The 288358-nt window shown below is 41.6% G+C and overlaps 1 protein-coding gene and 1 long non-coding RNA gene across 2 annotated transcripts; one reads left to right on the top strand and one right to left on the bottom strand.

Annotated features, from left to right (window-relative positions):
- Positions 1-106675: 106675 nt before the first annotated feature.
- Positions 106676-253701, bottom strand: LOC126277985 (eukaryotic translation initiation factor 2A). Its single transcript, XM_049977650.1, has 13 exons — positions 253637-253701; positions 253012-253156; positions 219248-219366; positions 214222-214321; positions 208728-208903; positions 196116-196204; positions 184486-184636; positions 184226-184396; positions 168911-169085; positions 156365-156528; positions 152955-153050; positions 134665-134867; positions 106676-110229 (listed from the first exon to the last, which is right to left on the bottom strand). The coding sequence occupies exons 1-13, from the start codon at positions 253677-253679 to the stop codon at positions 110104-110106; spliced, it is 1758 nt and encodes a 585-aa protein (XP_049833607.1). The 5' UTR covers positions 253680-253701; the 3' UTR covers positions 106676-110103.
- A 41-nt stretch (positions 253702-253742) lies between these two features.
- Positions 253743-264472, top strand: LOC126277986 (uncharacterized). The gene is made up of 3 exons (XR_007550630.1): positions 253743-253832; positions 264033-264062; positions 264180-264472. It is a non-coding gene; the product is annotated as an uncharacterized LOC126277986 (long non-coding RNA).
- The last annotated feature ends 23886 nt before the right edge of the window (positions 264473-288358 follow it).

Below are 288358 nucleotides of genomic sequence, written 5' to 3'. Positions count from 1 at the left end.
TGTTTTTCATCGAGTGTGAACGGCTTCGTGTTTTTTGTATTCTGTGTCTACTGTCTTTTGCCCGCCAATTTGTTCAGTCTTTTCTGTGTCTTCTTTATATTTTTTCATTGTCAACCAGTGGCTGAAGAGAGGCGTAGGATGCTGTTGACAGCCCACCTTTTGTAAAGATGTTCAAATCACAATAAACGGGAAAAAAGAGAGGAATCAGATGCGCCAGCAGTCGCAGCATGTTGACGTTCCCTGAAAATGCGCTTTTACTGAATCTGTATTATCAGAATTGGGAATGTGCTAGTTCAGCGTTACGATCCTATCGCCATAGGAAGGGGATTCGAACGGGTAAAGGTCCACAAATGCAGCAGTGGCGAAAATGATTTCGAAGTTCGAAGCCACGGGTTGTTTAGGCGACAGACCCCGTAGTGGCCGACCGAGCACAAGGCGTAAAGCTGCTGAGACAGTTCAGGAATAAATGCAGACTGTAGCGGGTTCGTCTATGCACGGGGAACTCAGCGCTCGTGCAATCGCACGTCGCATCGGCATTCCATACACTACTGTTTGGTTGGCACTGAGGCGTACCCTCCGATGCTATCCGTACAGAATCCGTCGGTATCATGAACTGTTACCTGGCGATTTAGTGAAGCGGAGGGCATTTTCGGTGTGGTGTTTCAAAAGATGGCGCGGAAGATGACGATTGGTTGAGTAACGTGTTGTGGACCGACGAATCTCATTTCACGCTCTGAGGGTCTGTCAATGCCCACTACTGCAGAATTTGGGCTACCGAAAATCCTAGAACTGTCGTAGAAACTCCATTGCACGACGAGAAAGTCACGGTATGGGTTGGATTTACCACATTTACCGTTACAGGGCCTTTTTTCTTCGAGCAAATGCGTGATTCTGGTTTTATAACTGCTACTGTGACGGGTGAGAGGTACGCCGACATGTTACAGAATCGCATCATCCCCAGCCTGGCTGATAAACACCTGCTGGAACGTACGATGTTTATGCAGGATGGCGCCCCACCCCATATTGCTAGACGCGTAAAAGATCTCTTGCGCGCGTCGTTTGGTCATAATCGTGTGCTCAGCCGCCACTTTCGTCATGCTTGGCCTCCCAGGTTCCCAGACTTCAGTCCGTGCGATTATTGGCTTTGGGGTTATCTGAAGTCGCAAGTGTTTCGTGACCGACCGACATCTCTAGGGATGCTCTAAGACAACATCCGACGCCAATGCCTCACCATAACTCTGGACATGTTTTACAGTGCTGTTCACAACATAATTCCTCGACTACAGCTATTGTTGAGGAATGATGGTGGACATTTTGAGCATTTCCTGTAAAGAACATCATCTTTGCTTTGTCTTACTTTGTTATGCTAATTATTGCTATTCTGATCAGATGAAGCGCCATCTGTCGGACATTTTTTGAAATTTTGTATTTTTTTGGTTCTAATGAAACCCCTTGTCATTCCAAGTGTGTGTGTCAATTTGTACCTCTCTATATACGTTATTCCGTGATTTATTCAGTTTTCAAATTTATACTGACAATTTGATCACCCGGTGCTTTTCTTCCTTCAAATGGTATATAACTTATTTCTGTATCAATAATGTAGGAAAAGATAGATTGCTACTTTCAATAAAGAAGACACGTTAAGTTGCAGACAGGCACGATTAAAATACAACCACGTGTAGCTTTAGGCCACAGCTTTCGTCAGTAAAAGGGGGACACACAACATTCATCGAAACACACAAGCAAGCACACACACGACCGCCAACTCCAGCATGTCAAGCCGGAATGCAGCATCACGTGTGATGCAAGCAGTAATCTGGAGGGAATGGGAAGGAGGAATTTAGTTAGTTAGTTAGTTGGTTGGGTGTTCTATTGATCAATCGCTTGGTACGGTGGCCGTTATGATGTGAAACGTGTCAAGTGCACAAGAAATACACATATGAAACAAGATATGAAATGGAAAAAAGAACACATTGACACCTGTGTGTCAGACCCACCATACTTGCTCCGGACACTGCGAGAGGGCTGTACAAGCAATGATCACACGCACGGCACAGCGGACACACCAGGAACCGCGGTGTTGGCCGTCGAATGGCGCTAGCTGCGCAGCATTTGTGCACCGCCGCCGTCAGTGTCAGCCAGTTTGCCGTGGCATACGGAGCTCCATCACAGTCTTTAACACTGGTAGCATGCCGCGGCAGCGTGGACGTGAACCGTATGTGCAGTTGACGGACTTTGAGCGAGGGCGTATAGTGGGCATGCGGGAGGCCGGGTGGACGTACCGCCGAATTGCTCAACACGTGGGGCGTGAGGTCTCCACAGTACATCGATGTTGTCGCCAGTGGTCGGCGGAAGGTGCACGTGCCTGTCGACCTGGGACCGAACCGCAGAGACGCACGGATGCACGCAAAGACCGTAGGATCCTACGCAGTGCCGTAGGGGACCGCACCGCCACTTCCCAGCAAATTAAGGTCACTGTTGCCCCTGGGGTATCGGCGAGGACCATTCGCAAACGTCTCCATGAAGCTGGGCTACGGTCCCGCACACCGTTAGGCCGTCTTCCGCTCACGCCCCAACATCGTGCAGCCCGCCTCCAGTGGTGTCGCGACAGGCGTGAATGGAGGGACGAATGGAGACGTGTCGTCTTCAGCGATGAGAGTCGCTTCTGCCTTGGTGCCAATGATGGTCGTATGCGTGTTTGGCGCCGTGCAGGTGAGCGCCACAATCAGGACTGCATACGACCGAGGCACACAGGGCCAACACCCGGCATCATGGTGTGGGGAGCGATCTCCTACACTGGCCGTACACCTCTGGTGATCGTCGAGGGGACACTGAATAGTGCACGGTACATCCAAACCGTCATCGAACCCATCGTTCTACCATTCCTAGACCGGCAAGGAAACTTGCTATTCCAACAGGACAATGCACGTCCGCATGTATCCCGTGCCACCCAACGTGCTCTAGAAGGTGTAAGTCAACTGCCCTGGCCAGCAAGATCCCCGGATCTGTCCCCCATTGAGCATGTTTGGGACTGGATGAAGCGTCGTCTCACGCGGTCTGCACGTCCAGCACGAACGCTGGTCCAACTGAGGCGCCAGGTGGAAATGGCATGGCAAGCCGTTCCACAGGACTACATCCAGCATCTCTACGATCGTCTCCACGGGAGAATAGCAGCCTGCATTGTTGCGAAAGGTGGATATACACTGTACTAGTGCCGACATTGTGCATGCTCTGTTGCCTGTGTCTATGTGCCTGTGGTTCTGTCAGTGTGATCATGTGATGTATCTGACCCCAGGAATGTGTCAATAAAGTTTCCCCTTCCTGCGACAATGAATTCACGGTGTTCTTATTTCAATTTCCAGGAGTATATATATATATATATATATATATATATATATATATATATATATATATATATATATATATATATATATTACAATACAGAGTTAAGGATTAATATTTCTATTATTTACTCCATTCCCTTAAATGGCACAAAATCCATATACTATATTTATAGATTCATTTATTCCTATCCAAGAATTTATCTATGGTATGAAGGAGTTGTCTAGGAGATATGATTTCAGTTTATTTTTGAAGGTATTACTGCCGTTGTCAGACATTTTATTTCATCTGGTAATTTGTAGAACTTTTTTATAGCAGCATATTTTACCCCTTTCTGTGCCAAAGATAGGTTGAGTAAGGGATAGTGTAAGTCTTTCCATTTTCTGGTATTATAATCATGAATGTCACTGCTGTTTTTAAACTGGTCAATGTTGTTGAGAACAAATTCCATTTGTGAGTAAATGTACTGTGGGGGTGTTGTAAGAAATCCCAATGTTTTAGAAAGATGCCTACAAGATGTGCGACTATGAACACCACACATTATTCTAACCACTTCATTTTGAGCAGTGAATACTTTTTGTCTAAATGTTGAGTTACCACAAAATATTATTCCGTATGACATCAGAGAGTGAAAGTATGCAGAGTACGTTAGCTTACTAATTTCTATATTCGCAAAATTGGCAATTATTCTGCTTTCAAAAGTTGCTGAACCTAGTCGCTTTAGAAGATCCAAAATATGAATTTTCCAATTAAGATTCTCAGCTATGTGTACACCCAAAAACTTAGTATGCTCCACCCTGCCTACTGACTTCTGTTGATGTGTTATAGTTACTGAAGGAACTGTACTTTTTGCCGCTGAAAATAGGACGTACTGTGTCTAACATTCTGCGTGGTGTCTGTTTGTTCTAAGTCGTGTCTCCCTACCACTTTCGCGCAACGACACTCTGAGCGTGTTTTTTAAGGAATTAACTAGTTTGAATCTGGGCCCTGTTGTTGGTAAGGAGACGCCAGACCACACATGACATGTAGAGTTCAGAAGAGTTCCGTGAGACTAGCGATGATGTAATCAAATACTTAATGATTTCAGCGTCAGCTCCACGGCACTCCCTGTAAAAGAATCTTAATACTAACTAAATTTAGTGGAAGCGGTTCAAGGCTTTCCTATTTTTAGTTAGCTGGTAAAATAACGTCGAGAAAGTAGTTAAGTTTACCATTGGAATTTTTATTCTACTCACAAAACATTGTTTATAAAATCAACTATTGATAAAAGGAAATATTTTAATACAGGATGATAAAAAACAACTGCGTTCAACAAAACGAATATTCCCTGAATGGGTTTCCAAGTTCTATAATGGATCGAAGGATGACCTATGCCATATCACATCTATCATCTAGGTTTTAGTTAAGTTTCATAAAGGAGAAAACTATCAAAATGGTCTACAGTGACCCTCAATTACTTATTTAACTTGTCGTAAATTACAATGGCTGATGGGGCTTCTCAATAATTATATAACAGAAAAATCATCACATTTCAGATTTTAACTTCTAATAGCAAATGTGAATAGCACGAAGTTTAATTGACGATCGACAGTAGTATTACGTAAAAAAGGGGGTGTAACAGATGAGACTTCTGCAGTTCTGAGTGATGCCTTATGCGGCATCGCATGCGTTCATTACCTTGTCGTTGGTTAGGCAGCATCAGGGGGCGGCGGGCGGCGCAGCTCCACGCACCTCGCCGTCTCGGAAGCAACTCCTCTCTAACCTCTCCTTACTACTTTGCCGAAGCTGGTTTAAGAAAAAGGTATCTGGCTGTGTTTTCAACTGAGTAATCAGGGTCTCAATGTTAACCTTAAGCTCCGACTGCAAAAATTCTGGTTATCCAATGAGAAACGTTATACTTTTCGTGGTTCAAAATGGTTCAAATGACTCTGAGCGCTATGGGACTTAACATCTGTGGTCATCAGTCCCCTACAACTAAGAACTACTTAAACCTAACTAACCTAAAGACATCACACACATCCATGCCCGAGGCAGGATTCGAACCTGCGACTGTAGCGGTCCCGCGGTTCCCGACTGAGGGCCTAGAACGGCTAGACCACCGCGGCCGGCTAATTTTCGTGGTGGGGCAATGATTTTAACGTTTGCAATGTAACAGAGATGGGTATAGTCTCACGCTAAAACTTGCAGCTGGTGTGGCCCTTTTAGTGTTATCTTAAGATCTACACTGTTCTTCTGGAGGGCTCTATCTTGTAACATGGTCTGGGGGGGGGGGGGGGGGGGTGGTCTTGGCGGTCGGCCGGAGATGTGGGTGTCCGTCCCTTATCGTAGGGCCTTCTAGCTTAACACGGTTCTGCTCTTAGTTTCAGTTCTCGTTTCTCCCCTCGGAACTGCGCCTGTTTCACAGTGGGAAGGTATGATATGCATTTAGGTGTTCTTGTGTTAGTCTGTGGTATTTCATTTGCTCACTCGTTGATCATATTCCTTTGGTTGATTTAATGTCAGGATTTATTCGGGGCTATGTGACATACTGCCGGATTTGCTATCATGTCAGGGTTTTTATGGAAGGTGTTGCATTTGCCTGACACCTTACATGTGTTTTTTCAAAGTTTAGAGCAAGCCCATTTGCAGGAAACCAGGTAATGACTTTTCCAAAGACCTTATTTGTATCATTTTCAATTGTAGTTTCTTTTACCAGATTAATAATGATGCTTGTATCATCAGCAGTGTCAGTTCAGCTTCCTGTTTCAGATAGGGATAGTCATTTATGAGTGGAGACAAAGGCGAGCGCTGTATGGTGGAGAGTGCAGGGACTAGACTGCCAACAGGCGTAGCGACAGGAGGCTCTGGGGCAGGGAGGTTGGGGAAAATGAACAAAAAAGGAGAGGAGCGGGCAAAGACGGGCTGCAAATAAACAAGCTGGGAGACAAGAATTGAGAGGAGATGACAGGACAGAGGGAGTGGAAACTGTTGGGTGGAGGGTGTGGGGACAGTACGTGACCACAGATTGAGGCTGGGATAATTACGGGAGCAGAGAATGTTTTATAAGGCTAACTCCCATCTGCGCAGTTCAGAAAAGCTGGAGATGCAGGGAAGGATCCAGATGGCCCGGGTAGTGAAGCAGCCATTGATGTCAAGTGTGATATGTTCAGCTGCATGTCACGCCACAGCACGGTCTACTTTGCTCTTGGCCAAAGTTTGGCGTTGGCCATTGATCCTGGTGGATATGTGGTTGGTAGGGAACTTCATGGCAGACTAAAACTGTGTGCCGGGCCGAGACTCGAACTCGGGACCTTGCCTTTTCGGGGGCAAGCGCTCTACCAACTGAGCTACCCAAGCACGACTCACGCCCCGTCCTCACAGCTTTACTTCTGCCAGTACCTCGTCTCCTGCCTTCCAAACATAACAGAAGCTCTCCTGTGAACCCTGCAGAACTAGTGCTCCTGAAAGAAAGGATATTGCACAGTCATGGCTCAGCCGCAGCGTGGGGGATGTTTCCAGAATGAGGTTCTCAGTTCGAGTCTCAGTCCGGCACACAGTTTTAATCTCATTCTGGAAATGAGTGAAAATCTCATTCTGGAAACATTCCCCAGGCTGTCGCTAAGCCATGTCTCCGCAATAACCTTTCTTTCAGGTGTGCTAGTTCGTCAGGGTTCGCAGGAGAGCTTCTTTTAAGTTCGGAGGGTAGGAGACGAGGTACTGGCAGAAGTAAAGCTGCGAGGACGGGGCGTGAGTCGTGCTTGGGTAGTTCAGTTGGTAGAGCACTTGCCCGCGAAAGGCAAAGATCCCGAATTCGAGTCTCGGTCCGGCACACAGTTTTAATCTATCAGGAAGTTTCATATCAGCGCACACTCCGCTGCAGAGTGAAAATCTCATTCAGGTGGTTGGTAATCACACCAGTATAAAAATCTGTACAATGATGTGACATGATATCTTGAGAACCACGGATGAAGAATATCATATGAATGCCATATTACTTGATTTCTGGAAAGCGTTTGACTCGGTGCCCCACTGCAGACTCCTAACTAAGGTATGAGCGAATGGCATTGATTCCCAAATATGCGAGTGACTGGAAGACTTCCTAAGTAATAGAACCCAGTACGTTGTCCTGGTTGGTGAGTGTTCATCGGAGGTGAGGTTATCATCTGGAGTGCCCCAGGGAAGTGTGGTAGGTCCGCTGTTGTTTTCTATCTACATAAATGATGTTTTAGATAGGGTGGATAGCAATGTGCGGCTGTTTGCTGATGATGCTGTGGTGTACGTGAAGGTGTCGTCGTTGAGTGACTGTGGGAGGATACAAGATCACTTGGGCAGGATTTGTGATTGGTGTAAAGAATGGCAGCTATCTCTAAATATAGATAAATGTAAATTAATGCAGATGAATAGGAAACAGAATCCCATAATGTTTTAATACTCCATTAGTAGTGAAGCGCTTGGCACAGTCACGTCGATTAAATACACTCCTGGAAATTGAAATAAGAACACCGTGAATTCATTGTCCCAGGAAGGGGAAACTTTATTGACACATTCCTGGGGTCAGATAGATCACATGATCACACTGACAGAACCACAGGCACATAGACACAGGCAACAGAGCATGCACAATGTCGGCACTAGTGCAGTGTATATCCACCTTTCGCAGCAATGCAGGCTGCTATTCTCCCGTGGAGACGATCGTAGAGATGCTGGATGTAGTCCTGTGGAACGGCTTGCCATGCCATTTCCACCTGGCGCCTCAGTTGGACCAGCGTTCGTGCTGGACGTGCAGACCGCGTGAGACGACGCTTCATCCAGTCCCAAACATGCTCAATGGGGGACAGATCCGGAGATCTTGCTGGCCAGGGTAGTTGACTTACACCTTCTAGAGCACGTTGGGTGGCACGGGATACATGCGGACGTGCATTGTTCTGTTGGAACAGCAAGTTCCCTTGCCGGTCTAGGAATGGTAGAACGATGGGTTCGATGATGGTTTGGATGTACCGTGCACTATTCAGACGACAGGTCTCCATTCGTCCCTCCATTCACGCCTGTCGCGACACCACTGGAGGCGGACTGCACGATGTTGGGGCGTGAGCTGAAGACGGCCTAACGGTGTGCGGGACCGTAGCCCAGCTTCATGGAGACGGTTGCGAATGGTCCTCGCCGATACCCCAGGAGCAACAGTGACCTTAATTTGCTGGGAAGTGGCGGTGCGGTCCCCTACGGCACTGCGTAGGATCCTACGGTCTTGGCGTGCATCCGTGCGTCGCTGCGGTCCGGTCCCAGGTCGACAGGCACGTGCACCTTCCGCCGGCCACTGGCGACAACATCGATGTACTGTGGAGACCTCACGCCCCACGTGTTGAGCAATTCGGCGGTACGTCCACCCGGCCTCCCGCATGCCCACTATACGCCCTCGCTCAAAGTCCGTCAACTGCACATACGGTTCACGTCCACGCTGTCGCGGCATGCTACCAGTGTTAAAGACTGCGATGGAGCTCCGTATGCCACGGCAAACTGGCTGACACTGACGGTGGCGGTGCACAAATGCTGCGCAGCTAGCGCCATTCGACGGCCAACACCGCGGTTCCTGGTGTGTCCGCTGTGCCGTGCGTGTGATCATTGCTTGTACAGCCCTCTCGCAGTGTCCGGAGCAAGTTTGGTGGGTCTGACACACCGGTGTCAATGTGTTCTTTTTTCCATTTCCAGGAGTGTATTTGGGCGTAGCATTGCAGAGCGAAATGAAGTGGGACAAGCATGTAATGGCAGTTGTGGGGAAGGCGAATAGTCGTCTTAGGTTCATTGGTAGAATTTTAGGAATATGTGGTTCGTCTGTAAAGGAGACCGCTTATAAAACGCTAGTAAGACCTATTCTTGAGTACTGTTCGAGCGTTTGGGATCCCATCAGGTAGGATTGAGGGAGGACATAGAAATAATTCAGAGGCGGGCTGCTAGATTTGTTACTGGTAGGTTTGATTATCACGCGAGTGTTACGGAAATGCTTCAGGAACTCGGATGGGAGTCTCTGGAGGAAATGGGGCGTTCTTTTCGTGAATCGCTACTGAGGATATTTAGAGAACCAGCATTTGAGGCTGACTGCAGTGCAATTTTACTGCCGCCAACTTATATTTCGCGGAGAGACCACAAAGATAAGATAAGAGAGATTAGGGCTCGTACAGAGTCATATAGGCAGTCATTTTTCCCTCGTTCTGTTTGGGAGTGGATGACTGAGAGAAAATGTTAGTTATGGTACGAGGTACCCTCTGCCACGCACCATATGGTGGATTGCGGAGTATGTATGTAGATGTAGATGATTGCAAGAGGTGGTAAATGACATGGCTGCTTTCACAGGTAGCTCGACCCCTGATGGGGCATGGGAAACCTGTAACGGAACTGCAATAGGAAGTACTGGGTGGGTGGATTGGACAGGTATTGCACCTGGGTCGTCCACAAGGTTTTTACAAAGAAAGATACGATGTTCCTACGGACATGCATGTATGTCTGAAGACTTCATCATTCTTCCTAACAACACAGGCACTGCAGTACCGTACCTATCCGCCGATACAGGACAGCAACTTTCAATTAAAATTGCGTAAATGAGGAAATGTGAGTTTGCGTCCCAGTCCAGCAAAAATTTTCATTGTCATCGTCCCTTATACGTCTGACGGTTGTTCATTCTCAACTGCGAATACATTTCATGTAGGCAATGTCTTGGATGGAAGATATAGGATGAACATCAACGAAAGCAAAACGAAGATAATGGAATGTAGTCGAATTAAATCAGGAACAGTTAGGGAATTAGGTTAGGGAATGAGACAGTAAACGAACAAGATGAGTTGTGCTACTTCGGCAGTAAAGTAATTGATGATGGCAAAAGTAGAGAGGCTATGAAATAAAGACTGGCAATGGCCACAAGTATTTCTGAGGAAGAGAAATTTTTTAAAATCGGATCTAAATTTACGTGTTTGGAGATCTTTTCTGAAGATATTTGTGTGGGGTGTAGCCTTATTCGGAAGTGATATCTGGATGATAAACAATTCAGATAAGAAAAGAATAAAAGCTTTTGAAATGTCGTGCTATAGACAAATGCTTATGATTAGATCAGTAGATCATGGGGGAGAAACGAAATCTGTGGCACAACTTGACTAAAAGAAGGGATCGGTTGATAGGATATATTCTGAGGCATTAGGGAAATCACCAGCTTATTACAGACGGAAGAGAGAGAGAGAGAGAGAGAGAGAGAGAGTGTGTGTGTGTGTGTGTGTGTGTGTGTGTGTGTGTGTGTGTGTGTGTGTGCTTGTGCGTGTGTGCGTGAAGGGGGAGGGTCAGGTAACAACTGTAGAGATAGACTACGACTTGAATACACCATTACATTTTCACTGCCAAGAAAAGGACCAGATAAGTTCTGCTGTTCTTCACGTCTACGTTACAGCAGCGAATCCGCTTTTATAATCACAACGGACTCATTCAGCATTTAGAAAAGTCAAAACAACCTTCGGTGAAATTAAAAGAGTGAGTGTCAAAATTGAGAGTGCAATGGGAAATTCACTGTTGCACACAATGAGTAGAGCAGACAGGTAAAGAGCGGACACTGAAGGTATTTAGGAAGGGGAGAACTTGTCTGATGACGTGATAGAAGAAACAATGTCGAGTATTATTAGAGTTTAAGGAAGCTTTGAAAGATATAGAATCAAATAAGGTGGAGAGCACATCATTTTTCGAAACTTCTAAGATCACTGCGGAAAAGTGGCAACCAAACGACTATCGTGGTCGGTGTGTAGAGTGACAGACTGAGACATACTATTACATTTTCGAACAAATATCATACACGCGATTATGAAGAGAGAAAGGGCAGATAAGTATGAGAACTGTCCCACAATCAGAGCTCTAGCTGCTGACAAGAATAATATAAAGAAGAATTGATAATATATTTTAGATGACGATCAGTTTGGTTTTCGGCCAGTTAAAGGTACCAGAGAGGTAGTTCTAATTTTGTGCGTGACAATGGAAGCAAGACTTAAGAAATATCAAGACCTGTTCATAGGGAACATCTTCGAAATTTTGAAAAGAATAGGAGTAAACTATAAGAAAAACGGGTAAAATAAAATATTTACAGGAATCGGGAAATAACAATGGAGTCATCCAAATTAAATGTTTCCACGCCTACGTTATGCGTGCTATTTATCAAAAATATGTAACTATGTTAATATGCACCCAGCCCCCCCCCCCCCACCCACACACACAGTGCGTATGTCAAGACTCACAATGTGATTGCCACGTCGAAACCATGTCAAAATTGATGTCTAAAACACGACTGTGGTCACTAAAATTGTCAATGCTGTTTCCATGTCTAAATTTTTCTATAACAGTACAAAGATAGCTAGGTCACATAACTAACGAGGAGGTATTGAATAGAATTGGAGAGAAGAAAAATTTGTGGCACAACTTGACGAGAAGAAGGGATCGGTTGGTAGGGCATATTCTGAGGCATCAAGGGATCACCAATTTAGTATTGGAGGGCAGCGTGGAGGGTAAAAATCGTAGAGGGAGACCAAGAGATGAATACACTAAACAGATTCAGAATGATGTAGTTTGCGTAGGTACTGGGAGATGAAGGAGCTTTCACAGCATAGGGTAGCATGGAGAGCTGCATCAAACCAGTCTCTGGACTGAAGACCACAACAACAATAACAACAGTACAAAACACATGTAACATGCTAAGCAGGCAGCTGACATTACATTTTAAGCACAACTGAAGCTACGTACGAAAACGATCCTGACAAAGCCTATAACTTTGCCAAATACGTATATGTTAGCTAAAATATTATGCTAAATAGGCAAGCAGTTACAGTTTACACAAACAGACAGGTTGTCTGAATAACTGTTCTACAACTGTCAGATATTGGAAGAGTGCAGTAAATGGGTAACTTACACTTGACCCCTGTAACGTGAGTGTGGAATCTCAAATTAAGTGCCACAATGCTATTTCCGTGTCGAAATTGTCTGTAATATTTGTCAGAATAAGTAGAGGTATTGCCATTCCGTGCTTAGGTCTACTTGAGGCAATGTCGAAGGTGGTACAAGGATCAAACTTTCGTTACGTGACTGTTTTTATCAGTTTTCCAGTAATTCTTCACCTCACCAAGCACTGTTTTATAGGGAAGAAGATAATTTATCGTGTTTTCCAACACAAAAATATAATCTACTTGACCTATTACTATAAATTTTTTATTACATTTCATCCAGATATACTTGTGGTAATGGTTTATCCAACGATGTTACGTTTCTCCGACACTTCAGCTCAATAAATGCGTTGTGTTTAATAGATCGTTTCACTTAAACTCCATGTTTTGGTAATATGCTAAGATAACTTAATAATGCTCCAAATACAAAATGGTAACACTGAGTGCGGTGTTAGCACACTGGACTCACGTTTGGGAGGACAACGGCTGAAACCTACGGCTGGCCATCCTGATTTAGGTTTTCCATAATTTACCTAAATCGCTTCAGGCAAATGCCGAGATGGTTTCTTTGAAAGGGCATGGCCGACTTCCTTTGCCATCGTTCCCTAATCCGATGGGATTGATAACCTCGCTGTTTGGTTCCCTGCCCCAAATCAACCAACCAACCAACGAAATGTAAATGCGACATAGCCGAAGACAGTGATGAACAAGGTTCCACACAAAGAGGAAAATTTGATATCTCAAAACTATGAGCTTTACACAAAAAATTATTTATCAAATATGTAAAGATTTTGAGTACAAATCAAATGCAATTTGCTTAGATGTTAACTCATCTCTCACCACGAACAAAATTTCAAACTTTGTCCTGAATTAAATTGCCTGCATCATTTAACAAAATACGTAAAGATTTAGAGTACAAAACAAACCAGCACTGCCACCATAACATAAGTGTTTTATAACTTTAAAGAAATACACGTGGCTCACATACTAGCACTATTAATCTAAATTACAGATTAAGCTGCAATTGTCAAAGAGCTTCCTTCGTTTATTGTACCGCACAGTAAAGAACCAAAACTGTCTGCTTTACTTATCAAAATATAAAGATTTAATGTTTATGATTCAAGCACCCACTACATTTATGAAGTTGATAACCGACTGAAGTCTTTGTACTTCTAGGTCTCAAGGCCTCGGCCACATTTTCAGGCGTATCCACAAATAGCAGGTCAAAACATCAATGTCAAAAGTAACTACAAGGCAATATCTCTGAATATACGTATGTGCGCACACAACAAGCACCTTACAGCTGTAACTGATATAACTCACCCTTAACCCGGAACCTCTATTGAGGGGCATGGAGTGAAAAGACCAGTCAATCAAATCTTTGTGTAGCGCTTTCGTAAACAGTTGATGGAGTGGTCCTTTGACTCTATGCCTCCTCGCCTGCACTTTCAGGGTAAGAGTGACTTATGTTAGTTACAGCTGAACAGTGCTTGTTCTGTGGACACATTTGGGTATTCAGTCTGATGAGCCATATACAGCAGATGTGTTGCCTTGCAAGTTAGCTTTGACAAGGATGCTTCAACCTACTATTCATAGATGCACCTAAAGATGGAGCTGAGTCCCTGAATCCAGGTAATGTAAAGGCTTCATTGGTTTGTTGTATGATTTGGGGGAGGGGCCAAACAGTGAGGTCATCAGTCTCATTGGATTAGGGAAGGATGGGGAAGGAAGTCGGTAGTGCCCTTTCAAAGGAACCATCCTCGCATTTGCCTGAAACAATTTAGGGAAATCATGCGAAACCTAAATCAGGATGACCGGTTTGTGTTTGAACCATTGTCCTCCTGAATGTGAGTCCAGTGTGCTAACTGTAAAGCAACTAAAGACTTGAGAAATAAACAACTGTACAACTGCAGCGAATGTTTTAATCATGACCATTACAATGAACAGTTGTGGACCTCCCACCAACAAAAATTAACATAAAAAGTTGTTCTATGACTTTATGAAACACATATGACACTACTGTTGAACAAACATACAGCTTAAAGAGTATTTATTGATGAGAATAGTTTGATGTTTGTACTAAAGTAAACAGTGTTATTCTCACATCTAAATTGTCTGTATCGTTTGCCAAAAATGCATCTTAGTACGGCTAAAACTGATATCAAAGTTATCCATACATTACCATGATCCCCATACTAGGATAAAAACTTTATTCAAAATTTAAATAGTCTTATAACACAACAAACAGACAACACAGTTCGAAAGCAATACAATAAGTAGTTTCTATGGTTCTAGAACAGTTGGATATTTGTTCCAAAGTAAACAATGAAACAATGTTATTCCCACATCTAAATTGTCTGTATTGTTTGTCAAAAATTCATCATATTGGTCTAAAAGTGATATCAAAGTTAACCATAGATTGTAGTGTCCCTATACTAGGGTAAAAATTTTATTTAGCAGAACAAAATGTTTGTCAGCATCTGCTAATAATGCTAACTTAGCTCTTGTAGAGTGGAGCCAACACAACACCCAATACGTGACCATTTTACTACAAAAATGATGCAGATTGCCTCATACATAAACACGTTACAACAAAATCGTAATTAATTGGGCTGTACATCAACACTGCAACACGAAATCGAAATGAATTGCTCTATGTACCGTCATGTTACAGCAAAATTGTAATACATTTCTACACACATTGCTATATTACAGCAAAATTGTAGTGTATCACAGGCTGGAAGTGAAAGTGAGAACTGGGTAATAAAGTGCAGAGTGACTAATTAATATTTATTAATTGAAAATAGTACAATTTTTGATACTCAAAATTTAAATAATCTCATACACCAACAAACAGGCAATAGACAGTTTAAATGCAATACAATGAGCATGGCTCCTTGGTAAAGAATGTTCCTCCACAGGATACAAGTAACAAACACTTAGGGTCCTTCTTGACCTCTCATTCAAATTTTGCATACAGTGAATACTCTTATCATGTGGAAATAAATCACATTAGAATTTGGAGAAGATATGAGGTTACAGTCTCTGTACCACTTAAGCTGTCACAGTTATGTCAATTAAATTCCTTCACCACATACAATTAAAGTAGTTCATATTTTAATGACTCATGCTCAGCTTGGAGTTTAAAAACTTAATGGTACACTAATGAACAGACAAATAATACTTCATACAATGGCTAGCACGTGCTGGACAACATAGGTTCAAACAACATCCTACCAGCTCAGAACTTAAAATTTAACACAAATGTTGATGAACAGTTTAAAATAACCCATCATAAACTATCTAGCACGTGGGGCTCCACTTGACTTTCAAAATCCCAAGACTTAATATGTCACGTAATTATAACACATAATTAATAACAGCAACAAAGTACTTGATTAAATCAAGTATTTAAGAGAGTTATATTAACACGCCCTGGCCACCCCTGTGGTCTAGTTACAGCCAGCATGATGGTAAATATTTATTAAAGAACATCTCCTGTACACCATGAGCTGCACAAGAAATGTTTTGTTTTCAAAAACCAGTTTCTGGGTTTATAACCCATCATTAGTGGCATCTGATACAGAGGAGCAAACAACTTTATGGACATCGATTTCTAAAAAAATGATGACTGTGCATATAAGAGTGATATAAGTCTACTTATGTATTTCTCAGTGACGTACAATAGGATCTGACATCGGTCCTATAGCATAGTACACAGTTCTTCACATATGTTACTGAAGTCAGTTCTTAGGCAGTGACACCTATATGATAAAACAACCAGTCAACATACTTAATAAACAAACAGGCTTATAACATAGCATGTACATACTAAATTTCAACAGTGTTTTAACCAAATAATTTTCGTTTACTGTCTATGTCCATCATGTAAAATTGCCTTGTATATTCTACCTCCATATACCAATTGTCAAAAGATTGTAATTTACATATATGAATGTACATCACAGAAATATACAAATACGACCTGACGAATAAAAAAGTCAGGTAATGTAGACTCTTTGACCCATCAGTTCCATATTTACTCTATAAGGAAGTTATGTCAAATATTATTTAGAATTGTCACTGCCCACGATCTTATAGCAGTAGTATGTGTGACAAACTGTGTACTATGTTATAGGACAGATTTCAGATCCTATCATGTCACAGAAGAATGCCAGGAACTGAGTGTTAATATCATGCAATGGGGATGATATTAGCCTCCTAAGCACAGGGTTATGTGTTAGAGACCCACCCTGTGAGTACATTTTAATTTCTGTATGTAGTTCTAGTACCTTCTAGATGTGCCAAGAACCAATGTTCAGGAAGTTTCTGTAGGTGTATTTATACTGTGTAATGTTACAGCTGGTCGCAGTTCACTCCATGCTTTTTGTATATGCATGACTTCAGTTCTTAACAAATCTTCGTTGAGTTAAAACTAGTGTTCGTTGTTCACCTTGCTACATCTAAGAACACCCGATTCTCGTCAGCTATGTGATATTATTCTGGTGGAAGCGCTGGATATTTTAACTTGAGATAGCACGTATCGTTCAAGACACAGTGGCTCGCATCAAGTGATGGCAGAGCAGCCGTTTACGTGGCGTGATGCCAGAGTTCAAGCCATACTCTGCTGAGTGGAAGTTCTCGGCGAAAGAAGAAGATGAGATAACTGAAATGGTGCCATCCGTTTACCAACATATAAGACATCCAATGGTGTTCTCTGGACATAACGGCCCAAACAAGTGGTCAACGATTTGAACGTATAATCAACTTCAACAAGCGGGACGAAGCAGTACGCTTGGCTAATCCATTTTTCTACTTGGAGGGGACCGCCAAGCAGTGGTATGAGAACAACAAGGAAAAGTTGACAAGCTTGTGGGAGCTACAGATGTATTTTGGAGACACCCAGCGACAGAAGGGACAGGCAAAAGAAAATTGAAATGTAGAGCACAGCATTCAGGAGAAACTACAAAGTCGTACATCCAAGATGTCTTGGAGCTGTGGAAAACTGTCAAACTTCGGATGAAGGAGGAAGAGAAAGTTGCACATATTATGAAGGGGGTTGCTGAGAACATGTACCAAACTCTTCTACTGAAGGAAGTGTCCACAGCTAACAGTTTCATAAAATAGTTCTATTACATTGAGACCATGCATCAAAAAAGAATTGGCTACAAGAAGTTTGAACAACTTCCTACCATTAAATCGATGGCTGTGATGGAGGATGGCAGACATCATTCGTCAGATAGTGAGAGAGGAAGTTCAAAAGACACTGGGATACCTATCGAACCAGAAACCTAGGCACTGCAAGAAATCATAAGAGAGCAAGTGCAACAAACGCTAGCTACAATCTCTCATCGTCCAGCTCCGTCGAAAACGGTGAAGAAGTCGAGGCCAGACGAATATATGCTCCTACGACACAGTGTGAGGATCTTGTTTCTGCCACAAGGAAAACGGAAGTCTGGAGAACCTGGGACAACATTGTAGTATGTTTTTATTGTGGGTGATTGTGACATGTGGTGTGCTATTGTCGAGAATAGTCGAGAATATGGCAGGTATTAAATGATGCCAATGCCAAGGGAGTGCAAGTAGTGAACAACGACGCCAGTTCCACGACGGCAAAGAAGGACAAGAGGGTGCACTTACAGGATGTCGCAGATCACCTTCGCTGCAAGTTACCCGTTGGAGAGGACGCTCCCCCACACGCTGTTCAAGGTCGCCATCGCCGTTTATAGGCTCCAGCCGATCACCTAACTGCCTCCCACAGCCTGGAAAACAAAAGGGTCCGACCCTCCTTGGAGCTGATGCCGTCGAAGAAAAAAATCCTCCACCATCGATCACCACAAAAATGATGGGAAACTACGTTGATATACTCATGGGTGGCTGACCAGCCCGAGCTCTTGTGGACTCTGGAGCATCGCATTCAGACATTTTGGAGAAACATCGCCGCCAAATGCAGAAGACCATATTCCTCGATAACAAAAACGCTCCGTTGAAGGTGGCTAATGTGAAGTATGTCCAGCCTACAGGAAGATGCATTATTCGTGTTTGTGTAAATGGTCATGTGCAGTCCTTTGAGTTCATTGTCTTACAAGAATGCAGTCACGATGTCATCCTCAAATGGGACTTTCTGAAAGCTTCTCAGCAATTTTACAGTGTAATCGCTCAAATATTGTGGAGGGGAAGATACACATTCAATTGTGTTGAGACTATGTGTGCTGAATGAAGCGATCATTCCTGTGGCCAGTGCTGCAGAGGTAACTGTCATGTGTCACGCAGTGCAATAACCTATGGTTCTCATAGTTGAATGTAATAAAAGCGTACCACTGGAGAAAGACTTAGTCAATCCGGCCTCTGTTGTCTCGTTTAAAAATGGTTTTGGGAAATTGTGTGTAGTTAACTGCCACAATGAGCCAAGATGCATGTGTGTAGCAAACATTGTGCCATTAAATGAAGAGCATCTGAATATGATAGAAACCTGTCATGTTCCGGCTGCAAGTGTGATTAGCACTACGACTGCAAGACAAGATCTTCATGCTCGGCTACTGCACGACCTAACAGCAGGAGAAGCTACTTGCCATTCTTCAAGAGTTCTCTGAATATTTCGATCCACAGATGAAAAGCAAGTTAGACAAACCGAAGGTGAAGCACTGAATTAATAGTAGTACTCACCAGTCAATCAGCCAGCGAGCACACCAAGTGTCAGCAATGGAGCGTGAAATAATTCGTGAAGAGATAGAGACATGGATGAAGGATGATGTCATTCAGCCATAGCAGAGCTCATGGTCGCCATCGGTTGTTCCCGTAAAACTTAATACAAGAAATTGTCTCTTTGGAACAACGGAAATCAACATACTTAGACATCTTGTGTCAAACGAAGATGTGTGGCCAAATTCAGAGAAGGTGACATTTACAACGGAATTTCATATTCCTAAAAATAAGTGATATGAGAAGCTTCCTCGGACTGTGTTCTTATTACCAGCGTTTTATTAAAGACTTTTGCATCAAGGTCAGGCCATTCCAAAGTTGTTAAAAGTTGATGCTAAATTTATCTGGGGTAAACCTCAACAAGATTCTTTCAATACCGTGCAAAAAGTTCTGCCGACCGACCCTGTACTTGTCTGTATGATGAGAGAGCAGCTACAGATTTGAACACAGTTGCCAGTGGATGTGGGGTTGGAGCCATTGTTGTGCTAATTTCAGATGGAAAAGAGAAGGTAATAGCTTGCGCTTCCAAGACACTTACATAAACCGAGAAAAACTACTCAGCGATGGAATGAGAATGTCTTGCTGTTATCTAGGCCATAAATTTCGAAAGTATCTCTATGGAAGACCATTCACAATTGTTACAGATCGTCATTCACTTTGTTGGTTGACAGGCCTTGAGGACCCATCAGGACGACTTGCCAGATGGCCGCTACGTCTTCAAGAATATAACATTAGCATAGTCTACAGAAGGGGAAGAAAACATCAAGATGCTGACTGCCTCTGAAGAAACGTCATGAAAGATCTTCAGGAGAATGATGTAGACAGTGACTGCCTCACTGTACTCCCTGATCTCTCTGATGAACAGAAGGACGATAAGTTATTACAAATCATACATGCCTTATATCAGTCAAAGGTTGTGAAAGGAGAATTTGTAAATGGGTGGCTACCAGTGATTCCTAAACGTGTGGGTCATTGACCTTGTGCACATGAGGTTACACCCAAGATGGTGGCTATATACTGATGGACTGTTTCGTTTTTATGGCCTGTTTCATATTTGTGGCCAGTATTTTGAATTTGGCGTTGTGTAAAGTTGGTGTGGCCTGTGGCGTCGAGATTATGACGTCATGAAAGGGAGTAAAAGCTGATGATGTCATAGAGAGGGGTGTGGCTTGTGACATCATGGGTAGGTCAATGATCAGCGCAAATGCTGTCACAGATGTAAAGAAAGTGGATCACAACTGCTGTAGCCATTTTGCTGGTGAAGACATGCCGAAAAGAACGAAGAGTCTAAGGAATATGATTGTGAGTAAACATAAGAAAGAGGAAATAATTAGAAGTAGCAGAAATGAGATTGGTGACAAACTTAAAAACAAAATTGGTGATTACGGATTAGACAAAGTTAAGGAATTGTGCTGGCTTGAAGAAAATTAACACATGATGGACGAAGCAAGGAGAACATAAAATTCTGTCTCCCACAGACAAAAACGGCCTTCCTGTTCCCGTGATTCTACTAGTATCAAATATAGGGGTTAATTCGAGGAAAAAATTTGTGAGAATATGCTTTTGGAACTCTGCATTGTATGGCAGAGAATCACAGACAGTGAGAAAACCGGAAAAGAAGGAAATCGACGCCCTTGATATGTTGTGCTAAAGCAGAATGTTGAAAATTAGGTGGTCAGATAAAATAAGGTAAGAATGAGGAGGCTCTCCACAGAATCGCTAGAGAAAAGAACATATGGAAAACATTGACATTTGTTACGACACCAGGGAATAAATTTTCCGTGGTACAAGAGCGGGCTGTGGAGTGTAAAAAAATGTAGGGGAAGATAGAGGTTCGAATACATCCGACAAATAATTAAGGACGGTGGGAGCAACTGCTATCCTGAGATAAGAGGTTAGAAAAGGAGAGGAATTCGTGATGTGCGACATGAAACCATTCAGAAGACTTAGTAGCCAAAATTTAAAAAAAGTAACTGGCAGAACATACAAGCCATGATGGCACTTGAGTACCATGAGGCACGCTATACATTCATCGGCGTGCGTTTAATTTAAATAAATTTATTACCACGTACTGCCAACCCGCGTGGGCGGCTTTGTTGCCTCGAAGAAGAGCCGGAGATATGAGTTTTCTTCCAGATGGTTGGCAGCTTGTTACCTTAGGTGCTGTGCTCCTTCATTATCAACAGTTAAGAAGTAGAAGACTGATTCTAAATATCACCGTGCTACTCTTTAAAGTTACTCACGGAAAGAACGCGTCAAAACTAGGAGTAGAGATGAAGACCTTGGCAAAGTATATAAAATAGTATTCGACGATCGGCGATGACACGTCTCCGAAAAATCGCATGCCGTAGGCACACGAAGGCAGCGTGCACAGTACTTTTCAAATTGAGACAGATACGAGGAAGAAGTTGCAGGATGACTATCACGTTTGAATTTTCTATATTTTTTTTCCAGCTTTTAAAAAGAAACCAACAAATATTTAGGGCAGATTTGCTACTACTAGCATTAATACGGCAACACTTCACACGCGAAATTAAACAAGAATCAGTGTAGTGGGTGCCGTTGACTAGCCAAAGCGAAATCGATTTCAGCTGGCAGGAAGATTATGATCAATATTTTTTACGTAAATTAATTATTCTTATTCTTTTACTTGAGAAGGAAAAGAATAATACGGACGGAAAAAGCAGGCCTTTATTGCAGAGAAAAAGAATGCTGCTTGACAAAACCGCACATACACAACAAATCTGCTTTTCCAGCAACTAAACAGTGAGATCTTAAGTACGAATTTTTGGTAGATCCAACGCCTTCACCGGGTCTGACTCCCACTGATCTGCATGTACTCCCAAAACTAAAGAAATCTGAAGCTGGAACACGTCGATGGGACATTTGGATTGATATAAAAGCAATTATTTTGTAAGAGGAGTTAAGTACATATTGTGGTGACGTTACACACGACTCCAGAGAGTACCGCACGACAATCGAAAAGCCGCGCTCGAAACACTCGTAGCGCAGCAGTTGTATGGGTTGGCAGTACGAACTATACCGAGGTCCTCCTGGAGGCACAGCTGCCAACCCAAGGGCATCATGTGTGTGGATAGCGATAGGTCTATGCCTCATTAAGTACCGTAGCACTGAGCTAAGGATACAAGACTCGAGCACAGTTACAAGCCGATAAGCCTACTGCGAGCCCTCTCTAAGGTTTTTGAAAGGTTTTACACCAAACGGCTATGAAGACACGTGGAGACACGTGGTTCGGTACTCCTCGACGTGTGTAATGCATTCGGTAGCGTGTGAGATCACGGCCTCCTGTACAAGCTTCTTGTACTGTGGGTACCGGTGTCACAAGTCCACCTGCCCAAATTCTACCTGAGTGATCGCACTTTCCACGTTCGAGCGGACGGCTTGAAATCCACAGCAAGACGAATGCGCGAGGGTGTGCCACAAGGGACCGTTCTCGGTCCAATACTGTACACTCCGTTTACATCTGACAAAAAATGTTCAAATGTGTGTGAAATCTTATGGGACTTAACTGCTAAGGTCGTCATCAGTCCGTAAGGTTACACACTACTTAACCTAAACTATCCTAAGGACAAACACACACACCCATGCCCGAGGAGGACTCGAACCTCCGTCGGGACCAGCCGCACAGTCCATGACTGCAGCGCCTGAGACCGCTCGGCTAATCCCGCGCGGCACACGTCTGACACAGCGAATATTCCCAGAGTAGAGCTTGCGCTTTACGCAGACGACACCGCGCTCTTTGTGCGCAACCTCAACGCCCACAATCATTACGACGCTATCCACCCAATGTGGATTAACATTATTGGCACTCATTAGGTCCATTATAAAGTACGCTTCTGTGGTAAATGCTGCCAACATCCACACTGAAAAACTACAGGAACTGCAGAACAAAGCTCTTTGCCTAGCTCTGCACGTACCCAGACGCTTCCCCGAGGGAACTTCACGAGCAGGCTGGCGCTCCAATGTTAAAGGAGTGCGTCAAATAGACCGCCCGCCAATTCTATGAAGAGGCGCAGCGGTCTGAAAACCCATCAATCTCCGATCTGGACAACCAGATACATTGGCGGTGACCAGAAGGTGGCCGGAACTATTGCGTGTATAAAGCTCGAAATAAGAGAAATAGATTAATAAAAAATGAATGACACCTAAAGGAGACACGCCAGAAAGAGAAGAATTAGAAAGCCAAACAAATAGAGCAGATAAGTAGGCAAGACAGCACAAATGCCAGAACTACAAAAGAAACGAGGTCAAGGGATCTCCAAAAGGCAAGTGAGTGAGTGAGTACGGCGAACAGTTCCCTTCAGTGCACCGAGTCGTGCACAGTCTCCAGTTACCGCCGAGTCTACAGGCTGCAGTGTTCGTCCGTCGTCTCCGAGACTCAGGCTCTGTAGGCATCGTAAGACAGCTCTGGACTCTACGTAGGCATCACTCAGAAGCACAGCGACTGGACTTCACTGTTTAAAAAGACTTGTAATTATTTCAAACAATTAATTGTCTAGCGTATTTCACAGGAAGAAACATCATTTGAGTACTTCTTTATATTTAATAAATATCATTTTGTTACTTATTTTTGCGAATCTTTCTGTCAGAAGATCGGTTACGCCATCCTTCTGCATTCCCAACACATATTTGGCCTTAAGATCTCCTTCATTTCTCACCAGATCTAAAAAATGTTCAACTAGCAGGAGAACACAGCACAAGATTGTTTCCTCTGCTAAGGTCGTTACGCTTGAGTGAGTGATTGCCGTTTCTAATATAGGTCTAGGGAACACAGATTCATGGAAAGTAAAGCGTCGAGATTAACAGTAATCGTGGAGTTACTACAGATAATGATCTAGTGAACCACATGAATGCAAAGGGATGGTTTGATTGGCATAGTGAGCATAAAATAGTGCAAACGAACAATGGAAAATATTCCTGTAAAATGCAGGAAACCTGGTTGAAATTTCAAAATAACAGACTTGTGAGTCATATATGGAATGTATTTGTATACTATTATTACTTGACAGAAATTATTGTACGATTATTATTTTCTTGCATTTATGAAGTTATTTTACAACATCGCCAAAAATCTTTATTGGAAATCATATTCGAAAAATTTTAGTATTAAGAATCCTCTTCTGTGTGTATTAGCATATACTGATTACTGTTTCGAATGAAGTACATGTATTGCTGAATAGAATGTCTTTTGTGAAGAAAGAGGAAGGAAACTACAAAGAGCAGTACGGTTTCACCAAAGGTGAGCCTTGTGGTTCACACATGGGGACCTCCATTTACACCTTAGTGAATCATGAAAAAAATATTTTATTTGCATTTGTGTCACGCTTGTTTTTTATTTTTCTGTAAAAATTGGAAACAGAAATTTCTTGTCGTTCATTTTTATCTCAAGAGTAATGAGGTCATGATCGCATGCTGAATAGCGTCTTGGTGAACATTTCGGAAGCTGTACAGCATCCATTCTGAATGGCATGGGTGCGACAAGTCATTGGCAGCTTTACGTAGGTGTAGGGCACCCGATGTCTACGCCGAGCTCATGAGCTTCTGGTGAAATGCAAACCACGGTTTCTGCGCACGGAGCATCCCACAAGTGTCCCACCGTTTACAGATCAGGCGAATTTTGTAGTAAGGGATCAACGGGGCATTCCCACCATGTAAAGCAAACAACTGTAGCGAGGTTTTGGCTGGACGATGCCACTGACTTCGGCAAAGACCTCAAGCAAGAAGGAACACAGGTGGTCCACAATAACGTTCATGTAGCCGACAACTATCTTACTGGTTACTAGGTTACTACCATACATCCCATCATGGCATACCAGTTGATTGTCTCTGTTGTGTACATAGTTCCGCGTAGTCAGCGCGTACACAACTTTCCCACTAGAGCGCGCCCCGCTAAGCACAAAAGCGCAGGCGCACCGCTCGTCCATCTCCGCACTACGAGATGGCGCTACCCAAGAGACGGACCAAATTCTGCTTTCGCCGATCCGCGTATTAATATGTAACGCAGTCAATGAGATTGCTGCTAATGTAGAACCTTTTCTCCTCGCGGATCACACTCGCGCAGTGGTACATGAACGCGCGAGGTACTATAACGAGTGTACAGACCTCCGATTACTTAGTCTGCATTTGTCTGCACAAGTCTGTACGAGTCTGAATTAGTCTGCATTTGTCTGTACCAGTCTATAGTCAAGTTTCAGTCTGCGCCTAATAAGATTACCATATTCCTGTACATAGCCATGAAGATAAATGTATAGACACTTTTGTCAAGTATCAGAGATATGTGAGAATAAGACTAACTTCGGATTGTCAATTGTAAATAGCATCCAGAACCAAGTTAAGTAATTTTTATGCTTGTTATTTTTTTTAATAAATATGTGTGAAAATTAATCAAGTTCTGTTTAAAGTTGGTCACCGTCAATCTGCTACTCTAAGCGTGCAAGTGGCATTTCTATCGTCTTACCTAACGGCAGAAGATAAACACGCCACGATAAGACCACGAGACATATTGCTGACACTCGCCTACTTCGTTAGAGCGACAAGTCAAATAATCTGATGGTGTGTGTACCGAAGGTCTTACAGTACGCACACCATTGTCTCCCATCACGTAACAAGTCTTCCCCCCCCCCCCCCCCCCCTGCCAGCCTGCGACCGTTTCGATCATCCCGTTCGTCTGAATGACGCCGTATCCTGATTCGGCCATCGAGTTGGTGTAACGAAAAACGTGGTTCATCCTTGTAAGTGACACTTTCCCACAGATCCGCGATCTACATCTACATCTACACCTACATACATACTCCGCAATCCACCATACGGTGCGTGGCGGAGGGTACCTCGTACCACAACTAGCATCTTCTCTCCCTGTTCCACTCCCAAACAGAACGAGGGAAAAATGGCTGCCTATATGCCTCTGTACGAGCTCTAAACTCTCTTATCTTATCTATGTGGACTTTCCGCGAAATGTAAGTTGGCGCCAGTAAAATTGTACTGCAGTCATCCCTAAATGCTGGTTCTCTGAATGTCCCCAGTAGCGGTTCACGAAAAGATCGCCTCCTTTCCTCCAGAGACTCTCACCCGAGTTCCTGAAGCATTTCCGTAACACTCGCGTGATGATCAAACCTACCAGTAACAAATCTAGCAGCCCGCCTCTGAATTGCTTCTATGTCTTCCCTCAATCCGACCTGATAGGGATCCCAAACGCTCGAGCAGTACTCAAGAATAGGTCGTATTAGTGTTTTATAAGAGGTCTCCTTTACATATGAACCACATCTTCCCAAAATTCTACCAATGAACCGAAGACGACTATCCGCCTTCCCCACAACTGCCATAACATGCTTGTCACACTTCATATCGCCCTGCAATGTTACGCCCAAATATTTCATCGACGTGGCTGTGTCAAGCGCTGCACTACTGGAGTATTCAAACACTACGGGATTCTTTTTCCTATTCATATGCATTAATTTACATTTACCTATATTTAGAGTTAGCTGCCATTCTTTACACCAATCACAAATCCTGTGCAAGTGATCTTGTATCCTTCTACAGTCACTCAACGACGACACCTTCCCGTACACCACAGCATCATCAGCAAACAGCCGCACATTGCTATCCACCCTATCCAAAAGATCACTTATGTAGATAGATACTGTCTACACAGCAATTGTAATTGACGCTGTTGTCGAGGCAATGTGGGTACACACAGCGGTCGTCCGCTGTCGATCCCCATATTCAGCAAAGTGAGCTGAAAGTGTGCTCCGAAACACTTGTGCGTGCATCAGCATTGTAACATGTCCTCAGTTCTGCCACCGACCGCCGCCTAATTTTCCTTACAGAGCGGGCAACCCTCCGTCATCCTCGTTCAGTGATCAGGAACGAACATCATACGCCTTCTCGCCTAGTAGTGGCTCCGCCAACCTTCAACCATTATCCACAGTTGCTCACTACAGCAGCAAGCGAACAAGCGACCAGCTGCATGCTAGTTCAGAGATGCCGGGCCATAACAATCTTCTCTTCGTCAGTTTTGCTTATGTCTGTGGATTTCCCCATTTTCGGCTCGGATTGTCGTTGGAATGATTCCCCATTCGTCCCATCTCCACTTATTTCCTTACCAAATCACGTGCCCTTAACGCCACCAGGAGGTATTAATTTTCACGGTAGGCAGTCGCTGTAATGTTGTGCCTCATCAGTTCATTGCCTGACAAGTTCGCACAGAGTTAGGCGGAACTATTGCACAAAATGTAAATATTCCTATGCTCAATAAACATAGTTCGTAGCTTTACGACTGCGCGTAAAATGGACATCATCTGACCACCAAAGTTTACGTGTTTACCTTCCCATTCGTTAGCTTACCTAACCAATCGCAAGCCAGAAAAAAATCGAAGGTCCCTGTCAAGTTAGTCCAGATGTGTGTGAAATTTTATGGGACCTAACTGCTAAGGTCAGCATTCCCTAACCTTACACACTACTTAACCTAAATTATCTTAAGGACAAACACACACACCCAGGCCCGAGGGAGGACTCGAACCTCCGCCGGGACCAGCCGCACAGTCCATGACTGTTAAATTAGTTCGTTGCGTCTGTTGGTCTAGCCTCAAACCCACCAATAGGAGACAAGGTTTTCAATTGTACCTTAAAAACTAATGTCACGTGTCTCACCACTTTGCAAATACGTGATGTGGGGCATCTGTTCACAACATTTTGTCTTATATAAGTTTTACCACTGCAACAGCTTAATTTCTCCAGTTGATATATACGTCTAATTACCAGGTTTCTGTTTTCCCAAGTCCTGTGGCTACACAACGGGGCTGCAGTCAGTGGAAAGTTCGATAACTGAAGATAAATGCAGGAATGCAACCTCGACAGAACAGCAGTAAGGAAAACTTATTAATTGTTGTCCGCCTGTTTAGCTGGGTGATGCCGGCCTCTGTGGCTGAGAGGTTCTAGGCGCTTCAGTCCGGAACCACGCGGCTGATACGGTCGCAGGTTCGAAACCTGCCTCAGGCATGGATTTTAAGAGGCAGCACGGCAGGCTTGGCTCTGAGCACTATGGGACTTAACTTCTGAGGTCATCAGTCCCCTAGAACTTACAACTAATTAAACCTAACAAACCTAAGGACGTCACACACGTCCATGCCCGAGGCAGGATTCGAACCTGCGACCGTAGCGGCCGCTCGGCTCCAGACTGTAGCGCCTAGATCCGCACGGCCACTCCGGCCGGCCAGCACGGCATCTCAGCGTGTTCGGTCAGAAGGCTGCGTGCTCTCTGAAAAAAAAAAAAAAAAAAAAAAAAAAAAAAAAAAAAAAAAAAAAAACTGAGTCAAGGAATCAACGATCAACTTGAACCGATTTGACCAAATGTAACAAACTATATCGAAAAAAAATTTAAAAAAGGTGATAACGTGCTCGCCTCTCGTGCAAGCGGGCCCGGGTTCAATTCCCGGCCGGGTTGGAGATTTTCTCCACTCGGGGACGGGGTGTTGTGTTGTCCTCATCATCATTTCATCCTAACCTCCAGGGCGCAAGTCGCCCAAAGTGGCGTCGACTGAAATAAGACTTGCACTCGGCGGCCGAACTTTCCCCGATGGGGCCTCCCGACCAGCAATGCCATACACTCATTTCACTTCATTTTTCTTAATTATTTTACCACAGACTCACATACAACTACAAAAAATGATGTTAATTATAGCAAGAGGTGGTCTACAAACATGTGAAACAACAGGTAAGAAAGAAATCGTTTAAGAAGAAATGTCTTTAATAAAGAGATTTTTGTAAGACTTTAAGATGATCTAGGTACTGAAAAATACGATGAAGCGGAAAAAACAATGTGTCCAACAAAAGAAAGGGACGAACTCGCTAATCAGGAAGACGGTTATACACTGGGTGAGATACTGGAGGCTTTGAAACATGAAAAACAGGAAACCTGCAAGGTCTTGTTACGACTGCACCAAAAGATTTTAAGTCTGCTACTTGTGTGGGCTAAACGATTAGTCGGCTCTTTGTAATGTCGTAGGGATTCTTCGCACACCAGCTCTCTGAAGCCCATGGATGTACTGAACACCTGGCTTTAGTCCCCTGCAATTTACTAGGCAGGTTAGGGAAATAATTTATAAAGGAATAACCTGCGTAGATAAATACCGTGGGGTTAATAAAGTTGCCGAAATAGGATAATTATCGTTTAAATCAAATAAATCTTTACTAAGAATAATTCACACATTTCATTTTAAATTTACCACCGTTTCTACCATTATGTGCATTGAGAAGTTCAGCCTTCTCCTTAAACTGACGACTTTCTGAGTTGCGCCTTTCTAAAAATTTCAGTTTAATACGAGAGGCATTTGAACAGTCCATGCAAAGTCCGAGAGATGCCGCCACCGGAGCGTATCGAAGTTATGTTTAGTTAGTAGCATCTTTGGAAAGAATGCACTCTAGGTTTCAGCCATATTGGTCTATTTCTTTGTGTTTGGCATTCGTGTGAATCAAGGAAGTCGAGTGATTGTCTAAAAATGGACGAAGAACAATTTCCTGTAGGGATTAAATATTACTTCATGAAAGGCAAAATGCCTTCGGTGGCTCTGCACCTTCAATTAGAACAGTTTATAAGTGGTTTAAAAATTTTCGGAGTGGCCATATGGGCACAAGTGGTACTGAACGTTCTGGACGCCCTGTGGAGGTTACGACTCCAGAAATCATTGATATGGTGATGGATGACACAAGAGTTAAGGTGCATGAGATTGCTAGTGCTGTGGGCATCTCAAATGAACGGGTACATAATATTTTGCATAAATTTGGTCATGAGAAAGCTAATGTCAAAATGGGTTCCGCTATTGCTCGCGCTTAACCAAAAACGGAATTGTGTAAAGTGTTGCAAGGATGGTTTCCAGCTGCTCAGGAAGAATCCGCAGGACTTTAAGCGTCGTTTCGTCACTGTGGATGAAACATGGATACGTTACTATACTCCTGAGACCAAACAACAATCTAAACAATGGGTTATCAAGGGAAAATCTACACCAAAAAAGGAAAAGACCAGTCCGGCCGGAAAGGTTATGGCGACTGTCTTTTGGGATTCGCAAGGGATAATCCTCATCGACTATCTGGAAAAGAGTAAAACCATTACAAGTGCATATTATTCATCGTTATTGGACCGTTTGAAAACCAAGCTCAAAAGTTGTGGTCGCAAAATTAATGGAAATACGATTCCAACTCGTTTCACATCCCCCCTATTCTCCAGGCTTGGCTCCCTTGGACTACTATTAATTCCCCAATTTGAGGAAATGGCTGGCGGGACATAGATTTTATTCAAACGATGAGGTGATTGCAGCAACTAATAGCTATTTTGCAGACTTGGACAATTCCTATTATTCGGAAGGGGTCAACAGCGTTGGACGAAGTGTACAAGTCTAAAAGAAGACTATGCCGAAAAATAAAAAAAGGTTTACCTCAAACACGTAAGTAGTTTTTATTTTTGGACGGACTTTTCAAACGCCCCTCGTATTTATGCTTCTTGGCAGTTCAGACCAGCTGACATTCTTTGCAGCTATGTACAACCATCAAAATAATAAAATTCATCTTCCTATCTTTCCCCCAGTTAGCTGCGAGTACACACTCAAACTGATTCGCAGATACGTTACTAGATGTCCATAGCTGCATTAATTGAAAAATCTCTGGTGTTTCCAAAACTTTTATCTACCAGGTTCTCTTCCCTCGTATCGACACACTGACTGCCGGGTCGGTTCCATGGTAGCCCTAACCCAGATATTTCCTCCGTTCGCATCACAAATGAAGCTGTTTCATCGTCGTTCTTTCTTACATCCATTACTCTCGACATCTGATGTCCTGTTGTGTTGTCGTGCTAGCTTGGTGTCTCCTCCAGCTACTTGCTATACCCGACGTTGACCCATGTGATGCTATTTCTCCTTATTTTCGGTAGTGTCCGCAGCTGCTACAGGTTCAGTAGGAACGTATTCCACGCACCAGTTGTCCTGTATTTTACTGAATTTCTCTGAATGTTTGCCTCTGTACACTGCTCTCCTTCTTATGACATCGTACTGCCAGGACCTGAACTTGTTCGCCTGTTTCAGTCAAATTCTGATTTTAGTAAATCAGTTCCGTGATGGAATGCTCAAAAGTATTTTACAATTCAATAATCTGTACGTCATGATTGTCACAAGTTGGTTGTCATGTTCCTGTAACCTGCCGTTTGTGTCTACTACTGAGTTTTCAATTGTGCTTATCAATGCGCTTTGGCCGATAAGTGTATCGCTCTCTTGTAACGATTGCTGAAACAGGGATAATGTGTTACCATGTTTGTCAATTGCTTCACGTCGGTTCCGCGTATGTTTTTTACCTTGTTTTTGTGCAGCCTGACTTCGTTCGTCACCTTGTTTCCCTGCAAGTTCACATTGCTCTTGAATTACCTGTAAAAGTAATCGGAAATGCTCAGGTGCAGTTCCTCTGCCTGTCGTATCCCGGCCCTCTTGTGTCGGTATAGGCGATTGCACGGCTTCCATCGGGCGTGGCTGGTTGTCCTTATTACGCATGAGTGAGAAACGAGTTTTTGTCGTGGCGCCTTCGGCAAGAACACTGCGGACAGTCCCCTCTTCGGTTGAGTAACACTGGTCTAGATAAGCTAGCGAGTAACGAACCTTGACGTAATATCACCTATGTCAACACGTCATTGTTGTGGCTTGGGCCCAAAATGGCTCTGAGCACTATGAGATTCAACATCTGAGGTCATCAGTCCCCTAGAGCTGAGAACTACTTAAACCTAACTAACCTAAGACACCACATACATCCATGCCCGAGGCAGGATTCGAACCTGCGACCGTAGCAGTCGCGCGGTTCCGGACTGAAGCGCCTAGAACCGATCGGCCACCACGGCCGGCTTGGGCCCAAAAACTTTATCCCCACTATCAGCTGTGACGTCATCTCTGCCACGTCTTGCTTCGGCTGCGACTGCACAGTTTGAGAATCTGTTTCTGTTCTTGGGATTACGATCGCCGTAACCTTTTGCCATTATTTCCTCTTTCTTCAGCTCAGTATTTTCAGTGTTCTTACTATCGCGATCGACTCTGTCTAGTGACTCGAACCATAACTTCTAATCAAGCATCAAAATATTCAAAAGAAATACTATGCACGGTCTATCACGTGACATGTGTACTTCCATCAGTAATTCCTAAGCACTCAATTTAAGTACGTTGCATGCCTCAACAAACGTTTCCAGTAAAATCATTGTAAGATTACATAAGGTTAGTTCACTTCATTTGCAAGGCTGTTACTCTATTTAGATACAGTGTTAATAACATGACCGAAGCACGGGCCTGGTTTCATACCGAAGTACTTCACTACCACTGTTGCTATTCCTAGTCAGTACTACTGTATTGCAGATAGTAATGATAAAACTACACATGTGGAACTTAGTGATAATATTTCCACTGCAACATATCCTGCGACGGGGAGCAAAGAATAACTCGCCATCTGCCAGGTTTTTCTGATTTTGGACTTTTGATTGTTAGTTTTTAAATGTTTATTTGCCTACTGGATTTTTGATATTTGTTAATATAACGTAATTCGATTATAATGAAATGTTAGTGAGAGAATATACACTGAAGACCAAAAACAAAACAAAAAAACAGGTAGACCCGCCTTATATTCTGAAGGGGCACCACGTGCGCGCAAGAGTGCCGCAACACAACACGTCATGGACTCGACTAATGTCTGAAGTAGTGCTGGAGGGAATTCAAATCATGAATCCTGCAGGGCTGTCTACAAATCCGTAAGATTATGAACGGGTGTAGATCTCCTCTGAACAGCACGTTGCAAAGCATCCCAGATATGCTTAATAATGTTCATATCTGGGGAGTCTGGTGGCCAGCGGAAGTTTTTAAACTAAGAAGGCGGTTCGTGGAGCCACTCTGTTGCAATTCTGGACGTATAGTTTGTCGCATTGTCCTGCTGGAATTGCCCGAGTCCGTCGGAATGCACAATGGACATGAATGGGTGCAGGTGATCAAGCAGAACTCTTACGTACGTCGTATCTAGACGTATCGGGGGTCCCATATTACCCCAACGGCACACGCCTCACACTATTACAGAGCCTCCACCATCTTGAGTGGACCCCTGCTGACATGCAGGATCCATGGATTCATGAGGTTGTCTCCTTACCCATACACGTCCATCTGCTCGATACAATTTGAAAAGAGACTCGTCCGACCAGACAATGAAAAGAGACTCGTCCGACCAGGCAATATGTTTCCAGTCATCAACAGTCCAGTGTCGGTGCTGACGGGCCCAGGAGAGGCGTAAAGCCTTGTGTCGTGCAGTCATCAATGGTACATAAGTGGGCCATCGGCTCCGAAAGCCCATGTTGATTATGTTTCCTTGAATGGTTCGCATGCTGACACTTGTTGATGGCCCAGCATTGAATCTGCAGAAGTTTGCAGAAGGGTTTCACTTCCTCTGTCACGCTGAACGATTCTCTTCAGTCGTCGTTGGTCGTGTTCTTGCAATATCTTTTTCCGGCTGAAACGATGTGGGAGATTTGCTGTTTTACCGGATTCTTGATATTCACGGTGCACTCGTGAAATGGTCGTACGGGAAAATCCCCACTCCATCGCCACCTCGGAGATGCTGTGTCCCATCGCTCGTGCGCCGACTCGGCTAAATCTTGATAACCTGCCATTGTAGCAGCAGTAACCGACCTAACAACTGCCCCAGACACTTGTTGTCTCACGCAGGCGTTGCCGACCGAAGCGCCGTTTCTGCCTGTTTACATATCTCTGTATTTGAATTAGCATGCCTGTATCAGATTTTTTGGCGCTTCAGTGTATGACTGAAAACTTTAATGTTAATCTTTAAAATTCGTGAATTTTTATCTTGAATCAGTGTTCTTGTGGACCTTCCACTTTGAAGTCGTATTGTACAACATGTGCGTTAGCTTCAAGATGATGGTGAGCTCCAATTGAGTGTGTCTACCTTTCCTTGACACTGATTCACAGATAAATGATTTAGTGCAATAAGACACCTACAGTGATTCCTTTTGAGCTATGCTTTATTATTGCCATTTTCTTTTACGGCATTAGTTGTTTTCAATATTACCGTAGACCGCAGCACATTTTTCACCATGTTCAACACTTCGTTAACAATAAAACTTGTTCCATAATTTTCTTATCATGCCGGCCGTTGTGGCCGAGCTGTTCTAGGCACTTCAGTCTGGACCCTTGAGACCGCTACCGTCGCAGGTTCAAATCCTGCCTCGGGCAAGGATGTGTGTGATGTCCTTAGGTTAGTTAGGTTTAAGTAGTTCTAAGTTCTAGGCGACTGACGACCTCAGATGTTAAGTCCCATAGTGCTCAGAGCCATTTGAACCATTATTTTCTTATCATTCCTGTTTTTTTTCCTCAGTATTCTGTCAAAAATTGTTAATTACCTCAATATTTCTACAGCTCTGCTCTCGACATCTGATGCCGCTCTGTTGTCTTGTGATGCTATCTCGATGTTCGTCCCGCTGTTTACCACTCCTACATTGCACGCTGCGCTTTTCATCAACTAAACCACACTGATTCATGCGACTTGCCGACGACTGTAATACTCTTTCAAACATCTGCCTTTTCCTATCGCTGTTTTTGTCGATAAAGTTCTACATAAAATGGGGCTTGTCGCTTCCCAGTACAGATTCTATATCACCAGCTTGGACGAAGATGTGGGCTGCATGGAACAGTTACACGTTAACGACAACATCGGCTGAGGTCTGGCAAGTTAAAAAAAAAAAAAAAAGGTTCAAATGGCTCTAAGCACTAGCGGACTTAACATCTGCGGTCATCAGTTCCCTAGAACTTAGAACTACTTAAACCTAACTAACCTAAGGACATCACACACATCCATGCCCGAGGCAGGATTCGAACCTGTGACCGTAGAGGTCGCGCGGTTCCGGACTTAGCGCCTAGAACCGCTCGGCCACAAGGGGCCGGCCTGGCAAGTAACCTTTAAGGAGTGAAAGGGAGAAAGTTTCCTAGGATCCTTAACACTGGTGATTTCGGAACAGAAAGGAGAAGTTGTCGGTTTCGTAAGAAGTGAGTAAAGGTGCAAAACTTATCGATTCGATTTAAGAACTGTTACTACCAATAGTTCAGCCTTAATCGGAGAGTTTCTTACAGTAGCTTTATGTCTTTGCAAATCAATGAGTACACCCTACCACTCTGTGTACACTACTGGCCATTAAAATTGCTACACCAAGAAGAAATGCAGATGATATACGGGTATTTCTTGGACAAATATATTATAATCGAACTGACATGTAATTACATTTTCCACGCAATTTGGGTGCATAGATCCTGGAAAATCAGTACCCAGAACAACCACCTTAGGCCCTAATAACGGCATTGATACGCGTGGACATTGAGTCAAACAGAGCTCGGATGGCGTGTACAGGTACAGCTGCCCATGCAGCTTCAACACGACACCACACTTCATCAAGAGTAGTGACTGGCGTTTTGTGACGAGCCAGTTGCTCGGCCACCATTGACCAGACGTTTTCAGTTGGTGAGAGATCTGGAGAATGTGCTGGCCAGGGCAGCAGTCGATCATTTTCTGTATCCAGAAAGGCCCGTACAGGACCTGCAACATTCGGTCGTGCATTATCCTGCTGAAATGTAGAACTTCGTAGGGATCGAATGAAGAGTAGAGCCACGGTTCGGAACACATCGGAAATGTAACGTCTACTGTTCAAAGTGCTCTCGATGCGAACAAGAGATGACCGAGATCTGTAAGCAATGGCACCACATACCATCATGCCGGGTGATAGGCCAGTATGGCGATGACGAATACATGCTTCCAATGTGCGTTCACCGCGATGTCACCAAACACGGATGCGACCATCACGATGCTGTAAACAGAACCTGGATTCATCAGAAAAAATGACGTTTTGCCATTCGTGCACCCAGGTTCGTCGTTGAGTACACCATCACAGGCGCTCCTGTGTGTGATGCAGCGTCAAGGGTAACCGCAGCCATGGTCTCCGAGCTGATAGTCCATGCTGCTGCAAACGTCGTCGAACTGTTCGTGCAGATGGTTGCTGTCTTGCAATCGTCCCCATCTGTTGACTCAGGGATCGAAACCTGGCTGCACGATCCGTTACAGCCATGCGGATAATATGCCTGTCATCTCGACTCCTAGTGATACGAGGCCGTTGGGATCCAGCAGGGCGTTCCGTGTTACCCTCCTGAACCCACCGATTGCATATTCTGCTAACAGTAATTGGAACTCGACCAACGCGAGCAGCAATGTCGCGATACGATAAACCGCAATCGCGATAGGCTACAATCCGACCTTTATCAAAGCCGGAAACGTGATGGTGCACATTTCTACTCCTTACACGAGGCATCACAACAACTTTTCGCCAGGCAACGCCGGTCAACTGCTGTTTGTGTATGAGAAATCGGTTGGAAATTTTTCTCATGGCATCACGTTGTAGGTATCGCCACGGGCGCCAGCCTTGGGAGTATGCTCTGAAAAGCTAATCATTTGCATATCACAGCATCTCTTCCTGTCGGTTAAATTTCGCGACTGTAGCACGTCATCTTCGTGGTATAGCAATTTTAATGTCCAGTAGTGTATAAGCCCTTTCCAACAACTCCCGGTTCCTGACTTCTGCCTTTCGCCACCAGAGGCGAGAGCTCTGCTTGCAACTCGTTCCGACAATACACAGTCATATACTTTAACGTCAATGAGAGATAAGTGCAAGACACCGCTTGTTTTCCTTATATTCTGATACACGAAAAATACGAACTATGAGTCGTTGCGACTGTACGCAGCCAGAATAGGAAACGTCTACAAAATAGCGCTTTTTCCCCTTTATATCCTGACACATGGAAAATATCAAACATCACTAGTCACTAATGCTAGAGACACACACTTGAGAGCTTGTCCTTTTCTGACAGGCCTAAAACCCAAGATAATACCTGTTGCTGGATAGTTATCGAAAGCTCAGTTCTCCTCCCTCGAATTTTTGAGGATTTCTCATAGTTTTTACCGCACTATCATCAGAGTGTCACCCTATAATGACTGCTCCCGACAACCTGTCATTCGTATTGCTTCTAGCTGCTTCCTGGTAATCACTCCTGACTGTCTTGATTGCCTGTGCTGGCCTCAAATATACTGATTTTATGGGGCTCTTAGACGCATTTCTCTCATAGTGTCGCTTTTCCCTGATTCTTCCCTGATTTCTGGAAGTGTTCAACCTCGGTTGAAGTGATTCTCAAACACGGACGACCTTGCTTCTGTTTACGCGTTCGCCTCGGCTGTCTGGCCGCTGTTACAACCATTGTACAGGGTGTTACAAAAAGGTACGGCCAAACTTTCAGGAAACACTCCTCACACTCAAATAAAGAAAAGATGCTATGTGGACATGTGTCCGGAAACGCTTAATTTCCATGTTAGAGCTCATTTTAGTTTCGTCAGTATGTACTGTACTTACTCGATTCACCGCCAGTTGGCCCAATTGAAGGAAGGTAATGTTGACTTCGGTGTGTTGACATGCGACTCATTGCTCTACAGTACTAGCATCAAGCACATCAGTACGTAGCATCAACATGTTAGTGTTCATCACGAAGGTGGTTTTGCAGTCAGTGCAATGTTTAAAAATGCGGAGTTGGCAGATGCTTATTTGATGTATGGATGAGCACGGGGCGATAGCCGTGGCGCGGTACGTTTGTATCGAGACAGATTTCCAGAACGAAGGTGTCCCGACAGGAAGACGTTCGAAGCAATTGATCGGCGTCTTAGGGATAACCCTAATGTCAGCGTCAGAGAAGTTGCTGCTGTACAAGGTAAGGTTGACCACGTCACGGTATGGAGAGTGCTACGGGAGAACCAGTTGTTTCCGTACCATGTACAGCGTGTGCAGGCACTATCAGCAGCTGATTGTCTCCACGGGTACACTTCTGCGAATGGTTCATCCAACAATGTGTCAATCCTCATTTCAGTGCAAATGTTATCTTTACGGATGAGGATTCATTCCAACGTGATCAAATTGTAAATTTTCACAATCAACATGTGTGGGCTGACGAGAATCTTCACGCAATTGTGCAATCACGTATTCAGCACAGATTTTCTGTGAACGTTTGGGCAGGCATTGTTGATGATGTCTTGATTGGGCCCCATGTTCTTCCACCTACGCTCAAAGGAGCAAGTTATCATGATTTCATACAGGATACTCTACCTGTGCTGCTAGAACATGTGCCTTTACAAGTACGACACAACATGTGGTTCATGCGCTATGGAGATCCTGCACATTTCAGTAAAAGTGTTCGTACGCTTCTGAACAACAGATTCGGTGACCGATGGATTGGTAGAGGCGGACCAATTCCATAGCCTCCACGCTCTCCTGACCTCAACCCTCTTGACTTTCATTTATGGGGGCATTTGAAAGCTCTTGTGTACACCACCCCGGTACCAAATGTAGAGACTCTTCGTGCTCGTATTGTGGACGGCTGTGGTACAATACGCCATTCTTCAGGGCTGCATCAGCGCATCAGGGATTCCGTGCGAGGGAGGGTGGATGCATGTATACTCGCTAACGGAGGTCATTTTGAACATTTCCTGTAACGAAGCGTTTGAAGTCTTGCTGGTACGTTCTGTTGCTGTGTGTTTCCATTCCATGATTAATGCGATTTGAAGAGAAGTAATAAAATGAGCTCTAACATGGAAAGTAAGCGTTTCCGGACACATGTCCACATAACATTTTTTTTTTTTATGTGTGAGGAATGTTTCCTGAAAGTTTGGCCGTACCTTTTTGTAACACCCTGTATATCAGACATGTTATTGATTGGTAGCGACCTAGCGTGTTCGCCTCTCTACTTCCCGCTGACCGTACGCTACAAGCATCGTGCTTACATTACTAGAATTCCATAGACATGAGACCTTTTGTATTAATAGAATCTGAAGGCCGTGACAGGCTGAGTTCTGGCTGAATTTAAATATTTATTTGCCTATACAAAATATTTAACTATTAGTTAATTAACAGAAATGCGAGCTTGCATTGAAGGTTTCTGGAGACATGGTTACCTTACCTTACGCCTTCCTGATGACCTGTGTTGCAGGGGGAGGGCCAGACAGCGCTGCACATTGCGGCTGGAAAGGCCATGAGCCTCTGGTCAAGTACTACTACACGGTGCGGGCCAACCTCTCCTTCATCGATAACTAAGGTACGTAGGACAGGTAACTTCTGCACACGCAAACACTGTCATAGGCACTGAGTAATTCTACTGTGATCTCGTAATTGTCATTAAACATGCCAGATATTTCCCTCTGCCGATTTTTCTCCTCATCTTTGTTTTCGATTATAAATGTAACATTCAGGACGTTTCACACTGACTTGTTCCACCTTTGGAGTGCACACTTGAGCTTACTCATGTTTCCCTTTAGCTTCATCTGTGTTGGTTAGTTAGTTAGTTACATGTTCCATAAATCATTTCAACGATTCTTTAATCGAAGTGATGTGAACGAGTCTGTTTACAGGATGTATATACATAATTAGCGTTAACTTATTTTACTGACAACCAGTTTTTAAGCAGAAGTTCGTCGATAGAACCAGCTGTCCAGGAGAAATGATTTTATATTAGATTTAAAACTTGCTTCCCTACCTGTCAGATATTTTATATCAGCGCATTTTTCCCTCTAGTGCTGTGGGTATGTACACCGCTGTTCTCAAATTGTGATCGATTACTTTCATTTCATGGGCGAAAATATCTATTGTGAGAGCGTAGTTAAAATGCCTAGCTCCTTGAACACGTACGTACGTGACATCGGTAGGTGAACACCACATACTGTTCTTATTGCTCACTTTTGTGCAATCAGTACTTTCTTTCTAAGTGATAGGTTACCCCATAAAATTATGACGTATGACATTGTTGAGTGGAAATATGCGAATTATGTCAAGAGATTTATACGTTTGTTTCTAGGATTAGCATCATATGAAGAGCTAAAGTAGCTGAACGTAACTGTTTGAGGAGCTCTGTAATATGTTTCTTTCAGTTCAATCGAAGGCACACTCATTTAACCGCTAACTGCGCTGTGAAAGGTAATTATTTTTCGAACATGCATGCTGCCCTCTCCCCCTCATGCTCAAGCTACGCGGCTTTCTAAATTTTCTCCTAAACAAATTCCAGCTTTCTGGGAGAGAGCGAATAACGTTCCAAATTAGAAATAAAGTGAGGGATTTTTCCAGTCCCGGCAATCTTCGAACAAAATTATTGTAACTGTTTTCACTTGTAACTTTTTTCAATTGTCCCATACAAAAAGTAAAGACGCATGTGAATGTCCGTATGTATATAGGCCCTATGTATGAACGTGTGAATGACTTGGAGAAGCATGCCTGTCTATGCGTTTGAGCTGCCAAAACTACGTAAAACAATGATGTACTGAGGCACTCAATGCAAATGGCGGGGAAGCAGTGAGGCACGTTTTGGCCATTCTTTCGTTACGCGGATAATATTTCGACCCAGCTTCTTAAATTATTTGTCGTAAATATTCGAATACCTGCCTTCCTCTAAAATTCTGACCCTCTACGCTTCCCTGTAGAAAAATGGTGTTATTCCTCTATTTCTTGCACATGTCCTATCATTCTGCTCCTTCATGTAATTGCTGTTATCGACATATTTCTTTCGTGGTCACTTTTTATCAGTCCAATAAACTTTCGGCAACTTACTCCAACTCCACATATCAGATATATTGATTCTCTTCCTTCTCCTGTTTTCCCACAGTCCTGTCGTTTGCTCGGTGTGTTTTGCCTTCTTGTTTCTTTCACGGCCTGCTCTCACTCAGCCCACACAGCGCGGGCTTATAGCGTGGAAGACACAAGAGCTCCCGCTTGCAATTCGTGGCTTGAAAATATCGGCCGTATTTCACCATTTTATCGGGCTGTGTGAGAGAGAGCTTTCCAAACAATTTCACACTAGGTTTACTTAGAGGCAGTCAGATTTGTGACAGGTTAGTTGAATGATGCTTGGACTGCGAACAACTAACATGGTTGTAATTTCGACCGCGAGGCCTTACGACTTGTATCCCAGCTCGCGTTTCAGCTTTCCGGGGGAAATTTATCATCCGAAGACGAAGGTAGTGGATTTCTGCGCGCTGTACGTGAATGTGCCACTGATACCGCCGATATGAGTCTTACGCCTGCAATTGGACCAAGGTCAAAACTATTCTTTTCCTGTACTTTGTTCCTCCTCTAAAAATACCCAATTTTGGATCCTCTACTAGCTGCGTAATTTTTATTCCTAATCGTTTGGTTTACTATGTGTAATGACGTCACTACCGCAGCCGACGAGCTCAGACTCAAATCTGTGTGTCCAGAGTACTACATCGGCACTTAAACGTTCCTGTGAGTATGAAAAGTCGGTTTCGTGAACACTTTTCGAGCGGTACCACTCCGTCCAAAGCGTTGTCCGCTAAAGGAGGTGTAAAGTTTTACTCTATGTATTACCAGTCCAGTACTTACGAAAATTCGAGCAGATGTTCATCACGAAACTGACATTTAACCTTTCAGTGTATTCAGAACTGATACCAACCATCAACATCTGTATGAGGTGTGTTTCCTATGGACACGAATACACTCATTTTATTTGTTGTGGCGTGGAGCAAACATCCCATGAATATCACCTTGAGGAATTTCTTGCCAAGCTTGAAACACAGGCGGTGTTAGTTTGAGGCTGCTATGAAAGTATTTGGCTTCCCAGGCGACCTCTGACACGCTCGATGGGTAACAAATCAAGGAACCGGACAGGTCAGGCAAGCATCCGTGTATTCGTCAAGGAGTTTGTGGTGTGAACTGCAGTGTGGGGTCTTGCATTGTCTTGCTGGTTCCAAAAATGTTCAAATGTTTGTGAAATCTTATGGGACTTAACTGCTATGGTCATCAGTCCCTAAGCTTACACACTACTTAATCCAAATTATCCTAAGGACAAACACACACACGCATGCCCGAGGGAGGACTCGAACCTCCGCCGGGATCAGCCGCACAGTCCATGACTGCAGCGCCTGAGACTGCTCCACTAATCCCGCGCGGCTGTCTCGCTGCTCATAAATGGTATGACAACAGGGTTTACTAGTAGTTCCCACATACAAGCGAGCATTCAATAATTACCAACTCGGATCTCTTATCATAATTATCCAACAGCTGTCCAAATATTAATTCCAGCTCTTGGAATGATATGGGTCTTGAGAAGCGCCTCTTCCTGTGAACTTTCACCAGGTCTTTTACGAACACGTCCGCGAAAAGAAGTGAAATTCACCGCCGAACGCCACGGAACGTCACTCAGTGTCTCAATCGACTCTACCTCTGCACCGCCCAAGCCTCCGTTGTCAGTGGTAAACGACGCACGGAGACCTTCTTTATATGTCTCAACGAACGTTGGAGTAATCTGTCCCTGGCACTTCAAGGTCCGATTCCGTCTGTAACCTCTTTCCAGAATCAGCTGCTGCATACGTCGGAGTTCAAAAATGGTTCAAATGGCTCTCAGCACTATGGGACTTAACATCTAAAGTCATCAGTTCCCTAGAACGTAGAACTACTTAACCCTAACTAACCTAAGGTCATCACACACATCCATGCCCGAGGCAGGATTCGAACCTGCGACCGTAGCAGTCGCGCGGTTCCAGTCTGAAGCGCCTAGAACCGCTCGGCCACTGCGACCGACCCGTCGGAGTTCTATAAACGGCAGTAAGCTGGACGAGCAACTCTTCTGAGTGTGCTGTGTTGCGATCTCCACCCGAGAGTTGCAGTAACGTCAGACGCACCCAATAGCCAGCCTGAATTCACGCTACGGTGTTTTAAAAATAAACTCGGACAGGGATGAAATTTTAATCAACATATCCCACAGGCACGCAGTTTACATGGACGTATGGCTTTTCTTGCTTCAAGCTAACTCTGGCATACACTGAGGTGACAAAAGTCATGCGGTAGAGATACGCACACACACTGATGGCGGTAGCATCGCATATACAATGTATAAAAAGGCAGTGAACTGGCGGAGCTGTTATTTGTACTCAAGTGATTCACGTGAAAAGGTTTCTGACGTGATTATAACCGCATGGTAGGAATTAACAGAGTTGTGGAATCACAGATGCGGAATTGTAGCTGGAAGGTCCCATGCGTCTAGCTCCAATTCGGAAGTCGTTAGGGAATTCATTATTCCGAGATCCACAGTGTCAATAGTGTACCGAGAATACCAAATTTCGAGCATTGCCTCTCACCATCTACAATGCAGTGGACTATAGCCTTCACTTAACGACCGAGAGCAGCGGCGTTTGTGTAGAGTTGTCAGTGCTGACAGACAAGCAACACTGCATGAAATAACCACAGAAATCAATGTGCGACGTGCGACAAACGCATCCGTTAGGACAGTACAGCGAAATTTGGGGCCACTGTTCTATGGCAGTTGACAAGAGTGAATTTGCCAAAACGCACGATATAGCCTGCAGCGCCTCTCCTGCGCTTGTGACCATATCGACTGGACCCTAAAAGACTGGAAAATCGTGGCCTGGTCAGATGAGTCCCGATTTCATTTGGTAAGAAATGATGGTACGGTTCGAGTGTGGAGATCCCACGAAGCCATGTACCCAAGCTGACAACAAGGCGCTGTGCAAGCTGGTGGTGGCTCTGTAATGGTGTGGGTCCAACTCATTTGATCACTGACTGGAAACGGTTATGTTCGGCTACTTAGAGACCATTTACTGCCATACAGTGATGGAATTTATATGGATGACAATGTGCCATGACACAACTGTTCGCAGTTGGATCTGGGGAACATTCTGATTATTCGAGCGATTGGTTTGACCACCCAGATCACCCGATATGAATCCTACCGAACATTTATGGGACATAATAAGCCAGTTCGTGCAGGAAACCCTGCACCAGCAACATTATGGCAATTATAGACGGCTACAGAAGCAGCAAAGATCAATATTTCAGCACTGTACTTCCAAGGAGATGTTGAGTCCATGTCTCGTCGAGTTGCTGGAGAGTCTCCATTCCTTCCAAGCTAATTATGTAAGTGTAGACCAGATATGGCTCAAATTCAAAGATACAATATTGACAGCAACATATAGTTTCATTAATGAGAGACGGGACTGATCCACCGTGGTACACAAAACACGTCAGATCACTGTTGGAGAAGCAACGAAAAAAGCATGCAAAATTCAGAAGAACGCAAAATCCCCAAGACTGGCTAAGTTTCACGGAAGCTCGAAATTTAGCGCGGACGTCAATGCGAGATGCTTTTAATAGTTTCCACAGTGAAACATTGTCTCAAAATATGGTAGAAAACCCAGAGAGATTCTGGTCGTATGTAAAGTAAACCAGTGGCCAAAAACAGTCAATACCTTCTCTGCGCGATAGCGATGGAAATGTTACCGATGATGGTGCCACTCAGTCGGAGTTAATAAATACAGTTTTCCGTAATTCCTTCACGAAAGAAGACAAAGTAAATATTCCATAATTCGAAGCCCGAACAGCTGTTAGCATGAGTGACATAAAAGTAGATATCTTTGCTTGTTGCGAAACAACTCAAATCACTTAAGAAAGGCAAGTCTTCCGGTCCTGATGGTAGATCAGTCACGTTCCTCTCAGAGTATGCAGACACAATAGCGCTTTTCTTTAGCAATCATATCAACCGCTCACTTGACGAAAGGTCTGTTCCTAAAGACTGGAAAGTAGCACAGGTCACACCAATATTCAAGAAAGGAAATAGGAGTAACCCACGGAATCACAGGCCCATATCACTGACCTCAATTTGCAGTAGGATTTTGGGGCATATACTGTACTCGAACTTCATGAATCACCTTGAAGAAAATAACTTATTGATACATAACCAACACGGATTCAGAAAATATCGTTCTTGAGCAACACAGCTAGCTATTTATTCCCATAAAGTAATGAGTGCTGTCGACAAGGGATCTCAGATCGATTCCATATTCCTAGATTTCCAGAAGGATTTTGATACCGTTCCTCACAAGTGACTATTAATCAAATTGCGTGCATATGGACTATCATCTCAGTTGTGTGACTAGATTCATGATTTCCTCTCAGAGTGATAGACGGTAAATCATCGAGTAGAACAGAAGTCATATCTGGCGTTCCGCAAGGTAGTGTCATAGGCCCTCTGCTGTTCCTGATGTACATAAATGATCTAGGTGATAATCTGAGCAGCCCCCTTAGATTGTATACAGATGACACTGTAATTTACCGTCTAGTAAAATCATCAGACGATCAATTCCAATTACAAAACGATCTAGAGAGAATTTCTGTATGGTGCGAAAAGTGGCAATTGGCACTAAACAAAGAAAAGTGTGAGGTCATCCACATGGATACTAACAGAAATCCTATAAATTTTGGGTATACGATAAATCGCACAAATCTAAGGGCTGTCAATTCGACTATATACCTAGGAATTACAATTACGAGCAACTTAAATTGGAAAGACCACATAGTAATATTGTGGGGAAGGCGAAACAAAGACTGCGGCCATCCGCTATGGCCGAGCGGTTCTAGGCTCTTCAGTCCGAAATCGCACTGCTGCTACGGTCGTAGGTTCGAATCCTGCCTAGGGCATGGATATGTGTGATGTCCTTAGGTTATTTGGGTTTAAGTTGTTCTAAGTCTAGGGGACTGATGACCTCAGATGTTTAAGTCCCATAGTGATTATAGCCATTTGAACCAAAGACTGCGCTTTGTTGACAGAACACTTAGCAGATGCGACAAAACCCACTAAAGAGACAGCCTACATTACACTTGTCCGTCCTCTGCTGGAATATTGCTGCGCGGTGTGGAATCCTTACCAGGTAGGATAGATGGAGGACATCGAAAAAAGTGCAAAGAAGGGCAGCTCTTTTCGTGTTATCGCGTAATAGGGGTGAGAGTGTCACTGATATGATGCGCGAGTTGGGGTGGCAGTCACTGAAACTAAGGTGGTTTTCTTTGCGGCGAGATCTATTTACTAAATTTCAATCACCAACTTTCTCTTCTGTATGCGAAAATATTTTGTTGACACCCACCTACGTAGGGAGAAATGAGCATCATAATAAAATAAGAAAAATCAGAGCTGGAACGGAAAGATTTAGGTGTTCCTTTTTCCCACGTGCCATTACGGAGTGGAATGGTAGAGAAGTAGTATGAAAGTGGTTCCATGAACCCACCCTCTGCCAGGCACTTAAGTGTGAATTGCAGAGTAACCATGTAGATGTAGATGTAGATGTATACAGGGTAGAAGGAGATCTGACACAATATGAGGAAGTATCCAATGACTTTTGCCTCCTCGGTGAGTATCTCCTGCTTCTTGAGAGGAGGCGTAATTTCTGTTCTCTAGATTACATTCCTCGACTTCTCAAAGGAATAAAATTTTATTGCCGAAGTGTCTACAGAGACAGATAGCCGTAATGTTTCTGTTCTATCTTCAGGCAAACTGTAAGAGGGATATCTTTTCAGGAATAAGATCTGGTTGCCAACTGGTTCTGAATGTTGTTGTTGTGTTCTTCAGTCCGAAGACTGGCTTGATGCCGCTCTCTATGCAACTCTATCCCGCGCAAGCCTCTTCATCTCCGAAACAAACTGCTGCAAGCTACACCCTTCTACTTACTGCATTCATCTCTTGATCTCCCTCTACGATTTTTATTCCTACACTTCCCTCTAACCCTAAACTGGTGATTCCGTGATGTCTCAGAATGTGTGCTATTAACCGATCACTTCTTGCAGTAAGGTTGTGCCACAAATTTCTTTTTTCCCCAATTCTGTTCAGTACCTCCTCATTATTACATGATGTACCATCTAATATTCAGTACTATTCTATAGCATAACGTTTCAAAAGCCTCTATTCTCTTTTTTTCTTAACTGTTTATCGTGCGTGTCTCACATCCATACATGGCTAAACTCTATACATGTGCCTTGAGATATTGTCGATGATTGGATGTTATAGTCATTATCTTCGACACTAAACACAATACTAACTGCTATCCAAAGGCATTCGTGTTTCAAACAGTGCATTAAAAACCTTTTTACTTATCGTCCGTCAATGGTCTGAGTTTCCATATCTTATCTCGCACTCAATATCAGCTCCATTCTGTTTGTTTTCCTCCAATGTGACGTCGTTACAGAGTAACTTTCCTTCAGCCATTCATAACTGTCTCTGACGCTTGTATGGGAAGCGTTTCTTTTATAGAGGAGGTGGTCAGCAGTTTTAATGGTTATGTGCACTACACTGTACTTGAGTGCCGTGATGTTCTCCTCTCAGAGATTAGTCAGCATTTTCCAGTGGGTGTAGACTACCCTTAACTACTTACGCCAGAGTCGACTGCATTGTCTCTCTATCATCTTATCACTAATGTTAGCGCAATTTCCTGTTAGGAGGGCAGTCATTTCCGGCTTTACTTAAGATACTCTTTGTCTGAAGTTAAACTTCACTTGGATTTGTCAGTCCTAATGCTTCCTGTTTTCTTATCGACTCCAGTGTCACCTTACTTATCGGATAAATAAAGCTGGGGCGACTGCTTGTGAATCCCAGGAATAATCTTGCATTTAGCTCTTACAGGAGGTTCAGTGCCACACACCAAACTCCGATGCACCTGGCGGCGGAGAATGGCCATGCAACAATCACTGAGCTGCTGGCGAAAAGTACAAGGCGTCCATCCACGAGCGCACCAAGGAAGGCAGCACGCTAATGCACATCGCCTCGCTCACCGTTTATAAAGTTATTATTCCTGGGATTCACAAGCAGTCGCCTCAAATTTATTTATCCGATAAGTAAGGTGACTGAAAGTCCAATTTTCTTCTGCGAAAAGACCACTACAGAACACTTGTATCTGGACATGCTGGAAAACTGGCCCATGCCACAACTGGAAATCGACAATGTTGACTTCATCTGCCAACTGGATGGTGATCATGATGTTTGTGAATTCTTAAACAGAAAATTGAGAAACCAGTGATTGGGTTGACGATCAGCAGTTCGTGTCATGGCCTCTACACTCTCCCAACATAATCCCATGCAATTTTTTTGTGTATAGTTATTTGAGAGAGTTATTGCTTACGCCTCCTCCACCAACAAACCTATGCGAACTATGAGTTCACATCAACAGTGCTTTTCAACAAATTGATAAGGATATGATGTGTCGAACGTGAAAAGAACTTGATTATTGATTTGATATATGCAGAAGCAGTAGGGGGCACACAGGAGCACTTGTAATATATCAAAAAAATGCTTTTTGACTTTTTCAATGTGTGTGCAAAGGACTGTGACAATATATCAAATAATGCTGCTATAGCAAATCTGTGAAATCGCTACAATCATATATAATAATCTTGTGTCTGTTTCAATGAAGAAAAACAAGCAGAGAGCTCTTGACAATTCCTCTTTGTAATGTGTGTTATATGAACATAATTATAATCGTCAAATATGACTGTGATCAATAACAGTGACTATAAGGAAATATTTTAGGACATACTTGATGGATACGTTGTAATATCATTCATTTTTAACAAGTTAGTACGTAATTTCGCCACGGAGATTGTCTCCCAAAGAAGATTACGTGACCTTTGAACAAAGTTGTGTAACGTCGTGTTCGTTCACTTTATGGAAAGTGGCTGACAGGTGCTGACGACGTGTATTTGCAGGGTGGCGAGTGCAGTATCCACACGACTGCACGCTACAGACACGTGGGTTCATCAGCACGCTGCTGCAGAACGGCAAGAAGGTGGACGTGCCCATGCAGCCGGCCGCGGTGGCCGTGCGGTTCTAGGCGCTTCAGTCCAGAACCGCGTGGCTGTTACGGTCGCAGGTTCGAATCCTGCCTCGGGCATGGATGTGTGTGAGGTCCTTAGGTTAGTTAGCTTTCAGTAGTTCTAAGTTCTAGGGGACTGATGACCTCAGATGTTAGGTCCCATAGTGCTCACAGCCATTTGCTCTATTTTTGCCCATGAACGTGCGCACCACGTGGCCGAGGATGCTTCCCAGTTACACAGGAAATATATATGAAGCTAGTACGTGAAGTTTTTCGCTACTGACCTATTACTACCTGTGCTTATGGCAATCTGTCCTAAGCTGCTTACTTCCTTCTGTTGAATTTGATTTCCAAAACAGTCACAACACAAGGATGAAATGAGAAAGACACTTGTCTTATGAACAACTGGAGACACCTGGAGCGTACTAAATGTGTGGAGAGCCGATCGCTAATTACAATACCTGGCAAAATAGGTGAAGCAGCCAGAATCGGAGTAGAAACTTCAGGACTCGGGAGTATATGTGATGTTATTGCAATGATTATAAAATTACAAAGAAGATGGCAGTATGAAAACATTAATCAGTATCTCTTTGCACCCTCTCTGGCCTTCAAGCACTCGTTCGGATAGGAATTGTGCCATAAGGCGGTTGTACCCCGTTCTAAGGCAAGCGGGAACTGGTCCTTGATGTCCTGGACAAAGACACAGGGACTGGGTTGACATCCCAGTTGATCCCACGCATTGGGGCAGGTCTGGAAGTGTTGATGGTTACATCGGTACCTCAGCATCACACAGACAGTCCACAGAGACACGTGCCGCCGAGCTGTCTCCTGTCGGAAAACAGCAAACGGCCAACAATGCCACACGATCATTTCATTTTTACCACAATAATTTCAAATGGAAGATAACACGTGAGGATGAAGGATGTCAAAGGTGTAGCATTGTGCCATCTGAGTCCCCTCAGTCACTACCAGCTGCGAACTGAAGTCGTACCAATGGTTTCTCAAACTGTGATGCCAGGAGTAACATCACAGCACCTCTCCAAAACGCAAGAAGAATGGGAGTCTCGCCAGGCTGCTGCTATACTCGTCGACTATGGTCACCCAGCGGAGAGGAGAACCGTGTATATGCTTCACGGTCATGGGACCAATCCAAATGCAGCTTCTTGTGTTGTGGCGTTAAGGACAGCATACAAATTGGATGGTAATTCACTAGTCCGGCTACTGCTAGCCACTGACCTAGAATTATGTACACCAGCATATCAGCATAGATTAGCAGCTAACCTTGGGAGACACTGCACAGGGATATTGGGATCGAGGTCGCACCCGACACCTCCTCCCTGGCCAGTGCAGGTGAAGGGACCTCTACTACTCAATCTGTCCTATCTTCTTCCTTTGCTCTCCTTAAATCAAATTTTCTCTTTTATAATTTCCTATCTCCTATATGATGTATAACAATTTTATATGTACAGGGTGAGTCAAAAAGAGCTTTACAATGATATAAAAATTATTGAGACAACTTACAGGATCGATAGATGTGTCATTTTGTAACAGACAACCTCAAGTTTCACATAAAAGCGGCAAGTGCCATTTTGGTTTCATTTGAGTTCCATTTCTGATGCAGCAAACATCTCACAGGTAATCAACATTTTCCCCCACTCGTTGCAGCACATTGGGCATCACTTGTGCAACAGCAGTGTTGATCAGATTCTTCAGATCAGGTAAACTGTTTGGTAGGGAGGAACACAAAAATGGTTTATAATGAGACCTCACAGAAAGAAATCCATTGTTGTCAAGTACGGAAAGCGAGGTGGCCATGCGACTGGCCCTTCACGGCCAACGAACTGACCAGGGAAGTGATTATCGAGGAAATCTTGAACTTCCGAGAAGAAATGAGGTGGTGCACTGTCTCGCTGGTAGTAAACCATCCCCTCTCGGTCATCTTTCATCGATCTCTGGAATTAAAAAAATTTCAGGCATATCCAGATACACAATACCAGTGACAGTTTTCTCGGTTTGCTAAGGGCACAAAATACATTAACTCTGGGGCTGTCATAAACGTGTTCCAGGGTTGCATGTGGCTTTTTACTGCCTCATATTCTGCAGTTGTAGGCTTCATCATGCCATTAATATGAAATGTCGACTCATCATTGAAAATTATTGCGTTCGGGAATGTCTCGTTGTCCTCTGTCAAGTGCAACATATCCGCACGGGGTTCCCTGGCAGCAACCCTATCTGCGTCATTAATGTGCTGTGCCATTGTGAATCTGTGTGGTTTCAAACGTAAACGTCTACACAATACTCCCCAAACAATCTTTTGTGGAATGCTAGTCTCGCGACGAGACGTACATTCCTTTGATTTTTGTGGACTGTGGGCAAAGCTCTCCCTGACCTGTTCGACATAATTCGCAACACAAGGCGACCTGTTGATTTATCATGTCGCAATGAATAACCCGTTTCAATAAAGTTATTGCGTCAAGAGTGAATTGTAGGCCTGCTTGGAGGTTCTTTAGTGTATTTTGTGCAAAATTTACGCCGAACAGTTGTTGCAGAGTTCGTTTCATGAAACCAAAAGACATAGCGAGCACTATCCGCACCACTGAAAGCAGCCATTTTGACTGTGCACTACACTAGTGCTCCTGGTGGCGGAATGGGATACTGATGCACTACGTGAATCAAAGCTGAGGTTGTTTGCTAAAAGGTAATGTATACAATGATTCTGCAAGTTATTTCAATACGGTTCTGTATCATTCGAAAGTCGTACAGTCCTTTTTGACTCACACTGTACAACACAGCTGCCATTTACAAAAAGAAAGAGGACAAAAGATCTCTACGAGGCCCACGTCCACGGTGGTGCCTGCGCCCTCAGCAGTGTAGCGTAAGGGCTGCGTGGTGACGGCCGTTTGTTCCGGCTAAGTGGAGCACAAAGACCCGCATGAAGCTCATTAGATGTCGGACTCCAGCAGTCCAAATGAGGCAATAAAAAGAAAAGGGAAACCGAAAGGTCACTGACAAATTGTGTGGTGTGACACAGAATGTTGCAGGGTGTCCATTACTTGGGGTGTTTGTATGAATAAATTTTGCGAAGTGATGGATACTATCGGAAGCAAATGATTTAGCAACATTGGTATTCTGTGCACTGCTTACCAACCCAGCAGACCATGAGACTCTGTACATGGGGGCTATATTCCTGGAGTTAGGAAACTGGAAAGAACCCTTAATGGGCACATTTTCGCTTCTCACTCTGGAAACGTCGCCACAGAGATCTGTCATTCCAAATGAAATTTAGTACTTTCTTTTGCCTAGCGGTTATCTTGTCTAGTTAACGGATACGCTTTTTAGCAGTTGTCAAATTATATTTTATTACTAGGGGTAGCGTCTCTGATGGGTGATGATAACGGCCTGGGTTCCAGGTTCGAATCTAGGCCACTACTTAAATCATCAGCAATGGCGGCCGGAAGTCTGCCCTCGTTCTGCCAACAGCCTAGTCGAAGAGGGCAGAGGAGCGGACAGATTTTCAGGTCGACATCTTGCGCTTAAGGTGGGAAACAGTCCCTAAATGGCGGAATAATCAGCTATGATCGACGGTGTGACGGTACAAAAAGCAAAGTAAATCACTACATTACAGGTGTGCGACGTGTATCCGCCGAATTTGTGACCTGCAGTTAAAAAGACGTAATGGTGATCTTTCCACTGGCAAAAGATTCCGGGATAATCTCCCATTCGGATCTCCGGGAAAGAACTGCTAAGGAGGAAGTAGACACGACAAAAAAAACTGAATAACCAACGAAAAGGCGACTTACTACGTGTCAGAATGTGGGATGTCTAAAGTCTGAACGTCGTAGGGGAGTTAGAAAATCTGAGAAGAGAAATGAAGAGGCTTATCCTAGATATAGCGAGGGTCAGTGAAATGGCATTGAAAGAAGAGGAGAATTTTTCGTCAGACGAATATAGTGTAATATCAACAGCAGCAGAAAATGGTATAACTGGGATGGGGTTCGTTATCAACAGGAATGTAGGCACAGAGTGTGTTACTGTGAACAATTCGGCGATAGAAATGTTTTCATCAGTGTCGACAGCAAACCAACTCCAGCAATAATAATTTAGATATGCAACTGGACATCACAGGCAGAAGACAAACCTGTAAAGAAAGTATATCAGGATAATTCAGTATGTAGAGGAAGATGAAAACCTGATATTCATGGGGGATTGGAAAACGGTGGCAGGGCAAGCAACATGAGACATAGTTGGGGAAAATATGGTCTTGGTAGTAGAAATAAGAGACGAGAAAGGTTAACTGATTTCTGCATTAAATTTCACTTAGTAATAGCTAATACAGCGTTAAAAAAAAAAAAAACCACACACACACACACGGCAACGAGCGATACTTGGAAAAGGTTGGAGACACGGGAAGATTCAAGCTGATTTACATCGTGATCAGATATAGAGTCCGAAATCAGAGACTGGGGTATGAAGTGTACCGAGGAGAAAATATAGACTGCGTTCTCAATTTCTTTATGACGAAAGTAGGCTCAAGTTTAAGAGAACCGTCCGGAAAAATCAGTGTTCAAAGAAGAGGGATACTAAAGAGAGATACTAAAGATGCGTCTGAAGTTCTCTGGGACTGTAGATGCTGGGATAATGAATATCACAGTAGGCATTCCAGTTGAAGAGAGGTGGACACCTCTAAAAAGTTCACTCACAGAATTTGGGAACAGCAAACATAGATACGAGGAAGGTCACTGCGAAGAAAATTTGGGTGACAGAAGAAATACTTCAAAAGATCGACGAAAGAAGAAAGTATAAAAACGAGCAGGAATTTATTTAGTGTAAGGGTAGTACAGACACATCAGCGATAACATATACGTACATACATATTTACAGATGAGAAACGTAGTAATGTTTGTGCTTGACAACTGGATATCCAGTCCTTCAATCTAGTGCACAGCATCTGGAGTTACCAGCAGGAAGTCCTCTTTATCACCATGATAGGTTCGAATCTTGCATCCACTGACAATGTGATGAATTGTCTGATGTGGAGCTCCACTGTCACATTCTGGATTAGGCAGCTTTTCCCACTTGTGGAAAATATCTCCGCAACGGCCATGGTCCGCTCTGATTCTGTTCAGGGCAGTCCAGGTCTTGCGTGGCAGGTGGGATCCACTTGGAAGTCCAGCTTCTGTAAAACTGTTATGCTGGATAGTCGTTCAGGAAAACAGAATGAAATAAAGAGGAAGTGAACGGAAGGCATGAGGAAATGGCTGCAAGAAAAGTAAAGAAATCGAAAAAGAATTCACCTTCAGAAGGACTGATACAGCGTATATAGAGGTCGAAACAACATTCGGTGAAACTACAATTAAGTAATGGCGTCAACATTAAAAGGATAATAGGACACAGAGGAGAGAGCAAATAGGTGGAACTTGCCATGTACCAGGAGGAGGAAGATTTGTCTAATGACATGATAGAGGAAGAAATGGGAGTCCATACGGAAGACCTAGAGGATCCTGTATTATAGCCAGAGTTCCATAAAGCTTAGAAAGTTTTTCGATCAAATGAGGATGATACATAACATTTGTTCCGAAATTCTGAAATCACTTTGGAAAGTGGCAACTAGACCAGCAAATTGATATTCAGAATCTATGAATCTGGGGACATACCATCAGACTTTTGGAAAAGTACTATCCACACAATCCCAAAGACAGCAAAGGCAGACAAATACGAGAATTATTGCACAATCAGCTTGACAGCTAATGCATCTAAGTTGCTGAGAAACCTAATATACAGAACAATGGAAAAGAAAATTGAGTGTCTGTTAGAAGAGGACCAGTCTGGCTTTGGGAAAGGTTGAGGAACAAGGGAGGCAGTTCCAACGTCGCGAATGATAATAGAAGCAAGAGGGAAGAAGAATCAAGACACCTTCATAGGATTTGTCGAATTGGCAAAAGCTTTTTACAACGTAAAATGCTGCACGAGGATCTAAATTCTCAATAAAATAGGAGTAAGCTGTTGGGGAAGACGAATAATATGCAAAATGTACAACAGCTAAGAGGGAACACTGAGAATGGAAAATTAAAAATGAAATATATGGATTAGAAAGTGTGTAAGACAGGGATGTGTTCTGCCACCCCTTGCTGTTCAATCTCTATATCGAATAAGCAATGACGGACATAACTAAAAGAGTAAAGTGTGGGATTAAACTTCTTGGTGAAATGATATTAATGACGAAATTCGTTGATGACATTGTCATGGTCAGTGATAGAAGGAACAATTACAAGCCCTGTTGAATGGAATGAACAATCTAACGAGCACACACTGTGGATTAAAAGTAAAAGAAAGAAAGACATAATAAGAAACAGCAGTAATGAGATTACCAATAAACTTAACGTCGAAATTGGAGACCGAGAAGTAGATGAAGTGAAGGAGCAAAATTACACAAGACGGACAGAGCAAGGAGAAGACGAAAGGCGGGCTAGTAAAAACGAAGTGGACACTCCCCGCCGAAAGAAGCCCATGAGTACCAAACATCGGTCTTAATTTGAAGACCAAATTTTTGAGAATTTATGTAAGGAGTGGAGCGCTAAATGGAAGTGAATCATCAAACATGGGAAAAGAAAAGAATCGAAGCATTTGAAATGTGATGCTATAGAAGGAAACTGAAAATTATATTTACTGATAAGATGAGAAATGAGGAGGTTCTCGGCACATTTGTTGAGGAGAGACCTCTGAAAAACATTGACAAGACGAAGGGGCAGGATGCTAGGCCAGCAGTTAAGAATTACGGAGTAGCTGACGTACATGACGTAAAAATTGCAGGGAAAGACAGGCTGACACAGGGTTGGGGCATGAGTTCGTAGTGTTTTCCATAAAACATACATATAACAGACTTTAGTCACCAATAATATATTCTCCTTCACTATGTACAACAATCTGCCAACGCTGGGGTAACTTTTCGGTTCCGCGACTGTAGAAATCACGTGGTTCTGAGGCGAAGAGCTCATCGAGCCACGTTCGGAGCGCATTTCCATTCGGAAAGGAAGTTCCTTGACGGCTGTTCGATAGTGAGAGGAAACAGTGACAATCTGAAGGCGCAATATCAGTGAACAAGGTGGGTGCCGGATGACTTCCTAACTACTCTGTAGTGTTTTTGCCAGTCTAGCAGAATTCGAGCGCGCATTGTCGTGGAGTAACACATCACTTCACACAGTCTTCTTGGTCGTTATTCTTGTATGTGACTGCAAGACGTATCAATTGTTGACAATAAGTGTCAGCAGTGCTGGTTACAGCAAATCGCAGTACACCACACGGTCGCCGTTCCACCAGATGCGTAACATTATCTCTTGAGGATGCGTGCAGATCGTTGTACGTGGAGTTCCCGCTTTGTTTGGGCTCAACGATTCCTTTATGCCGACTTGTGTGCCCGAGCGGTTCTAGGCGATACAGTCTGGAACCGCGCGATCGCTACGGTCGCAGGTTCGAATCCTGCCTCGGGCATGGATGTGTGTGATGCCCTTAGTTTAGTTAGGTTTAAGTAGTTCTAAGTTCTAGGGGACTGATGACCTCAGCATTTAAGTCCCGTGGTGTTCAGAGCCATTTGAATTTGATTCCTTTCTTTTCGTTAAGTTACTATAAAGACATCATTTCCTGTAACCGGTGACGACATTAGTTAGGGATAGCTGGTGTTGTTTGCAAGCCAATTGATGCCGAGCAAACAGAGATACACATATCATCACCTGCTGATTTTTATGATTTTTAGCTTAGAGCATGCGGTACACGTACACCCGATTTTTGAACGTTCCCCATTGGATGTACATGTCGCAGGATAGTGGAGTGAACATAGTTCATCATATTTTCCTGTTCTCGAGTACAGTGACGTGGATCATTGTGGATTAATGCATTTAAACCATTTTGGGCAAACCCTGAAGGTCTTCCTGAATGTGGAGAGTCGCTAATGTCAAAAAGATCCACCTTAAAATGGGAAAACAATTTTTTTGCCGTGCTCTGCCCAGTGGTATTATTCCCATACACAGCGCAAATATTTCTGGCAGCCGTCTCTGCTGTCACCCCTCTACTAAACTCAGACGAATATGTTGGAAATGTTCCGATTTCTCCACTTGAAACACCATTTCCTAGAGTCCACAAACCCACTCATTATCTCCAAATGACAAAACTCAGATACCAATAGTGAACTACAAATACACTACTGGCTATTAAAATTGCTACACCAAGAAGAAATGCAGATGATAAATGGGTATTCATTGGACAAATATATTATACTAGAACTGACATGTAATTACATTTTCACGCAATCTGGGTGCATAGATCCTGAGAAATCAGTACCCAGAACAACCATCTCTGGCCGTAATAACGGCCTTCATACGCCTGGGCATTGAGTCAAACAGAGCTTGGATGGCGTGTACAGGTATAGCTGCCCATGCAGCATTAACACGATACCACAGTTCATCAAGTGTAGTGACTACCGTATTGTGACGAGTCTGTTGCTCGGCCACCATTGAACAGACGTTTTCAATTGGTGAGAGATATGGAGAATATGCTGCCCAGGGTAGCAGTCGAACATTTTCTGTATCCAGAAAGGCCCGTACAGCACCTGCAACATGCGGTCGAGCATTATCCTGCTGAAATGTAGGGTTTCGCAGCGATCGAATGAAAGGTAGGGCCAGAGGTCGTAACACATCTGAAATGTAACGTCCACTGTTCAAAGTGCCGTCAGTGCGAGCAAGAGGTGACCGGGATGTGTAACCAATGGCACCCCATACCATCATGCCGGGTGATACACCAGTATGGCGATGACGAATACACGATTCCAATGTGCGTTCACCGCGATGTCGCCAAACACGTATGCAACCATCATGATGCTGTAAACAGAACCTGGATTCATCAGAAAAAATGACGTTTCGCCATTCGTGCACCCAGGTTTGTCGTTGAGTACACCATCGCAGGCGCTGCTGTCTGTGATGCAGCGTCAAGGGTAACCGCAGCCATGGTCTCCGAACTGATAGTCCATGCTGATGCAAACGTCGTCGAATTGTTCGTGAAGGTGGTTATTTTCTTGCAAACGTCCCCATCCGTTGCCTCAGGGATCGAGACTTGGCTGCACGATCCGTTACAGCCATGCGGATAAGATGCCTGTCATCTCCAGTGCTAGTGATACGAGGCCGTTGGAATCTAACATGGCGTCCCGTATTACCCTGCTGAACCCACCAATTCCATATTCTGCTAACACATATACTGCTAACAGTCATTGGATCTCGACCAACGCGAGCAGCAGTGTCGCGATACGATAAACCGCAATCGCGATAGGCTACAATGCGACCTTTATCAAAGTCGGAAACGTAATGGTACGCATTTCTCCTCCTTACACGAGGCATCACAACAATGTTTCACCAGGCAACGCCGGTCAACTGCTGTTTGTGTATGAGAAATCGGTTGGAAACTTTCCTCGAGTCAGCACGTTTGAGGTGTCGCCACCGGCGCCAACCTTGTGTGAATGCTCTGAAAAGCTAACCATTTGCATATCAGAGCGTCTTCTTCCTGTCTGTTAAATTTCACGTCTGTAGCACGTCATTTTCGTGGTGCAGCAATTTTAATGGCCAGTAGTGTAATAAATTACAGTCGATAAATAAACCCATAACAACATGAATACCTACACGCAATACGAAAACGCTACAAACTTACGCACCAACCTAATATATCCAACAGGCAGTTTAAAAAAAAGTTATTATTTAACTTTGTGGCCAGATGCGTTTCCTGATGTCATAGTTCTCAAGGTGACCTGAGTGAATTTGTGTTCGCTATCCGTTTGCGGTTTGTGCAAACTTTGTTCTGTATGTTATCGTATTGTAATTGTTTACTGTATCGTATTCTCTGCGGCACAATTTGCGGAACATCCCAGCTGTTGCCTATACAAAATTGAGAAACAGCAGGAATCCCAGCCCACAGTACTTAATCGGTCGCAAACAGCTGATTCAGGATTTGCTGATCTCCCAGACTTACTAGATGGCGCACTGCACATTATGCTATACGAAAATCTCCAAATACCAAATTATACACCAGTGTCCATGTATCCAAGGTGAAAGAGAGAGAGGAAAGTATAAAATTACAATTTACGTGTGTGATGATAGAATATGACATGGTGAAAAGAGATGAAACAGATTCCTTTCACATTCTGTTAGCTCTAATCTGCAGAACATCTATTTTTGATCAGCATAAACATTATGTTTAGCTCTGTTCTTTCTTGAGTCTCAGAATGTGCTGAATGAAGTGGTCGTGTGGCATTGATGGGCGGGAGGCCCATGCGGTGAAGTTCTGTCGCCGGGTTGCAAGTCTTATTTCACGTGACGCTACAATGAGCGACTTGCAAGTCGGTGAGGATGAGATGATGACGACAACACAATACCCAGTCCACGAGCGGAGAAAATCTCCAATGTGGCCGGGAATCGAACCCGGATCCGCTGCGTGGGAGGAAAACACGTTACCAATCAGCAAAGCAGGCGGACCTGTGCTGAATGGCGAGTGTTTTTAGAGTGACAGCCACGACTAACGCAGACGCAATACTCTGTAAACCACATAGCTACTTTCGAAGTGGAAAGACGTAAAACCTCAGATAGCAGACTACCACCAGCAACGTACAGGGCACTTGGGAAGCTTCTGAGGTGTTGTGATGTTTCACCTGGTGCGACTTTGACCTCAGGACTGTTCCACGGCTCTACAGATTGCTGTGGGTCCTGTAAACCCGCCATGGTGGAGATCGTTGCTGGGATACGGCGCGGATGTCCATGTCAGAGGTAAGTAATGGCGGCCGGGCACTTTCGACGCAAACTTGCACACGGCAACAGTGGAACACTCAATTGTCGGAGCGACTGTCCAAGCAACAATTACGTAGGCATGAAACAGGCGTTACACACAACACACCACTCTTAACAGTAGAACATAAAAATGACTATAGACATCTGAGAAACGGTCAAGCCCTGCCAGAAAATAGCTGTGGCAGAGACGAAACACCAGTACATCTGGGCACACCTAAACAACATAAACGTAAATTAATCCTCCCCTCACCAGAGGACAGGTTACCGTATAATGAAACAATAATACAGACAAATACACACACCAAAAAAGTTTTGCATCACCCCAGTTCCCAAAATTCCTGTGGACAGACGTTGATTGTGGATATTTTATCATAGACATAGTCCTTCTGACGGTTAAGAGATGTCACTAAACCCGCCAAAGATGTAAACAACCGCGTACAAAGATGTAAACAACCGCGTATGAGTAGCGCTAATACCTAGACGGTCAATACCGAGGTTCGATCGCGTCCGCATTGTTACTTTGCGCCAGGATGGGCTCTCATCAAGGGAAGTAGTGTCCAGGCGTCTTGGAGTGAACCAAAGTGATGTTGTTCAGACATGGAGGATATACAGAGACAGGAACTGTCGATAACATGCCTCGCTCAGGCCGCCCAAGGGCTACTACTGCAGTGGATGACCGCTATCTACGGATTATAGCTCGGAGGAACACTGACACCAACGCCACCATTTGAATAATGCTTTTCGTGCAGCCACAGGACGTCGTGTTACTACTCAAACTGTGCGCAATACGCTGCACCTTGCGCACCCCCGACGTCCATGGCGAGGTCCATCTATGAACCACGACACCATGCAACGCGGTACAGATGGGCCCAACAACATGCCGAATGAACCGCTCAGGATTGGCATCACGTTCTCTTCACCGATGAGTGTCATATATGCCTTCAACCAGACAATCGTGAGAGACGTGTTTGGGGACAACCCGGCCAGGCTGAACGCCTTAGACACACTGTCCAGGAGTGCAGCAAGATGGAGGTTACCTGCTGTTCTGGGGTGGCATTATGTACGGCCAACGTATGCCGCTGGGGGTTTGGAAGCCGCCGTAATGGCTGTACGATACGGGAATGTCATCCTCCTGTCGATAGCGCAACCACATCGGCAGCATATTGGCGAGGCATTCGTCTTCATGGGCGACAATTCGCGCCCCCATCGTGCACATCTTGTGAATGACTTCCTTCAGGATAGCGAGATCGTTCGAGTAGAGTGGCCAGCATGTTCTCCAGCATGAGCCCTATCGAACGTGCCTCGCATACATTGAAAAGGGCTGTTTGTGGTCGACGTGACCACCGACGACTCTGAGGGATCTACGCTGAATCGCCGTTGAGGAATGGGACAATCTGGACAAACAGTGCCTTGAGGAACTTGTGGTTAGTATGCCACGACGTATACAGGCATGCATCAATGCAAGAGGACGTGCTACTGGGTATTAGAGGTACTGGTTGTACAGCAATCTGGACCATCACCTCTGAAGGTCTCGCTGTATGGTGGTACAACATGCAATATGTGGTTTTCATGAGCAATAAAAAGGGTGGAAATGATATTTATGTTGATCCCTGTTCCAATTTTCTGTACTGGTTCCGCACATCTCGGAACCGAGGTGATGCAAAACTTTTTTTGATGTGTGTATAAATACGACTCATCAAAATGTCAACCATGTAAATAAATTGTACGTTTCATCCACGGTGGGAATACGCACGAAAGACGGCGCAGGTGCAAGAAACAATTATGTGTGAAACAAACGCAAACAGTAAAATTCAAACAACAAAAAGTGACCATGCTCGGTATGGATAGTGAACACAACATAAACACTCAAAAAGCTCACACTAAAAACATCACAAAAATCTTCAACTGACTGACTCCACATCACTCAAAAACAGAAATTACATAATGAGAACAGAAATTACATCAACAGATAAACACGACAATCCGTTACATCAGACAGAGCCCCAAAGTCATGAAGTACGAAACAAAATAGACTTTGATGACATCGAAGAGAACTTGCGCCTGTGTCGACTGGAAAACAAAGGAATTTATCAAACTGCGCTAGTACTAGTAATAAGACCGAATCGCCCACAGGGCGACACTATATGCTAACCCACCACTGAACAAACAGAAAAATTCTAGGAACCGAAAACCTACCAGCAACTAAACGCGAACTCTGTCATCTTTCACGCAGATCTTGTGGATGAAGAAATGAAGGCCTTAAGCTTGACAATGTTTACAAAGACCTGGTAAATGAGTGTGGACGCGTGTACCTCGATCACTCCCAGAGTGCGCTGAAGTGCTTAGTTTTTACTAAATTTCCACAGTGAAAGACTTGCAGCTAAACCGTATAGGAAAGCACGACGGTGGACGCAGAGCTTGGCAGGCTGGTGAAGGAGGTGTGCGCGGACATATTGTGTCTACAATAGCCGCACACACGAGGTGGAAGAATTTCAGGCCTTCCGAGGGAGTATATGCAAATCACCGGCGCAAATAAGGCCATGAAACACTGACTTTACAGTAACACAAATAAGGCAAATATGTACGCAGGGAAACATGGATCATCTCATTGATCTATGCCCGGCCTTTTGCTGAAGTAATAAAAGAAGTTCCGCGATTTGCAAATGGTAGACGTCTTCTTATCTCCACAGATATAAATACTCGGTCAACCCTCAGGTAGTCTGACGGAACGGACGCCAGAGGACAAATGATAGTCAACGTTATAAATGAATGTAATCTTCTCAATTTTAACAAACTAGGCCAGCCGCCAACTTCCAGCAGAAACAGTGGAGTAGGCAGCAACATACATTAATATTTCTCTGACAAGCGGTGCGTCATTAATACAGGTAACTGACAGGTGCTCGATAGGAGAACACTCAGAGGTCATGACGCAATAATTGTATACCTAAAACAAATACAGACACAGAAACATCACAAAATCCGAAGTTGCTGCCACACAAAGCAAACTGGCAAAAACTAAGGCATGTGATTGAAGTTTCCTCTGTGTCACCCAATAAAGTATCGAATATAGAGCTCACGTTCTAACAGACGTTTCACAGGGGACACAAGTTTCAGCAATACCTGCAATACGCGACGCACCCAAACAAAGGGTACCATGTTCAGCACTATTAACAAGGCTAAGGAAAGCCACTCGTCATAAACGACGATATTAATAAAAATGGAATGCACCACAGGAAAGAGAAATTACCACGACGCTAAAACACTATACAAAGACGAACAACGAGGGTGGTTTGAAAAGTTCTCGGCATCACCACGACAGGTCAGCACCAGCACAACGAGTTGTTCACGTGACCTTCATTGGACTGTTGCGTGTAAACACGTGCCACGTCAGTGCTTTTGGAAGAGAGCTGTGGGGGTGACGTGATTCTATTGTTACACCCGCGTAGTGATCTGCGAAGATGGAAAAATCGAGATTCGAGCGGTAATTAAGTAGTTCGTAAAGAAAAATATGAAAGCAAAGGACATTCGTGCAGATTTCCAGAATACACTGGGGGACTCAGCTCATTCATATTCAACTGTTGCCGAGTGGACAAATGAATTTAAATTTGGTCGGGAGAGCTCAGATCATGATCCGTGCAGTGGTCGGCCAAGGTGTGTCACTACTGCAGAAATCATTGCAAAAGTGCACAAAACGATGGAGGATCGCCGATTGAAAGTGTGTGAAAGTGCTCACGCTTGCCGGATGTCATATGAAAGGGTATATCACATTTTAACTGAAGGAACAGAAATGAAAAAAATTATCTGCAAGATGGGTGCCGTGACTCTTGACACTGGATCAAAAACATGTGCCATTGCCATGGCAAAATTACACGAACTAAGGTACGAATTGTTGCCACACCCGCCTTATTCACCTGATATGGCTCTTTCAGACGTCCATCTCTTCCCAAAATTTTTCTTGGTGCACAAAGATTCACTTCAAACAAAGAATTGATATTCAGTGTTGACAACTACTTTGCATGCCTGGAAGAAACTCATTTTCGAGACAGTATCAAGGCACTGGAACATCAATGGACCAAGTGCATTAATCTTCAAGGAGACTGCATTGAAAAATAAAACAGTTTCAGTGATATAGGTACTTTTTTGTATTCCATTCGGAGAACTTTTCAAACCACCCATTTATTTAAAAGTAGGAAAGACCACTGGGACATATATGTTAGAACAAACTTACAGAACAACATCTGGGAGGAGCCATTTAAACTGCAGACTGAATGTATTAAGCCCCTGACAGTATTATCAACACTGTAGAAACCAGATGGTACTAGCACAAAAGGCTGGAGATGCACATCACATGCACAACAAACTACTTGCTGACGATGACGACACTCAGGATAACCAACTACATACCGATCTTCGCAGAATACTCGACAGCAAACATGAAGATCGAAGATATCACCATCCCCTTTGCTTGCGAGGAAGTTGCATTGGCAGTACGCAAACTAAAGAACATAAGGGCTCCAGGCCGAGATGGCATCCACCCCAAAACCATCAAACGAGCTACTTCACTTACTGAATGATGCTCTACTAGAAGAACGAATACCGAATCCGTGGAAGACGGTAAATGCAGTAATAATCAAGAAAGCAGAGGACAAAGACCCGACTGACCCTAAGATATACAAACCAACATGCCTCATTAACATTCTGGCAAAGGTGCAGGAGAGATGGCTGTGCCACAGCCTTCAGCCGTACCGGCGCTTTTTGGCCTTAGCCCACATCAGTTTGGCTTTCAATCACATAAATTCATCGACAATGCAGTAAACAGGGCGGACCACAGAAATGACACACACAATAAATGATAAATACGTAATAGCAATCCTAACTGACAGCCTTTGGTTGCACTGCTTGCAAGACTTGGAGAGATAAGTATTCTGCTGGCTCTTACGACAACCTTAGAGATTATTGTAAAAATAGGGTACTGGTCGCCAAAAGTTTATAAAGAGGATAACCAGGGGCTGTCCACAAGGATCCACACGCGGACCGATTTCTAGGACATAGCCGTAGTATCACTGCTGAATACATTAGAAGACAACAACATGCGTACTCAGATGACATTGTGGTCATGGTGTGTGCAAACTCCAGGTTCCAATCAGAGAGTAAAGCCATGTACCTCGTGTTCATTGGTGGATGGTAAAAGACAACAAACTTACAACAGCAACCAACAAAATAGTTTGCTTACATCTAAGAGGCACACTGAAGAGAAATCCAATTATAAAGTTAAACAACATATCTATAAAAAGGAAAACTATGACAAGATATCTTGGCATTTATACTGACTAACGTTTACACTTGAACGATCATGCCAGACCAACAACTAACAAAGTGATGAAACTCGTAAACAGACTTGCAAGACTGAACACTATATGATACAGTCTACCCCTACAAACAATGAGGTTCTTTAGTCAATAACTTGTTTTCTGGCTAGTGCTTTGGCACATTGATAATGCTTAGGTACACATAAAACCACAATGTGACTGGTTCCAAGTCTTACCGAGCCCTTGTCCCTGAAATGGTTCAAATGGCTCTGAGCACCATGGGAATTAACATGTGATGTCATCAGTCCCCTAGAACATAGAACTACTTAAACCTAACTAACCTAGGGACAGCACACATATCCATGCCCGAGGCAGGATTCGAACCTGCGACCATAGTGGTTGCGCGGTTCCAGACTGAAGCGCCTAGAACAGCTCGGCCACACCGGCCAGCCTTTGCACCTAATGCAGATGGTTATGACATATTAAATCAGCTCCCAATCTCCACTATTACCTAATTTAAGAAATATATTGTAACCTGAATGATCAATACGTTACTAATTTTTACCCCATATGTACCACACAAGTATTACCACACATGTAACAGATGTATACCAAATACATAAAAAATATAAAGGGAAGAAATATCACATCATATCTAAGTCAAATTTAATGTATACCAAACACACAGAGGTATAAAAGGAGGAAATGTCACATCATAATTATCTAAGTCAAAATTATTGTAATTTCCTATGTCTTCTATTAAATACAATTTTAATTTTAACTTAAAATACGCCCTCAACCTTTCATGTTATTTATTATCCTTAAGTATATTAGCAACAAATTTAAACAAAACTGTATATATGCATCTGTACTTTATTTCTACTTTTCCTTTTTTTGTCCTTTTGTAAAATTCTTAAAAAATGTACTTACGATAAAACGGAATTTGCGTGATATAACATGTAAATCCATAAATATATGACCTGCTATATAATAACATGCAGCTGGTCTTTACTTGAGAAATAAATAACTAAATAAAAGACAAAGTAATTTAATCATTCTGTATTTCCCATCAAGAAAGACAATGGTCAGGAAACTGCAACTTGGCCAAAGCGTACATTAACTAAAAGATAAGTAAATCGTAGTAACTTGACCTGTCTGTCCAACAAGCTGAGCCAAGTGTATGATATATGAGTTCTAAAAGTTTGATGTTGCCTGTAATTTTCTGTTTACTGCTGTAACTTGGTATTAATAAAGACTTACTAAACGCAAGAACAAAATGTCGGAAATATAATAATAAATAAATGTTATTACTATCCCTTTAACATTAATGTACCACAGTCCAAATAACTGCACAAATTACTAAGTGCAATCTAAGTATACTTATTTTTCTTGTTGACCAGGAGCTAATTGTTTTCTGTTAGGTGAACATGAGACAAATCAATTGAAGCAAACACATTATTTCTTGCCAGCTGGCTGCAGTATTGTTATAGTGGTATACATATAACAAAGCCAGGTGATGAGATGAGGCACAGTGGCAGTGAACGAAGTAGTGTCACGAGATGATCTCGCCAACACTGTGTGTTTTGAGGTGCCTGTGTAACATTTAGTGCTGATTTTCATGTTAGATTAGGTGCTGTAAGTGTACTTAGACATCGTAGTGTTCATTATCGGTGGGACAAAGCAAATATGGTAAGTGCTGGGTTAAGAGGTGGCAGCGGTAGTTTATCAAGCATTTAAATTTACCTAAAGAAAGCCAGAATCAGAAAAAGTGGCAGTTCAGCTCGCACAAAATAAGGTGGCCCATGTGCAGAAACGCATTCTCGTCATCGTCACTGGGTGAATCCATCAGTAGTAGGGAGATGGCAGCAAGGATGCAATTTTGATATCAAATTTATATGAAAATTAATAAAGGTGATCAATTAATTACCTCCACCCGGATGATATCATGTGCTTTCCTCAGCTGGCACATGGGTCCCTCCCCTCTTCCCACCCCTCTGCCTCCTCCACCTACCCTTTTGGTAGGAATTTCGAATTTTGGCGGGAATTTCAGAAATGGCCCCTAAGGCTGTGCTAACCTCCCACCCCACTCTCCACCTGGGAATTGGGGGGAAATTCGAAATGGCAGTGCCCTTTCCAGGCCTCGAATCCCAGTCCTTCTGGAAGGAAAGCCTGTGTTCACCCCCAACACAATTATACAGCCAGAGAAGCTTCAAATTGGTAATAGCCAATAGGAACGCAGCTTCTGATCACATCAGGGATTTAAGGTGGGCTCAGAAACTCTGCAGCCTCAGTTGTAGTCAGCATGAAATGCTACCTGAGATTGTCCAGCACTACCCAGCAGCAGCACAGTAGCCGTGGAAGAGTAAGTACCCCTTACTTTATGTCTGTGTTTACTGTCTTGTGAGGAAGATGAAGTCTTTGTGCCGCTATTATTGCTAGTAACGATTTTTCTTCTTTGTTCATCAGTGGATGCGAAGGCCTCCTGCTTGCTGGGGTCTGCAGCAGTGATGTGTCTCAGCCCATTGGGACCTACAGCAGCGGCAGCACCCTGAGATCCAGTCGCACGTCTGGTCAACTTGTTGGAGTAGGACAGTCAACTGTCATGGTCAACTCAAGACACCAAGCCAGTTCCTGACTCACAGAAGTGCCCTGGGGTACTAATCAGCATGATGTAGGTCGGCATTGGACCCAATCATACATGCCATCGCAGAATATTTCAGTGGTACTGTGTGGACAAAGGGAGGACATAGTGGATGAGAAAATACCAATTAAGTCCTGTGCACCACTACAGTTCAGTTCAGTATATAATTTAACCGCTGGTATAGAAGTGTCCGCAGACAGAGACTGGCATGTTGTGACAGAGATGGAGAACGCAGCTAAAAGTGTTAAAGGGCAGTTTATGGAGGTGGAACGGGATGAACTGTGCAGTGCAAAAGCCTACATCAGGCAGCAGGTGACCACTGAGTATCATCCAAGCCGCCCTCCTCCAGAGACTTACTGTGCTGCTCTTACTCAATCCATTACAACAGTGTACGATGACTCTGCACTCCACATGAAATCAGGTGACACATCCATTATCTACAGCACTCCACCATTACAACCTTGTTTGGTCTACAGATGATGCAATCCATTGCGTTGGAAAAACTAAACAGAGGGCTGCCTTTTGTTAAAGCTGTATATAGGGACAGTATAGAGTATCAGTGTAAAAACAGGATGCATGTAGATGACTTTGAACAGGGGTCAGTACCAAAGGCAATTAATGTACTACCAATAAGTTTAGGAGAAATAAATGATGAATTCTGCACCTACAAGAAGGCTTTATTTCCTGTATTCTGTATTGGCATTAAGATAAAGAAAGAACCTGTTGATATAGTGCACCCCGTGTAGAATTACTGAATAAAAATGTGTATAAACATGTATATGTTTTCATTTCTTACCTCATATTATATTGCAAGCTATTGCAATTGCTATTGCTGTTGCAACCAGTATTTCCACTGTAAACATGCAACAGCAAAAATTCGCATCATTTTAACTAAATTCTCTGTAAAAGCTCATTGAACGCTAGTTCCTGACATAGTCGGTTTCATGGCAGGGGATGGTGTTCATTATTTTCCATGAAAACCCTTTGCACGCCAATACCTGATGTAATAGGTATCATGGCAGGGTAGGTGAAGCATAAAGACCTCGTTGTAAGTGACTGGACCTGTGATGGCGAGCATAAAGACTGGAACAATGGCATACTCCCTTCTGACCACATATGTGCAATAATTGTAGGTCCATCCAACTCAGCAAGACAAATATTCTCATGTCACTGCTAACATACCCAGATGGAGTCTGCTTTGAGCATGTATGTGTATTTTTAAAAACACTGTTTCATCCCAAATACCAACTACTACAAGAGATATAACCTAACCTAACCTAACCTAACCTATGCAAGGTGTAGAGGGTGTGACATACACGACATTCAGAGAGAACAGTGATATCCGTCCACTGTAAAAAAATAAACTCAAACACTGTGTTCATATTTGATGATGTTGCTGTGAAAAACCAAGATCAACTTCGACGATATTTCTGTTTTTGGTCATCATTTCGCTGTACATGTATTTTATCTGAGTCAGACATTCCAGACTCCCAAAACAGCTGGAGAGGGATAATGCAAACCTGATTACAGCATTCAAACAGGACAATCTGAACCTAAAACACATTCACAAGGCTCATGTAGGAACCAATATGTCGTTCAATGATTTTGTAAAGATATGTGGAGATTTCTGGAATCACTCACAGTATGTGTTTCTTGTACAGCCAGTTCAAGTGAATTTGGTGACATTGTCAATACGCTGCAAGTGTACCATGAGAGATTTGGACATCAACACAAATAATACGTGAAATGCACTTTGAAGCAAATGAACATCAGTGTGGGTGGGTGCAAAGAAAAATTCTGTGTTGGATATGCACTTGGAAAAATGCATAGACTGCCACCCAGGAACGGAATGAACTGACCAGTGGTTACAGGTGAACAAACCCTAAGTCTAAAGAGTTTCTCAGAAAAGCTCACTATTACATATGTTTCAAAAATAATTTTAGCAAGTTCCGTAAAAGTTTCCTTCCTAAGCAGAAAACTGAAGTCATCACAGTCCTGGAACAGTTTTTGAATGAAGCCAAGACAAATGGTCATTTTTTCAGACAGTTTTTGTGTGATGGAGGTAGAGAATTTGCTAACAAGAAAGTCAGAATTGCTGGCAAGCAGAGGCATAGTGCATTTCATCGCTCCACCCTGCAGAGCACAGCAAAATGGCATTGCAGAAAGAGAAAACCACACCATTGTGGAGTGTGCAAGTTCTATGTGGAACCCCAGTAAATTGCCAAAGGAACTGTGGACAGAAACATACAATACTGCTGCTTATCTTTTAAATTGCACTGGTTAGTTCTCTACTGAAAACAAGCCTCGTTATAAACTGTGGTATAGATGACCAGTAGGCAACCTGGATCACCTGAGAATCTTTTGAACAGTATGTCAAGTGCATGTGAGTAAGAATCTTCGTTTAAAATTTGACAACAAAGCTATGCTTGGACATCTGGTGGAGTACGTAAATAACAATATGGCTTTAGTGTCTGGATTCCATCTCAAAGAATAGTTGTACTCTTATGATGTAAAATTCAAGCCTGAAGTTGTATGGAAACTGTGCACCAGTGCTGCTGAATTTGAAGCTGCTGGTGAAGACACTGTTCAATGGAGTCAGCCTAATCAGACTTTTGGTGAGAAAAAGCAATTAGAGAAGCTGTCAGCCATGACAAGAGAACAGAAAGAGTAAGTAAAGTGGAAGAAGACTTGGAAACATCAAGTTCCAGAGGAAGTAATAAGAAGGAAGAAGATTTGAATATGGTGTCAAGTTCTGGAAGAAGCAAAGTTTTGAGCCTGAAATGAAGAAGCAAACACAAGAAGAAGAAACCAGAATGGATGACCAGTAGAGATTATACGTATATCATCAGGGACAAGGACCCAAGCTCATATGCAGAAGTTTTACAGTCAAGTAATAAAAATCAGTGGCTGTAGCCCATTCATTAAGAATTAAAGGCCCCGAAAGATAATAATGTCTTGGATATTAGTTGAGCATCTAAGTGGCGTAAGGATTTTGCAAAATTGATGGGTCTTATGGAAGAAAACTGCAGAAAATGGGGAAGTTCACTTCAAGGATTGATTTGTGCCCAGAGAACACATACAAAGACAAGGAATTGACTATGAAGAAACGTTCACCCCTGTTGTGCATTATGATACAATTCTAACTCTGTTGGCAGTGGCTGCTGCAGAGAAATTGAAGCTCAACCACTTTGATGTCAAAACAGCATTTCTAACTGGTGTACTGGAAGAAGGTTTTGAAGATGGTACTGGGCATGTTTGTTTGCCGAAGAAAAGTCTGTATGGTCTCAAACAGTGACCCGTGTCTCTTCTACCACCAGAGAAACAAGAACTGTTTATATGTTGCAATCTGTGTTGATGATGGTTTAGTTGTGGGCAGCAACAGAGCAGATATTGAAGAGATCATGAAAATGTTGAAGCTGGAGTTTCATACAACTAGAGAGTCTCTCTTTGTGGGTATGAAGTTACAGCAAAATGAAGATGGGTCAATAGCAGTGAACCAAGAAGACTACACAAAGAAAATTCTGAAATGATTTGGAATGGCTGAATTTAATGGAATTTCTACTCCAACTGAATGTGAAAAAAATAATGTCAAAGAGAAGATCACAGCCAAAGTTCCATATCGAGAGGCAGTGGGTTGTCTCATGTATTTGGCTACAGTGTCACGTCTGGACATTGATTTCACAGTGAACGAAACAGCTAGAGCAATGGCAGATACTACAGTTCAAGACTGGAATCAAGAGAAATGAATTTTTAGGTCCTTGAAGAATACAGTGGACTATGGAATTAAGCACAACAACAAAGAGAGGTTGAAAGTCTACAGTGATGCTGATTATGCTGGTGACAAGGACATGGAACATTCAATGACAGGTGTCATCCCAACTATCAGTCATGGGGCTGTATCATGGACCAGTCAATTACAAAAGACAGTGGCAACATCTACTATGGAAGCAGAAATAATATCAGCCAGTGAAGGAGCAGAGGAGCTGATCTGATTAAAAAGGTTGTTGTGTGAATTGATTGGAACTTCCAAACAAGTGAAACCTCCTAACTGTATGTTGACAATGCAAGGACAGTAAAACTGTCCCAAAACCCAACATATCATCGAAAATCAAAGCACATAGTAGTCCATAACATCTACATCAGGGAAAGATTCTTGAATGGGGATCTTGAATTAGAACACATTGATGATACCAACCACTTAGCTGATCTACTAACCAAGCCCCTGGAAAGGGTTCGACTCGAGATGTTGCTTGAAAGAATTGGAGAGCCGAAGATTAAATCCATGTGAAGTTCAATACTAACCTTTTATTTTTCTTTACAGAAAGTTTCAATATTAAAAGAAAAATGAAATGTATTGTAATATCTGGATAATGTTAGTTTTTCGTATCTTTGTCATATGTGTACAACTGAATATTTAGACAGTAGAACCGAGGGTGCTCGTCTTTGTCACAAAACTGAACCTATTATGTGCGTGTGTTTGAGTGTGTGAAACGATGTAAATCTTATGCACTTTGTAGTTGCAGAACACTAAAATAAATATAAAATCTTTCCTTATGTTAAGTTGACAAATCCTGTATTATTATTAAATACCCTAGAATGCATAATCACTAATCCTAATACTCTCTTTATTAAATATATTATGAAAATAGTGATAACCTCACTTCATTGCATTGATGAAACTGTAACATCTAATTTACAAACACTATTCATGTAGAGAAAATGATGCATGGAAAACCTATACTAGCAAGCAAAATTGGCTGAAGCTTGAAATCAGAACATGACATTGATAATAGGTTTCCAAAATTTTATTTCTATCTTCCACAAGTTGTGTCATGTTATTCTTTCTTCATCTGGGAACCTTACCAAATACAATTTATAAAAGACGTAGGAAAAATACAAGGAAGAGCAGTACTTTTTGTCATGAGTTTACCTAGCAAGAACATGAGCATCACAGAGATGCGTGTCCAACGTCATTAGGAGAGAGTTTTACTGCTACAATTCTAGAGTGTGCATGTTTCAAGAAGTGTCAAGCTTGTGCTCTTCCATGTATCTCTTAAAATGACCATGATGGTAAAATGACTGCTTACTAGCAGTCATCTGTTCTACTCACAATTCGGCAATAGAAGAGGAAAGGTGGGAGGGAGGGTGGGGGAGAGTGATCACAAGGGTGCCAAAAGTACCCCACTACTCACAGTAATGTTGTTTCTGTATTATACTTACAGATTTATACACTGTATACAGAATGAACCATGTAACAGGTACTTCCCAAGTATATTATAGCTGAGTCTATAGGTTTTGAAACAAAAGTTGCCAACAAATGGGAGCAAGCAAAAGTGCAGGTAATTTAGCCTGCCCAGCTAGCTGTGCAGTCTAACGTGCTGCTTACTGAGTGGGAAGACAGGCTGATACCTGGCACGAATCCATCCAGTGGATTAGTGTTGAAGGAGGTCCGGTGTGCCGGCAAGCCTGTGGATTGTTTTTAAGATGGTTTTCCATCTGCCTCGGTGAATGCAGGCTGGTTCCCCTTATCCCACCTCAGTTACACTGTGTCAGTGATTGCTGTGTATACACTGTCTCCATGTATGCGTACACCATAATTACTTTACCACGGAAACATTTGGGGATACACTTGTTTGCTATGAGATGTTCCTGGGGCGGGGATCCACTGGGGGCTGAATTGCACAATAACACTGGGTTCGGTGTGGGGCGGTGGTGGGATGTGTAGACCGCTGTGGCCTGTTGTGGGGTTGTGAACCACTGAGGGATACAGCAGGATGAAGCTTCTCTGTCATTTTTAGGTCCTTGGTTCAATACACAATACACACACATACGTAATTTGTTCAATTGGTGACAGTTTGTAATATATCATTCTCACCCATGACATGGGTCATCTTCTTAGTGGATAGGGACACCACAATTGGGTGCACGTATTCTGGTGAATGAGGGTTTTGTACAGCTTGGAGCTCATTGGTTGATCTTTATGTAAACCATCTGATGCAGTATGTGGTCAGAATGCACTAGACTTGTTAAGGGCGGGTGAATTTTCCATGAAGGCAGCCATTCTCCTCCTCCTGTTGGAAATAAACTTCTGAAAAGTTCTGGCAGAAGCCAGCACTTTTCATAGAAGTGTTATTAGTGGAGGTGAGAAATGGTGGAAGAAAATGCCTGCACTTCGGCTCCTGGGGACAACTAGTTTAAAGGCCTTAATTCTAAAAGGATTTTGTGGAGCTGTATGATAGTCCTCCTGAGTGCGGGAGGTAAATCTTGGGCCCTGTGTGGGAGATGATGTTTTAAGTGTGTTGCATATATCTAGTCAGGTATGAGTTTTCATTCACAATCCACAATGTTATATGTAAGTACAGACACGGACGGGTGTAGGGTTCTGGTTGAGTCACTTCTGACTCTAGTTGAAAGTCCTGGATTCAAGAGTGTGGGTGTGCTCAGGAGCAAGAGGTCTCTTTATCAGAACACGGAACATGTAGCCAATAGCTGTCTGGGGGCAGTATTTAATAAAAGTGACAGACTTGAAGTGCAGTTTTTTGTGATTATTGAAGTATACTGCCTGATGAAAGGAAAAAAGGCACTCATGAGGGGAGGAGCAAATGGAACAAAACTTCATGTGTTAGAGGGTATGTTAAATTTGATGATTACAAAAATTAGTCCAATTTAGAACAAACTTTGCAACATGAGCTCACCAACCAGTATGGCATTGCACATCCTCTGACCTGGATGCATGCACTGATTCAGTTGGGAAGGCTGTGATAGAGATGTTGTAGCATCTTTTGAGACAAGCTGGCCCACAATTGATGTAACTGGTTGTCGATATTCTGGATACTGCCACTGAGATGAGTTGATGTCCAAGCTGGTCCTATTTGTGTCCTATTGGGGGCAGATCTTGCGAGCTTGCTGGTCAGGGGAGTACCTCAATATTACACAGACAGTTTACAGAGACATGTGCCGTGTATGGACGAGCATTGCCTTGTTGAAAGATAGCAACACAACATTGCCGTGTGAGAGGATGCAGGATGCCCATGACCCTTTGTGCTGCTAGAGTTCTCGCAATCATTTCCAGCCATCACCTGAAGTCATACCTGGAGGTACCTCCCAGGAATAACATGACTGTGCCTCTGCAAAACATTGGAAGAATGGCACCTCTCCCCAGGTTGCCTCCTTATTTGCCAGCAATGGTTATCCATGGTGGTGAGGAACCACAATTAATCACTGAACACAATGTGGCATCATTCATCAGCAGTCCATGCCTCCTGGCCACAGCACCATTCCAGACACAGCCATTTGGGATGTGGTGTTAATGGCAGCCTACTCATTGGACAGTAATTCCCTAGTCCGGCTCTGCTAGTCTCCGGCCTATGCTGCTGGATGCCACATTACTTGTTCTGGAATGGCAGACACAGATGTACAGGGGTTATTACGTTGTGCTCGGTGCACAATATTGTGACCATCTCTTGTGGTGGTCAGACGTAGTCAACTGGAATGATGATGACAGGTGCACCTGCCATCATGTTCCCATGCAGTTCATTTGGCCAATGTCACATCTGAATACCCTACAAATCTGGATACTGCACAAATCAACCAGCTTTCCAAATGTACACCCACCATGAACCTCCTTTTAAACTGTCAGGTCCTGATAACGCTGTGTCTCACAATTAAGTGGCATCTTCATGTCCTTCACAGTTAGCACTCAACATCTGATGCTGTTCACACCCCTTATTTCCCTACAGGCCAGGTAGCAGCACTAAACATGAACTACAGTAATACACTCTGATGGTCATTCTTTATTAACAACAGTGAAACACCTTGAGAAAGTGGAATTTAGTAAAAGATCATTGAGAGAGTTATTTCTTCCTGGAATTTTCATTGCTGATGTACAAAAAATATATATATATATATATATATATATATATATATATATATATATATATAAAATAGAAAGAAACTTCCCCATGGGAAAAATATATTAAAAACAAAGGTTCCAAGACTTACCAAGCGGGAAAGCACCGGCAGACAGGCACATGAACAAAACACACAAACACACACACAGAATTACGAGCTTTCGCAACTGGCAGTTGCTTCGTCAGGAAAGAGGGAAGGAGAGGGAAAAATGAAAGGATGTGGGTTTTAAGGGAGAGGGTAAGGAGTCATTCCAATCTCGGGAGCGGAAAGACTTCCCTTAGGGGAAAAAAAGGACAGGTGTACACTCGCACACACACACACACACACATATCCATCCGCACATACACAGACACAAGCAGACATATTTAAAGGCAAAGAGTAAGGGCAGAGATGTCAGTCGAGGCGGAAGTACAGAGGCAAAGAAGTTGTTGAAAGACAGGTTAGGTATGAGCGGCGGCAACTTGAAATTAGCGGAGGTTGAGGCCTGGCGGATATCGAGAAGAGAGGATATACTGAAGGGCGAGTTCCCATCTCCGGAGTTCGGATAGGTTGGTGTTGGTGGGAAGTATCCAGATAACTCGGACGGTGTAACACTGTGCCAAGATGTGCTGGCCGTGCATCAAGGCATGTTTAGCCACAGGGTGATCCTCATTACCAACAAACACTGTCTGCCTGTGTCCATTCATGCGAATCGACAGTTTGTTGCTGGTCATTCCCACATAGAAAGCATCACAGTGCAGGCAGGTCAGTTGGTAAATCACGTGGGTGCTTTCACATGTGGCTCTCCCTTTGATCGTGTACACCTTCCGGGTTACAGGACTGGAGTAGGTGGTGGTGGGAGGGTGCATAGGACAGGTTTTACACCGGGGGCGGTTGCAAGGGTAGGAGCCAGAGGGTAGGGAAGGTGGTTTAAGGATTTCATAGGGATGAACCAAGAGGTTACAAAGGTTAGGTGGACGGCGGAAAGACACTCTTGGTGGAGTGGGGAGGATTTCATGAAGGATGGATCTCATTTCGGGGCAGGATTTTAGGAAGTCGTATCCCTGCTGGAGAGCCACATTCAAGGTCTGATCCAGTCCCGGGAAGTATTCTGTCACAAGTGTGACACTTTTGGGGTTCTTCTGTGAGAGGTTCTGGGTTTGAGGGGATGAGGAACTGCCTCTGGTTATCTGCTTCTGTACCAGGTTGGGAGGGTAGTTGCGGGATGCGAAAGCTGTTTTCAGGTTGTTGGTGTAATGGTCGAGGGATTCAGGACTGGAGCAGATTCGTTTGCCACGAAGGCCTAGGCTGTAGGGAAGGGACCGTTTGATATGGAATGGGTGGCAGCTGTCGTAATGGAGGTACTGTTGCTTGTTGGTGGGTTTGATGTGGACGGATGTGTGCAGCTGGCCATTGGACAGATGGAGGTCAACGTCTAGGAAAGTGGCATGGGATTTGGAGTAGGACCAGGTGAATCTGATGGAACCAAAGGAGTTGAGGTTGGAGAGGAAATTCTGGAGTTGTTCTTCACTGTGAGTCCAGATCATGAAGATGTCATCAATAAATCTGTACCAAACTTTGGGTTGGCAGGCTTGGGTAACCAAGAAGGCTTCCTCTAAGCGACCCATAAATAGGTTGGCAAACGAGGGGGCCATCCTGGTACCCATGGCTGTTCCCTTTAATTGTTGGTATGTCTGGCCTTCAAAAGTGAAGAAGTTGTGGGTCAGGATGAACCTGGCTAAGGTGACGAGGAAAGAGGTTTTAGGTAGGGTGGCAGGTGAGCGGCGTGAAAGGAAGTGCTCCATTGCAGCGAGGCCCTGGACGTGTGGGATATTCGGGTATAGGGAAGTGGCATCAATGGTTACAAGGATGGTTTCTGGGGGTAACAGACTGGGTACGGATTCCAGGCGTTCGAGAAAGTGGTTGGTGTCTTTGATGAAGGATGGGAGACTGCATGTAATGGGTTGAAGGTGTTGATCTACGTAGGCAGAGATACGTTCTGTGGGGGCTTGGTAACCAGCTACAATGGGGCGGCCAGGATGTTTGGGTTTGTGAATTTTAGGAAGTAGGTAGAAGGTAGGAGTGCGAGGTGTCGGTGGGGTGAGGAGTTTGATGGAGTCAGGTGAAAGGTTTTGTAGGGTGCCTAAGGTTCTGAGGATTCCTTGAAGCTCCGCCTGGACATCAGGAATGGGATTACCTCGGCAAACTTTGTATGTAGAGTTGTCTGCAAGCTGACGCAGTCCCTCAGCCACATACTCCCGACGATCAAGTACCACGGTCGTAGAACCCTTGTCAGCCGGAAGAATGATGATGGATCGGTCAGCTTTCAGATCACGGATAGCCTGGGATTCGGCTGTGGTGATGTTCGGAGTAAGATTAAGGTTTTTCAAGAAAGATTGAGAGGCAAGGTTGGAAGTGAGAAATTCCTGGAAGGTTTGGAGAGGGTGATTTTGAGGAAGAGGAGGTGGGTCTCGCTGTGATGGAGGACGGAACTGTTGCAGGCAGGGTTCAATTTGGATAGTGTCTTGGGGAGTTGGATCATTAGGAGTGGGATCAGGATTGTTTTTCTTCGTGGCAAAGTGATATTTCCAGCAGAGACTACGAGTGTAGGACAGTAAATCCTTGACAAGGGCAGTTTGGTTGAACCTGGGAGTGGGGCTGAAGGTGAGGCCTTTGGATAGGACAGAGGTTTCGGATTGGGAGAGGGGTTTGGAGGAAAGGTTAACTACTGAATTGGGGTGTTGTGGTTCCAGGTTGTGTTGACTAGAATTTTGAGGTGTTGGGGGGAGTGGAGCTGGAAGTGGGAGATTGAGTAGATGGGAGAGACTGGGTCTGTGTGCAATGAGAGGAGGTTGAGGTTTGTTGGAAAGGTTGTGGAGGGTGAGTGAGTTGCCTTTCCGGAGGTGGGAAACCAGGAGATTGGATAGTTTTTTGAGGTGGAGGGTGGCATGTTGTTCTAATTTGCGGTTGGCCTGTAGGAGGATGCTATGTACAGCCGGTGTGGATGTGGGAGAGGAAAGATTGAGGACTTTGATTTGGGATAGGAGTTGACGGGTGTGTTCATTGGCCGAGTCCATGTATAGGTAAAGGATTAGGCGGGTGAGGGCTATGGATTGTGCTGTTTGGAACTGGTATAAGGACTGATGGAAAGAAGGATTGCAGCCAGAGATGGGAACTTTAAGTGTGAGGCCTTTGGGAGTAATGCCAAATGTCAGACAAGCCTGAGTAAATAAAATATGGGAGCGTAATCTGGCTAGGGTGAAGGCATGTTTGCGGAGGGAATGTAAATAAAATTTAATGGGGTCGTTGTAGGGATGTTGTGAGGTTGACATGGTATTAGTAGGTGGAAAGTGTAATATGAGGTTAAAGTGAAAGTAAAGAGAGATTTATATAGGGAGAGATAAAGGTGTGAAAAAAGTCGAAAAAGTGTTGGTTTGAGATGAGCTATGTTGATCATGTGCTGAACTTATGTTGGTGAACAACAATGGGTGCAAAGGTTGGGTAGTTATGTTGTCTCAGGATCACGTTAAAGGGTGGGGAAATTCAAGAAAATTTCGAAAAAAAATTTTTCGAAAAAAGTTTCGAAAAAATAATTTGCGAAAAAAATAAAATTCGAAAAAAATTTTCGATTAAAATCTCGAAGAATACGTGTGTAAATGTATTCAAAGGACTGGTTATGTACTGGCAGGTTATGATAATGAGGCTAACAATTGTTTGATGAAGAAATAATAACGTGTAAACCTGTGGGAAGCTGCTAAAAAATGATCGGTTTTGTGAAAAAAACGGGAATGGAAATAAAACGAAAGTTGTTGGAAAAAAACTGAGATGGTTGTGTAATGGGTGAAAGGAACTGAAGCTGTGAAATAGTATTCACGAGTTTACATGAAATGTTTGTAAACTTGGAACAATGGATTTTATAGCAGCGGTTAAGTTGAAAATTTTAGGTTATGGTTTGGAAGTAAATTACGTATTATTGAGTATAATTAGGCAGGATAAAATGTATGGTAGATTACGGAAAAATGGAAGATGAATACAAAGTGGAACTTCTTGTACAAACGAAAAGAGAAAATAAGACGATAGAGAAGATTTCGAAATGCAACAGAGACAATAACAAACGTAATTGTTGGGTTCAAATTAATGATGATGTAAATAAAATAGAAAGAAACTTCCCCATGGGAAAAATATATTAAAAACAAAGATTCCAAGACTTACCAAGCGGGAAAGCGCCGGCAGACAGGCACATGAACAAAACACACAAACACACACACAGAATTACGAGCTTTCGCAACTGGCAGTTGCTTCGTCAGGAAAGAGGGAAGGAGAGGGAAAAATGAAAGGATGTGGGTTTTAAGGGAGAGGGTAAGGAGTCATTCCAATCCCGGGAGCGGAAAGACTTCCCTTAGGGGAAAAAAAGGACAGGTGTACACTCGCGCACACACACACACACACACATATCCATCCGCACATACACAGACACAAGCAGACATATTTAAAGGCAAAGAGTAAGGGCAGAGATGTCAGTCGAGGCGGAAGTACAGAGGCAAAGAAGTTGTTGAAAGACAGGTTAGGTATGAGCGGCGGCAACTTGAAATTAGCGGAGGTTGAGGCCTGGCGGATATCGAGAAGAGAGGATATACTGAAGGGCGAGTTCCCATCTCCGGAGTTCGGATAGGTTGGTGTTGGTGGGAAGTATCCAGATAACTCGGACGGTGTAACACTGTGCCAAGATGTGCTGGCCGTGCATCAAGGCATGTTTAGCCACAGGGTGATCCTCATTACCAACAAACACTGTCTGCCTGTGTCCATTCATGCGAATCGACAGTTTGTTGCTGGTCATTCCCACATAGAAAGCATCACAGTGCAGGCAGGTCAGTTGGTAAATCACGTGGGTGCTTTCACATGTGGCTCTCCCTTTGATCGTGTACACCTTCCGGGTTACAGGACTGGAGTAGGTGGTGGTGGGAGGGTGCATAGGACAGGTTTTACACCGGGGGCGGTTGCAAGGGTAGGAGCCAGAGGGTAGGGAAGGTGGTTTAAGGATTTCATAGGGATGAACCAAGAGGTTACAAAGGTTAGGTGGACGGCGGAAAGACACTCTTGGTGGAGTTGGGAGGATTTCATGAAGGATGGATCTCATTTCGGGGCAGGATTTTAGGAAGTCGTATCCCTGCTGGAGAGCCACATTCAAGGTCTGATCCAGTCCCGGGAAGTATTCTGTCACAAGTGGGGCACTTTTGGGGTTCTTCTGTGAGAGGTTCTGGGTTTGAGGGGATGAGGAACTGCCTCTGGTTATCTGCTTCTGTACCAGGTTGGGAGGGTAGTTGCGGGATGCGAAAGCTGTTTTCAGGTTGTTGGTGTAATGGTCGAGGGATTCAGGACTGGAGCAGATTCGTTTGCCACGAAGGCCTAGGCTGTAGGGAAGGGACCGTTTGATATGGAATGGGTGGCAGCTGTCGTAATGGAGGTACTGTTGCTTGTTGGTGGGTTTGATGTGGACGGATGTGTGCAGCTGGCCATTGGACAGATGGAGGTCAACGTCTAGGAAAGTGGCATGGGATTTGGAGTAGGACCAGGTGAATCTGATGGAACCAAAGGAGTTGAGGTTGGAGAGGAAATTCTGGAGTTGTTCTTCACTGTGAGTCCAGATCATGAAGATGTCATCAATAAATCTGTACCAAACTTTGGGTTGGCAGGCTTGGGTAACCAAGAAGGCTTCCTCTAAGCGACCCATAAATAGGTTGGCAAACGAGGGGGCCATCCTGGTACCCATGGCTGTTCCCTTTAATTGTTGGTATGTCTGGCCTTCAAAAGTGAAGAAGTTGTGGGTCAGGATGAACCTGGCTAAGGTGACGAGGAAAGAGGTTTTAGGTAGGGTGGCAGGTGAGCGGCGTGAAAGGAAGTGCTCCATTGCAGCGAGGCCCTGGACGTGTGGGATATTCGGGTATAGGGAAGTGGCATCAATGGTTACAAGGATGGTTTCTGGGGGTAACAGACTGGGTACGGATTCCAGGCGTTCGAGAAAGTGGTTGGTGTCTTTGATGAAGGATGGGAGACTGCATGTAATGGGTTGAAGGTGTTGATCTACGTAGGCAGAGATACGTTCTGTGGGGGCTTGGTAACCAGCTACAATGGGGCGGCCAGGATGTTTGGGTTTGTGAATTTTAGGAAGTAGGTAGAAGGTAGGAGTGCGAGGTGTCGGTGGGGTGAGGAGTTTGATGGAGTCAGGTGAAAGGTTTTGTAGGGTGCCTAAGGTTCTGAGGATTCCTTGAAGCTCCGCCTGGACATCAGGAATGGGATTACCTCGGCAAACTTTGTATGTAGAGTTGTCTGCAAGCTGACGCAGTCCCTCAGCCACATACTCCCGACGATCAAGTACCACGGTCGTAGAACCCTTGTCAGCCGGAAGAATGATGATGGATCGGTCAGCTTTCAGATCACGGATAGCCTGGGATTCGGCTGTGGTGATGTTCGGAGTAGGATTAAGGTTTTTCAAGAAAGATTGAGAGGCAAGGTTGGAAGTGAGAAATTCCTGGAAGGTTTGGAGAGGGTGATTTTGAGGAAGAGGAGGTGGGTCTCGCTGTGATGGAGGACGGAACTGTTGCAGGCAGGGTTCAATTTGGATAGTGTCTTGGGGAGTTGGATCATTAGGAGTGGGATCAGGATTGTTTTTCTTCGTGGCAAAGTGATATTTCCAGCAGAGACTACGAGTGTAGGACAGTAAATCCTTGACAAGGGCAGTTTGGTTGAACCTGGGAGTGGGGCTGAAGGTGAGGCCTTTGGATAGGACAGAGGTTTCGGATTGGGAGAGGGGTTTGGAGGAAAGGTTAACTACTGAATTGGGGTGTTGTGGTTCCAGGTTGTGTTGACTAGAATTTTGAGGTGTTGGGGGGAGTGGAGCTGGAAGTGGGAGATTGAGTAGATGGGAGAGACTGGGTCTGTGTGCAATGAGAGGAGGTTGAGGTTTGTTGGAAAGGTTGTGGAGGGTGAGTGAGTTGCCTTTCCGGAGGTGGGAAACCAGGAGATTGGATAGTTTTTTGAGGTGGAGGGTGGCATGTTGTTCTAATTTGCGGTTGGCCTGTAGGAGGATGCTATGTACAGCCGGTGTGGATGTGGGAGAGGAAAGATTGAGGACTTTGATTTGGGATAGGAGTTGACGGGTGTGTTCATTGGCCGAGTCGATGTATAGGTGAAGGATTAGGTGGGTGAGGGCTATGGATTGTGCTGTTTGGAACTGGTATAAGGACTGATGGAAAGAAGGATTGCAGCCAGAGATGGGAACTTTAAGTGTGAGGCCTTTGGGAGTAATGCCAAATGTCAGACAAGCCTGAGTAAATAAAATATGGGAGCGTAATCTGGCTAGGGTGAAGGCATGTTTGCGGAGGGAATGTAAATAAAATTTAATGGGGTCGTTGTAGGGATGTTGTGAGGTTGACATGGTATTAGTAGGTGGAAAGTGTAATATGAGGTTAAAGTGAAAGTAAAGAGAGATTTATATAGGGAGAGATAAAGGTGTGAAAAAAGTCGAAAAAGTGTTGGTTTGAGATGAGCTATGTTGATCATGTGCTGAACTTATGTTGGTGAACAACAATGGGTGCAAAGGTTGGGTAGTTATGTTGTCTCCAGATCACGTTAAAGGGTGGGGAAATTCAAGAAAATTTCGAAAAAAAATTTTTCGAAAAAAGTTTCGAAAAAATAATTTGCGAAAAAAATAAAATTCGAAAAAAATTTTCGAATAAAATCTCGAAGAATACGTGTGTAAATGTATTCAAAGGACTGGTTATGTACTGGCAGGTTATGATAATGAGGCTAACAATTGTTTGATGAAGAAATAATAACGTGTAAACCTGTGGGAAGCTGCTAAAAAATGATCGGTTTTGTGAAAAAAACGGGAATGGAAATAAAACGAAAGTTGTTGGAAAAAAACTGAGATGGTTGTGTAATGGGTGAAAGGAACTGAAGCCGTGAAATAGTATTCACGAGTTTACATGAAATGTTTGTAAACTTGGAACAATGGATTTTATAGCAGCGGTTAAGTTGAAAATTTTAGGTTATGGTTTGGAAGTAAATTACGTATTATTGAGTATAATTAGGCAGGATAAAATGTATGGTAGATTACGGAAAAATGGAGGATGAATACAAAGTGGAACTTCTTGCACAAACGAAAAGAGAAAGTAAGACGATAGAGAAGATTTCGAAATGCAACAGAGACAATAACAAACGTAATTGTTGGGTTCAAAATAATGATGATGTAAATAAAATAGAAAGAAACTTCCACATGGGAAAAATATATTAAAAACAAAGATTCCAAGACTTACCAAGCGGGAAAGCGCCGGCAGACAGGCACATGAACAAAACACACAAACACACACACAGAATTACGAGCTTTCGCAACTGGCAGTTGCTTCGTCAGGAAAGAGGGAAGGAGAGGGAAAAATGAAAGGATGTGGGTTTTAAGGGAGAGGGTAAGGAGTCATTCCAATCCCGGGAGCGGAAAGACTTCCCTTAGGGGAAAAAAAGGACAGGTGTACACTCGCACACACACACACACACTTACTTTCTGTTTTCGTTTGTACAAGAAGTTCCACTTTGTATTCATCTTCCATTTTTCCGTAATCTACCATACATTTTATCCTGCCTAATTATACTCAATAATACGTAATTTACTTCCAAACCATAACCTAAAATTTTCAACTTAACCGCTGCTATAAAATCCATTGTTCCAAGTTTACAAACATTTCATGTAAACTCGTGAATACTATTTCACAGCTTCAGTTCCTTTCACCCATTACACAACCATCTCAGTTTTTTTCCAACAACTTTCGTTTTATTTCCATTCCCGTTTTTTTCACAAAACCGATCATTTTTTAGCAGCTTCCCACAGGTTTACACGTTATTATTTCTTCATCAAACAATTGTTAGCCTCATTATCATAACCTGCCAGTACATAACCAGTCCTTTGAATACATTTACACACGTATTCTTCGAGATTTTAATCGAAAATTTTTTTCGAATTTTATTTTTTTCGCAAATTATTTTTTCGAAACTTTTTTCGAAAAATTTTTTTTCGAAATTTTCTTGAATTTCCCCACCCTTTAACGTGATCTGGAGACAACATAACTACCCAACCTTTGCACCCATTGTTGTTCACCAACATAAGTTCAGCACATGATCAACATAGCTCATCTCAAACCAACACTTTTTCGACTTTTTTCACACCTTTATCTCTCCCTATATAAATCTCTCTTTACTTTCACTTTAACCTCATATTACACTTTCCACCTACTAATACCATGTCAACCTCACAACATCCCTACAACGACGCCATTAAATTTTATTTACATTCCCTCCGCAAACATGCCTTCACCCTAGCCAGATTACGCTCCCATATTTTATTTACTCAGGCTTGTCTGACATTTGGCATTACTCCCAAAGGCCTCACACTTAAAGTTCCCATCTCTGGCTGCAATCCTTCTTTCCATCAGTCCTTATACCAGTTCCAAACAGCACAATCCATAGCCCTCACCCGCCTAATCCTTCACCTATACATCGACTCGGCCAATGAACACACCCTGCCACCCTACCTAAAACCTCTTTCCTCGTCACCTTAGCCAGGTTCATCCTGACCCAAATCAAAGTCCTCAATCTTTCCTCTCCCACATCCACACCGGCTGTACATAGCATCCTCCTACAGGCCAACCGCAAATTAGAACAACATGCCACCCTCCACCTCAAAAAACTATCCAATCTCCTGGTTTCCCACCTCCGGAAAGGCAACTCACTCACCCTCCACAACCTTTCCAACAAACCTCAACCTCCTCTCATTGCACACAGACCCAGTCTCTCCCAACTACTCAATCTCCCACTTCCAGCTCCACTCCCCCCAACACCTCAACCTGGAACCACAACACCCCAATTCAGTAGTTAACCTTTCCTCCAAACCCCTCTCCCAATCCGAAACCTCTGTCCTATCCAAAGGCCTCACCTTCAGCCCCACTCCCAGGTTCAACCAAACTGCCCTTGTCAAGGATTTACTGTCCTACACTCGTAGTCTCTGCTGGAAATATCACTTTGCCACGAAGAAAAACAATCCTGATCCCACTCCTAATGATCCAACTCCCCAAGACACTATCCAAATTGAACCCTGCCTGCAACAGTTCCGTCCTCCATCACAGCGAGACCCACCTCCTCTTCCTCAAAATCACCCTCTCCAAACCTTCCAGGAATTTCTCACTTCCAACCTTGCCTCTCAATCTTTCTTGAAAAACCTTAATCCTACTCCGAACATCACCACAGCCGAATCCCAGGCTATCCGTGATCTGAAAGCTGACCGATCCATCATCATTCTTCCGGCTGACAAGGGTTCTACGACCGTGGTACTTGATCGTCGGGAGTATGTGGCTGAGGGACTGCGTCAGCTTGCAGACAACTCTACATACAAAGTTTGCCGAGGTAATCCCATTCCTGATGTCCAGGCGGAGCTTCAAGGAATCCTCAGAATCTTAGGCACCCTACAAAACCTTTCACCTGACTCCATCAAACTCCTCACCCCACCGACACCTCGCACTCCTACCTTCTACCTACTTCCTAAAATTCACAAACCCAAACATCCTGGCCGCCCCATTGTAGCTGGTTACCAAGCCCCCACAGAACGTATCTCTGCCTACGTAGATCAACACCTTCAACCCATTACATGCAGTCTCCCATCCTTCATCAAAGACACCAACCACTTTCTCGAACGCCTGGAATCCGTACCCAGTCTGTTACCCCCGGAAACCATCCTTGTAACCATTGATGCCACTTCCCTATACCCGAATATCCCACACGTCCAGGGCCTCGCTGCAATGGAGCACTTCCTTTCACGCCGCTCACCTGCCACCCTACCTAAAACCTCATTCCTCATCACCTTAGCCAGGTTCATCCTGACCCACAACTTCTTCACTTTTGAAGGCCAGACATACCAACAATTAAAGGGAACAGCCATGGGTACCAGGATGGCCCCCTCGTTTGCCAACCTATTTATGGGTCGCTTAGAGGAAGCCTTCTTGGTTACCCAAGCCTGCCAACCCAAAGTTTGGTACAGATTTATTGATGACATCTTCATGATCTGGACTCACAGTGAAGAACAACTCCAGAATTTCCTCTCCAACCTCAACTCCTTTGGTTCCATCAGATTCACCTGGTCCTACTCCAAATCCCATGCCACTTTCCTAGACGTTGACCTCCATCTGTCCAATGGCCAGCTGCACACATCCGTCCACATCAAACCCACCAACAAGCAACAGTACCTCCATTACGACAGCTGCCACCCATTCAATATCAAACGGTCCCTTCCCTACAGCCTAGGCCTTCGTGGCAAACGAATCTGCTCCAGTCCTGAATCCCTCGACCATTACACCAACAACCTGAAAACAGCTTTCGCATCCCGCAACTACCCTCCCAACCTGGTACAGAAGCAGATAACCAGAGGCAGTTCCTTATCCCCTCAAACCCAGAACCTCTCACAGAAGAACCCCAAAAGTGCCCCACTTGTGACAGAATACTTCCCGGGACTGGATCAGACCTTGAATGTGGCTCTCCAGCAGGGATACGACTTCCTAAAATCCTGCCCCGAAATGAGATCCATCCTTCATGAAATCCTCCCAACTCCACCAAGAGTGTCTTTCCGCCGTCCACCTAACCTTTGTAACCTCTTGATTCATCCCTATGAAATCCTTAAACCACCTTCCCTACCCTCTGGCTCCTACCCTTGCAACCGCCCCCGGTGTAAAACCTGTCCTATGCACCCTCCCACCACCACCTAGTCCAGTCCTGTAACCCGGAAGGTGTACACGATCAAAGGGAGAGCCACATGTGAAAGCACCCACGTGATTTACCAACTGACCTGCCTGCACTGTGACGCTTTCTATGTGGGAATGACCAGCAACAAACTGTCCATTCGCATGAATGGACACAGGCAGACAGTGTTTGTTGGTAATGAGGATCACCCTGTGGCTAAACATGCCTTGATGCACGGCCAGCACATCTTGGCACAGTGTTACACCGTCCGAGTTATCTGGATACTTCCCACCAACACCAACCTATCCGAACTCCGGAGATGGGAACTCGCCCTTCAGTATATCCTCTCTTCTCGATATCCGCCAGGCCTCAACCTCCGCTAATTTCAAGTTGCCGCCGCTCATACCTAACCTGTCTTTCAACAACTTCTTTGCCTCTGTACTTCCGCCTCGACTGACATCTCTGCCCTTACTCTTTGCCTTTAAATATGTCTGCTTGTGTCTGTGTATGTGCGGATGGATATGTGTGTGTGTGTGTGTGTGTGCGAGTGTACACCTGTCCTTTTTTTCCCCTAAGGGAAGTCTTTCCGCTCCCGGGATTGGAATGACTCCTTACCCTCTCCCTTAAAACCCACATCCTTTCATTTTTCCCTCTCCTTCCCTCTTTCCTGATGAAGCAACTGCCAGTTGCGAAAGCTCGTAATTCTGTGTGTGTGTTTGTGTGTTTTGTTCATGTGCCTGTCTGCCGGCGCTTTCCCGCTTGGTAAGTCTTGGAATCTTTGTTTTTAATATATTTTTCCCATGGGGAAAGAGGGAAGGAGAGGAAAAGAAGAAAGGATGTGGGTTTTAAGGGAGAGGGTAAGGAGTCATTCGAATCCTGGGAGTGGAAAGACTTACCTTAAGGGGAAAAAAAGCACAGGTATACACTCGCACACACACACATATCCATCTGCACATACACAGACACAAGCAGACATCTGTAAAGGCAAAGAGTTTGGGCAGAGATGTCAGTCGAGGTGGAAGTACAGAGGCAAAGATGTTGTTGAAAGACAGGTGAGGTATGAGTGGCAGCAACTTGAAATTAGCGGAGGTTGAGGCCTGGCGAATAACGAAAACAGAGGATATACTGAAGGGCAAGTTCCCATCTCCGGAGTTCTGACAGGCTGGTGTTAGTGGGAAGTATCCAGATAACCCGGACGGTGTAACACTGTGCCAAGATGTGCTGGCCGTGCACCAAGGCATGTTTAGCCACAGGGTGATCCTCATTACCAACAAACACTGTCTGCCTGTGTCCATTGATGCGAATGGACAGTTTGTTGCTGGACATTCCCGCATAGAAAGCTTCACAGTGTAGGCTGGTCACATGGTAAATCACGTGGGTGCTTTCACACGTGGCTCTGCCTTTGATAGTGTACACCTTCCGGGTTACAGGACTGGACTAGGTGGAGGTGGGAGGGTGCATGGGACAGGTTTTACACCGGGGGCAGTTACAAGGGTAGGAGCCAGAGAGTAGGGAAGGTGGTTTGGGCATTTCATAGGGATGAACCAAGAGGTTACGAAGGTTACGTGGACGATGGAAAGACACTCTTGCTGGAGTGGGGAGGATTTCATGAAGGATGGATCTCATTTCAGGGCAGGATTTGAGGAAGTTGTATCCCTGCTGGAGAGCCACATTCAGATTCTGATCCAGTCCCAGAAAGTATCCAGTCACAAGTGGGGCACTTTTGTGGTTCTTCTGTGGGAGTTTCTGGGTTTGAGGGGATGAGGAAGTGGCTCTGGTTATTTGCTTCTGTACCAGGTCGGGAGGGTAGTCGCGGGATGCGAAAGCTGTTTTCAGGTTTTTGGTGAATTGGTTCAGGGTTTCCGGACTGGAGCAGATTCGTTTGCCACACAGACCTAGGCTGTAGGGAAAGGACCGTTTAATGTGGAATGGGTGGCAGCTGTCATAATGGAGGTACTGTTGCTTGTTCGTGGGTTTGATGTGGACGGACGTGTGAAGCTGGCCATTGGTAGATGGAGGTCAATGTCAAGGAAAGTGGCATGGGATTTGGAGTAGGACCAGGTGAATCTGATGGAACCAAAGGAGTTGAGGTTGGAGAGGAAATTCTGGAGTTCTTCTTCACTGTGAGTCCAGATCAGGAAGATGTCAGGAATAAATCTGTACCAAACTTTGGGTTTTCAGGCCTCGGTAACCAAGAATGCTTCCTCTAAGCGACCCATAAACAGGATGGCTTACAAGGGGGCCATCCTGGTACCCATGGCTGTTCCCTTTAATTGTTGGTATGTCTGGCCTTCAAAAGTGAAGTTGTGGGTCAGAATGAAGCAGGCTAAGGTATTGAGAAAAGAGCTTTTAGGTAGGGTGGCAGGTGATCGGCGTGAAAGGAAGTGCTCCATCGCAGCAAGGCCCTGGATGTGCGGAATATTTGTGTATAAGGAAATGGCATCAATGGTTACAAGGATGGTTTCTGGGGGTAACAGATTGGGTAAGGATTCCAGGTGTTCTAGAAAGTGGTTGGTGTCTTTGATGAAGGATGGGAGACTGCATGTAATGGGCTGAAGGTGATGATCTGCGTAGGCAGAGATACCTTCCGTGGGGGCTTAGTAACCAGCTACAATGGGGCTGCTGGGATGATTGGGTTTGTGAATTTTAGGTAGAAGGTAGGGGTTCGGGGTGTCGGTGGGGTCAGGAGGTTGATGGAGTCAGGTGAAAGGTTTTGTAGGGGGTTAAGGTTCTGAGGATTCCTTGAAGCTCCGCCTGGACATCAGGAATGGGATTACCTTGGCAAACTTTGTATGTGGTGTTGTCTGAAAGCTGACGCAGTCCCTCAGCCACATACTCCCAACGATCAAGTACCACGGCCGTGCAAGCCTTGTCCGCCGGAAGAATGACGATGGATCGGTCAGCCTTCAGATCCAGATAACTTGGGCTTCAGCAGTGGTGATGTTGGGAGTAGGATTAAGGTTTCTTAAGAAGGATTGAGAGGCAAGGCTGGAAGTCAGAAATTCCTGGAAGGTTTGGAGAGGGTGATTTTGAGGAAGAGGAGGTGGGTCCCACTGTGACGGAGGACGAAACTGTTCCAGGCAGGGTTCAATTTGGATAATGTCTTGGGGAGTTGGATCATTAGGAGTAGGATTAGGATCATTTTTCTTTGTGGCAAAGTGATATTTCCAGAAGAGAGTACGGGTGTAGGACAGTAAATCTGTGACGAGGGCTGTTTGGTTGAATCTGGGAGTGGGGTTGAAGGTGAGGCCTTTGGAAAGGACAGAGGTTTCGGATTGGGAGAGAGGTTTGGAGGATAGGTTAACTACTGAATTAGGGTGTTGTGGTTCCAGATTGTGTTGATTGGAATTTGAGGTTTTGGAGGGAGTGGAGCTGGAAGTGGGAGATTGAGTAGAAGGGGGAGACTGGGTTTGTGTGCAATGAGTAGAGGTTGAGGTTTGCTGGAAAGGTTGTGAAGGGTGAGTGTTTTGCCTTTCCAGAGGTGGGAAACCAGGAGATTGGATAGTTTTTTGAGGTGGAGGGTGGCATGCTGTTCTAATTTGTAGTTGGCCTGTAGGAGGTTGCTTTGAACAGCTGGTGTGGATGTGGGAGAGGAAAGATTGAGGACTTTTATTAAGGATAGGAGTTGACGGGTGTGTTCATTGGCTGAGTTGATGTGTAGGTGAATGATTAGGTGGGTGAGAGCAATGGATTGTTCAGTTTGGAACTAGTATAGGGACTGATGGAAAGAAGGGTTGCAGCCAGAGATGGGAACTTGTAAGTGTGAGGCCTTTGAGGGTAATGCCAAATGTCAGACAAGCCTGAGAAAATAAAATATGGGAAGGTAATCTGGCTAGGGCGAAGGCATGTTTGCAGAGGGAATGTAAATAAAACTTAATGGGGTCATTGTGGGGATGTTGTGAGGGTGACATGGTATTAGAAGGTGAAAAGTGTAACATGAGGCTGAAATGAAAATGAAACTAAAAATTTATGGGGAGAGATAAAGGTGAACTTGAAAGCAACTGGAGATCTGGTGAAAAAAAAAGTTGAAAAAGTGTTAGTTAAAGCTGAGCTATGTTGATCCTGTGGTGAACAACGATGTGCACAAAGGTTAGGTAGTTGTGTTGCCTCCAAAACACGTTAAAGGTTAGAGGAATTCGGAAAATTTCGAAAAGTCTGCATGTAAATGTATTAAAAGGAGTGGTTTTGTGGTGGCAGATTATGAAGATAAGGCTAACAATTGTCTGATGAAGAAATAATGACGTTAAAAACTGTGGGTAGCAACTAAAAATGAACAGTGATGTGGGAAAAATGCAAACAGAAATAAAGCGAAAGTTGTTAGAACTAGCCAAAATTGTTATTTAATAGATGAAAGGAACTGTTTGTGAATGGGGAACAGTGGATATTATAGCAGCGGTAGTGTTGAAAGCAGAAAAAGTTTTTGGTCATGGGTTGGAACTGAGTTACGTATTACTGAGTATATATAGGCAGGATAAAATTGTATGTCAGATTACAGTAAAAAGGAGAAGGTGAATACAAAGTGAAACTATTTGCACAAACGAAAAGAGAAAGTAAGCTGACAGAAAAGATTTCGAAATGCAACAGTGACAATAACAAACGTAATTGTTGGCTTAAAATTAATGATATGATTATAATCGAGGGAAACATTCCACATGGGAAAAATATATCTAAAAACAAAGATGATGTAACTTACCAAACGAAAGCGTTGGTATGTTGATAGAGACACTAACCATCCACTGATGCCACTTCCTTATACACAAATATTCCGCACATCCAGGGCCTCACTGCGATGGAGCACTTCCTTTCATGCCGATCACCTGCCACACCCTACCTAAAACCTCTTCCCTCATTCATCCTGACTCACAACTTCTTAACTTTCGAATGCCAGACATACCAACAATTAAAGGGAACAGCCATGGGTACCAGGATGGCACCCTCGTACGCCAACCTATTTATGGGTCGCTTAGAGGAAGCCTTCTTGGTTACCCAGGCCTGCCAACCCAAAGTTTGGTACAGATTTATTGCTGACATCTTCCTGATCTGGACTCACAGTGAAGAACAACTTCAGAATTTCCTCTCCAACCTCAACTCCTTTTGGTTCCATCAGATTCATCTGGTCCTACTCCAAATCCCACACCACTTCCTTTGACATTGACCTCCATCTGCCCAATGGCCGGCTTCACAGATCCGTCCACATCAAACCCACCAACAAGCAACAGTACCTTCATTACGACAGTGACAGCTGCCACCCATTCCATATCATACAGTCCCTTCCCTACAGTCTAGGTCTTCGTGGCAAATGAATCTGCTCCAGTCCTGAATCCCTGAACCATTACACCAACAACCTGAAAACAGCTTTCGCATCCCACAGCTACCCTTCTGACCTGGTACAGAAGTAAATAACCTGAGCCACTCCCTCATCCCCTCAAACCCTGAATCTCCCACAGAACAACCTCAAAAGTGCCCCACTTGTGACAGGATACTTTCCTGGACTGGATCAGACTCTGTGGCTCTCCAGCAGGGATACGACTTCATAAAATTCTGCCCTGAAATGAGATCCATCCTTCACGAAATCCTCCCCACTCCACCAAGAGTGTCTTTTCATCGTCCACCTAACCTTCGTAACCTCTTGGTTCATCCCTATGAAATTCCCAAACCACCTTCCCTACTCTGTGGCTCCTACCCTTGTAACTGCCCCCAGTGTGAAACCTGTCCCATGCATCCCAGCACCACCTACTCCAGTCCTGTAACCTGGAAGGTGTACACAATCAAAGGCAGACCCGCTTGTGACAGCTCCCATTTGATTTACCAACTGACCTGCCTACACTTTGAAGCCTTCTATGTGGGAATGACCAGCAACAAACTGTCCATTCGCATGAACAGCCACAGGCAGACAGTGTTTGGTGGTAATGACGATCACCCTATGGCTAAACATGCCTTGGTGCACGGCCAGCACATCTTGGCACAGTGTTACACCATCTGGGTTATCTGGATACTTCCGACTGACACCAACCTATCAGGACTCCAGAGATGGGAACTTGCCCTTCAATATATCCTCTCTTCCCGTTACCCACCAGCCTCAACGTCTGCTAATTTCAAGTTGCCGCCACTCACACCTCAGCTGTCATTGAATAACATCTTTCCCTCTGTACTTCCATCTCGACTGACATCTCTACCCAAACTCTTTGCCTTTACATATATCTGCTTGTGTCTGTGTATGTGGGGATGGACATATGTGTGTGTGTGTGTGTGTGTGTGTGTGTGTGTGTGTGTGTGTGTGTGTGTGCGCGAGTGTATACCTGTCCCTTCCCCCCCCCCCCCCCCCCCAAAGTAAGTCTTTCCGCTTCCGGGATTGGAATGAGTCCTTACCCTCTCCCTTAAAAACCACGTCCTTTCGTATTTCCCTCTCCTTCCCTCTTTCCTGATGAAGCAACCGTGGGTTGCGATTAGACACACACACACACACACACACACACAATATTCACCAAAAGTACTCATTGGAGGTTTATTTATCACATAGTACCTGCAAGTCTGAATTTACCTTAGAGTTTTTAGATGGGTATAAAGAAAAGTCCAAAATAAGATATAGCTGAAGCAGTGGCAAGCAGGACTGACATGTCACCATACTAATATGAGTTAAATCTCCACATATGCGTATTAAAAAAATGAGTCTATGTATGTATATCAATTAACAATAAAATTAAAGGGACACTTTTTTGAAACGCCATCATTTTCCCCCAGTGTGATGCAGAAGTTCAATATTTGGCTGGAAGGTGCCTACAATCTTCCCCTGTAATGATCAAAAGTCTGCCATCTTATGACATCAACCTGGTGCTCAGGGACACCTCAAACAGCAATATGCTCACAGACATCTCAGACAGCAAGGTGCAACAGAAAGGTCAGAGCTGTGAAAGTCGTGTAAGATTGAAGGGGAGGTAATGATATCACATTGACACTACATTTCACCATAGCTCTGCCAACGGCCACTCCAGATGTGTCACACCATGGGAAAATAATTACACCTCCCCTTACCCACATCTCATCCCTTCTCTTAGATGCCTCTGCAACAGAAGTCAGAACTGCAATGTCCAATGCTTAAGTCCCACAATTTTCTTATGAGTGGCCAAAGAAAATATTTTGGACATACAGATGCTCAGAGTTGACATGAAAAGGCTTCAGGATGTATCATAAAGGGCATGAATGAAACCACCCCTTCCCTTAGGGCGTTCATTTTCACACATTTCCCACTCAGAAGCGACACTTTGGAATACAGTGTGCAGCAGGATGACATTGTTGACAACCACTGACACTTCCCAAAAAATTCCACCTCTCTCTAAGGGCATTACAGGGCTGCAACACCTTTGAACATGATCTCTCCCTTTTGGAGTGCAGTATACAGGATGGACCATTTAAAACAATTCCAGGTTATTTGAGTGCTTGGGGTAAGAGGGGGCACACTGAGACATATGTGAATAGCAAAGAATCCACAGTTTGGTAATACCCTCAGTGCACTTTTGCTGCGTACTGTAAAAATGTCCCTGTGCAGACACACCTATACACCAATTGGCACACTTTTGCATCATCATGGAGCGAAGCTTTTAAGTGCTTTCAAGTCATATATTGAACTTCTGCACTGCACTGGGAGAATATGGTGTGGTTTCAAAGAAGTTACCCTTTAATTGTGTTGTGCAGTTTACTTATAAATGTTCCACATCTCCTCCTAAACCACTGGACCGATTTCAACCAAACTGGATACTTGTATCCTTTATTGTTTTGAAAGACAAACTGCGGAAGCACTGTGGGGATACGAACCACTTAACTGCCATTGGGGAAGAGGTGGGTAAAAACAGGATGTTAAAGGCGCTGGACAGAGGGGGGCAGAGAAGGAGATGGACAAAGAGAGGGGGAGTGGGTTGCATAGAGAGAGGGGAAGGGGGAAATGAACAGAGAGATGGTATTGAGGAGATAGAGAGGGAGGGGAGGGAGGAGGAGATGGACAGCCTGGCCACCTGGGGATGGCATATCTACAGTGGCAAGAACTCCCTTGCTCAGTATGCTGAGGGTCTCACCACGGCCTTCACAGACAGACACTGTCCCCAGACTTAGTCTGCAAATAGATCTCCGCCTGCCATCTCCGTTCACACTCCAACACTCCACCCCGAAGTACCAGCCAGGAAGGAATGTCCCCTACGTCACCCATTACCACTTTGTACTGGAACAAGTGAAACAAATTCTTCATCAGGTGTCTGATTACCTATCATCATGCCCTGAAATGAGGGGCATCATACCCAAGATACTTCCCACCTCAAATAAAACGATTAGTGTGTGTGTTTTTTTTGTTTTGTTCTGTTTTAGGGCACAAAAACAACTGCGGTCATACACACCCATGTCAAAACTATAGAACACGAAGAGTAGTGGAGTTAAAATGATTGCACATCAATCCCAATAAACGGAAGAGGAGACAGCTAAAAACAGGGACATGGAGAAACATATGTAAAATACGCCATAGAGAAATGAAGTCCAGAACTGAAAAATAAATGGCCTTCTCCATATTGCTATGACAGATAAAAAGTAACACACAGTCAACAGCCCACACATTGTTTGCTAAAATGGCTGATAACTCAGACGGCAAACACAAATGAGAAAGTGCGCAGTTAGAAAATGGGTATTCTGTCAGAAAATGGCGGGTCGTCAAAACATTAGCGCAATGTGTACAAAGTGGTGGGGGAGCACCACTTAACAAATGGCAATGGCTAAAAAGACAGTGCCAAATACGCAACCTAGTTAAAGTGATCTCCTTGTGGCAAGAAAGCAGAGAGGAGGTTGTCCAACTCACTGGGTGAGGATTAATAATCCACAGCTTGTTCCCATGAAGGTAATACCAGTTGTGATGCCAAAGTGATACAACTTGCTGACACACAGCAACACAGAGACCATCAGAGGGAATGTCAGAACTAGCGAGCTGACGTACGAGGACTGCAGCCTTGGCAGCAGTGTCAGTGGTCATGTTTCCTGTCAGTCCAACGTGACCAGGAACCCACATAAACATTAGAGTGGCTCCAATCAGAGTGAGTAAGTGACAGCTTTATTGGACCTGTTGGGCTAAGGTATGAAAAGTGTACAGCACATGCAGGATTTGAAAGGCACTGAGAGATTCTAAGCAGATGATGCAACTGAAAAGCCTGGGTCGCAGGATGTACCGCACGGCCTGACCTCCACTGCAAATACTGAGCAGTGTTCTGGAAGCTGATACCGAAAACCATTGGTGCCAACGAAGAAGGCACACCTGACATTATGCTCAGTCCAAGAGCCAACTATCGCCAAGTTCCATGCGGAGGTCATGAAACTGAAGGCGATAGAGCGAGGCTGGAGCAGTGTCCTGAGAAAGTGAATGAAGGCCAAGATGAACACGGCCACTGCATGAAGCCAAGGCGGTGAAGGATTTACACCCACCAGGGAAGTTGCAGGTAGCGAGAAGTTAAGCTGCCAGAGCAAGAGCCAAAAGCGAACTCCATGAGGTAAAAGAGAAGAGGGACGTGCCCCATACTGATGGTCAAAGGAGTCATCGAAGAAGAAGGCATAGGATGGGTTACCATGCACAGCAGACAAACGGAATGCATACCTGCTGAGGAGAAAGTCACAGAGGAAGGTAGTGGAAGTTCGTCAGCTTCTGCATACAACCAGGCTTGCGTAAAAGGCACCTGGGCCAAATGGGTGCCACAATGGTGGAGATAGTACAGAGACATCATAAGAGGGGTGGATGTGGATATGCATAAACAAAACACCCATAGTCTAGTTCAAATGGACAAGGGACTGGTACAAATTGAGAAGGGTTGTTCGATCTTAGAAGAAAGATTAAGGAAAGGCAAACCTACGTTTCTAGCATTAGTAGACTTAGATAAAGCTTTTGACAATGTTGATTGGAATACTCTCTTTCAAATTCTAAAGGTGGCAAGGGTAAAATACAGGGAGCGAAAGGCTATTTACAATTTGTACAGAAACCAGATGGCAGTTATAAGAGTCGAGGGGCATGAAAGGGAAGCAGCGGTTGGGAAGGGAGTGAGACAGGGTTGTAGCCTCTCTCCGATGTTATTCATTCTGTATATTGAGCAAGCAGTAAAGGAAACAAAAGAAAAATTTGGAGTAGGTATTAAAATACATGGAGAAGAAATAAAAACTTTGAGGTTCGTCGATGACATTGTAATTCTGTCAGAGACAGCAAAGGACTTGGAAGAGCAGTTGAATGGGATGAACAGGGTCTTGAAAGGAGGATGTAAGGAACAAAAGCAAAACGAGGATAATGGAATGTAGTTGAATTAAGTCGGGTGATGCTGAGGGAATTAGATTAGGAAATGAGACACTTAAAGTAGTAAAGGAGTTTTGCTATTTGGGGAGCAAACTAACTGATGTTGGTCAAAGTAGAGAGGATATAAAATGTAGACTGGCAATGGCAAGAAAAGCGTTTCTGAAAAAGAGAAATTTGTTAACATCGAGTATAGATTTAAGTGTCAGGAAGTCGTTTCTGAAAGTATTTGTATGGAGTGTAGCCATGTATGGAAGTGAAACATGGACGATAAATGGTTTGGACAAGAAGAGAATAGAAGCTTTCGAAATGTGGTGCTACAAAAGAATGCTGAAGATTAGATGGGTAGATCACATAACTAATGAGGAGGTACTGAATAGAATTGGGGAGAAGAGAAGTTTGTGGCACAACTTGACAAGAAGAAGGGACCGGTTGGTAGGACATGTTCTGAGGCATCAAGGGATCACAAATTTAGCATTGGAGGGCAGTGTGGAGGGTAAAAGTCATAGAGGGAGACCAAAAAGTGAATACAGTAAGCAGATTCAGAAGGACGTTGCAGTAAGTACTGGGAGATGAAGAAGCTTGCACATGATAGAGTAGCATGGAGAGCTGCATCAAACCAGTCTCAGGACTGAAGACCACAACAATAACAACGGTTCGATCTGCACCCCAGGAAGTACCATGAGGACATGTAGGACACTGAGGGACCATATATGGTGGGCTGCCAGCTAAGACATGTCAGAGGACCAAGGGAGTTTCCTATCAAGTGTGAGCCCCAGGGATTTCCCAGTTTCAATGAACGGAAGAGCAACTGGCCCAAATGTAAGGACAGTGGAAGAAACCAACTGCGCCACCAGAAATTCATACAAACAGTTTTGCCAGTGGAAAATGAATGCTGTCATCAATGCTCCACAAGTAAAGACAAGCGACACACTACTGAAGACGCCGCTCAATGAGACAGGTCCATGGAGAACTGCAATAGATGGCAAAATCATCAACGAAATACGAGCCGGAATGTCCGGTGGGAGACATGCCATTACAGGGTTACTGGCGATAGCAAAGAGGATAATGCTCAAGACGGAACCTTAGGCACACCGTTTTCCCAAATAAAGGACTCCAACAAGGCAGAACCCACACATACCTTGAAAACTCAGTCTTTTAAAAATTCCTGAAGAAATTGGGGCAGATGGCCATGGAAGCCCCACCTGTAGAGAGTACGGAGGATACCAGACCTCCAGCAAGTGTCGTAAGCTTTCTCCAAATCAAAAAACACAGCCGTAGTCTGTGATTTCTGCAGAAAACCATTCATTACATGGTTGGACAAAGTGATGAATCATCACCCGATGGACTGCTATGACACCCTGCTCAGAGAGGTACATTTGGATTTCTGCCTCAGCCAGACCATTGAGCAGCCTAGTGTAAATAACACCACGGAAAGAATTCAGCATTCGATGGACATCAACATGAACAGGATAGCCATGGAGGACTGAAGCTGCAGCAGTAGTGCTTGAGAATTGGAAGTAGTTTTCAAAAGCGAAGTGCCATTGCATAAATGAGAGCAGGATTTCACAGGGCCAGCAATTGCGTCAACACCTTTCTGAATAATAAACGGATCTGATAGCGAAGAACTGACTGTCTTCAGTCCAACTGGAAGCCCCCTTCAGAAGAGGGCGCACCCGCATTAGATGATTGTTCACACCTCAGGTCACACCTCCCACACACCTGATAGAGGGACCAATCGGCAATTTGCGAAGGTAGTAGCTCAGCCAGCCTCCCCTTCCTGGGCCTGGCCTGTACCAGGAGGTATGTGCGAACCCTATCTGTCAACCTGGGGCTGGGAATAATGCATTACCCAGTCACTTGTTACGCGTCAGATGTGCGGACTGGCCTTCAGGAGTGCACAACGAGGAGGAAGAAAAAGAGGAAGCTCAAACAAGAAAACAGAGGAAGGATAGGTGATGGAGAACGAAAAAAGAAAGAAGGAACAAAAGACAGTGGACACACTGTTCTGATATCAGTGATTGAATATGCAGAACACATTTCCAACAACATTCCAGACATGTTCCCCAAGGAAGTGGAATAAGAACAGCAAGAAGAAAGACATGCAGCATGGAAGAGAAAAGATCCTGCAAAGGCTGGGGCCCTGTGGGAGCCAAGCACAAACCCGCCGAAGAGCAGTGAGCCCTCTGGGGGGACATGAAGTGGTGTTCCATCACTCACCCAACCTCCAAAACATCCTAGCCCATACCTATGCTGCTCCCCATCCCAACCTCTCGCCACAAGGATCATATCCCTGTGAGAGACCCAGGAGCAAGACCTGCCCAATCCATCCACACAGCAATTTCTATTCCACTCGTGTCACAGGTTTATCCTTCCCCATCATGGGCCAGGCCTCCTGTGAAAGCAGTCATGTCATTTACCAGCTCTACTGCAATCATTGCACAGCTTTCTACATCGGTAAGGCAACCAACCAGCTATCCACCAGGGAGAATAGCCACTGCAAAACTGTGGCCAAGAGCAAAGTAGACCACCCTGTAGTGTAACATGCAGCTGAACCTAACATGTTTGTTTTCGATGGCAGCTTCACTACCCAAGCCATCTGGATCCTCTCATCATCACCAGTTTTCCTGAACTGTGCAAATGGGAATTATCACTACAACACATTCTTTGCTCTTTTAATTATTCTGCCCTCAACCTTCGTTACATACTGTCTCCACGCCGTTCACCCAACAGTTCCATCCCGTTTTTCCATAACCTCCTCCTAATTCTTGGCTCCCACCCTTTTTGTTTGTCACCCTCTGCCAATGCACCCGACCATCATTCCCTGCTCCTCAAATTCTTTTGCTCCTTTTTTCCCCACCACCTCCTGATGCTGTGCCTGTTGATATTCTAGTCCTGCACACTCTGCCACCTGTAAACTACTACCCCTTCCTCTTCCCTGTCCCCTCCAAATTTCTGCTTACATTCCCACTGATAGTCGCATTCCGGCCCAAGATGCTGAAGACGACGGTCTTGTGTCATGTGTGGTTGCTTGTAGGTAGCACTGGTGTGTGTTTCTCTTTTGCTCATGAAGACTGTGGCCGAAAGCTTTATGCAAATGTCTTTTAATTGCGGCTGTCTGCAGCTTAATGTGTCTTCTTTACGGTAAGTAGCAATCTTATCTTTTCCTGCACTGTTGATATTCCTACCTAGTTTCCATTGTTTGATTTAAACAAGACGTGTTAATCTGGTTAACCTGCTTTGGACTGCCTTAACAGATATGATATAATGGTGTAGCAACTTTTAGCAATGTACTTGAGATTGAAATAAATGCCAAAATCTTGATAGCACAGAAGATAAATATAGTAATACACAGTCAAATGGCAGTTTACTCTTTTAAGAAATATGTCATGACTGTGACTCAGCACCTTCAAAAACTCTTTGTGTTCTCAGCCTTGACCTATCTCACCACTATTTCATGTATTTCGGCTTTGCTTGATCCTTCTCCAAATTAATCACTACAGTGTGACATTTCGTTTAGCAGTGGGAAGTGACATCGTTTCTTTCAGCCTGTGGTGTGGCATTTTACAGTCAGTACGACTTTCTTCAGTGCGGCAGAATCATAGGGGCTGCAGTTTTTATCCTTCACTGTTTGCTGAAAGTGTAAAGTAATTTGAAAAGTCCAGTGACTCTTTGTGCAAAAGGTTCCATAATCAACGGATACTGCAAATTTTCTGTAGATTGGAATAACACGAATAGTCACTAAGAACATAAAGACTTGCTTGACTATGTGAAAACAAAAAGTTACAATGACAATTGACAATTTGTACAGGATTCATTTTATACATAAAGAAGCACTGTGTGCTAAATTTGCAGGCATGGAGCATGTGATCAAATTATTGGTACAAATAGTACATTTTCTGAAGCAGCATTATTACACCATCAGTTTCAATAGTTTTTAATGAAACTGAACAAAGAGCATGGAGACATTATTATTACTGCGAAGTGGATTAGTTAAGTCAGGGTGTATGTATGGAATGATTTTTTTGATTTAAGACCTGCTACTGTTGAGTTTACAAAGGAGCCAAATTTACAATATCCAGGATGGATTGCAGATCTTGCTTATTTAGTGGACTTCACTGCACACTGCCCTCAGTAAAACAAGAAGCAACTTATTTCTGATTTGATTGGGAAAGTGGATGCATTTGTACTGAAAATAAGTTTTTGGAAGACAAAATTTTTCACAAAGAACACCGCCAATTTTCCTAAGCTCTCTGGCATGAATGGAAACCCAAGGCTCCATGAACTCTTTGCGGTGTTGTAAAGTCTATAGGAACAGAATGAGATTTTCACTTTGCAGTGGAGTGTGCACTGATATGAAACTTCCTGGCAGATTAAAACTGTCTGCCAGACCGAGACTTGAATGCGGGACCTTTGCCTTTCGTGGGCAAGTGCTCTACCAACTGAGCTACCCAAGCACGATTCACAACCTGCCCTCACAACTTCAGTTCTGCCAGTACCTTGCCTTCTACCTTTCAAACTTCACAGAAGCTCTTCTGCAAACCTTGCAGAATTAGCACTCCTGTGAGAAAGGATATTGCGGAGACACGGCTTGGCCACAACACGGGGGATGTTTCCAGAATGAGATTTTCACTCTGCAGCGGAGTGTGCACTGATATGAAACTTCCTGGCAGATTACAACTGTGTGCCAGAGTGAGACTTGAACTCGGGACCTGAGCTCAGTTGGTGGAGCACTTGCCCACAAAAGGCAAAGGTCGCGAGTTCAAGACTTGGTCCGGAACACAGTTTTAATCAGCCAGGAAGTTGCTATAGGAACAGCCTTCTAAAAATTCATTTTTGAGATTGTTAACTATTTCTGTTGAAAGTGCTCACGTACATGCGCAGACAGAACTGATTGATCTGTAATTCCCATTTGAAAGCCAAATTATTTTACTTTAAAACTGTCCAGGAGTACTACGTTGTTTTCCTCGGGTAGTTTTTCCACATCTCCATAATGAAGCTGCAAAAGTGATGTCAGTCTTTTGATCAACATGTATGTGTGATATCACACAATGGAAAATCCAAGATGGAATGTAACAATATTGTGAAAAGGAAAGTTGCTACTCGCCATATAGCAGAGATTCTGAGTCGCAGATACGCACAACAAAAAGACTTTTGGCCAGTAAGGCCTTCATCAAAATTAGATGACAAACACACACATACACACTCTCACAAACGCAACTCACACACATGACTGCAGTCTCAGGCAACTGAGGCCACACTCAAAGTGTGGCCTCAGGGTGTGGTCTCAGTTGCCTGAGATTGCAGTCGTGTGGATGAGTTGCATTTGTGAAAGTGTGTGTTAGTTGTCCTTACTGGCCGAAAGCTATATTTGTGACAGTCTCTTTGTTATGCCCATCTGCGACTCAGAATCTCTACTATGTGGTGAGTAGCAACTTTCCTTTACACAATATTGTGTACATGATATGCTTTTTTAATAATTATTATTATGAAACTTAATAAGGCACAGTTATCTGGAAACCTAAGTGATGAAAATTTGCGAAAGTCCGTGTCTATTCATACATCAACAGTTTCTGCCAAATATAAATATTATTATTTCTTCGGCAAGAAACATGAAACCAAGTTGTTCAAAGTTCTTTGCAAGACTACAGTGCCATCTAATGTGGCACATCCACAGTTTCCCCATTTTCTCACTCGGACAGTGTGGGAATGGTTATGGGTGAAGTGTAGAGTCAGACAAGAGAGACCCACATTGTCCTTGGCTGTCCTCATTATAGAGGATCTAGTAAGTTTAGTGAAAGGCATATTTATATACATCTGCGTATCAACTTTACTGAAGTGTGATACTAGTTTCAGTCAATACAGACCACCTTTTTGCATTTCATTTAACAAAGATTGGAAATATATGTATGACCACATTTTATTCAATAGTTGTTCTAAAATTTACGGTCCTTTGAAGTAGCCTAGTTTAAAAGATACAGAGGTGAAACTATGCAGTTAACTGTTAATTCACCACAAAACTCCACCCTACAAACCACACTTTGTCACCATTCTTATTTTAGGCATTACTGAAATTTTATGACATTTCACGTTTTTTCTATATCCATTGCATATGGAGTACCAGAAATATTTAAGACATAGTACATACTTTTTGGTATAGATTAAAGAAAGTAATACAACTGTTCTGGGTCAAATTGAACACTCAGAGAGAAATTATTATTTATGAAAGAAAAATTGCTATGTATAGCACATGTTCTGACTGACTGTCTTGTATAGGAAAACTGGCCTGTGAAAGCAGGAGAGCTGCAAGTCACCTCGGAAGGAGACTTTTGGCCAGTAAGGCCTTCGTCAAAATTAGATGACAAACACACACATACACACTCTCACAAACGCAACTCACACACGACTGCAGTCTCAGGCAACTGAGGCCACACTCAAAGTGTGGCCTCAGGGTGTGGTCTCAGTTGCCTGAGATTGCAGTCGTGTGGATGAGTTGCATTTGTGAAAGTGTGTGTTAGTTGTCCTTACTGGCCGAAAGCTATATTTGTGACAGTCTCTTTGTTGTGCCCATCTGCGACTCAGAATCTCTACTATGTGGTGAGTAGCAACTTTCCTTTACACAATATTGGAAATATATGTATGACCACATTTTATTCAATAGTTGTTTTAAAATTTACGGTCCTTTGAAGTAGCCTAGTTTAAGGGATACAGAGGTGAAACTATGCAGTTAACTGTTAATTCACCACAAAACTCCACCCTACAAACCACACTTTGTCACCATTCTTATTTTAGGCATTACTGAAATTTTATGACATTTCACATTTTTTCTATATTCATTGCATATGGAGTACTAGAAATATTTAAGACATAGTACATACTTTTTGGTATAGATTAAAGAAAGTAATACAACTGTTCTGGGTCAAATTGAACACTCAGAGAGAAATTATTATTTATGAAAGAAAAATTGCTATGTATAGCACATGTTCTGACTGACTGTCTTGTATAGGAAAACTGGCCTGTGAAAGCAGGAGAGCTGCAAGTCACCTCGGAAGGAGACTGACCAATTGAATAAAGAATAGAACTGGATCATCTTACATTTCTGAGCTTGGAAATGAAATCGTGATGTAGCATTACTGGGTGGAAACCCCCATCTGGGGTAGTTCAGCCACCTAGTGCAAGTCCTTTTTTATTTGAAGTTACTTCAGAGACTCTCACATCAAGGATGACAACAACATAGCTCACAGTCACCAAGCGGATAAAATCTGTGACCCAACCAGGAATCAAACCCAGCATGGCAGTAAGCCATCAGTGACCACTTGCTACTGGGGCAGATAATTGGTCTCATTTAGTGGACTACAATGCTTCTGGATACCAGAGCAAACAAGTTGTCTCATGTTGTTTGGTGAGAGGATCTGTGTTGTTTGGTCATCTTGCACCTCAGAACATTGAAATAGTATGGGACTTAAGAGTATTTCTATACAATGTCTTCACTGGACATGTTTTCTTCCCCAAGTGTTCACGAATAAGGATACAAACTTTTCATATCATGAAGGACTTTGAATTATTTTTGAGTGATGTGGTGTTGGGAACTCGTACTGCCTCTCAGGACAGTAAACATTCTCTTATTGTATATCATCCATTAAATTCTGAATGGCATCTGAAACATTTTTCATGACTGAATTATGAAATGTTCATCAAATAATTTTTCTATGCAGGAAGCATGGATTTACAGTACATTGGTTCTGAGAAGTGTGTGTATGTGTATCTAGTTTTTGTCTGATAACTTAGTTTACTTTTAAATGTGCCTGTCTGCCTCCCAATGCCTTCTCTTTGGTATGTAGCAATCTATCTGAATTAATTTTGTTATTCTATCCTGTATTTTCTGTCATTTCATTTCCCCTAGTGGCTTCTCACAAACAATTCAGCCAAGATTTTGTTCCTCCTAGAGTAATCATTTCTGGTACCAATGGTAGCACATCTCAGTTGACTCAATTTAGGATTTTCTATTGTCTGCATTATTCTACACTTGAAGGATTGAAACACCTTTTATTTGAATTAGTTGTTGAACTTTTAATTACTTACTAAACATACTTGCCAGGACACATTATCCACAGCCGACAGCTCGCAACATACTAATGGAAGAAAGTGAGGGATGAAATTGTGCAACAGAGCACAAAATAAACTGTCCCAGAAGCACAGTGGTTTGCAATATTCATACAATTTTATACATTTTGTCTCCAAACTCCACATCAAAGATGTTCATTTAAAGAGACACATCATTTTGATACCATCTTTTATAAGCAATGTATTTCTTTTTTTCTATTTACACCTCCATAAAAAATTTTCATTATCATGGACACATGAATGGGTGCTAACAGTTAACTCTTTGAATCTGATTAGGTGTCTGCAAGCATATCTTAACAAAGTCACAAGTGTCTGTGTAATTTGGTGGTGTATGGTAGCAGGTCAGAGTTCAAATTCCACCAACAGTCATATTAGAGGTGCAATCCATATTCAGCTGACAATGAACTTAATCTGCTAAGGGATTTGCCAGCAGGGAGTCTGAGACTAATGTAAATCAGGATTTAAACCCACTTCTCCAAATATGAGTTGTGTCTTATCACGACGCAAGTTTCTTCAGTAACTCAAGACTTTGTTCTCAAAAAGATTACTGGCAATTACCTACAAGTGTTAATAAAGCATTCTGTTTTAGAACACATTGATGAATCTTGAACTATATGGGATACTCACATAATGCTATACCATTGTCATATGCAAACTTGGGACACTTTCCCAAAGAAAATGATGTATTTTTTAGATTTGAGCACAGTTATGCTTGTGAACATCAGTCCCAGAAATCTAAAAAGGTGACAGGCGTCATCCATCTCAGCCAAATTAAGGCAATTGTGAATTTAATACCAATAAACAAACATCCTAACAGTTACCTGAATTATTTCAGAAAGCTCAGTGAGGATTTCAGTCACACTCCTGAACATCAGTATGTAGTTGTAATCATTAGGTATCACTGTGAAAGGCCTACATCAGCTCCGATATTGTTCCAGCACAGGATAATGTAAAGCATTCTTATTTCACAGTGCACGTGAAATATAACAACTTAGCTGTTTCCAGAATCTGCCAGGAAGTTTCAACTTAGCTGTTTATCAGAAAAACAAGATGTATTAATTTTCTTGCTAGATTGCTGTATTGGTCATTTGAGCATACAAAATGAACAAATGATTAATTTTTGTCATCAGAATACTGTCCTGTATATTATTCTTTCATGAATCTTGCTCATATGATTTGTACATGTACATTACATGTTAGTAGTATTCACAATCACAGTGCACAGATAAATAATTTTAGAACATGCACACACAATTCATTTTGGCAAATAAATGCTCTGGTTTTATGTCAACAAATGCACAATGCAGCTCACATAATTTTATTACAGCCTTTTTTTCTGTTAGATCATTGTTAGAATATTCATAAATATAAGCCCTTATTACATTACCATCTCGTTGTAACAATATATTGTGCAATTACAACTATGTAAAGATCTAATGACATCATCTCACTTTTTAAGTTGTCAAAAAGTTGCTGTAATAACATAATAGAGGCATGTAGGTCTTTGTATGGTAAAAAAATTCCACTCGAAACAACCACAAAACTTTCAGAATAAAGTTATGTAACATTACGTTCCGTACTCCATCGAAGAAAAAAATTTCACCATCACAGTAATATAAGGTGAAAAGCTGAAACACACTCAAATGTAACTGCTTTTGTGACAGTATTCCTAAAACACAGCTAACCATCTGCTAGACCTTACTATTGTATATAAGTCCTTCAAAACATACATATATTTAAAAAGAAGTCAATGTCAAATTTGCAATTAACTTTAGTTTTTGATTCACATCTGTGACATTTGTGCATTATTAAATAAAAGAATTCTGTTTTCAAAGCAGCCAAATGTGGATGATTTATACAACCACTAATTTTGAGAACTGAAAGAAACACGGAGAAATGGCATAAGACTGTTTAATTAAAACAGTTGGTTTTCTATAGCACTTATACTTAACAGGTCTTTGGTTGTAATCCACTACAGAACAATACTACACAAAAGGAACATAATAGGCAAGTAACTGTGCTAACATCTCTTCCAATATAAGTGCAATTATATATTTTTTTAAATCATAACCCCTTCATAACAACAGACTGTACAAGCACACTTAACAGCAGTAAAAGTACATGATACTGCACTGAGGCAACAGTCACCACTTCTGTCACAAATAAATATTATAGTGTTAAAGAAAAATGGAAACACTGATATGTCAATGTGTTTGTTCAGTACATCATTTTTTTAAAAACTTTTTTCCTTACCAAGTGACACTGTGCGATGATTGTAAAAATGACAATATATTGTCATTTCAATAGGTAATGGAATACTATACTGGACAACATACACTGCAAATCAGTTTTTTATTTTTATAGAGCATCATCAGATCCTGAAGTACAAAGAAGTTATGAATGAGATTCTTAATGTAAAAAAAAGTCTGTTCTGAAATTCGTATTGACTACGTACCTACCCCTCAGCTGTCTTGCACACAGCAGTATTATTTGAATTTTCTTTTCACAACAATAATAAAAAATGCAGCATGCAGGAAACAAAGGTAAATCAGCACCAATTACATGAATTATGCCCACTTTCTATATAAAAGTATTAGTAACACTTGCTGAAAAAAATTACTCCTATTTACTGCCTTGTTTTAATTAAGTGCTGATTTTAACACAATTCCTGTACATAACATGCCCACTCAATATACATAAAATGTCACACAGCCATTTAAATAATCATAATAGGTACATAATTTCTGTCACTTGCAACCATAATTACTGTACTGCATAATGTATCAATTTCCAAATTACAATATGGAAAATTTTCTACATAAAAAAAGAGGAAGAAGAAAAAAGAATAAACAATAATCTGGCAAAGCAACTGCAAAGTTCATTATCAGATATTTTATTCAAACCCAAAGGATGGTGAGAAGTTTCACATGCGAACATAACACAGTTTCTTTGAAACTGTTGACAATTAATGTCGACAAGATGTTATCATATTTTGTTTTATATTCTTTTCCAGTTTGAGGATTCACTATAATACATCAAAAATTTTAAATCTGAAAAGAAACAAAACTGCGCTTAGATAACTATGTTCATGGACTCATCAACGCCATCTATACACATCATATTTATAGTTATATATGTATATAAAAATATATTTTGCAATGAACTTATTTAAGCTACTATTCATATGAAGACATATGTATGTCGCAACACTGATAAACAACTGAATGTCACTGCCTTTTTCTATGTTCAAATGAGCTATTAAATTAAAGTAATACCAATCACAAAATTCAGAATACAAATTAAGCACTCCAGTATACATTTATGTTTGCAAACTGGGCAAAATAACATGATCAGAAATTTTGTTTACTATCACAAAATGAACAAAATACACAGAGCAAGCTCTAGACTTTATACAGGAAAATTACTATTATACTCTCATATAGAAAGTTACATGAGGACACAGAATCTGAATTTAGATTTACATTTAGGACAGTACATAAATAAGATTTCCTACTGTAATTTTTTCATATTTCTTGTCAGCTAATATACATATCTAACAGCTATAATTTATATTTGTTTTAATGGACTGTTCCAGTACTTAAATACATCTTAAAAAGATCATTACGTGACGAATCAGCTTGACATTGACAAAATACACTCCTCAGCAATATATAAAGGAATCTTTTCCATATTTATCTATTTCCATGTATCATACAAATTTCACATTTTGATCCAGCATAAGCAATTCCAACAGAGACCAAATGCCTGACTATGTTCTACTACTGAATGTGCTCCACAAATGTTTTGTTTTGGTCTTAGTTGTTCACATCCAAAATTACTCAGTTACACACTCACTTTTATTCTTGTTCAGGTCATTTGTTTCTAAACTTCAGAGTAAAATTATGTACATATAAATTTTCATTAAAGTATAATAAAATGTGTAACTCTCATAGAGAATATGTAGCACCACCCAATCAGTAATAATATAGTATAATTTTAATCCATTTCATGTATTCTTTACATTGTTTGAACATTACTTTTCAAATCAATGTAAAGCTAAGTCCCATAACAACACTATTCACTATATCACAAAAGAAAATTTATACTGATACGTCCACAAACAACAGGCAAAGTAATTCACATCAAAGCACCAAGTATAAACTGCATACATACCTCTTCAAGAAAATAAAAGAAGACTGATTTTCCAGCTGTTTCTATAACACAATTAGATATCCAAAAATAATTACACAAACAAAAAAATACTTTCTGAACTGTAGCAATGAGTCAGGCAAAGCAATTGACAGTTCATTTTTGCTCAATATTGATGTGAAATCAATGACGTAAGTTTGGAGGTGTACTGTTTGCTTTCAACTGTGCGGGAACTTTTTGTTTACGAGTTGGCAACATTTTGAGATTGCACAACCCGAGCCATATATCGTTTTGTCATGTCGGAAGCCCTCAAACTGTAACCACTGGTCCACTATCACAAGACGAGGCTCTGCAATTCCTTGAGCAGCTCATCTTCCTTTTTAATCTTTTCGAGCTGATTGAGTTCCAGCCGGCGACCTGCAGCACGTTGCTCCTTCAGGCGTGATATTTCAGTCAGCTTCTAAAAATAGAAACAATCAAATAACCTTTTGATTCAACATAAGTAACACAATGTCAACAATTCACCTCTACTTTTATCATAATCACTATCTTCTCCTCCTCCTCTCCTTGTTACTACTACTATTACAAAAGTAGCTAAGAAGGTTTTGCATTTTGTGGCTCACACTGAACAAATTAAAATTTTGTTCTGTGCGTGTTTTGATACATGCCCACACGCACTATAACCTCTCCTATTGACTTTGCCACTACTGTTGAAAGTTAGCAATCAAAATGTACCACATTTGTAGAAGATAAGCATATTCAAGGCACATCTTTCCTGAGGCTTAAAAGTTGGTCATTGCTATTATGAAACATGTTTCACATTTGAAATGCATTTTGATCATCATTTTGGCATATTTGGATGGCTCAGAGAGTTTCCAAGGCTTAACTTGCATATTTGCATATCTAAAATGCTCCCATTTGAACCACCTTTCTTCAAGAGTCCACTCATAATAGAAATATATTGGTTCTATTGCCTACAGATAGACCTGAGGATGTCCACTTGTAACTGGTATCAGTGACCATAAGTCAGCTGTAGTCACAGTGTTTACCACGTTATAAATTGAAACAAAAAGAAGTAGAAAGATTTACATGTCCATCAAAATAGATAGTGTCATATCTCAATGAAGAGCTTTAAACATCCAGCTCTGGACAGAAGTATAAAAAAAAAAATGAATTGTGGTTCACTTTTAAGAGAGTAGTTCCCAATGCCCTAGACAGATATGTACCTAGTAGAACAGTTCATGCTGGATGGGACCATATACAATCACTGAAAAAGGCACTTCTAAACCAACAGAGACTTCTGTGCAATTAGTTCAAAACAAAGAACAGGGAAATAAAAAGATGATGAATGAAATGTTTTTGGCTTTCAAGAAGGCAATGTGTGAAGCCTTCAATGACTACGGTAGCAGAATATTATAAAATTCTGGTCGTATATAATGGTTATTTGTGGCACCAATGTTAGTCCTCTAATGGCACAATAACCAAAATTGATGGTCGCAAAGCAAAGGCAAGAATGTTGATCTCAGTTTTGAAATGTTTCTTTACAAACGAAAACAAAGAAGTATTGCCCCAATTTAATCTTTGCAGCACTGCAAAGATGAAATAGACAGTAGCATCAGTGGTGTTAAGGAACAGCTGACACTGCTAAACTCAAACAAAACTTAATTAGGGTTGTCATTAAGTTTCTCTGACTGAAATTCCCTGATATTTCCCCGATTTCCAGACAGTTTTTAACATTTTTCCCTGACAAATTTTGACATCTCAAGGATAACTTACAACGTAAGTTGACACATTTCTTTGCAGCTACGATACAAGACCCAATAGAATAGTGCAAATGACGAAACATCTAACAAAAACTTGCAAACAGATGTTGTTTCCTGATAAATGCAAAAATATTATGTACTAATATCAACATCTTTTGTAATGAACTGTTTTTAAATGGAGAAAGCAAGACAAATGGTATACATTTTCCATTTAGACTACTCATGTTATTTTATTTCAATAAAACAAAACACATTTGGTGACAAAAATATGAATTTCCTTGGAGTCGCAAGACAGATCTAAAATACCTTCATTGATTTCAGAAATAACCTCAGAAAAAAAATTAGGCCCCTTGAAAGAAGTGTATAAGGTGGGGAAGAATTGTGTAAACCTACACTGTAGGTGACTGCAAAACAATGTTGGTTCTACTACGTTCATTATTGTTGGCTACTACCCACTGTGTTCTATCTATTATTTTACAGGTATTTTGTGATTTTTATTTTGAGTAATCTATGAGTACATAGCATACAAACTGTCAGTGGCTGACACAATTTTCTTCTTCTATTGTCCATACTTTCCAACATATAAACGACTTTTGAAGTGCAAAAATGTACTAGAACGAATAAAGCGTCTATAAAATGCCATACTGTACAGCGCACTTGTGGTGAGGCAGTTGCAAATAATGAAATCCATCACCCGTGGCCTCTGGCGTCCTGATGAGCACCACAGTCCTGGGTCCATGGATAAACCGTAAAAATCTGCTGCTTTACTCCACATACGAACAGACCTGGCCACCAGGGAGGTCAGGGAGACTCGATCTGATGAGCAGGGTCTGCACATTAGTAGGAACCGAATGTCTTCAGATCAGCAGGCACAACCCATTACAGATACCCACAGAAACGGCCTGTGTTTTTGGCCTGTTGTAGAAATCCACTCGCGTGGCCAGCTATTCACGAGCCAAAGACAACATGTTGTTGAAATGAGACCACAGTCATCAATCCATGCAACAATAATTTGTTCAAATACTCTGGGAATCAATAAAAATGAGGACAGGTAGCAACTCACCAAAACGATAATTGCTGAGCTGCTGACAGGCATGTAGAAAAGACAATTAATACTGTCACAACTAAATTTTCAGCCATAGCTTTTGTCAAAAAATGAGAGCACACGCACATCCACACAATCATTCAGACACAACTCGTGCACACATGACTGTCATCTCTGGCCACTGCGTCTACAATCTCTGAGAATCAGGTCCAAATAAACCACTCCACATGCCTCCCTGCCTCTTGCCGAGAGCTGCTACGCTAGTGGCAAAATGTAGTGGCAGCACTGACTGCAAGCTGAAGGGAGTGGTAGAAAGGAGAGAAGCAGTAGTAATGAGGGAGTAGGGAAGCAGTGCACATACTCAGTTGCACCTAACCAACGATAATGCACAACACCTCAGTAAACAAAGCATTTCATCTACTGAGACAAAAACAAAATTTTTCCAGTTATTTCTTTAATTTCCCTGATTTCCATATCATATTTGAATGTCCCTGATTTCCAGAACCTGTGGCAACCCTGTTAATGGCCTGATGGAATCTCAAAAGATTCTATACAGAATTTGCAACTGAGTAAGTTCCCATTTTAATCATAACAAATGAAACATTCCTAAAAAATGCAGGAACGACCAGCATGAATTCCCAAATCATCACACAAAACCCAATTAATGCTTTCCTCGCACAATATACTGAAAGACAAAGCCATAGATCAGGGTAGTCGGGTAAATGCAGTATTTTCTGAGTTCTGAAAAGCAACTGTTTCAGTAACACACCTATGGTTATCATTGGAAATAAGATTGTTTGGGGTATGAAGTGAAATTTGCAGCTGGATGGAAGATTTCTTGGTAGGTAGGACGAAGCATGTACTTTGGATGCAGTCATTGACAGATATAAAAGTAACTACAGATTTGCCCAAGGGAAATGTTTTGGGACCCTTGCTGTTCATATCGTGTATTAATGATTTCCAGACAATATCAACAGTAATATTTTACATGGATGACGCTGCTATCTATAATTCTTTACTGTCTGAAAAAAGTTGCACAAATAGTCAGACAGATGTTGATAAGATTTTAAAATGGTGCAACGATCAGCAAGTTGCTTTAACAGGTCTGGATATGTAAAATTTTCCACTTTACAAAATGAATAAACATAGCATCCGAGAGTGACAGCATCAATGAATCACTACTGGAACTGGTTGCTCATACAAATACTTAGGTATAACTATACTGAATCCTACTACTTATCTTCCAAGGTAAGTTGAAGAAAGCAGTCTCACTTTTATAGCATTTGTGGACTTAAAGAAAGCTTTTGACAACGGTAACTGGACTACATTCTTTGGAATTCTGAAGGTAGCATGTATAAACCACAGGGAGCAAAAGGTTATTTACTGGTAGTACGGAAACCAGATTGCAATAATAAGAGTTGGAGGACAGAAAGGGAAGCAGATGTTGAGAATGTAGTGGAACACGACTGTAGCCTATCCTCAACGTTATTTGATCTGTACAACGAGCAAGCAATTAATGAAACTAAGGAAGGGAATTACAGTTGAGGGAGAGAAATAAATATTTTGAGGCTTGCTGATGACAATGCAATTCTCTCAAACACAGCAAAGTACTTGCAAAAGTAGGTAACAGGAATAGGTAATGTCTTGGAAACAGGTTGTAAGATGAACAACACCAAAGTCAAACAACAGTAATCGAATATAGTTTAATTAATCAGGTGACGCTGAAGAAATTTCATTTGGAACTGAGACACTAAAAGAAGTAGATGAGTTTTGCTATTAGGACAGTAAAATAACTGATTATGGCTGAAGTAGAGGGGGTATAAAGTGCAGACTGGCAATAGCAAGAAAAACATTTCTGAGAAAGAGGAATTTTTGAACATCTAAGATGAATTTAGATATTAGGAAGTCTCATCTGATGTTATCGGTATCAAGTGTAGCCCCCTACTTGTCCCCTACAGAAGGGCAATGTGGACAATAAGCAGTTCACACAAGAGAATGAAAGCTTTTGAAATGTAGTGCTAAAGAAGGATGCTGGAATTACAGGGATAAAATTATTAACTGATGACGAAGTCTGAATTGATATGGAAAGAATAGGGGTGTGTGGGAGTGGGGGATGATTAAAAATTGTAGAGGGAGACCAAGCAATGAACACTGTACACAGATTCAAATGAATGTAGGCTGCTGCAATTATTTGGACATGAAAAGGCTCACACATGATAGACTGGCGTGGAAGTCATGTCAGATCAGTCCTTGGAGTGGTGACCACCACCACCACCACCACCACCACCACCACCACCACCACCAACAACAACAACAACGATTACAATTTGTATGGATATGTAATGGAACAATCACATAGGTTAAGACATATTTAAAACAGGTTCAATGGCAGGATACTGGGAAAATGCAATTGTTCTACAAAGAGGTCTTACAAATCACTCATGCAACCTACAATATTGGTCAAGTGTGTGAAGCCCATACCCATACGAACAGCAAGAGGCATTAAACAAATATGCAAGAAGGGTTGCATGGAACAGTCACAGGCTTGCTTAACCCATGGGAGAGAAAGTAGTGGAGATGCTGAATTGGCAGATGCTTTAGGACAGACGTGAACTATTCCATAAATATGCAGTTACCAAGTTTCAAGAATAAATTTTAACTGAGGAATCTAGGATTATACTACAACCCATAGGGTTCAAGGAGACAAAATTAGAATAATTACAGAGCGCACAGAGATATTTAAGCAGTCAGTCTTCTTGCCTTCAATATGTGCATGGAATCGGAGGAAGCCCAAATAATTGGTACAATGGAAAGTATTCTCTTTCATGCACTTTAGTGTGTTTTGCAGTGTATAAATTAGATATGTTTCATAGATGCTCATCTTTATATAAATTATTTTGCAAAAATAAATAAAAAGAGATCACCAAAAGGAACAATCTGTGTCCAAAATTTTATTTCCACGTTTTGTCCACTATATAATGAAGAAATCTTCCATATTCCAATGACTCAGGAAAAAAAAGAATGATTTGATCCTGTAAAATTGGATGAAACGAATTATGTACTGCCATTATAGTAGAAGGCAACTAACAATGGGACTGACATTCAGAAAAGAAAAGTATGTTTACTTTCATATACGTAGTCATTATTATTATTATTATTATTATTATTATTCTTGATTGTTATAATTATTTTTATTGTTATAATTATCATTGTACTACTGTTATAATATCTATTTTTTTTCTTTAACATCAATACTGCATAATAGGCTATATTTCCTTAATGTTATGTAGAAACTGTAACTCGTTCAATCTGAGTATGCCTGGTTAGGTGTAAGAGAGGGCCTGAAGGCCCTAATCTTGCCAGGTAAAATAAATGCATAAATAAATAAATAAATAAATAAATAAATAAAAATATAGAAAGAATGCTGCTAAATCCAAATCTGATGCAGCCAATCAGAACCTTACAATATTCATTTGAAGACTACAGGACTTGCAATGCACAACATGTATCGTACTGTGTGTCAGGAGATTAGGAGCGTGAACAGACATGTGACAGTTTTGGCCGGATATTGCAAATTTTCATCACACCTGTGTGACTCTAATAAGTGAAAGGGTAACTGTTTATGAGCAGCAGTGCCGGCAGGCAGAGATTCTACATGAAGCTACCACCACTTCTGACATCTGTCATCTCCTGAGTGTTTTGGGTAGATATAGAGCAACATTATTTCTAATTTTTTTCTTCCATAAAAAATTTATTCAGGTATTAAGCTATTAATGACAATAACTGGCATTTAATGTTTATTTATTCTGATGGAATACAACAGACCTATAATTCTGCAAATGTTAAATCTTTCACCAATCACCTTTAACATATAATGAATAATTATTGTTACTTTTCCCTGCAATCACATTAAAAATACAAGAGTTTTAGTTTTAAATAGCCCGTTTAAACACAGGAGTCTTAATGGTGTCTATAAATGAGTGACACATTTTTAAATTCTGTCTGTGTTCCTCATTGCTACAATAGAAAGTGCCAAAAACAATATGTTTTGCACCTGAAAATATCTGTTAACAAAACTAAACAATAGACAGAGCAACAACAACATGAAATATATAGATTGCTACTCACCACACAGAGGAGGCATCAAGTCGCAGGCAGACACAATGAAAAAACTGCACAAATAATAAAACATTTAAGCAGTCCATTTTATTGTGTGTATCTGCCACTCAATGGGTGAATAGCAATCTATCCTTTCCATATATCATCTAACAAAACTAGTTTGTTCATTTGTTGGGTCAAACAGAAACTTAGTTAATTTTACTTTATCACAGTTCATCTTGTGCCTTTCACTACAGAATCTACAGCATTACTGGTGTGTATGGTGCCAGCCTTGTTATATGAGGGGCACTCAAACAAGTAATACAACCGAAACTTCCTGGCAGATTAAAACTGTGTGCCCGACCGAGACTCGAACTCTGGACCTTTGCCTTTCAAGGGCAAGAAGTAAAGCTGTGAGGGCCGGGCGTGAGTCGTGTTTCGGTAGCTCAGTGTTAGAGCACTTGCCTGTGAAAGGCAAAGGTCCCGAGTTCGAGTCTCGGTCGGGCACACAGTTTTAATTTGCCAGGAAGTTTCATATCAGCGCACACACTGCTGTATAGTGAAAATCTCATTCAAGTAATACAACCCTTTTTTCTCAGCCAATTTCAGCTTAAAAATGTGAAATTTGTTGTGGAACGTCATGGAAAATTCCCACTTCAACCCCAAGAGTTTTATAAAGTCTAGCGGCGCTATACGTAGCCTTCAAAATGGTGTCTATTACAGATGTACGTTTCAACCAGAGGGCTCTTATCGAGTTTCTTCTGATGGAAAACCAGAGCACTGCAGGTTTTCATAGGTGCTTCCAGAATGTCTACAAAGACCTGGCAGTGAACAAAAGCATGGTGAGTAATTGGGCAAGGCGTCTGACACCATTGGACTGTTCCTCCTCATCCACCCGACAGCCTGAATCTCGCACCTTCCGGCTTGTGACTGTCTAATAAAGGAAAGCAGCACCTGGATGACATGGAGATTGCTGATGCAATAAGATACTGGCTCCAACATCGACCAGTGCAATGGTACCATGTGGGCATAAAGGCCCTCCCAGTAAGGTATTATAAGGCTGTCACATTTAATGCAGATTATGTTGAAAAATATGGTTTTGTCGCCAAAAGAATAGGGAATACTGAATAAACTCAACCTGTTTTCAGAAAAAAGGTGTTGCATTAATTATTGAGCACTTCTCATAGCATAACCTACCAATGTTCATTGATATTGTATTGACAATTTATGATTGTTGTTTAACTTATATGCTAATAATTTCTGCTTTATTACATTTTCAATTTCAATAATTTCTTTGTGCAATGATAACGGCAAACATTTTCAAGCACTAAATTGAACCATCAATCTCTGATGATGTGCCTTTGATCTAATTTCACTACACTGCTGGAGACCAAATTTTAAACATGCCACAGAAAAGGAGGGAATTTCCTGAGGAAGAGGACGCTAATGAAACTTAGGGATAAGAGAGCTCTTTGTCAAAACTCTCATCACTGAATGAAAAGGTAAGCTATTTCAAGGTAGTACAGACAGCTGCATACCTCTCTCTTTATGAAACAGATGTTCTTTTCAAGATTTTCTGTCACTATTCAGATGATTAGTTATTTGTCAAAATAGAGTGAAATCAACTGATAATATGATTACATTTATTTAAGGAATACAGGAGAAATGTATAAAATACTCTTGACATTGTTTTGTTTAAAAAAAATATAAAAAAACACACCCAACTCAAAACTCTACAACATGATTACAGGGAGGCGGTAAACAGCTATACGTCACACCCAATGGAAAGAATAGGAGACAGCTAAAAACAGGGATGTGGAAGAATGGCTAAAAAAAATATCATACGAAAATTGTGGTCCAAAACTAAAAATTAAATGGCCTTCGCCACATTGCTTTGGCGGATAAAAAGTAAAACACAGTCAACGGCCCATGCGTCATTCGCTAAAATGGTTAATAAATCAGACGGCAAACCCAAGCTGGAATGTAAATTGTTAAAAAAGGGCATTCCAGCAGGAAGTGGCTGACAGTTAAAATTTGGCCGCAATGCGTACAAAGTGGCAGGGTAGTGCCTCTGAGAAAATGATGATGGCTGAAACGGCAGTGCTCAACACACAGCCGAGCTAAAACAATCTCCTCCTTGTGGGAGAGCCAAGAGGTCGTCCAAGGGGCCAGGAGAGGCTTAATAAGCCCTTGCTTATTCCTGTGAAGGGAGAACCATTCGCACTGCCAAAGGGACACCACCTCCTGACAGATGGCAATGCTGAGATTATCAGAGGGAATAGAGGCACTTGCGGGCTGAGGTACGAGAACTGCAGCCTTGGCAGCAGCGCCAGCAGCCTCGTTTCCTGGCAAACCGACATGACCAGGGCCCCCCACAGAAACATGAAATTGGTTCCACCAAAAGTGTGCAAGTGACAGTTTTCCTGGACCCGCTGCACTAAGGGATGAGCAGTGAACAGCACACAGACTTTGGAGAGTGCTTAGTGAGCCTGAGCAGGACACAATTGGGAAGACTATGTTGTGGCCAGATAAAAGGCGAAAAGCTCAGCTGTAAATACTGAAGAATGTGCTGGAGGCCGATATTGAAAGACACGGGTGCTAATGACGAAGGCACACCAGACCCCATGATCAGTACCAGAGCCATCAGTGTATACAAAGGTGCTAACACGATGTTCTATGTGAAGGTCGTGAAACTGATGGTGGCTGGAGTAGTGTCCTCAGGAAGCGAATGAAGGCCAAGGTTAACATGGGCTGCTTCACAAAGCCAAGGTGGTGAAGGTTTCACACCCACTGGGAAAGTTGCAGGTAGCATGAAGTTAAGCCACTGTAGCAAGTGGCGAAAACTGACTCCAGGAGGTAACAGAGAAGAGGGATGAGCCCCATACTGACGATCAAAGGAATCATCAAAGAAGGAGGCATAGGAGGGGTCGCCACACATGGCAGACAAACGGCATGCGTACCTGCTGAGGAGAAAGTCACGGCAGTAGGACAATCTTGGTTCAGCAGCTTCAGCATACAGACTCTCAGCCGGGCTGGTGTAAAAGGTGCCCATGACCAAAATGATGCCATGACGATGGATACTGTTGAGGCGGAATAAAGGGGATGGGCGTGTGGATGGATAAACAGAGCACCCATAGTCGAGTTTCAAACGGACAAGGGAGCGGTACAAACGGACGACGGTGGTTTGATCGGCACCCCAGGAAGTACCACTGAGGACACGTAGGACATTGAGGGACTGCGTACACCAAGTAAGATACAAGGGAGGACCAAGAAAGTTTCCTATTGAGCAGGAGCCACACGAATTTCGTAGTCTCAATGAATGGAAGAGCAGTAGGTCAAATGGAGACATGGTGGGAGTAACCATTTGGGCTGCCAGAAATTCATACAGACGGTTTTGACAGGGGAAAAGCGAAAGCCATTGTCGATGCTCCAGGAGTGAAGACGATCAAGAGAGCACTGAAGGTGCCGCTCAGTGGGGCAGTTCCATAGGAAACTGCAATAGATGGCAAAATCATCGACAAAAAGGGAGCTGGAGATGCCCAGTGGGAGACAGACAATTATAGGTGATAGCAAACAGGACGACAATCAGGACAGAACTCTGAGGCACACCATTTTCCTGGCTAAAGGTGTCTGACAAGGCAGAACCCACATACACCTTGAAAACTCTGTCTTGTAAAAATGCCCACAGAAAACAGGGCAGGTGCCAACAGAAGCCCCACGTGTGAAGAGTACAGAGGATATCAATTCTCCAGCAGATGTCGTAGACCTTCTCCAAATTGAAAAACATGGCCAGTCTGGGATTTTCGTAGAAAACCATTCATGACATGGGTGGACAAAGTAACAAGATGGCCAACTGCAGGACGCCGCACTCAAAATCCACACTGTGCATTCATTAGTAAATGGCGAAACTCGAGCCACCACACTAGCCGGGCATGAATTGTAAGTTCCCTTGCAAACACAGCTGGTAAGAGAGATGGGGCGTTAGTTAGTTGGAAGGTTTTTCTCCTCACCGGGCTTAAGTATGGGTATTACTGTGGCTTCATGCCAGCGTCCAGGAAATGTGCCCTCAGCCCAGATGCTGTTGTACATGTTAAGCAGAAAATGCTTGCCCATAAGAGAGATGTGCTACAACATCTGAATGTGGATGTTGTCTGCCCTTGGGGTGGAGGATTGGGATAAACTGAGAGCATGATAGTCTCCCTCACAATAATGGTGGCATTGCAACACTCACGATTCTGAGAAGAGAAGGGTATAGCCCAAGTCTCCTCCACTCGTTTCTGATGGATGAAGGCAGGGTGATAGTGGGAAGAGCTCAAAACGTCCGCAAAATGGTGGCCCAAGGTGTTGGGCATAGAAATAGGCTCCACGATGACATCGTCAGCTACAGTCAGGCCAGAAATTGGGGAATGGATCTTGGTTCCAGAGGGCTTTTGGAGGTTGGTCCACATGACAGAGTAAGGTGTGGAACTGTTAAATTAACTAGTGAATGAAATCTAGCTAGCTCTTTTGCTATCCTGAAGAACTTGACAACACTTCGCACACATCTGTTTATAATGAATGCAGTTTTCCAGCATAGGGTGGCGGTTAAAAATGCGGAGAACACATCTCCGTGCGTGAATTGCGTCATGGCACACCTCAGTCCACTGAGGGAGTGGGACACGACATTGCAAAGAGGAAGTGCGGGGAATGGAACATTCTGCAGCAGTAAGGATAACATTGGTGAGATAGTCCACATGATCATCACAACTGGGGAAATCTTGTTCTTCGAAGGTCGCCTGGGAGGAGTAAAGCTGCGAGTCAGCCACAGTAAGTTGCCATTTGGGTGTACATGTGGATGGGGTAGGAATCAGCAGACGGAGAGCACACAGGAAATGGTAACACAAGTAGTCATCAGGAAGAATGAACACCTCAAGACGATGGGCAAGCTGGGCAGTGCAAAAGAATAGGCCCAAATGGAAACAGGTGTGTGAGGAGTCTGAAAGGAAAGTGGGTGTTCCTGTGTCAAGGCAGAAGTGGTTAAGTTGGTTAATAAAGCCAGCCAAGAGGGCACCTCTTTGGCAGGTCCTGGGAGAACCCCAAAGGGGATGATGCACATTAAAGTCACAGAGTAGCAGAAATGGGGAATGTAGCTGCCCAATAAGTTGAAAGAAGTCGGCCCTGGTGACAGCGAATGATGGAGAGACATATATGGTCATTCTCAATGGAGAGAAGTCTTCCGAAGTAAGAGTGATTTCAAATGTGGGCAGGTGAGTGTCTTAGGACCATTGCTATTCACAATATACATAAATGACCTTGTGGATGACAACGGAAGTTCACTGAGGCTTTTTGCAGATGATGCTGTGGTATACTGAGAGGTTGTAACAACGGAAAATTGTACTGAAATGCAGGAGGATCTGCAGCGAATTGACACATGGTGCATGGAATGGCAATTGAATCTCAATGTAGACAAGTGTAATGTGCTGCGAATACACAGAAAGAAAGATCCCTTATCATTTAGCTACAATATAGCAGGTCAGCAACTGGAAGCAGTTAATTCCATAAATTATCTGGGAGTACGCATTAGGAGTTATTTAAAATGGAATGATCATACAAAGTTGATCGTCGGTAAAGCAGATGCCAGACTGAGATTCATTGGAAGAATCCTAAAGAAAAGCAATCCGAAAACAAAGGAAGTAGGTTACAGTACGCTTGTTCGCCCACTGCTTGAATACTGCTCAGCAGTGTGGGATCTGTACCAGATAGGGTTGATATAAGAGATAGAGAAGATCCAATGGAGCAGCACACTTCGTTACAGGAACATTTAGAACTCGCGAAATCGTTACGGAGATGACAGATGAACTCCAGTGGAAGACTCTGAAGGAGAGATGCTCAGTAGCTCGGTACAGGCTTTTGTTGAAATTTCGAGAACATACCTTCACCGAGGAGTCAAGCAGTATATTGCTGCCTCCTACGTATATCTAGCGAAGAGACCATGAGGATAAAATTAGAGAGATTAGAGCCCACACAAAGGCATACTGACACTCCTCCTTTCCACAAACAATACAAGACTGGAATAGAAGGGAGAACCGGTAGAGGTACTCAAGGTACCCTCCGCTACACACCGTCAGGTGGCTTGCGGAGTATGGATGTAGATGTAGATGTAGATATGGTACAGAGGGAAAAAGTCAGGTGGGGAAGGAAAATGGAAACTGCAACAGGTTGAAAACTGGTAGTCACGAAGATGGGTTGACTATGAATGTCATACAGTATGAGCAGCATGATACCCTCATGAGAGAATGCCGACCTCAGGAGGAAGGTCAAAACGAATTGGTAAGTAATGTGAAAGCTCAAAGCGCTTGTGAGGGCACAATTTCGTTTTCTGAAGGCAGAGAACAGGGGAATGCTGCAATGCTAAAAGCAGCCGTAAATCCTCTTTGTGGGACTGAAGGCCACGAACGTTCCATTGGAGGACAGTCATGAGGAGGAAGAGATGCAGGTGTGACAACTCGACGGTTGCCACGTGACAGCCGGTGGAGAGTCGCTACTACAGGGCACATAAGCAGGAGGATCCCCCTCCCTCACGAATCATGGACCTTGCCGTTGGTGGGATGGCTTGTGTGCCTCAGTGATACAGATAGTCCTACCATAGGTGCAACCACAACTGAGGAGTATCTGTTGAGAGGCCAGACAAACATGTGGTCCCTGAAGAGGGGCAGCACCCTTTTCAGTAGTTGCAAGGGCAACAGTCTGGATGATTGACTGATCTGGCTTTGTAGCAATAACGGCCTTGCTGTGCTGGTACTGCGAATGGCTGAAAGCAAAGGGAAACTACAGCCGTAATTTTTCCCGAGGGCATGCAGCTTTACTGTATGATTAAATGATGATGGCGTCCCCTTGAGTAAAATATTCCGGAGGTAAAATAGTCCCCCATTCGGATCTCCGGGTGGGGACTACTCAAGAGGATGTCATTATCAGGAGAAAGAAAACTGGCGTTCTACGGATCGGGGTGTGGAATGTCAGATCCCTTAATTGGACAGGTAGGTTAGAAAATTTAAAAAGGAAAATGGATAGGTTAAAGTTAGATATAGTGGGAATTAGTGAAGTTCGGTGGCAGGAGGAACAAGACTTCTGGTCAGGTGACTACAGGGTTATGAACACAAAATCAAATAGGGGTAATGCAGGAGTAGGTTTAATAATGAATAAAAGAAATAGGTGTACAGGTAAGCTACTACAAACAGCATAGTGAACGCATTATTGTGGCCAAGATAGATATGAAGCCCACACCTACTACAGTAGTACAAGTTTATATGCCAACTAGCTCTGCAGATGACGAAGAAATTGAAGAAATGTATGATGAGATAAAAGAAATTATTCAGATAGTGAAGGGAGACGAAAATTTAATAGTCATGGGTGACTGGAATTCAAGTGTAGGAAAAGGGAGAGAAGGAAACATGGTGAGTATGGATTGGGGCTAAGAAATGAAAGAGGAAGCCGCCTGGTAGAATTTTGCATAGAGCACAACTTAATCATAGCTAACACTTGGTTTAAGAATCATGAAAGAAGTTTGTATAGATGGAAGAATCCTGGAGATACTAAAAGGTATCAGACAGATTATATAATGGTAAGACAGAGATTTAGGAACCAGGTTTTAAATTGTAAGACATTTCCAGGGGCAGATGTGGACTTTGACCACAATCTATTGGTTATGACCTGTAAGTTAAAACTGAAGAAACTGCAAAAAGGCGGGAAATTAAGGAGATGGGACCTGGATAAACTGAAAGAACCAGAGGTTGTACAGAGTTTCAGGGAGAGCATAAGAGAACAATTGACAAGAATGAGGGAAAGAAATACAGTAGAAGAAGAATGGGTAGATTTGTGGGATGAAGTAGTGAAGGCAGCAGACGATCAAGTAGGTAAAAAGATGAGGGCTTGTAGAAATCCTTGGGTAACAGAAGAAATATTGAATTTGATTGATGAAAGGAGAAAACATAAAAATGCAGTAAGTGAAGCAGGCAAAAAGGAATAAAAATATCTCAAAAATGAGATCAACAGGAAGTGGAAAATGGCTAAGCAGGGATGACTAGAGGACAAATGTAAGGATATAGAGGCTTATCTCACAAGGGGTAAGATAGATACTGCCTTTTTTTGTCATCAGTCTACTGACTGGTTTGATGCGGCCCGCCACGAATTCCTTTCCTGTGCTAACCTCTTCATCTCAGAGTAGCACTTGCAACCTACGTCCTCAATTATTTGCTTGACGTATTCCAATCTCTGTCTTCCTCTACAGTTTTTGCCCTCTACAGCTCCCTCTAATAGCATGGAAGTAATTCCCTCATGTCTTAGCAGATGTCCTATCATCCTGTCCCTCCTCCTTATCAGTGTTTTCTACATATTCCTTTCCTCTCCGATTCTGCATAGAACCTCCTCATTCCTTACCTATCAGTCCACCTAATTTTCAACATTCGTCTATAGCACCACATCTCAAATGCTTCGATTCTCTTCTGTTCTGGTATTCCCACACTTCATGTTTCACTACCATACAGCGCTGTACTCCAGACGTACATCCTCAGAAATTTCTTCCTCAAATTAAGGCCGATATTTGATATTAGTAGACTTCTCTTGGCCAGAAATGCCTTTTTTGCCATAGCGAGTCTGCTTTTGGTGTCCTCTTTGCTCCGTCCGTCATTGGTTATTTTACTGCCTAGGTAGCAGAATTCCTTAACTTCATTGACTTCGTGACCACCAATCCTGATGTTAAGTTTCTCGCTTTTCTCATTTCAACTACTTCTCATTACCTTCGTCTTTCTCCGATTTACTCTCAAACCATACTATGTACTCATTAGACTGTTCATTCCGTTCAGCAGATCATTTAACTCTTCTTCACTTTCACTCTGAATAACAATGTCATCAGCGAATCGTATCATTGATATCCTTACACCTTGTATTTTAATTCCACTCCTGAACCTTTCTTTTATTTCCATCATTGCTTCCTCGATGTACAGATTGACGAGTAGGGGTGAAAGGCTATAGCCTTGTCTTACTCCCTTCTTAATACGAGCACTTCGTTTTTGATCGTCCAGTCTTATTATTCCCTCTTGGTTGTTGTACATATTGTATATGACCCATCTCTCCCTATAGCTTACCCCTACTTTTTTCAGAATCTTGAACAGCTTGCACCATTTTATATTGTCGAACGCTTTTTCCAGGTCGACAAATCCTATGAACGTGTCTTGATTTTTCTTTAGCCTTGCTTCCATTATTAGCCGTAACGTCAGAATTGCCTCTCTCGTGCCTTTACTTTTCCTAAAGCCGAACTGATCGTCACCTAGCGCATTCTCAATTTTCTTTTCCATTCTTCTGTATATTATTCTTGTAAGCAGCTTCGATGCATGAGCTGTTAAGCTGATTGTGCGATAATTCTCGCACTTGTCAGCTCTTGCCGTCTTCAGAATTGTGTGGATGATGCTTTTCTGAAAGTCAGATGGTATGTCGCCAGACTCATATATTCTACACTCCAACGTGAATAGTCGTTTTGTTGCCACTTCCCCTAATGACTTTAGAAATTCTGATGGAATGTTATCTATCCCTTCTGCCTTATTTAACCGTAAGTCCTCCAAAGCTCTTTTAAATTCCGATTCTAATACTGGATGCTGTGACTTATTAAACTAATAGTTCGGTAATTTTCACATCTGTCAACACCTGCTTTCTTTGGGATTGGAATTATTATATTCTTCCTGAAGTCTGAGGGTATTTCTCCTGTCTCATACATCTTACTCACCAGATGGTAGAGTTTTGTCATGACTGGCTCTCCCAAAGCCGTCAGTAGTTCTAATGGAATGTTATCTACTCCCGGGGCCTTGTTTCGACTCAGGTCTTTCAGTGCCCGGACAAACTCTTCACGCAGTATCTTATCTCCCATTTCGTCTTAATCTACATCCTCTTCCCTTTCCATAATATTGTCCTCTAGTACATCGCCCATGTATAAACCCTCTATATACTCCTTCCACCTTTCCGCCTTCCCTTCTTTGCTTAGAACTGGGTTTCCATCTGAGCTCTTGATATTCATACAAGTGGTTCTCTTCTCTCCAAAGGTCTCTCTAATTTTCCTGTAGGCAGTATCTATCTTACCCCTAGTGAGATATGCCTCTACATCCTTACATTTGTCCTCTAGCCATCCCTGCTTAGCCACTTTGCATTTCCTGTCGATCTCATTTTTGAGATGTTTTTATTCCTTTTTGCCTGCTTCGTTTACTGCGTTTTTATATTTTCTCCTTTCATCAATTAAATTCAATATTTCTTCTGATACCCAAGGATTTCTACTAGCCCTCGTCTTTTTACCTACTTGATCGTCTGCTGCCTTCACTACTTCAGCCCTCAAAGCTACCCATTCTTCTTCTACTGTATTTCTTTCCCCCATTCTTGTCAATTGTTCCCTTATGTTATCCCTGAAACACTCTACAACCTCTGGTTCTTTCAGTCTATCCAGGTCCCATCTCCTTAATTTAGCACCTTTTTGTAGTTTCTTCAGTTTTAAGTTCATAACCAATAGATTGTGGTCAGAGTCCACATCTGCCCCTGGAAATATCTTACAATTTAAAACTTGATATGATACCATTTAGTATCTCCAGGATTCTTCCATGTATACAACTTTCTTTTATGATTCTTGAACCAAGTATTAGCTATGCAAAATTCTACCAGACGGCTTTCTCTTTCATTTCTTTCCCCCAATCCATATTCACCTACTATGTTTCCTTCTCTTGAATTCCAGTCACCCATGACTATTAAATTTTCGTCTCCCTTCACTACCTGAATAATTTCTTTTATCTCATCATACATTTCATCAATTTCTTCATCATCTGCAGAGCTAGTTGACATATAAACTTGTACTACTGTAGTAGGTGTGGGCTTCGTATCTATCTTGGCCACAATAATGCGTTCACTATGCTGTTTGTAGTAGCTTACCTGTACACCTATTTTTTTATTCATTATTAAACCTACTCCTGCATAACCCCTATTTGATTTTGTGTTTATAACCCTGTAGTCACCTGACCAGAAGTCTTGTTCCTCCTGCCACCGAACTTCACTACTTCCCACTATATCTAACTTTAACCTATCCATTTCCCTTTTTAAATTTTCTAACCTACCTTCCCGATTACGGGATCTGACATTCCATGCTCCGATCCGTAGAACGCCAGTTTTCTTTCTCCTGATAACGATGTCCTCTTGAGTAGTCCCCGCCCGGAGATCCGAATGGGGGACTATTTTACCTCCGGAATATTTTACCCAAGGGGACGCCATCACTATTTAATCACACAGTAAAGCTGCATGCCCTCGGGAAAAATTACGGCTGTAGTTTCCCCTTGCTTTCAGCCGTTCGCAGTACCACCACAGCAAGGCCGTTTAACATACTGAGAAAATTTATGTGAAATGTATTCCAAATTTTCTTTCAGTTGTTCTGCCACTAATGCTGCTGAGTCGGGAGGTCGGTAAAAGAAGCCAATTATTAACCTAGCTTGGTTGTTGAGTGTAACCTCCACTCATAATAATTCAACAGGAACTATCCACTTCTACTTCACTACAGGATAAACTACTACTAACAGCGACGAACACATCACCACCGGTTGCATGCAATCTATCCTTTCTAAACACCGTCTGTACCTTTGTAAAAATTTCAGCAGAATTTATCTCTGGCTTCAGCCAGCTTTCTGTACCTATAACGATTTCAGCTTCGGTGCTTTCTATCAGCGCTTGAAGTTCCGGTACTTTACCAACGCAGCTTCGACAGTTTACAATTACAATACCGATTGCTGCTTGGTCCCCGCATGTCCTGACTTTGCCCCGCACCCGATGAGGCTGTTGCCCTTTCTGTACATGCCCAAGGCCATCTAACCTAAAAAACCGCCCAACCCATGCCACACAGCCCCTGCTACCCGTGTAGCCGCTTGTTGCGTGTAGTGGACTCCTTACCTATCCAGCGGAACCCGAAACCCCACCACCCTATGGCGCAAGTCGAGGAATCTGCAGCCCACACAGTCGCAGAACCGTCTCAGCCTCTGATTCAGACTCTCCACTCGGCTCTGTACCAAAGGTCCAAAGTCAGTCCTGTCAATGATGGTGAGCTCTGCTTTCATCCCACTTGTGAGACTGGCAGTCTTCACCAAATCAGATAGCCGCCGGAAGCCAGAGAGGATTTCCTTCGATCCATAGCGACACACATCATTGGTGCCGACATGAGCAACCACCCTGTAAGCTTCATGGCATCCGAAAGGACCCTTTCCACATCTGGAATGACTCCCCCCCGGTATGCACACGGAGTGCACATTGGTTTTCTTCCCCTCTCTTGCTGCCATATCCCTAAGGGGCCCCATTATGCACCTGACATTGGAGCTCCCAACTACCAGTAAGACCACCATCTGCGACCGCCCGGATCTTGCAGACCGAGAGGCAACCTCTGGAACAGGACAAGCAGCCATGTCAGGCCGAAGATCAGTATCAGCCTGAGACAGAGCCTGTAACCGGTTCGTCAGACAAACTGGAGAGGCCTTCCATTCAGCCCTCCGGAATGTCTTTCGCCCCCTGCCACACCTTGGGACGACCTCCCACTCTACCACAGGTGAGGGATCAGCCTCAATGCGGGCAGTATCCTGGGCAACCACAGTCGTAGTCCAATCGGGGGATGCGTGGGATGAGCTGGTCGTCCCCGACAAACCCCCATCCAGACCCCCACAGTGATGCCCATTGGCAACAGCCTCAAGCTGTATGACCGAAGCCAACACTGCCTGAAGCTGGGAGCAAAGGGATGCCAACTCAGCCTGCATCCGAACACAGCAGTTGCAGTCCATATCCATGCTAAAGACTGTTGTGCAAAGAACATCTGAACTAATCTACAGAGAGTGCAAACAAATCGACACAAAATTTAAAAGGTTATTAAAATACAAGATTGCCTAGTAAATGCAGTAATGCTGCTACTTGCGCACTGCTGATACACTGCTCGGCGGAGGAAGGAGACTACGTGATTTTACACTTTTCAGGTACTAAAACGCGATGCTACAACTCTCAAATACTATAATACGCCCGAAATTTATGAATTAAACAATGCAAGTATCAAAAACACGCAAAGAAATTAAGAATTAAACTATGTAACAAATGAGTGAGCTAGGAGTATACGACTTGCTGCTGCAGCTGCTTACCCAACGGTGGCAGGTTCGGGGTTTGAGGGGATGAGGAAGTGGCTCTGGTTATTTGCTTCTGTACCAGGTCGGGAGGGTAGATGCGGGATGCAAAAGCTGTTTTCAGGTTGTTGGTGTAATGGTTCAGGGATTCAGGACTGGAGCAGATTCGTTTGCCACGAAGACCTAGGCTGTAGGGAAGGGACCGTTTGATGTGGAATGGGTGGCAGCTGTCATAATGGAGGTACTGTTGCTTGTTCGTGGGTTTGATGTGGACGGACGTGTGAAGCTGGCCATTGGACAGATGGAGGTCAACGTCAAGGAAAGTGGCATGGGATTTGGAGTAGGACCAGGTGAATCTGATGGAACCAAAGGAGTTGAGGTTGGAGAGGAAATTCTGGAGTTCTTCTTCACTGTGAGTCCAGATCAGGAAGATGTCAGCAATAAATCTGTACCAAACTTTGGGTTGGCAGGCCTGGGTAACCAAGAAGGCTTCCTCTAAGCAACCCATAAACAGGATGGCTTACAAGGGGGCCATCCTGGTACCCATGGCTGTTCCCTTTAATTGTTGGTATGTCTGGCCTTCGAAAGTGAAAAAGTTTTGAGTCAGGATGAAGCTGGCTAAGGTAATGAGGAAAGAGGTTTTAGGTAAGGTGGCTGTTGATTGGCATGAAAGGAAGTGCTCCAATGCAGCGAGGCCCTGGACGTGCGGAATATTTGTGTATAAGGAAGTGGCATCAATGGTTACAAGGATGGTTTCTGGGGGTAACAGATTTGTAATGGGTGGAAGGTGTTTATCTATGTAGGCAGAGATACCTTCTGTGGGGGGCTTGGTAACCAGCTACAAGGGGGAAGCCGGGATAATTGGGTTTGTGAATTTTAGGAAGTAGGTAGAAGGTAGGGGTGCGGGGTGTCAGTGGGGTCAGGAGGTTGATGGAGTCAGGTGAAAGGTTTTGTAGGGGGTTAAGGTTCTGAGGATTCCTTGAAGCTCCGCCTGGACATCAGGAATGGGATTACCTTGGCAATCTTTGTATGTAGTATTGTCTGAAAGCTGGAGCAGCCCCTCAGCCACATACTCTCGACATCAAGTATCACGATCGTGAAACCCTTGTCCGCCGGAAGAATGACGATGGATAGGTCAGCCTTTAGATCACGGATAGCCTGGGCTTCAGCTGTGGTGATGTTGGGAGTAGGATTAAGGTTTCTCAAAAAGGTTTTAGAGGCAAGGCTGGAAGTGAGAAATTCCTGGAAAGTTTGGAGAGGGTGATTTTGAGGAAGAGGAGGTGGGTCCTGCTGTGGCGGAGGGCAGAACTGTTCCAGGCAGGGTTCAATTTGGATAGTGTCTTGGGGAGTTGGATCATTAGGAGTAGGATTAGGATTTTTTTCTACACGGCAAAGTGATATTTCCAGCAGAGAGTACGAGTGTAGGACAGTAAATCTTTGACGAGGGCTGTTCAGTTGAATCTGGAAGTAAGGCTGAAGGTGAGGCCTTTGGATAGGACAGAGGAAAGGTTAACTGCTGAATTACAGTGTTGTGGTTCCAGATTGTGTTGATTAGAATTTTGAGGTTTTGGGGGGAGTGGAGCTGGAAGTGGGAGATTGAGTAGATGGGAGACACTGGGTCTGTGTGCAATAAGAGGATGTTGAGGTTTGCTGGAAAGGTTGTGGAGGGTGAGTGAGTTGCCTTTCCAGAGGTGGGAAACCAGGAGATTGGATAGTTTTTTGAGGTGGAGGGTGGCATGCTGTTCTAATTTGCAGTTGGCCTGTAAAAGAATGCTCTGAACAGCCAATGTGGATGTGGGAGAGGAAAGACTGAGGATTTTTTTAAGGGTAGGAGTTGACGGGTGTGTTCATTTGCTGAGCTGATGTGTAGGTGAAGGATTAGGCGGGTGAGGGCTATGGATTGTTCAGTTTGGAACTGGTATATGGACTAATGGAAAGAAGAGTTACAGCCAGAGAGGGGAACTTTATGTGTGAGGCCTTTGGGGGTAATGCCAAATGTCAGACAAGCCTGAGTAAATAAAATATTGGAGCATCATCTGGCTAGAGCGAAGGAATGTTTGCAGAGGGAATGTAAATAAAACTTAATGGGGTCATTGTGGGGATGTTGTGAGGGTGACATGGTATTAGAAGGTGGAAAGTGTAACATGAGGCTGAAATGAAAATAAAATTAAAAATTTATGGGGAGAGATAAAGGTGAACTAGAAAGCAACTGGAGATCTGGTGAGAAAAAAGTCGAAAAAGTGTTAGTTAAAGGTGAGCGATGTTGATCCTGTGGTGAACCGGGATTGGTAAACAACGATGTGCACAAAGGTTAGGTAGTTGTGTTGCCTCCAAAATACGTTAAAGGATAGAGAAATTCGGAAAATTTCTATAAGACTGCATGTAAATGTATTAAATGTGGTGGCAGATTATGAAGATAAGGCTAACAATTGTCTGATGAAGAAATAATGACGTTAAAAACTGTGGGTAGCAGCTGAAAATGACCAGTGATGTGGGAAAAACGGAAACAGAAATAAAGCCAAAGTTGTTAGAACTAGCCAAAATTGTTGTTTAATAGATGAAAGGAACTGTTTGTGAATGGGGAACAGTGGATATTATAGCAGCGATAGTGTTGAAAGCAGAAAAAGTTTTTGGTCATGGGTTGGAACTGAGTTACGTATTACTGAGTATATATAGGCAGGATAAAATTGTATGTCAGATTACGGTAAAAAGGAGAAGGTGAATACAAAGTGAAACTATTTGCACAAACGAAAAGAGAAAGTAAGCTGACAGAAAAGATTTCGAAATGCAACAGTGACAATAACAAACGTAATTGTTGGGTTAAAATTAATGATATGAATATAATCGAGGGAAACATTCCACATGGGAAAAATATATCTAAAAACAAAGATGATGTAACTTACCAAACGAAAGCGTTGGTATGTTGATAGAGACACTAACCATCCACTGATGCCACTTCCTTATACACAAATATTCCGCACATCCAGGGCCTCACTGCGATGGAGCACTTCCTTTCATGCCGATCACCTGCCACACCCTACCTAAAACCTCTTCCCTCATTCATCCTGACTCACAACTTCTTAACTTTCGAATGCCAGACATACCAACAATTAAAGGGAACAGCCATGGGTACCAGGATGGCACCCTCGTACGCCAACCTATTTATGGGTCGCTTAGAGGAAGCCTTCTTGGTTACCCAGGCCTGCCAACCCAAAGTTTGGTACAGATTTATTGCTGACATCTTCCTGATCTGGACTCACAGTGAAGAAGAACTCCAGAATTTCCTCTCTAACCTCAACTCCTTTTGGTTCCATCAGATTCATCTGGTCCTGCTCCAAATCCCACACCACTTCCCTTGACGTTGACCTCCACTGCCCAATGGCCGGCTTCACAGACCCGTCCACATCAAACCCACCAACAAGCAACAGTACCTTCATTAAGACAGTGACCAGCTGCCACCCATTCCATATCATACGGTCCCTTCCCTACAGTCTAGGTCTTCGTGGCAAATGAATCTGCTCCAGTCCTGAATCCCTGAACCATTACACCAACAACCTGAAAACAGCTTTCGCATCCCACAGCTACCCTTCTGACCTGGTACAGAAGTAAATAACCTGAGCCACTCCCTCATCCCCTCAAACCCTGAATCTCCCACAGAACAACCTCAAAAGTGTCCCACTTGTGACAGGATACCTTCCGGGACTGGATTAGACTGCTCTCCAGCAGGGATACAACTTCCTCAAATCCTGCCCTGAAATGAGATCTATCCTTCATGAAATCCTCCCCATTGAGTGTCTTTCCGCCGTACACCTAACCTTTGTAACATCTGGGTTCATACCTACAAAATCCCTACCCCCTGGTGCCTACCCTTGTAACCACCCCCGGTGTAAAACCTGTCCATGCACCCTCCCACCACCACCTACTCCCGTCCTGTAACCCGGAAGGTGTACACAATCAAAGGCAGAGCCACGTGTGAAAGCACCCTCATGATTTACCAACTGACCTGCCTACACTGTGAAGCTTTGTATGTGGGAATGACCAGCAACAAACTGCCCATTCACATGAACGGACACAGGTAGACAGTGTTTATTGGTAATGATTATCACCCTGTGGCTAAACATGCCTTGGTGCACGGCCAGCACATCTTAGCACAGTGTTACACCATCCGGGTTATCTGGATACTTCCCACTAACACCAACCTATCAGAACACCGGAGATGGGAACTTGCCCTTCAATATAACCTCTCTTCCCGTTACCCACCAGGCCTCAACCTCCGCTATTTCAAGTTGCCGCCGATCATACCTCACCTGTCATTCAACAACATCTTTGCTTCTGTACTTCTGCCTCAACTGACATCTCTGCCCAAACTCTTTGCCTTTATATATGTCTGCTTGTGTCTGTATATGTGCAGACTGATATATATATATTGTGTGTGTGTGTGTGTGTGTGTGTGTGTGTGTGTGTGTGTGTGTGTGTGTGTGTGTGTGTGTGTGTGTGTGAGCGTGCGCGCTTAAGTGTTTACGTGTCCCTTTTTCCCTCTAAGGTAAGTCTTTCTGCTTCCAGGATTGGAATGACTCCTTACCCTCTCCCTTAAAACCCACATCCTTTCGTCTTCCCCCTCTCCTTCCCTCTTTCCTGATGAAGCAACCGTGGGTTGCAAAAGCTTGCATTTTGTATGCGTGTTTGTGTCTCTATCAACATACTAATGCTTTCGTTTGGTAAGTTACATCATCTTTGTTTTTAGATATTTTTTTCCCACGTGGAATCAATCTCTCTCTCTCTCTCTCTCTCTCTCTCTCTCTCTCTCTGCACACGTTAAGAATAAATAATTAACTTACACTCTTTATCTTCTTGATTTTCTTGCTTTTCTCGGGATCGTCGGGCATTTCCACTTCTGCAATTGCAGGTGGGAGCTTTACTGTGTGTGAGGTTACTGGAGCTGATTCTCCATTTGTAACTACCTGAGAATTGTCTTGCTCTTTCCGTGCCTTCTTAGCTTCTCGTTTCTTTTTTTGTTTCAAGGCAGCTTTGGATGGGTTGGCTGTAGGGAAAAAAATACATTTTCTCTATACATACAAAAAACAAAACAAAAAAACAGAAGCATACTTCAAGAACAAAATTTTGTGGCTAAATTCCAAAATTATTATTATTGATATTATTACAATCAAACCTCCATACAACAATTACCAATACAACGATAAACCCGGGTACAGCAACAATTTTATATGGTCCCGGCTGATTTCCTATATGTACTATGTTAATTACCCTAATTAAAATGATGAGCTTAATTTAGCAACACCCAGTTATAACGAAGACAAAATTTTGAGCAATTTACTATTTCCTACTTCTATGAAGCTCACTATAGTGGTATGTGTTGTTTACTTAGCTACTAGACTTTCAGCGCTTTATTTCCTGAAGTTTCGCTACACAAAATTGTGTTTATCCTAGCGGTAAAGAGAATAGCATACAGCCACAGGCGGGCTGTGCTGAGCGGCAAATGTCAGAGAGTTCCTTTGTTTGAACGAGTGTTTAGTTTGTCTGTTGTTGAGATTCAGTAGCAAACAGAAGTGTTTTGTTGGGCTCACAAGCAGCTTATCTGCATGATTTTTGCAATTTGTGAATGTTTTTGATTGATGAAAACAGTTTGGACTTTGCTAAAATTTGGACAACGACTGGAACTCAAAAATAAATAAGGTTGGAGACAAAAACAGAGGTTTTCAAAGACAATGATAATGGAACGAAACAAGTAGATGTGGTGAGGAAGTATGGACTTGCACGATCGACATTATCTACAATCCATAAAAAATGAAAAGAAATTGAAGAAAGTTTTGTAAGTGGCAAATTTAACCTGTCGAGAAAAAGAATGAAGATGGCTGCTGCTGATGATGTGGACAGCGCTAAACTGCAGTGGTTTAATGAGACCTATGCACAGAATGTACCAATTGATGGTCCATTGATTTGTCAAAAAGTTTTAATTGCTTGCTGATTCTAATTTTAAGGCAAGTAAAGGACGGTTGCAAAGATTTAAGGTCAGGCATGGGATCATTTTTAAAGCGATTAGAGGAGAAGAAAAATCAGCATCTTTAGGTGATGCAGAATGTTGGAGGAAAAACACCATGTGTAAACTGTTAGAAAAATACAATCCTGAATATTTGTACAATGCAGGTGGGACGGGATTGTTTTATCAGCTGGTACCAGAGAAAACGATGGCCTTTAGAGGAGAGAAGTGTTAAGGGGGGAAGCAAGTTAAAGTACGCCTAACTGTTCTTCCCTGCAGCAGTGCATCAGGGACACACAAATTGACACCACTGGTGATCAGACTATCAGCAAACCCATGGTGCTTCAAAAATGTAAGAAGCTTACCAGGTAACAGGGTACATACATTTTATTTTACCTTCCTGTAATTTATAAGTTAATTCAGTACAGTATAGCTTCAGCTGTAATGTTTTGCTACAGACGTATTGTGAATGTGATTTCTTTTACTGCAGTCAATTACAAGGCAAATTGAAAAGCATGGATGATGTCTACTCTTTTTAGTGAGTGGTTGCTTGCACTTGATAAAGAGATGTTAATGAAGAATAAGAAAATTGCAGTGCTGGGGAAAATTAAGAACTTTAAGACAAAATACCATCCATGTTAAGTTTAACACATGATTGCAAACATTGAAAGATGGGGTGAGCAATTCCAACAGCTTCAATGTGAAGCAGGTTTGTGACATGATTGCTAGTTACTGGAACAGTGTACAGCCGAATGTGATTGTGAACTGCTGGAAAAATGCAAGAATTTCCTAAAGTGAAGATGTCGGTGAGAATGTTGTGGTGGATTAAATAACCCAGGATGATATTCAAAGTTATCTGGAGATTTATTCAGCAGTTACTGGTAAAACCATAGGTGCTTCAGTAGTTGAATACTTGTCAGTGGATGACGAGGCGTTGGTGTTAGAAGCATATACCGACAAATCTACTATCGAGGAGTTAAAGCATCATTCACCTATTGAAGATTCTGATGAGCTAATAGGTCAGCTGGAAACCACTCAGCAGGTAGCATCTTCAATCCCCAGCGTTTCAGCGCAGAAATTGATTGCGTTAGAGGAGATAAAGACAATATTCACAAAGGAATCTTTTAGAGAAAAGAAACAAAGGACAATAAGTGAATTTTTCTGTACCCAAAAGTAAGGTATTCTACAGGTACAGTATTAATAATGAAGTGAACAAAATGTGTTTCATTATTTGTCTTTTAATGTTATTTTTCATCTGAAAAGTACTACAGTAATGCATTTCTCAGCCATGAAAACATTGCTCCTTGCTCCGAGTCATGGCAACAAAACCTCATTATAAAAATAGCCCTAGTACGGTTTGGTTGGTTTGTGGGGGGTTGAAGGGACCAGACTACAAAGGCCATCGGTCCCTTTTTTCCACGACCATGAAACACCCACAAGGAAGAAAAACAAGCAACAGAGAGAACAAGAAAGACACAGACAAAGACCAGAAGAAAGGAAATAAGAGTACACATAGTTTCACAGTGGTTAGCCGACCATGGAAACAAAAAACGGGAAAAGCCAATCACCAACAGACACACTAAAAAACCCAATATAAAACCATAGGGCAAAGGCCAGACTCAACACTCAAAAGAAACAAACCCTCAGATTGAGCGATAAAAGCCCCTTGTGCGAATAAAACTCGAAACTATGCCTGCCATTGCAGCATCATCTGTTAAAGTGCAGGGAGCATATCAGGGAGCACAAACGTCTGCCTGAGCGCAGTTAAAAGTGGACAGTCCAACAAAATGTGGATCACTGTACGCTGAACCACAGTGAGAGAGGGGTGGGCCCACACGGTGCAATAAATAACTGTGCGTCAGGCAGGTGTGGCCAATGCGTAGCTGGCAGAGTACATCGGAGTCCTTGTGAGAGGCCTGCAAGGAGGAGCGCCACACACCGGTAGTCTCCTTGATGACCTGAAGTTTGTTGGGTGAAGGCAGGGTGCGCCATTCGTCACCCCAAGTACCAAGGACCTTCTGCCGCAAAAAGGACTGGAGATCACACTCCGAAGGGCCAATCTCCAGAGCCAGTGCACCAACAGCCTGTTTGGCCAGCCTGTCAAGCCGTTCATTACCTGGGATGCCGACATGACTCGGGGTCCACACAAAAACCACAGAGCGGCCGCAATGGGCAAGAGTACGGAGGGACTCCTCGATAGTCATCACCAGACAAGAGCGAGAAAAACACTGGTCGATAGCTTGTATACCCCTCAGGGAGTCACTACAGATGACGAAGGACTCACCTGGGCAGGAGCAGACATACACGAGGGCGTGGGAGAGGGCTACCAGCTCCGCAGTGAAAACACTGTAGCCATCCAGGAATGGAGTGTTGTTCAGAGTGATCCCCAAGAGTAAATGCTTAACCAACTCGACCAGCAAATGCGGCAAGGATGGAAAGAAAGCGGCAGCAGAGGGACACGGACCCAGAAAGGAGGCAGGAGAGGGAAAAACTCAAGCCCAGAGAGAAGAGACCAGACGCAAACCTCAATTGGACACCCTGACCGGGGCTGCTGTTCTGGAAGATGGACGACCGAGTTGGGGAACAGGAGACTGAAATTAGGATGCCCGGGCAAGCTACAAACATGTGCAGCATAAGCGGCCAGCAGTCGTTGGCACCTTATCTGCAGAGGGACACCAGCCTGCACAAGTGGGCTGTCAACAGGGCTTGTGTGGAAAGCTCCAGTGACGAGTCGGATCCTGCAGTGAAGGATGGGGTAAAGCAACCGCAATGCTGAAGTGATGCCAAACTGTAAGCCAGGCTCCCATAATTGAGACAGGACTGAATCTATGCATGATACAGACGGAGAAGGGTAGACCAAACAGCACCCCAACTGGTGTGACTCAAGCAATGAAGAGCATTAAGATGGCGCCAGCACGTTTGTTTACGCTGCCTAAAATGAGGGATCAAGTCAACCAGGTATCAAAAAGCAAGCCCAAAAACCAATGTGTCTCCACTAGGCAAGAGGTTCGCCGTCAAGATAAAGCCTTGGCTCAGAGTGAACAGTGCGGCACCGGCAGAAATGCATTATGGAAGTCTTGGCGGCCGAGAACTGGAAGCCGTGTGTGACGGCCCAAGACTGTGCCCAGAGGATAGTGCCCTGTAGCTGCCATTCAGCAACCGCAATGCCAGTGGAGCTATAGTATAGGCAAAAGTCATCAGCATACAAATAAGCCGATACGCACATTCCCACAGCAGCAGCTAGTCCATCGATAGAAACTAAAAAGAGGCAGACACTCAAGACAGAGCCTTGCGCGACCCTTTTCTCTTGAACTCAGGAGGAACTATGGGAGGGACCAACTTACACCCAAAAGGAACAAAGTGACTAAAAATTTTGAATAAAAATTGGGAGCAGGCCCCTAAGACCCCGCCCATGAAGCGTGGTGAGGATGTGATGTCGCATTGTTATATCGTATGCCTTCCGCATTTCAAAAAAGACGGCAACCAGATGCTGACGGCAGGCAAGTGCCATATGGATGGCAGACTCCAGGCAGACCAGATTATCAGTGACAGAGCGGCCCTTATGGAACCCACCCTGAGACAGAGCCAGAATGCCCTGAGACTCAAGAAGCCAACTCAACCTCCAGCTCACCATGCATTCGAGCAACTTGCACAGAACATTGGTCAGGCCCACGTCCAGTGGGTTTTTGCCAGGCTTCAACATTGGTATGCTGAGAGGGGACCTCACCCTCAACCCAGATATAATTAAAAAGATCTAGGAGGTGTTGCTGGCAGTCCACCAAGAGGTGTTTGAGCATCTGGTAGTGGATGCAATCCAGGCTGGGACCCATATCAGGGCAAGTGGCTAAGGCAGTTTGGAATTCCTGCTCAATGAATGGAACATTATACAATTTGGGGTGGCATGTATGGAAGGAAAGGCTCCAGCGTTCCAACCGCGTCTTGCAGGGAGCAGGCCAGCAGGTAATTCGGAGAAGGGGAACTCTGAGCATAATGCTCTGTGAAGAGTTCGGCAATCATGTCTGAGTCGGTACAAACGTCTCCATTCAGGAAAAGCCCAGGGACACTGATGGGGGCTTGATATCCAAACAGTTGCCTAATCTTGGTCCAAACCTGCGATAGAGAGGTACGGATGCCAACAGTGGAGAAATATGTTTCCCAGCACTCACGCTTCAGTTGGCGAATAGTGCGACGGGTTCGGGACGGAGCCACTTAAAGGCAATAAGGTGGTCCAAGGATGGGTGCCTCTTATGACACTCGAGGGCCCACCTGCGATCTCGAATCACCTCAGCAATCTCTGGTGACCACCAAGGCACAGTCCTCATCTGAGGGGACTCAGAAGAGCAGGGGATTGCAGATTTCGCTACAGAAATGATGCCAGTGGCATCATGAGATAGAGGCGCAATATCGGCAATGGAGGCAAACAAGTCCCAGTCAACCTTATTCAAAGCCCACCTGGCAAGGCACCCAAAAGAGTGATGCTGCGGCAGTGACAAAAAAATCAGAAAGTGGTCACTACCGCACAAGTCGTCATGCACATTCCAATGGACAGGGCTGCAGACCGGGAAATCGATGGCTGAGTACGTGCCATATGCCACACTGAAATGTGTGGAGGCACCACCATTTAAGAGAGAAAGGTCGAGCTGCGCCAACATATGCTCAACAACAGTGCCTCGGCCCATTGCCACCAATCCACCCCACAAATGGTTATGGGCATTAAAGTCACCCAGTAACAGAAAAGGTGGCTGTAGTTGGGCCACCAGCGCAGCCAATACATGCTGCGGGATATCACCATCCAGTGGAAGATAAAGGCTGCAGACAGTAACAGCCTGTGGCATCCACACCCTACAAGCGACAGCCTCTAAAGGTGTTTGAAGAGGGACACGCTCACTGTAAACAGAGTGAAGAACGTAAATGCAGACTCCACCAGATGCCCTTTCATAAGCTTCCCGATTCTTATAATAACCGCGATAGCCATGGAGGGCAGGGGTTTGCAATGCCAGAAACCAAGTTTCCTGGAGAGCAATGCAGAAGAAAAGGTGGAGGCTGAGAAGTTGTCGGAGCTCAGCAAGGTGGTGGGAAAAACCACTGCAATTCCACTGGAGAGTGACACTGTCTGCAGCCGGAAAAGGCATGAAGGGACCGAGGGGTCATATTATGCCGCTGGGTCATCGACAGCCACCGAAGGAGAGACTGAATCGAGAATCAGTGTGTCTGAGGTAGGGACGAGATTGAGGTCGTCAGGGGACGCCAAAAATCTGCATATCCTACTCAGACTCAGAGCTGGGAAGAACAGGGGGCACAGAGGCAACCTGAACCTCGTCCGTATTACCCAGTCAACCCAGTCAATTCTTCTTCTTTGCTTCCTCCTGCTGCTCCTTAGGAGAAACCTGAGAGGGAGACTCAGAAGGAGCATCAAGGACAGATGAAGAGCACGAAGCTCTTCGATCCACTGCTCGTGGCTCCCTGAGCCACTGACTGATGTCAGCTGTCGCTCTGGAGGTGGCATTCGAAGGTAGACTTCCAAGAGACTCTTTCTGCACAAGAGAAAAGGGGGGGTGGGGGGGGGGGGGGAGTGAAGTCACAGTCACAGCATACGATGTAGTCATCTGCACAGGATGAAGCTGTTCATATTTTCTCTTCGCATCCTGATAGGTGAGCCTGTCCGGGGGTTGTGCTTCCATGATTCGTCGCTCCTTATGGAGAACAGGTCAGTCAAGCAAGCAGGGGGACTGCTACTTCCCACAGTTGACAAGTGGAAGGAGGCGCACACACACATGACCGCAATCCCTGCATGTGGTGCTGGAAGTACAACGAGATGACATGTAACCAAACTTTCAACACTTGAAGCACCACTTACGGGGAGGGACGTATGGTTTCACATCACAACAGTAAACCATCACCTTGATCTTTTCAGGCAACGAGTCACCCTCAATGCCAAGATGAAGGCACTGGTAGCAATCCTGTTGTCTTTGTGTTCCCTATGCATGCGCCAGACGAAGTGGACACCCCGTCACTTTAAGTTGGTGTGTAGTCCTCATCCAACTGCAAAAGGAGGTTGTAACATTACAGGACATATTGGGACATATTGAAGTATTCGATACTGTAGACTTTTAGGGGATGTCGATACAGATATGCAAAATGTAAAGGGAAACTTTGGTGATGTTTAAATATTGTACTGTGTCAATATTAGGACATTTTGCACAGAAAGAACAAAAATAGAATTAATGTAAATATATATTAGTGTTAGTAACCTATTTTCATTCAATTTTGTAATTATATTTCATTTTGTAAAAGAAAGACTCACTGTTTGCTGTAGCTCTGATTAATTGTATAAATTATCAGTTTTGAGCTAAATTATTTCGTATAATATGGACAAGATACTTTTAAAAACTCACCAGCTAGAGAGAAAGTCTGTAAATGAACGTTTAATGCACACTTCTGGAACTTTCTATGGAGAAATTCTATATTATGATCGCAAAAATACGAAAACTTGTGAAAACTGTTTCATAACCTAATTTCGAAAGACGATTTGTATCAAAAAATATTGCTAAAAAGATTTATTTACGTTTTGAAACACGATTTAAATCATTTTACATATAAATAGTTGTTCTACATTACTCAAGAAATATCCAGAATCAAATGTCAAGATATTGCTGGAAACATCGGTACAAATCTGGTGAAGGTTATCCAGAAGCTGGTAGAAAAATGTTATAAAATCTATTTGGAAATTATGCTTGTAAGAATTTATATGTACTGATCCTTTTACTTACTTTAATCTGTACTAAAATTCTGTAATGTCTAATTTAGTTTTAAGTCGTGAATTGCTATCGTATTGTAAACAAAACATTGTCAAAGACTCTCATTGTTTGGAAAGATATTAATACACCTAGGAGTTGTCAGTTGCCAGTTCGGATATGCAGTGCGGTTAGCTCTGAGAGTCAGTTGTTGAGTCTGTGAAGTCTGTCAGCTCTGTTTTGTAAATAAACGTCTGTAATGAAGAATTATTTGTTGTCGTCAATATGAACTCAAGACCTTTTGCACGAAGCAGACACCTCCTAATGCAACGTTTTAATTTGGTTGAGGAAGCTGGGATCGCTATAAGTGCAAACAAATTGAAGTGGAACGTTTTAATTTGGTGTTGAGAAGCTGAAATGTTATAATTTGGTGGAGGAAGCAGAGGATATGACGACCACCCAGTGATTCTTCAAAATAAAATTCGTCTCTTCTGGGATCACAAGAAGAAAATACGTCTGTTTTGGACCACAAGAAGAGGATATACGACGGACCAGTCATTCTTCAGAAGTAAATACGTTGATTCTGGGGTCACAAGAAGAGGAGTGAATCAACCGAGCGAAACCATCCTGGAATTGAAGAAATTTCGCAAAACACGGACACCAACGACCGCCGACGGACACCAAGATAAGTACCTGCTTCCTAAAATAACGGAAAAAGACGCAGATTTCAGTATTAACAGCGGTGTGGCGAGTACACCTATTAGGGAAAGTGCTTGTGACAGTGTAGGAATGTTGGAAATGTTAAAACAAATGTTTTCAGAGTTAAACTCGAAGTTGGATAACACAAACTCGAAGATGGGACGATTCTAGTGCCGAATTACGTCAACAAATTGAACAGACACAACAACAGATGGGCAGGTCGATTTCGAAGGCTGTGTGTGATTTAAAATCAGAAATAAATTCAAATACAGAACAGATTGCTCACACTAATCAGGTTCTCGAAGAATGGCGAATTACTTTTGAGTCAAACCAAAAAGAACTTAGTTGTCGTGTGGACACGGTTGAGAGCAAAATTTCTGTCCTTGAAACTGATTTAAGTAACAAAATTTCAAATAACCAGTCAAAACTTAAAAAAGTTGTTGATTTTGTAAATGAGGAAAATTCTCAATTGAGAAATGAATTTGACCAGACAAAACGATTTTTTGAAAGAGAAATTGAATCTTTCAAATCTGATTCTGACAAAAAGGTCACAGAAATTTGTAGTAGAGTAGGTAACGTCGAAAAAACTGTAGACAGAAAATTTGTAGAAATACAAGAAACTATGTTGCAAAAAAGTTTTAGTAATAGTTGTAATGGGGTATGGGGAAATTTTCCCATTAAAACTTATCCCGGTGACAAGAATATACACCCAAAAGACTTCATGCAATACTGCAAGGAGCAGTTCACGTCCATAATGACAGATAGTGTTAAGATAAAATTTGTAAAGAAATTACTTGATGGTGAGGCGCTTTCGTGGGCCAATCAGAATTGTTCTGCGGAAATGTCCTTTGAAGATTTCGAAAAATGTTTTCTAACCAAATTTTGGTCTGAAACTGAGCAAGCTCGAATCAAAAGTGAATTCTTGAATGGTCCTAGTTACAGAGAATCTGATGGGTCAATGGAAGCCTATTGTGAGAAACAGTTGCAAAAATTAGTGCATCTGGATAAGCCATTTGATGAGCTAACTCAAATTGATGCACTAAAACGGAGACTTCCGAAAAGAGTACAATGGGGTTTAGTATATGGTCCAGATGAGTCCATAGAACAATTCTTGAAATATGTGGACAAACTTGATAGAGCCTTTGAACAAAACAACAGATTTAACAACTTTGTAGGTTCATCACACAGAGGGTGGGAACCGAACCGTGGAAATAATAACAATAATAGTGAACGAAGAAACTTTAACAACAACAGGGATAATTATAATAGCAATGACAGAAGAAATTTTGGTAGGAATGATCAGCACTTTAATTCAAACAGAGAATGGGAAAATCAAAACAGGTCCTGGGGTAATGACATGAGAGAAGGTAACCCGAGGCAGGGAAACGACAGACATAGGCCTTTAAACGACTAAATGCTCCACTGGGAGTCTGTCAGTTTGGGGCAAGGAATTTTCAAAATCAGGCTAATTTCACCCGGAACAAACAGCACTATAATCAGAGACCTAACCAGTATAGACAGTATGCTTATGATCGATCTGTAGATAGAGGTAATGAAAAAATTAAATTTGACAGGAAATTTTGGAATGTCATCAGAGAAAATACTAGAAACAACTGTAATAGGAACCAGGCTACCTTTGATGAAGTAGGCTTAGAAGATGATATAATTGCAAATTTATATAATCAAGAAGAAGCACCTAATGCTGAAATGAAAGGTAAGGATAACTTTGATAATTTTGGATTGTACAAACTTATGTGTGGTGATGTTTTAGATGTAAGTTGTCATAATGACGTTCGTACTGAAGTTTCTGGAAAGCCTGATATTCATGTGGATGTGGTTGGTGAAGATGGAGTTGTGAGTAATGTTGGTGATACTAGTAGTGTTTGTAGTGTAAGCTCAGGCAATGATGATGATAATGTTGATGTTAAGGCTAAAGGTGATTATGTACTAGAAGATTTTGATGGTGAATTGGATGGAATAGTTTATGTTGAAGTTAAGGATGATGTTATAAGCAATAGTGTTGAGAATAGTTGTGCCAGGAACTCTAACTACATTCCACATGAGAATCAGATTGTGCCAGTTCAGCTTAGTCATACATCAGGAGACAGGGGGGTTGATTGTGCTGATGCATCTGAGATTATTTTGAAATCTGTTTGGGACAAATTTAAAGATTACAGTGATGACAATGATGTTAAGATCAAATTAAGGGAAATTTGTGAACCAGTTTCTGCTTTTAAGCCTAATGAAATCATCAAACGGGGTACTAGTCAGGATGTGTGTGAGGTAAATAGTAATTCAGACATTCCAGTAAATTCCAGTAGACCTAGAAGTTTGAAGAAAGTATTGCCTAATAAAGAAAACCTACATATGGAACAGAGGTATGATGAGATAGCAGAAGATCTTTCGTATGAAGAATAGGAAGAAAGGGAAAACACCACTATTGGTAATCCATACATAAAAATTAAAGCTGCAGGTTGGGAAGGGTATTGCTTGATTGACACAGGGAGTCCAATTAGTGCCATTTCAAGCAAATTAAGAGATATAATTAAGCATGATCCTGACTTTGTTGAATTACCAGTTGTTGGAATAAAAATTAGAGGCATTACCGGCAAACTGAGCAAAATTGTTAATAGACAGGTGTTGTTGTCCTTCAGTATAAATTATGTACAGTTTACTCAAGAATGTCTCGTAATAAGTGACCTAAATGAGAATGTACTGTTGGGTATGGACTGGATATTAAAAGCTAATGCAGCATTTGATTGGGAAAAGAGTTTGTTTACCTTTATTGATCCTAAGACGAGAGTATGTTCCAGTACTGACATGTCGGTTCAAAACTGTGCTGATAAGGGAATTGAAATTAGGGACGTTACATTTTCTAAAGACAGTGGTTATTGTGTAGAGGAAATTACTGAGGATTATGATGATGGAGAATATGGGGATATAGTTCAAGAAAAATTACAGGAATCAGATAATTTGAACCAAGAACAGAAGGTAGAGTTAGAAAGATTATTGTGGAATTACTGTGATGTTTTTGATGATAGGCCTGGCAGAGTAAAGAATTATCAATGTAAACTCAGATTAAAACCACATGAGCCATTCTTTATAAAACTTTATAGTGTACCCATTGCAAAGAGAAAAGATGTAGAAAAGGAACTTCAAAAGATGGAAGAGTGGGGCACCATTGAGAGAAGTAAGAGCCAATACAATAATCCTTTGGTAGTGGTTGCAAAACGTGATGGCAGTGTCAGGCTTGTACTAGATTCAAGACACCTAAATAAGTATCTGGAAAGAGAGACCGATCATCCCGAGAATATAGACGAATTACTTCATAAATTTGAAAGAATGAAATACATGACCAGTTTAGATTTCACATCTGGATTTCACCAAGTAGAATTAGAAAATGATTCCAGAAAGTATACTGCCTTTTTGTATGGGGGAAGATGTTACCAGTATTGTGTGGTACCATTTGGGCTGAATGTCTCAGTAGCCGAATTCATTAGAGCACTTAACTTTGTTTTGGGAAAAGATCTTTTATCAAAATTAACTGTGTATGTAGATGACATTCTGATCACTGGAGAAACTTGGGAAGAACATGTTAATACTTTGAGGGAGGTTTGCAATAGATTAAGGAAAGGGGGAATGTCACTTAAATTATCTAAATGTAAGTTTAGTATGAAAAAATTGAAGTTTCTGGGGCACAGTATTTCTGAGGAAGGTATTTTGCCAGATCCTGAAAAACTCGAGGCAATTGCAAAATTCCCAATTCCAAAAACCAAGAAACAACTAAAGTCATTTTTCGGGATGTGCGGTTACTACAGAAAGTTCATTAGTACCCAAGCTCTAAATGCTCCAAGTCTTAACAGATTGCTGAAGAAAAACACAATGTGGGTTTGGGATCAGGAATGTGAAGCTGCTTTTGAAGAAATAAAAACACAGTTATGTAACAGTCAAATTTTGTACCGTCCTGACTTAAGTTTACCTTTTTGCATTATGGCAGATAGTAGAGATTATGGCCTAGGTGCTCACCTTTTCCAAGAAGTAAATATAAATGGGAAAATAGAACACAGGTCTATTGCTTTTGCTAGTCGAACCTTGAAAAAACATGAGAGGCAATACACTGTTACCGAGAAAGAGCTTTTGGCCATTTACTGGGCATTTTCTAAATTCAGAAATTATTTATTGGGAAACCAGGTAGTTGTCTATACAGACCATAAGGCATTAATTTATATTCAAGAATGTAGGTTGCATCATGGAAGGATTACCAGGTGGGCACTCTAGTTACAACAATTTAATTACTCAATAAAATATCTTAGAGGACCCGATAATGTAGTTGCTGATGCTTTATCTAGACTACCTGTGGGGGGTGACTTTGAAGATGACAGTGGGGAATGTGAAAAAGAATTCAAAATTATGTATTTAAGAGGGGTGGACAATGAACAAGAAATCAGAGACATTTGTAATGACATCCTACGGAATCAGAACCACGATGAGAACTGTAAACTGGTCAAAAGTTATTTAGGGAAAAAGGGACATGAAAAAGTGGGAGATTATTACAAAATCTACAAGGGGATTCTATTCAAGAGAAACAGTGTAGATAGCGATGTATGGAAATTATGTTGGCCTGAACAGTACATCAATGTACACATCAAGTACATTCATGAAAGTTTTGGTCATTGTGGGATTCAAAAGTGTATCCAGAAAATCCAAGAAAACGTGAACTTTAACAACATAGCCAGGAGGGTTAGAAAAATTTTGACGGGTTGTGACAGGTGCCAAAGAGTAAAAGTATCCAACCAAACTTGTCGAGGATTGATGCAAAACATCTTACCAAAAGAACAACACGAGTTAGTCGCTGTCGACTTATATGGACCATTACCGAAGACCAGAGGAGGCTATTGCTACATTTTTGTTATGGTTGATGTTTTTTCAAAATTCATTAAGTTATACCCTCTTCGCAAGGCAAACAGTAAGAGCATTATTTCAAAAATCAGAGGAGACTATTTTGGCAGGGTTGGAAAACCTCAGAAAATCTTATCAGACAATGGGACTCAATTTACTTCTGGAGTATGGAAAGCTTTTGTTGAAGATGAAAATATAAGTCACATTCTTATTTCAGCTTATCATCCGTCAGGAAACCCTTCGGAGAGATACATGAGGGAAACTGGGCGATTCTTTAGAACCTACTGCAATACTGATCATGCTATTTGGATTGACTATGTTGAGAAATTTCAAGATGTTGTGAACAGCCTACAGCATTCCTCAACAGGGTTTTCGCCTTATGAAATACAGTATAATAGCAAACCACCACATCCAATTAGTGATTTCATTGATTTTCCAGTCTGCAAACCATTAAGTACTCAAGAGAGAGAGGAAATAGTGAGAAAGACCATGAAATCTCAAGGTGATAAGAGGAAATGTAGACATGACAAAAGATTGAAGCCTACTCAATTTAAAATTGAAGACTTGGTCCTTGTTAAAACACGAGAAGTCTAAAGCCATCAGTGGTGAATTAAAAAAGTTTTTTGACATATACATTGGACCTTTCAAGATTCAGGACAATCCTCATCCGAATGCTTACCGTCTAGTCTACCCAAATTCTGGCAGACTGTTTGGCCTATGAAACGTGACCGAACTGAAATTGTATAAAAAAAATGTAAAAAAGTATTTTAGATAATAGATGTTTATAGACTTTTATATGTAATCTTACCAGGATATTTTTGTATACTTTGTTATGTTGTATTTATCTGATTCCTCAGGGGAGCATACATTCTTTGTGTGCTAAGTGTTTGACGAGCACTAGGTCCCCTAGCTACGCAATTGTCATATTTAATTTTCGTATTCTGGCATTGCATCTTACACTTACTCTGTGATCCTGTACAATCAATTTTCTCCATCTGTCAGTCTATCCTCTCTTAGCTTTAAGAAATTATTTAGAGTAAATTTTCTTGAGTAATTAGACTTTAGAGAATTCAAATTTCTGTGTCCTTAAAAACCGGTCCACCGACTATTAAATGCTTTTGCTAATGTTTAACTGGGTTTGACCACTGTATGCTGTATATTCATAGCGGACTGTGCTATTGCAGCCTGTGATAGCCTGCAGTGTATATGGAAACCATACGGACTGTGAAGATGAGACTGAAATACAGTGTGTGGCATTGAGGTATACGGACCTTTAAGGAAGAAGATCACCGACCTTCAAGAAAGAAGATCACCGGTCTTCAAGAAAGAAGACACCAAAGATATGTGTAAAACTTTTCTGTTTTGTAATGTAAGGACATCAACCCTTCCGTGTTTCACGTGGAAGTGCTGATGGGGGGGTTGTGTAACATTACAGGACATATTGGGACATATTGAAGTATTCGATACTGTAGACTTTTAGGGGATGTCGATACAGATATGCAAAATGTAAAGGGAAACTTTGGTGATGTTTAAATATTGTACTATGTCAATATTAGGACATTTTGCACAGAAAGAACAAAAATAGAATTAATGTAAATATATATTAGTGTTAGTAACCTATTTTCATTCAATTTTGTAATTATATTTCATTTTGTAAAAGAAAGACTCACTGTTTGCTGTAGCTCTGATTAATTGTATAAATTATCAGTTTTGAGCTAAATTATTTCGTATAATATGGACAAGATACTTTTAAAAACTCACCAGCTAGAGAGAAAGTCTGTAAATGAACGTTTAATGCACACTTCTGGAACTTTCTATGGAGAAATTCTATATTATGATCGCAAAAATACGAAAACTTGTGAAAACTGTTTCATAACCTAATTTCGAAAGACGATTTGTATCAAGAAATATTGCTAAAAAGATTTATTTACGTTTTGAAACACGATTTAAATCATTTTACATATAAATAGTTGTTCTAAATCACTCAAGAAATATCCAGAATCAAATGTCAAGATATTGCTGGAAACATCGGTACAAATCTGGTGAAGGTTATCCAGAAGCTGGTAGAAAAATGTTATAAAATCTATTTGGAAATTATGCTTGTAAGAATTTATATGTACTGATCCTTTTACTTACTTTAATCTGTACTAAAATTCTGTAATGTCTAATTTAGTTTTAAGTCGTGAATTGCTATCGTATTGTAAACAAAACATTGTCAAAGACTCTCATTGTTTAGAAAGATATTAATACACCTAGGAGTTGTCAGTTGCCAGTTCGGATAGCTCTGAGAGTCAGTTGTTGAGTCTGTGAAGTCTGTCAGCTTTGTTTTGTAAATAAACGTCTGTAATGAAGAATTACTTGTTGTCGTCAATATGAACTCAAGACCTTTTGCACGAAGCAGACACCTCCTAATGCAACGTTTTAATTTGGTTGAGGAAGCTGGGATCGCTATAAGTGCAAACAAATTGAAGTGGAACATTTTAATTTGGTGTTGAGGAGCTGAAATGTTATAAGGTTATGATGGAAAATAAAATCCTGGACCAAGTTAAGGATTTTATGGGGAGTAAACAAGATGGGGATATCACCCAGCTTGACATAGGTGGACAACGCCCATGACTGGGCAGGGGAGGCCACTTGGATCAAAATCACCCCACTACCTATTTTAGATAATGCCGGCACTTCCCTAAACCTATCTTTAAGGTGGTCTACAAAAACGTGGGGCTTCGTTGCCTGAAAGGTCTCTGCATCAGTCCTGCTGCAAACCAGGTACCAACGCAAATACAGCTCATAAAACCGAGTCGCCCTACAGTCCTCCCAAGGTGTGGCCAGGTGTGGAAGGGGAGGGGGGGGGGGGGGGGGGGGGGGGGGGGAGAAATCGAGAATCATAGGTCACAGCATCAAATTCATTTCGTACATGCTTTGAAACTGCTGGGGCTGAGCATCCACCAGACTGAGTTGATTTAACTCGTTTCATTGCGGGTCAGCCTCCCCGATGCCACCCACTCCAATCAGGGGCTCTCCCCATGAGCACCACCCTGCTGCAACAAGGGCCACCTGGCGGGATAGCCATTGCTTGGAGTCCTGGTGCCCCAGAAGAATGGGCACCTACTCCTTGGCATATGCGGGGATGTCATAACTCAGGCATCAGCAGTGCGATCCCTGTGTTGTCAGGCGGCTACCACCAAGAGGGTACTTGACAACCCCACGACGGACCGGTTACCACGCTGGATTTAGGGTGGCAAAATGGTCCAGAATTGTCAAAGGCGCGAAGGATGGTACAGTGCAGGATACGAGAAGTAGGCAACCTACAAGACTGAGGGGGCTAAGCCCGCCACACGATAATAAGCAGCATGCAAGTTCTCAGCGCATGACGGACAAAGAACACCTTGTAAGGTGTCCTTCCCCAAATGGCACAAACTATCAACAGAAATCTGAAAAAGGTGGAGGTCAAACCCAAAAGGGGACCATCACAGAAAAGCTGAAACATTGGAGACTTCTTTTACTCGCCTCTTACGACAGGCAGAAATACTGTGGGCCAATTCTAACCCCCCAAATCCGCAGAGGGGAATCCTGGTACAACAGCTTGATTTTCATGGTCCCAAGATATTCGTTATATTGAGGTTTTGACTGTATTGCAACTATTATTCTCACACTTTCTGTATGAACAAAAAACGATGCAAGTAATACACAAAAACATAATTACAATGAGTTGCGTAAAACACTTATCTGCAGTAATAAATGAGAAAATGAATGAGGTGCAGGCTGTGACATGTAAATGGGAGGAAGTAAGTGTTGTGCATGTGGAAGTGATCACAAAACAAAGAGGGTTCAAAGGAGCAAAAAATAGTCAATGGTTGGTTAAGATGAAATAGCTGCCAAGTGACACCGTTCAGAAAGCAAATTCACTGAGGGGCACGACCATCACCACAGTTCATGGGATTTTACTCTAAGAATGATTTTACTAATCTTTGGCACCTGAGCAGAATACAGCTTTGATATACTTTCTTCTCATTTGCTTGAGTCTGGTTATTTGGAAGTGTGGGTTATATAGCGTGACAATCTGCGTGACAATGAGAGGTATTCCATATTTGTGTTGGAGGAGGTGGTACAGACAGTGTTGCTTAAATAAATGGGGATACAATATGCAATTAGATGACCCATGATGCTCAAATTGGGTCTCCGCCATGAACTACGAGTAAATCCTAAGACTTCATACTAGTGGGTAATGTTCACTGTGACAAAATGATGACAGCTCAGGCTTCAGTGCCCAGGTAACAACTGGACTGCATTGCCGATATTTAAGACCATAAATCCTGGTTGACTAATCTTAGCTTTTCTCTGAGGATATAACAGAGGAATGAAAACGCATTCACAATGTCTTGATAGCAATTTTGCCTAAATTTCTGCAACTCTTCACAGTTTCTGAACATTACACTACAGTTAGATATCAAGATGTGATGAATTAACTGAATTTTGAGACAATTCATCATTTTTCATAAAGCATGATTCATTATCTGATTTGGGGCAATAATGATTAATCATTACATATCTGACTGAAACAGTCCTTTGGCGAACATGATAGTAGTCTGAAATCAGAATCTATTAAAAAATCATAATATTTGAGTTTAATATTCCATTTTTCCGACCAATATTTCAATGACTGATCTAGTTGCAGTGTCAGGTGACTGTCAATCAACATAATACTTTGAAGAAAGATTAGAATTGTCAAGCTGGCTGCATCGATCATATTTTATCACAACTGCAAAGGAAACTACGTTAATTTTGATGCTATGCTTACACTCTGGTTTAAGGTTGGTTGGTGGTTCATCTTCATGTAGCCGAAAGTTGCTCTCCCTGCCACGAGCTGATGGCGGTCTGTATACTTGAGTTGAGGCTGTAACAGAATTAACAACAAATATCAATATTATCACCAACACTATTATCAGTCATTATGTCATGAAATAATTAGTTGGACATTAGGAACCAAGTCAGAGAGATTGCGACACTGTCATTTGTACAAAATTAATAGAAAAATGAGTCTGATCTGTCAATCCTTTCTGTATAATTTGTTTCATGTACAATGGGCACCATAAGAACATTTTATATTCAGAGAGTGAGTGGTTGAGCGACAGTTGGGAGAGAATGTCACAGGAAAACTATAGAAATATTTCAATGAAATGTGGGGACCACCTCTGCAACGCTTATTAAGCACAAAAAGTGTTGTCTTTGATACAATAGATGTACAGTTCCAACAGTCCACATCACCTTTACACAGGGACATTAATAACAGAAACTGCAAAGAGCAAAAAACTTAAAAACAGACTCCAGTATGTTTGATCATTGAAAGCATATATGACATTTTCTTTTGAAAAGCTTTTCTGAGTACCAAATTGACATTTAGTTAATACTTTGCTTTTACAAATATGTGAAGCTAATCTTGAATATACTACTACTTCGAGAATTCCATACAAGCTTTTACTTTTTAGTGACAACGTACTTTAGATCTAGAACAAAAAAGCAGCACAGTCAGAGATAACTTCATATACTTATATTATTTAATTAAGAGGCATACTGCAGGAATATATATTTGGGGTCTGTTAGTTCATGATGATCAAACATTAACAATGATAGGAATCAAGACTCAACCATACCTGAAGGGAGTAAAGCAAAGATGTAAATATACTGAAGTATTTTAAATAGGCCTATACACAGCTGAAGTCAAAGATTGTGAGAGCACACTTGGCAAGATGACCAAATACATAAAATGAAGAACAAACTGCCTTCAGTCACAAGTTGCGTTTATTTACTGCACTATGTATTTCGAGTTCTGGAGGCTCATCTTCAGGTGCTTTTTAGTGAATTACTAAAAAGCACCAGGACGACGTTGCCAAACATGTGTCACCCAGTCAATTATAAGTTCACTGACCATCCACCCTTTCCGATTTGCTCTCACTAATACCGGTATGCCTTTTACTGATATTTTCGGAATAGTTTTTCTTTTACATATCACGTAAGATGGTAGCTTTCGTCCACTGCCAGTTACAAACAACAAAAGCAAAACGAGCATAATGGAATGTAGTCAAATTAAATTGGGTGATGCTGAGGGAATTAGATTAGGAAATGAGACACTTAAAGTAGTAAAGGAGTTTTGCTATTTGGGGAGTAAAATAACTGATGATGGTCAAAGTAGAGAGGATATAAAATTTAGACTGGGAATGGCAAGGAAAGTGTTTCTGAAGAAGAGAAATTTGTGAACATCGAGTATAGATTTAAGTGTCAGGAAGTCATTTCTGAAAGTATTTGTATGGAGTGTAGCCATGTATGGAAGTGAAACATGGATGATAAATAGTTTGGACAAGAAGAGAATAGAAGCTTTTGAAATGTGGTGCTACAGAAGAATGCTGAAGATTAGATGGGTAGATCACATAACTAATGAGGAGGTATTGAATAGAATTGGGGAGAAGAGGAGTTTGTGGCACAACTTGACAAAAAGAAGGGACTGGATGGTAGGACATGTTTTGAAGCATCAAGGGATCACAAATTTAGCATTGGAGGGCAGCATGAAGGGTAAAAATCGTAGAGGGAGACCAAGAGATGAATACGCTAAGCAGATTCAGAAGGATGTAGGTTGCAGTAAGTACTGGGAGATGAAGAAGCTTGCACAGGATAGAGTAGCATGGAGAGCTGCATCAAACCAGTCTCAGGACTGAAGACGACGACAACAACAACAACAACAACAACATACTGTACATCTTTGTTTCTCACTGCCACCAGTTCGTATCATGATGCTGGATTCTCCTTTCCTGTTCACTGTGTTGTCGAGTGGCATCTCAAAATATACTGGTGTTTGATCCGCATTATCAATTTGCGGTAATATATAGGACTGTTTACGACGCAGATTTATCACATAACGATGAAAATTCACTATTTTTTCCTCGTAATCACCTGGAAGCCGTTGAGCGATAGTTGTTTCCTCCTGAATCCTAAACCATTTCGCTTGAAAAGTCTTGATAGCCAGCCCCGGCTAGCTTCAAAACTGGTAATGCCTAGTTCTTTGGCTAAAGACAATGCTTTAAGTTGGCACATTTCACTCGTCACCGTGCATCCGTATTGTCGCTTCTCATCTACATAATCTCGAGGTCCGGATGCTTCGCCTTTTGGCCGCGAAATGCCCGGCGATTATTATTAGTTTCTTGAAGCTGCATTTTATTTTTTCGCCGGTCATGAATACAACTCTCACTCACGTCGTACTTTCTTCCTGCTGCACAGTTTCCACTATTGTCGGCTTCCTCAATAATTTTCACTTTTTCTTTAGCAGTGTATGAGCGATAACGAGAACTTATAGCCATAATTAACAAGTTTGAAAACGTTAATACTTCACTCCTAACGTGCTACTGATACATCACAGACTGAGGCCACAATAATGCAATAGTATAATGGGATGGATTGTGGGAGGTGGAGCAGCACCAACAATGTTTTGAATAATCCGCGCACCCCAGTTTTTCATTCTAAAATTCGGGGAAAAAACATGCGCGGATTACTCGAGTATATACGGTAATAAAATACAAAGTTAGAGTAGTATTAAAATATAAAGGACCATCACAAACACAATTTCCACGCAGACAATACAATTAAGTGCTAACAATATCAGATAGCTTAAGCTACGGATTAATAGGGAGCTCTAAGAACAGAAGTGAAAATACATGGTCAGTTTTAGCAGGTGTAAGGTGCAAACTGAACATACTAGATCTCTTTCATGAGAGAATAGCACTGTTGGTGATATACCAGAATCTTTAAATATCATTAACAGTCACTTCCTGAAATTAGCTGAAGAGTAAAATAAAAATTTTGCTGATGAAGTACACAGAAGCAAGTGTTTCAACACAGTTATGTATTATACAGTTATAGAAAACAAGACAGGATGAATCTGACTGAATTATCAAAAAAGAAAAAAAAATTAAGTGTAAAATCTCTCACATACAACAGGTGTATCAATGCTCACTTTCAGTTGTAAAGGATCTAATCAGCATCAAAGATTACTTGTATTGGTTCAAGTAGATACTTTATCACATTTAGAGAGACTTATTTTCGTAACTCAACTGTTACATCTTTCACTGACAATTCATCATTCTTTCGCTTCCTCATCTTGTTCACAATTTCTGTATTACCCTTTTGTGGTTACTAGAATTTTTTTTTTTAAATTCTTACCTGGAGTCTGGCTAGGCTGAATTCCTTCTACAGGTTTGTAACTGATTGGAGGTTCCTTAAATACTCCTTGAGGAAACTGCTGCCAGAGGACCTCCCATAATTCTTCTTGTTTGTTCCAAGGGCGTTCATACAACAATGAACCAGTGTAGTGCCATATTTTAAATCTGTGAACATTATTCAGTAATCAAGGGAAGCACTCAAAAACACTATATAACTGTAATAATACCTTAAATAGTACATGCCCTATTTATCCGAGTTGACTATAAGACGAGACCCCCTCCCCCAAATATTCTTCATTCGAAAAATACATGGTTGTCTTACATTCAGGATAAAGCTTTGTGTAATAGCTTAATATATGGCTGTCTTACATTGTCTTACATTCACAGACGGTGCTTTGGTAGCTGAGGTCACACTTATGTTTAATTTGACAATTTGAAAAGGATGGGATGGAGTGTGGTGCCACCAGCCCGGCCCAATGTTGGGAGGGTAGAGGAAAGCAGGCACCAAATATTTGTCATGCTGCCAAGCATCCCATATGCCTTGCTCTTTATGAATGTCTACCACATTTGAACTGCAGTTCATCTGAATCTAAATGTAGTTGGAACTGACTGACTTTACAAATGGGCAAATGCTCAGCAATATTCCACATTCCTACAGGAGGCAAATTAATTCTAATATAAATATGTTCACACACAACATCCAAAATGTGGCATAATAAATTAAACATGAAGGTCATCAAAGGTGCTAAAACAACTACTGTTTGACAGCACTATTGTTTTTCAAGGTAGGCAACAAATGATGAAGTACACTGTTAGCTCAAAGTGGTCCCATTTCTGCTGATTCCGTAGTTTTAGGCGAGTAACTACTTGAACATCAGCATCACATAATTCATCAAGAGACACATAGATAGAAATAAAGTGTTGACTTTTTTAGGCAGATGTTAAGATATTTTATGTCAATAAAGCAGTCTCAAAATTCAATATAATTGTAGCAGAATGGAACAATGACATACACTTAGTTCGCTTCTATATTATTTTCTGGGCTGCAGATTGTGGTGACAGACTGATTTGTAGAATAGTCCAAGATCTACATCTGCCACTACCTCCACATAGATAGACTGCAAACCACTCTAGCACTTGGCAGAAGGTACTTAGCACAGTACCACATACTAGTTCCAAATGAGTACGGAGTGCGGGAAGAGTAACTTTAAATACCTCTCTCTCTCTCTCTGTGTGTGTGTGTGTGTGTGTGTGTGTGTGTGTGTGTGTGTGTGTGTGTGTGTGTGTGTTTTTTCCTAGTCTAATCTTGTCTCCACCTTCTTTCAAGAGCTGACTGAATATTTGTGCAGCTTTTTCAGATAGTGTTCATTACAGATAACTGCATCATCTGCTAAAAGTATGACATCGCTATTGTCTGCCACAAAATTAATATACAACATACACAAGGATTTCCACACACTTCCCTATGTCACATCTGGACTTACATCTACATCTGTCGATGAGTCTCCATCCAAGAAAACACACTGCACCCTCTGTATCAAGAAATCCCCAGTCACAAAATTCGTTCGATACCCCTTATGACTGTACTTTTGATAATAAGCATGGGTGTGGCATTGAAGCATATGCTTTCTGGAAGTCTAACATCCACCAGGTTGACCTGATCAAGGCGTTTCAGGATAACAAGTGAAAACAGCTGAAGTTGATTTTGCGTGATTGATGTTTGTAGAATCTGAGCTGTTTGTCATAGAGATGGTCATTTGTTTGAAATACCACATTTTGTCTGAGGTCAGAATATGTTCTAGGATTTTACAACTGATGGACATCAAGGAGATTGGATGTTAGTACTGTGGTGGTTCACTTCTGCTTACTGTGGTGGTTCACTTCTGCTACCAGTCTTGTAGACAGATGCGATTTGCACTTCCTTCCAATCGGCACAGTATTTCTTTCAAGTGATCTTATACATTATGGTTAAAACGGGGACGAACTCTGCTGCAAATCTGTACAGAATCTGATATGATCCAGAAGCATTGTGTAATGTTAAAGTGCGCGTCATTTATGTTGGCGGCCGAGTTTAGGTTCGTTCTGCGCATCTAACGTCACAAAACACAGTCAGCCAATGAACAGAGAATGACGTTGCCAGATCTTGACTGTAGTGCAGAGCACGAACGAATGTCTTCAGTTTTAGAAACCTTCAGTCATAAATAAAGTAATAGAACAAAAACAATGTCTTGATAGCAGACTTTCTTTTATAGAAAGTTTTGAAAAAGCATTCTTTTTTCCAATTGCTTCATATTCTATTAACTAATTAAACCAAACAAGCAATAAGACTCCTAATTCAGGCGATAGCAAGGAAAAGTGTTTGTATCAATCTCACGAAACGCTTTTTCGCATTAAAGAACAGCGGTAATTGTTTATTTCCTATTGTACCTCGACGAAGCATGAGTCATTCATAGTCATACCAACAGTGTTTGTCAGTATTTTTCGTGATGTGTTAGAGGCCTCATGGAATTCTGTAGTGAGACAAGTTGCGATAGTGTAACGGTTAAGGTGTTGGGCTACTCTGCGAAAGGTTATGAGTTCAAATCTTGTGTGGTGCTTAATATTTTCATTATTTAAAAACAATATCGAAGTGCCTTTCTTCACGAATTATATTCGTTTGAATGCAACTTTTTGAAATTTCTAGTGCTTTGTCTCTTCATTAACACTTTCGCTGCTGCAAACACGTGCTCTCCGCACTCCGCGCACTGCACTGCTCGCCTGTGCAGACACATGATGTTCCCACTGCTTTGACACACTTATCATTCGATTTCATAAAACTATTTGGCCCAAACATTTGATTTTTACACATCTTCTTGACTGATACCTCCCCCATAAATGACTTAATTTTGTTTCGATGTTCAACGCAGTTACTCTGTTATTATGCAGCATTAAATGTAGTAAACCATTGCACGAAATTTTGAAGAGTTTGTTTCTTTCTAACGGAAATCACTTATGCAACTGCTGCACATGTACTTTAAACATGACTCCCTTGTAACTGCAAACAGAGAAAATGAAAAGCACATATACTAAAGTTTACCATTATCTTAGAAATTAGATTAAGGAAAGGAAAACCTACATTTCTAGCATTTGTAGACTTGGAGAAAGCTTTTGACAAAGCTGACTGAAATACTCTTTTTCAAATTCTGAAGGTGGCAGGGGTAAAATACAGAGAGCAAAAGGCTATTTACAATTTGTACAGAAACCAGATGGCAGTTATAAGAGTCGAGGGGCACGAGAGGGAAGCAGTGGTTGGTAAGGGAGTGAGACAGGGTTGTAGCCTCTCCCTGATGTTATTCAATCTGTATATTGAGCAAGCAGTAAAGGAAGCAAAAGAAAAATTCAGAGTAGGTATTAAAGTCCATGGAGAAGAAATAAAAACGTTGAGGTTCGTTGATGACCATGTAATTCTGTCAGACAGCAAGGGACTTGGAAGAGCAGCTCAACGGAATGAACAGAGTCTTGAAACGAGGGTATAAGATGAACATCAACAAAAGCAAAACGAGGATAATAGAATTTAGTTGAATTAAGTCACGTGATGCTGAGGGAATTAAAGTAGGAAATGAGACACTTAAAGTAGTAAAGGAGTTTTGCTATTTGAGGAGCAAAATAACTGGTGAGGTCGAAGTAGAGAGGATATAAAATGTAGACTGGCAATGGCAAGGAAAGTGTTTCTGAAGAAGAGAAATTTGTTAACATCAAGTATAGATTTAAGTGTCAGGAAGTCGTTTCTGAAAGTATTTGTATGGAGTGTTGTCATCTATGGAAGTGAAATGTGGACGATAAATAGTTTGGACAAGAAGAGAATAGAAGCTTTCGAAATGTGGTGCTACAGAAGTATGCTGAAGATTAGATGGGTAGATCGCATAACTAATGAGGAGGTATTGAATAGAATTGGGGAGAAGAGGAGTTTGAGGCACAATTTGACAAAAAGAAGGGACTGGTTGGTAGGACATGTTTTGAAGCATCAAGGGATCACAAATTTAGCACTGGAGGGCAGCATGAAGGGTAGAAATCGTAGAGGGAGACCAAGAGATGAATACACCAAGCACATTCAGAAGTAGGAAGGTTACAGTAGGCACAGGGAGATGAAGAAGCTTGCACAGGGTAGAGTAGCATGGAAAGATGCATCAAACCAGTCTCTGAGCTGAAGACCACAACAACAACAACAACAACAACAACAACAACTAATTATCAGGGGTGTCGTGGCCCCTGGAGACAGTGGCCATGTACAGTGTGTCACAGTTGTCGTCATTTCTTCTGTGTTGTTGTTGTTGTTGTTGTTGGTGGTGGTGGTGGTGGTGGTGGTGGTGGTGGTGGTGTTAATGTGTGTGGAGGAGGACTTTGTCTGAAAGATGAAATACAAGGGTCGTTTACAAAGTAAGTTCCGTTTCTATTTCTACCCGTTGCAGCGCTACTATTGCAGTTCCGAACATGTGCAACAGTTACTCTGATTCAAGCAGAAGACATGTTCGCCATTTTCAGATTGCTGCTGCCGAAGTGTGCTTTGTAGTGCTTCTTTATAATATCAGCCGCAACTGAAAATGCTGCCGTGTGTGAAATCAGATCTGTAATTCCTTTTCTATATGCAAAGAAAGTTAAACCAAAGGAAAATCATTGGAAAATCCGCAAGGTTTACGGACAAAATGCTATGAGTGATTCACTGTTTAGAAAATGGGTCCGACTTTTCAATGAAGGATGTGATCAAGTGCACAATGAAGAATGAAGTGGATGCCCATCTGTGGTTACTGATGAACTGGTTCACACAATTAAAGAGAAGATTAAGCAAAACCGTAAATATGAAATTGTTACTAAAAAACTGATATTTCGAAAACTTTGTTCACGTTGGGTACTCAAAATTCTTACTGAACAACTCAAAAAACAACGGATGGGCAGTGCACTTCAGTTTTTGACGCACTACAATGGAGAAGACGATGGTTTTCTTTCTCGGATAGTCACGGGGCATGAAACTTGGGTATTGTACAACACCCCTGAAACAAAACAGCAATCAATGGAGTGGAGGCACACGTCATCCCCAACGAAGGTTAAGCCTAAGCAAATCTTGACACCTCGAAAAGTCACATGCACTGTTTTTTGGGACAGAAAATGCATTTTGCTGCTTTTACCATCAGGTCAAACAGTCAATGCATGTGGTTACTGCGAGACCATTAAGAAATTGCGCCGCACAATACAGAACAAGCACCGAGGATTACTGTCAAAAGGTGGTGTTTTTTCCACGATAATGCCCGACCTCACATGGCGAATGTGACGAAACAACTCTTACGGGAATTTCACTGGGACGTATCTGATCACACTCTGTACAGCTTAGATCCCGCTCCTAGCGACTTTCATCTCTTCTTAGACCTAAAATCTGTCCTTGGTGGTCAACACTTCACCGATGATGACGAGCTGCAAGAACATGTTACCACATGGTTGAATACACAGGCAGTAATCTTCTATGAAGAAGGCATACAAAAACTTGTGCCACGCTACGGCAAGTGTCTACAAAATTTCGGAAGCTATGTAGAAAAGTAGCTTAACAGTAATAGATTTTTGTACAATAAACATTTTTTTTCTGTATCTGTACATGTTTGTTTTACATAACCAAAGGGGACTTACTTTGTGGGCGACCCTCCTATTTCTAGTATTCTTTTTCATTGTGCTTATCTGTGACTTAATGCCTCCTCTATACCATCTCAAGTAGAGGTGAGTAGCAATATATCCTTTTTACATAATTGTTGTTGTTCCATCCTGGACTTTCCATTGTTTGAAATGTAGTAAACACACAGATAAAATGCATGCTGTATCAATGATGAGTTTATGATATACTATTGTTATTGCTTTGTTTGTTCTCTTTGTTTAAGTTACTCTCAAGAATAGAACAGGCAGTGGAAGCAAGGCACGAAAAGAAAGAAATGCAGTGAATGAAATTGCATTAGTTTCATGTTCAATGGACCATTTGCACAGTAAGTCATGATGAAGTGGAATGAGTCATTTTATATTCACATCAGAAACTTTTTTTGTAAATATGGCTGCATATTGATTATTTATAGGTGTTTATTTCATTTTTATTTTAATGACATAAAAGTGTGTCAGTAATATCTACCTATCACCTCTTACACATTACAATAATATAAATTCTTTATGGAATACGAAGAGCTGTCAAGGAGAAACTTTTTCAGCATGTTTTCAAATTCTCTATCGCCATCTGTTACACATTTTACATCACTGGATAAGTGACAAAAGTTTTTTGGCTACACCACTGAACACTCCTTTTGTGCTAAAGACAACCTTATTTTCCCTTCTTGTATTGTAATTATGTACATCATTCTTCCTTTTCAACCACAGTGGGTTATTTACAACAAACTTCATAAGGCAGTAAATGCACTGTGAAGCAGTAGTAAATATGCCTAACACCTCAAACAGGTGCCTTCAAGATGACTGTGTGTGAGCACCAAATGTGAATCTTACAACTCATTTTTGGGCAAGGTAGAATTCCTTTTTAAACATGAATTACCCCAGGACAATATTCCATATGAAATTATTGAATGAAAACATGCAAAATATTTCAACTTACTGATGTCTCTCTCTCCAAGTTCTGAAGCCATGAAGGCCCAATGGTACAGACAGGACGCCGCATCATCCTCAGCCCAAAGGCGTCACTGGATGCGTGTATGGAGGGGCATGTGGTCAGCACACCGCTCTCCCGGCTGTATGTCAGTTTCCAAGACTGGAGTCGCTACTTCTCAATCAAGTAGCTCATGTTTGCCTCACAAGGGCTGAGTGCACCCCACTTGCCAGCAGCACTTGGCAGATCGGATGGTCACCCATCCATGTGCTAGCGCAGCCCAACAGCGCTTAACTTTGGTGATCTAACGGGAACCAGTGTTACCATTGCGGCAAGGCCATTGGCTTCCTTGAAGCCAAAATGGTCACCATCCAACAGATTCTCTGTTTTCTTTTCCATTCATCTGTATATTGTTTACGTCAGCAACTTGGACATATGAGCTGATTGCGTGATAATCCTCACACTTGTCAGCTCTTTTTATCTTCGGAACAAGGGGGATGATGTTTTTCGAATGTCTGATAGCATACAGCCAGTCTCAAAAATTCTACATACCAAAGTGAATAGTCGTTTTGTTCCCTCTTTCACGAATGATTTTAGAAATTCTAACTGAATAATATCCATGCCTTGTACCTTATTTGATCTCAGGTCTTCTAAAGTTCTTTTAAATTCTCATTCTAATATTGGAATCCCATCTTTTCCCTACTGACTCCTGTTTCCCCCCTCCCTATCGCATTCCAGACACGTCCTTCCACACATAGATGCCTTCAATGTATTCTTTCCACCTACCCACTCCCTCCTCTGCATTTAACAGTGGAATTCCAACTGAACTCTTGATGTTGCCATCCTTGCTTTTAATTTCACCGAAGGTTGTTTTGACTTTTTTATAGGCCAAGCCAGTCTTTCCGACAATCCTTTCTTTTTCAATTTCTTTATATTTTCCAGTCAGCCATTCCACCTTAGCCTCCCTGCACTTCCTATTTATTTCATTCTTAAGTGACTTGTATTTCTGTATTCCTTAACTTCCTTAAACATTTTTGTACTTTCATCAATCGAGGTACCTTTGTTTCCCTTACCAACTTTTGTGATTTCCCTTCTTAGTGTGTCCATGCCTCTTCACCTGAACTGCCTACTGAATTATTCATTATCACAGTATCGACAGCCTCTGAGGACTTCAAGCATATCTCATCATTCCTTGGTATTTACATATCCCACTACTCAGCACATTGATTCTGCCTGACTTGTCTACTCACTCTCATTACTAAATTGTGATTTGAGTCTCTACCTGCTCCTGGGTACACCATACATTCTAACATCTGATATCAGAATCTCTTCTCGACCATGATGTCCCAACTGAAATCTTCTGTATCTCAAAATTTTTACAAGTATACATCTTCCTCTTGTGATTCCTGAACAGGGTGTTCAGTTTTACTGCCAGAAATTTATTAAAGAACTTTTTGTCTTTCTCCTCTCTCACTCCTACTACCAAGCCCATATTCCCCCTTAATCCTTCCTTCCAGTCCTCCTCCTACGACCACATTCCAATGACTATTATATTTTCATCTCCCTTAATCTTCTTCATTGTCCATTCAATATCCTCATACAATTTCTTTACCTCTTCATCTTCAGCTTGTGACATTGGCATGCACACATGAACTATTGCAGTCAGTGTTGATCTGTTGTTGAATATGATGAGAACAACACTATCACTGAACTAGTCTCAGTACCGATCTCTCTGCCTAATATCCCATTCATAATGAATCCTACTCCCACTATACGATTTTCCGCTGCTGCTGGTATTAACCTGTACTCATCTGACCAGAAATCTTTGTCTTCTTTCCGATAAATTAAGTCTTAGCATTTCTCTTTTCAGTTTTTCTAGTTTCCCTACCACGTTCAAACTTCTAACATTCCACACCCTCACTCTTAGAACTTTATCCTTTCCTTGATTATTCAATCTTTTCCCATGGTGACCTCCCTCATTGGCAGTTCCTTCCCAGAGATCAAAATGGGGAACTAGTCTGGAATCTTTAGCCCATGGAGAGATCGTCATGTCACTTTTTCAATTACGGGCCACACGTCCTATGGATACAAATTATTTGTCATTAATGCAGCAGTTTCCACTGCCTTTTTTCTCCTCATGACTTGAATCATTGCTGATCCTTGCATGTTTTAAGGGCAGTTTCCCACCCCAACTACAGGAGAGTGTCCTGCAACTCCATCCACTCCTCCATCCTCTTTCACAAGGCCACTGGCAGAAAGGAGGTGACTTATTGTGCTGTAAGCCTTCAGACACAATTGCTGATGATTTTTACATAAAATTTAAGCAGTGGCGGGGTTTGAACCTGGGACCTAGGATGTTCTTAATCACTAGTCAAAGATATACCCATAGACATGGTTGCAACTGTGATATAAGGAAAACATTATTGTTGCTCAGGTAAGATGGTACTCAACAATGCATGACCTTCTCAAGAGTTTTGGAAAATGATGTCAGTAGTGAGTAAATTGGTGTGAAAGTGTTTACAAATATATCTGCACAGGTTTTGGATAAAAATAAAATAATATTTTAATTATGTTTGCTATGTAAAAAGCTTCTGTATAACTTAATTTACATGATGTCATTTTGTAAAAATGATCCAAGATAAAATATCTACATCTACATCCATACTCTGCAAACCACCTGATGGTGTGTGGTGGAAGGTACCTCTATCGGTTCTCCCTTCTATTCCAGTCTCGTATTGTTCATGGAAAGAAGGATTGTCAGTATGCATCTGTGTGGGCTCTAATCTCTCTGATTTTATCCTCATTGTCTCTTCGCGAGATATACATGGGAGGGAGCAATATACTGCTTGACTCCTCGGTGAAGGTATGTTCTCGGAACTTCAACAAAAGCCCGTACCGAGCTACTGAGCGTCTCTCCTACAGAGTCTTCCACTGGAGTTTATCTATCATCTCCGTAACACTTTCGTGATTACTAAATGATCCAGTAATGAAGTGCGCTGCTCTCCATTGGATCTTCTGTATCTCTTCTACCAACCATATCTGGTACAGATCCCACACTGCTGAGCAGTATTCAAGCAGTGGGCGAACAAGCGTACTGTAACCTACTTCCTTTGTTTTCGGATTGCATTTCCTTAGGATTCTTCCAATGAACCTCAGTCTCGCATCTGCTTTACCGACGATCAACTTTATATGATCATTCCATTTTAAATCACTCCTAATGTGTACTCCCAGATAATTTACGGAATTAACTGCTTCCAGTTGCTGACCTGCTATATTGTAGCTAAATGATAAGAGATCTTCCTTTCTATGCATTCGCAGCACATTACACTTGTCTACATTGAGATTCAGTTGCCATTCCCTGCACCATGCGTCAATTCGCTGCAGATCCTCCTGCATTTCAGTACAATTTACCGTTGTTACAACCTCTCGATATACCACAGCATCATCGGCAAAAAGCCTCAGTGAACTTCCGATGTCATCCAAAAGGTCATTTACGTATATTGTGAATAGCAATGGTACTACGACACTCCCCTGCGGCACACCTGAAATCACCCTTACTTCGGATGACTTCTCTCCATTGAGAATGACATGCTGCGTTCTGTTATCTAGGAACTCCTCAACCCAATCACACAATTGGTGTGATAGTCCATATGCTCTTACTTTGTTCATTAAACGACTGTGGGGAACTGTATCGAACGCCTTACGGAAGTCAAGAAACACGGCATCTACCTGGGAACCCGTGTCTATGGCCCTCTGAGTCTCGTAGACGAATAGTGCGAGCTGGGTTTCACACGATCGCCTTTTTCGAAACCTATGCTGATTCTTACAGAGTAGATTTATATTCTCCAGAAAAGTCACTTCACTCGAACATAATACGTGTTCCAAAATTCTACAACTGATCGATGTTAGAGATGTAGGTCTACAGTTCTGCACATCCGTTCGACGTCTCTTCTTGAAAACAGGTATGACCTGTGCCCTTTTCCAATTCTTTAGAACGCTACACTCTTCTAGAGACCTACGGTACACCGCTGCAAGAAGGGGGCAAGTTCCTTCGTGTACTCTGTGTAAAATCGAACTGGTATCCCATCAGGTCCAGCGGCCTTTCCTCTTTTGATCGATTTTAATTGTTTCTCTAGCCCTCTGTCGTCTATTTCGGTATCTACCATTTTGTCATCTGTGCGACAATCTAGAGAAGGAACTACAGTGCAGTCTGTCTCTGTGAAACAGCTTTGGAAAAAGCACTACTAACAGCCCTGCTGGTCTTCAGATCGCACAGGCAGGGATAGAAATAGCCATTTGTGTATCGTGCAAGCATTGACCTGTAAGTGGTTCTTTCTTTCAGTTACAATTAATCTTGTCAGATACACAAGGGGAAAGCAGCTGTCCTCTAGTACTTCTTAACACTATCTATGCAGAATATTTTGCATATTGATCTACATGTCATCATACGTTGTGGGGCAATGGGCAACAATTTTTACAATATCAAAAATGTGGCCACTTCCATTTAATGTGAGGATGCAGATAGTGTTTTCCTGATAATGAGGGGGAGGGGGAGAAGATAAATGTCCCACAATGACAAGTTGATTAGAAATAGTGCTTTTCGCTCAAAATGACATGCAGTTAAAAACTGGTGACAGTTTTTTCAAAGGAAAATCCACCATACGCATTTCAAGGAAACCATGGAAAAGGTACATCAAAAAGGACCAGGGGGATATGAACTCCTGTCCTGAATGAGAATTCAGTGTTTTAATCACTAGACCATTTGCTCAATCAGAATTTTCTGTTGTTTCTAGTGGAGTACTTTGTGAAAGTGCTGTGGATACATAGCTGTATGGGAATGATATACTGTTTCCCCCCACCTCTACAATATTAAGTGTTCCTGTGAAATGAAGCAGTATAGTAGAGCTCTATCAACACACCTCTTCTAAAAACAATAGTGATCTTTTTTAAAAATATTTATTGCTTGACACAAGTGCATAAGCTGTTCATTTGTACAAAATTAACACCTTCAGATCAATATGCAGCAATGTGTTTTTAAGCCTTGAAGTCAATGCAGGATCCTCAATAAAATTAAAGCCACCATGCTGCACACTTATATTAAAATGGTTCTGTGGTTCGGTTGAAAGTGGTCTCATTAGAATATACTTGTGATTGTGGCATGATGTATGTATTTTTGTAAACAGATATTAGTCACAGGTCTCTTCATATGATCGTAATGTCAAATTTAATAAAACTGGGTATTTTGCCTGACTTTTTTTCACTTTCATATTTGTAATTAATGTTATTTTGACACGTCAGTATTTTAGGATGCTCTAATTTGCATAATCCACTATTTTTATTCACTAACACAACTGCCAAGTATCACATATTGGCAGCTACAGAACAATGATCATTATAGTAATATGCAGATTCTGGAATGTTAGAGCACAACAAGATGAAAATTTAATTTCCACAACATTAAAGAAAATTTTGCAATGGACATCATTGGCAGGTGTGGACTGGTGGCACTAGTTAACTCTACAAGCCACTATAAGCACATTCAATGCTGTTCAGAGATATTTTCATTAATGTCAAACAATATCCACTGCCATTTGCAATGAAATGACAATCAGGACAGATTATATGTAGAATAAAACACGAAGTTTTTAAGTAGTAGTAGTAGTAGTAGTAGTAGTAGTAGTAGTAATTTGGTAATGATCAGCTCCTCATATCTACTGGAGATGGCAGCAGCAATAATCATAATCTAAGGTTAAATCAAACTAAAAAAACATGAAAAGCTTAAAGGTAACTGATTCTAGTAAATCATTCTGAAATTAAAATTATTTGTAAGTCAGATTTTTTTATTCGAGCTTTAGATAGTTACAATCAATTAACAGGAACTCTGGGTCTCTCCATGACTACAACACATAGTAGTAAAAGAAATTCAGTCATAGCTTTACTTACCCATTGCCCACTCTGAGCCGTGGAGCAGTTGTGGCAGTCATGAAATGTTCACCATCTGGCGACCATAAGAGTAATGTTGTATCAGGGGCACTCATTTTTGTTATCAGCTTCTTTGCTTGTGTGTCCCAGATTTCTACATAGCCTTGCAAATTACCAAAGCCTCCCAGCAAAAGAAGTAGATAAAAGTCAAGGAATACATATGATAAAAAATACAATAATTTATATGCCATTAATACACAGTTATAACATCATGACAGTTATGTAACTATCAAGTCGCTACAATTGGTCGATGCAATTGGTGGTATGAATAGTAAATTTTCTGAAGTCTATTAGACTGTCAGTTGCAACGGTTGTTCATGCAACTGAACTAAAAGCTTGGAGACATTACATACTATTGCAAAGTACATTGGTTAAGTCAAGGGGCATGTTTGGGATGATTTTTCAATTTAAGACCTACTATTGTTGAGTTTCTGGGGGGAGGGGGGGGAGGTGGGTGTAGGTAAAGTAGGAAGGAAAAATTAGATAATCCAGAATGGATTGTGGACTTCGTATTTTAATGGACTTTACTACACACTGTGCATGGTAAAACACTGCAAGGTAAAAAACATCCTATTCCTGATTTGGTCGGGATACATTGCAAAAGAAAATCACATTTTGGTAGGGCTAACTTCTAAACAAAAAGTTGTCCATTTCCCTGAGCTCACTGGCATTAAAGAAAACACGTATTCTGAAGAATTCATGGTGGTATTGAAGGAATTACAAGAATAGTTTTCTAAACAGTTTGAAGACACTGCCAATCTTATATTTGTTTTTAAGCTGGTATTGAGGTCATTTGCTGTTCCAGCTGAATGCGCCCCTGTGCATGTGTAGATGGAACTGATTGATTTGCAATGCAAATCCTCTTTAAAACTTATTTTTTATGTTAAAACAGTCCACTAGCCTTACTTGTTATCCTCAGGAAGAATTTCCATGTCTCCATAAAGATGTTGCAAACACAATACAATGTTTCTGTCTACATATTTGTAGAAAAGCCTTTTCTCAACTATGAATTTAATTGGAAAGTCGCAATTACATGGCAACCTGACCGACAAAAATCAGCAAAAGTGTCTTGTCTCTGTCCGTATGCTGACAGTCAGTGCTAGGCATAAATTTCATTGTCTTCAATGTGCCTAAAATAATCAAATAATACTGAATATTTTCATCTGTTTGTAATCCATGTTGTTATAAAATATGAAGCCAGGCCACAAGCAAGGACTCAGTGTTCCTTGCATGATATGTTGCCATCTAAATGTGACACATTCACAGTTTTCCATTCTTTCGGCTCAGATATAACAATAACATAATTTCCTAAGTGTTGGACATGGAAAATTTAATTTTCTGGAACAGATAAATGTACCTATGGGGAATGTTATCTGAAATGGGTCACTACCCTATATTGCACAATGCTCAAACATAAATTCTTATTTTTAATGAAACATTTTGTGTTATATTAAGCCACAATGAGATAAAAGAAATTAGTTAGACAGTGAAGAGGGAAGAAACATTTAATTGTGATGGGGGGATTGGAATGCAATAGTAGTAAAGGAAAGAGAAGGACAAATAGAATATTGACTGGAGGAAAGGCATGAAAGAGCAAGCCGCCCTGCAGAATTTTGCAGAGACCATACGTTAATCGTCACTAACACTACTCATGAAAGAAGGCCGTATAAGTGGAAGACAAGTGGAAGACAAGTGGAAGACAAGTGGAGACACCAGAAGGTTTCAGACTGATTGTATAATGCTAAGACAGAAATTTTGGAACCAAATTATAAGACATTTCCATGAGCAGATGTACACTCCAACAACAGTTTATTGGTTATGTACTGCAGACTGAAACTGAAGAAACTGCAAAAAGGAAGGAAGGAAGGAAGGAAGGAAGATTTTGGTTAAACACCCTGTCAACAGAGATCATTAGAGATGATGTACAAGTTTTGAGTGTTAAAGGATGGGGAAGGAAACAAGCCATGCCCTTTAAAATGACCCATCCCAGCATTTGCCTGAAGTGATTTTGGCAAATCATGAAATCCCAGATCTGGGTGGCTTGATACTGATTCAAACCACAGTCTTCCCGAATGTGGGTCCAGTGTGCAAGTCACTGTGTCATCTCACTCTGTGCAAAGAGGCAGGAAATTAAGGAAACGGGACCTGGATAGGATGAAAGAACCAGCGATTGTGGAAAGTTTCAGAGTAAGCATTAGGTAATGACTGACAAGAAATGGGGAAAAGAATAGAGTGGGGGGAGGAATACGTAGCTTTGACAGATGAAACAGTGAAGGTAGCAGAGGATGAAATAGGGCAAGAGGCAATGGCTAGTATAAATCCTTGGATACCACACGAGGTGTCGAATTTATCTGACGGTAGGAGAAAATATAAAAATGCGCGAGATAAATCAGGCGAAAGGGAATACAAGCATCTAACAATAATTCTGGCCATACTTAAAAATAAAAAAATGTTGCTCATCCTATGAAGGATTAAGTATATAAAATGGCTCCACCCCTCAGCGATTTATGGGGAATAGTACTTATGTGCAGCAATTTACATGGAATTAAATTTAGCCTGTTGGACACTTGAAATTACTGTTACATCACAAACACTGCAGCACTGACAATTCACAATATGTACTGAAATATTCTGAGCAGAACTCAGGCAGCTGGGCCCACAAAGACTTTTAGGTCTGTACTGCAACTTGTGTTTGAGTCATTCATCAGTCTTCCCATATCACATGAATGTCATCCAAAGTATTTTATCTTTCAAAAAAAATAGTGTTTTCATCAAAGCTAAATTTTGGCTTGACAAAGTATCACACGTGATTTAAAGGTACAAATTTAGTGAAGTGCAATGTACATTCACGACACTGATTTGTATTGTTTCTGTTAGAGCTCAGATAGGATACTTTATGATATTACTTTTTTAACATCCTAAACAATATAAAATGTAAACTTACATGGCCAGAAATGTCATAATTAATAAAGTGCTCCTCGCTATTATGCTGTGGTCGAACGGATTTCACCTTCAAAACCCAGTGTTTCGTCCCTATCTGGAAAGGGCATTTTCATGGAGGATCGTAGCTTCTTTGAATGACCGATTCACACTTTGGCTCGCTACTGACTACAGCAAAATTCTGCTTCTGAGCAGTGGCGTGACATCTCATATTTTTTAATGTGCAAACATTGTTGGCTACTGTCGACTGTTGTCATCTGCTGTCATTGTCACCCCAAGTTGGAAGACAGGTACACATTATCTTCAGCACTGGAATCCAGATGTCATTCAATTTCATGCCCTCCTCCTCCATATTGAAATTCCTGAGGTGTTTTACGACCTCTACGGCCTCCCTCTATATCCTTTCATGGTATTCACCTTTGGCTGCCGGTACTTGAGTCCTATAGAAATGAATGTGGTGATCTCCTGGCTGCAAAGCATTTTCTGCAACAGTTGATCCATCAGTCTCCCCTCTTCTGCAGTTGTCCTTGTGCTATTCTAGTCGTTTTTTGACCGTTATTTTTTGTAGTACCCACAAACACCTCCCCACAACTATACAGAACCCTATAAATTCCTGCTTTTTCCAGTGTTTGGTGAGCATCCTTAGCCAATATTAGGTCATCTTGTATCTTCTGGGTGGGTTTGTATGTTACTGAGATGTTTCACTTCTTCGAGGTTTTTCCTACACGGTCAGTAACGTCCTCATTGAAATGCAGGAAAACTTTTGATTTCACCAGCACTTGAGCATTACTATGATTTCTATGCAGTGGTCTTAACGTTCTTTTCACCTCAGCGAATGAATAACCGTTCTTGAGCAATGAATGAATTGGTGAGATGTTTTAATTGTGCATCAAGCAGCTCTGGTTTGCACTTTTTCCTTGCTCTGTCCGCCATCGTTTTTATAATGCCTCGCTTTTGTTGTTGGTGGTGGTTCAAATCCCTGTACAGGTAATAGTCCACGTGCATGTGTGCTCGGTAAACCATGTGGCCCAAGCAACCATATTCTTTCTTGAAAACTAGCACATCAAGAAAATTCAGTCTTCCGTCTGCTTTCTCCTCCACGGTAAACTGATGCTTCAGATTGATCCCATTCAGATGTTTATGAAATTGATCCAGTACCTCCCTGCCATGCCGCCACAAAACAAATGTTCTCCACGTACCAGAAGCAAATATTTGGTTTCTTGTTCATAGTTTCCAATGCCTGCTCCTTGAATTTTTCCATAAAGAAGTTTGCTATAACTCAACTTAAAGGGCTCCCCATAGGAACACCATTCATCTGTTAATAGAAATCATCAATCCATTTGAAATACATGGATGTGAAGCAATATTTAAACAGTTGTGGAACATCAGGTGGGAAAGTTTGATTCAGCTGTTGCAACACTTCATTGAGCGGAACCATAGTAAACAGCAATATCACATCGAAACTAACTAATATGTCTTCTGTCTGTAACACTATGCTATTTGATTTACTGATTACATGTGCCAAATTCTTGATATACGAATCTAATCGGCCAACATACCATCATAATAAAGTAGTCAAGAACTTGGCAATCAAATAGGTGGGCTAACCAATAGCACTCACTATAGACCTTAGAGGAACAAATTCTTTGTGCATTTTCAGCAATCCATAAAGTCTTGGTGGCAGCACAACTGAATTCAGTAGACTTTTCTGAATGCTCTGTTCGACAGAGGACTTCTTTATCAACTGCATAACAGTTCTAAGCACCTTGTCAGTGGGGCCTCTACTCAGTTTCCTTTATGTCTGCTGATCCAATAAGTCGTTAATCTTACTATCATAGTTGGTCATAATCACTATCACAGTTGGTCATAGTCTTACTATCATAATTGGTCACAACTTATTAGATCTGCAGACATATAGGAAACTGGGTAAGGAACCCACTGACAATGTTCTTAGAACTGTTAAGCAGTCGATACAAAAGTTCTCTGTCGAACAGAGCATTCAGAAAATTCTGTTCAAATCAGCTGTGCTACCACCAAGACTTTATGGATTGCCAAATGTGCACAAAGATCATGTTCCTCTACGGCCTATAGTGAGTGATATTGGTTTGGCTACCTATTTGGTTGCCAAGTTCTTGACTACTTAATTATGACCATATGTGGGCCGACTGGATTCATATATCATGAATTTGGCACATTTTGTCAGTAAATTAAATGGCATCATGGTACAGCCAGAGGATCTATTAGTTAGTTGTTTTGATGTGGTTTCAATATTCATTATGGTTCCACTCAATGAGGTGTTGCAACAGCTGAATAGGATTTGTCTTCCTGATGTTGCAGAACTGTTTAAATATTGCCTCACAACCACATACTTCAAATGGAATGGTGAATTCTATCAAGAGACTGATAGTGTCACTATAGGGAACCCCTTAAGCCCGGTTATAATGAACTTCTTTATGGAAAAATTTGAGGAGCTGCCATTGGAAACTGCGAACAATACACCGAATATTTGGTTCTGGTACATGAATGATATGTTTGTTTTGTGGCCGCATGGGAGGGAGGAAATAAGATTGTTTTCATAAATATCTGAATGGCATCAATCCGAAGATTCAGTTTACCATGGAGGACGAGGCAGACAGAAGATTGAAGTTTTTTGATGTGCTAGTTTTCAAGAAATAAGATGGTAGCTTAGGCCAATCAACTTACCAAAAACCCATGCACACAGACCGCTACATACACTATGATTCAAACCACCACCCACAACAATAGTGAGGCATAATAAAAACACTGGCTGATAGAGCAAGGAAAATCTGCAAACCAGAGCTGCTTGACACAGAATTGAAACATCTCACCGATGCATTCATTGCTCAAGAATGGTTATTAATTCACTGGCGTGAAAAGAGCATTCAGACTGCTGCATATAAATCATAGCAATGCTCAAGTGCTGGTGAAATCAAAAGTTTTAATGCACTTCAGTAAGGATGTTACTGACCGCATAGGAAAAATCTTGAAAAAGTGGAACATCATGGCAACATAAAAATCCTCCTTGAAGATACAAGATCAGCTAAGATCAGGTGAGGATGCTTGCCAACTGCTGGGAAATCAGGAATTTATAAGAGTCTGTGTAGTTGTGGAGAGGTGTATGTGGGTACCACAAAAAGACTGGTCAAAAACAACTAGAAGAGCACAAAAAAAAATTGCAGAACAAAGGAGAATGACAGATCGGCTGTTGCAGAAAATGCTTTGCAGCCATGAGACCACCACATTTATTTCTATAGGACTCAAATACTGGGAGCCACAAGCAGATACCATGACAGTTACAGAGAGAGGCCATAGATATTATAAAACATCTCCAGAATTTCAATAGGGAGGAGGAGAGTGTGAAATCAAATGACATCTGGAGGCTCACATATGCTTACGGTAGAACAAATAGACTGTGCTATGAAGTACGAAGAAACCCTCAATAATGTGGCAAATAACTTTACAACATACAACAGAACAAAATGACATTACTATGAATATTTGAAAAACTGCTAAATTCAAAGATGAGCAATATTAAATTTGAATTTTTATAAAATTTGAAAAATAATTAACATTTAATACTGGAGACACTAACACAATGGCTTCTGTGGCAAACAACTCCTTTTGCTGGCTTCTAGTGGCATTTTTTGAAACTTCTAAGGTGCAGGAGAATTTTCAGACCATGAAAATTGGAGAAAAAGGTCTGCTGACATTTGAATAAATATAGTACAAAGAACATCTATACAAAGGAGATAAACTTGAAGGCACTATTATATCAGGAGAAGAGGATATATAGATGAAGATGAGATGGAGATATGATACCGCGAAAAGAATTTGACAGTTCACAGAAAGACCTAAGTTGAGACAAAGTACCTGGACTAGATGACATTCCGAAAGAACTACCGATAGATGTGGGAGAGAACACCATCGCAATATTATTCCATCCTGTGTGCAAGATGTATGAGACAGCTGAGATACCCTTAGATTACAAGAAGAGTGTAATAATTCCAATTCCAAAGAATGCAGCTGCTACACATGTCAATATTACCGAACTATCAGTTGGGGAAGGTCAATTTGGATTTGGTAATAATGTAGGAACATGCAAGGCAATACTGACCCTGTGACTACACTTAGAACATATGTTAAATAAAGGCCAATCTACATCATTTACAGGCATAGAGAAATCTTTGGACAAAGTAGACTAGAATACACACTCTGAAATTCTGAAGGTATCAGGGGTAAAAAAAAATAGGGAGCAAAAAACTATCTACAACTTGTACAGAAACCAGACGGCAGGTATAGAGTGGAGGGCGACGAAGGAGAAGCATTTGTTGAGAAATCAGTGAGACAGGGTACTAGCCTATCCATGACGTTATTCAAACTGTAAATTGAGCAAGCAATAAAGGAAACTAAAGAAAAATTTGGCGAAGGAATTAAAGTTGAGGCAGAAGAAATAAGAACTTCAAGGTTTGCCAATGACAATGTAATTCTGTCAGAGACAGCAAAAGATTTGGAAGAGCAGTTGAACGGAATTGACAGTCCTCAAGAGGAGTATATAAGATGATGATCAACAAAAACAAAACAAGGATAATAAAATGTAATCGAATTAAATCAGGCGATGCTGAAATAATCAAATTACGAAATGAAACAATTAAAATAGTAGATGAGTTTTGCTATTTGGGCAGCAAAATAACAGCTGATGGCCGAAGTAGAGAGGATATACAATGTAGACTGGCAATGGCAAGAAAAGCATTTCTGTAGACAAGAAATTTGTTAGCACTGAATGCAGATTTAAGAGTTAAGAAGTCTTTCCCAAAGGTATTTGTCTAAAGTGTAATCATGTATGGAAGGGAAACATGGACAATAAACAGTTTAGACAAGAAGAGAATAGAAACTTTTGAAATGATGTGCTACAGAAGAATGCTGAAGATTAGAAGGATAGATCAAGTAATTAATTGAGGAGGCACTGAACAGAACTGGGGAGAAAATAAGTTTGAGGCACAACTTGACTCAGAGAAGGGATTGGTTAATAGGACATATTGTGAGATGTCAAGGGATCACCAATTTAGTAATGGAAAGAAGAGAGAGAGTGTGTGTGTGTGTGTGTGTGTGTGTGTGTGTGTGTGGGAGGGGGGGGGATGACAATTGTAAAAGGAGACCATGAAATGAATACAATAATCAGATTCAGAAGGATGTAGGTTGTAGTAGTTGTTTGAAGAAGAGGCAGCCTGCAGAGGACAGAGTAGCATGGAGAGCTGCATCAAACCAATCTTAGGTCTAATACCACAGCAACGCAACATTAATGCCATATATTGTTGCGTGATATGCTATTTTCATTTCTCATTCACAATTGCTGAATTAAAATTTCAAAACATGCATTTCTTCATATTTGTTTATCACTGGGAATCTTAATTGAAATCTGACTTTACTGTCCACAGCCCACCCAGCTAGTCACATCTTGCCACTGACTAGTCACAATCTTGCCAAGTGATACTCTGCATACATTCCTGTCTTCCTGTCAAATATTTTAAGAATTTTTCCCAGGATTGTGTGGGCAATTAGCTTGGTTTTTATTGAATTTTAATTAGCATGTCATTCTCATTAATTTCTTTTACTGTCTACCTGTAAGCTTTTCTTTTTACCTGGAATGCTTTTTTATGGTTCTTTATGTCTCAGCTCTCTTCAATATAGGATGTCAATCACTACTGTTATTTTTTTCCCCTCCCATGTACTCAAGAGCCCATGACCCTCTCAAATTTTTAGTATTTATTTATTGTTCAGCTGACTCAGTCCTTACAAGGTGCAGAATTGTTAATCTTAAACTAACAAATACAATTTTAGTAGCTGTTCCGTGTCTCTGTATCCTACTGTCTTCTGGTAATTGCATGCAGTTTATTCTTTATCCCAGCAGTTGGGTAATCTGCCTTGTGGTCTTAGTTTTATTTTTCTGTAACCCCAATCTATTTATTTTTATTTTTATTTACACATCAATTTCTGTAAGACTAAACCGAAGAATCAAATCTCCAAGGTCATGGAACGTATTAGTACATGACACTACAACACAAAAGCAATAACAGATAAAAATAAAATGTTTATGAACCTGAAAAAAGTCAGTCCAAAAGTTTAAGTATACACAATCAACAATACAACAAGAATCAGCTTAATTTTTCAAGGAACCCACCAGAGCCATGAGGAAACACTTTAGTTTCGATTTGGAAGCTCATGGATTACTGCTAAGTTTTTTGAATTCTACTGATAGCTTATTGAAAACGAATGCAACAGTCCAAATGCAGGTTTGATTTCTGCCAAGTATTAACTGAGGGAAAGCTGCTTGTTCTTCGGACTAGGCTAATATTGTTAACAAGAAATGACAGTAAGGAATATATATATATATATATATATATATATATATATATATATATATATATATATATATATATATTGAGAGGCCAATGTCAAAATACCCAGACTCGTGAACAGGGGTTGACAAGAGGTTCGTGAACTTTCACCAATTATTGCCCAAACCACATGTTTCTGAGGCAAAAACATCCTTTTAGAATAGGAAGAGTTACCCCAAAATATAAACCATATGACATAAGTGAATGAAAATAAGCAAAGTAGACCAATTTCTGTGTTAAATGATCACTCACTTCAGATACAGATCGAATAGTAAAAGTGGCAGCATTAAGTCTTTGAACAAGATACTGAACGCGGACTTTCCACGACAGTTTACTATCTATCTGAACACCGAGAAATTTGAAATGTTCACTTTCGTTAATCATATGCCCATTCTGTGAAATTAAAATGACGGGTTTTGTTGAATTGTGTGTTAAAAACTGTAAAAACTAAATCTTACTGTGATTTAGCGTTAGTTTATTTTCTATAAAGCATGAACTTATCCCATGAACTGCACTATTTGAAACCAAGTCAGTGTTGCATACAACATCCTTTACTAACTAGCTAGTGTCATCAGCAAACAGAAGTATTTTAGAGTTACCCGTAATAAGAAAGGGTATATCATTTATATAAATAAGGAACAGGAGTGGCCCCAACACTGATCGCCCCCCACCCCCACTTGACCGTACCCCACTCAACCTCACATCACAGCCATTCTTAACACTGTTAATAATGACCTTTTGCCATCTGTTGCTTAAGTGAACCAATTGTGAGCTACTTCCCACATTCCTTAATGGTGCAACTTCTGGACCAATATTTTGTGATCAACGCAATCAAATGCCTTAGTTAAATCAGGAAATATGCCCAGCGTTCAAAATCTATTGTTTAACCCATCCAGTACCTCACAGAGAAAAGAGAATACGGCATTTTCAGCTGTTAAACGACTTCTGCAGCTGAGCCGTACATTTGACAGCAAATTGTGTGATATAAAATGATCTATTATCCTTACATACAAAGTCTTTTCAATAACTTTACCAAACACTGTTGGCTCAGAAATAGGTCTAAATTGTCTACATTATCCCTTTCTCCCTTTTTATAAAGCGGCTTCACTATTGAGTACTTTAATTGTTCAGGAAATTGACCATTCCGAAAGGAAAAATTACAAATATGGCTAAATACAGGCTAACATGTGCAGCACTGTAATTTAATATTCTGTTAGGCACTCCATCATATCCACGAAAGTCCTTAGGTCTTCATTGATTTAATTATTAACTCAATCTCCCACTTGGCTGTATCACAGATGAGTATTTCAGACATCAATCTCAGAAAGGCACTTGCCAAGAAAGTTATATGATTCCCTGTAAAAAACTAAATTTTTATTTAATTCACCAGCAATGCTCAGAAAATGATTGTTAAATACTGTAAATATATCCGAATTATCAGTAACAGAGATATTTTTACTATGAACTGACTACATATTGTCGACCTTGTGCTGCTGACCAGATACTTCCTTCACAACTGACTGTATCATTTCAATTTTATCCTGTGAATTAGGCATTCTACAAGGTGTACAACTTTGCTTCCGCCGTTTTTTTCTCCATCATTTGAGGCTTTAATGAAACAAATTGGTTACACATGTATCATTGAAAGTATTTTCCATCGCTGCTCACTACTTTCTCCCGTCTTTTGGACAGTGTATGAATCCCGCGTCAAAATCATTCATCTTCTAAAGCAATCCACGAATCGATCCAATCTGTGACTTCTTCATGAGATTGGAAGTGTTGGTCAGCCAGGCCATGTGCCATTGATCTAAACAGGTGATAGTCAGAGGGAGCAACGTCTGGAGAATATGGCGAGTGGGATAGAACTTCCCATTTTAACGTTTCCAAGTACATTTTGACCTTGTCTGCAACGTGAGGTCGAGTGTTGTCAAGCTGAAAAATTACTTTATCGTGCCTCTCACTGTTTATTGGTTGGTTTGTGGGATTGAAGGGACCAGACTACTAGGACCATCGGTCCCTTTTCCCATGAACTTGAGACACCCACAAGGAATACAAACAAACAATGGAGATGACAAGAGACGACATGGAACAAGAAAGATACAGACAGAGACCAGACAAAAGGAATTAAAAAAAGGAATTAAAATCACACCGAATGTGACAGTGGTTGGCCTGGAGGGGGGGGGGGGGGGGAAGCCTACCACCAAGAAATGCATTAAAGACCCCAGTCAAATCATAGGCCAAAGGCCAGACTCAACACAAAAAAGGACAAACACTTAGATCAAGATATAAAAACCCCCCTGCACGAATAAAACTCTAAACTAAATCTGCCATCACAAAGTCATCTGATTAAAGTGCACGAAGTGTACCAGGCAGCGCAAACATCTGCCTGAGCAGGGTTAAAAGCGGGCAGCCCAACACGATGTGGACCACAGTCAAAGATGACCCGCAGCAACATACAGGTGGACTCCCGCGGCACAATAAATAGCTGTGCGTCATCGAGGTGTGGCCAGTGTGCAGCTGGCAGAGGACAACAGAGTCCTTGCAAGAGACTTGCAAGGAGGAGTGCCAAGCACCGATAGCCTCCTTGATGGCCCGAAGTTTCTTGGGTGAAGGAAGGGCGCGCCATTCTTCACCCCAGGTGCGAAGTACCTTCTGCCGCAAAACTGTCCTGAGGTCACTATCTGAAAGGCCAATCTCCAAGGCTGGTGCACCGACAACCTGTTTGGCCAGAACGTCAACACATTCATTTCCCGGGATGCCTACATGACCCAGGGTCCACACAAAGACCACAGAGCGGCCGCAACAAGCAAGAGTATGAAGGGACTCCTGGATAGCCATCACCAGACAAGAGCGAGGGAAACAATGGTCGACAGCTCATAAACTGCTCAGGGAGTCACTAGAGATAATGAAGGACTCACCTGAGCAGGAGCAGATATACCCTAGAGCGCGAGAGATGGCGACCAGCTCGGCAATGAAAACACTGCAGCCGGATGGCAATGAGTGTTGTTCATAATGATCCCCAAGAGCAAAAGCATAATCGACATGACTAGCAACCATCGAACCGTCAGTATAGACAACGTCAGAGTCTTCAAACGTGGCAAGGATTGAAAGAAATCGGTGGCGGAGGGTCTCAGGAGGGACTGAGTCCTTCGGGCCCTGTGCCAAATCGAGCCGAAGGCATGGGCAGGGCACACGCCATGGGGAACAGGGGTGTACACAGAGGGCCCCGGAAAAGAGGTGGAAGACGGAAAATCTCAAGCCCAGAGAGAAGAGCTCTGATGCAAACAGTGATCATACACCCTGACTGGGGCCACCATTCCGGAAGATGGACGACCAACTGAGGGAACAGGAGACAATAATTGGGATGCCCGGGCAAGCTACAAACGTGTGTAGCATAAGCGGCCAGTAATCATTGGCACCGGAACTGCAATGAAAGGACACCTGCCTCCACAAGTATGCTGTTGACAGGGCTTGTCCGTAAAGCTCCAGTGGCAAGTTGGATCCAGTAACCGCAATGCGGAAGGGGATGCCAAACCATAGGCCACGCTCCCATAATCTAGATGGTACTGAATTAATGCCTGGTACAGCTGTAGAAGGGTAACCGATCGGCACCCCAGCTGTGTGACTCAAGCAACAAAGGGCGTTAAGATGCCACCAGCACGTTTGTTTAAGCTGCCGAATATGAAGCAACGAAGTCAACCGGGTATCGAAAAGCAATCCCAAAAACCAATGCGTCTCCATCAAAGCAAGAGGTTTGCTGTCAAGATAAAGCCATGGCTCAGGGCGAACAGTGCGTTGCCGGCAGAACCGCATAACACAGGTCTTGGCAGCTGAAAACTAAAAGCCATACACTACAGCCTTTAGGATAGCGCTCTGCAGCTGCTGTTCAGCAGCTGCAATGCCAGTGGAGATTTAGTATAGGCAGAAGTTGTCAGCATACAAGGAAGCTGAGGCAGATGTTCCCACTGCTGCAGCGAGCCCATTAATTACAATCAAAAAGAGGCAGTTGCTCCAGAGGTAGGTGGCGCAGGAGCAACAGGGTGGGTAGAGCCCCCCATGGGCAAGGGGGCAGATGGAGTTGTACTGCTTGGTGAGCCGACTGGAATGCACTGAACTGATGGGGCTATCACGTTTGTCGTAGCGGGGGCATATGAGGAAGTCATTCGCAAAAGATGGAGTTGTTCATATTTCCTCTTAGCCTCAGTATAGGACAGTCTGTCCAGGGTCTTATATTCCACGATTTTCCACTCTTTCTGTAAGATCCTGCAGTCTGGTGAGCAAGGTGAATGATGCTCTCCACAGATGGGAGGCGGGGCACATGGAGTATTGGGATGTGATGGGCGTCTGCAATCTCGACATGTGAGGCTGGAAGTACAGCGGGAAGACATATGGCCGAACTTCCAGCACTTATAACACCACATCGGGGGGATGGATATAAGGCTTGACATCACAGTGGTAGCCCATCACCTTAACCTTTTCCGGAAATGTATCACCCTCGAAGGCCAAGATGAAGGCACCGATGAATGGGCCGGCCGAAATGAACACCTCGACACTCTAAATTAATGCGCAGCTCACCATCAGACTGCAAACGAAGGTCCCTATGGAAAATAATATACTGGACCATATTTAAACTCTCATGGGGTGTGATGATAACTGAAACATCCCCCAACTTGTCACAAGCAAGTAACCTTTGTGACTGGGCTGAGGATGCCATTTTTATCAATACTGACCCGGAGCGCACTTTGGACAAGCCCTCCACGTCCCCAAACTTGTCCTCTAAATGCTCTACAAAGAACTGAGGCTTCGTTGACATGAAAGACTCCCCATCAGCTCTCGAACAAACTAGGAACCGGGGCAAGTAAGTGTCACTGCCATCCTAAGCCTTACGCTCCTCCCACGGTGTGGCCAGAGAGGGGAACGATTTGGTATTGTATTTCTGAGTCTTGAATTGAGCCCGAGAACGCTTAGAGACTACTGGCGGCTGGCCACGAGCAAGAGATGATGTACCACACTTCATTGCGGATCATCTGCTGTGATACCACACACACTGATCAAGGGCGCTCCCCATGGGCACCACCCAGCAGTGGAGATGCAGGATGGCCATTTCCAGGAGTGACTTCAATCTAAAAAAGGTGCAGCTTTAACACCAACTACTACAAGAATTTTTCCAGGAGTGATCCCACCACCATCCACTACACTTGTCACCTATAAGCTTTGCCAGCCCCCCCCCCTCCCCCCTTCCCATACCTATTGAGGTACTGTGATCCTCCATCTTCCATTGTTTGTTAATGCGACATGTCCTGCACATTTCAATTTTAGAGCTTTTACCATTTCGACAATATACTGAATGCCTGTTATTGCTCTTACATCTTCACTTCTTTTTTGACCTTTCTTAGTGGTACCTTTTCTTTTGAAAAACCAGTTTAAAGTCAATTCCATATGCTAGTATGGAAAGAACACACTGACTGAAAACAGCCTTTTTAATTGTTTGTTGGCATATTAGATTTAAAAATGGTTGCAATTCTTCCGTAAGCCCTCCAAATACTGTAGAGGAAGACAAAGGCTGGAAAACAGCTAGCATGTTCAAATGTCTTCAACTGACTACTGAATCAAAGGTAAGCCACAGATCACTCAGGTATTGGAACAGTTTTTTACTAGTACATTGCAAACAAAGGAATGACAAAACATTGGATGCATGCATCAAATAGCAGTCCTTGAATATTTAGCATAATCAGCAAGTAGTAAAACACTACTCTTGCCTGAATTTGGACATACTTTATACACACAATGAATGTGACTAGTTGTTCATTTTCATACAGAGTCTATAACTAAGTGTTAAAATACAACCACAAGTTAAATATATTGTCGGAATGCAATTCAAAACACAATAAAGAAAGACAAATTGCAGTAAAAAGGATATTATTCCCATGAGGATTGTAATGCACACAATTACGAGGTCCTGTGCCAAAATCAAATACTGGTTCACATTTGATATTATATAAAGTAGCTTTCGCAGGAACAAAACCATAAATAACACAGAATTCATTGCCCTTCGGACTCCACTCCACACTGTAAATTGGACCTTCTTTACCTATAAAAAAAAGTTGAAAGCAGTAAATGATGCTGCATATACAAAGGTATGAAAGATCTCAAAAGCAAACACACAAACGGAAAACTCACTAAGCAAAACCATCGCAGTTTCGCCTTTAGTGCTGATAAAATGAAGAGCTTGTTTTCCATAATATGAGGATCCTGATTTGTCAACATCTGTACTTGTCATTAGCAGCACACCATTTCCTTTCTTATTCCACATCATTTCTACTTTATCAGCCTGAAATGTAAGAGTTTGTTACATAATTACACAAATACAACATTACTGAATTACACATTTTCTACAAAACATATTTTTTTTTTAATTTTTCCATCAAATCAGTATCTCAAAATAAAGAAAAATTTTCCATGAAGTTTTGGGAATGGTTGTCACACAAAATATCATGGCAAGATGTCGACATCATCTGGCTGCAATCCCAAAACCTCTTGGAATAATACTGAGAAAACTTCAAGACACATATAGGAAATTCTGTTTCTGAAAACAAATTGTGTGAAAGAAGTAAATTATTGTCTCTATGGAAATATACAAACAATATTATTAAAACGATAGTTGCTACTCACCATATAGTGGAGATGCTGAGTCACAGAAAGGCACAACGAAAACCCTGTTAGAAAGTTAACTTTCAGCCAACAAGGCCTTTGTCGGTACAAACATGCACGTACTCACAACACAACTCACACATATATGACCACAGTCACTGGCAGCTGGAACTAGACTCTGCCCAGAGTCTGGCTCCAGATGCCAGAGACTGGCCATGTGGGTGTGAGTTGCATTTGCAAGAGTATGTGCATGTGTGTGTGTGTTGCCTATTTTGGCAAAGGCGTTTTTGGCCGAAAGCCATTTTTCTGACAGTCTTTTTGTTGTGGCTTACTGCGACTCAGCATCTCTGCTAAATGATGAATCTACATCTACATCTACATCCATACTCCGCAAGCCACCTGACAGTGTGTGGCGCAGGGTACCCTGTGTACTTCTATCGGTTCTCCCTTCTATTCTAGTCTCATATTGTTCGTGGAAAGAAGGATTGTCGGTATGCTTCTGTGTGGGCTCTAATCTCTCTTATTTTATCCTCACGGTCTCTTCGCGAGATATACGTAGGAGGGAGCAATATACTGCTTGACTCCTCGGTGAAGGTATGTTCTCGAAACTTTAACAAAAGCCCGTACCGAGCTACTGAGCGTCTCTCCTGCAGAGCCTTCCACTGGAGTTTATCTATCATCTCCGTAACGCTTTCGCGATTACTAAATGGTCCTGTAAGGAAGCGCGCTGCTCTCCGTTGGATCTTCTCTATCTCTTCTATCAACGCTAACTGGTATGGATCTCACACAGCTGAGCAGTATTCAAGCAGTGGGCGACAAGTGTACTGTAACCTACTTCCTTTGTTTTCAGATTGCATTTCCTCAGGATTCTTCCAATGAATCTCAGTCTGGCATCTGCTTTACCGACAATCAACTTTATATGATCATTCCATTTTAAATCATTCCTAATGCGTACCCCCAGATAATTTATGGAATTAACTGCTTCCAGTTGCTGACCTGCTATTTTGTAGCTAAATGATAAGGGATCTATCTTTCTATGTCTTCGCAGCACATTACACTTGTCTACATTGAGATTCAATTGCCATTCCGTGCACCATGCATCAATTCGCTACAGATCCTCCTGCATTTCAGTACAATTTTCCATTGTTGCAACCTCTCAGTACACCACAGCATCTTCTGCAAAAAACCTCAGTGAACTTCCGATGTCATCCACCAGGTCATTTATGTATATTGTGAATAGCAATGGTCCTACAACACTCCCCTTTGGCACACCTGAAATCACTCTTACTTCGGAAGACTTTTCTCCATTTAGAATGACATGCTGCGTTCTGTTATCTAGGAACTCCTCAATCCAATCACACAATTAGTATGCTCTTACTTTGTTCATTAAACGACTGTAGGGAACTGTGTCAAACACCTTGCGGAAATCAAGAAACAAGGCATCTACCTGTGAAGCCGTGTCTATGGCCCTCTGAGTCTCGTGGACGAATAGCGCGAGCTGGGTTTCACACGACCGTCTTTTTCAAAACACACGCTGATTCCAACAGAGTAGTAGAATAGCAACCATCCTTTTCATTATATTGCTACATCCCATTCCAGATTTTCCATTGTTTAAAAAAGACAAACATATGCACAAGCAAAACAGTTATAAATCCAAAGCTTGGCTCTGACAGACTAATTCCTCATTAGAATTGATCTTGTCAGAAGTATGTCCTTGCTTTCTTCTTATTTCAGTAATGGATTACCAAGCCACACTAAGATGACTGAAGTTTAGCATGAATTTAGTGGCTCACTTTCTGGCCTACCGTATTTACTCGAATCTAAGCCGCACTCGAATCATAGCCGCACCTGAAAAATGAGACTCGAAATAAAGGAAAAAAAATTTCCTGAATCTAAGCCGCACCTGAAATTTGAGACTCGAAATTCAAGGGGAGAGAAAAGTTTTAGGTCGCACCTACAAATCGAAACAAAATTGGTCCATTGTAATATGAGACACAATTTACGTCGAATGAATGACGATACAGCTACAGTAGTTTGGTTCGAGTCGTAAGCTTAGCAGTTAAACTTTACCAGGTAGCCGTTGTTATGCGTCAGCCGCTCCATCCGTATTTATACGGGTACCCTTCCTTTTTCACGTGCTTCGTCTGGTTTGAATCGATTGCTTACTTTGCTTTGATCTGATAAGTGCTGTTTTCTTTGTTATAGGTGTTTACGTCACTTTAAGCTGAAACTGCTTTACTGTACTGTGTCATGCATTGTTTGTCGCATTCTAATAGTGCGTGTTTACGGCCTGTCGCCGCTCACGGCATGGCTTGCTTTTGTGCGGGCTACCGCCGCTTACAATATAAAAAAAAAAAAGAGGAATCGTCTCATTAGCGAAACAATGGCAAGAGACTGCTATTTGCTGTTACTTACACTGCTGCTTTCTTTGATAATGATCAACAAGAACCAAATAATAGACTGCGTATGATAGAACATGTTCTGAACGAGAGTTAGGCGAAAATTTTTCTCCGTTTGAAAATCTTTGCGGCTGCTTCTTTAGTACATCAAATTCCGCACAGAAATTAGAGTCATCTTATATTTAAAAATCTAGTCAGTTGCCTCACTTCATTTCTGACTGTATCACTATTAGGCATAAGAATAATACGAATATAAACATGACACGATACGTATATTCTTCGCGTTTGCTGTTGTCTCACTCTAGTTTCGTAGTTTATTAGGCAGCCAGGATTTAAATGAGATAGCAGCAAACACGAAAGAATACATGGCAAAATGTTTATATTCATATTATTCTTATGGCGAAGAGAATACTGCATGTGATTCCACATTTCATCAGGTTCCATTAGCAACCATCTCTTCTCACTGGTAGGAAAAAAATTCAGAACGTAGAGTTGGCGATTTTGACAAACATCCCAAACAGTTTTGCCAGTCGGATTTTCGTAGTACATAGAAATGCTGCTACATTCGAAGATGAACAATAAGGAATTTGTATTTACTTCGTTGGATAATGTATGAAAATGCAGTGGTAGAAACTCGAGGCCGAGAAAAAAAAGGTCCTGCAGGCGGTTTTTTGGATTACAAAAAACCGGAAAAAAGGTGCAGCTTAGATTTGAGTAAATACGGTACTTTCCTAATAGTATCAAAGCCTATTCCCGTTATACTATTTTCTGTTGCTGTAGATATTACCCTATATTCAATTAAGCAGAATTTTTTTTTTTTTTTTTACACTTCACTTATCCCCACTCAATCTAAAATGAGCTTTTGCATTTTCCTTTTTGGATTTTCTAGCCCATTCATAGAATGTTATCTCTTTGTTGCTTATTCCATCTTTTCCTCAAGTTCAGCTCCCCTTCGTCAGTCCCCTCACAGAAATCCGAATGGGGTAACAATTTGGTATCTCCTGCCAATTGAAAGATCATCATAACACTTTTTCAATTACAGACCACATCCCCTGTGGATACACACTACGTGTCTTTAATGCAATGGCTTCCATTGTCATGCTATTGATCATTGCTGATTCTTCTGCCTTTTTGGGGCAGTTTTCTAACACAAGGACAAGTGAGTGCCCTGAATCTCTAAATGTTCATCTGCCTTACTTTGACAAGGCCATGGTCTGAGCGAGGGTGACTTCTTATGCTGGTAGTCTTCAACTGCCACTGCTGATGATTTTTATTCAAAATTTAAGCAGTGACTGGGTTCGAGCCTGTGATGCAGGACGTTTTGAATATTAGTCAAAGGCTGGATTAATATGATGGAAGGAAAGGAGATTGGAATAACTGTATTCCATCATTACTATTTGCTTTCTTGCGACATGACACACATGAAAAGGCTGAAATTTAGTGAATATTGGTGCTAAGACATACTTCTGGATATTTCAGTTTTCAGCTAAACTATGTTGGTTGGTTTGTTTGGGGAAGGGGACCCAACAGTGAGTTCATTGGTCCCATCGGATTAGGGAATGCTGGGGAAGGAAGTCTATTATTTGGTTCTTGCCCTTTCAGATGAACCATGCCGACATTTGCCTGAAGCGATTTAGGGAATCATGGAAAACCTAAATCAGAATGGTCGGACACAAACTCGAACTGTCATCTTCATGAATGCAAGTCCAGTGTCCTAACCACTGCACCACCTCACTTGGTAAAATTATGTTCAGAGACGATTTTCTGTTAATTCTGAGAATGCTTCACTTCAGCTACAACTCTGCCAGTGACAGGGACAGGTCATTCCATAACAGAAGCATTCCAGAATGAAATATTCACTCAGCCACAGAGAGTGTGATGGTATGAAACTTCCTGGCAGATTAAAACTGTGTGGCAGACAGACTAAAACTCAGGACCTTAGCCTCTCGCAGGCAATTGCTCTACCAACTGAGCTATCCATGCATGGCTGATGACCCATCTTCACAGTTTCACTTTCGCCAGTAACTTTGTCTCCTACCTTTCAAACTTCACAGAAGCTCTCCTGTGAACCTTGCAGGATTGGTGCTACTGGAAGAAAGGATAAAAAGAAAAAATTTCATTCTGGAAACATCCCTCAGGCTGTGGCTAACCCATGTCTCCATAACACCCTTTTTTCCAGAAGTGCTAGTCTTGTAAGGTTCGCAGGAGAGCTTCTGTTTAGTTTGGAAGGTAGGAGGACATGAACTGGCAGAAGTGAAACTGAGTGGATGGGTCGTCAGTTGTGCTTGGGCAACTCATTTGGTACAGCACTTGCCCGCGAAATACAAAGGACCCAAGTTCAAGTATCGGTTGCCGCAGTTTAAACTCACCAGGAAGTTTCAATAGATGCATCGTCGATAATGTTTGTACAGTACTTCACAGTGCACAGTTTGTCCGTATCAAAAGCTGTGCATTGACAAAAACCTCACACTTTCAAAGGGCAGTTATTTTTCAAATAATATATTCCACCAAAACGAATTAGGTTCGGAATAAAAATATTTGTACTGTATGGATGTTGGACTTATGTGTTGGATTTATGTGTTGGATTTATTGTGTAGACAGGTGCAAAAACAAAATCTGGCTTCCACAAACTGGGGAAAAGTGGGAGTGTTGTGGTAACACTTTTGGAGTTGTATTCTGAATGGAGACACACTCTTAGTGTCGACAAATACCCCAGACATATTTCTCTGACTTATAAACTGTGGGATAACTACTTTTCCTGATGTTCTCAACAACAGGCACAAGATGCCAAAACTACAGCACAAACTGAAGCAAGAAGAAACAACTGAAGCAAAGAGAGCACTTGCCCGCAAAAGTCAAAGGCCCCGAGTTTGAGTCTCGGTCCAGCACACAGTTTTCATCTGCCAGTAAGTTTCATATCAGTGCACACTCCGCTGCAGAGTGAAAATCTCATTCTGGAAGAAGAAACCAAGTTTATGTCCATTAATATAATGCTTGCCATGAAGTGGGGCAATAAATATCTCATAATAGTTTAAGATGGGGAAAAACTAACAGAAAGACTGGTCAAAGAACCAAGAAACTGTACTGTGTTGTAGATTTAAAATTATAGTATGAGGCACTGACATGCAACTGAGTTTGCTGAATCAGTACAGAAGACTGAAGTGGTACAAGAAATTCATTTTCCACACATCAGACCTGTGCATTTTTAATGGCCATGCTCTTTATGAGGTGGTAACAAAATGAAAAAGGTTTCATCTGCATCTGGTGAAAACTTGTTCAAGCTTATGTCACACAAGAGTAAAACCCAGCAGAAAAGACAGTCTGATGATAAAAATTGCCTATTATTTACTGGGAGGCATATTCTAAATATTGTTGAGTGTGAACACTCGAAGACAGATATGCCAGTTGGTAGTTTGCTTGAAACAAAAAGTACTGCAAGAAACCAGATAAGAATGCAGAACATGCACAATAGCATTATATGTTATCCCATGTTTCACAATTTATCATTATAAAAAAGAAAAAAAAACTTTGACAATGATTAACTGTATAGTAAGGATGACCTTACATTGAAAATGCTTTTAAAAAAAGAGGGGGGGGGGGAGGGAGGGAGGGAGGGATGGAGAGGGGGGGGGGGGGGGAATAAAAGTCAAGTATGTCCAAAGCATGGATCACAAACAGGACAATAGAAAATACATAAAGAAGATGTAAAATATAATCAAATGCTGAAAAGGTCTTGACTCTGAAAATTCTCTACAGATGAATTACTGTGCTAGTAAACACACAAACTTCACAAATTTAATACACTGTAATATTTATTTAGCATATGAAGTAAGAAAATTAAAAACTCGAATACATTGTGTTGCTGGAACACGTTTATACAGAACAGCCTATTTGCAATGTGCAAGTTTTATTTGGACACCTACAAAAAATAGTCAGATCCATTTATTATTTAGTTTTGAGGGTTTGTGCTTGAAATGTAACAGTACTTCTGAAGAGTTTTCTGTATGCAAATCTCCTCTTGAAATTTGTTTGCAAAAGAGTTACTGTTCTCACATAGATGAATAGGAATGGTTGGACATTTTATTTTCTTTAGCTGTTGGAGTCAAGGAGCATGAAAGGAAAACAGTGGTTGAGAAGGTAGTGAGACAGGGTTCTAGCCTACCCATTATGCTATTCAATCTGCACATTTAGCAAGCAGTAAAGGAAACCAAAGAAAAATATGGAGAAAGAATTAAAGTTCAGGGAGAATAAAAATAAAAACTTTGAGGTCTGCCAATGACGTCATAGTCCTGTCAAAGGTGGCAAAGAACTTGGAAGGATATTCTAATGGAATGGACAGTGTCTTGAGAAGAGGATGTAAAATGAGCATCAACATAAGCAAAACAAGGATAATAGAATGCAGTCTAGCTACATCAGGTGATGCTGGGGGAATTAGAATAGGAAACAAGATTCAGTAGACGGGTTTTGTAAAATAACTGATGATGGCCAAAGTAGAGAGGATATAAAATGTAGACTGGCAATGATAAGAAAAGCGTTTGTAAAGAAGAGAAGTTTGTTAACACTGAATATAGAGTCAAGTCTTAATAAGATTTTTCTGAAGGTATTTATCTGGATTGTGGACAATAAACAGTTTAGACATGAAGAGAATATAAGTTTTTGAAATGAGGTGCTACATACAAATGCTGAAGTAACTAATAAGGAGATACTGATCACAATTGGGGAAAAACACATTTATGGCATAATATGACTAAGAGAAGGGATCAATTAATAGAACACATGCTGAGACATCAACGGATCACCAGTTTAGTATTGGAGGGAAGTATGGGGTGTAAAAATCATAGAGGGAGGCAAAGACCTGAATATAGTAAACAGATTCAGAAGGAAGTAGATTGCAGTAGTTATACAGAGATGAAGAGGCTCGCACAGGTTAGACTAACATGGAGAGCTGCATCAAATCAGTCTTTGGACTGAAGACCACAACAACAACACAGTTTATTTCATAAATTACATACACAAAACTCACTTTACTGTGCCAAAAGTAGTTCAGTTGGAGATAGTCAACCATACCCAATTGACAAGAAATGATCCAAAATTAAAGTATTCTTCGGTTAGTCACAACGCAGGACAGCAACATCCATCCTTCACTAATATTGGTCACCGATATAGTTATTACAGGTAGACAATTTGTCCACCTGTGACTACGCACCTAGTGCACATAAAAGAAATTACCAAACACCTCTCATGTAACAGATATGACAAGACTGACTGACTAAAAAAGTTCTTACTATGTTTCACAATAAATGTCGATGTACTAAAGTGGTAAGACATACAGTCAAATATCCCTTTCTCTTATAACAATGTAATAGGATGTTTTGACCTACAAACCACCCATAGGCAGTGGTTTGTTCTATCCTCCCTTGAGTTAGTGCAGCAAGGAATATATGGCAAAGACCAGATATTAAGGATGAGTACGAGGGAAAACTGAACTACCTTTATGAATCTAAAATTCTCTGTCAATAAAATAATATTAATGACTGTGAGTATGTGCAGTTATTCATCCGAAGAGAAGCTTCAAAGCCAATAATTGGTACATTAAATGATTTGCTATCCACTAAAGTCAACTTTCAGGACATGAAAGCTTTTATACAATATCTTAAGAGATCTACTATCCATCCGCACTGTACAAGGTGCTATCAAAAAGTAATGGGAATTTTTGTTTTCTTAAAATATCTTTATTTATTCTTTTCTTTCTTTCTTTCTTTCTTTGGGTATCTTTATTTATTCATCAATATCAACTCTGCCCCTTTCAATGTAATCCCCCTCAGATATAACACAACTGTGCCAGCACTTTCTTCAATCTTGGAAGCAGTTCTGGAACTCACTTTTCATTATGGCGTTCAGCTGCTTCACCCATTCTGTTTTTATCTCATCAATGGTGGCAAAATGACGTCCTTTCATTGTTCTCTTCGACCTCGGGATGGGAAAGAAGTTGCAGAGGGCCATGACCAATGAGTACAGTGCCTGAGGCAACATAACCTGTTAAGATTTTGCCAGAAAATCATGAATATACATTAAGGTGTTATTGGGGCATTATCGAGATGCAATTTCTAGGAGTGGTTTTGCCACAATTCCAGCCATTTTCTTCGGACTGCTTCATACAAGTGGCACGTAACTTCCACAAAATATTCCTTATTCGGCATACAAGCATAAGACAGGTACTCATGATGCACTATCCCACAGTAATCTAACACAAACGATCGAACTTGTCAAATTCTTTTTTGGTCTTTGCTCTTCAGGACATTTTCATTGGGATGACAGAACCTTGGTTTCAGGCTTCATACCCATATACCCATGTTTTGTCATTTGTTGTAACATTCCTTAGAAGTTCTGGATTATTGTCAGCTTCATTCAGCAGTTCCTGGGCAATATCTACACAGCTTTGTTTTTGGTCGAAATTCAACAATTTTGAAACAAACTTTGCTGCTACACATTTCATGCCCAAAACAACCCAAAAAATTGCTTGGCATGAAGTAACAGATATGCCGGCATCATTAGCAACCTCTCTGATGGTCATATTCCAGAAACACTTTCTTTACTTGTTCCACATTGTTTTCAGCAACTGGCATGTTAGAGCGTCCAGTGCAGTTGTCGTCATTGTCATCTTCAATATCTTCTCGACCTTCTCTGAAACGTTTAGATCATTCGTAAACTCATGACTTACTCATAGTAGAGTCGCGGAAAGCCACAATCAACGTTTTGAAGGCAGTGGTGCACTTTATTCCATTTTTCAAACAAAACTGAATGCAAATTCTTTGATAAATCTTTTTCGTAAGTAAAAATTCTCTAAACACTCAAAAATACCTATAATCATTTTTTATTGTCAACAATAAAGAGTCAAAACAGCTGAAAATGCAAACATACATCAGTAATGTATGTACCAACAAGATTAAAGAAAAGGTATGAAAATCAAATGTATAAAGCACGTGAAATTAAAAAATTTCCATTACTTTTTGATCACACCTCATACATGCTGATATTTGCCTTAGATGTATCCTATCATATTCCTACAGCAATTTATCAATAGTTGTTTAGCAACATGACCAAATTTACTATGCATGAAAATACATCTCATTTGAATTGATCTGAGACAACCAAAGATGGTGGCTATATGAGGAGGAGGAGGAGGAGGAGGAGGAGAAGCCCAAATGTCTATGGCTCAAGGCACTACTTCACATTCAAAACCACATAGGAAACATAAATTTAAATATTACACAGAAATGGTCATGTTTCCACTACATAACTTACAGTTGCCAAATATTAAACAAAGGAGGTCCTTGACAACAATTAAAATTGTAACAAGAATTATGATAAATCTTTCTTGAAACTGTGATAACTTAATCAGTTTCAAACTTCTCCAGTGTAACTCTCATAAGGTGCAATCTGCTTCTGAATTTACCAGCAAATATTGCACTGAAAAAGCATCCCTTACTAAATATCACATATGTGACTCACTAACATGTACGACAATTATGGACCCATTTGCACCCTGTTACGAAGACTATTACGATCAGGTTACAATACTTTGAGACAAGAGCTCACAGCTGTCACAGCCCAACTGCATCTGGTTATCGCTGCCGACAACAGAAATGGATGGATCTGTTAGTGATATGGCACAAATACGGCCACACAACAACATGTCTTCAGTTCGCAGGATTGTCTGAAACGGCCACCAACAAACCACACTTTGCTGGTAAAACACGGCACATTGACTGGCTTTGCTACACACACAACTTTGTATTTGGATTACAGTTTTATTTGTACTCACAAAGTAAACATACGTTGGCTCACTCGTTTTTGCAATGCTGTTCACTCTTATGATTGAACTCTGTTGCACTTACCAGTACCCTCTTTCCGTCTTTCTCCATGGACAACTAACGTGAGAGTACAGATTTGTCACTCTGCTGCTCTGATCAGAGTCTGTCAGTGTAAATAATATTTGTGTAGACAGTGCTACAGTAAAGGCCCTTTAATGCTGACAGTAACACCGATCTACTGAATTACTACGAAGGTAGTCATATACCAGAGTATGTTTTCAAGTGCCACTTTGTACAAAGGAGAAGCTTAATTTCTGGTACCAGTGAGTGTCCTACACAATTACAAATCATGGGTAGTCCAAAATGAATCATCTTGTCAGGAGAGTAATGGATATTAACATTGTCTGTGCCTTCTGCCCTTTTATGATGCTGTACCGGAAAGAGAGAATGTTTGCATATATTACGTATTTGTAGGCTTTCTTTGCGATATATCAAACATAATTTCCTCATAGGCCACCTTTTTCATGAAGAAGGTAATCAATGAAACGTGTCTGTGTTGTCATAGCAACTAATACATCCATTTCCTTAAAAAAAATTCCAACAGGCTCTAAAGATAATTGGCTGATAGGGAATATATCACAATACACAAAAAAACAAACAGTTTCACAACATGCTGAAAGAGGAGTACATTGTGGCTTCACCAAACACTCGTTTGCCATCAATTGTGTGTTTTATTGTTGTCTGAATTCTTAAAAAGGTTTTAATGTTAGTTACATGTGATAATGTTCACAGCTTTGTATAATTAAGATCACCATGTCTTTACGTGTACGTGCACATGGAGAAACCACAACAGCTATCTAACAGTGTAATACAGATGACCATCTTCACTTCACACTCTGAAACCATAAAAAGAATGAGCTGATTAATTTCCAGAAGATAAAATTACCTGGAAGAAGCTCTTGTTTGCTAAGGAACTGTTGCTATCAAATTTCGGATACTGAAATAGTCTGCCAAAGGATGGTTGTCCAGATTTTCCTAGAAAAATACATGAAAAATACAATATGGAAGAGCGTGACGTGGAGAACCGTTAATAAGTACAAAAACAAAAATAATAGCACTCACAATGTTTTAGCTTACATAATTTTCAAGTTAACTACGCTGCTAATGAGTCAGTAGAAGAGCAGCTGTTTGATGATTCCCCATATTACAAGTCAGCCTTATTTCAGAAGAAACTGTGTGGTATCCACAATGTTGTCCAGGTTCAACAATAACACAAACATTATTTATTAAAAGTGTCCAATAACTGTAATTGTAATTGTGCATGTTAAGAACTCTTTGAAAGACACACACACACACACACACACACACACACACACACACACACACCTTCATTCACAGAAGCAAGCACACCTGATGCATGCATGACTACCATCTCCGGCAGCTTGGACCAGAATTCCAGTTTGAGCTGCCGGAGATGGCAGTTGTGTGCATGAGGTGTACTTGCTTGTGTGAATGTGTGTGTGTGTGTGGGGGGGGGGGGGGGGAGGATTATCTTATTTTCTTAATGATAATTACATAAAACAGTTACATATTTAAGTAGAAAATCAAATAGTTTTATGACTCACTACATAATTTCTCCATTACTGACAACAACAACATAACTATCTCACTTGAAAACAATTTTTATGAATATATATTTGTGATTAAGAACTCAGGGAAACAACATGAGGATGTCAAATGGAAAAAGCTAGTATGTAATTCTGAATTTAATGACATACCTGTTCTGAAAGTCCTCAAGTTACTCTTTTCAGTAAATACTTTATTTGTAACCTCCTATTTCAAAACCCACTCATAATTAAAGTTTCTGTAGTCCAGAACCTTTTATTTTTTACCACCACTTGTTTCTACAATTCCTTTATCTATTTTCTATTTTTGTAGCTTTTATTTTTCCGATTACAAAAGTGCCTAATTCTACTAGTAAAGCATGTTAGTCTGCAGGCTTCAGCTGCCAGAGACTGTGATCACGTGGGTGTGAGTTGCGTCTGTTTTATCCAGAAAATTACATAAATTACCCAAATTTGGTGGAAACTGGGAGTTACAGGAGTAGACAGGGCATTCACAATATGGTCCATACAATTTGATCACTTTTCCAGTCATCCAATCCACAGGTGAACCAGATTACTTCTTGGCTCAGTGAGATCCAACATCCTCCAAATTTTGCTCTCTTACTCTTCGTAAATCAAAATGTAATTATAAAATTCAATAATTATTCATACGCTCCTTTATAAGTAAAACCACTGGACAATGATCCAGTGAGCCATAACTTAGCCACCAACTAGAGAACAGCTACGTGTACACATTTTAAAGACTCGCTCTAATTAATTAGTAATTGACAATCATCACTTAAACTATTGTTTAGGGACCTGTAACATATGTAGGAATAGTGGTGCTAAATTTGATAATGAAACTGTTCTTTCTTGTGTGTTCATGTGTTTACCAAAACCAGATCTGCATTGTAACATCTGTTTAGTGCGTAATGCCACCTTCTTTTGTATAGATAGGGACTGTGATTGCTGTTTACAGATGCGAGTCAAGTTGGTGACCCTTTGCTCATTTCTCCATGCAGTGCTGGCTTTGGTTATGCAGCTTGAGGCTGTTGTCCATGGGCATTACAGTGGGGGGAGAAGCATTCTCAGGGACGTCCACAAGCACATCCCACGTGCCCTCAATCGGTCCACTACTGCGGCCACCCCCATTACTGTCTGCACTGAGACAGACCCCTCACCCATGGCCGAGTGGGAGATTGTTGCCAGGTGTGGCAGGCAATGAAAAGCTTCCCAGGGTGTGAATCAAGAGGCCTCTCTGGTTTATCTGAATAAGATTTCAGGCACTATCTGTGCCTGGTGATGTACCTGAGCCAGATGGAATCACTTGCCCTGTTTCACAGAAAGCCACTTCGTCTACAAGATTTCTGACACTTAACAGAGAGTGGGATTACTGGTAGCTGTGAGAGCCAATGTTGGGCAGATAATGGAGATCCTTAGGGATATGGCTGCCTCAGAGGGGAAGAAGTCTAGGCTGCACTCTGTGTGCACACTGGGGTTGGGAGTCATCCCATAAGTGGAATGGGTGCTTCCAGCTGTCATGAAGAGCACATGATAAAACCAACTACAGGTGGTGGTTCATGTAGGTGCTAACAATATCTGTCACTTGGCATTGGAAAAGATTCCCTCTGGTTTTGGGTGGCTATCTGAAGTGTTGAAGATTGCCAGTCTTGCTTGTGAGATGAAGGCAGAGCTCACCATCTGCAGCATCGTCAACAGGACCGAGTGCACACCTTTAAAACAGAGCTGAACAGAGGGTCTAAACCAGAGGCTCAGACAATTCTGTAACCTACATCTCAACTTGCACCATAGGATGGAGGGTTTTCAGGTTCCACTTAGTATGTCATGGGTCTACTGTCCATACGAAGAAACTACATGGGTAGAAGGGGCTGTATGGAATGGACTGGACAGGTTTTCAGCTTAGAGGATCTCAGAAAATTACAGGAAAGGTTCCAGTCTCAAAGCATGTAGGGCAAATGCAGGATGAGGGTAATGAGGGTACACCTAGCAATAGCCAATATTATTGTTGTAAGCTGCCACAGCTGTGTTTGGAAAGAACCAAGGATCCAAGTACCAACAGAAAGCACTGAAGCTCAAATCATTATAGGTACTGAAAGCTAGTTAAAGCCATAGATAATTTCAGCCAACATTTTTGCAATGGACCTAATGGTGTTCTGAAAGGACAGTTTTAAGTACAGTTGGTGATGAAGTATTTAGAGCTGTTAGAAGTAGTTTACCTTGTAGCGAAAATGGAACAGATATTCTAGTCGCTGTGAGTCAGTAGGGTAGAGTTTACCTTTACAACTGGACTAAATTAATAATTGGCTTCTTTTAATGACCCCAGACTCAAATGACAGTTGTCGAACAGTTCAAAGAAATCTAAGTCTCATTTCAATTAAGTACCTCGCCCACACAATTACATTTGGAGACAACTTCAATCTACCTTTGATATGTTGGTTAAAATGCATGTTTAAAATCGGTCATTGGCATAAAACGTCAACCAAAATTGTACTGATAGTTTTCTCTGCAAATTATTTTGAATAATTCATTAATGAGTCCACTTGAAATGTAAATGGTTGCAAAAACATACCCAATGGCTTAATAACAAATAATCCTGAGCAAATAGGGAGCATAAAGGGGAGCATGGGCATTAGTGACCACAAGATTGTTGTAGCAAGACTACTGAATATTATAATATTCAAATCCTCCAAAAATAAATGCAAAATATGAGATAGAATACAAAATTTTTTGTACTGGTGGTGCCATCTGGAAAGTAGGGGTAGGAGATCTTTGCACCGCTAGTTGGCGGGAGCTGCATATCTGACGAGACAGTGTGCGGAGTGGCATTCAGCTGAGATGATGATTTGTGTGTCCACAGTGATTTTCGTAATACTCTATGTTTGGTATGTGGTGATTTTATGATGGTTCTGCGAACAGAACAGTACATGTGTATCAAATTCTGTGCAAATCTCAGGAAAAGTGCTACGGACCCTTGCTGGATTTACGGTTATGACCCAGAGACAAAGCAACAATCGTCCCAGTGGAAGAGCCCGGTCTCTCCAAGAGACAGGTGAAGAGCAAGTTGAAGAGCATGTTCATCTTTGATACCAAGGGAATTGTGCACAAAGAATTCGACCCACCCAACCAAGCAGTAAATTCCACATACTACTGTGACATTTTGGGACAGCTCCATGAAAACGTGTGGTGATAGCGGCCCGAACTTTGGCGTCAAGGGAACTGGCTGCTGCATCACAGCAACATGCTCTATCACACGTCCTTGCTCACCAGGACCTTTTTGGCAAAAAACAACATGGCAGTTGTACCCCACCCACCGTACTCGCCAGATCTGGCACCTTGCAACTTCGCTCTATTCCCAAACCTGAAACTCAAGTTGAAAGGTCATCGGTTCGACATTCTAGAGAGGATTCAAGAAGCATCGCTGGCAGTGATAAACGCCCTCAAAGAACAGGAGTTCCAGAAAATGTTTGACCAGTGGCAGAAGTGCTGGGATCGGTGTGTATGTGCGCATGGGAACTACTTTGAGGATGATGGTGACTATTAGTCCAAAGGTAAGGTTTTCAACAATTGGCAGCACCAGTCCCGAAGATTTTGGATAGCACCTCGTATACTCAAATAGTGGAAAAAAATTTGATTGGTGTCTTCCTAAAAGACAGTCTCCACTCCTTCCAAAGTATCTATGTAAGTGTAGATCAGATGCGGCTTACATTCAAAGAAGTAGTTTCAACGGCAACGTGTTATACAAAACAGTTAAGAACACTGTTACAGAAACAGTGAAACAAAGCATGCCAAATTTAAAAGAATGCCTAACTCCACAATTCGTGATGTTTTACTGAAGCTCAAAATTTAGCACTGACTTCAATGTGAGATGCTTTTAATAGTTTCCGCAATGAAACTCTGTCTCGAAATCTGGCAGAAAATCCAGAGAGATTCTGATTGTATGTAAAGTACCTCCACAGCAAGACACAACCAATATATTCACTGTGTGATAGCAATGGTAATGGTATCAATGAATGTGCCACTAAGGCAAACTTACTAAACACAGTTTTCCGAAAGTCCTTCACGAAAAAGACAAATTAAATGTTTCAGTTCAAATCAAGAACAACTGACAAAATTAGTAGCTTACAAGCAGATATACTTGGCGAGGCAAAGCAACTTAAATCACTTAATAAAGGAAAATCCTCCAGTCAATATAACAATTAGGTTCCTTTCAGAGTATGCTCACAGAATAGCAATCATTTACGACCGCTAGCATGGCGGAAAGATCCAAACCTAAAGACTGGAAAGTTTTGCGAGTCATATCAATACTCAAGAAAGGAAAACTGCTGAGTTACACATCTATATCACTAATGTTGATTTGAGTAGGATATTTGAACAAATACTGTGTTTGAAAATTATGAAAAATCTTGAAATTTTGAATTATCTTGAATAAAACTATCTATTGGCAAACAATCAACACAGAAAATATCATTCTTCTGAAATATCACTAGCTCTTTATTTACACAAAATAATGAGTGTGTTATGCTGGGACCTCACATCAACTCCATATTTCTAGATTTTCAAAAGGTTTTTGACACCATTCCTCACAAGCAACTTCTAATCAAAGTGTGTGCCTAAAGACGATTGTCTCAGTAGTGCGACTCAATTCATGACTTCCTGTCACAAAGGCCACACAGTTTGTAGTAACTGACAAAGTCATCCAGTAGAACAAAACTGATATCTGGCGTTCCCAAAGAAGTGTTATACACCCTTTGCTGTTCCTAATCTATACAAGCACCTTAGAAGACAATCTGAGCAGCCATCTTAGAATGTTTGTAAGTGACTCTGTCTTTTACCATCTCATAAAGTCATCAGATAATCAAAAACAACTACAAAATGATTTAAACAACATATCTGTACGGTGCAAAAAGTGGCAAAAACTCAAAACAATGAAAAGTATGAAGTCATTCAAATGAATACTAAAAGGAATCTATCCGATATATTTTGTTTGCATGATTGCACTAATCTAAATATTGTTGTTGCGATAAAAGGAAAAATGTTTTAGTGTTCACTGTAAAGTGTTATTCCTTGGTACTTCTGAAATATTCTTGTTTTTATATAAATAATTTCTTTGAAGTTTGCTTTATTTATGAAGTAAAGCTGTACCTTGAGAAAATATGCCGTTCCTAAAGAAAACTGTGTTCTACAGACTTAAATTTACAACAGCTTATGGGCCCAGACCACACCTAAATGAACGAAACATAGTTTAAAAAAATAATTAATAAATAAATAGATTCAATCGAATGTGTGCTGGCACAAGAATTTTTTGTTGAAACGAGTTGTACAGTAAGAACATGGCTACAAATGGAGATTATAAAGTGAATACTGATGAACTTGAAAAGACCTGACAATTGGCCAAAATGGAAATGGCACATCTATGGCGCTCCGTTGATATTCCTGAAGTGGTTTCATTAGGAAGGTACTAACATGCATGCATTTGGTCAAGGAACAGTCTGTGTCAAAATAAGACAAAACAATTAATGGTACTGTGCTAGAATGGAAAATGTCTTATATGTGGCGATACAAGCACTCATCTGTTCTCAGCCAGAGCAATTGCATGTAATGCCTATGATATAATATTTGACAGCAAAAGTATTGGAATTCAGGAAAAAGCCAGTGGTGACATCGCCCTGACATGCTATGTGGAAAATGAGCTGTACATGTTGAATATGTATGTTATTAGACTAAAAAAGGGTAATCAAGCAAACATATTGACATCTGAAATATTACAAATGTACCATGAAAGATTAGATCACCAGAGTAAACAACACGTCAATAAAACCTTGAAGTAACTTAACATCAATGTAGAAGGTTGTAAGGATGAATTTTGTGATGGTTGTGCATTACGGAAGATGCAGAAACTACCATTCAGACAATGAGCAAATCCCTCTACAGATGCTGGCGAATTAATTCGCGCAGATGTCAATGGATAATTTAGTGAAGAGTTGTTTGGAGGTGCTCATTATTATGTATGTTTTACAGACAATTTTAGCAAATTTCCTTGAATTTTCTTTTTGAAGTACATACATGAAGTGTACAATGTGCTTAAACAATTTTTAAATGAAGCTCAAACCAAAGGTCATGCTGTTAAACAGTTTAGAAATGATGGAGGTAAAGAATTTAATAACAGAGTTAAGGAACTGCTCATCGATAAGGGAGAAGAATTACTAATTCCCCCACCCTATACTCCTGAACAAAATGGTTTGGTCGAATGTGAAAATAGAACGACTACTAAAGCTGCTTGTTCGATGCTGAACACGATCAAACTACCGGGAGGATTGTGGCAGAAGCTTGCAATACAGCAATCTACACGCCTGGAAATTGAAATAAGAACACCGTGAATTCATTGTCCCAGGAAGGGGAAACTTTATTGACACATTCCTGGGGTCAGATACATCACATGATCACACTGACAGAACCACAGGCACATAGACACAGGCAACAGAGCATGCACAATGTCGGCACTAGTACAGTGTATATCCACCTTTCGCAGCAATGCAGGCTGCTATTCTCCCATGGAGATGCTGGATGTAGTCCTGTGGAACGGCTTGCCATGCCATTTCCACCTGGCGCCTCAGTTGGACCAGCGTTCGTGCTGGACGTGCAGACCGCGTGAGACGACGCTTCATCCAGTCCCAAACATGCTCAATGGGGGACAGATCCGGAGATCTTGCTGGCCAGGGTAGTTGACTTACACCTTCTAGAGCACGGTGGGTGGCACGGGATACAGGCGGACGTGCATTGTCCTGTTGGAACAGCAAGTTCCCTTGCCGGTCTAGGAATGGTAGAACAATGGGTTCGATGACGGTTTGGATGTACCGTGCACTATTCAGTGTCCCCTCGACGATCACCAGAGGTGTACGGCCAATGTAGGAGATCGCTCCCCACACCATGATGCCGGGTGTTGGCCCTGTGTGCCTCGGTCGTATGCAGTCCTGATTGTGGTGCTCACCTGCACGGCGCCAAACACGCATACGACCATCATTGGCATCAAGGCAGAAGCGACTCTCATCGCTGAAGACGACACATCTCCATTCGTCCCTCCATTCACGCCTGTCGCGACACCACTGGAGGCGGGCTGCACGATGTTGGGGCGTGAGCGGAAGACGGCCTAACAGTGTGCGGGACCATAGCCCAGCTTCATGGAGACGGTTGCGAATGGTCCTCACCGATACCCCAGGAGCAACAGTGTCCCTAATTTGCTGGGAAGTGACGGTGCGGTCCCCTACGGCACTGCGTAGGATCCTACGGTCTTGGCGTGCATCCGTGCGTCGCTGCGGTCCGGTCCCAGGTCGACTGGCACGTGCACCTTCCGCCGACCACTGGCGACAACATCGATGTACTGTGGAGACCTCACGCCCCACGTGTTGAGCAATTCGGCGGTACGTCCACCCGGCCTCCCGCATGCCCACTATACGCCCTCGCTCAAAGTCCGTCAACTGCACATACGGTTCACGTCCACGCTGTCGCGGCATGCTACCAGTGTTGAAGACTGCGATGGAGCTCCGTATGCCACGGCAAACTGGCTGACACTGACGGCGGCGGTGCACAAATGCTGCGCAGCTAGCGCCATTCGACGGCCAACACCGCGGTTCCTGGTGTGTCGGCTGTGACGTGCGTGTGATCATTGCTCGTACAGCCCTCTCGCAGTGTCCGGAGCAAGTATGGTGGGTCTGACACACCGGTGTCAATGTGTTCTTTTTTCCATTTCCAGGAGTGTATATTTTAAATCATATTGGAAGGTCTTCAGTCCCAGATGAGAGGATTGTGGGCAGAAGCTTGTAATACAGCAATCTATATTTTAAATCATACTGGAAGGTCTTCTTCAGGTTCAGGCAAATTTCCTTATGAGCTGTGGTGTAGGAAAACTTTATCACCTCAGAATTTTTGGCACAGGTTGCTCCATTCACATAACATTTTTGTTCGAAGTTTGATGATAAGGCTTATTGGGTATGCCAGTGTCAAAGATGGATTTAGAGTCTCGATTCCTTCCAAAAAGAAAGTGGTCTTGAGTCATGATACAAACTTTAAACCAGAAATAGTTTGTCATTTCCATAGTGACATTCCTGAGCATTCTGCTTCTGGAGGAAGACAAAGTGAAGAAAAATTTAACGCACTTAATTATGGAGGAAGTCAAGTATCAGATGACAATAACATAGAATCAACAAAATTCCTGAAAGCTGAAACTCACAAATCTTCTGATGAATATAAATTGGAGAGCAGAAAATAATGAAGAAACCCAGCCTGGATAGAAAGTGACGAGTTCTTAATGCTGACAAAAGTCAGTGCTGGCAAACATAAAGATTCAAATTTTTTTCTGACTTTTGCTTTCAAATGAAAATGAAAAAGGATGCAAGCTATTAATGAAGAAACAGAAACACTCAAGAGAAACAATATATGAGTGTTAGTTGAAAGTCCAAAAATGCCAATGTACTGAAAAATCTACATCTATACTCTGAAAACCACCATGAAGTGCACAGCAGAGGGTACATCTCATTATACCAATTATTAGCTTTTCTTCCCTTTCCATTCTCACATGGAGCATAGGAACAATGACTGACTGAATGCCTCTGTGCATGTTGTAAGCAAGCAGGAATTGATTATTAAGATGCATATAAAACATCGTGCCAGATTAAAACTGTGTGCTGGACTGAGACTCAAACTCGGGACCTTTGCCTTTCGTGGGGCAAGTGCTCTACCAACTGAGCTACTCAAGCACGACTAACAACCTGCCCTCACAGCTTCAGTTCTGCCAGTACCTTGTCTCCTACCTTCCAAATTTCACAGAAGCTCTTCTGCAAACCTGGCAGAAAGACTCTCATTCTGGAAGTTGCACATTATGACACTAATCAAGTTTTGCTAGTGGTAACTGCTTAAAGAAGATGGTGATGAAACAATTTGATGTGGAGATGGCCTTTTTCAATAGAATACTTCAGGACGAATTGTATACAGAACAAACAGAAGGCTTCGAGGATAATACACATTGATTGTGTTTCTTGAAAGGGAGTCCCTATGGACCCAGACAAGCACCGCGTTATGGGAGTCGTGAGTAAAGTGCTGCAGATCCTCGTTTGTTTTATTGTAAGTACAATGGAAACAGACTTTAAGTAGTAATTTATGATGATGATGGTCCAATTGTTGGCAATGACAAAGATGAAATTACAGCTTTTCTGGATATTTTACAATATAAATTTGATATAACAATGAGGATCCTTGACAATTTCCTTGGCATAAAAAAAAAGCAAAATGAAGATGGAGCAATTACAATAAGTCAAGAAAAACACATGAAACAAATATTGGAAAGATTTTGAAAGGCAGAATCCAACACGATTTCAACTGCAACTGGGTACGAAGAAAATTACAAAGATGAAGCAGTTTCATCCTCAGTCCCCTATCGCGTGGAAATTATATGTTTTATGTATTTCTCAAAAGCAGTTTGTCCAGACATAATTCCTGGAGTGAATAAAACTGCTTGAGCTATGGAAGAACCGTCCACTGAGAACTGGAATCGACTGAAACAATTCGGTAACTGAAAGGTACATTTCATTATGGTATTATCTACGACAGAGAAGGAAATTCCAGAATTTACAGTGGTGCTGACTTCACTGGGGACAAGTAGGCACAACATTCAACATCTGGCATTGTGGCAGAGTATTCTGGTGGGGCAACATCAGGGACAAGTCAGTTGCAGAAAGTTGTGGCAACATCTACAACTGAAGCAGAGATTATTTCAGCAAGTGAAGGAGCTAAAGAACTCATTTAGTTACATCATTTATTAAATAAATTAGTTGAGATGCTATGACAACCTCCAACATTTTATATTGACAATGCTAGTGCACTAAAATTGACAAAAAAAACCTTAGTATCGTCGCCAATCAAAATATACAGAGGTCCAGCACTTTTATGTTTGTGAAAGGTTTCTGAATGGCGAAATTATGTTGGAATGTATAGTTGGAAAGAACCAGCTGGCTGATCTTCTGACAAAGCCACTTGAGTAAGTTCACTTTAGTTTGCTGTGTGCAGAGGTTGGTGTGCAGGAAGTCAAGCAGTAACTTGTTATATATTTATTTGATTGATTTTTTTTTAATTTTTCCCTCTTGTGCAAGTATTGTGTTAAAATGAAAAATGTTTTAGCATGCAGCGTTAAGTGTTATTCTGAAATATTCTTGTTTATATGTAATCTCTTTGAAGTTTGTTTAAATTATAAAGTAAAGTTGTATCTTGAGAATATATACCATTCATAAGTAAAACTGTGTTGTTCACACTTTATAATTAACAAGAACTGTGAATTCAACTAAATACTTGGGGAACAGCTGCAAATAACTTAAAATGAAATGATTACACAGAAAATGTTATGGGGAAAACTAACCAAAGGGTGAGCTCTACTAGCTGAACACTTAACAAGATGCAACAGGTCTACTAAAGAAACTGCCTACACTATGCTTATCCATCCTCTTACAGGGTATTGCTGTATGGTAAGGGATCCACAGCCAATAGGATTAACGGAGGACATCGAACAAGTTCGAAGGAGGCCACCACATTTATCATAAATACTGAAGAGAGTGTCACGGATATGATATGCAAGTTGTGGTGGAACAATTAAAACAAAGGTGTTCTTCATTGCGGCAAGATTTTTCCACAAAATTTCAGTCACCAACTTTGTTCTACAAATGAAAAATATTTTTCTGGCAATCACCTACATAAGAAGAAATAATCATAATAATATGATAAGAGAAATCAGAGCTTATTAGGAAAGATTTAAGTGTTTGTTTCTCCCAAGCACTGTTCAGGAGCGGAACAGTAGAGAAATAGCTTGAAAGCCATTCATGAATACACTGCCAGCCACTTAAGGGTGAATTGTAGAGCACTCATGTAGATGTAAATGTAAATATGGATGTAGGTATGTCAGTGATTTGCCCATAGGGTTAATAAGCCAACCTGTTTCCAGAAAGAGCAAGGATCAGAACAATATCTACCAATGTACATGTAGAAAAAAGACAGTGTGAAGACAGGAGTAGTAACTATGAAGAAATGCTGAGATGTTAGAAATTAAAGTAAATTAAAGCCAGGCAGGTGGCTAGAACCACGGACATGCATGTCATAGTGCCAGTTCCAACCAATCACTTGTGGTGAAACAGTCACCATGGTCAAAACTGTCATGTTGTAGAGCATTCTCTGCAACAGGATATTGTATGTTGCCAGTATTCAACATTTGCCTATGCCCATCCATCCTAACTGATAACCTGGAGGTAGTCATGCTGATGTAAAAGGCCAAATAATGATTACTTAATAGCTGGTATATTATATGTGTCGTTTCACAAGTGGCTTTCTCTTTGATAGTATATGTCTTACCAATTACAGGGCCGGTATAGGTGGTGGCAGGAAGGTGCACAGAGCAAGTCTAGCAGTGGGGATGGTCAAAGGGATACGAGCTATAGGGTAAGGAGATGGTTGCAGAACGAACACACAGTCTGACAAGGATACTGCGGTGATTGGGAGGGCACCGAAAAGGTATGGGGGGCAAAATCTCATACAGAATGGATCTCATTTTATGGCATGATTTTGGGAAGTCACAGCCTTGTCGAAGCAGCTGATTAATACATTCAAGATCAGGATAATCCCGAATGAGAGCACAGCTCTGCAGTTGTTTTTCGGTGGGATCAGCAATACCAGGATTCGGTGTGATGGCCCGGAGAATCTGATTTTGAACTAGACTGATGAAGTAATCTGTCAGTTAACAATTTTAAGTAACTCAGGCTTGAAAAAACTTGAAAATAGAGGGAGTCACACTAGTAAACATACCTTGGTTACCTTTCATAGCATATCACTCAAATTTATTCCATAAAGATTCATTACTTTTAAGAACCACTGCTGACATTAGGTATCATTACACTCACCAGGACAATAACAGAGGACGTGGTATGGTGGAGTACCAGGAGCAAGACTAAAGTTTTCCACCTTCTGAATATGAATCTTATTTGCAACTGCATTAAAATTAGCATTTTCATAAAAAAGAACATCATTGTTCACAATTCGGGCACATATCTTCTCATCCTGGCTCCATTGCGGTTCCCTGCAAAAGAAAGTGACTTCTGTTAATTAAGTTAATATTAAAGGTCATTATAAATACACAATATCTGTTACTGTTGTAAGTTAAGTCCCATAGTGCTCAGAGCCATTTGTTACTGTTGTGCTGTGAGTGTGTTTTCTGAGAAAACAATCTGACACTTTCAAGGAACATGCTAAGTCAAATAATTACGGTGAAATGCATCCATTAAGAAAATTAATACTCCATATTACGTCTTAAGAGGACCTCAGAACTCTGCCTTCGTAGCGAACATGAAGGTGCTCAATAATGTAGAATTCACATGTATTAAGATTCCAGTCACAAGCAAGACAAAGCAGTGAATGGTGAAAAAGTAGTTTCAAAGGTGTTCTTACACAGCACTATACTGACATGCTAAGAGAACACGCAGCAGAGCAAGATGACTATCAAAATCTTTAGTGGATGAATAATGAATCTTTCACTGAATTGGTGAACTTCGTCATATCTTATTTACATAGAAAAGATACAGGTCATATACTCATTGTAATTTGCTTTCCACAATGTTAGTAGTGATCTATAAACATGAAAAGACTAAGATACGTTACTTTAGGCACATTACTTTTGTTGACTGTTTCTACAGCTAATTACTAAATAAATATTAAATATGTAATCAAACTACTCCCCTGAGTGTACTTCAACAGATGATTCCTTTCACATACCTTTCCTCATGTATTCATAGTCATCATATGAGGTCACTGCATTAGTTTTTCGCATGTCTGTAAACCATATAGTCTCGACAGGAACCAATAAGTATTACACAAGATCCCACCAGGCGGTACAATATTCTATACAATACATTAAGCATGCATCAATATATGTAAAACTCTTCAGTCTCCTTAAATATATTGCACAAACTGTCTGTACCGCTCTCAGATGGCCAATGCTATTGTGCAATATTCAGTATAGCACAGTAAATATTGAGTGTATGGGGACCCTTTACAATGCTGCTTGTTTTCACTACCTTTATTTATTTATTTGGTTTTTATGATACATATAAATGAGAAATCAGAAAGTGTGTTGGTATTTGTATGATGTGGTTGCTAAATGTTCAGCTATTATGGAATATTGGAGGCCATTATTTCAAACAATGCTCTAACTCAAGTGTGGACCCATTGCATCATTAATAGAGAGGCACCCACATTAAAAAATTCAAGATTTTTCACTAAATCTAGCCTTAAGACAAATGCAGTTAAAATGAACATAATAAACAATATAAAACAGAGATGCTGAGTCATAGATAGGTAAAACAAAAAGGCCTTTATCAGACACACACACACACACACACACACACACACACACACACACACACACACACAGTCTCTGGCTGCTCCGGTCAGACTGCTAGCAGCAGCACATGATAGGAGAAGCAACCAGATAGTGGGGGTAAGGAGGATGCTAGGGCATTGAGAGGGAGGGGTAGCAGGGTAAGGGTGGGGGACGGCAAATTTCTGCTTATGGGAGTGTACAGGGATGAGGCGGATAGAGGGTACGGCAGCTAGAAGCAGTTGGGAGGGGAGGTTAGACGTAGGGAAAGGGAGGAGGGGAGTGTAGTGGAAAAGGAGAGAAGTAAAAAGACTGTCAGTACATTGTTGGGATAGAGGCCTGTGTAGTGTTGTAATGGGAAAAGGGCACTAAATATGCTACTGCTTCACAACACTATTAATTTTCAAGGTTGGCAACAAACGAAGTGTACAGTTAGCCCAAAGTGACCCAATTTCTGTCATTTCAGTGAAGGACAACATATTGCCATTACTCAGTTTGCTTAGATTGTCAGGACTGTAAGAACAATAAATTGTAGCAATTAATAATGGCTGCAGCTCACAGCCATGACTCTGTGAGAAACATAGTTCTACAAGTCCACAGCTCACAAATGGCTCAGGCAGACCATGTGGCTCTAATTTTAAGATCAGTGACTCATGAAATAAAGGCCACAAAAAACCGTGTGGCAGGAAGAAAATTTGATGCCATATAGGTGAAAGTTCCAAGGTGGCAACAAATGAAGAATAAACAAAGAATACCAGTTCTACATGTCAAACTTTCAGAGGTCCAAAGCAGGGAAGGCTTCATGAATTGGAGCAGCAGGTCACTCAGTATGTGTAGAAGAAACACAATGAAGGCTTCCCAATTACTCAAAGAAATTATCCACATGAAAGCTCATACAGTAATGAAGAATCTTTATACTACATGTGTCGCAGCATTCAGAGCAAGTACCAGGTGGTACTTGATGATGACGAGGATGGGGCTTACATTGCAGACCAACACTACCTCCATGACTTCCTGCAGCAGTGGACAAAATATTATTTGCATATCAGTGTCATATAAGCTATCTAAGAAAAGGAACGACTGTTAGGCAATATGGGGAACATCAATCAGACTCCATTGGTTGTAGCTGAAGCAGACTTTGAAGTGAATCTATAATGAAAGTGGTGCATATCAAATGCCATGGATGACTCAGAAGATGACATATTATGAGCATCTAAGAAGAAGCAATGGCAGCAAGCTTACAAATGGGTCATCATCATCATCATCGTCGTCATTAAAAAGATAGTGATACCACAGATACTGGCTTAGATACATAAAAAAAGAAAGAATGATAGAGAGAGGATAAAAATTCATGTAAACCATTTCTAACTATGGAAAATCCAGGATGGAATGTAACAATATTATGGGACGGAAAGTTGCTACTCACCATACAGCGGAGATGCTGAGTTGCAGATAGGCACAACAAAAAGATTTTTACACTTAAAGCTTTCGACCAATGGCCTTTGTCAATAACAGGTACACATACGCGCACACACACATACACGCAAACACAGCTCACACACACGACTGCAGTCTCAGGGAACTGAAACCACACTGTGAGCAGCAGCATTACTGCATGATGGGAGAGTTGTTTATGAAACTCTCCTGGAATTGAGCTCTTAGTCCCAAGTTCAAGTATTAGTTTCTGACACAACAGCAGTGGTGTTTCCCTTGTATTTATGCTGCTGGAATCATGTATCAGGAATTATTCTCAGAAGCATTTTTGAATAAAAGCTGAGCTGTAGAAATACAGGGCAGATTACATCAGTCTTTGAAAGTTCAAAATGTTTTGAACTTTTCGATATTAATAAATTCCAAAATGAAAAGGTAAAAAAATATTTGGATCAAGTCAATGTTTTTGGAACTCTCAATTTCGTAAATAATTTAGAGATAATGCAGACAATTCAAATAGTAGAAGCAAGAGGCAGCAGGTACACAGCGTAGGAATGTGACACTTATACACAGGAGTTGGTGAATTTGTGTGGGACACAATGAGGATAACATGGAGCAATGGGTTGGGAAGGAGAGAGAGGATCACAGAAGGGGAGAGTGTTGGGTAGAGGGTGTGTGTGTGCGCAGCGTGTTAACTGAGAAGAGGCCAGGAGGATTATGGAACAAAAGATGTGTTGCAAAGATGACTCCCATCTGTGCAGTACACAAAAGTTGGTGATGGGAGCAAGCCAGATGGGATGGGCTATGAAGCAGCCACTGAACACGAGCATGTTTTGATGAACAACAGGTTATATCACTTGATAGTAAACTCTACTCTTCATCACAGTCTGGCAGTGGCCTTTCGTTCTGATAGATGGCTAATTGGTCATGACGACATACAATACTGTGCAGAAATTGCAGCAGAGTTGGTACATGACATGCTGCATTCGCAGGTGGTCCTGCCTTTGACGGGATAGGATAAGCTTATGACAGGACTGAATATGATGTGCTGGGTGGCTGAATTGGGCAGGTCTTGCACCTGGGTCTTCCATGGGAGCCCCTGTAGCAAGGGGCAAGGGGGCTGGGAGTGGGGCTGGCATAGGGGTGGAACAGGGTGTTTGTAGGATGGATGAGCAGCTTGTTTAAAACACTGAGAGAACAGCAGCCTTGTCATGTTCATACTGAACACTTATTCTAACTGCAATCTCCCTCTTGAAGCTCAATTGTAGAGTACTGTTCCATGTTCCAGGAGGCTATCTACCACGCAAGCTGAAAATGTTTATGTTGACTTAGTACTTCAGTCCTCATGACCACCAGACGCGAATGTTCCATATACCGAGATTAATTCCATTTTATATCTATAATCATCCAATTATTTCAGCATGATGGTGGCACATGTTGTAGAGAGGATTTCAACTTACCCTGTTTACATTTGTGCATGTCTGTACTCAGTTTATTCACCCTATACAATGTTGAATGATTATTGCTTAGCAATAATGCCAACAAAACCATTTCAGACAATTGTCAAATGCGCATTAAGGATTTTGTATTTCTTACTATAATAAGCTTGATATGCTTACTAGATGAAGATAATATTCTTCTATAAAATAGTGGTGAAGCAGATAATAGCAAGATCTGCACACCAGAACACTAAATCCATCTGAGTCCTCAACTAGGTGTTAAGGTCTACATGTAAATTACTACTTTCCTGTCTTGTATGGTGTTTATGTCAGTCACATTTTGACTGAAACTGATTTTTGATTTTAACACTAAGTACCACTAAGAACTAAAGCTACTGGGAAACGAGTACCAAAACTTAAACATGTTTGAAGAGGCCTTAACAATACGTGCAGTTCCATACAAAGTACTTTATGCTTGCTTTTGTTGAATGAGTACTTTACATACATTACCTGTACTGCCCCAGAAGATGGTTGCATAAGAAGAAGGAAGTGAAAGTACTCAAAATAAGCCAGCATCATGTTCTACAAGTCAGATCAATGAGAGATACTTTTGAAGTGATAAACATTCCAGACAAAGATTCTTGATCATTTTGTGAATATGTTGACTCTATTTAAGGTTGCTACCCAGCTGAACCACAAAGACATTTTACTCACAGTGCTTCATTTAGTATTTGGCCATTAACTTCTATTTCAGGTACCAATAGGTCATTTTTAATTGTTTAAATATTACACCATCAGTAGTTTTAAGATTAAGACTTTAGCTATTGGCTATGAACAAGTTGTAGAATTGTTCACTTATCACTCGTTTATGTTTGGAATAACTGAATTTGCGCTCTTGTTTACATTTGTATCACGACAAAGGGTGTTCAGTAGTAGAGTAAGGGAGTTTCAGGTATACCACTGCCAGTTAGGAGGGGGAAAGAACATAAGAAAATTGAGTGAATGGACCTATTTGTGAATGAAAGTTTGTAAGGGCGACGACAATGATAATTTATTTTTATTTGAGAGTAATTTCTGTTGTCAAAGGAACTACTTTATGTTACATCTACATTACACCATTACACAATCTGTAAGTTACTTATTTAAACTTACCAGCCAAAAAGCTTCTTTTGCACAAATTCTTTTATTAAATCTCCAGTGTCCGACTTCCAGATGTAAAGATTTGGTCCTCCCTGTGGATTTGCTGGGGTAACTGCAAAAAAGAAAAACCCCAGGAGCAATATTAAACTTCTAACATTTCGGATGCTTCCCATTAATATTTAATAAGCAAACCACCTATGAACACACAGGTAGCCTCTGAAACTTCCTTACAGATAAAAACGGTGTGCCGAACCAAGACTCGAACTCGGGACCTTTGCCTTTGCCTAGGTCCCGAGTTCAAGTCTCAGTGCAGCACACCGTTTTAATCTGTCAAGAAGTTTCATATCAGTGCACACTCAGCTGCAGAGTGAAAACCTCATTCAGGTAGCCTCCTGTCTCTCTTTTATGCCACTCTTTTAAGATCTTGGAACGCCTGACGCTAAGTCGCATAGAAAGCGTCTTGGAACAACAGATCATCCCACAGCAGGCAGGTTTCCGACCAGGAAAATCGGGCTGCGGTCAAGTCCTGAAACTGACCCAACATATCGAGGATGGGTTTGAGAGGAAAGAGATCACGGGAGTGGCTTTCATAGACCTTTCAGCTGCATGTGATACTGTAAACCAGCAGAGGAAAGTATATAATGTGACAGATTTTTCATCTGTCTCCAGGGCAAGAAGAGCAGGTGGAGAAATCAGAGGAATGGCCTACCTCAGGGAAGCGTCCTCGCCCCAGCTCTGTATAATATGTATATAAATGACCAACCAGTGCCAAACATCACATGCCAATTTATGTATGCCGACGACACTGCAGTTGCAGCCCAAAGTAACAATTTTACGGATGTAGATGAGAAATTAACCAGTACCTCGGAAGCTCTCTCTCAGTATTGTGAGGCAAACCACCTAAGGCCGAACCCTTCCAAGATGCAGGTCTGTGCATTTCATTTAAAGAACACGGAGGCAAATCGTGAATTAAATGTAATATGGAGGTGAACGACTCGAGCACTGTAAAACGCCCAAATACCTTGGTGTCACGTTGGACTGCACACTGATCTATAAACATCATTGTAATGCCACAAGGGAAAAAGTTTCAACTAGAAACAACATCATCAGGAAACTAACCAGCAGATCTTGGGGTGCAAACCCAAAAGTCCTGAGAACTTCAGCCCTTGCACTCAGTGTGTCAGCCGCGGAATACACTGCTCCAGTATGGTCTGCTTCAACACATGCGAGAAAAGTTGATGTCGAGGTGAATGAAATGGCACAGATTGTTACCGGATGCGAGGCCAAACCCAGTGCACAAGATGTACTTAATCATGGGGATCGCACCGCCCAACATACGACGTGACATCGCTGCCGAAGCCAAAAAAAACCAAGCAAAAAAAGGACATGCGTCACCCTTTATTTGGACATCAGCCTGCTGACTGACGGCTTTGTTCGAGGAAGAGATTCCTGTCACGTACCCAAGCCCTGGGAGGGTCAGCTGCAGAGAATCGTGTGAAAAGGTGGGAAATCGAACTGAGAAACCCCAATAAAGATGTAAAAGAAGAACTGGTGCCTGGTGGAGACCTATCATACACAGTCTGGAGAACCCTAAAACGTATGAGGGTAGAAGTGCCAAAGTGCAAGACAAACCTGCAGCAACGGGTTTCCTAAAAGAGAATGAGAACACACACTGTCTGTGTGGTTCTGTCCAGGATCCTCAACACCTGCCTATCTGTCCATACTTAGACCAGCCCTGCACAATGAATGACTTATTGGAGGCAAATGACAAGGCCACATTGGCTGCTGATTTTTGGAAGTCTGAAGTCTAGTTCCGGACACGGAAAGTAAGTAAGTATTACAATTTGTGTGTGCATTACCATACCAGCTACTTCAAATATGCCTTCAAGGCATATTCTGCTAAGGTCTATGATTGAGCAATGCAAAATTACTTTTAATGTAGATTGAGACCCAACCAAGTGGCATGCTTTTTCTGCAGTAGATAGTAACTAGCAAGTGTACATGAGGAACACACAGGTCTATTTCAGACTCACTCACAAAGTGTTCATTGATACACAAAACACTGCAGTTAAGTTTATCAAGCCAGTATTGTTGATCACTGACTTTACCTCTAAGAGATTGTACATTTACACGAAGAAAGAGAACTTTGGTACAGAAAGGTATTTTGATTTCACCATGTCTTACACAATCATTTATTTTCACTGGATAATCTAAAACGGCACCATTGTCTAAATGAATTAGTCTGCTGCAGTTTTCTCTTAATGTGGTTCCTACCCTTCCTTCCCTTGTAATGTAGTTTTCCCTTAAAAATGAGGTATACTAACATGCACAGAAAGACTGTCTTAAAATGAGACTGTTGCATTCACAAATTTCATGTACAATTACGTTTATCTTTTGACACACAAGTTTCTCATGTTCAGTGTGCTGAGTTTTCTCTAGTCTACTAATATCTATTACATTTCATTTTGCTAAGTGGAGTATAGTTGTGTGATTTTTAACATTGCTTTTAAGGATCTCTTTGTTAACACATGAATTAAAGACCAGGTCATGTCTATGAGGTATCATCCCAACAACAGTGTTTTCATTTTGTTCATGCCTAAAAAATTCTTCAAACCTGTTACACAATTTTTGGCTTCATAAACAACAAAGTCACTATCCTTCACTACATTCTTATGTTTTGAGATGTCTTCAATAATATTTTTCATTTTCGTGCCGGATTTCACAATGCCGGTTGCACAAAAGTTCATATTAATGGCCTGTAAAATGCTATCCAACTTTCTTTTGAGGTTGTCCGCTAGAAACAGCATGTTGCCTTCCCTAGACTGTTCTTTTTTTATTGCTGCTGACCAGGTCATGTCTATGAGGTATCATCCCAACAACAGTGTTTTCATTTTGTTCATGCCTAAAAAATTCTTCAAACCTGTTACACAATTTTTGGCTTCATAAACAACAAAGTCACTATCCTTCACTACATTCTTATGTTTTGAGATGTCTTCAATAATATTTTTCATTTTCGTGCCGGATTTCACAATGCCGGTTGCACAAAAGTTCATATTAATGGCCTGTAAAATGCTATCCAACTTTCTTTTGAGGTTGTCCGCTAGAAACAGCATGTTGCCTTCCCTAGACTGTTCTTTTTTTATTGCTGCTGACTTTACTTCTATTTTATATTGACTTTCACACGGGCTGAAATGTTCACTTTGAATGTTTATGAAGCCACTGCTGCTTTCCAATAAAACACTATACCTGTTCGTGCATAAGAGATTAGTTTTATACAATGAATTCTGTCAAAAGTGAGGCATGTATTTAATCACTTTGTTAGGCATTCGAAGAAAGCAAGGAAGAGTGTTTGAATTTTTTACACACTTTTGGCTGTTATTTCCACTGGGAAGAATGCCTGAATTGTTTACACACTTATAGCTATTTTGCTTCACTAGCACACTGTAAACACGTCTGCATATTAGTATATCATATCATTTGTTGTTTTCCGCATCACTTTTGTAGCTTGTAAACTGCTTTGAACACTATTTGAAACCAATGTTTGTAACTCACAGCCTTCATTTCTATGATTAGCATTTTCTCACCTGAGAATATCAACAACTTGCTGAAGGCTTTTTAAACATTCATTTAATTCCTTAATTGCACACAGTTTTCTGTAAAGTAAATATAACCTTTAGTCATATCAATATTACTTGACACCATCTATAAAGAATTTAACAACAAATTTGTGTAACTTATGCCTTTTACTGGTAAATGAAATGTATTTTTTTTCTTTTCTGTAACGGCAATAATATTGTTATTACTACATGACCGACACTGTACATAGGTAACACTCAAAACTGTCAACTTTTAATGTGGATACAAGAGAGGTGGCTACATGGTCAAGCAACTAACCGCTGATAATAAAGAAAAAAATCTCATCCACCAACAATGTGCCACTGCTGTACCTATGTCCAATCATTTCCATAAACACACAAAATATACACTACCTTATTTAAGACAGCTTTCATTGGCATTATCAGCTTATGAACACATCGTATATCCATTATTTTGATAGCTATCTTTGTCTAATGAAATATCTCAGGTTTACTAGACCTGACTAATTAATGGTGAGCTTAGGGTATTCCACCGAGTTATTGGATCCTCCTCCATTAGAATGGAAATAATAGCTCAGCAGAACATTTGAAAGCACACAGTTTATCCCGTGTCTACTTTATTTTTTTCAGTTTGTTTGTAAATCACATCTCATTCATTCATAAACTGCAGCTGTCCTGTAATACATGCAGAGTAGTTTCTTATAGTGCATTTTGCACAGACATAAGTACGGATGCAATCAGTCTGATAATATTTCAGACAACAAAAGCACACTCCACCATCGTAACTATTAAAGACTGCAGCATGTCAAAGACAAAATTCTTGGAATGAACAAATTGCACAGCACTCGTTGCCCATTAACTGAGGTAACGTTTGGAATTAATTTTGATGTAAATCTGCACCCAATTAAAATTCAATGCAGAATATTTTACAATAAAACCTTCTATTCTTCTGCACATTTTATTGTTGTATAAAATCAAACCTTTCCAGTTTGGGGAAACACACACACACACACACACACACACACACACACACACACACACACACACACACAGACAGAGGCACATCTCACTCATGCATGACCACCATCTCCGGCAGATCAGACTGGAATGCCAGTCTGAGCTGCCAGAGATCGCGGTCAGGTGTGCATGCGGTGTGCTTGCTTGTATGAAGGAATGTGTGTATTTATTTCCTTTTCTGTAGAACGTATTGTCCAAAAACTAATGTGTAAGTGACTCTCTGTTGTGCTTGTCTGCAACTGAATTTGTAATCTTTACAGTGGGTAGCAATCTATCTTTTCCTTATATTGTTGATATTCAAACCCGAAGTTTAATTTAGTTGAACAATACACATTGATAAAAATTTCAAATTTATATTTAGATGGCCTTTATTAAAGTAAAGATTTTTCAAAAAAATTGAAGAAAGAAAGGACGTAATTTGTTACCCATGTACTGCTCCCAAGTCATGATGTATGTCCCTTTTGGTGAGAAGGTGATATTGGAAACTTTTGGTCTTGGAATTTCCGCCAACACTTTCCACGTGTTTGTGCTGGCAATCTTCACACTAAAACATAAAATAAATGAAAGAATATAAATATATAGTTTTATCCTGTGTATCATCATTTGTATACAGTTTTGGAGTTCCTATTTATTTCCTCTACCGAAGTCTGCCTTGAAACTAATCCTACGAGCAAGCAAGCTAAAAATATAAATGGTACACAATAACTTATTACTGGTGTACAAACTATTTTAAAACACAATAAAAGTAAAGAAATCCAAATATGTTATAGGATCAAACATGAAATATAGTGAAGACATCCAAAACAATTTCAGAAAATCTACAAACTGTTATGTTATACAAGTGAATCATAAACAGCTGATGATTCAATCTGCTTCACAGATTACAAAACCCTCAGCTCATATTATTAGTTTTTCGCTGGGAGACTGTGCCCCCCCCACCAATCTCTCTCTCTCTCTCTCTCTCTCTCTCTCTCTCTCTCTCTCTCTCACGGTAAATATCGAAAGTGATACCTTTGTCGGAAAGTGGTACTAAGCATAAAGTTGAAAATTGTTAATCCTTTTTACTCCTCTCAATAGTCTCTAAAGTCACTGACAAATTAAAGAGACAATGAATCTCCACATACTTAAGTGACCGCAGTCTACTGAATAATAATCAGAGTGGCTTTCGAACAGATAGAAGTACAGAAACAGCGATACTGGATTACACCTTTGAAATAGTTAGAAACTATCAATAAAAGGATAGAGGTCTAGTAATCGTTGGCAGTTCAAACAAACAACAAATAATGGTACCCCTTAGTGTAGGGCAGAAGAAGGAACACCCGGTGCACGCAGTGTGTATACCTGGAGGCCTCATGCAACAAGTTGAAAAGGCTATCCTAGCAGCCACTGAGGGAATAGGGTGCAGCAAACTGTGGATTGTGGTGCACTTTGGAACAAATGATGTCTGTCTTCTGGACTCGAATAATACCTGCATCTGACACAAGAGGTTGAGAAGCTCACAATTTACAGTATTGTCCCCATTAATGCATCTACATGATTACTCTGCTATTTACAATAAAGTGCCTGGCAGAGGCCCCTGGTACAAAGTTGAGTGGAAGGATCGAGGGTTCTGTGCCTTCTTGGACTTGTACCATAGTGCTGAGAACTGTAGAGTCAGCTGTGCACTACACATAAGAGGCTGCTACACATGTGGTGGACAGTATGCGAGGTGCACAGAAAGGTTTTTTTTTTTTTTTTTTTTTGATTGGGCAGCCATCCATCCAGTCCAGATAACAACAGCAGTAGGAAACCCAGAAACATCAGTGTAAGATCGTAAGAAATGACTCCCACAAGTGAGAGTATTAAAATAGTAAACTGCCGAAGCATTTGCAATGAGATGCCAGAATTTGAAGTGCTCATGAGATGCAGTGAAGCTCCTGTAATACTAGGTACAGAAAGCTAGTTAAAACATGAAGCCGACAGTAGTGAGATTTGTGGGGGAAATATAAATATATATCAAAAGGACAGGCAAATGGGGAAATGGAGGTGGCATATTTGTCACAGGAGATGAGACTCAAATCCATCGAGATAAAAATTTGAAGCTGCTTGCGAGATTTTTTGGTTAAGATTCAGTATCAGTGGGTATATAATTATAATTGGTTTCTTCTACAGACCACCTCTTGAATTAACTAAAAAGTTTAGAGAAAACTGAAAAGCTTAGAGAAAACTTCAATTCACTTGTACATAGGCTCCCTGTTCATACTGTAATCACTGGTGGCAACTTTAATAATTAATCAACTGGAAGAATCGGTTTTGTTAATGGAGACTGTAACAAAATATCCTGAGAAACATTACTAAATTCCTTCCCTGGAAACTACTTAGAACACACAGTTCAGGAACCAATCGTGATGGAAAAAATATTAGGTATAATGGCAACAAATAGACCAGATCTCTATGAGGATGTCCACATTGAAACTGGTACCACTGACCATGAGGTGGTTGTGGCACCAATGACTACCAAATTACAAAGGGCAAGTAAAACAAGTTGGAAGATATATATGTTCAACACACTCGATAAAAAGCAGCAGTAGTGTCATAGCTCAATGAAGAACTTGAAACATTTACAACAGGACAGCAGCGTGTAGAGAAACTATGGACCCAGTTAAAAAAGAAAAGCTGGCCATGCACTGGATAGGTAAGTGCACAGTAGAACAGTTCATAAAAGGGAGGGGGAACCCTCCATGGTATACAATCACTGTAAAGAAACTTCTACAGACACAGAGATTGTGTAATAGGTGTAAAACAAAGCATAGGACTTTATGTAGAGAAATGCTAAATGAAATGTCTTTGGTTGTCAAGTCGGCGATGCATGATGCCTTCACTGACTACTATTTTCAAATGATCTTTCACAAAGCCCAAAGAGTCTGGTCATATGTAAAGGCTGTTAGTGGCACCCAAGTTAGTGTCCAGTCCCTAGCGAATGAGACAGGAACAGAAATTGACGGTAGCAAAGTAAAAGTTGAAATGTTTAACTCCATTTTCAAATGTTCCTTTACAAACAAAAACCCAGGTGTATTGCCCCACCTTAATCCTCGTACCACTGTAAAGATGAGTGAAGTAAGTTTTATTGTCAGTGAGGTTGAGAAATAAATGATATCATTAAAACTGAACAAAGCTTCAGGGACCAATGGAATCCCTGTACATTCTGTACCGAACTAGCTTAGCGCCCACTGCTTTGCTCATGTATGCTGTATGACCTGCAGAGTTTTTTGTTTTTATTTAATCGAATTTTTATGTTGTTCACAAATTGGAGCAACTTCTTGGTTTTTTACGATAATTAAGGCCATACAAGTATAGTCTTTTCTGAACATACTTCTGACCAAAAAGCAGTTCTGGCAGCTGGAGTCCAAAGTTTTTGTTAATCATGCCTTTTGTATTCTTGTGGAGAGATTTCCGTAGCAACTTTCATACCCTAACTAATATTTCTTTGTATCTAACCAAGAACTGAACTACAAATTCTCATAAATTTTGCTCTAAAATTTTTTAATGTAACAAAATATTTTCTTGAAAATTTTCATCCCCTATTGCACTACCTTAGGGGTTGAATTTCCAAAAACAGTGACATAAATATTATTTTTATTTGTAACAGGGAAGCCAAATACAAATTTTCACAGATTTAGCTTCAAATATGCTTTCAGAATGAAATAGTTCCATAAAAACTTTCATCCCTATGTCACCCCCACAGCAGTTGGATTTCCAAAAAGACTGAAACACGTATTTATTTCTTACCAAAAAACCAAATACCAATTTCTGTATGTCTAGCTTCAAAACTGCCTTAATAGTGACAGTTTTCAAAAAAATTGTTCATCCCCTATATTTCAGCCCCCTTAGGGATGGAATTTCGGAAATTCTTTCTTAAATGACACCTAACAGTATAAGACTCACACCTTCAAATTTCAAATTTCTATCCTTAGCAATTTGTGCTGGACAATGATGAGTAACTCATTCAGGACATTGCCTTTTATATACTGAGATTGGCGGCTGAGTTAGCTCCCCTGCTAACTACAATCTATAGAAGATCCCTCGAACAAAAAACTGTGTCACTTAGTTGGAAGAAAGTGCAGGTCACACCAGTTTCTAAGAAACGTAGGCAAAGTGAGCCACAAAATTACTGTCCATCATTCTAAACACTGATTTATTTTAGAATGTTAGATCATAATCTGCGCTCCAACATAATGAAAGGAAATCTTGAACGGAATGACCTCCTCCATGTTAGTAAACATGTACTCTGAAAACCTCCATCAGGTGAAACTCAACTCGCACTTTTGACAGGACATACTGAAATCTTTGGACCAAAGCAGTAAAGTAGATGTTATACTTCTTGATTTTCGAAAAGTATTTGACTCAGTACCATATCTACACTTACTACAAACTTTGTGAATGGAGAGAGGACTTTTTGGTAGGACGACACAGCAAGTCATCTTGGACCTAAAGTTGTCAACAGATATATAAGTCTTGTTTATACTTTCGTCAATTAGCTGCAAAATGTTCCCCCGCCCCCTCCCCGCAAAAGGGTGTAGAAACAACTGAGATCATAATAAGCCCCCTTACACCACTAATATGAAAAAGAAGTTAAAAGCAATTACATGTCAAGCCCAATCGATGGGACCAAAGACAGCTAAGAACAACGGGTTCCTGTTGGAGAAAGGTCCACAAAATATGCTGTACATACAGCAGAGGTCCCGAACTAAAGATTACATGTCTTCCTCCATATTGCTACGACAGACAAAAAGTAAAACGCGGTCGACAGCCCACATCTACATCTATATCTAAGTGATTACTCTGCTATTCACAATAAAGTGCCTCGCAGAGGGTTCACTGAACCACCTTCAAGCTGTCTCTCTACCATTCCACTGTGAAATGGCATGTGGGAAAAATGAGCACTTAAATTTTTCTGTGTGAGCCCTGATTTCTCTTATTTTATCACAATGATCATTTCCCCCTATGTAGGTGGGTGGCAACAATGCTTTCGCAATCGGAGGCGAAAACTGGTGACTGAAATTTCATAAGAAGATCTCGTCCCAATGAAAAACACCTTTATTTTAATGATTGCCACTCCAATTCATGTGTAATGCCTGTGGCACTATCTCCCCTATTTTGGGATAGTACAAAACGAGCCACCCTTCTTTGAACTTTTTCAATATCGTCTGTCAGTCATGGTTCGTGGTGTGGGTTCCTGGTATCATGTCCTAGTTCATGAACCACGGGCAATGTATGAGTGACCAAGTAAGTGGTCCTGATAGTCGGGATACCAGTTACTTCGGAATAAGGCTGGGCATCTAGGATATATTCCGAGTCGTGGCCACCTTTGTGCTCAGACGGCAAAGACTACCAAATCCACCGGTTAGTCCCTCAACCGTTAGGGGTAAAACTCAATGGAACCCGGGGCAAGTAAGGCTAGCAACCTGCTTCCCTGGTACTATAAATATGATGCTGGCAACAATCAGAGCAAAATGCCTCGGACCCTTGGAGGTGACGGAGTCCCACTTCTAATTGACAGACCAGGTACTCCTAAGATACGACTCGGCAAACAAATAGTAATGAGATGGGGAGTTATTAATATCAATGGGGGCTACTCTGGGAAGAAGGTAGAGCTGGCAGAGGCTGCAAGTAAGATGAGGCTGGACGTTCTAGCTGTTAGTGACATTCGGGTAAGGGGTGAGAAAGAAGAGGAAGTGGGAGAATACAAGGTCTACCTGTCAGCAGTCAAAGCAGGAATAGCACAGTGGGGTGTAGGGCTTTTCATCAGGAAAGAAATGGAACCCAGCGTAGCTGCAATAAGGTATGTAAACGAACGACTGATGTGGATAGATTTGACAGTGTCTAGCAAGAAAATTAGGATTGCCAGTATATTCGCATTGTGAAGGGACAGATCAAGATGATGTAGTTGTTAGAGTAAAGGACAAAGACAGTGTCCTGCTCATGGGTGATTTTAATGCCAGGATTGGAAATCGAACAGAAGGGTTTGAAAAGGTAATGGGTAAATTTGGAGAGGATATGGAGGCCAACAGGAATGGGAAACAACTCTTGGATTTCTGTGCCAGTATGGGCTTAGTAATCACAAACTCCTTTTTTAAACATAAGAACATTCACCGGTATACTTGGGAAGGCATGGGAACCAGATCTGTCATTGACTATAGAATAACAGATCAGGAATTCAGGAAGGCTTTTAGGTACACACGTGTATTCAGGGGATTCTTTGATGACACTGATCACTATTTAATCTGCAGTGAAATTGGTATTGTGAGGCCGAAACTGCAGGAGGTCAGGTCCATGTGTAGGAGGATAAGAGTGGAGAAACTTCAGGATAAGGAAATCAGACAAGCACATAACAGTGGTCTCAGAAAGGTACCAGTTAGTTGAATGTAGTCAATTGCAGTCACTGGAAAAGGAATGGACAAGGTACAGGGACACAGTACTAGACGTGGCCAAAGAATGTCTTGGAACAGTAGTGTGTAAAGGTGGGATGAAGCAAACAGCTTGGTGGAATGACACAGTCAAGGCAGCCTGTAAAAGGAAAAAGAAGGCATATCAAAAATAGCTACATATTAGAACTCAGGTAGACAGAGAAAGTTATGTTATGTTGAAGAAAGAAACAAAGCCAAACAGATAATTACAGCATCCAAGAAGAAATCTTGGGAAGACTTTGGAAACAGGTTGGAGACCTTGGGTGAAGCCACTGGAAAACCATTCTGGAGTGTAATTAGCTGTCTTCGAAAGGGAGGCAAGAAGGAAATGACAGTATTTTGGACAGGTCAGGAAAACTGCTGGTGAATCCTGTTGATGCCTTGGGCTGATGGAGGGCATATTTTGAAGAGTTGCTCAATGTAGGTGAAAATACAATCAGTAATGTTTCAGATTTTGATGTACAATGGGGCAGGAATGATTATGGAAATAGGATCACATTTGAGGAAGTGGAGAAAATGGTCAATAGATTGCAGTGCAATAAAGCGCCTGGGGTGGATGAAATTAAGTCGGAACTCATCAAATACAGTGGAACGTCAGGTCTTAAATGGGTACACAGGATAACTGAAATGGCGTGGGAGTCGGGACAGGTTCCATCAGACTGGAAGAAAGCAATAATCACACCAATCTTTAAACACGGAAACAGAAAAGATTGTAACAACTACAGAGGTATCTCTTTGATTAGAGTTGTGGGTAAAATCTTCTCAGGTATTGTTGAAATGAAAGTGCGAGTATTAGTTGAGGACAAATTGGATGAAAATCAGCATGGGTTTAGGCCTCTTAGAGGTTGTCAGGACCAGATCTTTAGCTTACGGCAAATAATGGAGAAGTGTTATGAGTGGAACAGGGAATTGTATCTATGCTTTATAGATCTAGAAAAGGCATATGACCGGGTTCCTAGGAGGAAGATTATGGAATAGGAGGCAAACTTTTGCAAGCAATTAAAGGTCTTTACATGGATAGTCAGGCAGCAGTTAGAGTTGACGGTAATTTGAGTTCATGGTTCAGAGTAGTTTCAGGGGTAAGACAAGGCTACAACCTGTCTCCACTGTTGTTCATATTATTTATGGATCATATGTTGAAAACAATAGACTGGCTGGGTGAGATTAAGATATGTGAACACAAAATAAGCAGTCTTGCATATGCTGATGACTTAGTTGTGATGGCAGATTCAATTGAAAGTTTGCGAAGTAATATTTCAGAGCTTGATCAGAAATGTAAGGACTATGGTATAAACATTAGCATCTCCAAAACGAAAGTAATGTCAGTGGGAAAGAGATATAAACGGATTGAGTGCCAAATAGGAAGAACAAAGTTAGAACAGGTGGACGGTTTTAAGTACTTAGGATGCATATTCTCACACGATGGCAACATAGTGAAAGAACTGGAAGTGAGGTGTAGCAAAGCTAATGCAGTGAGTGCTCAGCTACGATCTGCTCTCTTCTGCAAGAAGAAAGTAAGTACCAAGACTAAGCTATCTGTGCACCGTTCAATCTTTTGACCAACTTTGTTGTATGGGAGTGAAAGCTGGGTGGATTCAGGTTACCTTATCAATAAGGTTGAGGTTACGGATATGAAAGTAGCTAGGATGATTGCAGGTACTAGTAGATGGGAACAATGGCAGGAAGGTGTGCACAATGAGGAAATCAAAGAAAAACTGGGAATGAACTCTATAGATGTACCAGTCAGGACGAACAGGCTTAGATGGTGGGGTCATGTTACACGCATGGGAGAAGCAAGGTTACCCAAGAGACTCATTAGTTCAGCAGTAGAGGGTAGGAGGAGTCGAGGCAGACCAAGGAGAAGGTACCTGGATTCGGTTAAGAATGATTTTGGAGTAAAAGGTTTAACATCAGAAGAGGCACCAATGTTAGCACTGAATAGGGGATCATGGAGGAATTTTATAAGGGGGACTATGCTACAGACTGAACACTGAAAGGCATAATCAGTCTTAATTGATGATGATGATGATGATGATGATCTGTCAGTCCCACCTGATGCGGATCCCACACCACCCAGCAATACTCCAGAATAGGGTGGCCAAGTGGGGTGTAAGCAGCCTCTTTAAAAGACCTGCTGCACCTTCTGTGTGTTCTGCCAATGAATCACAGTCTTTGGTTTGCTCTACCCGCAACATTATCTATGTGGTAGTTCCAATTGAGGTTATTTGTCACTGTAATCCATTAAGTTGAATTTACAGCCTTAAGATTTTTGTGACTTATCACGTAATCGAAAATTAGCGGATTTCTTTTAGTACTTATGTGAATAACTTCAAACTTTTCTTTATTCAGGATCAATTGCCACTTTTTGCACCATACAGTTTATCTAAATCATTTTACAATTCGTTTTGGTTACCTGATGACTTTAAAAGACGGTAAATGACAGCATCATCTGCATACGATCTAATTGGGCTACTCAGACGGTCTATCTCATTGATATAGATCAGGAACAATAGAGGGGCTCTAATACTTTCTTGGGGAACACCAGTTATTACTTCTGTTTTACTCGATGACTTTCCGTCTATTACTACAAACTGTGACCTTTCTGACAGGGAATCATGAATCCAGTCGCACAACTGAGGCGATGTTCCATAGACACCCAGTTTGGTTAGAAGACACTTGTGAGAAACGGTGTTAAAAGCCTTCTGGAAATCTAAAAATATGCAATCAATTTGACATACTCATTACTTCATGAGTATAAAGAGCTACGTGCATTTCACGAGAATGATGTCTTCTGAATCTGTGCTGACTATGTGTCCATAAATCGTTTTCTCAAAGGTAATTCATAATGTTTGAACACAGTATATGTTCCAAAACCCTACTGCAAATTGGCGTTACTGATATGGGCCTGTAATTCAGAGTATTACTCCTATTTCCCTTTTTGGGTATTGGTGTGACTTGAGCGCAATTTTCCAGTCTTTAGGTATGGAACTGCTAAATATGGAGCTATTGTATCAGTATCCTCTGAAAGGAACCTGACTGGTAAACAATGTGGACCAGAGGCCTTGCCTTTATTAAGTGATTTAAGGTGCTTTGCTACACCAAGGAGATCTACTTCAATGTTTCCCATCTTCACAGTTGTTCTTGATTGGAATTCAGGAATATTTACTTCATCATCTTTGGCAAAGGAGTTTCGGAAAACCATGTTTAATAACTCTACTTTAGTGGCACTGTCATCAGTGACTTTACTGTTGATACCGCACAGTGAAGGCATTGGTTGCATCTTGCCACTGGTGTGCTTTATGTATGACTAGAATCTCTTTGGGTTTTCTGCCAGATTCAGAGACAGTTTCATTGCGGAAAGGATTAAAAGCTCGTACTGAAGTATGCACTGTATTTCAAACTTCTGCAAAACTTTGCCAATCTTGGGGATTTTGCATTCTTTTAAATTTGGCATGCTTTTTTCGTTGCTTCTGCAACAGTGATCTGACCCATTTTGTGTACCATGGGGGATCAGTACCATCACTTATCAATTTATGTGGTATATACATCTCAAGTGGCGTTGATACTATCTCTTTGAAATCATTCCACATCTTTTCTATGCTTACATTATCAGATCGGAATGAGTGGAGACTGTCTTAAAAAAGGCATTAAGAGCATTTTTACATTTTTATCAGCTTTTTTTTTTTTTTAAATAGGTGTACTTTGCATCTCTTTTTGGTGGTTGTAGGTGTTACGGTATTCAGCCTAGCACTAACTACTTTATGGTTGCTAATCCCTGTATTTGTCACGATACTCCCTATTTGTCCAGGATTATCTGTTGCTAAGAGGTCAAGTATGCTTTTGCAACCATTTACACTTCAAGTGGGCTCATGAACTAACTTTTCGAAATAATTTTCTGAGAAAGCATTCAGTACAATTTCGGGTGACGTTTTATGTCTGCCGCAGGTTTTAAACGTATAATTTTTCCAGCATATCAAGGGTACATTGAACTCACCACCGACTATAATTATATGAGTGGGGTACCTATCTGAAATGAGGCTTAAGTTTTCTTTGAACTGTTCAGCAACTATATCTTCCAAGTTGGGGGGGGGGGGGGGTCGGTAAAACGATCCAATTAATAGTTTAGTCCAATTGCCAAGTATGACCTCTACCCTTACTATTTCGCAGGAACTATCTACTTCAATTTCACAACGAGGTGAACTACTTCTGACAGGTTCTCAATGCCCAATTATCAATCTCAAGCTACAAGGTGGTATAATAATGGAACTTCTGCAGGGCAAAAAGAACTGCCAGTGTCTCAAGCTCCTAAACTGAGTATTTCCTCTCCACATCAAATAATTCCCCCAATGCATATGCAATCCAAAATCGGGCAACACTAATATTGGAGCTGAGGAAAATGCTTCTTTCAGTGCCTGAAAGGCAGCTTGTTGTGATGGACCCCACTCAAATTTCTGCTGTTTCATCTGACATGGTTCAACAGGGATGCCTTTTAGGCAAATTGAAGGACGAAATTCCTAAAAACATTTGCCATTCCAATAAAACTGGCTATGATAGATCTTGGAAAACACAGAAAAGCTTGTACTCTCTTGGGGATCAACAACTGCTTCCTCTGCAAACATTATATGACCCAGAAATGCTCTCTGTGCAAACCTCGCCTTATCTGGGTTAACAGTCAACCCAGCATTACACAATCTACCAAAGACTTCGTTCAAATTACCCCAATGTTCATCCATAGCCCTATTACACAAAAGCATATCACCCAGTCACTGGAACACAAACTCTAACTCAATATGTGAGAAGACGGCAGTTCAAGAACTGTAATAATACTGACGCCCCAGTGGCCACACCAAATGGAGCCTTGCAAATTCAAATAAATTCCAGTCTGTAATAAATGCAGTGATTTTCCTAGAATCCTTATGTAAGGGGATCTGATTGTAGACCTGGTTCAAATCAAGTACTGTAAACAGTGCTGTGCCCTCGAACCAGGCGAAACATGAAAATCAGGTATTGGAACTGACCTAAAAACCACCTTTTTATAGAGGCTCGTTATAATCTACAACCAGTCTTGAACCTCCATCTGGTTTGGGGATTAAAAATATCGATGCCATATAAGAAAATCTCGACAGTGTAATGACCCATTGCTGTAGTACCTTCTCAATGCACCCTTTAAGCTCCTTTAGTCTGGGTGCAGATAATCGGTACGGCACTTTCCTTGCGGACACTTGATTAATGAGTAACCTCGTATTCCACTTGCAAAGTGATTCCTAACTCAATACAACACAGTTCAGGTACTTGGGAACCTCTGGTCATTACTGAAATGTTCCAAATCATTCAAGTGCCACCTTCCCTCAGTGGTGTTGCCTCCCCTTCTGCCTCGGGAACATTTCCTCTTATCATTTGGCCTATCATGATCACACAACTGATACCTCAGAATTTGAGCACACTTATAAGAGTAACTACTGCCTGCCCAGTCAAAAACTACCCTGATCTTCCTTATCACATGTGAGCCAATGATTAACGGAGTTGACAAACACAATCATCATAACCTTAACCTTCCATCTTGCATTCTCAATCCGATAACCAGCACTCCTTGGACATCCAGCTGGGTGTTGCTAGCTGCCACTGACGGCACTGATTCCTTTTCAGTTTTCCCCCATTTGCAAAAACTACTATTTCTACTGGCCCACTGCAGGTCCAATGTCATCACAACACTGCCTGAATCCAGCAAGCTACCGACTGGCTCATTATGAACATAACAAAATATTTACGGCATCAGTTTAGACAGTCTCCATTCTACACTTGTAACTGCCCCAACCCGCACTTCTCCCGTAGTCACCACACAGGATGAGTGGTCCGACTGGCACTGTTCTGTTCCCCTGCCTCAACCTACAGGACAATGCCAGGCTAAGTGACTGCGTCATCCACAAGCAAAAAACCTTAAGTTCCATTGGGCCGCAGACGTGGCACTGTCACATAGTTTGGTTTCCATAGTTCCTTTTTCTTCCTTTCGCTCACTGACATAAGCAATCTCTTGCATATGGCAACCATATCACTCAAGGTAATATAATCAAGGGTTTTTTACACAACACCAATCTCTTGTCAGTTCTCCGGCTCCATACCCTCTAGAATATGCTGTAAACTTCCGACTTAACTCTACCTACACAGTAGATGAACTGTTGCTGAAGATCTTGCTTGCACCCTTAATTCAAACAAATGAGCTCCTGCATCACCCTATGGGGTAAGGATCCCCTGCATATCGTGTAATGAAATTCATGCAAGGTTTCATCCTGAAAAATGACAATTTTGCACCTTCTCCAACATGACCCCATCAACCTTCGTGGCTACTACTCTTAACAATTCCTCCTGTCTAATGTTTAAGGCTTCACCTTTCTCTTCCAATTAATCAAAAATATACAAAAACTTAACTGCTTGCAGTGCCCCCCCCCCCCCTTCTACAAAGCAGATTGAACATCTTACCAAAGTGACTAAACCCAATATTCCCTACAGTTTTATCTACCGAACCCCCCCTCTTCTCTCGACCTCAATCTAAAACTAGCCTACCACAGTTATAAGGTAAAACAGCTGTCTTGCAGTTCCACCAACTGTGATCTATTAGTAGTAGTTTTAGTCACTTAGAAGTTATTTTAGTCACCAACATCAAATCCTTAATTCTGTTCCTGTAATGTTCCGGCCCTGCGCCCAGCTTCTGAACCTGACCTGTGGGTGGCACAGAGTTAACTAACAGGTGATGACAAATATCAAGCTCTTTCAACACTGTCTCAACGACTGGAAGTGCAGCTTCTATCTCATGCTCCTCCTTGGACAACACTACTGGTTGTTCCAAGTCAACCTCCTCCGTCTGCTTCAACATCTCCCTCTCATTGTAATTTCATAGATCAATTCCTCCTTACAGAGATCACTACGACCTTGAATTAATCTTGGTTCTATCTTCCGACATTGCAGTATTTATACGGGGACATAAGAGATTGACCATAACTCATCCTTACAATGCCATTCTCAGTATCTTTTTAAAGGAAATAGTGTATTTTCCTCTACAGAAATGGAAAGGGCATTCAATTTTGGGCATAAAAATTGTAATACATTTATACAACAGGTGTGACAGGTAATGTGATATTGGACAAATATGACAGCAAATGGTTTTCACACACTTTGAGTCTCTCTCTCTCTCTCTCTCTCTCTCTCTCTCTCTCTCTCTCTCTCTCTCTTTTTCTTTTGTTGTTGTTATTCAATGAAGGAAATTCATTTGTTTAGGTCAGCTTGTTTGTTGATCTTTTATTTGTACTCCCATAGTGATACTCTTACAGGTTTGTTGACATCGGCACATGTTTATCCAGCACCAATTTAAATGTCATAAGAACATTACATACTATTCTTAGTGAACTCCACTTCAGTTTGTAATCATAGGTGCTTGATACAACAGGCTCTACTACAAATTGAAAATGGTACATTTTCAAATACTTTATTTTTTGATGAGGCAATATTCACAAATCATGCTCCAGTGAATCGACATAATATGTCAGCGGAAAATCCAAGATGGTTACAGGAAGCTGAGCATCAAAAGCAGTGGAGTCTTGAGTGTTTGGTGTGGAATTCTGGGATTACGTATCACTGGACCATACTTCACTGATGGTAAATTAAATGGTCAGAAATACGGAAAGCTTTTGGACCGAGAACTTCCATTGTTGCTAGATGATGTGCCGCTTGTGGAACAGGGTGCTATGTGGTATCAACACAGCGGTTGCTCATTACTCAGCTACAGCCTGCGAAATACTAAACAGAGATTATCAAGATCAATGAATAGAATATAGACGGCCTATTCTTTGGCCTGTTTGCTTCCTGGATCTCACTCCTCCAGGCTTTTTCTTATGGGGATACGTTAAAGACAGAGTTTACCAAGAAATGTCAACTACACCCAAAAATCTATGTCAACAAATTACTAATGTGTCTACCGGTATCAGCAAAGAAATTTGAGGCAAGTTGAACACACTTTTGAAGCACATTTTTGGAAATACATCAAAATTAATGGTTGTAACTTTAAACATTTAGTAAATTGAAATTATTTGTAATGTGAACACAAATTATGGTTATGCAGTGTACAAGTGTACTGTACATATTGTATGTAAATGGATTCCAATAAAGTCAAACTGTGTGAAAACCATTTGCTGTCTTATCTGTCCAATATCACATCACCTATCACTCCTACTGGATAAATGCACAACAACTTGGGGGTAAAGCATCTATATAATCAGTCAATTTTTCAATGTGACAAATGATGAGCCTCCACCATAAAAAAGAATTTTATAACACCACAGCAGTTACACGGACTCAAAGTATTATCCATTTGTTCTTATAAACAAAGCCAAACATAAAGCTACAACTGTTTCTGATTTTAAGCATTTTGATGTTCATAAAATTCAAATGTGTCCAGATGTTGCATCTTTTGAATAGATTACAGGACTTCTGGCTTGTGCCCATGACAATACATGGAGGACAGCCTCTGTGCTACCAAGAGATGGAAAAGTAGAATTAAACCTTCTATTTACACAGCACTGTGGAACACAACTTTCTTGTTTGATGATCAACAATACCAGATGAATCGATTGCTATTAAAAAGCTTTAAACTTCATAAGTTAAATCCCACAATTACCATGGGAAGAACATAAAGACTATCAGATGAAAAGCTACAAAAAACCTTAGATTATATTAGGAAAGAACATGTTGTTACATCAATAATCTGCCATTATTGCTTGGGAGTACTAGATCACAGCAATTGAAAGAAAACTACAATACATCATTGTAGACTCTAATAAGATAATTAGTGTGTCATCATAACATCTTTCTTGTCGAAGACGAATAAAAAAAATTATCTTTTCAAGGCACTTGAGTAATACAATGTTAAATAACAACAGCTATATCACAGTTTAATTAATAATACTGATTAATAGTAATGTTTCACCAACTGCGACATAGTTGCGTATACAAACAGTGATCCAATACTGTCAAATGATTTTTATTCCAGTCTTCGATAACAATATTAATTCTTTAGACGATGTTCGGTCTCAGTCCGTAATGACCATCCTCAGATCTTTCTTACACCATGTCCTAAAGTGATAAGGCCATAATGGCATCATCAAAACACACAAATATAATCAGCACAGCATCGTCACTTAGATCTAAAATAAGGTGTAGAATAGGCCATATCATTCACACAGTCATTATTGCAACTGGCTACTCAAAATTGATATTGTGATCACAGACTGGAATAAAAAACATTTAATATTAATGTATTTGAAAAATGAATGTATAATTAAGTAAATTATTCACAGCCTTTTTTGAGCATGTGTTGTTACGTTGTATGTTAAAATATTATACGGAGAGACTGGAATATAGCTTTCAGCCACAATCCCATTGGTTTGCTATTATTCACACGAGTCATTCCATGTCAAATCAACGCACCTATTTTACCTCGCCCTCTTAGATTTTGCTGAAAGTTGGCATACTTATAGTGGGTGCTGAAACTAAGAAAAATACCAAATTTCAATTTTTTACCTCAAACCATTCCTAAAAATATGCTCGTGTAAACTTTTCAAAAACTGGCCAAAAATGTGTGAACGGACTTTTTTTAAATTGCCCTAGGAGCTGCCCTAATTGAGCTAGAGAACTCGGAAAGGTGTCATTTTGCAGCATTTTTCATGCTCTTTCCAGCAATATACAAAAAAACATAGCTTCTAATTAATAACCTTTTTCAAAATGGTAATTAATATTTTTATTTAATTTTTTTACAAAAAGTACATAATTGAAAATTTTCAAAGTATTTCCATAACTACTTCCTACTATCTTAAATCACATGGTAAAATATAAATGTGGGATGATGATGGGTTCATTGTTTTAAAAAAATTATTCCGGACTCTCGTTTTTCACTAACGGCTCTAGTTTGACCAGATTGAACTTTAACAAACAGGAATTTCTTTAAAATATACTGAAAGGTAAGTAAAAAAAGTATTAGAAATATAAAAACATCACCTTCTTAAACCAAAACTAATCAGCATATTTTATAATTAAGTTGCTTGCTTATTTTAATTTAATTCAACTTCACTAACGGTATATTAACCCATATAACAAAAACAAGAAATTGAGCATTTAACTACAAACTGAAATAAAGTATGAATAAGTACAAGTATTTACATAATAGTTCTGGTCCATGATGTTTGAAATGGAACTATTACACAAATTAAATATGTAATGCTTGTTTTTTGAGTTACAGGTATCTGTACATAGCTAAATTTAACACAATAATTTTGAAACAACTTTCTATAAAATATACATTAACACTAACCTGAGACAAAAATTACGTTTTGAGTTGAAAGCAGTTTCCCAATAAATTGTCTTGGAGCTTCATATACTACATTTTAATAAAGCTGACTGGGTTTGGTTTACATCACTTTCATTAAGAATGTATGTTCTCCCTGTGGGAGTAAATGGATTCACTTTTGTGAGAACATCCACAACTGACACCCACAGGACATCTCCATGTGCAGGATAAGAGAATGACTTAGCTGGTCCACATGGATGAAGAAAAGTTATTTTCACTTCAAGTTCTTCATTTTTTTTTTCTAAAATATACCGAAGACACCAGTTTCTGCCATATACAATGGTGACATATCCTGATACATCTTGTAACTTCAGTTTCTCTGGTTACGTAGTTACTTCCCTCTCCCAACTCTGCATATACCTGAGAAGTATTTGCCTGTTAATTTTGATGTAGCGTTGGGAATGAAAGTTTGAAATTGCTGTGTTCCTTTGATTATCAATGCCTCTTCAAGTCGGCTTTTTAAGAATATTTCTGAAGCAGCGTTGTCTTCTTGAGTGGAATATGCAAAATCAACAATTGTGATATTATCTACTACCCACTCAAATAGATATTGTGTGGTTTGGATCTGATTTTGGAATGGCCTTTGCAAACTTGCAAGGCCCTTTCCCATGTGCTGTGGCTGAAAAGTGCCACTCAGCTTTTATGTTGAAGTCTTCCACATGAAGGCAAAGGTTCAGGTAGTTTTTCTTATTTTTATACTGAGTGGCAGAACCGTCAGAATAATAGTATATCTTTTTTGGAACCTTTTGAAATTCATTTGTTAGATATGAAATTAGCTTCTTTTGACAGGTGTAAACCACAGTCTTTTTGTGCCCCAGGCAATCAGAAACAATGACAAAGGTCATATGCTCAATTTTGCCTTCCTGTTTGTAATATATAACAAAAGGATGAATGGTAATCTGTTGTCTTGTTCGATTACATCAGTCAACTGACATCCACAGTCGGAACTGAACTTGTTCAATTAAGTTTTCATGAAAAGAGTCTTTTAAAATGGCCACTCCAGCCAGCTAATACACAATGTTTTGGGCTCAACTCAGCAAATTTAGAGAAACCTATTTTTATGTTACGAAACTTGTCTTTAAAATGCTTGTAAGCTTTTTTAAGGTTACACAAAATAAGTCTTTTTGATATTTTTGTTTTATTTCCACTTGTTTCTGTAATTTCCACACAATCTTTAATACATGGCATTGCCCTGCTAACGTCATCATTTTCATACAATGAATGTACAGTTTTGACAGTTTCTGTTGGTAAACTCTTCCCTGGTTTTGGGTTTGAACCTTCCATGAATCCTTTCTCTTTCAAAATTTTTTTGGACTGCTGAACAAAGTAATTAGGAGCATTAAATTCCCTCTTTATTTTCCTGACATTCCACTTTTCAGGTAAACTCGTAAGAATCATTAGTTTTTTGCTCTACTTATAGAATTTTTAAAGTTTCTTTTAAGACTTTCAAGAATGGATTCATCATTATCAGTATCTGACGAAGAAATTTCAGGAAAAAACAAAAAGTTTACGTGTCATTGATGAGATTTTCTTCACTTTTGATTTGGCGTAATGCCTATATGTTAGTTTTCTCTTGTCAACTGGGGACTCACCTAGTTCTTGAAGTGTTGTGTTAAATGTTTTAACAGCTACTGAAGTTGGAGTGAAGTCAGGGTCTTGGTCTCGAATGATTATCTCTGATCCAGAAGATTCTTCTTCAACACTTATCACTGATGGGCTCTGGTGTATTTTTCAATTTGGTTACATCTTTCCTACATTTATCACAAATCTTGGCACCACTTGGTATTTCAGGAAATAATTTGAACATCCATGTTGTGACATTTCTCAGTTTCTTTCTGTCACTAATAAAATGATTTGACTACTTCAATGGATTACAACACTGCACTCTTACAGCACTGCACTTTTTACTTGGCTCCATATTTATACAAAAACCACTTACAAACTGTCCATCAATGTATAGGTTTACTTGAAAATGAACTATTAAATATAATAGATACAGACTGGTCAACACAGAGGTAACAATTGATTTGCACTAAGACCACAGGCTGTAGGCACACAAAGCCTTAGAAGGTAACAATGCAGACTACATCATCTCAACAATGGCTCCAGTCTCTGAACTATTATACAGACATCAAGCCCTATGTGTACAGTCCTCTACTGACGTACTACCTTAAAGGACAGTTTGGTCAAACTAGGACCATTAGTGAAAAACAAGAGTCCGGAATAATTTTTTTAACAATGAACCCATCATTATCCCACATTTATATTTTGCCATGTGATTTACGATAGTATGAAGTAGTTATGGAAATATTTTGAAAATTTTCAATTATGTACTTATCATAAAAAAATTAATTACCATTTTGAAAAAGGTTATTAATTAGAAGCTATGTTTCTTAGTCTATCACTGGAAAGAGCATGAAAAATACTGCAAAATGACACCTTTCCCAGTTCTCTAGCTCAATTAGGGCAGCTCCTAGGGCAATTTAAAAAAAGGCCGTTCACACATTTTTGGCCAGTTTTTGAAAAGTTTACATGACCATATTTCAGGAATGGTTTGAGGTAAAAAATTGAAATTTGGTATTTTTCTTAGTTTCAGCACCCACTATAAGTATACCAACTTTCAGCAAAATCTAAGAGGGTGAGGTAAAATTTTTATTTAAAGTGTGTTGATTTGACATGGAAAGACACACATATCCAGATTTTAGCTATAAACACCCATTTTTAGGGCATTTCAATGAGTTATAACCAAACAAACTCCCTGCAATACACGTCACCAAACTCCTGCCTGCACATCAATAAAGTCCTATCGTGATGTACACCGCTAGGACTTTGTTGGATTATAACTCACTCAAATGCACTAACGATGGCTATGTATAGTTGAAATCTGGATATGCACAAATAATAAAAACCCTACAGGATTGCGACTGAATGCTATATGCCTATACTTTCTTATAATATTGTACTGTCATTGTGAATAGAAGTTTCATATGGAGTCATTGTTGGTGTTAAAATATGTTGACGGTTACCATGGGAAAGTCAAATGTGAATTTAAATTTAAATGTAGTTTCAATAATGGAATGAACTGATTGTCACTAAATAAAAAGTAATAATTTGACACCCTTACTTGGTTTTTGCCATCTTACACCTCAACAAGTCCAAAGTCCTACAGGCTACGTATCAGGTGCTGCACTTACCAGTAAAATGAAATTTATTTTAATATGTTTCCTTTAGAACACCATCAGGAAATCTGGCGTATGCATTAACGAATAACACACACTTTTTTTTCCAAAACAAAAAATCAGATTTTAAAATTTCCAAAATTAAAAATAGTTTAATCTGGGAAAATTCAGGATTCTTGTGAACATCGCCAATTAGCACAAATTTTTAAAGCTTACAAGAAACAGAATAAAATGATACAAATTTTATGAATAATTTTGGAGGTTTTAAAACGTAATTCCAGAATGAGAGGTCCAACAAACTTCAATATGAGATTTTTCATGTAAACAATTACCACTATAAATGCAGATAAAAATTATCAAAATCTGAGATGTCAAGAACCAGACTACTGGTTGATTTCATATGGACTGATCCTCTTACAAGGACTGATACAGCCGACAAATCATTCCAAAAAGCTAATGAACTTGTGAGAAGAAAGCCCTTAACCATTTGTATTTTTCGTGAAGAGTTTCACTGAAATTTTATCTAAAATAAAATGTGAATTGTTAAAAAATGTGCCTTAACAATAATTTATAGTGCTTACCCACAATCATCCTTTAAATCTCTATTTAAGGAGATGGGAATTTAAAAATTCTGACCTGTGTGGAAGATTAGTTCATATGTAAATGTTACCATGAGTGAATCGTCAGATATCAAGCGTCATTGCTCTGGCAATGTCTTCACATGTTTGATTCTTTCAGTTTTGGTATGAGGTCATAATGCATTTTGTAGATGTTCAGGACGTTTCTCCTGAACAGCGCTATGTAGGCTTCATTGCAGGAATGTGCAACAGTGGTACAGTACATTAACAGTTTGTCCATATGGCATGAAATGGCACAAAAACACTCCTCTAACATCAAAGGCTATGATGAAAGTTAATTTGAGTGTGGAAGATGCCAACCTGCCGACTGGCATTTCAGTTATGGCTAATAGGCATTGCCAAAAAATTCGTCTATGGCGATAATTCCCTTAAGCATATTGTCTCACTTTGTCTCGTAATGTGCAAGATGAACACTACAAGTTCCATAATGTGTCCACTTTCCCATTTCACTTAGTGCACGAGGCACCCACTTAGCAGCAACTTAATGCATGTGTGGCTCGTTGCATATAATCCTGTAGATTGTTGTCTTCTTAATACCAGTAAGGATCAGTAATTCCTCCAGCACCCACCTTCTGTCATTCACCAAACACTGGACGACCTGGGTACGAGCACAGTCTGTACGCCCACCGACAGGCCACCTGAACCGGTGCAGATAGGCCCTTGCAGCTCTGCCATGCTTGAATGGACCTACCCAACGATCAACCATTTGGTACGTAGAATGGCATCTCCTACCACTTCCGTAAGCTCCTTGTGTCACTGTCATGCATTCCTTCCATGGTGAGCTGCAGTCTTTATGTAAGAGTACTACTCAAGTTGGGTAACACCCATCCTGAATGGCTGCTGAAATCACACTGTGGTATCTCTTCACACTTCATTTTCCTGGAAAGGACTGCCAACTTGCATCACATCCTGTTATGTTACTTTGGACTCTTGGGGAGACTCCTAATGCCATTGAATGTGCGTTCTTTGTAATGTACTAAGGTGTGCTGTTGCAATTGACAGTAAAGCATGTTTGCATTGTCAAACTTTTTTGCGACTTTTTCTTATCTTTATGGCGGTGAGCGTGTTCATCCATCTCCCTACATGTAATATTTAAATATTAACTGACCTTCTGTTTGCATATTTCATAATTTTTTAATTTGTTACCATTTTTTTGAGACAAAAGATAGCTATCATGACTTTTGCAATTTATAAACACTCATAAATGTTCACTTCGTATCTACATATACAAATTAATCTGCGACGTGATGTAAAATGACTCATTCCAGATCATCACAATTTATTGTGCAAATGATCCATAGGACATGAAACTAACTAGGTGGCAGCCTATTCAGTAGTCAAACACTTTATCTTCTCGAGGGCAGAGAATTCACACTATTCACAAACTATGTTTTCAAAGGTTCTTTTGTAAAGGAAAACTTTGGAGTATGACACCAATTTAAATTTCATTCCACTGCAAAGATGAGTGAAATAGATATAAGTATCAGTGCTGTTGAGAAACAGATGAAATAACTGACACTGAACGAAGTCCCAGTGCGTGCTGGAATCCCTGTCAGATTCTGTACCCAGTTTGAATCTGGGCTAGCCCCTTTGTCAACTATAATTTATCGTAGATCCCTCTAACAAAAACCCTGTCCAGCAGCTGGAAGAAGAGTGCAGATCACACTTATCTACAAGATGGATAGTAGAAGTGATCCACAAAACTACTGCCCAACAAGGTGGCTACCCAAACTAAGAAAGAAAAAAAAAAAGAAATTCCTGAGTATTCCAGCTATGGAGAAATTATAGGTGGATGGGTGAGTGGGGAGTAGGCATATTGCAATAGTGACTTTTCTTTCCTCTTGGCAGTAGCCTGTAGTTTAACTGGAGTTTTTACACATTGATAATTTATATTCTCTCAAAAGGGACACTGCCTTATCGAAGGTACCTTCAGTATTGGGCGGGAGGATTTGCGTGCTCCAGCGAAGTTGAGGGCTATGCCAGTGGTAGCATAGCTACTGGCAGGGTCACCCAAGCCCAACAGGCCTCAAAGGAGGAGAGAGACGAAATGTGGCCCACCTAGGGAAAGGAGGTCTCTGTAGGTGTCATGAAGGCAACCCTCCTTGGGGAGTAAACCCTGATATCAAATCCTGGTCCTCCTAGTTGGGGGTTGGGTCAATGGGCCAGCGCCCCATTATCCACAAAAAACTTCCACAAGGTTGGTTGGTTTGTTTGTTCATTTAAAGGTGGGAGAAGGGACCAAACTATGGGGTCATCAGTCCCTAGTTCCCACTAAAACAATGCCACAATAAAACGGACAAAACATATAACGCGAAACGGAAACAAAGGAAAAGCCACAAGAACGAAAGGAAGGCAATGAACACCAAAAGGAACAAAAGAGGACAAGAAAACAACGGAGAGATGCTAGAAACAGAAGAGAGTAAAACATGAGAGCAGATCACAGTGGCTGGCCAACCACGAGAATAAAAAGGAAGCCAGCCACTCTGCAACACATTAAAACCTCCACCCTAAAAGCACTTGGGTGGAGGACACAGAGAGGCAAAGGACATGCGCTAAAACCTACATAGGAGTATAAAACCCACTCTCACGCATAAAACATTAAACTAAAGCTGCTGTGGGGACATTGTCGCCCAACACCGAAGGCAGGATGCTGGGAAAGTTAAAAGTCTGCCGCAGAGCGGCTAAAAGTGGACAGTCCAACAAGAGCTGGACTACCGTCATTTGGGAGCCACAGCAACACTGAAGTGGGTCCTCGCAATGGAGTAGGTAACCATGCGTTAGCCACGTATGGCCAATGCAGAGCCGGCAGAGGACAACTGATTCCCTGCGCGAGGGCTGCATGGAAGACTTCCACACATTCATAGTCTCCTTAATAACACGCAATTTGTTGTGTGTGCTGTTATGCCATTCCGTCTCCAAAAGCCAGAAAACCCTGCAGTGCAAGACAGAACGCAGGTCAGCTTCGGAAGTGCATATCTCCAGAAGCGATTTCTGTATCGCCTGTTTGGCCAGCCTGTCGGTAAGTTCGTTGCCGGGGATTCAAACATGTCCTGGGGTCCACACAAACACTACAGAATGGCAGGACTGTTCCAGGACCTAGATAGACTCCTGAATGGACACTGTCAGAGGGTGGCAAGGGTAGCACTGATCGATAGCTTGTAGGCTGCTCAATGAGTCACTAAAGAGGAGACATGACTCGCCAGGGCATGAGCGGATGTACTCGAGAGCAAGAGATATGGCCGCCAGCTCTGCAGTGAAAACACTGCAGCCAACTGGCAAGGAGTGCTGCTCAATATGTCCTCCATAAACATATGCAAAGCCAACGTGAACATCAGTCATTGAGCCGTCGATGTAAACCACTTCAGAGCCCCGGAACACGTCAAGAATCGAGAGGAAGAGATGCGGAGAGCGTCGGGGCTAACGGAGTCCTTAGGGCCATGCAAAAGGTCCAGATGAAGCTGCGGCCGAGGCGTACACCATGGAGGCATGCGTGAACGGATCGCAAATAGAGGTGGTAAAGGGAAGAACTCCAGTTCAGAGAGAAGGGACTGCACACAAACCGCAATCATTAGCCCCGAACTGGGCCGCCGATGCGGGAGATGGACTGCTGCGGACGGGAAAAGGAGACGGCAATTCGGATGCTCAGGGGAACTATGAATGTGTGCTGCACAACTAGCGAGCAGTTGCTTACATCTGATCTGCAGTGGAGGGACACCGGCCTCCACCAGTACACCTGTCACCGGACTCGTCCTAAAGCTCCTGTCAGTAAATGAACCTCACAGTGGTGCACAGGGTCAAGTAAAGGCAATGCTGAAGGTGCTGCCAAACAATAAGCCACACTTGCATAGTCAATTCAGGACTGGACAAGGGCTCTGTAGAGCTGCAGCAGCGTACAGCGACCTGCACCCTAATTGGTGTTGTTCAGGCAACGGAGGGCATTGAGGTGCTGCCAGCACTTCTGCTTAAGCTGACGAAGATGAGGGAGCCAAGTCAATCGAGCGTTGAAAACCAGTCCTAGGAAATGATGAGTCTCCACTAGAGTGAGTGGATCGTCATTAGGGTAAAGTGCGGGTTCCGGATGAGCGGTACGGCGCCGACAGTAGCACATGGCACACAACTTTAGGGCTGAAAACTGGAAGCCATGGGCTAGGCCCCATGACTGCGCCTTGTGGATGGCTCCCTGGAGGTGCCGCTCAGCAACAACAGTACTGGAGCAGCAGTACGAAATGCAGAAGTCGTCTGTATATAGAGAAGGTGAGACAGAGGGCCTGGCAGCTGCTGCTAGACTATTAATGGCCACTAAAAATAGAGAGACACTCAATACAGAGCCCTGCAGGACTCCATTCTCCTTGATATGGATGAACTATGGGAGTCACCAACTTGGACACGGAAAGTACGGAGCAACAGGAAGTTTTGGATAAAAATCGAGAGTGGTCCCTGGAGACCACTCTCATACAATGTGGCAAGGATATGATGTCGCCAAGTCATGTCGTATGCTTTACGTAAGTCAAAAAAGACGGCAATCAGGTGTTGCTGTTTGGAAAAGGCTGTTCGGATGGCAGATTCGATGGACACAGGCTTACCAGTAGTAAAGCGACCCTGGCGGAAGCCGCCCTGACATGGAGCCAGCAAGCCACGTGACTCCAGAACCCAACCCAACAGCTGACATACCATACATTACAGGAGCTTAAAAAGAATGTTGGTGAGGCTGATGGGTCGATAGCTATCCACATCAAGCGGGTTTTTAATAGTTTGAGCACTGGAATGATGGTGCTCTCCCGCCATTGTGGTGGAAAGACACCATCGCACCAGATCCGGTTGAAGATGACGAGATGTCGGTTGTAGTCAGATGAGGTCCGTTTTAATCATCTGGCTGTGGATGCCATCAAGCCCAGGAGCTGTGTCGGGACAATGTGCAAGGGCACTGAGGAGCTCCCACTCTGTGGGCAGGGTGTAGTGAATGAGAGGACGTTCCCTTCCAGCTGCAGTTTGAGTGGGCGAAAGGCTTGGGGTTAATTCTCCGACACAGAGGCTCGAGCAAAGTGCTCAGCAATCGTGTTTGCGTCGGTACACAACACACCATTTATGGTAACATGTGGGACAGCTGTTGGGGCCTGGTACCTGAAAAGACGTTTGATTTTTGCCCGGACTTGGGAAGGTGACGTGTGGCACCCAATGGTGGAGACGTATCTCTCCCAACACTCCTCCTTCCACCGTTTGATAAGGTAGCAAACACGGGCATGAAGCCGTTTAAAGACTATGAGATGCTCCAGGGAACGGTGCCACTTATGCTGCTGTAGAGCTTGCCGACACTCCTTAATTACTTCAGTCACTTCCAGCAACCACCAAGGGACTGCCTTACGCCTCCGGCACCCTAAAGAGCGAGGGATCGCGTTTTATGCTACAGAAACAATTGTGCTAGTCACCTGCTCAACCATCACAGATGTTACCGTGTGGGAGAGATTCAGCGGTGACAGCGAGGTGAAAGTCCGCCTTGTTCAAAGCCCATCTGGGCAGGCGTCCAGGCACCTGACACTGGCGCAGTGACAGGAAGATGGGGAAGTGGTAACTACCACACAGGTCGTCATGTGCTCTCCAGTGGATAGATGGGAGAGGTCCTGGGCTGCAAATTGATAAATCAATGGCCGAGTAACTACCATGAGTTGCACTGAAATGTGTGACGGCCCCTGTATTTAAGAGGCAGAGGTCAAACTGAGACAGTAAAGTTTCAACATCTCTGCTTCGGCCAGTAAGCATGGTACCACCCCACAAGGGGTTATGGGCATTAAAATCTCCCAGAAGTAGGAAAGGTTTAGGGAGTTGATCAATCAGTGCAGCTAATACATTCAGGGGTACTGCACCATCTGGAGGAAGATATACATTGCATACAGTTATTTCCTGCATCATCCTCATTCTGACAGCCACAGCTTCAAGAGGGGCACATGTTCACTACAGACCAAGTTTAGGACATAAACGCAAACTCCACCTGACACTCAATTATAGTCGCTATGGTTCCTGTAATATCCCTTATAGCAGCGGAGGGCAGAGGTCCACATTACTGAGAACCAGGTTTCCTGGAGGGCAATGCAGACAGGAGGTGTAAAGCTTAACAGTTGCCATAGCTCAACCAGGCGGTGGAAAAAAACACCACAATTCCACTGGAGGATGACATCGAGAGACTGGGAAGGCTTGAAACATTCAATGAGACAGTTTACACCTAAGTCACCTGCTGCCACCGATTTATTGCCTGAGCAGTCTATATCCATTACGTCTGAGGGTCTGGAGAGATCTAGGTCATCAGCGGATGCCAAATTCTCCATCCCATCCTCAGCCACAGAGATTGTAGGTAACTGTGGTATGGGTGCCACCGCAGTTTTGTTTTTGGATTTCTATCGCTGCTCCTTGGGTTTACCTGGCTGGGAGAACTTCACTGGGTCAGTTTCCAGGACTGAGGATGAGCGTGAAGCCTATGACCAGCTGCTTTTGGGCTCTTCAGCTACTGGCGGGTGTCATCTTTCCCACTAGAAGAAACCTGGGAAGGGAATGACCCAAGGAACCCCTTCCTAGCGAGACAAGCCAAATAAGACTTATGCTTCTACAGCTTAGAAGTGGGGACGGACATCCCTGATGAGAGGGGGGGAAGTGTTGCTCCCGAAGTAAATGGAGCAGGAGCAACAGGGAGGAAAATGAACCCACCATCAAGGGTGTAGTCTTCCAGCTCTGAGAGATGACCTGGGTTGGCGGAGCTGATGGCGGCAGAACTGTTGATGATATCATACACACACAATGTAGGCATTCAAATTTTCTCTTAGCCTCAGTGTACGTCAGTCTGTCCAGGCTCTTGTACTCTATAATTTTCCTTTCCTTCTGGAGAATACTGCAGTCAGGTGAGCAAGGCGAATGGTGCTTTCCGCAGTTGACACAGATGGGAGGCAGGGCACATGGAGTATTGGGTTGTAATGGGCGTCCGCAATCTCAGCATGTGATGCTGGAAGTACAGAGGGAAGACATATGGATGAACTTCCAACACTTAAAGCACCACATCGGGGGAGGGATATAGGGCTTTACATCACATCGGTAGACCATCACCTTGACCCTCAAAGGTCAAGATGAAGGCACCGGTGTCGACCTGATTATCCTTCAGACCCCAGTGGACACGCTGGATCAAATGTATACCACGCCGTTCTAAATTGGCGTGCAGCTCATCGTTGGACTGCAAAAGAAGGTCTCTGTGAAATATGATAGCCTGGATCATATTTAACTCTTATGGGACGTGATGGTTACGGAAACATCCCCCAGCTTGTCACAAGTAACTCCTCTGACTGGGCAGAGGATGCTGTTTTGATCACGACTGACCCAGGTCTGATTTTGAACAAGCCCTCCACCTCCCTGAACTTGTCCTCTAAATGTTCAACAAAAAACTAAAACTTCATCGTCATGAAAGATTCCCCATCAACTCTCAAACATACAAGGTACCGGTGCGAATAAGATCGGTTGCCATCCTTAGCCTGACATTCCTCCCATGGTGTGGCCAGGGAGGGGAACAATTTGGGATCATACTTCTGTGCGCTGGATTGAGCTCGTGCTCAGCTTAGAGACTGCTGGTGTTTCACCACCAGCAAGAGATGACGGACTATGTTTCATCGCGTGTCATCCGCCCTCATGCCACCCACTCCGACCAGGGGCCCTCCCCACGGGCGCCACCCAGCCGCAGCAAAGGCCACCTGGCAGGATTGCCATTTCCGGGAGTCCCGATGCCCCAGGGGAATGGGTATCTACCCCTTGGCATACGTGGGGAGTTAACAGTGCAGACATCAGCAGAGCGATCCCTGAGTGGTCAGGGGGCTACAACCAACAGGGTACATGGCAGCCCCACCACAACAGACTGGCTGCCGTGCTGGATATCAGGTGCAAAAAAGTGCATGATCATCGTTGATGCAGAAATCGACATTGCATAGCGCATGGTGCAAAACGCACCCAGGAAGGTGGCCTCACCCAAGAGGTGGAGAATGGGAAATACTGCAATGTGACGATGAGAAACTGAGCTAAAGATCTCAATGCACGATGGACACGATGAATCTCATAAGGCGCCCTTCCCAAATTGGCTCGCTCTTCAGGAAAATTTTGAAGAATGGAGGTCAAACCCTACAGGGGACCATCACATAAATGCCGAAATGTGTGAAACTCCTTTTAGTCGCCTCATACAACAGACAGGAATACCTTGGGCCTACTCTAACCCCAGGACCTGCAGGGGGAAACTTCCACAAGCTCAAGAGTCTAAACTAGAGTCTTGGAAATCAGACAGATGCACTAGATAAAGAGGTTTGGCGGAGGATAACAGGAACAGAACAAGGCGTTATCAATTAATTTTTGTATTGATTAATCCTGTAATAATAATTATGATAATAATAATAATAAATAATAATATAATTTATATGAACTAATATTCAAACAATTGACACACATTTTTAGTATTTTAAAACTTGTGACTTGTAAAGCTCAATAACATTAAACTACACTGTTAGGTTAAAAACACACAACTCCCTGAGATTTTATGAATTCTTGAAATTCCCTGAGACTTCCCTGTTTCTTCCTGCTAAAATGTAAACCAATTCCAGAATCATCACCTTTACTTAAAATCCTCAACACTGATCTGTTGTAAAATCTTAGAACATATTCTGAGCTCCAATATAATGAATTATCTCCAACAGCATGACCTCCTCCAACACCAACTAATAGATTTCGGAAAGGTCAGTCATGTGAAACCCAACTCGCACTTTTCTCACATGACGTACTGAAAGCCATGGATCAAGGCAGTCAGGTAGCTGCCATATTCCTCGATTTTCAAAAAGCATTTGACTTAGTACCACACCTGCACTTACTATCAAAAGTACGATTGTATGGTGTATCAAGCGGAATCTATGACTGGATTGGAGATTTTTTGGTATGAGGTTGGAGCAAGTTATCCTGGATGGAGATTCATTGACAGATGTACATTTAACTTTGGGTGTGCCCCGAGGAAATTGGGCCCGCAGCTGTTCACAGTGTACGTTAATAACCTTCAAACAATATTAATAGTAACCTCAGATTTTTATCACATGATGTGAAGTTATCTGCAATCAAGTACACTCAAAAAGAAGCTGCATATGTATTTTGTCAGACCTTGGTAAGATTTCAAAGCTGTGCACAGATTGGCAACATGCTTTAAACGTTCAGAAATTTAAAATGGTGCACTTCAGAAACAAAGAAAGTAGTATCTTATGCCTACGGTATGAACAAGCCACAGTTGCAATCAATAAATTCTTCCAAATACCTGTATGTTTGTCATGGGTAAACTGGTAGCAGACTTAGATTTATTGGTAGTACACCAGGGAAATGCAATCAGTCAACAAAGGAGACTGCTCACAAATCACTCATGTGACTCATCCTAGAATATTGCTCAAGTGTGTGTAACCCTGCCAAATAGGACTAACATGTGATATTGAATGTATACAGAGAAGATTAGCATGAATTGTCACAGGTTTGGTTTACCCATGGGAGAGAGTTACAGTGATGCTGAAGAAATTGAACTGGTCCAAGAAAGCCTACATACAAAGTTACAATAACTAGCTTTAAATGTTGACTTTTAGAAATATACTACAACCTCCCTAAACATCACTCAAGAATAATGAGGACAAGATTAGATTAATTATAGCACGCACAAGAGCATTTAAACAGCCATTCTTTCTGCTACCCATACATAAATGGGACAAGAAAAAGCCCTTCGTACAAGGGAATGTACTCCCTCCCATGCACTTCACAGTGGTTTGTAGACTGTAGATGTAGACCATAAGTCATTAACATTTGCCTTTATGAAGACATTGCTAGGGCAGAAGGCAATGATCCAGAAATATTCTTTACCATTTTTAACAATATTTTTCACCTGATGGGTCGCAGCTACTTTCTGATAATTCCACAGGTAAATTCAGACCACATGTTGTTCTATCCTATCAACAAGTCTTCCATGTACTACACGAGTTTACTGATCCTGGCATCAGACACACAGTGGACTGGATTACACAGTGCTTCATTTGGGCTTCACTGAAAAAAGATGTAAAGTTGTGGGCAAAAACATGCATTTGCTGTTAATGAGCAAAAGTTTCTGATGATACAAACATTGCTCAGGGAACTTCCTGTGAAGTTAACCATTACTTCCTGCATACTCATGTTGGTGTGGTGAGGCCACTGTCTTGCTCTCAGTGTATCTCTTAACAGTGATTGACAGGCTTACATATGGGCCAGAGGACTTCTCTGCCAAAAATGTTGACTGCACTCTTATCATTGTGGTTTGCTAATTTTGGAGTCCTAAAAACCACTACCACCAACAGAGGATGACAGAGACTGTCAGCTGTTCGCTCACCTCACAAACCCCTAGGTCAACTCCTCATCAAAATCAACGTTTACCTCCAGCATCAGACAGTTAAGTTGAACACTAACATCATAGCCTTAAGGCAACATCAAGTGTCTGATTACGGCATGACAACAAGGCTTCCAATTGTTTCTTTAATCCTACACCAGTGGGTTGTGAACATTCCACCTTTCATTTTCAAGTTGATGCAGCAGACTGCATTATTTAAACTGATACAGGTCCAGATCATGCTACAAAATTGCCTTAATCCACCCTGAAATTACTACCTCTTCAACGTATTTGTAACACATGATACACAGAGGACACCTGTCCCATCTATCTAGGATGGACCATATTTGGTACATGCCCTGAAAAGCACTTTGTTCTTGAAACACTTCTTGGTCAGAAGGCCGTATCCATATACAGATTGAAGCCAGACTTCCTGGCAAAGAATACAGATCCCATAAAGCCCACATTAACTTCATGTAAACAGCCGGCTTCAGCCATAAAAACTACAGTGTGTCATCAACCAATCCAACAAAGTCCCCTTTCTGGTTGCATAGTGCATTTCCCAAAGAAATACTGTACATTGCTTTTAAGGGGGTAGTTGTATGTGGCTGTGTAGCTGACACTGTAAAATGCAAATTCTGCTACAAGTATTGACACATAATGCATTAATTAGTCTTTTACTTTTGTTTATGGTATCCTTGGAAACATAGTTGTTAAAATATTTGCACATTCATGGTACGGTGTTGTTATTGTTTTTGTTCGTGTGCAACAAAAGTAGTGTTAAGAAATAGTAATTTTAATCAGAAGCAAAGTACTGTGGCAACAATACATCTACATATTTCATAAGTAACCAAGATCAAATTAATATATTAAAAACAAAGATTCCAAGACTTACCAAGCGGGAAAGCGCCGGTAGATAGGCACAATAAATAAAACGCACAAACACACACACAGAATTTCGAGCTTTCGCAACTGGCGGCTGCTTCGTCAGGAAAGAGGGAAGGAAAAGGAAAGATGAAAGGATGTGGGTTTTAAGGGAGAGGGTAAGGAGTCATTCCAATCCCAGGAGCGGAAGGACTTACCTTAGGGGGAAAAAAGGATAGGTATATACTCGCACACGCACACGCGCACACACACACACACACACACACACACACACACACACACACACATCCATCCATCCATCCATCCATACATACATACATACATACATACATACACACACAGACACAAGCAGATGTATTTTCTGCTTGTGTCTGTGTATGGACGTGTGTGTGCGCACGCGCTAGTATATACCTATCCTTTTTTCCCCCCTAAGGTAAGTCTTTCCGCTCCCGGGATTGGAATGACTCCTTACCCTCTCCCTTAAAACCCACATCCTTTAATCTTTCCTTTTCCTTCCCTCTTTCCTGACGAAGCAGCCGCCGGTTGCGAAAGCTCAAAATTCTGTGTGTGTGTGTGTGTGTGTGTGTGTGTGTGTGTGTGTGTTTGTGCGTTTTATTTATTGTGCCTATCTACCGGCGCTTTCCCGCTTGGTAAGTCTTGGAATCTTTGTTTTTAATATATTTTCCCATGTGGAAGTTTCTTTCTATTTTATTTACAAGATCAAATTAAGTTAGTTATAAGTAAAGGCCCCTCTAACAATCCATTTAATGAAATATCAGTCGGTACAGCAGCAACAGACCTTAATAAAACCACTTAGAAAATATGAAGCTCTAGTTCCTCTATTTTATGTCATTTACTTATATTCAAGAACCAAAAACCACCTACCATAACTACTATTACCTAGTAATTTGAGATATTTCATATTTCACAGATGAATAAGCATAGTTGCAATATTCTCATCAGGAATTCCATGACATTTTACAAAACAACTCACTCTATATCTCTCTAATGGAAAACAGCTCAAATTTTCAAAGGAAAATTTCTTCCCCCTATCAGTGTCAGATCAATAGGAAAATTCGATACTAACTGTTGGCTTTGACCAGTGGTTCAATGTCAACAGTTGCTGTGGTGTCACCTTTTGGTTTGTGTTTTGAAAGTTCAGTTGTTAGTTGGAGGAGCTAGCAAAGCCGGGGAAAAAAAAAAAAAAAAAAAAAAAAAACCATGGCTACAGTGACAGTATGACCTTTAGCTGCACCCATTTTTATATCCACTGATATGATGCCACGATCACTACGCTGTTTACAGCATTTGTCGCATGCTTCCTATGACACTGACCAAAGCAGACAACTAGTATCAAACATTCCTCTTTATCCCCAGTATCTTCACATTACATATTTAATCTCATGCATTCATTCACAAATATGATAGGCTTACTGTCAATATTTGATGATGCCATGAGTTCCATAACAACGAAGATCCTTATGGTATTCAACACAGGTACACAGACTATGCATGCTGCTTAAGGGAAACACATTGACCATCTTGCAAAAAAATGTATTAAATCCTGTTTTTCAGGCTTGTGGTCACAATTGTATCATGTCTGGTTTTAACTTCTTATTAAGTAAACATTATTTGATCTGGATACATTACATAGTAACTCTTGCAAATGAGGACAGCACTCTGGTTAAAGTAAAACTGGTTCTCATGCAATTTGTGTGACCAAGGATGAGAAGAAATTTATTTCAACACAGTTCCTGGCAAAATTTCTTCAGCATTGGTGGTTTATAGAAGAGATCTTAAAGAAGTGTCAGCCGCTGAAAAAGAATGTTATTTACAGATGGTGCCCTCAAGTAAATGACCAGTTCAGTAGGCTAAATATTGCAGCCAAAAATATCACATGTATTCGTCCTTTTAGTGCAGCTAACATGTTGGTAGGATAGGATAAACATATGTCATATGGCTGTTACACTGTAATACACGAGTAGTTGTTCAGATGCATGGAGGCATTTTTTTTAAAACTTTCCCTTGTTATTTAAAGATGGGGAAAACTAGACTCATGAGGTCCGATAGCATTACTGCGACTGTAAATAGTGGATGGTAATTGATCGTACTGGTCCCTAAACGTAATTTGCCAATGGATGCAAAAATGTTAGAATTATTGCAACAGCATTACATAAAACTATTCACAAACGCAGAGTACAACACAAACATTGGTAGCAGCGCCGCGATTTAAAACAAACATCTTCACTCACCATGTTCCGTTCGCCCAGGCAAAGTATTTTCCAGTTGGATCGAATGCCATAGTCTTGCATGTTTTGCTGTCCTCTCTTGCAAACGATGAGACAAGATCATAACTGGGTGGACCCAAACTGATCGAAATGCCCGTTGATCCCCGAACTGTCAAACACAAAATCAAACTCTGCGTAAAACACGCGTGTCTGCCAACAATCTAGATAAAGCGAGAGTTGTCTAGTTTAGCAAAATATTATGGTTTACACTAATGAACTTTCTGGATAGACATAAATGCCGGTAAAAAACGAAAAGAAACATGCTCTCGCATAACCTAGATTCGCACAGTTGCAAAAGTAACTCTACAATAAAGAGCCCTCGTAGTCAAAATTCCCGTAACGTGTTTATCAAATGAGTCAACTTCTTTACCTTCGATGTCTTATACTATTCCATAAAATCTATTTCACCCTTACGTATGGTGACAACAGCAGCACGGGATTCACGAATACAAATTATTGTGCTACGTGTCTTTGACCAGCCCTGTCGTTTCAGATATCAATTAGTGTGAAATATGGTGTACCAAGAAAAAGTTTGTTCTTTCTGTTAGACTCACACGTAGGCAGTATACGAAAAAAGTATCACCATTACCTGCAACAACGGGCACATTCGCCGCCATCTTTACTCTGACCATGTGCAACGTAAATGAAAATAGATTAGGAATATCGGTGTTTTCTTACAGAAGTGCTTTGAAATGCGTGTCCCATGTCATGCTGCTGTTTTATTTGTCTGGGAATGCCTAAGAATGGTGGTGTTAATTGGAGGAATATGCTCGAACTAAGAAATTGTATGTAATAAACACGCGTAATATAACTGGTATGATAATTATCATGTATGAACAGATTTGTCCAGATAGCGTTTTCAACGCCAAAAAGTTTGACCATGTAGCAGTAAACAGCATTCTGTCAAAAGTTTTTATTTAGTCAACAGGCTTTACAATTCTCATTGCATTAGAATCACTACCAATAATTCGTTCGCTGTAAAAGTCATTAGGTGTCACTTTTTTGTTTTTTTTTTTTTCAGAAAAACAAAGATTTCTTTCAGGAAAAACTTGTTTCATTCAAAATCACTTTTTTTCTCACAAAAGAAAACTTTCGCTGTGTTCGTGAGTTACATCGACACTATTGAATGTTGGGAAAATGAAATCCATTTTTTTGACCGATGGGAATTCCTGAATAAATGAAATGATCACTCTTGTGTAGATTAGGTATAACATTGTATGAAAGACTGTTGCATATCACTATTATTTACTAAAAATACTATAGTTGTGCAGTGCTTTATTTTTTTTATTTCTTCCCAGCCATTCGTCCATTTATTGCAGTATATAGTAGCGCATATGCATATATTTTAAGATAAAATAGTGTTACAGTGTATTTATACTAGGCACCATTTCGCAGAAGAGTTAAACTGTGGCGGAGGATGTCATCAGACTCTAACCACTTTTTTGCAAAATTGATATTGATAGGACACTCTTAAATAAAACTTTGAGCTATGTCAGTGGTATTTCTGAAAATCCACAAGTGAATGTTATGGAGGTACTTTCGGTTTAACGATGTTCTCCGTAACCGTAGAAGTTATCAGGTAGGCCTACAGTTTAAGATGTTTTTCTTGAGCCCTCACCTAGCTACAATTTCCTGCCAACTCCAAGCAGAACATTGGAAACAACTCTGCCTTTGCAGGTACTTCTACAACAAAATATCCCTGTGGCATGCTGCACTGTTTCCCAGCTAAGGTTGGCAACCGATAGAAACAATCCATATTGGGCTGAAGTCATCCAGTTTCAGCCGATTACTGCAATCCCAAAGAAGGCCAAGTTATATAGTGTGTGTAGTTGGAGGAGATCAGGAATGTCGTTATTCATAGTTAACATAATTAGTTTTAACAATCCTGTTGGATGAACATCTACAACAACCAGACGTTGAAAGGAATTTAACAATGGAAGCGGTATTTTCAACCTCTGGTATTACCAGTTTTAGCTTCTATTGCATTGTTTCTGATTTTATTTACATTTTTCTTTCAATACTATTTGGAAATTATCTCAGCTTTGTATTAGGCTCCTGAGTTTCTTCTTGAACTTACATATGCACTATTTGTGGAGTCCTTTTTTATAAATTGGAGTTAATCAGCCTGTGTAGTTGTGGGCTTTCATGTTTTCCATTAAGGAGCACAGAGTAGTTACAATGGGTCAATTGGTGTGTGACTGCATTAAAATTACTTGGCACATCACAAACAAAATTTACATATTGGATGCCCCCTATGCATCTTTTTAATATAGCATAGACAAGAATGGACGTAAAAATTAGATTTCATTACTGGTTGGTTTGTTACCATAACCCCTATTTGGCTTTCACATCTGTTGGCCTCGCCAACTCTTAACCAAATTGTTACCTTTCAACCTAATGTAGCACTTGCACTAAGCTACAGGTCAGTCTGTCACCACAAATATAACACTTCATGAGGGTAATCTAAGCATGTTACAAGTTATCATTTTTTAAACACTCTGCTTATAGTAGTAAATTTCTTCATTCTCATTGTATATAGTTTGCTCCCAACACAAGATTTGGACACATGAAACCCAAGTCAGGAATAGAACCTTCAGTAAACACAATTATATTCTGATCCTGGTATGATAGAAAACACTAATCATAAGCCTATAAGCTTTGTAAGACAACAGGCCCACTCAACAGTTTGTATGGTCAGGCAAGTGAAATTCGTACAATGGAATGATACTGAATGTATCTTAATATTGTCATGTAATTTTTCTTAGTGTTACTAACATCACTTACATATGCTGTTAATGTTATTGTGTTCAAAAGAAATTTCCTCACTTGACAGTTGTAGACTTAACAACAAATTTCTATTTCCAGTATATTCCTGCATCTCTTTCATGAATGTGTTACTCTTAACAAGCTTTAAAACTACTTATAATTTACTTTCTTTACCTGGAATTTCCTATATTTGATAGTTCCCCATAAATACAGTATATTATACACCAACACACTATAGATGTGCTTTAACTGCTATGTACTAATCGTTTATATTAAATAACCTGTCATTCTGCCATACAAAAGCCAGTTCCTTGTTGGGAATTAAACTTGAGTGAATGAGTAGAAGAATATTAATCTTATAACTCTGCATCAGTTTAATGACAACTGAATGATCTGAATGAGAGAAAGCACTGTTTACATGAGGAAAAGGTTATGTAAGAGCTGGATGATAACGTGCCCACTGTACTGAAGCCAGACACTTTAATTAATGCAGCCAAAATTTGATACTTCATTACCTAAACACACGTTAACTCAACTCTAGTTGTCTTGCTAGGCCATATAGTGAGCTGTCTGCACATAAAACTCAATAAGCAGCTCTGATCAGATTTTTAGAGATACAACTTGAACTCTGTTTTCACAAGCAGACCAGGACAAGGGAGTGGCAGTACAGATAGACTGAACTAGCTGTCTGAAAAGCATGTGAAGTTTTAATCTCAGTAGTTGATGTAGAATGTGAATTAACTGTGCATTTCTTCTTAGTTCATTTGCTCTCCACTCTAGAATGAAAATTGTTCTCTCTTTCGCTGTTTCTCTGATACAAAGCGGTGGACTGCCTACTGGGTGTAGGAGCTGCCCTGTAGTGTTCATAAAGTATACTCATTACCTAATGTGCCATAGACAACCAACTACACATTTCCTAGTAGTGGTTACAGGAACAATGCAAAAATATGTTCTCTCTCTCTCTCTCTCTCTCTCTCTCTCTCTCTCTCTCTCTCTCTCTGTGTGTGTGTGTGTGCGTGCGTGTGCGTGCGTGCGTGCGTGCGTGCGTGTGTGTGTGTGTGTCCAAAATGGAGATATTTAAAAGAAAGAGGATTACGGAAGTGACCGATTCCACCCGTCTTCTTTGACCCATGACATCATCAATATGGCGGAAATGGCTATTCTAAGGGTCTCCAATATGGTGCCTATGATGTCACTACATACACACGGCAACAAATATGAAAATAACATCTCCCTACAAAAATACAATCAAACTAAAGGGGTAGCTGGGGGAAAATGGCGGTTTTAGGGAGGGGACAAGCTAAATATAACAGTAAAAAAAACACACACACCACGATCCCAAAACACACAAAATGACGAACAAAAAAGATTTACAAAATCTACAGGAATCGGGCACTTCCCTTGACCTATAAAGATCAACCGCAGCTGACAATACCAAAACACCAATGCCTACAGCAAAAACTATGAAAATTGGAATCATATATTTCCCTTGACCACAGCTGACAATACCAAAACACCAATACTTACATATAAAACCACGAAAATTGGAATCAGTCATTTCCCTTGACCTATATAGTTCAACGATAACTATTGATACGAAAAAACCACCACCTACAACTATGAAAAAGAAAAACAAAACCACAACACCTCAAAAATTCAAAAGTCAAACACACCTACGTAAATTAAAACATATTAAGTACACAAAACATTACAACTCGAGGGGAAAAACACACACAGAGAGAGAGTGAGAGGGCACCATCAAACGCAACAACATAACATCTACAAACACAACCAACTCATAAACTCCGCGCCATTACGACATCACACATGACGAATCACACACAACAACACCATTATGTCAAAACAGCCGGTTGGGATCGGATGCTTCTGTTGACCCAAAGAGAGTGTGAATTCCAGTGTAGAAGCAATATAAAATGGTTCTTTAACACATGAACAGTACAATCATTTTCTTCTAACTTCATTCTGATAATTATTTTTAACGAAAGAAAAAGATATTGTATGTGGATTAATTGGTCATTGATTGAATTAAACTGGAAATGCTCCATTTCATTTCTCAGTCAACTTTTTTCTAGTGAAGCATAATGTATTCAGTTTTACGAATTTTTTCATTAGGAAACCTAGCCATTTCTGCAGCTTATCAGCACTGTTACAAATGTGATGAAAAGATTGGCAAAATTTGTAAATGGTCACTTATGTAAAACTGTGTATTTCACAGAATTCAAAATCAAAACATCCTGTAAGTAGAATATCAGTAATTCACAGTTGTAATTACTCAGCTCATATGTAGTTGTTGTTGTTGTTGTTGTGGTCTTCAGTCCTGAGACTGGTTTGATGCAGCTCTCCACGCTACTCGATCCTGTGCAAGCCTCTTCATCTCCCAGTACCAACTGCAGCCTACATCCTTCTGAATCTGGTTAGTGTATTTATCTCTTGGTCTCCCTCTACGATTTTTACCCTCCATGCTGCCCTCCCGTACTAAATTGGTGATTCCTTGATGCCTGAGAACATTTCCTACCAACTGATCCCTTCTTCTAGTCAAGTTGTGACACAAACTCCTCTTCTCCCCAATTCTATTCAATAACTCCTCATTAGTTATGTGATATACCTATCTAATCTTCAGCATTCTTCTGTAGCACCACATTTAAAAAGCTTCTATTCTCTTCTTGTGTAAACTGTTTATCGTCCATGTTTCACTTTCATACAGGGCTACACTCCATACAAATACTTTCAGAAACGACTTCTTGACACTTAAATCTATACTCGATGTTAACAAATTTATCTTCTTCAGAAACACTTCCCTTGCCATTGCCAGTCTACTACATGTTATATCCTCTCTACTTCGACCATCATCAGTTAGTTTACTCCCCAAATAGCAAAACTCCTTTACTACCTGTACTTTAAGTGTCTCATTTCCTAATCTAATTCCCTCAACACCACCAGACTTAATTCGACTACATTCTATTATCCTCGTTTTGCTTTTGTTGATGTTCATCCTATACCCTCCTTTCAAGAGACTGTCCATTCCGTTCAGATTCTCTTCCAAGTCCTTTGCTGTCTCTGACAGAATTACAATGTCATCGGTGAACCTCAAAGTTTTTATTTCTTCTCGATGGATTGTAATACCTACTCCGAACTTTTCTTTTGTTTCCTTTATTGCTTTCTCAATATATAGATTGAATAGCATCGGGGAGAGGCTACACCCCTGTCTCACTCCCTTCCCAACCACTGCTTCCCTTTCATGTCCCTCGACTCTTATAACTGCCATCTGGTTTCTGTACAAATTGTAAATAACCTTTCGCTCCCTGTATTTTACCCCTGCCACCTTCAGAATTTGAAAGAGAGTATTCCAGTCAACATTGTCAAAAGCTTTCTCTAAGTCTACAAATGCTAGAAATGTAGAATTGCCTTTCCTTAATCTTTCTTCCCTCCTCCCATGAACCATGGACCTTGCCGTTGGTGGCGAGGCTTGCGTGCCTCAGAGATACAGATAGCCGTACCATAGGTGCAACCACAACGGAGGGGTATCTGTTGAGAGACCAGACAAACATGTGGTTCCTGAAGAGGGGCAGCAGCCTTTTCAGTAGTTGCAGGGGCAACAGTCTGGATGATTGACTGATCTGGCCTTGTAACACTAACCAAAACGGCCTTGCTGTGCTGGTACTGCGAATGGCTGAAAGCAAGGGGAAACTACGGCCGTAATTTTTCCCAAGGGCATGCAGCTTTATTGTATGATTAAATGATGATGGCGTCCTCTGGGGTAAAATATTCTGGAGGTAAAATAGTCCCCCATTCAGATCTCCGGGCGGGGACTACTCATGAGGATGTCGTTATCAGGAGAAAGAAAGCTGGCGTTCTACGGATCGGAGCGTGGAATGTCAGATCCCTTAATCGGGCAGGTAGGTTAGAAAATTTAAAAAGGGAAATGGATAGGTTAAAGTTAGATATAGTGGGAATTAGTGAAGTTCGGTGGCAGGAGGAACAAGACTTCTGGTCAGGTGACTACAGGATTATAAACACAAAGTCAAATAGGGGTAATGCAGGAGTAGGTTTAATAATGAATAGGAAAATATGAATGCGGGTAAGCTACTACAAACAGCATAGTGAACGCATTATTGTGGCCAAGATAGGTACGAAGCCCACACGTACTACAGTAGTACAAGTTTATATGCCAACTAGCTCTGCAGATGAGGAAGAAATTGAAGAAATGTATGATTAAATAAAAGAAATTATTGAGATAGTGAAGGGAGATGAAAATTTAATAGTCATGGGTGACTGGAATTCGGTAGTAGGAAAAGGGAGAGAATGAAACGTAGTAGGTGAATATGGACTGGGGCAAAGAAATGAAAGAGGAAGCCACCTGGTAGAATTTTGCACAGAGCACAACTTAATCATAGGTAACACTTGGTTCAAGAATCATAAAAGAAGGCTGTGTACATGGAAGAAGCCTGGAGATACTAAAAGGTATCAGGTAGATTATATAATGGTAAGACAGAGATTTAGGAACCAGGTTTTAAATTGTAAGACATTTCCATTGGCAGATGTGGACTCTGACCACAATCTATTGGTTATGACCTGTAGATTAAAACTGAAGAAACTGCAAAAAGATGGGAATTTAAGGAGATGGGACATGGATAAACTAAAAGAAACAGAGGTTGTACAGAATTTCAGGGAGAGCATAAGGGAGCAATTGACAAGAATGGGGGAAAGAAATACAGTAGAAGAAGAATGGGTAGCTTTGAGGGATGAAGTAGTGAAGGCAGCAGAGGATCAAGTAGGTAAAAAGACGAGGGCTAGTAGAAATTCTTGGGTAACAGAAGAAATATTGAATTTAATTGATGAAAGGAGAAAATATAAAAATGCAGTAAATGAAGCAGGCAAAAAGGAATACAGACGTCTCAAAAATGAGATCGACATGAAGTGCGAAATGGCTAAGCAGGGATGGCTAGAGGACAAATGTAAGGATGTATAGGCTTATCTCACTAGGGGTAAGGTAGATACTGCCTACAGGAAAATTAAAAAGACCTTTGGAGAGAAGAGAACCACTTGTATGAACATCAAGAGCTCAGATGGAAACCCAGTTCTAAGCAAAGAAGGGAAAGCAGAAAGGTGGAAGGAGTATATAGAGGGTCTATACAAGGGTGATGTACTTGAGGACAATATCATGGAAAAGTAAGAGGATGTAGATAAAGACAAAATGGGAGGTACGATACTGCGTGTAGAGTTTGACAGAGCACTGAAAGACCTGAGTCGAAACAAGGCCCCCGGAGTAGACAACATTCCATTGGAACTACTGACTGCCTTGGGAGAGCCAGTCCTGACAAAACTCTACCATCTGGTGAGCAAGATGTATGAGACAGGCGAAATACCCTCAGACTTCAAGAAGAATATAATAATTCCAATCCCAAAGAAAGCAGGTGTTGACAGATGTGAAAATTACCGAACTATCAGTTTAATAAGTCACAGCTGCAAAATACTAACACGAATTCTTTACAGACGAATGGAAAAACTAGTAGAAGCCGACCTCGGGGATGATCAGTTTGGATTCTGTTAGAAATGTTGGAACACGTGAGGCAATACTGACCCTACGACTTATCTCAGAAGCTAGATTAAGGAAGGGCAAACCTACGTTTCTAGCATTTGTAGACTTTGAGAAAGCTTTTGACAATGTTGACTGGAATACTCTCTTTCAAATTCTGAAGGTGGCAGGGGTAAAATATAGGGAGCGAAAGGCTATTTACAATTTGTACAGAAACCAGGTGGCAGTTATAAGAGTCGAGGGACATGAAAGGGAAGCAGTGGTTGGGATGGGAGTGAGACAGGGTTGTAGTCTCTCCCCGATGTTATTCAATCTGTATATTGAGCAAGCAGTAAAGGAAACAAAAGAAAAATTTGGAGTAGGTATTAAAATCCATGGAGAAGAAATAAAAACATTGAGGTTCGCCGATGACATTGTAATTCTGTCAGAGACAGCAAAGGACTTGGAAGAGCAGTTGAACAGAATGGATAGTGTCTTGAAAGGAGGATATAAGATGAACATCAACAAAAGCAAAACGAGGATAATGGAATGTAGTCGGGTGATGCTGAGGGAATTAGATTACGAAATGAGACACTTAAAGTAGTAAAGAAGTTTTGCTATTTGGGGAGCAAACTAACTGATGTTGGTCAAAGTAGAGAGGATATAAAACGTAGACTAGCAATGGCAAGAAAAGCGTTTCTGAAAAAGAGAAATTTGTTAACATCGAGTATAGATTTAAGTGTCAAGAAGTCGTTTCTGAAAGTATTTGTATGGAATGTAGCCATGTATGGAAGTGAAACATGAACGATAAATAGTTGAGACAAGAAGAGAATAGAAGCTTTCGAAATGTGGTGCTACAGAAGAATGCTGAAGATTAGATGGGTAGATCACATAACTAATGAGGAAGTATTGAATAGGATTGGGGAGAAGAGACGTTTGTGGCACAACTTGACCAGAAGAAGGGTTCGGTTGGTAGGATATGTTCTGAGGCATCAAGGGATCACCAATTTAGTATTGGAGGGCAGCGTAGAGGGTAAAAATCGTAGAGGGAGACCAAGAGATGACTACACTAAGCAGATTCAGAAGGATGTGGGTTCTGGGAGATGAAGAAGCTGGCACAGGATGGAGTGGCATGGAGAGCTGCATTAAACCAGTCTCAGGACTGAAGACCACAACAACAACAACAACAACAACAACAACAACAACAACAACAACAATCTTTCTTCTAAGATAAGTCATAGGGTCAGTATTGTCTCACGTGTTCCAACACTTCTACGGAATCCAAACTGATTTTCCCCGAGGTCGGCTTCTACTGTAAGGAATTCGCGTTAGTGTTTTGCAGCTGTGACTTATTAAACTGATAGTTAGGTAATTTTCACATCTGTCAACACCTCCTTTCTTCGGGATTGGAATTCTTATATTCTTCTTGAAGTCTGATGGAATTTCGCCTGTCTGATACATCTTGCTTACCAGATGGTAGAGTTTTGTTAGGACTGGCTCTCCCAATGCTATCAGTAGTTCTAATGGAATGTTGTCTACTCTCCCGGGGCCTTGTTTCAACTTAGGTCTTTCAGTGCTCTGTCGAACTCTTCACACAGTATCACATCTCCCATTACATCTACATCCTCTTCCATTTCCATAATATTGTCCTCCAGAACATCACCCCTGTATAGACCCTCTATATACTCCTTCCACCTTTCTGCTTTCCCTTCTTTGCTTAGAACTGGGTTTCCATCTGAGCTCTTGACATTCATACAAGTGGTTCTCTTTTCTCTCAAGGTCTCTTTAATTTTCCTGTAGGCAGTATCTATCTCACCCAGAAGTCTTGTTTCTCCTGCCACCGAACTTCACTAATTTCTACTGTGTCTAACTTTAACCTATCCATTTCCCTTTTTAAATTTTCTAATCTACCTGCCCGAATAAGGGATCTGACATTCCATGCTCCGATCCGTAGAACGCCAGTTTTCTTTCTCATGATGACGTCGTCTTCTTGAGGAGTCCCCGCCCGAAGATCCGAATGAGGGGCTATTTTACCTCCGGAATATTTTACCCAAGAGGATGCCATCATCATTTAATCATACAGTAAAGCTGCGTGCCCTCGGGAAAAATGACGGCTGTAGTTTCCCCTTGCTTTCAGCCGTTCGCAGTACCACAACAGCAAGGCCATTTTGGTTAGTGTTACAAGGCCAGATCAGTCAATCATCCAGACTGTTGCCCTTGCAACTATAGAAAAGGCTGCTGCCCCTCTTCAGGAACCACATGTTTGTCTGGTCTCTCAACAGATACCCCTTCATTGAGGTTGCATGTACGGTACGGTTATCTGTATTGTTGAGGCATGCAAGCCTCCCCACCAACGGCAAGGTCCATGGTTCATTGGGGGGGGGGGGGTCAGCTCATATAATGAGTAATAATTAGTGGGGATATGAAATGGAATGATCACATAGGCTCAGTTGTAGGTAGGATGTGGTAAACTTCATTTCATTCATAGGGTACTGGGAAAATGCAGGCAGTCTGCAGATTCCTTATAAATTGCTTATACACACGAGTTGTGTGTGTGTGTGTGTGTGTGTGTGTGTGTGTGTGTGTGTGTGTGTGTGTGTGTGTGGGCGCGCGCGTATGTGTGTCTATTGTTGACAGAGGCCATTGGCCGAAAGCTTTAAGTGTGAAATTTTTGTTGTTGTAGCTATCTGCGAATCAGCATCTCCGCTATATGGTGAGTAGCAACTTTCTGTCTCATAATATTGTTACAAACTACAAAATTAGATGTAGATGTGTGGTTGTCAGCAGATTTTGTTGTGATGAAACCATTTACCCTGAAATCATTTTACAGAGACTGCTGCCCAAAACGTCCCTATGGCAGGAAGTTCTCAGCAGCATCAGATGTCTGTTGTGCCACTGTATAGTAAGCACTAGCTGTGCAGTGGTCAAGTACTGAAATGAAAATGCTGCCTGCGGCAATGTGAACACTAACTGTTGAACCCCTAAATGACATTTTAGCTGGAAAGTATGTAATATATAATTTATTTGCATTTATCATTGTGCAGAAGACAAACAGCGCAGAAAGAGAAATTTAGCTTTAATATACTGTCAACAATAAAGTTATTCATTAGAATCATACCACAAACTCAGGTTGGAGAAGAATGGGAAAGGCAGTAAGCTGCATCTTAATTCAAAAGAAGCATCTCGATATTTCTATTCAGTATTTTTGGGAAATGATAGCACACCTAAATCTGAATGACTGAACAGAAATTTGATTCCTCCATCCAAATGCAAGACCAGTGCCTTAACCACTATGCCACTTTTAAAATAATGCACAACAACATTAATGAACATTCACAATTGCAATACTGTTACTGTGACTTTGAAATAGGCCAAAGTTGTTGTACATGCATATTGGTCTCTTTATGACATCCTAGTTCCCCTCTCCCCAAATGACATTTTCTGCTTTTAGGGAAATCCAGAATATGTAATGAAAATTTTTATTCTACATTTTGAACATTATGCATTAGTTAATTTTCAATTCAGAATGCAATTTTCCCTCTGCAGCAATGTATGCTATGGCCTCTCTTTCTTTCGTTCTTCACCAGATAATTTACTTGGTAAGAGCATCGTCAGGGAAAGTTGAAGGTCCAGTTTTGAGTCCTAGTCCACCACGTGGTTTTAATCTCCCAGGATTTTAAAGACACTTTCATGTGTACTGTTCGAAGTTTTGCTATAATCTTGTTAAAACATTTGAAACTGCTTAAATAAGCCATAAATTTTAGAGTGTTACATAGGCATCAAAGTAGTATAGTACAACATTTATACTCCACATACTGTGCTTATTAAAAAATAACAGTGGGGAAAAAATATATTTTCTAGGCTTATGGCTCCAGCAACCATGTGTTATTTAAGTTGATGAAAAACAACCAGAGATTACAAGAGCCCTTGACTAACACAAATTTCAAAATAATGTTTCAGTGATCTATATTACTAAATGGCTAAAACTCGGGTGAGCATGGTTCCTATTGCAGATTGCCTAGTTAACAGCTTGTAAGGCCAACAAAAGTTTGATTTTCAGCATTCATGTAATTAGAATGAGATTTTCACTCTGCAGTGAAGTGTGCACTGATATGAAACTTCCTGGCACTTTAAAAGGACTGAGACTCTTAACTCTGAACCTTTGCCTCTCGTGAGCAAGTGCTCTATCAACTGAACTACCTAAGCATGACTCATGCCCTGTCCTCACAGCTTTATTTCTGCCAGTACCTTGTCTCCTACCTTCCAAACTTTACAGAAGCTCTCCTGCGAACCTTGCAGAACTAACACTCCTGAAAGAAAGGATATTGCAGAGACATGGCTTAGCCACAGCCTAGGGGATGTTTCCAGAATGAGATTCCCACTCCGCAGTGGAGTGTGCACTGGAAACATCCCCTAGGCTGTGGCTAAGCCATGTCTCCTCAATATCCTTTCTGTCAGGAGTGCTGTTCTGCAAGGTTCGCAGGAGAGCTTAACTGTAAAGTTTGGAAGGTAGGAGACGAGGTACTGGCAGAAGTAAAACTGTGAGGGTAGGGCGTGAGTCATGCTTGGGTAGCTCAGTTGGCAGAGCACTTACCTGCGAAAGGCAAAGGTCCCGATTCGAGTCTTGGTCCAGCACACAGTTTTAATCTGCCAGTAAGTTTCATTCACATAATTGTTGGCAAAATTTAAAATCCTGCCATAATCTGTTCATTAACAGGTATTAATGCGGAATGTTTAATACAGTAAGAGAAGTAATAAAGTTAAAACTGTGTGGAAGTCCAGAGTCAGTGTAACTCACAGTATGCAAATTGCCCAGAATATATTTGTGCAGCATTTGAGAATGAGAGCACGGTGGGACTTCCAAACTCATAATTTCAAACATTTTCAACTGTTTTCTACTGTTTGACAATTTTGTTGCATGCAAAATTGTATCACTGTATGATACAAGATGTATAGCTGCCGTCCCCCCTCCCCCCCCCCCCCCCCCCCCCATGAACCATGAACCTTGCAATCGGTGGGGAGGCTTTTGTACATCAGCAATAGAGATAGCCGTACCATAGATGCAACCACAATGGTGAGGTATCTGTTGAGAGGCCAGACAAACATTTGGTTCCTGAAGAGGGGCAGCAGTCTTTTAGTATTGCAGCAGCAACAGTTCTGAATGATTGAACTGGCCTTGTAACACCAACCAAAACAGCATTGCTGTAGCCATATGATGCAAAACTTGGGTATGTGACTAACCACATCAAAAACAAGCTCCAATTTTTTATTAACCGCTGTTTTCAGTGCATTTTAAATGTGAGATGGCCAGATATAATGACAAATTAGCAACCAATCAATATACAATTCAAGGAAAGAAATGGAACTGGATTGAGCATACATTGAGGAAACCAGATGGAGCTGTTTGAAGGGTGGCTTTGGTCTAACTCAAGAAGTTAGAAAACGTGGTCATCCCAAACAGACCTGGAAAAGGACGATCGACAGAGAAGATGCAGAGGGTGGGACAACCTGGAGTGAAGAGAAGAGAGCTGCTAGAAATAGTACCAAGTGGAGGAATTTCGTTACAGCCCTATGTTCCAGAAGAAACGACAGGAACTAAGTCAAATCAAGTCAAAAGAACTTTAAAATTTTGTCTCTTGTTTGCATTGGGATATTGATGGGTACACTGTAACTGTCCCAGGTGAGCCTTCACGGGAACATGCAACTTGATATTCCTCATCAACACTGATGAGAGGCAGATATTAAAAATTAAGGAACAATCTGCATTTTGTGAATAATTTGGAGGATCAGGACACAAGTGACACACAGGAAGGTTAAGGGATGTGTTTACTGGCATATAAATTTCTGCAAGTCACATGCAGAAGCTACTTCCACTTGTTCTTTGATGTGGAAACACACCCAGCAAGTTGACTTCCACAAGTTCTTCAACTTGCAGATATAGGTTCCACAACTTAGTGTAAACAGGACATTAGAGTTTGCTGCAATTATCTTGTAGTAGTCTGCTCAAGTACAGATTTATTCCCCATATATATTAATTACTGGGTGTATCCTATTCATAGTTTGGGTTACATTAGTGAAGAAGAAGAAGAAAGGAGTAATCAGAGAAAAAAGTAATGTCAAAGAATACATAACAGAAAAATAGACAAAGAATATTTACGTACTTTGTATGACTGTGTCTGCACATTCACAGAAGTAGCACTAATCACTGCATAATTACCCCCTCCCCCCCATTTCCCCATGTCAACGATATTTCATCTTGAATCTGACATGATGCACAGAATGTGTTGTCACAGCATGCTTGAATCCAGGGATGTCTGGTTGAGGGGTGAGTAAGTTTGACATTGATTTCTGCGTGGTAATACCCAGTGTCTGTCGTAGCCTGTCAGCAAGGCAGTATGCAGAAGGATCTTTAGTTGCGTCATCTTTGCTTTTTGTTAACTGGTGGTGCTACCCTTCTAGTGGTGTCTTGCATATCAAGAAATGCAAGCTTGGTCCAGTCAAGGGCAACTGTAGTCGACACACCATGAATTTCAACTCTGAATATGTTGCAGCCTCTGCTTAATAGTGCTTGTCGTTCCTCATAAGGTGGTTTAAGCGGTTTGCGAAGAGTGTCATTGAGCAAAAATACGTATGTGCAGCTGTTTAAGTCTGTGAAAACGAATGGATGTCATCCAGTTTGCTCTCTGGGGATGATGGGGCAGAAGCTAGCATGTATGCACTGTCAATTTAACAGCAAAATCCAATGACGCTACATTGTCATCTGTCCCACCATGCATGAATTCTGCCAGAAATTGTAATTTTTGGCCATAGATGAGTTTGGCTTCCATGGCTATAAGACAATTCTTGAAAGATGGTCATATCCCAAGGAGCACAATAGGCAGTGCCTCATTCCACTTCTGTGTAGTGCTGACTTGGGCCGCCGATGTAGGCACTCTACTGTGCCATCTGCTGTAGGATGGTAGGTTGTGGCGCATACATATTTAATAACTAGTAACGTTGCCAGTGCCTTGAAAAGACATGTTTCAAATTGATATTCTGCGTCAATAGTGATGTGTAAAGACATTCCAAATTGAGTGATCCACACACAAAAGAATGTCTGTGATATCAGTCATTATGAACGGTGCTGGCCACCAGGTGAATCCGTCCACTGTTGTGAGGCAGTAACTGTTACCTTCAGAAATGAGATGTCCTATGATGTCAATGAAGACATATACAGATTGTTGGTTAGGGGATACAAATGCACTCAGTGGTCCCATGGCATGTCATGGGATTTTATTCCTTTGACATGCCATCCAGCTCTTGGAAAATCCTTTGTAGTTTGTGTGCTGTCTGGGCCATATGTAACTTCGCTTGAGCAACTTAATGGTGCCTCAAACTTCAGGTTGTGCTAAACTGTGTGCAGCTGCTATCACCTGAGTTTGAAAGTGTTGTGGTACAATCAATCATGGTCTTGCACCAGAAATGTTACAGTACAGTGTGGAATTTGTTTGAAATTGAAGTGTTTGCTGACCGACGTGACTATAGTTGTTGTAGTTGCAGTCCTGATTGTTGTGTGAAATGCACAATTCCTCATCAAGCTGTTGTGCCTGTGCTGGAGCCTCAAAATCAGTGGCTGTAACTATAGTTTTGATCTGTGCTGTTGTATGCTGCGGTATGTTCGATGTTTCAGTACAGGATAGTGCATCTGCAGGTTGCCTTATATACAAACAAATCGCCTTGAAAATTGATCAATATAGTCTCTTTGCTTCAGTTGTCTTGGAGATGCCTTGCCCTGTTTCACCTTAAAAGCAGAAGCTAAAGGCTTGTGGTCTGTATAAATGCTAAATTGTTGACCTTCCAAGTAGAATTTGAATTTTTTGATAGTAGCATAGGCAGTACATGATTCATTCACAGTTTGTTACCCAGAGGGGGGGGGGGGGGGGGGGAGTGACCGCTCGTGGCTGTATAACATGAGTGCTTGCCAACAGTGGTCTACTGACTGTTGCCCTACTCCTGCAATAGTGGTAGCAGAGGCATCAACTGTTATTGCAAGTGGAGTTTGCTCTATAGAATGTGCCAATCACATAGTGTGCTATTGCCATCTTTGTGGCCTAGAAAGCAGAGACATCGCCCGGGCGTTGGCAGAATCTTTTCAATCTATTACGGCCGATTCTAGCCAGGACCCAGAATTTCTTTGCTTTCGGGGTACACAGGAGAGGGCTGATTTTGATTTCCGTTCAAACAACACTGAGGTATACAACTGGCCTTTCTCTTTGTGGGAGTTGGACTTTGCACTGTCAGTCTCTCGGGATACTGCACCTGGTCCAGACCTGATATCATATAGCATGCTGCAGCAGTTGGATCAAAGGAAGTCCTCCTTCAACTTTTTAAGGAAATTTGGAAGACAGGTGACTTTCCTAGTTCGTGGAAAGAATCGATTTTAATTCCACTTTTAAAACCAGGGAAGGATCGGATTCAACCCAGTAGGTATCGTAGCATTAGTCTCACGAGCTGCGTAGGAAAGTCATTTGAGCGTATGGTCAATAGGCGCCTGGTGTGGGTTCTCGAATCCAGATCCTTACTTACCCACTGCCAGTGTGGGTTAAGGAGGTATCATTCCACCCTCGATAACCTGATCCTACTCGAAACAGCAATACAACATGCTTTCCTACGTAAGCAACACCTTATCGGGGTTTTATTCGACCTGGAGAAGGCGTACGATACTACCTGGAGGCATAACATTTTGCGGCAGCTTTATGAGTGGGGTTTCCGTGGGCGTTTACCCACAATCATCAGATCCTTTCTGTCTGATAGGTATTTTAAGTATAAGGTCGGGAATGTCCTGTCTGTCCGTTTCAAGCAGGAGAACGGTGTCCCTCAAGGCAGTTTCCTCAGTGTGACAGCTTTCGCAATTGCAATCAATAGTATTGCGTCCATGGTACGACGGCACGTATAATGCTCCTTGTTTGTGGACGATTTCTCCATTTCCTGTGCACCTTCCTCCCTCACAACTGCTACACACTAATTACAGCTGACACTCGTGCGATTGGAGGAATGGTCTAAGGCCACAGGCTTTAAATTCTCTTTGGAGAAGACTGTTTGTGTAGATTTTAACCGTTCCCATTCTCTTTTTAATCTCCCTGTTTTAAAATTAGGAGAAACTGTTCTCCCCTTTATGGGAAAAGTGAAATATCTCGGGCTTCTTTTTGGTGAGAAGCTTACATGGTTGCCACACTTAAAGGATCTAAAAGTCTGCTGTTTCAAGGCTTTAAACGTCCTTAAATAAGTCAGTCATAGATCCTGGGGCGCCGACAGGGCACGTCTGCTCCAACTTCATAAGGCCTTTGTGCGACCTCGACTGGAATACGGATGTCAAGCTTATGGCTCTGCACGACCTTCCTACCTCAACATGTTGGATGTGATTCACCATGAGGGTATTAGGCTTTCAACGGGGGCTTATCGCACGAGTCCACTTGCTAGTCTATGTGTCGAGGCGGGAGAGCCTCCCCTGTCCATTCGGCGTCTTCTCCTCGTGGTACGGCACGAGTACAAGGCCAAGTCCACTCCTCTTTCATTGGCGTCCAACACCTTTTCCCAGCCAGCACTGGAATGTCTCTTCCGCCACCATCCGAAGGCAACAAAGCCATTTGGCATCCGTGCAAATGAGAGTCTCGAGTCAGTACACCTGGAGGGCATTAAGGTCCTCCGCCAGAGATGCAGTAGGGGATCTCCCTGGCTACTACACAGGCCAAGATTACTTCTTGATCTGGCTGCTTACAAGAAGTATTGTACCCCGGACCACCTTTCTAAAATTAAACTTACTGAGATTTTAGAACGCCATTCAGATTTTATTGCTGTTTACAAGGATGGGTCTAAACAGGTGGATTTTATGGGCTGCTCTGCTGTGTTTCCCGATACTGTTGGTAGGATAGGGCTCCCAGAGCAGTTCTCAGTTTACTATGCGGAGCTGTTTGCCATTCTGCAAGCATTAGAGCATATGCGCCGACACCGTGGCACGAAATTCATCATCTGCTCCGATTCCCAAAGTGCTCTACATGCTCTTGAACAGATGTACCGAGCCAATCGGATGGTGCAAGAAGTGCAGGATGCACTCCTGCTCTTGCAAAAGCAGGGTAAGGATGTAATTTTCTGCTGGGTCCAGGGCACATAGGTATTCCTGGAAATGAACTTGCAGATGCTGCTGCCAAGGAGGCTTGCTCCATCACACCTCCTGCTCGCTGTTCCGTCCCCCTGCGGACAATAACATTATTCGTGACTCGAAAGGTCATGCGTTGGTGGGAGGCTCAGTGGCTGGACGTGAGGGACAATAAGTTGTGAGCGGTGAAGGATTCTGTCCGACCGTGGCTCACCTCCTTTCGACAACGATGAGCTGAGGAAGTAGCCCTTACACGGCTTAGAATAGGACATTGTCCTTTGACACATGGTTTTCTGTTACGTCGTGAGGAGCCACCAACATGTCAGCCATGTGGGACACAGCTGTCGATACGACATATTTTAACTGAGTGTGTTTTATATGCAGGTTTGAGGGAAGATTTCAGTTTCACACCAGACCTGCCCTCTCTTTTAACTAATAATGAGGCGAGTGTCGCTAGAGTTTTACGCTTTTGTGTGATGCCTGGACTTCTTCCCAAAGTATTGGGATTGAGGTCTTAATGTGCTTGTACAGTGGTTTGGTCACCCGTTTTTTGTAGGTGGTCACTCAGCCGCCGTTACTTATTTTTACCTGTTTTGTACTGCTCTTTTATTTCTAGTTTTATATACCTGTTTTGATTTGCTGTGTCCAATCTTGCAATTTGAACATTACCACTTCTCGCAAAGATCGGCTCTGAATTGATCTTTTGGTAAAGGGCGCTGATAACCTTGTTGTTGTGCACCTTAAAACACTAATCATCATCATAGAAAGCAGAGTCTGTTTCACTTGTCCAGTCTGTAATCTGTTATTCGGCGTTGGTGCTTGCTTAAAAAGTTCATTTATGAAGCCAGTTCAGAGCATAACTGAAAATGAAACATTGGTAAAAACTTATGATGCCAAGAAACCAACGAAGCACTCTAATTGTGACCAGACAAGAGTATACGATTATGGGTTGTACTGTATCTTCAGGAGGGTATATGTTATTTGCGTGTTCAGTGTATCCCAGGAAATGTACTTCTTTTGCCAAAAAATACATTTTGAAAGGTTATTACTAGACCATTCATGCGTAAATGGTTGAACAACAGAATTCAGTGCTGTAAATGTTTATCCTGAGACATCGACATTGCAAGAACATCGTGTATGTAAACATAGCAGAAACTGAAGTCTCACATCACCTTATGCTTGAAATGCTGGAACGTTTGAGCTGCGTTACAGAGTTCAAACAGCATTCTTTTAAACTTGAACACTCCAAAAGATGTAGTGCCAGCTGTTTTAGGGATATCCTCCTTGGTCACAGGTATCTTGTGATATGCATGTACTAATTCGACTGTGGGAAAGATTGTCTTGTCATGCACATCAGTGGATAAATCTTACATATGTGGCATAGGATAATGGTCCGGAATGGTCCTTGCATTTAATTGGTGGCAGTTACCACATGGTTGCCAACCATAGTTCTTCTTTGGAATGATGTACAGTGGGGCGGACCAGCAACTACTTGAAGTTCAACATGTGTCTTATGATAATGCATTGCAAAATTCCTGCTTGACTGTTTATAGCTATTCAGGTGCCAGGCACATAGGATGGGTGTTGGTAGATGGAACCAGTGTGGTGAAATGTGGTGCACTGTCATATGCACAACTGGCAGTTCAGGAAAATCCTTCAACAGTTGTGGGTTTTGTGTATCCTCAGTGATTACATATACTGTCATGGGGGGCAGTACAGTTGACCCTCCGTTGATCATTTAGATTTGCCGTCACATCGTTCACACACTGCCATCGCAAGTCGGCAACCAAATCATACAAAGACAGGGAATTTGCCCCCAAGATCGGCCACTGTGAATTGCCATTTGAACACTTGGCAGAAACCAAGATTAAGTATGAATATAACTTGTCCATAGTACTTAATCTTCAACTCACTGCCAGCGTGTAATTTAATAATTATCCCAGTTACTATGCAGTAATTTAGCTGCTGGATACACTGACACTTTAACTCATGTGTTCACTAAATAATGCAACTTTCTGCTGTGATGTGTGATGAATAATTGGCATGTATTACTAGCAGAGGTAGCTGTAGCTGCCACAGATTCCATGTCATGCTTCCATTTACATGGTGGTATGCATTTTCATGTGTCCTTAGTGAATTTTTTTATGATATCAGCAGTTGTTTGATGCCGCAAGCAAACAGTTACAGCTTCTCGATGAATATCCATGCAGCCATTGTTTGGTAAGAGCTGTTTGCAATGTGGCAACCTGTGTACTTACTTCTGCTAACTGAGGCTTTCAAAATGCTAAAGTCACTGCAGCTGTGTTATGCTGTTGCAACAGCAGTGTTGCAATGCTTGTTGAGGACTACATCTCCTTGATCTTATCTGCTGTTTGTGCTAATGCATTCAGATCTCCTGGACACACTGCCATAATTCTTTGAGCATCGGCAAGTAACCTCAACAACCAGATATTACATAACACATCATCACTGACTGTGTTGCTGGCTAGTGTGCATTGGTGCTGTAGGAGCTGTGATGGAGTGCAGTCTCCTAGTTATTCCATATGTAGTTCTTCAACGTGCATTGCTTCTGACTGAGATGGGTGCGGAATCAGAGCATTCTTTGTAGCGTCATACCTTTCCACTGCTGGTGGTGTTGCGAGGATGTCTTGCTCCTCAGTGGCCGAGTCTTCTGTTAGTGCTGCAATCGTGTAACTATACTATTGTTTCATCTGATGAAATCTGCAGTAAAATGAACTGGCTGTCTAGCTGCACAAACCATAATACTGGTCTGTGCAGTCAGATTTGTGACTCTTCCAATCATTGCGCTACTCTAGGCTGGCTCAGTAATAGCTGTTGAAGTATTCATTTGTGTGCGAAAATAAACCCAACACAGCTGGCACAGATTTAACATGCATGTACATTCTGACATGACTCGGAATGTCGAAACCGGTGCTGTAGTACAAATGTATTTGTATCACATCAGTGTCACCAAATATGTTGTAATCTGCTCAAATACAGATGTAGTCCACATGTATATTAATTTCAGGATGTGTGCTATTTGTTGCACTAGTTGCTTTAGTGAGTAAGAAGCAAGGAGTAATCGGAGAAAAAAAGTTAACATCAAAGAATACATAACAGAAAAATAGATGCACATAATATTTATGTACTTTGTATCATTGTGTATGTCCTTTCACACACATAGCATGAGTCACTACAACTTGTTGAGTTTGCCTGTTGCTGGAAGTTTTTGTAGAACTTGCAGAAGTATTGTGTATACAGTATGAAATTTCAGCATCAAAATACAAGTTGACTTGTGGAAATTGCAGTTAATTCAGAGTGTCAAAACCATTCCTGTATTGTGAGCACAAAAGACGTGGATTTTAAAAGTATAATTAAGAAGCAGGATACATTGGAAAATATTGCCACAGAGTATCAAACAAGAGATGCAGAAGTATGTAGAAAAATTTCATAATTTGTGGGAACAATATGGCCAGGAAACCAACAAAATGAAAAAAAAAAGTAAAAGTGGCCAAAGTACTGATATGAAAGTTTAACTTTCTTACAGCAGTGTTTATTACTTTTATTAAAAATGTATTTATGTTTATACTAACATAAAAGAATCATCTAGAATTTAGAGGTGTCTGTATTGGCATTCTACATCCCCTTCTGGTCAAATGAATTAATCTGTAAATTCATTCCACACTTTCGTGGTTGTCTGTAGCCAGTTATGTTTGTGTAGGGGGTTCCAATGGTTCATTTATTTCTGTCTTTGCACCATTTTCCTTGAGTTTTTAATTCTTGAATATCAGTTGCACGAAGTAGGGGATAAAGGGAATTTCTATTCTTCTCTGCTATTAAGCAGTTGTGGAGAGTATAGATTTCTTTCGCAGTTTGCCTTCATTTTTCTGGGTTTAGAAGAATTGGAGTTTGCAATAGTCAAAACTGTGTGTATACCAGTCCAAAAAAAGTTTTCAGTCATATTACTTCTTCTAGAGGGCAGATAATCAATCACCCAATTTCGCATTGGTTGGTTTTAGAGCAAATGCATTATCAGCAAAGATAACATATGGTTTCTGAATCTACATGGTTAAGTTTGGGAAATTGGTAAACTCAAAGTGTAAGATTCGAGGCATCCTGACTGTTTACAATTGTTGGAAGCTCCTCCATCAGACATTCTACCATTAGTGCCTACGTCAAAGCATGTAACTATGTTGTCAGGTCCTTTCAGTTCTAACAATACAATAGTATGGATGCCTTTGTAATTAAAGTACATGCTGCCTTCTTTCTTGGGAGCCTTATAACTACATCTTTCCATCCATAGCATCAGTATGATGTACAAAATCCCTTCTTCTGTTGAAGGTGCCATACCTAAAACTATAGAAAACAAAATTATATCTGAAATGTATTCCTTACAACAGTTTATGTGTGGAATGACAATGTAACTGCCTACAATATGTCTTGGAAGTCAGGTGAAACAAATTTCACATGTGCACAATCCAGAGAAGTTATTTTCCTAATACTACTGAAGTGCACAATCCACAAGATATTTGTTTTCCAAATTTTGTACTTAAGCAAATTATTTGAGTGAGGTATTGGTGAGTTACAAAGTACTAACCTTCAAATATTATCTTTCCAAACATTCAATTAGAGCCACACAGCAGTACTGCTGTTCTGGCCAGTGGTATGGGTGGATCACTGGTAGGCACTACCACCCAATCCAACAAGAGGTCTAGGTTAGCCAGTCCTCCTGACTCAGGCGTCAGCAAACGTAGAGCAGTTCAGAGTAACAGAGCACATACTGACAACCAGAGTGTGTTTTTAATAATAATAATAATAAGGAAACACGTTTCCTTTGAAAAGGTTTCTCCATTATATATCCAAAAGGGTCTACAAGGAAAAGCTGGAACTTTAAAATCAGTGAAGAGTTTACGGAATGGGACACTGCTTGTTGAAACATCAACTGCTCAGCAAGCCGTTAACCTTCAAACAGCTAAAAGCTTAGGGGAATACACAATTGATACAGAGCTTCACAGCACCCTGAACTGCAGTAAGGATGTGGTTACCTGTAGGGATCTCGTTGACATTCCTGTAGAAGAATTAAAGAGTGAGTGGGCTCAGGAGGGAATTGTTGACGTTCAGAACATCGTGAAAAGGGTGGATGGGAACCTGGTGAAATCTGACTCCTTCATTCTTACTTTCAGTACCCTCAAACTCCCAGAACACGTCAAGGCAGGATTTCTTCGGCTGACTGTCCGGTCGTATGTCCCAAACCCAATGCACTATTTTAAGTGCCAGCATTTTGGGCATACAACTCTAGGGTGTAAAGGAGAAGCAATGTGTGGCAACTGTAGTAAGGCTGCCCATGACGGAGTTGACTGTTCGTCGCCTGTCAGATGTATAAACTGTTCTGAAAGCCACCCTGTTTGGAGTAGGGACTGTAGAATCTTCCTACAGGAATGTAAAATACAAGAAATAAAAACAACTAAGCATATCCCCTACAGAGAAGCCAAAAAGATCTTTAAGGCCATGCAGCCCCCCCCCCCCACATTCGTTACGTCTTTTGCTTCCATTGTTCAGAAGCCGCCTCCAAAAGTTTATGCATCTACACAGAGGGAGGTTGTTAGTGTTGGCACAAACACCTGCACAAGTCAGTGCACTTGCAAGGCAGCAAGTGTATCAGAGCCTGTAGCCCCTCCTCGAACCGCAGAGAAAGGTACAGTAGCTAACATTGAATAGCCCCAGGCATCTCCGATTGCTGAGGCTGTTCCACAGCCCAGCATGGTCATAAACACCCCAGCTCCAGTTCCAGCAAAGCCCCCTAATCGAAGGAAAGCACACGTCAAGCAGCACCAACAGATTAAATCGTCTGGTAAACCCTCGGATCATGTTAATGTGGTCCCACTAGACGCTTCATCCAACTCTTCCCCAGAGCTGATGGAATCTGAGAACATGGGGCAATCATCTCACCCCAAGACTGAGCCTCCACCCGCTGCAGTCTCCCCACCTTGGCGGAAAGAGAGGCAGAAAATACAACCACCGTGATAGCTCCCATATTACAATGGAACCTGCAAGGGTTCAGGACACATGTGGAGGAACTACGTCTATTGATTCAGGATGGACCTATGTGTGTAAGTCTGCAAGAGACAAATTTCAGTGAAACATACACCCCTGAGCTACGTGGTTATGTCCTCCACAAAAAGGGCGACCTGAGTGGACACATAGCTCGAGGAGGAGGAGGTATCTTCGTCAACACCGACTACCACTCCTCGCCTATCTCCCTCACGACAAATTTACAGGCAGTTGCAATATTAGTACATGTGCGCCATATGCTAACAGTATGTTCGCTTTACCTGCCCCCACATGTGCTCGACGAAGAGGCTCTCAGTGATCTTCTTACACAGCTCCCCCACCCCTTCATCCCCTGTGGTGATTTTAATGCACACAATATGCTTTGGGGCCCTTTGAGTACTTGTCCCAGGGGTAGAGCAATCAAGAGGTTTCTTCTGTCTTCCAGTGCCTATTTGCTAAATACAGGTCAAAGCATGCATTTTTGCATTGCAACTGGGTCGTTCTCTGCCATTGATCTATCGCTTTGCTCTCCAGCCATTGCCCACACTGCTCCATGGGAAGTGGTTGATGACTTACACGGCAGCGATCACTTCCCCATCCGGATTCACCTGTCCCATGCAGCGGAACTGGAAAGGAAACCGCCTCGATGGGTGCTCGGTAGAGCCAACTGGGCACTGTATAGTCAACTAGCCCAGTTTGAACATGGGGTCAGTGTCCAGGAATTGGTGGATCATATTACTGAAGTGATCCACCGCGCCAGTGCAGCGTCCATCCCACAATCCAAGGGACAACCAAAGCGGCAGCCTGTCCCTTGGTGGAGCGACGAATGCCGCTCTGCAACCAGGGCTAGACGGGCAGCTCTGCATAGGTTCAAATACCGGCCAACTGTAGAGAACCTTACAGTCTTTCGGGTGGCGTGGGCAAGGTGTCGTCGGATTATACGAGAGAGCAAGAAGAGGTCGTGGCAGCAGTTCCTGAACACCATTAATCGTTCTACACGAAGTTCCATTGCATGGGAGGCCATCAGGAGGATTTCTGGGAGAGATGGGAGGTGCCCTATGGCTGCTATAATGTGGAATGGTACTCTTCAAACGACCCCAAAAGATGTTACCGAGCGAGGTGGCACAGTGGTTAGCACACTGGACTCGCATTCAGGACGACGACGGTTCAATGCCGTCTCTGACCATCCTGATTTAGGTTTTCCGTGATTTCCCTAAATCGTTTCAGGCAAATGCCGGGATGGTTCCTTTGAAAGGGCACAACCGATTTCCTTCCCAGTCCTTCCCTAACCCGAGCTTGCGCTCCGTCTCTAATGACCTCGTTGTCGACGGGATGTTAAACACTAACCACCACCACCACCACCACCACCCAAAAGATATTGCCCAGTCTATGGCAGCTCATTTTGCAGCTATTACTGCAACCGCCAGTCAGAATCCAGCTTTCCAGCCCCACAGAGTGGCTGCTGAGAGGAGCAGTTTTGACTTCCGCTCACCCAATACAGAAGAGTACAACTGCTCATTTTCCATGTGGGAACTGGATTCTGCATTGTGTGGGGCTCGTGATACATCCCCTGGTCAGGATAGAATCCACTATAGCATGCTGCGGCACCTCACAGGGAGAAATAAAGAAATCCTCCTCCGACTTTTTGATCTTGTTTGGATGTCCGGTCACTTCCCCGACTCGTGGCGTGAAGCAATTTTAATTCCTCTTTTAAAACCTGGGAAAGACCGCACGTGCCCAGGTAGTTACTGTAGCGTTGCCCTCACTAACTACGTGGGAAAGACCTTGGAGCGGATGATCAACTGCCGCCTTGTCTGGATGTTAGAATCCAGACAATTTCTTAGTCGCTTTCAGTGTGGGTTCAGGAGGTATTGCTCCACCTTTGATAACCTGGCCCTCCGGGAGGCGGCTATACAACAGGCTTTTCTGTGCCAGCAGCACCTGTTGGGAATATTTTTTGACATTGAAAAGGCATACGACATTACTTGGAGGCATCTTATCAGGCAGCTCCACGAATGGGGTTTTCGTGGATGTCTTCCCAATTTTATTCGGTCCTTCCTGTAGCCACATTATTTTCGGTAACAAGTTGGAGACATACTGTCTAGTCGCTTTGAACAAGAGAACGGTGTCCCTCAAGATAGTGTTTTAAGTGTGACAGTCTTTGCTACAGCTATTAATAGTATTACGTCTGTTGTGAAAAGTCCTGTGCAGTGTTCCTTGTTTGTGGATGATTTCTCTGTATTATGCTCTTCTTCAAGCCTTGCAACGACGACTCGTCAGTTGCAACTCACTCTGCGACATTTGGACGAATGGGCACAGAAGAGTGGTTTTAAGTTTTCAAGTGATAAGTCGGTGTGTGTTCTTTTTAACTGTTCTCGTTCCATTTTTGACTTGCCTGAGCTGAGGATGAGGGACACCGTTCAGAATTTTAAAGACACGGTGAAGTTTCTGGGCCTCACTTTTGATTCTAAGCTTACGTGGCTGCCACACATTAAGGAACTGAAAAAACGGTCTCTTAAGGCGCTGTCTATTTTAAAATGTATTAGTCACCACACATGGGGAGCAGACAGGACTTGTCTACTCTGGTTTTACAGAGCCTTCGTGGTTCCGACTTGATTATGGATGCACGGTGTATGGGTCTGCAAGACCCACTTATTTGAAGCTGTTGGATGTGGTGCACCATGAGGGGATTCGGTTGGCCACTGGGGCGTTCAGAACGAGCCCCATACCGAGCCTCTGTGCAGAGGCAGGTGAACCGCCACTTCACCTCCGGTGGCGTCTACCAGTGGTGCGCCAGGCCTATCAAACATTATACACACCTGCATACCACACTGTTGCTCGGCCTCCACTGGAAAGGCTTTTTCGCAACCGACAACGAGCAACAAGGCCCTATGGGATTCGTGCAAAGAACTGCATTTTAGAGATGGGTGTGGCCAGTTTTTTCACATCGAGGTTGGAGCAGATATCCACCTTGGCTCCTCCAGAGGCCCACACTGATTTTAGATTTGGCAAATTTTAAGAAAGACAGTACATCAGATTTTACTTTCAAATCTATGTTGTATAACATTTTAGACAGGCATCATGATTTTACAGTAGTCTACACTGATGGATCCCAACAGGGGGATTTCCTTGGCTGCTCAGTCGTGTTCCCCGAATGTGTCATCAGGATTCGCCTTCCCCAGGAATACACTGTTTTTTCCGCAGGACTTCATGCGATCCTGAAGGTATTGGAGCAGATACGGTTTACTCAGGGCAAACTCTTCCTAATTTGCTCTGACTCACTGAGCGCATTACAGTCACTGCAGAACCTGTACCCAGCGGAGAAGTTGGAGCAGCTGATTTACGACCGACTGTACATCCTCCAACAACAGGGCAAGCAAGTGTCCTTTTGCTGGGTGCCTGGGCATGTGGGCATACGGGGAAATGAACAAGCTGATAGAGTTGCCAAAGACGCCTGCAGATTACCGGAGGTGACACAATGTTCTATTCCTTTGCAAGGTGTCGTTTCTGTGCTGTGGCGGAAGTATATGCAATTGTGGGAGGAGAAATGGCTGGCGGTGAGGGAAAATAAGCTGCGGTTGGTGAAACCCACCATCCAGCCGTGGTGTTCCTCCTGCCGGTCACCTAGGCGTGACCAAGTGACCTTTACACGTCTTCGCATGGGGCACTGTACGCATACGCATGCCTTCTTACTACGGTGAGAGGAACCTCCGCTGTGTGATGCCTGTGGCGTACGAATCACTGTACGCCACATTCTATCAGGGCGAAAGTTTATATTAGTGGGGATCTGCCGTCGATTTTAGCCGATGACGAGGCGAGTGTCAAGAAAGTTTTAAGGTACTGTGATGTTTCTGGGCTTCAGCCTAAAATTTTAGGTTGAAATTTTTAATGTGTTGCCGAGTGGCTTACCACTCCTTTTTATTCTTGTAATGGTCCAGTTCCAAACATGTGCTATGTGTTTCATTTTAACCCCTTCCCCTCCATTCTCTTGTAGTTCTCCTCTTTATGTGCTGCTTTCCACTTTGCTACCGTTGACGTGCACACTGCCTATGTAGACTGTCGCCTTTAATTTTAGTCCTATTTTTGCACTTGCTGCTTTTTAGTGACACTCGTCTGTTGTTGTTTCCGTTTGGGCACTAAAGATTACACTGTTGAGCGCCCATAACACCATATCCATCCATCCACACATAGCAAGTGGAAACAATCAGCTAAAAGAGTTCAGTGAAATAAGTACAACTTTAGTTATGGACAATAAATATTTTTTTTATTTGAAAGACATTCTCGTGGTGATGTAGCTTACCACATTTTTGTATATTGCTTTCGATTATTTGATTCTGCTGTAGACAAGAGATGTTCAAAACTTTTGTATAGCTTTCTCAGAAAGTTTTTAGTCTGAGTGAAGTCCTCTGATTTTAGTTCATTCAATAACGTTTCTTGAAAACTTAAACATGTACCCCTCTGTACCGATTTCTTCATCTAAACACTTCTTTTTTTCATGATTTCTCTTTAATAATAACAATGTACCTACTCTAGTGGCTTCTCTGTTTTTAAGCATGATATTGTACATTTCCGTTTGCCTGACCCACACTGTGACTCTATTGGAAGTACTTCTGCAAGTACTTGCAGCATGGTCCTGAAATTTAACTTTCCCAAGCAATTTGCATAAGTTACTTGCTAGTAGACATGCTCCTTTGGACATGCAATGAATGTTTTTAAACACAAATGTATCCCTGTACAAAGGTTTTGTCTTCTGTCGCTGGATGAGTGGACAATACCATTTATGGGGAGGTGTAGCATGCAGACATATGTTCCTTCTGAACTCAGTTCCCCTAGCAAGAATAATTTTATTTTGACTTCTTCAGATGGAGTTGCTCTTGATTTTCCATTTGCGCTTACAAAGGGCAATATTACAAAATAATAGTTGCTACTCACCATATAGTGGAGATGCTGAGTCGTTGATAGGCACAACCAAAAGGCTTTGCGCTAAATTCTCTCATCAGAATAGACAGTGTACACACACACACACACACACACACACACACACATACACACACACACACACACATATGACCACAGTCTCTGGCTGCTGAAGCCAGACAGTCTGACCTTGGCAGTCAGAGATGGGATGTGTATGTGAGTTGTGCTTTGTGTGTGTGTGTGTGTGTGTGTGTGTGTGTGTGTGTGTGTGTGTGTATGTGTTTATTCTGATGAAGGCCTGTTTGGCTGAAAGCTGTGTTTGAAAAGTCGTTTTGTTATGCCTATCTGCAACTCAGCAGCTCCACTATATGGTGAGTAGCAACTATCCTTTTCATAATATTGCCATTACTCCATCCTGTATTTTACACTATCAAATAACTGTTCCTGAATGATATCATGAAGGACAGCTTGGGACTGGGTACTCACAAATTTCCAGCTGACATTGTTCCCAAAAATTGTAATCATGTAATTTACAGTGACAAATTTATCACCACTCTGAAATCTGTTCAGGTTTCATTAGAAAAGAATATATTTTGTACAAGAACTTCGATTACAAATAAGATGAAAGCAATTGCTCCTAAGTTCAAGAAGGATGAGGAGCTGCAGTGGGGACACTGGGATAAAAACGCAAGGAAGACCAGAATGTTTGCACCCTAACATGGAAGGACAATGAACCTGTCATATTGTTATCTTCAGCCACAGGAGGTGAACCAGAGGATACCTGCACACATCTGTCCAGTTCAGGAAAAGCAAAAGTTACTGTTACACAGCCAACCACGGTAAAAAGCTATAATTCCAATATGGGTGTAACAGATTCCTGGCATGCTACAGGTCCAACATCAGAATCAAAAAGTGGACCACCATCATTAACTCATGGATTATGTACAAAAAAATGTTCTTTAGTGGAAGGATACAAAAAGATGGATGTCCGCCTTAAATTTTAGAATTCATTTGGCTAGTGACTTGATAAAGTCTTCAAAAATTGTATACTCACTAACACTGCCCAAAGAAATTTCTCTGAGTGTGAGGTAGAAAGATTTGGACAATTCTGATGAAGAAGAACATTACCAGCCTGCAGAACAAATACAAATTGTGCCAAAGCCAACTACAGAAAGGAAATGCAATAGGATTGACCAGCTTCTCAAACATATTGAGCATAGTTTAGCCCCAAGTTGTCAGTTACCAGGATGTAAGTCACATACCAGAGTGATTTGTAAAAAGTGCAAAGTATATTTGTGTCTTAACAATTGTTTTGCCAAATTTCCATACGTTTGAGTAAATTTTACACCATAAATAAAAATATAACAGTGAGATGAGATGTTAAGACCCAATGAACATTCAGTTATTCAAATATTGCATGAACAAAATTTCAAAAATTTATGTTCCTTTGAGGCCAACTCAAAAGTCGTGTGAACTTAACACCCCATTTTCAAGGAATATACATTTTTTCATAGTTCTTGGTAGATGTTCCAGAGTTCTTTGTACAAGATTTGAATAGTTCTGCAGACTTTAACGAAGAAAAGAACACCACTTAAATTCGTATCGAAAACATTCTTTATCAATTGCCGCAAAATGTAAATTCGTATTACAGTTCTGAACAGAACTCCAAGAGTTCTATCGAAAATTCTAATTATATTTTTTTGTGCAGCTAGGAGTTTACGAGATAATTGCAATTTAAGGAGGAAACCTTTTCACTTAGCATCCTTTTTTTTCATAAATATATATACATATTCAAAGTTACCGATAGATATGCCATAGTTCTAGAGTTCTTTTACAAAATTTGAATAGTTATTATAGCGAAGAAAACAACAATTTATAAGATAGCTGCTTCAGGAACCCTTGTGATACAATTCTTACTGTTGCCACAATAGATTATTTGTGCATAGATTCCAACCGTATTGATCATTACAAAAATACAACCATGGACCTACGGCACACTTTCCTGCAGAGTTGTACAAAGCATTCAGCTATTGCAAAATTTACAGTGGATGGCTTCCGTTTATTTCCAGTGTCAGCATCTATAGAATTATCTTCATGCAAACATGATGCCAAGATCACACACTTCCCTTTTTAGGTACGGAGGAAACTAGCAGTCTTATGGAAGCCAAAAAAGGAACTGTGGGCAGCCCTTCCTTTACTGATAGCAAACTCCCTGAAATCTCACGCTTGTTTTTCCTCATCGTGCCAACGAAAGAAAAAGTCTCCCTTCATAGCTCTATTATCAATCCAATGCCAGTAAACCAGTTGTCCGCTTTCAAATTTCGATCTGACTGATATACAGGGTGTTACAAAAAGGTACAGCCAAACTTTCAGGAAACATTCCTCACACACAAAGAAAGAAAATATGTTATGTGGACATGTGTCCGGAAACGCTTACTTTCCATATTATAGCTCATTTTATTACTTCTCTTCAAATCACATTAATCATGGAATGTAAACACACAGCAACAGAACGTGCCAGCGTGACTTCAAACACTTTGTTACAGGAAATGTTCAAAATGTCCTGCGTTAGCGAGGATACATGCATCCACCCTCCGTCGCATGGAATCACTGATGCGCTAATGCAGCCCTGGAGAATGGCGAATTGTATCACAGCCGTCCACAATACGAGCACAAAGAGTCTCTACATTTGGTACCGGGGTTGCGTAGACAAGAGCTTTCAAATGCCTCCATAAATGAAAGTCAAGAGGGTTGAGGCCAGGAGAGCGTGGAGGTCATGGAATTAGTCCGCCTCTACCAATCCATCGGTCACCGAATCTGTTGTTGAGAAGCGTACGAACACTTCGACTGAAATGTGCAGGAGCTCCATCGTGCATGAACCACATGTTGTTTCGTACTTGTAAAGGCACATGTTCTAGCAGCACAGGTAGTGTATCCCGTATGAAATCATGGGGCCCAATCAAAACATCACCAACAATGCCTGCCCAGACGTTCACAGAAAATCTGTGTTGATGACGTGATTGCACAATTGTATGCGGATTCTCGTCAGCCCACGCATGTTCATTGCGAAAATTTACAATTTGATCACGTTGGAATGAAGCCTCATCCGTAAAAACATTTGCACTGAAATTAGGATTGACACATTGTTGGATGAAGCATTCGCAGAAGTGTACCCGTGGAGGCCAATCAGCTGCTGATAGTGCCTGCACACGCTGTACGGAAACAACTGGTTCTCCTGTAGCACTCTCCATACAGTGACGTGATCAACGTTACCTTGTACAGCAGCAACTTCTCTGACGCTGACATTATGGTTATCGTCAACTGCACAAAGAACTGCCTCTTCCATTGCAGGTGTCCTCGTCGTTCTAGGTCTTCCCCAGTCGCGAGTCATAGGCTGGAATGTTCCGTGCTCCCTAAGACGCCTATCAATTGCTTCGAACGTCTTCCTAGGACACCTTCGTTCTGGAAATCCTTCTCGATGCAAACGTACCGCACCACGGCTATTGCCCCGTGCTAATCCATACATCAAATGGCCAACTGCCAACTCCGCATTTGTGAACTTTGCACTGACTGCAAAACCACATACATGATGAACACTAACCTGTTGATGCTACGTACTGATGTGCTTGATGCTAGTACTGTAGAGCAATGAGTCGCATGTCAACACACTGAAGTCAACATTACCTTCCTTCAGTTGGGCGAACTGGCGGTGAATCAAGGAAGTACAGTACATACTGACGAAACTAAAATGAGCTCTAACATGAAAATTGTTTCCAGACACATGTCCACATAACATCTTTTCTTCATTTGTGTGTGAGGAATGTTTCCTGAAAGTTTGGCCGTACCTTTTTGTAACTCCCTGTTTAGGTTTACACAGTAAAAATACAGTCACAGAACAACATAGAAATGTTTATTGCTCAGTTGGTACAATCCTTCTGGTTGCAACACAGCGTATATTTCAAATTGTACAGGTAAAATACTTAAGAATCCACAAAAGCATGGATTTAAAATCCATATTCGTTTGATTTGATAGGTACATACTGGCAAAAAACTGCACCTTCCGCAGAATCCTTCCAGCCTCTTGTCTACTGTCACATTTTCTGCGAGGGTATTTCTGGTAGTTGCGTACAAACACAGTACATATTTTCCGAATTTCTGTTAGCTTGTCTAATTGTCTTCTTTCATCACGAATAGCGTGACTGTAAAATCTAAGGCATCCCACAATAAATTTGAAACGCTTTATGTTCATTACGAGGCGAAGTTTTTCAATGCCATCCCCATCAGTTCCATACAGATCTTCCAGGCTTTATCTGTTGCTTTTGTGAACAAAAGTTAAAACCAAGACTGGTGAAGACTTTCAAATCAATAACATCTATTGATTTTACCCCTCTCTCGCGCTCAAATGAAGCTTTGACGCTCTCAAAATGCTGATTTGAATACAAAACTAGAATAGACAAAGCACCGTCATCTATGAGGCAATAACAGCACCACAAAGGCTGCTTTGGCTGCGCCTATTGGTCCAGGTAAATTTCGAATAACATTATCCTCTTTGAACAATATGCTTTCGATTTCCTCAACATAATTTAGCACATCTCACTTAATAAAATTCCTATGAAATAACGCAATCAGTCGCAGTGTATTAATTTGATATTTGACGTTCAGACAGCGGACACTGACGATTAAACAGTTCAAAAAGAATTTAAGTGCATTTTACATCCTGGATTAGCTTTGTGCTACTTACTACGTTGATAAATAAATTGTTGAAATGAAATACGAAAGGGCGCACTGGATAAAAATGAACAGTCTCCTCATATCTCATCAACAGAGCACTAGCGTCGATACTGAATCATACAACAGTGAAAATCATACAGAGAAAGGAAGCTATTACCACAGTCTTAGACTGTGCTATTACGAGAAGGCGCCCGTGCTGCCAATTGTTGTCAAGTAATTTACAGAATCACACAACAATGAAAAACGTATGGAGAAGGCGCCAAGTAATTTACATACAATTTCCATGTGTATCAATCTGAACATCTGGGCTCGATGGAAGGATAATAAAAACTATGACACATCCTGAGACCTCCCAAGACCAAAAACTAATAAACAGAGCACAGCAACAATGCAGAAGTTCTGGCACTACATCTGAAAACACTGAACACGTGAACTGTCGCTTTTAAACAATCGTAGGTTGTATACGATCCGGGAAAGACCCGGGAATTTTTTAGAATCTATTTGTAACAGATCGGGGGAAAATATTGCGAATTGTGGTTTGAAAAGCGTTATTTTCAAAGTAAATTTCCTTTTACACAAGATGAACTATGTGCGAGAATGTACGATGAATTTCTTAAATCACAGAGCGTTTGACACTCATTTAAAAATCAACTCTTTGATGACTATCCATTTGGAAAAATTTCCAGCCCAGAAGATCAGAGATTAATGACGGCATTAAACATTTTAGTGGCACATTTGTATGATGTATCTTAAAGTGTAAAACATCCAAAAAAAGATCAACATTATATGTGGAAGCTTAGCTTCTCTTGCGGCTTACAAATCGTAGAGACCAATACCATATCTGAATGCTTTTCTTTTCTTGCAGCAGCACTATTTATATTAACTTTTACCTATTTGTGTGTTCACGCTACTACATCACTTGTCCTATGCCCTGAATATCCGCTGTCATCGGCTGGTGAGATCACGTGACATGAGCTATGACTGGCTTACAAAAGCGCATCGCAATCTCGATTTCAATGTATCGGAGAGTAACAAGCGGTGTTTGGTGAAATCCGAATTTATACTTTCGTAACATGAAAATTTGCAGCACACATGTTGCTGCGCATCAAAGAACTTTCCAAAACGTGTTTTTTTCCTGTGAGTTTCGTTTTCTAAAGTGCTGGGAAACCCTAAGC

Source organism: Schistocerca gregaria, chromosome 6 (genome assembly GCF_023897955.1).
Source record: "Schistocerca gregaria isolate iqSchGreg1 chromosome 6, iqSchGreg1.2, whole genome shotgun sequence".
Taxonomy (NCBI): domain Eukaryota; kingdom Metazoa; phylum Arthropoda; class Insecta; order Orthoptera; family Acrididae; genus Schistocerca; species Schistocerca gregaria.
Note: the sequence above shows the minus strand (reverse complement) of the source record. Positions and strands in the feature narration are given on the sequence as shown.

Excerpts from the sequence above, each read along its gene's own strand:
- LOC126277985 (XM_049977650.1), bottom strand. The coding sequence starts at position 253,679 with ATGGTCAGAGTAAAGATGGCGGCGAATGTGCCCGTTGTTGCAG. Across the intron at positions 214,322-219,247 it reads GACTTGGGAGCAGTACATGG|TTACCCCAGCAAATCCACAG; the intron begins GTAACAAATTAC and ends TCTTTTTTGCAG. Across the intron at positions 184,637-196,115 it reads CAAACAAGAGCTTCTTCCAG|GCTGATAAAGTAGAAATGAT; the intron begins GTAATTTTATCT and ends CTTACATTTCAG.